At 42.0% G+C, this 288,358-nt stretch overlaps 5 protein-coding genes across 7 annotated transcripts; 3 read left to right on the forward strand and 2 right to left on the reverse strand.

The window, feature by feature from the left end:
• Positions 1–2,239: 2,239 nt before the first annotated feature.
• On the forward strand, positions 2,240–18,939 carry LOC124120492. Its single transcript, XM_046483325.2, has 3 exons — positions 2,240–3,763; positions 4,095–4,360; positions 17,335–18,939. Exons 2-3 carry the CDS (start codon positions 4,101–4,103, stop codon positions 17,825–17,827), a joined length of 753 nt encoding a protein of 250 aa, XP_046339281.2. The 5' UTR covers positions 2,240–3,763; positions 4,095–4,100; the 3' UTR covers positions 17,828–18,939.
• Positions 18,940–22,088: 3,149 nt separating this feature from the next.
• Positions 22,089–94,255, forward strand: LOC124120497 (protein FAM110B-like). 2 transcript variants are annotated; one of them, XM_046483334.2, is made up of 5 exons: positions 22,129–22,207; positions 35,228–35,359; positions 35,576–35,994; positions 61,046–61,172; positions 88,840–94,255. In XM_046483334.2, the coding sequence occupies exons 3-5, from the start codon at positions 35,886–35,888 to the stop codon at positions 89,705–89,707; spliced, it is 1,104 nt and encodes a 367-aa protein (XP_046339290.1). In that variant the 5' UTR covers positions 22,129–22,207; positions 35,228–35,359; positions 35,576–35,885; the 3' UTR covers positions 89,708–94,255. The 2 variants fall into 2 exon arrangements, with proteins under 2 accessions (XP_046339289.1, XP_046339290.1); XM_046483333.2 differs by lacking the exon at positions 35,228–35,359 and having other exon boundaries at positions 22,089–22,207.
• A 3,750-nt stretch (positions 94,256–98,005) lies between these two features.
• LOC124120494 lies at positions 98,006–111,514 on the reverse strand. Of its 2 annotated transcripts, XM_048400142.1 has the most exons (5): positions 111,427–111,514; positions 110,967–111,126; positions 105,115–107,819; positions 101,427–101,540; positions 98,006–100,948 (listed from the first exon to the last, which is right to left on the reverse strand). In XM_048400142.1, exons 3-5 carry the CDS (start codon positions 107,735–107,737, stop codon positions 100,836–100,838), a joined length of 2,850 nt encoding a protein of 949 aa, XP_048256099.1. In that variant the 5' UTR covers positions 107,738–107,819; positions 110,967–111,126; positions 111,427–111,514; the 3' UTR covers positions 98,006–100,835. The 2 variants fall into 2 exon arrangements, with proteins under 2 accessions (XP_048256099.1, XP_046339284.2); XM_046483328.2 differs by lacking the exon at positions 111,427–111,514 and having other exon boundaries at positions 110,967–111,217.
• On the forward strand, positions 111,453–155,810 carry LOC124120493 (CYFIP-related Rac1 interactor B-like). The gene is made up of 11 exons (XM_046483326.2): positions 111,453–111,593; positions 131,149–131,251; positions 131,993–132,114; positions 135,003–135,108; positions 137,246–137,382; positions 137,976–138,050; positions 139,341–139,460; positions 141,590–141,669; positions 146,738–146,864; positions 147,588–147,658; positions 147,781–155,810. Exons 2-11 carry the CDS (start codon positions 131,176–131,178, stop codon positions 147,845–147,847), a joined length of 981 nt encoding a protein of 326 aa, XP_046339282.1. The 5' UTR covers positions 111,453–111,593; positions 131,149–131,175; the 3' UTR covers positions 147,848–155,810.
• A 117,383-nt stretch (positions 155,811–273,193) lies between these two features.
• Positions 273,194–274,960, reverse strand: LOC125381968 (variant surface antigen E-like). Its single transcript, XM_048399364.1, has 2 exons — positions 274,823–274,960; positions 273,194–274,106 (listed from the first exon to the last, which is right to left on the reverse strand). Exons 1-2 carry the CDS (start codon positions 274,958–274,960, stop codon positions 273,390–273,392), a joined length of 855 nt encoding a protein of 284 aa, XP_048255321.1. The 3' UTR covers positions 273,194–273,389.
• Between the last annotated feature and the right edge of the window lie 13,398 nt (positions 274,961–288,358).

Here is a 288,358-nt window from a genome sequence, read left to right on the forward strand (position 1 = left end):
GTAATATTGTCATGGAACACGCGATTTTTTAGCGTCTCTTCATCCATACTTAATACCCTAATGCTCGAGTGTGAAGTTCAGATGGGGGAATAACAGTTGGACCTGAACAATGTTTCAGTTCTTTACTTTAAATACACCCTTATTCTAAGTAGTGAACATCATGTAATAACATATTAATATGTATACAGTGAGATATAAGTAAGACAAGCCTCTCGCGTGCAGTTGGTGGGAGCTGCGTGTTTTAGGAACCATTTTCACCATCTAATCCTCCTTTTGTGAATGTAATGATTGCATGTTGTGTTACGACGTAAACAGAAATATTACAGCTATTCATCACGACAGTCTGGATGAGACATGGCCTTCCCAAGGGCGATGTTAGTGTCACGTAATCAATCCCCTGCACTAACGAGGATTCCATGGCAGCAGCGATAGCAGGATCTAGGGTCGATATGGAGAGCTCCAACCTAATGACACTAGAAAACACTGTCAGGAAGATTTGAGACCTCCATCGGTAAATGATTAAACCTTTTCTGTGAGGGTGGGGTGCCTAACATTTGAAGTTCCATTAGTGAAGAAATATCGAAAAAATAAGATATATAAAGGATTTATTTACGTACACAATTATATATTTTGAAAAGATGAATATGCGTCCCGCGTACCGCACAGCTGGGTTCCGAATACCCTCTAAATAGACCCCTGAATCGTTACAGCCAAGCCCCGGGAGACAACCTACGCCCAGGCTACACCCGAGCAACACCCTACATCCGACGACAAATAATACACAACCAATCACAGCAGTTAACTATTTTGATCAATGCAATTTACGTTTTAATCCACTATTGTTCCAGCACACCAGACGGAGACGGATCCCAGTCCTAGATAAACTGGCAGTGCGTCTTAACCTGAGTAGGGGTGTTAGTACATAGGACTGTGTACACGTATTTTCAGGATCCATGCGTCAACATTTGACTGAAAACACATGATGCCATTTAGCAAATGGTCAGATGTAACACATGTAATATTTGGGATAACACTTTCTTAGTAAAGTACAGGTTATAGTACTATTAAAGTACAAACATTTGTTACATATGACCACTTTCTAAAAGGCAATGTGCTCATATCTTTCGGCCATGGGAGCCGTGCCAATGTCCACTTATCAGAGGGCTTCACAAAGTGTCAGACTTTCATTTCTTGTGGAAGCCTTGGTGGCTGAGTGGGTTAGATCGCTAACTTTATGAGCTGGGGAGTAGGTGCCTCAGTGTGGGTTCGAATCCGGGATGGAACTCAAACCCAGAAGCACTAGTGTCTATAAGACAGTGTTATCCCATTTTACTGAGTAAAATGTGTCAATGTCTATCACTTTTACTGACATCAGCCTGAAAAGTACAAACTAGATTTTGGCAAGTGCCTGTCAAACGTGTAGGCACGTTGAGACTGAAGGCGCTTTGAGACTGTAGGCAATTTGAGACTGTAGGCACGTTGAGAAGACACCTGGTGCTGTGTCCAGGCGAGCTGCAATGCCACTGTCGTTGCTGCTGCTGCTGCTGGCAAGCGATGTGGGTTATTATATACGGCATATTATATTACGGCATCAGTAACTGCCCTACCGCCACGACGTTCACACCACCCCGTGTGATATTCAGGTGATCTTGATACGTTGTTTTGACGACGCAAACCGCCTGGTTACATAGCTATTTCTTGGACCAGGGAATCTGGATACGGGAGTGCTGTGAAGGTGCATGCCAGTAACGATGGCTTGCCAACTGTAACACTGATTCTGGCGACACACTGATGTTGCAACTGTCACTGCGACCTTGTTACCGTATTAAGTGATTTCACACCATAAGTAAACCAGGTTTTAATGTGCACGAAAACCTCGAGTTCTTCGCTGATGATGTAATTTGGTATTCATGACCTTCTGCATCTCGTTGCAACAGGTATTGGAAAACAAAACGCAACTCTCTCACGATAAATTTGCCCTAAACCATGTTCTCAGCGCTTAATTATACAAGCTCATGCACGGAATAATTCCTGTATTGAAACAGTCCACGTGGAGATGTGGAGTGCCTGGGAACGGGTATTAAAGGGGTGCACAGTCCCCTCTCCTGGGAAACTCATTATGACGCAGGGGAGGTAATATGTATTGATCAGGGGGTATTGATACAGGGAAGAATTCCATGCAACTGAAAGCGACAGTATCGGCGTGGCCATTACCAACAGATTAGGGTGGTATTAAACCAGAGTATGTATGATATGATCCATGTGCAAGGGTTGTGGACGACTTGAGATTTATGCCACCCACATGCAAGGGTTGTGGACGGTATGAGATGTTTGCCATCCACATGCAAGGGTTGTGAACAACAGCCAACTAGAAAATGAGAAATCATCTTTAAACATTGATTGTGAAGGCGTTACGTGAAAATGTAACAATTGTGAGATGGCGAAAGCAGTGTTTTAAATCAGATCTGGGCCAGGATAAAGTGTTCCATGAAATATGAAGACTTCCTGGTTGTAATGAAGCTTGTTGAGGAGAGGCAATGATAGATGGTGTGTGCTGCCAACTGGATGTTTATATTGAATGGTATTCAGGCAAAGTGTGGGTATTCGAGTGTTTGATAAAGACGTGTTTTGGTTTCGCTGACAGCGGCCATAGCTCGGAGTGATAAACTGTGCTGGTCAGCTGAACATTCCTCAATGGCGAGGAACACAGTCCCCTTGAATGCATATGACAGAGAGTAATACTGTCACATGCATGTACTCCTATTGACCGCAGGTAAACAGAACCATTGATATCCATATTCCGCGCAACCAGCAGCAAAAACCAACATTGTGCGTGGTCAGAATTGCCTGGTCACCTGTGGTGTGCCATAGTTTCCAGATATCAACAGGCTTGTCGCTAGGAGAAACACGTTCTTGCCAGACACCAACAGGCTTGTCGCTAGGAGAAACACGTTCTTGCCAGACACCAACAGGCTATCGCTAGGAGAAACACGTTCTTGTCAGACACCAACAGGCTATCGCTAGGAGGAACACGTTCTTGCCAGACACCAACAGCCTGTCGCTAGGAGGAACATGTTCTTGCCAGAAACCAACACGCTGTCTTTAGGAGGAACACGTTCTTGCCAGATACAAACAGCCTGTCGCTAGGAGGAACATGTTCTTGTCAGATACAAACAGCCTGTCGCTAGGAGGAACATGTTCTTGCCAGAAACCAACACGCTGTCTTTAGGAGGAACACGTTCTTGCCAGATACAAACAGCCTGTCGCTAGGAGGAACATGTTCTTGTCAGATACAAACAGCCTGTCGCTAGGAGGAACATGTTCTTGTCAGATACAAACAGGCTGTCGTTAGAAGGAACACGTTCTTGCCAGATACAAACAGCCTGTCGCTAGGAGGAACATGTTCTTGTCAGATACAAACAGCCTGTCGCTAGGAGGAACATGTTCTTGTCAGATACAAACAGGCTGTCGTTAGAAAGAACACGTTCTTGCCAGATACAAACAGGCTGTCGGTGGGAGGAACACGTTCTTGCCAGATACAAACAGGCTGTCGCTAGGAGAAACACGTTCTTTCAGCGTATCCGGAGGAAACCGGAAGTGAAGGACAGTGACGGTAACACCACGGAATATGTTTTGAAATGGAGTTTTCTATTATCTGTCTCAAAGGAACAACTTTCGAACCGTGTTTTACAAAGAGTATTTCGACATGAACTACATGTGCATGTTCAGGTGAACATATCGACTTGGACACGTCGCCATCAAGGTAAGAGTATGTTCACGAACGTTTTAATGTGTAAACCTAATAGCATATTCAAAGAAGGAAGGCATTTAAAAACGGCTCTGGAAACATGTGCTGAGAATCACCCTATAGTTTAGCCTTGGAGCAGTTTATTATTATGCATGTACAAAAGCCTTCCCCTTTTCTTTTCGCGAACACCTGGTGTCATCACTGATTTTCTGTGGTCCATTCATATAATTTCCACAGCTGTTTGTTCTTTATGCCAAATGGAATCTATTTCGGCAAAGAATCTTGGCTGCTTATTCTCTTGCATTGACAATTTATATATATTCGATAACGAGTTTTTATACCATAGGACATCATGAGACGTTGCCAGGATCGGAACACCTTTGTCGGACCGCTCTCTGAGCGATACATCGTCATCCCCGAGGACCTGTTCCAGGACCTGACCAGAACACCGACGACCATCGACCTGACCCTGCAGCGGTACCGCCATGGTACCCACAGGACCGCCGGAACCTACCCCCGGCCTCGGCCCCTCCCCCCACTAGACAGGACCAGACACCGCCCCAGGGCTAAAGCTTATGGAGTGGTCGGGGTGCACACGTCTGGAGAGTTCAGGTAGGTTAATTCACCTGAAGATATTCACAATGAGAGAGTTCGTGTTTAGTATTTAAGGAAAACACGGCGATTGACATAAAAAAAAGGTTTCATGTAGCGTGCCCTTGGGATTCGAACCGAGTCTTCGGCTGTTCACATGGAGCCTTATGGTTGTATATTGTACTTATCCCCTCGAAAAAAGTCAAGAAGTTGGAGAAAAAGACTTGAGAGGGTCCGGACTAGTACAAGCAGCACACACACGCGACGTTCAACCCAATTTCACCTCACCTGAGAGGGTTTCATGGAAAATAACTTCATTATTGTTGGTAACGAGATTTCAGGGTTACTTCTCATCCGGTGAACATCAGGTGAGGGATGATGGGGTGCGTGAGATATCGGTTCCCAGGCCGATGCTCCGTTTCCAGGATCATTCCATCATTTTTAGCAGTGACAGACAAGCTTCAGTGTACCTCCCGACCTCCTGCTGGCAAAGATTGACATATTGGTTTGTTAGAGGTACACGTATTTCAAGTTCCCGTTCTATACGGACCATCTACCCGTGTCATACAGAGAGACTGTACTATATGGCCTTCTACCCGTGTCATACAGAGAGACTGTACTATATGGCCTTCTACCCGTGTCATACAGAGAGACTGTGCTATACGGACCATCTACCCGTGTCATACAGAGAGACCGTACTATACGGCCTTCTACCCGTGTGATACAGAGAGACTGTACTATATGGCCTTCTACCCGTGTCATACAGAGAGACTGTACTATATGGCCTTCTACCCGTGTCATACAGAGAGACTGTTCTATACGGACCATCTACCCGTGTCATACAGAGAGACTGTACTATATGGCCTTCTACCCGTGTCATACAGAGAGACTGTGCTATAAGGACCATCTACCCGTGTCATACAGAGAGACCGTACTATACGGCCTTCTACCCGTGTGATACAGAGAGACTGTACTATATGGCCTTCTACCCGTGTCATACAGAGAGACTGTACTATATGGCCTTCTACCCGTGTCATACAGAGAGACTGTTCTATACGGACCATCTACCCGTGTCATACAGAGAGACTGTACTATATGGCCTTCTACCCGTGTCATACAGAGAGACTGTACTATATGGCCTTCTACCCGTGTCATACAGAGAGACTGTTCTATACGGACCATCTACCCGTGTCATACAGAGAGACTGTACTATATGGCCGGCCTTCTACCCGTGTCATACAGAGAGACTGTTCTATACGGACCATCTACCCGTGTCATACTGAGAGACTGTACTATACGGACCATCTACCCGTGTCATACAGAGAGACTGTTCTATACGGACCATCTACCCGTGTCAGAACAGAGAGACTGTACTATACGGACCATCTACCCGTGTCATACAGAGAGACTGTACTATGCGGACCATGTACCCGTGTCATACAGAGAGACTGTTCTATACGGACAATCTACCCGTGTCATACAGAGAGACTGTACTATACGGACCATCTACCCGTGTCATACAGCGAGACTGTACTATACGGCCTTCTACCCGTGTCATACAGAGAGACTGTACTATACGGACCATCTACCCGTGTCATACAGAGAGACTGTTCTATACGGACCATCTACCCGTGTCATACAAAGAGACTGTACTATACGGACCATCTACCCGTGTCATACAGAGAGACTGTTCTATACGGACCATCTACCCGTGTCATACAGAGAGGCTGGTCTATACGGGCCATCTACCAGTGTCATACAGAGAGACTGTTCTATACGGACCATCTACCCGTGTCATACAGAGAGACTGTTCTATACGGACCATCTACCCGTGTCATACAGAGAGACTGTTCTATACAGACCATCTACCAGTGTCATACAGAGAGACTGTACTATACGGACCATCTACCCGTGTCATACTGAGAGACTGTTCTATACGGACCATCTACCAGTGTCATACAGAGAGACTGTACTATACGGACCATCTACCCGTGTCATACAGAGAGACTGTACAATACGGACCATCTACCCGTGTCATACAGAGAGACTGTTCTATACGGACCATCTACCCGTGTCATACAGAGAGACTGTTCTATACGGACCATCTACCCGTGTCATACAGAGAGACTGTACTATACGGACCATCTACCCGTGTCATACAGAGAGACTGTTCTATACGGACCATCGACCAGTGTCATACAGAGAGACTGTACTATACGGACCATCTACCCGTGTCATACAGAGAGACTGTACTATACGGACCATCTACCCCGTCATACAGAGAGGCTCTACTATACGGACCATCTACCCGTGTCATACAGAGAGACTCTACTATACGGACCATCTACCCGTGTCATACAGAGTGACCGTTCTATACGGGCCATCTACCCATGTCATACAGAGTGACTTACTAAACGGCCTTCTATCCGTACTACAGACGGCCTCTACTAGATTGGACACCTTCCCGTACTACAGACGGCCTCTACTACATTGGACACCTTCCCATACTACAGACGGCCTCTACTACATTGGACACCTACCCGTACTACAGACGGCCTCTTCTACATTGGACACCTTCCCGTACTACAGACGGCCTCTAATAAATTGGACACCTTCCCGTACTACAGACGGCCTCTACTACATTGGACACCTACCCGTACTACAGACGGCCTCTAATAAATTGGACACCTTCCCGTACTACAGACGGCCTCTACTTTTGGACACCTTCCCGTACTACAGACGGCCTCTACTACATTGGACACCTACCCGTACTACAGACGGCCGCTACTACATTGGACACCTTCCCATACTAAAGACGGCCTCTTCTACATTGGACACCTTCCCGTGCTACAGACGGCCTCTACTACACTGGACACCTACCCGTACCACAGACGACCTCTACTACATTGGACACCTTCCCGTACTACAGACGGCCTCTACTACATAGGACACCTTCCCGTACTACAGACGGCCTCGTCTACATAGGACACCTTCCCGTACTACAGACGGCCGCTGCTATATTGGACACCTTCCCGTACGACAGATGGCCTCTACTACATTGGACACCATCCCATACTACAGACGACCTCTACTACAAAAGACACCTTCCCGTACTACAGACGGCCTCTGCTACATTGGGCACCTTCCAGTCCTACGAACCCGTGAAGATCTGGGGTAGAATAGGTCTTCAGCAACCCATGCTTGTCGTAAACGGCGATGATGCTTGCTGTAAGAGGCGACTAACGGGATCGGGTGGTCAGACTCGATGACTTGGTTGATGCATGTCATCGTATCCCAATTGCGTGGATCGAGGCTTATGATGCCAATCACTGGATTGTCTGGCCCAGACTCGATTATTTACAGACCGCCGTCATATAGCTGGAATATTGCTGAGTGCGTCGTTAAACAACAAACAAACAAACTAAAGATATAGACTGCCTCTCAATACGCCACCTTTGCTGACACTTCTGATCTCACGGGCACCATCACCATTGCGTAGCATCATCTGCTTACACTGAAACCACCCGCAGCATCAGATGTGAGTGTCGTGTCGTGTCAGAGGTGACAGATGGTGTTGTTAGGAGGTGTTAGGAGGTGTGGTGAACTACTCTGTACAGGTGTCACTGGTGTTTGTCTGTCTGTCGGACCTTTCCCAAATCGGTTTGTCTCCACCGGGTCGGACACTGTTTATTCATGATTGCTATAAGCTGCGCTGCCAGGACGGTGTATAAGGTACCCCCATACCCTAAACACGTACGTACCCCCATACCCCCAACACCCGCGTACCCCATTACCCTAAATACCCACGTAACCAAATAACCTAAACACCCACGTACCCCATACCCTAAATACCCATCTACCCCCATACCCCCAACACCCAATTCCCCCCGTACTCCCCATACTCGTAACACCCACGTACCCCATAACCTAAACACCCACGTACCCCATACCCTAAACACGTACGTACCCCTATACCCCCAACACCCACGTACCCCCATACCCTAAACACTCACGTACCCCCATAACCTAAAAACCTACCTACCCCCGTACCCCCAACACCCACGTGACGCCAGACATTACCTTACTACAAGCTACCTTACTGCACTCTGTGACGGCGCCCCTCATTCTGCCATAACTCTTTTCAAACTTTTATGGCTTTATGAAAATCTTTTCAGTTAACATCGATAAGATTTGATAAATGATTTGAACGAACTCTTGCGAGATAAACTCAACCTGGGGGTCGTTTCGAGAAGACGTGTTCAGTGACGGCCTCCGCGTGTGATAACAAGGTATTTTAGCCATGGTCAATCGGTGCTATGATCGCAAGACGGGGAACAGAGGTCAAAGTATCCATGATGCTAATTGATCGAAAGCTGCCACACGTGGAACATTGGGTAAAGTATCCATTAGGCTATGGAACTATAGTCCCTGGTTGGGTCATGGAAGCCATTTGGCTAAGGTAAAGGTAAAGTTCCCAGACAGGTCAAAGAATCCACTTGGCATGTAGTAAACTAAGCACTTTTGAAATGGCCCCCGTTGGAAAGAAACTGTCGTCTGCTCGCCTGCCGACCTGGTAGATTATCGTCGATGACTGTTTACCAAACTGTTACATAGGTAATAATCACAGAGGCGGAAAATATGCGAGCCTCTTTTCAACCTCGTAACTCGTTCAATAGACTTGTCGAAATTACAAATCTAATCCCCGCCTAAAGCAGACGACAATACAGCGCGGCGTAATCACTGGCCCTTTCCGTACCATGAGAGCTGGACGTAGTTTGTACAGCAGGAACGTGTAGGGATGTATCGGCTTAACGAGGTGCCCCACGAGCCCCTAGAGGAGAAGGATAGAGGCAGGTAAGTCTGGGCCTCACCTCAGATGCTTCACCGATGTAGCTGGGTCCACCAATATTGATTCAAATATCTCAGCGTATCAAATAACACGTTAAGGTACCAGGGATCCCACTTGTAATTTCAACAGTCTTAAGTATTGATGATACTCGCATCATCTGACATTTTACGAAGATGGTGTGGGTGTGTTGTGATAGACGCGTGTCTTCATTGGCTTTGACAGAGCTCCTGCTAAACACTGAAACTATACTATACTCATGTCCTAAAAGTAGTCTGAGTGAGTGAGTGAGTATGGTTTTACGCCGCTTTTAGCAATATTCCAGCAATATCACGGCGGGGGAGACCAGAAATTGGCTTCACACAATGTGCCCGGGTCGGGAATCGAACCCTGGTCTTCGGCGTGACGAGCGAACGCTTTAACCACTAGGCTACCCGACCGCCCTCCTAAAAGTAGCATTACAGTACCCTAACACAGCCATCTGACTGTCCTGCACTGGGACATAGACCTTGGTACACCTGGCACCAGGCTCAAGGCCCATGTAAGGTCTCTGGTAGCTGAGTGTCCCCATATTGCTCCACGGTCCTCTGTCCTCCGCCAGAGAAGACAGGCATGCTGGTGTTCAGGTCCTGCCAACAAAATACTGGACACAGACAACAACTGGAATACTGGACACGTACGTACTGGAATACTGGACACATAAGTACTGGGATACTGGACACAGACAAGAACTGGAATACTGGACATATAAGTACTGGAATACTGGACACATAAGTACTGGAATACTGGACACATAAGCACTGGAATACTGGACACATAAGCACTGGAATACTGGACACATAAGTACTGGAATACTGGACACATAAGTACTGGAATGATGGACACATAAGTACTGGAATATTGGACACATAAGCACTGGAATACTGGACACATAAGCACTGGAATACTGGACACATAAGTACTGGAATATTGGACACATAAGTACTGGAATGATGGACACATAAGTACTGGAATACTGGACACATAAGCACTGGAATACTGGACACATAAGCACTGGAATACTGGACACATAAGTACTGGAGTACTGGACACAGACAAGTACTGGAGTACTAGAAACGGGTATTAGCAGTGACATGGCCCACCCCATGCAGGTTGTGATTTTCAACATGCATAATTCATCCGTTAACAATATGGCTGTTGTGTTGTGCGACAGCAATAAACGGACTCTGACAGGCAGAGTGAGTCGTACAAGCGCCGCCAACAGACATCAAATATTCACAGAGGGAAAGAGACGGACATTAACGAGACAAAGGTGTTAGGTGAATTGTGTATTTTCAATCAACCTATTTGAACTAAATCCTATTTGAAAAGCAGAAAGATATATCGATCCCAGTATGTGACAATGCTACACGCCAGCGTTTAAGGAAAGTCTATTGCCGTAGTGGCTTGTCTGTTTGTTTGTCCCTTGTTCGGATCTAGTGAGTCGTTAAACGTCCTGTGAAGGAGCACGGGTTTTCATGCCCGTCATCGTTTTAAAACAAGGTAGGTTTGCGCCTATAACTATCAACATGGCCGAATTGATGTCAGATTTGTATTTGTAATTACAGTTTACACATTTAGTCCATGGATACAATTGATAATTGTATTATAATTATGCTATGTTGTGCTATAGGTCTACACGAGTATACATACGCCATGTACTCAATCACTGTGGTATAAGCCTGTTATCGCCTGCCTGTGAGTGTATACCTTGTGCTCCGGGCAATATTGCATTAAAACACCTGTACACAAGTGTGTGGTGAACAACATATGAGGGGAACAACCAATAGAATAAACTGCTACTCGAACACCTTTGTGTCATGAACGTATATCCGTAGCCCTTTAAGTCTTCATAATTTGAAAATACAAAAAAATACAGTTACAGTAAACTACGCTTATAACGAACACGCTTATAACGAACTTATTTTTTAGACCCGGCCATTTGTTGCATATATGCTGTATGTATGCTTATAACGAACTACGGTTATTACGAACTAAAATTAGTGGTCCCTTTGAGTTCGTTATAACCGTAGTTTACTGTATGTTTCTTATCCGAAAATATCTATTGACACCGGTCAATGTGATCATGACTTTCTACACACAGACCTTATAGGTCCTGCTTGGGCAAGACTGGTTAGATATTATAGGTGTTTCTGTGTGGGAGTGGGACATACATAATACCTCTTACTTGTAATAAGGAGAGAGTAGGTTTACCGGTATACGGTTGGCCCTGTGTGTTTAGCTATACAGTACGGACAACAGTGTCACGGCAGTACCCCGACTCCGTATAGGAAATCAATGGGCCCGTATATGCGGGCTGTGCTCGACAACCGGGCGCCTATACATGTACATTGTATATGAGAACTACTAAGCACCTATGCACGTACAGTAAACTACCTTTATAACGAACACGCTTATAACGAACTGTCAGATATAACGAACTTATGTTTTGGTCCCGTCAATTGGCTATATATTTGCTGTATCAGAGACCATATATGGTCTCTGGCTGTATATATGCATATAACGAACTGCGGTTATAACGAACTAAAAATAGTGGTCCCTTTGAATTCGTTATAACCGTAGTTTTCTGTATATGTGTACACTGCATGATGACCAAACACGAGACTAACATCTAGTCTTTGAAATGAACATATTGTACAGTAAAAGCAGAAATATGATAAAAAGGAGCCCAGAGACTTTCTTCGTGTTCCTGATACTGCAGTAATCTAGACTTGCCAAACATTATAGACTTGCATGGGCTGTATTGGATATATTTGTTTCAGGGTCTGTATGGCAGACTAACCAAGTACCAAAATATGTATATGCAAACTGCGTTCGACGACCGATCACATATGCAGGTATATGCAAACTGCGTTCGACGACCGATCACATATACATGTATATGTGAACTGTGCTTGACGACTCATCACCTATACATGTATATGCGAACTGTGTTTGACGAATAGGCACCTACACATGTATATGCGAACTGCGTTCGACGACCGATCACCTATACATGTATATGCGAACTGTGCTTGACGACTAGGCACCTTTACATGTGTATGCGAAATGTGCTTCGCGACCAGCACATATACATGTATGTGCGAACTGTGCTCGACGACCGAGCACATATAAATGTATATGCGAACAGTATACCCCCACCAAGCACCTATACATGTAAATGTGAACAGTGTTCAACCACCAAATACCTATACATGTATATGCGAACAGTATTCAACCACCAAACACCTATATTATATGTGCACTGTGTTCGTCGACCGATCACATATACGTGTGTATGCGAACTGTATTCAAGCACCAAGCACCAAGCACCTGCACCGGGTTCGCACACAATCAGAGGGTGACAGGCTGACGGCGCCTCGGTTTCAGTTATACAACAGGCTGGTGGTGTTTATACACTTATATAACCCTCACACGGCGCTCGGCTACTACTTACTCAAGCTGTTCTTAATTCTAATATCCCGTATTGTTTGTGCTTGCGTCCATTTACGTATAGGTTTTTACCCTAGATTTGGAATGTGGTGTTGAAGAGATTTCTACTTCAGACGGAACACTTAATATGTTTGTACAATTCAAGCAAGTCGCAGATAGGGAAATACGGAGGTGGGTTGGGGTGAGGGCGAACTTCAAATGTTGTCATGGTTGTACAGTGACGTCATTCATTGCTATACCCCTTGTCCCCACAGTCGGACAATAGGCATATTCCGCCACGGGGTCAAAGAAAAAATCCAGATAAATATATATCTGACATGTATACTTAATATGTTCTTAATACTCTTCCAGAAACTTAAACAACTAGGGGCGGTCGGGTAGCCTAGTGGTTAAAGCGTTCGCTCGTCACGCCGAAGACCCCGGGTTCGATTCCCGACATGGGTACAGTGTGTGAAGCCAATTTCTGGTGCATTCACATGCAACACGACCATTGGACGACAAGTGCCATATATCCTGTTACGTTTAATTCACATGTAACACGACTATTGGACGACAAGACACGTACCCAATATCATGCTACGTTTATATTATATGTAACACGACCATTGGACGACAAGACACGTACCATATATCATGTTTCGTTTATATCATATGTAACACGACCATTGGACGACAAGACACGTACCATATATCGGTTACGTTTATATCACATGCAACACGACCATTGGACGACAAGACACCTGCCATATAACATGTTACGTTTAATTAACATGCAACACGACCTTTGGACGACAAGACACGTACCATATATCATGTTTCGTTTATATCATATGTAACACGACCATTGGACGACAAGACACGTACCATATATCATGTTACGTTTATATCATATGTAACACGACCAGTGGACGACAAGACACGTACCATATATCGGTTACGTTTAATTCACATGTAACACGACCATTGGACGACAAGACACGTACCATATATCATGTTACGTTTACATCATATGTAACACGACCAGTGGACGACAAGACACGTACCATATATCGGTTACGTTTATATCACATGCAACACGACCATTGGACGACAAGACACGTGCCATATAACATGTTACGTTTATATCACATGTAACACGACCATTGGACAAGCCAAGTGCCATATATCATGTTACGTTTATATCACATGTAACACGACCATTGGACGACAAGACACGTACCATATATCATGTTACGTTTACATCATATGTAACACTGCCTTTGAACGACAAGACACGTACCATATATCATGTTACGTTTACATCATATGTAACACGACCATTGGACGACAAGACACGTGCCATATAACATGTTACGTTTATATCACATGCAACACGACCATTGGACGACAAGACACGTGCCATATATCATGTTACGTTTATATCACATGTAACACGACCATTGGACGACAAGACACGTGCCATATAACATGTTACGTTTATATCACATGTAACACGACCATTGGACGACAAGACACGTTCCATATATCATGTTACGTTTATATCACATGTAACACGACCATTGGACGACAAGACACGTGCCATATATCATGTTACGTTTATATCACATGTAACACGACCATTGGACGACAAGACACGTGCCATATATCATGTTACGTTTCTATCACATGTAACACGACCATTGGACGACAAGACACGTGCCATATATCATGTTACGTTTATATCACATGTAACACGACCATTGGACGACAAGACACCTGCCATATATCATGTTACGTTTATATCACATGTAACACGACCATTGGACGACAAGACACGTGCCATATAACATGTTACGTTTATATCACGTGTAACACGACTATTGGACGACAAGACACGTTCCATATATCATGTTACGTTTATATCACATGTAACACGACCATTGGACGACAAGACACGTGCCATATATCATGTTACGTTTATATCACATGTAACACGACCATTGGACAAGATAAGCCACGTGCCATATATCATGTTACGTTTATATCACATGTAATACGACCTTTGGACAAGACAAGTGCCATATATCATGTTACGTTTCTATCACATGCAACACGACCATTGGACAAGACAAGTGCCAAATATCATGTTACGTTTATATCACATGTAACACGGCCATTGGACAAGACAAGTGCAATATATCATGTTACGTTTATATCACATGTAACACGACCATTGGACAAGACAAGTGCCAAATATCATGTTACGTTTATATCACATGTAACACGGCCATTGGACAAGACAAGTGCAATATATCATGTTACGTTTATATCACATGTAACACGACCATTGGACAAGACAAGTGCCATATATCATGTTACGTTTATATCACATGTAACACGACCATTGGACAAGACAAGTGCCAAATATCATGTTACGTTTCTATCACATGTAACACGATATCACTGGTACCACAACCATTGGACAAGTATGAAGAATATATAACGTGTTTAATATGCCCAATAGAAACACAATGGTTGGCAAATAAGGTGGTGTCCTGGGTATCATTCTCGCTCTGTGAATCCCGCGTGTCTTAGCTTGAGATTTTGTTCTCTTAGAATTGAGACTAACAGGCATGTGGCAAGCAACTTCTGTCAGCGCAACAACACACAACACACAACACACAACACAAGGCAATCGCTAATGCCTGGCCCCGTACAAAGCCCAGGGCGCGTGCCGCTATAGATCTGTAGTTCGATACTAGCTGTAATTGATTACATATCGATAAGGCGTGGTATTGAAGTAATGAGATTATCAGATTTTGTGATCGATCCGCTGATGAACCATTACCGCGGAAACAATGATAAAGTGAAAGTGGTTTCATATTACGTGTAGGCTGACGGTGTACAGGTGGTTGTTTCATATTACGTGAAGGCTGACGGTGTACAGAAGGTGATTGTTTCATATCACGTGAAGGCTGACGGAGTACAGGAAGTGATTGTTTCATATTACGTGTAGGCTGACGGTGTACAGAAGGTGGTTGTTTCATATTACGTGTAGGCTGACGGTGTACAGGTGGTTGTTTCATATTACGTGAAGGCTGACGGTGTACAGGAGGTGATTGTTTCATATTACGTGAAGGCTGACGGTGTACAGGAAGTGATTGTTTCACATTACGTGTAGGCTGACGGTGTACAGAAGGTGGTTGTTTCATATTACGCGAAGGCTGACGGTGTACAGGAAGTGATTGTTTCATATTATGTGTAGGCTGACGGTGTACAGAAGGTGGTTGTTTCATATTACGTGTAGGCTGACGGTGTACAGGAGGTGGTTGTTTCATATTACGTGTAGGCTGACGGTGTACAGCAGGTGGTTGTTTCATATTACGTGTAGGCTGACGGTGTACAGGAGGTGATTGTTTCATATTACGTGTAGGCTGACGGTGTACAACAGGTGGTTGTTTCATATTACGTGTAGGCTGACGGTGTACAGGAGGTGGTTGTTTCATATTATGTGTAGGCTGACGGTTGAAGAAGGTGGTTGTTTCATATTACGTGTAGGCTGACGGAGTACAGGAGGTGGTTGTTTCATATTACGTTTAGGCTGACGGTGTACAGGAGGTGGTTGTTTCATATTATGTGTAGGCTGACGGTGTACAGGAGGTGGTTGTTTCATATTATGTGTAGGCTGACGGTTGAAGAAGGTGGTTGTTTCATATTACGTGTAGGCTGACGGTGTACAGGAGGTGGTTGTTTCATATTATGTGTAGGCTGACGGTTGAAGAAGGTGGTTGTTTCATATTATGTGTAGGCTGACGGTTGAAGAAGGTGGTTGTTTCATATTACGTGAAGGCTGACGGTGTACAGGAGGTGGTTGTTTCATATTACGTGTAGGCTGACGGTGTACAGGAGGTGGTTGTTTCATATTATGTGTAGGCTGACGGTTGAAGAAGGTGGTTGTTTCATATTACGTGAAGGCTGACGGTCTACAGGTGATTGTTGCATATTACGTGTAGGCTGACGGTGTACAGAAGATGGTTGTTTCATATTACGTTTAGGCTGACGGTGTACAGGTGGTTGCTTCATATTACGTGTAGGCTGACGGTCTATAGAAGGTGGTTGTTTTATATTACGTGTAGGCTGACGGTGTACAGAAGGTGGTTGTTTCATATTACGTGTAGGCTGACGGTGTACAGGTGGTTGTTTCATATTACGTGTAGGCTGACGGTCTATAGAAGGTGGTTGTTTTATATTACGTGTAGGCTGACGGTGTACAGAAGGTGGTTGTTTCATATTACGTGTAGGCTGACGGTGTACAGAAGGTGGTTGTTTCATATTACGTTTAGGCTGACGGTGTACATGTGGTGGTTTCATATTACGTGTAGGCTGACGGTCTACAGAAGGTGGTGGTTTCATATTACGTGTAGGCTGACGGTGTACAGAAGGTGGTGGTTTCATATTACGTGTAGGCTGACGGTGTACAGAAGGTGGTTGTTTCATATTACGTGTAGCCAGCATGTAATACAACAAGTAATATTGTTTGAGAATTGATGTGTGTTTTACGAGTTTCACCACGGCGATACAACATATACTATTGTTTGAGGATAGTGACTTGATGGATCTCGATGGATCTCACTGAGGTCACTGTTCAGTACCTAACGTTTGTCTTGGTATGTTTCAGCGCGATGGATCTCGGCACTGATCATAATGAGGATTCAGAGGACGTCATCAGTCAAGTGGCTCGTGCAAACTTCTTGAGGGATGACCCTTCCAACATTTTGCCTCAAATCCGAGCGTCGCCATGTTTGATGCATTCCAAACAAGGCAGACGACAAGATCTGATTTACTCCACAAACAATCAAGGCGGCAAGGTTCCTAGTCACCTTGGTCAAAGCTCAAGGTCATTCATAGACAAATCAGTGAGACAAAGTGTTCATAAATTTAATTTTGAAACAAAACAACATGAAAGTCTGACCACGAAGCACCCCCCAGTTGTGGCGCACAAGCGCCCCAGACTGCCTGGACAGTACCCGTCCCAAGACTTGGTCATGTCCTGGCTCCTCCACGGCTCCGCACCAGTTGAACAGAACCACTTCCCGGATATTGTAAAAGACGGACAGAAAACCAAAACGTCCAAAAAACAACGACATATGAATTCTTTGCTCAGTGAATAATGAACTAAGAAACGTTGGCATTACATTTGTCATTCCCTATTACACATCCCTCCATTGATGCTATCATGAACTCCCCTGACGAAACAGGCAAGACCTGTGTGGAGCGGGCGATGCTCTAGGTACGAGTGTTCACTGTGTCTGTATATGTGCAGTGTGCATTCGTCAGACTCGTTCAGTGTGACTGTGATTATGACGATTGTTAGTGCAAACGAAAACGTTGATCACACCGTGTGTGAGCTGACCTACATGTTGAACCCGGAAGTGAAATGACCGGGGTGTCGAACCCGGAAGTGAGTTGACCGGGGTGTCGATCCCGGAAGTGAGGTGAACGGGGTATCGAACCCGGAAGTGAGATGGCTAAGGTGTCGAACCCGAAAGTGAGATGGCTTGGGTGTCGAACACGGAAGTGAGATGTGGGGGTTGTCGAACCCGGAAGTGAGATGACGGGGTGTCGAACCCGGAAATGAGAAGACCGGGGTGTCGAACCCTTTAAGTATGATGCTCAGTGTGTCGAATCCGGAAGTGAGATGAAGGGGGTTTCGAATACCGACGTGAAGCGAATGTCTTGTTGCATATTAATGACCATGACCTGGATATAAACATGTCTCGAGATGTCCAACAGGAGCGGGTAATAATGTGTGATGAAGGAAACATGTCAGCGCCTGAAACTAAAGCTACAGAAACTATCAACACGCGGCACTAGAACATGCTATAGTCTCTGTGCTAAGACATTTGCTTGAGACATTTCCCTTAAGTACCAACTTGAAGGTGTAATGATGTACATATTTATTAAAAACATGAACATACTGAATTATATTTCGGCATTGTGTGCTGGGCACACCCGTCCCATCCGAGTCAGTGAGTTTGAGTTTTAGGTCACTTTGAACAGTATTCCAGTTATATCACGGCGTGTCAGCACAGGGGGACTATCGAAAATGATGCAGGTCTTAGACGTTTACCAAGAAATTCATTAAAACTGGTAGGTTGCTGCTAAACCAAGAAATATAATCAAGGCGAACCTGGATTCGAACCCATGAATATTGGGTTTCAGGCTCGCCCAAAGGACACAATACTACATAGCGAATTGAGGTGCCTTATACAACTGGACCGACAAGCAGGCAAGGCTAGCTAAATATAATGTTTATTCCTAATACAGGATAATTACCATCCCCAAACAAACTCGCGTGATAACCTCTATGTATCTACATGAAACACTGCTTAATTCTTGAAAGAATATATTAATTTACGTATATCCTCCTATAACAACGACAGTCACCGTTGTGTCGCTTAGATAATTGTTTGACATTCATCACACCGACCTGTAGTCAGCGATATTCAAGCTAAGTCGCACAGACCTGTAGTCAGCAGTATTCCAGTTATATCACTACTATACGACCTGTGGTCAGCAATATTCCAGCTATATCACACCGACCTGTAGTCAGCAATATTCCAGCCATATCACACCGACCTGTAGTCAGCAATATTCCAGCTATATCACACCGACCTGTAGTCAGCAATATTCCAGCTATATCACACCGACCTGTAGTCAGCAATATTCCAGCTATATCACACCGACCTGTAGTCAGCAATATTCCAGCCATATCACACCGACCTGTAGTCAGCAATATTCCAGCTATATCACACCGACCTGTAGTCAGCAATATTCCAGCTATATCACACCGACCTGTAGTCAGCAATATTCCAGCTATATCACACCGACCTGTAGACAGCAATATTCCAGCTATATCACACCGACCTGGAGTCAGCAATATTCCAGCTATATCACACCGACCTGGAGTCAGCAATATTCCAGCTATATCACACCGACCTGTAGACAGCAATATTCCAGCTATATCACACCGACCTATAGCCAGCAATATTCCAACTATATCACACCGACCTGTAGTCAGCAATATTCCAGCTATATCACACCGACCTGTAGACAGCAATATTCCAGCTATATCACACCGACCTGTAGACAGCAATATTCCAGCTATATCACACCGATCTGTGGTCAGCAATATTCCAGCTATATCACACCGACCTGTAGACAGCAATATTCCAGCTATATCACACCGACCTATAGCCAGCAATATTCCAGCTATATCACACCGACCTGTAGTCAGCAATATTCCAGCTATATCACACCGATCTGTAGACAGCAATATTCCAGCTATATCACACCGACCTATAGCCAGCAATATTCCAGCTATATCACAGGCGAACCAGTGATCGACAGCAAGAACCTCTCCTGATATATCACGGAGGTCTATCGTCAATGGCAGTCATATGACATAGGCCTGCAGTCAGAGCTCTAACTGATAAATCAGGGCGGCTCACAAAGTGTTATCGAGCCTTGGTCTGACAAACCAGCGACTGACGGTAAGGCCACAGAGACCTGCCCCGCACAATGACACATAGCAGGACTCCGACCGGGGGACGTCATAGTTTCCACTGGTAACCGATTCCTACCATATTCAGATGCCTTGTAGTGACCTCGAGTGAGTGAGGTAGTATGGTTTTACGCCGCTTTTAGCAATATTCCAGCAATATCACGGCGGGGGACACCAGAAATGGGCTTCACACATTGTACCCATGTCGGGAATCGAACCCGGATCTTCGGCGTGACGAGCGAACGCTTTAACCACAAGGCTACCCGACTGCCCCGTTGTCACCTCGAGGTAGTCGACATGTAGTCACCTCGAGGTAGTCGACAGTTACATCCAACACTGATTTTTGACCGCGCTTGTTTCAGAGGCCGATCTCCTATCTTGTTCGTTTTCAGAAATTGCTAACAAATATTTACTTATTTTTCCGAATATGATGAGGAAACTCCAAAGAAGAAATAATGAATTTGCTGCTGCCAAGCTTGTGTTGGTTGCCAATACGTACTTCTTGTGATAGCAATCAGCTAAACATTTTACGTGCGTTTCGTTCACTACTTCCTTCAGTTCGCACGAACGTCAATAATCAACGACTGCAAGTGCGTTCAATGTCGTGGCTGTGTTTATTTGTGTGTTGTTAACGCTGCACTCAGCAATATTCCAGCTATACGGCGGCGGTCTGTAAATAATCGAGTCTGGATCAGACAATCCAGTGATTGACATCGTGCGCATCGATCCGCGCAATTGGGGTACGATGACATGCATCAATAAAGTCAGCGAGTCTCACCACCCGATCCCGTTAGTCGCCCCTTACTGCAAGTATGGGTTGCTGAAGACCACTTCTAAGCATGATCTTCACGGGTCTCGGGGCTGTGCTGCCAGACTCACTATCGATATGATCTCTTGGCTTTGTCATAATAGAGGGTTCCACCGTTGTCGAGTACGTTATATACGTCGTCAGCTGGTATACTGTTGAATGTGACATGGCTGAAAATTCTGTTAAATACGGCTCAAAATGAAATATTGTTCGACATACGTAACTCTCTTTAGTATAAATCCTGTATGATGTGTTGTGCACTAATAATTAGTCGACATACCATGTCGAGAAGCTGTTACAAGGTCACTATGACGTAAACAATGATGCACTGTTATGTCATTACTAATATGACGTCATAACACGAGGAGGTTTGTATGCAGTGGACAGTGGTATTGTATTACGTCGACAATGCAGTACAGTATAGAGAGCGTGAAACAATTATTTCAATGCATGAATGTAGTAACACACTTTTATCATCCAAAACTGGCCCCCACAGGATATATCGCTTGGGTGAGATCAAGCGATAGCTACATTGTAGATATCGCGGCAATGAAATTGCATCAAAATATTTTGCGAACCATCGTGACGTCATTGTTACCATGACGTCACAATCAAATGACATCACCAATGCTTCACTGGAGCTGTCAGCAGTACTTTTTTACAAGACACTGCGTATTACTGTCTACAAACTGAAAAAGTTGGAAGAATGATGTTGGATGATAAGTAAAATCTTACCCTCGTGTCTTTTGATATCAAATATATCAACACTCGTTGAAAAAAAGTGGAAAAAAAATTCCACATTTATCAACTCGTGTTGATATATTTGATATCAAAATGCACTCGAGTGAGATTCTCTATATCAATCATGAAGCACGTTCTTAACCGTTAACACCACCCACCCTTTGCGCATAAAAACAAAACAAACAAAAAACTATACATGACAAGTTATTAGATCATTCCTGAGGTAAATGTATTTTCAAAGCGATCATATCACTACCACTGAGGCGATGTTTTCCTCGTTTTAAACCTACGTCACAATGCATGTAAATAAAAACAAAGTGGCGAGAGTTACTGTTCCTGACTCAGGTTATTTCCGGCTACAGGTGCGCGCTGAAAAAACAACAGCGTCTTGCACGGTGTTGACAGGTGATCGTAGCCACACATCAGAGGAAGTTGAATGTAAGTTTGTATATGTTTGTATCACAAGTAAGATAAGCGCAATATGTGGGCAGCACTTGTAGCGACCTCTGACTGAGAATGATGTATCCAGACACTAAGGTGGTGTGTTTTGGCGAACAAATACGGGTGGATTGTTTCCGTTAAGAGTCGGTGTTTTAGCGGGCAGACATTACAATTTGCAACCATCACTATACATCGTACATACTGTCACATTGATTGATGTCTTTATTGGTGATTATAAACCTTATAAAACCCTTTATAATATTTAAATATTTTTTATTCTATTTCTGTATGTGCAAAACATATATAGCCGTAGCTTTGTTTGTTTCTTGTTTAACGCCGCACTCAGCAATATTCCAACTAGCCTATATGACGGTGGTCTGTAAATAATCAAGTTTGGACCAGACAAACCTGTGATTGACATCATGATATTGGGATACGATGACATGCATCAACCAAGTCAGCGAACCTGACCACCCAACCCTGTTAGTCGCCTCTTAGATAAGCATAGTTGGGTTGCTGAAGACCTATTCTACCCCGGATCTTCACGGGTCCGCTGTGACCTGTACTCACATTTATTATAACTATTATTATCAAGACTACTTCACAGCTGGCAAGTCCAAATTTAGAGATACATTCTCACTTTCTATTTTCCTAACAATGCATATTTTAATTGTATGCTGACCAGTTAATGCTTTTTTATTTGTGTTTTTCTCTTTGAAATTCCCTGTATACAACTGACTGTTTTTTGTGAAACTATGAGCAAATACACTGATTTCTGTTTGTTGAAAATAGTTTGAGCAGATGCCTGTTATAACACGACGAGAGGGAATCAAATGCTAAACAGTGGAAATAGAGCTTTTCCATTGACTATCTGTACCAGTTACTGCCAGTGTTTAACATAGCATGTGCCATGTGATCACGCTTCAGGTATACAAATTACATTTTTTGTTATCTCTGATATTGTACTCAATTATTTTATTCATTATACTTAATATGGAATGTTTTTTATCAATTTGTCGTCTGCCAACTGACATAAACCATCATCCCCAAAATTCAATCTACATATGCTTACCCAAAACACTGATTACTATGGATTTCATGATATATACAGTTTTGGAAAAATAGCTAAATTAGATTTCACTCACTCACTCACTCACTCACTCTTTCACTCACTCACTCACTCACTCAACTTCTTTATTCTTTCAATGCGATATTTCGAAACAGGTGCAAGAATCTTTATCGAGTAAGTGCTTCAAAGTTATTATGATAAATTGTCTAGGTGTTATCATGGTAATGCAAGTCAGACATTTCTATGAATATGATTCTGAAGAATGTTCTCTTGTTTGAACATATTTATTCCATGAGAACATACATGGCCGGATCGGCAAATAAACTTAGTGAGCTTATTTGAATGCCTCTCTGGATAACATGATTAGCTTGATCCAGGTTAGAATAGGTCTTCGACAACCCATGCTTGCCGTAAAAGGTGACTATGCTTGTTGTAAGAGGCGACTAGTGGGATCGGGTGGTCAGGCTCGCTGACTTGGTTGATGCTTGTCATCGTATCCTAGTTGCCTGTGAAAAAATGCTGATGCAACATTGAAATTTGATTCACTCACCTAATTGCATGGATCGGTGCTCATGTTATCAATCACTGGATTGTCTGGTCCAAACTTGATTATTTACAGACTGCCGTCCCATAGCTGAATAATTGATGAGTGCGGTGTTAAACAACGGCTGAATGAACGAACAAACGAACATCCATAGAGTCAAGGAATACAATGATATGGTCTGGAAAGAAATAGTGACAAATCAAGTTATGGCTGTTTAAGTCTGTCTGAAAACAAGATAAATCATGCACAGATTGAAGCATTTTTGTGTTAGTTTCTTTAGATTTATGCGGGTTGCCGTACAAAACCGAGTTAAGATCATATCCATTCAGATAATAACACATGTTCTGTCTCATATCATCATATGAAGGGCAAACAAAAAAGTAGTGGACAGAATATTCACACTGTAACCACAGAGAGAGTTAGAGTGAGGCTCTAGATGTCGAGTAAACATGTTCCTATCTAAATCACTACACCATCTAAGACCTGCATCACTTGGGGCTTTCCTCCCATATGACACTGATGACCACAGAGACAGTTAGAGTGAGGCAATAGATGTCGAGTAAACATGTTCCTATCTAAATCACTACACCATCTAAGACCTGCATCACATGGGGCTTTCCTCCCATATGACACTGATGACCACAGAGACAGTTAGAGTGAGGCTATAGATGTCGAGTAAACATGTTCCTATCTAAATCACTACACCATCTAAGACCTGCATCACTTGCGGCTTTCCTCCCATATGACACTGATGACCACAGAGACAGAGTGAGGCAATAGATGTTGAGTAAACATGTTCCTATCTAAATCACTACACCATCTAAGACCTGCATCACTTGGGGCTTTCCTCCCATATGACACTGATGACCACAGAGACAGTTAGAGTGAGGCTATAGATGTCGAGTAAACATGTTCCTATCTAAATCACTACACCATCTAAGACCTGCATCACTTGGGGCTTTCCTCCCATATGACACTGATGACCACAGAGACAGTTATAGTGAGGCTATAGATGTCGAGTAAACATGTTCCAATCTATATTGCTACACCATCTAAGACCTGCATCACTTGGGGCTTTCCTCCCATATGACACTGATGACCACAGAGACAGTTATAGTGAGGCTATAGATGTCGAGTAAACATGTTCCAATCTATATCGCTACACCATCTAAGACCTGCATCACTTGGGGCTTTCCTCCCATATGACACTGATGACCACAGAGACAGTTAGAGTGAGGCAATAGATGTTGAGTAAACATGTTCAATTTAACTCGCTACACCGGAGTCTGAGACGACCATGTATCGTTTGACAAAACTGTGTTCCATAATTAACATCACAGTAAAAGCTTTGTTCAAACTTTTAAATTGGAAGGTTCTTTAAGCCTGAAAGCATTGAGCAATTTCTAGTTTCATTCAGCAGTAACTTCCATAGTCTAAGAGTACCAGGAAGTAAGGTCTTAGCAAAAAACGTTGTCTTGCAGTGGATAAGTTGCAAGCTACCTTGATTTCTTAGATGATAAAGAAGATGATTCTGAAACGGTTTCAGGAATAAGTTGTCATAAGTAATTTGGTGTCAAGTTATGCATAATTTTATTAAACATTGTTAATTTAAAAATATTTCTTCTCACGGTTATTTAAATTTGGTTTCAATGTATAACTTATGATTTGTACTCTGGACAGCTCCAAAGATGGTCCTTAATGCATCCAGGTGCACTTTCTCAAACTTATTACGTTGCTCAACAGTGCAATTATCCCAACTGTTGAGGCAGTCTGTGGCTTCTTTTGGATTATTATTATGAAATAAAGTGAATTATTGTCTGCAAAAAAGCAGATTTTACTTTTGGTGCCTTCAACAATGTCATTGACATATACAGTGAACAGTCCCAGGCCCAAGACACATCCCGGGGGCACACCGGCTTTAACTGTTTTAGTATCAGATTAGGAACCCTGTACAACAGTATGTTGTATTCAATTTAAAGAAATGAGTGTAAGCTTTTGAGAAGTTACCAGTAATTCCATATTTTTATAGTTTAAATAACAGACCCTTATGCCAAACTTTATTGAAAGTTTTATTAATGTCAATGAATACGTCCCTGAGCTCCTTTCCAATATCTAAAGCATTAGCGATAGTATTATATAAATAAGTTAACTGGTTTGCTGTAGAGTCACCAGGCATAAATCCCGACTATACATTAGTTAGAACACCATTATCTCTGAGGTAATTAGAAATATATTTCAATACACATTTATTGAGACCTTGGACAAGCAGCTTGTAGGAGCTAGCGGCCTAGAACTGCTACATTTTTATTTCCTGTCTTGTGATAAGAATTACTGAGGCTTCTTTCCATATGGAGGGAAATATGGATTGTTTACGAGATTCATTGAACAGGCAAGGGAGGGGATTAGCAATATCCATCGCTATCAATTTCAAGATTTTATTACTTATGCCATCCGGAAATTGTAATGGATTTGCCCGTGTCAACAGAAAGCAGAATGTCGCATTCTTCTTCTGTGGAAAAGTTGATGTGACCTAACGGGTCATATGGTAATGTGTCAATACTATCAGTAATAATTTTATCAGGAAATTTCAAGGTTGACTTTTCAGTGAAATAATTATTAAGAGCTTCAGAAATTGATTGGGGGTCGTCGTACAAGATGTCATTGTAATTAATTGGTGGAAAATAACCATCGTTATTATATGGGGTGCTCTCTGATTCTTACGTTGCAATGCTCTTCTCCAAACTTGTTCAGGAGACACGAGAGGAAGTTTGCTCAAAGAAATAATCACATTACCCAGGTTTACATCCAATACTTTTAATTTCGCTAAATGACACTAAAGCAGCCCATGCTTGCCATAAGAGGCGACTAATAGGATCAGGTGGCCAGGCTTGCTGACTTGGTTGATGCATGTCATCGTATCCCAGTTGTGTGGATCGATGTTAATAATGTCAAGCACTGGATTGTCCAGTCCAGACCCGAATGTTTACAGACTGCCATCATATAGCTGGAATATTGTTGAGTATGGTGTTAAACAACAAACAAACAAACAAAGATATAGTCGAAGTGATTGTCATCCTTTTTGGTGTTTTTTCTTCGCTGATCAAGGGAAATAACTGTGAACCCCCTATCTTAGTCATGTCACCAGGATCTCAATTTGTTGACCTGGTTTAAAGTCATATCAGCCTTTCTATGATTGTGGTTGTTTTTGTTAATGGGATGTAATATGATCAAGATATCCTTGTACAGGATCACACAAGGAAATCTGATCATTGAGCATGTTGGTTATCTGTCAGACCAGGAACTATTCTCATGACGACACATATGATCAGTTCCCAGTGGACGTAGGGAATATTCAGTGTGATGTCTGTAATTGTGGGTCTCCCAGGCATGGAATAATCAGCGTGATGTCTGTAATTGTGGGTCTCCCAGGCAGGGAATATTCAGTGTGATGTCTGTAATTGTGGGTCTCCCAGGCAGGGAATATTCAGTGTGATGTCTGTAATTGTGAGTCTCCCAGGCAGGGAATATTCAGTGTGATGTCTGTAATTGTGGGTCTCCCAGGCAGGGAATATTCAGTGTGATGTCTGTAATTGTGGGTCTCCCAGGTAGGGAATATTCAGTGTGATGTCTGTAATTGTGGGTCTCCCAGGCAGGGAATATTCAGCGTGATGTCTGTAATTGTGGGTCTCCCAGGCAGGGAATATTCAGTGTGATGTCTGTAATTGTGGGTCTCCCAGGCAGGGAATATTCAGTGTGATGTCTGTAATTGTGAGTCTCCCAGGCAGGGAATATTCAGTGTGATGTCTGTAATTGTGGGTCTCCCAGGCAGGGAATATTCAGTGTGATGTCTGTAATTGTGGGTCTCTCAGGCAGGGAATATTCAGTGTGATGTCTGTAATTGTGGGTCTCCCAGGCAGGGAATATTCAGTGTGATGTCTGTAATTGTGGGTCTCCCAGGCAGGGAATATTCAGTGTGATGTCTGTAATTGTGGGTCTCCCAGGCAGGGAATATTCAGTGTGATGTCTGTAATTGTGGGTCTCCCAGGCAGAGAATATTCAGTGTGATGTCTGTAATTGTGGGTCTCCCAGGCAGGGAATATTCAGTGTGATGTCTGTAATTGTGGGTCTCCCAGGCAGGGAATATTCAGTGTGATGTCTGTAATTGTGGGTCTCCCAGGCAGGGAATATTCAGTGTGATGTCTGTAATTGTGGGTCTCCCAGGCAGGGAATATTTAGTGTGATGTCTGTAATTGTGAGTCTCCCAGGCAGGGAATATTCAGTGTGATGTCTGTAATTGTGGGTCTCCCAGGCAGGGAATATTCAGTGTGATGTCTGTAATTGTGGGTCTCCCAGGCAGGGAATATTCAGTGTGATGTCTGTAATTGTGGGTCTCCCAGGCAGGGAATATTTAGTGTGGTGTCTGTAATTGTGAGTCTCCCAGGCAGGGAATATTCAGTGTGATGTCTGTAATTGTGGGTCTCCCAGGCAGGGAATATTCAGTGTGATGTCTGTAATTGTGGGTCTCCCAGGCAGGGAATATTCAGTGTGATGTCTGTAATTGTGGGTCTCCCAAGCAGGGAATATTCAGTGTGATGTCTGTAATTGTGGGTCTCCCAGGTAGGGAATATTCAGTGTGATGTCTGTAATTGTGAGTCTCCCAGGCAGGGAATATTTAGTGTGATGTCTGTAATTGTGGGTCTCCCAGGCAGGGAATATTCAGTGTGATGTCTGTAATTGTGGGTCTCCCAGGCAGGGAATATTCAGTGTGATGTCTGTAATTGTGGGTCTCCCAGGCAGGGAATATTTAGTGTGGTGTCTGTAATTGTGAGTCTCCCAGGCAGGGAATATTCAGTGTGATGTCTGTAATTGTTGGTCTCCCAGGCAGGGAATATTCAGTGTGATGTCTGTAATTGTGGGTCTCCCAGGCAGGGAATATTCAGTGTGATGTCTGTAATTGTGGGTCTCCCAGGCAGGGAATATTCAGTGTGATGTCTGTAATTGTGGGTCTCCCAGGTAGGGAATATTCAGTGTGATGTCTGTAATTGTGAGTCTCCCAGGCAGGGAATATTTAGTGTGGTGTCTGTATTTGTGGGTCAGGTGGGTACTTAGTAGGACCTGGGTACCCACAGGTCATGTGATATGTTATTTAATGATAATGACAATAAAACTCCATGGTTACACTGAAAGTCACTAATATTTGCATTTCTTTCTGACTATGCATGCATCCGTTCTGACTTTTATATGTTTGAAATATGATAGAGCTTCAGTCAACTTCAGTGCATACGTGATCAGCATGTTTCACACGTGTATCTAAATAGTTTTCTCCATGGCTTCAGTAAAACAGTTCCCAACTAAATATTTTGTACCAACTCTTGAGACCTACAGTGGCAACCGGGTAGGTTCGAGTAATAGTGGGTCGGGTACACAGTAAATTTGGACTCATCCCAGCCCTAGTTGGAGCATCTGTGTATCCATGTGTCGGCGGGTTCTTCATTTTAGAGGGTCCTTTTGTTGGAGGGTTCTTTATTTTGGAGGGTCCATGTGTCGGAGGGTTCTTTATTTTGGAGGGTCAATGTGTCGGAGGGTTCTATATTTTGGAAGGTCCATGTGTCAAAGGATCCATGTGTTGGAGGGTCAGTGTGTCGGAGGGTTCTTTATTTTGGAGGGTCAATGTGTCGGAGGGTTCTATATTTTGGAAGGTCCATGTGTCAAAGGATCCATGTGTTGGAGGGTCAGTGTGTCGGAGGGTTCTATATTTTGGAGGGTCTATGTGTCAAAGGGTCAGTGTGTCGGAGGGTTCTATATTTTTTAGGGTCCTTGTGTTGGCGGGTCCATGTGTCGGAGGGTTCTATATTTTGGAGGGTTCATGTGTCGGAGGGTCCATGTGTCGGAGGGTTCTATATTTTTTAGGGTCCATGTGTCGGAGGGTCCATGTGTCGAAGTATCAATGTGTCAGAGGGTTCTATATTTTGGAGGGTCAATGTGTCGGATGGTCCATGTGTTAGAGGGTTCTATATTTTGGAGGGTCCATGTGTCGGAGGGTCAGTGTATCAGAGGGTTCTACATATTGGAGGGTCCATGTGTCGGAGGGTCCCAGGTAAGCAGCTATATCAGCCACAGGATTCATATGTAGGGCATGTAATGTTGCCATCTGAGCAGTAGCATAATGGTGATTTATTCACTGAAAAAGTGTTCATAATGATGTCTATGGTTTGACAAAGTCTATTATCTGCAGATATTTACACTGGAAGTTTATTTCTCAGAAATGTTCAGTCTGATAGTTGCTGACCATTGTGTAACATGGTTATTCCTGCAGCTCCCTGGCAGCTGTATCCAGTTTGGCTGCAAGAACGTGTTTGATAGGCATCATATGTTTCTGGAATTAAAGGCCTCTGACACTGCGTCACCCTACAAACATCCCTGAACATTTTTTTTACCTTGTAAAACATAGCATTTCCTTCTATAAATGTCAGACAGTGTGGGTGAAGCCAGCTGCCGGTACATGTCAAGACATCAGCAGGGGCTGGGAGCACTCGCTCTACTCCACCCCTCCCTAACCCACCCCAAGCCCATCCCAAGCCAACCCCACCCCACCCTCCCTGGGGACCTATTCTGCACAGGAATCCTCATGGGGAGACAAGCATTGGGTACTGGGGAACTATTCTGCCCAGGAATACTCATGGGGAGACAAGCATTGGGTACTGGGGAACTATTCTGCCCAGGAATCCTCATGGGGAGACAAGCATTGGGTACTGGGGAACTATTCTGCCCAGGAATACTCATGGGGAGACAAGCATTGGGTACTGGGGAACTATTCTGCCCAGGAATACTCATGGGGAGACAAGCATTGGGTACTGGGGAACTATTCTGCCCAGGAATACTCATGGGGAGACAAGCATTGGGTACTGGGGAACTATTCTGCCCAGGAATACTCATGGGGAGACAAGCATTGGGTACTGGGGAACTATTCTGCCCAGGAATATTCATGGGGAGACAAGCATTGGGTACTGGGGAACTATTCTGCCCAGGAATCCTCATGGGGAGACAAGCATTGGGTACTGGGGAACTATTCTGCCCAGGAATATTCATGGGGAGACAAGCATTGGGTACTGGGGAACTATTCTGCCCAGGAATACTCATGGGGAGACAAGCATTGGGTACTGGGAAACTATTCTGCCCAGGAATACTCATGGGGAGACAAGCATTGGGTACTGGGGAACTATTCTGCCCAGGAATCTCTACAGGGAGACAAGCAAAGGGTACTAATGGCCATTTTTGCAACAGATCACCATTGGCATTGAACTCTCAAATATAGTATATTTTAAACTGAAATCGCAGAAACTTAGATGACTGTTTACCAGTAGCATAGTTAGCCTGATCTGGATGTTGCTTACAGTAAAAGGCGACTATGCATGTCAAAAGAGGCAATTAACGGGATCGGGTGGTCAGACTCTCTGACTTGGTTGATGCATGCACCCTATCCCAACGTGGATGCTCATGACATCAATCACTGGATTGTCTGGTCCAGACTCTATTATTTACAGACTGCCGTCATATAGCGGGAATATTGCTGAGTGCGGCGTTAAACAACAAACTGATACCGGTGAGAGTTCATTAACCTTTGATGGTTACTTAGTATCGCAAATGGGCATTGGGTGGTCAGACTTGTGACTTAGTTGATGCATGTCATCGATCCCCATCGCGTGGATCAATGCTCATGATATCAATCACTGGATTGTCTGGTCCAGACTTGATTATTTGCAGACCACCTTCAAATAGCTGGAGTATTGCTGAGTGCAGTGTTAAACAAACAAACCAACCAACTAGTATGCAGATTCCTTGACACAAGCCATGACAGGTGGTTCTGCTACAGTGTTAGAAGATACATGACACTCTTGCTTTAGACAAAGAAATATTTGGAAGACTTTCACAGGGGGATTAGGTTTCCCTACTGCCATTAAGGCAAATGGGTTTATCAATAGTTTCAGTTTCCAAACTGTTTCAGAGTTGGTTGTTGGTTGTGACAGAGGTATGACATGTGACACTGGTCTCTGCCACAGGTCATGGCGATGAGTGCTTTCAGCTGTGTCTAGATGGGCAGTGTCTCACCCTTACACGATGCTGATTCACTTGATTCTACATTGAAGCTTCATATCAATGATGTAATGACTGAAATCACTCTGTTCAGCAGCGAGCTCTGGCTCAACATCCAGTATATTTGTACGTGAATCATTTGTTTGTTTATTGTATAACGCCGCACTCAGCAATATTCCCGCTATATGACGGTGGTCTGTAAATAATCAAGTCTGGACCAGATAATCCAGTGGTTGACATTAAGAGCATCGATCCATGTCATTGGGATACGATGACATGCATCAACCAAGTCATCAAGTCTGACAACCTGTTCCCATTAGTAGCCTCTGATGACGAGCATAGTCGCCTTTTACGGCAAGCATGGGTTGCTTAAGACCTATTCTACCCCGGATCTCTACCTGAAACAAATAATCAGTATGGCCACTGTCAGATATGTTGCTTTAACATTAAATTGGTGCTATAGAAGACATCCTTTTATTGATTTTTAACATTACACCAACCACCTGAATGAGAGTGAGTGAATGTGTTGGATGTTTGATAGCATTGAATGGGTGGTGGATGTTTGATAGCATTGAGTGGGTGGTGGATGTTTGATAGCATTGAGTGGGTGGTGGATGTTTGATAGCATTGAGTGGGTGGTGGATGTTTGATAGCATTGAGTGAATGTGTTGGATGTTTGATAGCATTGAGTGGGTGGTGGATGTTTGATAGCATTGAGTGAATGTGTTGGATGTTTGATAGCATTGAGTGGGTGGTGGATGTTTGATAGCATTGAGTGGGTGGTGGATGTTTGATAGCATTGAGTGGGTGGTGGATGTTTGACAGTATTGAGTGCGTGGTGGATGTTTGACAGCACTGAGTGGGTGGTGAATGTTTGACAGTATTGAGTGGGTGGTGGATGTTTGATAGCATTGAGTGGGTGGTGAATGTTTGATAGCATTGAGTGGGTGGTGGATGTTTGATAGCATTGAGTGAATGTGTTGGATGTTTGATAGCATTGAGTGGGTGGTGGATGTTTGATAGCATTGAGTGGGTGGTGGATGTTTGATAGCATTGAGTGGGTGGTGGATGTTTGATAGCATTGAGTGGGTGGTGGATGTTTGATAGCATTGAGTGGTCGGTGGATGTTTGATAGCATTGAGTGAATGTGGTGGATGTTTGATAGCATTGAGTGGGTGGTGGATGTTTGACAGTATTGAGTGCGTGGTGGATGTTTGATAGTATTGAGTGGGTGATGGATGTTTGATAGCATTGAGTGGGTGGTGGATGTTTGACAGTATTGAGTGCGTGGTGGATGTTTGACAGTACTGAGTGGGTGGTGAATGTTTGACAGGACTGAGTGGGTGGTGAATGTTTGACAGTATTGAGTGGGTGGTGGATGTTTGATAGCATTGAGTGGGTGGTGAATGTTTGATAGCATTGAGTGGGTGGTGGATGTTTGATAGCATTGAGTGAATGTGTTGGATGTTTGATAGCATTGAGTGGGTGGTGAATGTTTGACAGTATTGAGTGGGTGGTGGATGTTTGATAGTATTGAGTGTGTGGTGGATGTTTGACAGTACTTAGTGGTTGGTGGATGTTTGATAGTATTGAGTGGGTTGTGGATGTTTGACAGTATTGGGTGTGTGGTGGATGTTTGACAGTATTGAGTGCATGGTGGATGTTTGACAGTATTGAATGCGCGGTGGATGTTTGATAGTATTGAGTGGGTGGTGGATGTTTGATAGCATTGAGTGGGTGGTAGATGTTTGACGGTATTGAGTGCACTCCTTTACCTGTGTAGGCTCACTACCTGTCCCGTCATGGTCAGCTACCTGGAACTAACGATCCCACCTCATTAGAACAGCAGGAGGTGTCGAGGCATCAGGTATCTGCTGGTTCTTCACACAAGGATATATCAGCGAGTTGTTGGGGACTAGTGCTTGACAGCACTTGTGTCTCAAATTGATTGTGCTTTGAGGGTTTTTTACGTTTAGCCAGTGGTCCATCTAACAAGTTGTTACAGTGTTTTCATGGAGCCAGTGGTCCATCTAACAAGTTGTTACAGTGTTTTCATGGAGCCAGTGGTCCATCTCACAAGTAGTCACTGTGTTGTCATGGAGCCAGTGGTCCATCTAACAAGTAGTTACAGTGTTGGTCATGGAGCCAGTGGTCCATCTCACATGTAGTCACTGTGTTGGTCATGGAGCCAGTGGTCCATTTAACATCATGGAGCCAGTGGTCCATCTAACATCATGGAGCCAGTGGTCCATCTAACAAGTAGTTACAGTGTTGTCATGGAGCCAGTGGTCCATCTCACATGTAGTCACTGTGTTGGTCATGGAGCCAGTGGTCCATCTAACAAGAAGTTACAGTGTTGGTCATCGAGCCAGTGGTCCATCTCACATGTAGTAACAGTGTTGTCATGGAGCCAGTGGTCCATCTAACATGTAGTCACTGTGTTGGTCATGGAGCCAGTGGTCCATTTAACATCATGGAGCCAGTGGTCCATCTAACATCATGGAGCCAGTGGTCCATCTAACAAGTAGTTACAGTGTTGTCATGGAGCCAGTGGTCCATCTAACAAGTAGTCACTGTGTTGTCATGGAGCCAGTTGTCCATCTAACAAGTAGTTACAGTGTTGATCATGGAGCCACTGGTCCAACTCACATGTAGTCACTGTGTTGTCATGGAGCCAGTGGTCCATTTAACATCATGGTGCCAATGGTCCATCTAACAAGTAGTTACAGTGTTGATCATGGAGCCAGTGGTCCATCTAACAAGTAGTTACAGTGTGATCATGGAGCCAGTGGTTCATCTAACAAAAAGTTAGTGTTGATCACGGAGTCAGTGGTCCATCTAGCAAGTAGTCACTGTGTTGGTCATGGAGCCAGTGGTCCATCTAACAAGTTGTTACAGTGTTGATCATGGAGCCAGTGGTCCATCTAACAAGTAGTTACAGTGTTGTCATGGAGCCAGTGGTCCATCTCACATGTAGTTACTGTGTTGGTCATGGAGCCAGTGGTCCATTTAACATCATGGAGCCAGTGGTCCATCTAACATCATGGAACCAGTGGTCCATCTAACATCATGAAACCAGTGGTCCATCTAACATCATGGAGCCAGTGGTCCATCTCACAAGTAGTCACTGTGTTGGTCATCGAGCCAGTGGTCCATCTAACAAGTAGTCACTGTATTGAGTCCAGCATGTTTCCAAGGATACAAGTAGCAATTATTTACCTCATTTTTTTACTCAGGGATATTACAGCAATAGATCATACATTTCTTGAAATACAACTATTTTACTCATTTTATCTTTATTCATCCTCAGTCTAATTCTAGCTGCATCCTAGCGACTCTATACGACCATGGTTGACACTGTCAGGACGAAAAACATACTTGCCGTGTGAAAATCCATAAAATCAAGTATCAGTGTCAGAAATTTGCAACAAAATTTTTTTAGGTAGGTTCAAGTTCTGTGAATACATTTTTCTACCATTAATGTTCCTATTTTCTGAGCATGACTTGAGTCTTTATAACATGCTTGTCAGGTGTGTGTTATAGAGAGAACAGTGTGTTATAGAGAGGACAGTATCTCTCCACTGACCACTGAGTCACTATAGATCAAGACACACAAGTGTTTACGCTATCAATATCTCTTGTCAATATCTCCTTGTAGGTTCGGATATGGAACCATCACCTGGGGCAAGGAGGGAATTCCCCCCTCTGTCGACACCAAGGAGATGTATCACCCCCAGTAATAACACCCATATCGCTGAGTGTTTATACAACGGTCATGTGACCTGTGAATGGCTCACCTGTGGGAGCTATTAATAGTCACATGGGCTGGAGAGAGAGAGAGGGAAGGAGAGCGAGAGACAGCTGTGTTCCTGGTTGGCCGAGGTGGTTGGATTGCCTTGTGGTTCTTCTAGAATGTCAGGTGTCAAGTTGTGCTGAACTGGATTATAAGTTGTGGTTGACTCTGTAGAATGAAAATGTCTCTCTTGGTGACGTCGTGTACGATGGGGAAACAGCCGAGTCGATTGCTCGACAAGGGGCCCTCATACCTCCGAACTCGCACCAACACAAAACTCTTCGGTGAGTACATCATATGTAAACAAAGTTTTTCTGTTTCAGCAGTGAATGAAGTTTAGGGTTTGGGGAACTAGATGTCAGATGAGAACGTTGTGTTTTCTTCAAGCAGAACCCTATCGTCTTTTCATATTTACATGTTGGATTTGTAAATTTAAAATTTTGACTTTATTGATTATTTCTGATACATATTAATGAATTTATGGTGGGATGGCTACCTGACTTCCAGTGTGGCTGTATGTGAGTTGAAAGTGGGTTGTGATGATAGCTTAGAGGTTTTCCCAGCCTGATAAAGTTACAGTGTTTTTTTCACTTGACATGGGACCTTAGGTGAAACACGCTCCCTCTTTTAATGTCTTTTCCATGTGCAGGGACTGAGGGCTTTGAATTCTCAACTATTTAACTTTGGGTTAAATGTGTTTTTATAATTAATTGCAGTTCGAGGTGGTTTACAGTCAACATGTTTGAGAATATTTTTTTTAACAAAATACATTGAAACATCTGTCCTAGTTGACGTAGCTTGCCTTGTATTCTGTAGGATGGAGAAATGGGGCCGCATCAGTTTTATTAGACTAACATTTAGTCTCTGAAATCTTATATCACACAATATCCTTCTTGACTCTAAAATAAAATAAAAATTCCCTATGCTGATTTCAGTGGAATAGAGCTAGCTAGAGCTTGCTAGACTTGCTTATGTATGCATTTCTAGATTTATTTCATAAAATAAATATATTCCACGGTCATGGTGCAGGACTACAGTTTTATAAATATTGGTAAATTTGAAACAAGTTTAGCATTTTTTGCAATGTCGAAAAACTGCTTGTGTTGTCAGACTTTCTGCTTATTCCAGTAAATTTCAGTTATCCCAATGTCAAATGTGGCCATCATTCAGAAGCGAGTGTAAGGAGCACTAAGGGTTTTATACCAAGGTTATAACTGTGTGATAAAGCAGCGTACTGCCTGTCTGGCCGTCTCTCCCTCTGTGTATATAGGCAGCCAGGTAGTTATTGATTCTACACAGTAGCCAAAGCAACAGCTGTTTATCATGATCATTTTGCCGATATTACGACAAGTTGGTTTTTGTCTGTGTTTATGTTAACCCTTTCAAGTCTTTAGTCATAAAATGGGAGCCTTTAAATTTTTAATGCCTTTAAGTTACAGAGCATTTGAGTTGCGATAATATTCGGCTAATTTATCAGTTTTCAATTGTATGGCAGTTTGTGTTATTCTGAATGACATGCCATGAGTTGTGTTCCGTGGGTTTAAATATGAATCTTATGCATATTTAATGTGTAGTATTCAAGGTTTGAAAGGGGTGAATAATTTAGTGGCGTTCCATGGCTGGATATAAATAAAGCATTTTTTGAATTACTAATATCTGATGATTATTTCAGGACTAAGATTTTACACTGAATAACTACATTATGTATTTGTTGTGGAAATGGAAAAATACTATCATTTTACAGGATTCTTATAATTTGGCTTGTTGTTTATAATTTCATATATGATATATTTTAATTTCTGAGTATAAATAGATCATTCACTGATTCAGTATGAATTATTCGGACATTACAAAGTTGCTGCAGGAAAGTCCTATTCACATTGTCTAAATCCGCTAAATAGCCTGAAATGCATGCAGCTGAAATACATGTTGTCTTAAAGTGTTAAAGTGGAGGCCAAGTTGTCAAAGTGTTTGCTTGTCTTGCCAAATTCCGGGGATCAATAATTACCAACATGGGTACACTCTTATTCATTGGTGGTCTGAACCCCGACCTCTGTCTTCCCCCCCCCCTCTATAATATCCTGACCCCTACCTACCCCTCCACAGTAATGAGAGTTTTCAGATTGAGGGATTAACGAGGAATAAGTACTTGCAATAATGATATAACCATCTTCAGGATAATAACAGGCTGTATGTTCAAGTTAGGAAGTGTTGAAGTGACAACTCCCTGCTGGTTTAAATCGTTCCAGTCTTGGTTTATCAAGGGTAATGTTTCTACAATCAGTTAAGAGAACTTGTTTAAACAATAAGTGTTGAACAGCTCCTTATGAACCTCTCGGACCGTCCCGATCTAGGTCATAACTCACCCCCTTCCCCACCCCAGGGCATAACAAACCCCTACCTCCCCACCTTCCTTCCCCACCCCAGGGCATAATGTTCCTCCCACCCCAGGGCTTAACACACACACACACACACGCCCCTCCTCGGGGCATACACAAAGTACAACACATTGATTCTGGGACACACACCTGTAGCAGGTGATAATTGCTTTACAGGATCAGTGTCATCTGTACTGTTTACCTACAACTGTTGTTCTTTGAGTTGATGATACTTTGAGGACAACTAATATTTAGAGATGAGATTTGGAGATATCTGACTGTGTGTGTACGTTGTGTATGTGTGTGTTGATGTTTATGTGGTACTGTTTCACACCTGAGCTTGGCAAGGTGAGGGTACAGATTAGGCAGTTGTTTGTTCATGGATGAATAGTTTTGTGTAGGGAGATACCAAAACACTGAAAACAGATATCAGTTTATTGTTCACAAACATGTTTCTACAAGCGTGCACCTGACAAGTGACTTGAGGAGTGTCTGGATCTACCTGCGTGATCTTTTCATGACTGATAAGGCGGAACGTTGTGATCCCCACCCAGTGACTGGGGACGTCAGCAATTGCTGTGGTTCAAGTTGGTTTCAAAACATTTCAAGTTGTTCAAGTTTATTTCAAGTTGTTTCAAGTTGGTTCAAATTTGTTCAAGATGGTTCAAATTGGTTCAAGGTGTTCAAGGTTGTTTCAAGTTGTTCAAGGTTGTTTCAAGTTGTTCAAGGTTGTTTCAAGTTGATTAAAGTTGTTCAAGGTTGTTTCAAGTTGATTAAGGTTGTTTCAAGTTGTTCAAGGTTGTTTCAAGTTGTTCAAGGTTGTTTCAAGTTGTTAAAGTAGCTGAATTTGTTTCAATTTGTTCAAGGTTGTTTCAAGTTGTTCAAGGTTGTTTCAAGCTGTTTCAAATTTGTTGAAGGTTGTTTTTAAGTTGTTTCAAGTTGTTTCAAATTGGTTCAAGATGGTTCAAATTTGTTCAAGTTATTTCAAGTTACCTATTATTAGCTAGGCTTACAAGGCATGTTTAAGAAATGTTGCCTGACCAGAGATACCGACTGTGGTGTAACAATTCAACAGAACTAACACATGGGAGATGATAAAAATGTGACCTCACTCAATGCACTGCATGATTCATTAAAGTGTATTATCAATCTCAGAGACAGGGAGAAGGGAAACCACTTATTACTGTTGTATCTAACTCGTGGGGAAATCACACTCACCGTGTTCGAAGATGGATGAAAAGTATTTTATTCTTGACACAGCCAAATTCTCAAGGACATACCTAAACAACTTAACAAATGCCCCGTGGCACAGTTGAAAAAAGCTACATTTCTCTGTCATGAGGGACTTCTCTGCAATAGATGTATCTCGGTAGTAGGGTAGCAAGGCATTGTGGGTTGACTTCAAACTATAACAGTAATATCCTACTAATCATGAGTGATACCCCCATGCATTGGAGGATCGCGATTTTTTAGTTCTCAATATTAGTATCAATCACAGTGACACACTAAGTAAAAAGTATCTATTCTTACCTTAAATGTTTTCTTAAATAAGTGTTAACACTAACCAAACACTAATTACTAGTGAAAATGAGTAGTGAAAACGTAAATATTTTCATCCATTGCGCCATACCTGACACTGCCAACTGTTAACACTAACCAAACACTAATTACTAGTGAAAATGAGTAGTGAAAACGTAAATATTTTCATCCATTGCGCCATACCTGACACTGCCAACTGTAAATCATTAGTGTGCAGGTATTTAGCAATCCTGTCTATGAAAAAGATGGCTTACGCACCACAGATAAGTGCACATGCAAGTATTGCAATACTCGGATCATGAGCTAGGTATCGTGATACCTATCGGATCGCACAGTTGGTGTAGCATCCCAGCCCTACTAATGACGTGAGGTGTTATCAATTAGTCGTTAATTCAGTGCAGGTTTATCCCAGGTATCCTGATTAGGTGTCGAAGTAGGCATGCCTGCAATGAGGCCTGGCGAGAAATGTTGTACTTTGTAATTAGCAGGTCTGATGATTATCACTATAGTGGTAGGCTGTAAGCACAAAATATCATACGTCATCTATCGGTAAAGTCAGCGATATATTGTCATATCATCCAGATTGTAGGAAAACTTTTATTACTGGTATTTAACTGAAATTTGTCGTACGGATTGTGCTTTACCTTGTTTTCATGATCACTCAGTTTTCATAAACCATTCAATATCTTCGTGAAACTTTGTATAAACACCAATCATGTGATGAACTGGTGACTTTCAGGAATGTTTATTTTTGGGGGTATCAGAGCTCCAGATAACTTCTTGAGCAATTGAGTTTTTACTCGAAGGTTTCTATTTTACCCAGTAATTGGGTTATTACATTTTTCATTGGGTAACCAATATTTCTTCACTCATCTATTCATCATTCTGTTGGGTTTTCCCCAAAATAAGTAAACATTTTTAGAAAAAATTAAATAATGTTTTAGATGTGTATAACAGTTAAATATAGGCTTGACTTGGAAAGTATATTAGCTTGTAATTGTGTTTTGGAAATGAGCTCAATTGTACACCTGCTGAAAAAGCTTCATTGGGTGTTTACGCGTGCTGTTTTCAAAGAATTGAGTTTTCCCAATGCATGTGTATCTGTACGCAAGGTGGGTGTGTCATTCACTTCAATGAACTTGTGGATATCTGGGTGCTTTTAATCAAGCTGAAGAGTGGTGTACCCTGTGTTTGGTAAAATTGAACTGTATCTTTCCATGGATGACAACTTTCTTGAGATGGGACTGAAATAAAGAGGGTTAAACACCTGTATTTTAGGACCTGCCTTAAGAGGGTTTATCACCTGTATTTTAGGACCTGCCTTAAGAGGGTTAATCACCTGTATTTTGGGATGTGCATTAAGAGGGTAAATCACCTGTATTTTGGGATGTGCATAAAGAGGGTTAATCACCTGTATTTTAGGACCTACCTTAAGAGGGTTAATCACCTGTATTTTAGGGCCTGTCTAAAGAGGGTTAATCACCTGTTTTTTAGGACCTGCCTTAAGAGGGTTAATCACCTGTATTTTAGGACCTGCCTTAAGAGGGTTAATCACCTGTATTTTAGAACCTGTATTAAGAGGGTTAATCACCTGTATTTTGGGATGTGCATTAAGAGGGTAAATCACCTGTATTTTGGGATGCGCAATAAGAGAGTTCATCACCTGTATTTTAGGACCTACCTTAAGAGGGTTAATCAACTGTATTTTAGGGCCTGTCTAAAGAGGGTTAATCACCTGTATTTTAGAACCTGCATTAAGAGGGTTATTACCTGTATTTTGGGATGTGCATTAAGAGGGTTAATTACCTGTATTTTGGGATGTGCATTAAGAGGGTTAATTACCTGTATTTTGGGATGTGCATTAAGAGGGTTAATCACCTGTATTTTGGGATGTGCATTAAGAGGGTTAATCACCTGTATTTTAGGACATGCATTAAGAGGGTTAATCACCTGTATTTTGGGATGTGCATTAAGAGGGTTAATCACCTGTATTTTAGGACCTGCATTAAGAGGGTTAATCACCTGTATTTTGGGATGTGCACTCCCCTTTTAATGGAAGAAAAACAATGACAGCCATCAGAAAGTACCTTTATCTTTGCTGTCTCGTAGGTTCACAGTTTGACATTTACCCCAGACATGCTGGTGAATAATGTGAAAAATCACTGTCTGTTTCAAGGAACACTTTCCAGGTTAGCATTATGTAACATCAGGTTGTAGACATCCGTTTCTCTGCATAGTTAACAAACACAAATCTTGATGTAATAGAAAACTTTCTGGTTTCAGATGGTTGTGTCAGGTCTTTAGTTCCCATGGCAACCAGCTTGGCACCTCTGTCCAATTCCCATTCTCTGTATATTCTATGTTATTTAACTATGATTTCCATTGTCTCCTCCGTCTTTGTCAGTGTTATTTGATGTATTTAAGACCATGTTATTGTTGTTTTTGCTGTAATAAACTGATGCCTTGTTGTTGGTGTTGAGGTTGTCCATGACACAAGATGTAGAAATAATTGAATATTGCATGTAAGTTTTCAGGGGGAGGAGGGTAGTGGGGTAGCCTTGTGGTTAAAGTGTTCGCTCATCACACTGAAGACCCGGGTTAGATTCCCCTCATGGGTACCATGTGTGAAACCCATTTCTGGTGTTCCTCACACTGATATTGCTGGAATATTGCTAAAAGTGGTGTAAAACCATACTCACTCACTCAGGTGGAGGAACCACATTAAACCATTGATACTAAAATCATTGGCACCTCAACCTATGCCACATGAACCATTGACACTTAAACCATTGGCACCTCTACCTATGTCACATGAACCATTGACACTAAAACCATTGGCACCTCAACCTATGTCACATGAACCATTGACACTAAAACCATTGGCACCTCAACCTATGCCACATGAACCATTGACACTAAAACCATTGGCACCTCAACCTATGTCACATGAACCATTGACACTAAACCATTGACACTAAAGCCATTGGCACCTCAACCTATGCCACATAAGCCATTGACACTAAAACCTTTGGCACCTCAACCTATGCCACATGAGCCATTGACACTAAACCATTGACACTAAAACCTTTGGCACCTCAACCTATCATGACCTATGCCACATGAACAATTGACACTAAAACCATTGACACCTCAACCTATGCCACATGAACGATTGACACTAAAACTATTGACACCTCAAGCTATGTCACATGAACCATTGACACTAAAACCATTGGCACCTCAACCTATGCCACACATTGGCGCCACAACAGCGCATAAGTTGAATTGTTTGATAGGCATTACTTAGAAGCTGATGGATGACAAAGTAGACACAATTTATTTGTAACAACTTCTTTAATACATTTCAGTATAGATCCTTATACCGCTGTCTTGCTTGATAATGGTATAAGGATCTATATAAGGATAAATTGTATCTGCTTTGTCATCCGTCAAAGTATGACTTAGTGCGTAAGTTATTCATACATAAATCATTGGCACCAATGGTGCATAATTTTTTGTTCAGTACATAAACAACTTACATTAAGAATGGACTTCTGTAGTTTTATAGTATAAGCTTAAGAAAGCTGATGTGCACAGTGACGTCTAATTTCCAGTAAATATGTCAACTGTAACAACTTCACAGACTGCATATTTAATCACAAAATTTAAACACGAAATACTGTGGACAGCAATATGTCACGTGATGTGTTTGTGACACATGGCAATGGTGGCGAGATTCATGGCACTTGCATCATTGATTAATTTCTATGGATTTGCATAGTTGTATCAAAAAGCAAAATGAATTTGGATTTATCGGTGAACAATGGCTAAAAGCAGACCGGAATGTTGTGAGATTACTGCTAAATCCATCATGGTATTTATCACGCATCTTATGGAAATTAATTTGAAGTTATTCAGTTTCCCAAGTTTTACACTAATTAGGATTTTAAATGTTTCTTTTAAATGACATCTTGTATGCCGGTTTTGAAAAGTTGCAAGCCCAGTTACCGCAATAGGCAACCTTGACCCTGTCGACCCTTGGTTTGTTTACAAGCGGAACCTTGTCAGGAAGGGTTAGTGAGTGAGTTAGCGGTCAGCATAGCTCGAGCTGTAATTTACACAGACATTATTGTTAAGAGGTCTTGACCTAGTGTTTTAAAAACTACTGGATTATATTACCAAGTGATAGAATCATGTTATGTGTGTGACGTGGTGTTTGTACGAGTCTTTGGAGGTAGGAGAGTTCAAGGTCAGCCTATTGCTCCCTCCTCTGTGTGTGTTGGGAGAGAAACAGGGTAACCCCCATGTTGGTTTAGGTCTTAGCGGTTTTTGACAACAGTTTCTCGGCATCTGCCAGGCATGAGAACATGTTTTGTTTCATGTGTGTTTTGACCTGCTTGTGAGATTCTGTAAGTGGGAAGCAGCGTTCTTTCACTGGGCTGTGGTTGGGGCACAATCACAGGACGGGACGGAAGATGAAGAAGACGAAGATTTATTGTACATAAAGTACAGAGTACAGAACATGAACATGACCAGTTACAATGAAAAGTTATAAACATTGACATACACAATGGAGTACACATATTGCTATGATTAAGGTCTTGAGAGGAGATGCAGATTGTCTTTGAATGACCATTTTGTAAATGAAATAGGAGATAATTTTTGCAAAAGGCTCTGGTGGATTTAGTATTATTTTCAGTGATATTGGGTGCATAGCTAAGGCGGGTGATGAATTTAGTTCCAGTCTCAGATCTTTGTAGAAACATGAAAGGGCATTGCAACAGGAAGTGTTCCTCATCTTCTATGTCTTTAATATCACAGAACATACATATTCTTTCTTCTGTTGGAAGTGTTAAAGTATCTTCCTCTCTCAATTTGAAGTATCAGATGTGTCAGACATTGTCACAGTCTTGCTCAGGGTGTAGACAAGGATGGAGCAGGTCCATTGTCACCTGTCTATATTCAAGTTTCTATATTCCAGCTATAAGACTGTCCTCTGTAAATAATCAAGTCTGGACCAGACAATCCAGTGATTGATATCATGAGCATCGATCCATCCACGCAATTGGGATAAGATGACATACATCAACCAAGTCAGCAAGCCTGACTACCCGTTACTGGCCTTTCACGGCAAGCATGGGTTCTACACTATGAAAGTGACTAGTCATCAAGATATAAGATATAACATATAAAACATACACATTTTTTGCATAAGAATTCATTTCACATTATATGGAATATTGCTGAGTGTGGCATTTAACAACAAACAAACAAACAAACATTGCACATTATTATGCTAATGAGTTATTTACTTTTCTATTTTCATGAAATGTTGCTCTATGGCTGTAATATTGCCAATGATACATTAAAGTTGAATTCAGAAAAGTTCTTGAATTAAACCAATCCACAAACAAGTATATATTTCAGCAAAAACATACTTACATACATTTTATTGTCTTTCAACTTCAAGAAACTTTAATGTTGGCTTGCCTACAAAGCAAGAATAATTCAAAGTTTGGCTTTTCATGTGTATAAGTTGCATGTTAAGAACCTGACTCCAATCCCCCGAGACCCGTGAAGATCCGGTATAGAATAGGTCTTCAGCAACTCATGCTTGCCGTAAAAGGCGACTATGCTTGTCGTAAAAGGTGACTAACGGGATCTGGTGGTCAGGCTCGCTAACTTCGCGTGGATCGATGCTCATGATATTAATCACTGGATTGTCTGGTCCAGATTCGATTATTTAGAGACCGCCGTCACATAGCTGGAATATTGCTGAGTGCGGCTTAAAACAACAAACCAATTAACCAACCAACCCATCCCCCGATATGTCCAGTGCAGGAAGCATCGTCACAGATGGAGGCCCTACAGCCAACATGATAAGGACAGAATTAAATTATTTCAAAACTAGATATTTCATCTACTGGCAGCAATATGAGTTCTTAATGTTAATATATGGGCTGTTATGAGCTGGACTTATATGACAAAAAGACATTTGACTATATACAAGTTTAGGAATAGTGGATTTCATTAGGACTCTAATCAGGTATTTACCTGTGTAGTTTTCAACTAGAATTACAGTAAGTTACTGCAGTATGTAGTCAGGTTACTGGGGTGAGGCAGGTCTCTGGCGTGGATGTGTTGCTCAAGACCGAACTATTATTAGCATTCATGTACAGGGCGCTGGGGTTTTATCTTCAGAAGACTTGATGAGAATGTATCCTCGTACAACGTTGGGTGTGAGAGAGAGGGAGGTGAAAGGCAATCTGTAGACCTGCCATGTTGCTGAGAATAGGTTGTCCAGGTGTGAACCTCAGGTAGCAGATTCCATGTGTGTTTCCCCCGTCTCCGTGTACTACCCCTGTTGTTCACAGCCATCTTTACACCAAGACTCCACTGCGTCTGGGTAACTGTGCATCTTTCCCTGGCCCAGACTCAGCCGGCACATCAGCATCTGTTCTCATGCTATAAAAGGAACTCCAGAGTTCTTTTTTTGTTTTTTTTGTTTTTGTAGTCGTATGTTGAAATGCAGCCTGGTAGCTTTTATTACGAAAGGAGATTATACATTGAAATAGATTTCCTTAAGATTGAATTTCATTATATGATTAGTGGGAAACGCATATTTATTCGTTCGAGATCTTGGGGACTGCTGTGATGGTAGGTCGGATTTGAATCCAGATTATATATCAGGAGGGTGCTTGGGTGGCTTGTGCCATTACTCACTGTGCAGAGTGGCCTCCCTTGGCTGTCCAGATCTGAGGTGGTCAACTGCCGACAGCACTTGGATTCTCCCCCCACTATTATGTACATTGTGGTACAAGTTGTTATGAAGATAGTGTGTGTGGTGGTACAAGTTGTTAGGAAGATAGTGTGTGTGGTGGTACAAGTTGTTAGGAAGAAAGTGTGTGTGGTGGTACAAGTTGTTATGAAGATAGTGTGTGTGGTGGTACAAGTTGTTAGGAAGATAGTGTGTGTGGTGGTACAAGTTGATAGGAAGATAGTGTGTGTGGTATAAGTTTTTAGGAAGATAGTGTGTGTGGTGGTACAAGTTGTTAGGAAGATAGTGTGTGTGGTGGTACAAGTTGTTAGGAAGATAGTGTGTGTGGTGGTACAAGTTGTTAGGAAGAAAGTGTGTGTGGTGGTACAAGTTGTTAGGAAGATAGTGTGTGTGGTGGTACAAGTTGTTAGGAAGATAGTGTGTGTGGTGGTACAAGTTGATAGGAAGATAGTGTGTGTGGTATAAGTTTTTAGGAAGATAGTGTGTGTGGTGGTACAAGTTGTTAGGAAGATAGTGTGTGTGGTGGTACAAGTTGTTAGGAAGATAGTGTGTGTGGTGGTACAAGTTGTTAGGAAGATAGTGTGTGTAGTGGTACAAGTTGTTAGGAAGATAGTGTGTGTGGTGGTACAAGTTGTTAGGAAGATAGTGTGTGTAGTGGTACAAGTTGTTCGGAAGATAGTGTGTGTGGTGGTACAAGTTGTTAGGAAGATAGTGTGTGTAGTGGTACAAGTTGTTCGGAAGATAGTGTGTGTGGTGGTACAAGTTGTTAGGGAGATGGTGTGTATGGTGGTACAAGTTGGTGACAATAGCAAATAACAGCATATTTCAGCTCATCAATCTCATGTTTCCTAGCAACAGTTATTAGTTAATAAGTAATAAAGTTGGCTCATAAAAAACTATATCACAGTAGGATCATCATTGGTATTGATGCTGTGGTTTTTGCGGAAAGCAAATTGTATCATTCGTGTCACATAGATAACTTGTTACCTTTGACAATTTGTTAAGGGATTTTATCATTCAAGAAATGTCATTTTGGAATTTTCACCAGCAAAGTTGTTGCATCTTGTTGTCTATTAACATTGTGTTGATCCCTGATCGGCAGCCAGATGGGTTAGTGGGTATGAGGGGGAGGGGAAATTTCATGATCAAGATGAAATCAAAGTTGGTATTTTTTCTCTATGGGACAAAAAATCATTAGAAAAACAGGATGGGCACCAAATATTAATATGGGAAATTGACCTCAATACCTGTAAACAGGTCTCAGGCCACAAAGGTTTGTTGCTGGGGAAGGGTCTTGTTATGTGTGGTTTGTCCACCTGATGTGGGCGGCTGTCCCCATGTGCCAGGTCAGCAGGTTAAAGCTGTTATTTGACAAGCTGATTGTGGGATGAGTACACTGTACCTGAGGCTAGTCCGACCTTTCTTCTCTGTGGACTCCAGGTACACCTTTTTATAACACCTCACGGAGGTTGGGGAGGGACCGTCTTTATTGTCATCTCACTCTTTTGTGACAGTAAACACCACTTCGGTTGTATTTATCAACACTGTTCTATGTCTGGTATGATTTATTTACAAGGTTTCCCGAGGTATGTTATTGTGGTTGAGGAGTGTGTGGGGGAAGGCGGGGTGGCTGACATAGATGGTGACAGAGCTGACAGAGGTAGTGCCTTGATAATGAGTGTCTTAAATACTGGACAGATCTAGGTGATGGGGAGTGGCTGGACAGATCTAGGTGATGGAGAGTGACTGGACAGATCTAGGTGATGGAGAGTGACTGGACAGATCTAGGTGATGGAGAGTGACCGGACAGATCTAGGTGATGGGGAGTGACTGGACAGTTCTAGGTGATGGGGAGTGACCAGACAGATCTAGGTGATGGAGAGTGACCGGACAGATCTAGGTGATGGAGGGTGACCGGACAGATCTAGGTGATGGAGGGTGACCGGACAGATCTAGGTGATGGAGAGTGACCGGACAGATCTAGGTGATGGAGAGTGACTGGACAGATCTAGGTGATGGAGAGTGACTGGACAGATCTAGGTGATGGAGAGTGACTGGACAGATCTAGGTGATGGAGAGTGACTGGACAGATCTAGGTGATGGAGAGTGACTGGACAGATCTAGGTGATGGAGAGTGACTGGACAGATCTAGGTGATGGAGAGTGACTGGACAGATCTAGGTGATGGAGAGTGACTGGACAGATCTAGGTGATGGAGAGTGACTGGACAGATCTAGGTGATGGAGAGTGAAAGGACATGTTTAGGTGGTGGAGAGTGACTGGACAGATCTAGGTGATGGAGAGTGACTGGACAGATCTAGATGATGGAGAGTGCCTGGATCTAGGTGATGGAGAGTGACTGGACAGATCTAGATGATTGAGAGTGACTGGACAGATCTAGGTGATGGAGAGTGACTGGACATGTTTAGGTGGTGGAGAGTGACTGGACATGTTTAGGTGGTGGAGAGTGACTGGACAGATCTAGGTGATGGAGAGTGATCTGACAGATCTAGGTGATGGAGAGTGACTGGACAGATCTAGGTGATGGAGAGTGATCTGACAGATCTAGGTGATGGAGAGTGACTGGACAGATCTAGGTGATGGAGAGTGACTGGACAGATCTAGGTGATGGAGAGTGACTGGACAGATCTAGGTGATGGAGAGTGACTGGACAGATCTAGGTGATGGAGAGTCACTGGACAGATCTAGGTGATTGAGAGTCACTGGACAGATCTAGGTGGTGGAGAGTGACTGGACAGATCTAGGTGATGGAGAGTGACGGGACAGATCTAGGTGATTGAGAGTGACTGGACAGATCTAGGTGATGGAGGGTGACTGGACAGATCTAGGTGATGGAGAGTCACTGGACAGATCTAGGTGATGGAGAGTGACTGGACAGATCTAGGTGATGGAGGGTCACCGGACAGATCTAGGTGATGGAGGGTGACCGGACAGATCTAGGTGATGGAGAGTCACTGGACAGATCTAGGTGATGGAGAGTGACTGGACAGATCTAGGTGATTGAGAGTCACTGGACAGATCTAGGTGATGGAGAGTGACTGGACAGATCTAGGTGATGGAGAGTGACGGGACAGATCTAGGTGATGGAGAGTGACTGGACAGATCTAGGTGATGGAGAGTCACTGGACATGTTTAGGTGGTGGAGAACTATAGGGAACGCCAAGTCTGCACCTGACAAGATGAACCCATCCGCTGATACCAGGTCTTCAGTGTGATGACAAAATGCTTCAGAAACAAGGCTTTATATGATATCGTTACCCTAACAACAGATTTTGCCTCCTGTCTATGGTCAAATTGACCAAGAAATGTCTGTAAAAATGAGAAAATATATAGGTCTGTCTTTAAACATTTTTTTCATTTTTTTGTCAACAGTCATCAATGATGTCACTGTGAGTATGTCATTCCGATTTAGATACCATTCCCTCTTCTTCATGATCATAGTTTTTGTGGCAACCAGGTACGGTCATGTTTACAGAAACACATCATGTTCTGCATTTGAATTGTAGGGATTTCAAAGTGAGCTGTCAAGTAAATAATAGTGTCATATCAACACACTGGGCCTGGATGTTTTGCTTCACCTAGCAACAAGTATTGACAGCATGTGACTCACATAGACTCACGACAACCTGTGTGTGAGTTGCAGATGGGAGATATGACTCATATCACGCTGGGCTATAAATACTGTAGAGGTTGACATAACGCACACGTTGTGGGCTCACAGCCTGGCAGGGATTGGTACTTTTCAAGATATTGCAGAAACCAAAGATTACAATCTTGTGTCATTGTTGGTTACATGGTTTTTTGTTGGCTTTATTCAAGTGAAAGAAATAAGCTGTCGGAAGAGGCGGTTCAGAGAATCACTGGAGCAGATATTTTGAAATCTCATGACTATTGAAGTCAGGATGGGTCAATCAGTATTTGCAGCAGTATTCAGCAGTGACAGATGTTAACCCTTGATCTGTTGTCAACTGCCTGTTAACCCTTTATCTGCATACTGCACAACTTGGGATGGGGGTACAGAGAGATATGGAAGCCTTTCTGGGCCAAAACTCCAAATTGAAGGTAATCATGGGTCTTAAGTCAGTGTAGTGACAATATGACAACGCTGTGTTCACCCATGAGTCTTAAGTCAGTGTCGTGACAATATGACAACGCTGTGTTCACCCATGAGTCTTAAGTCAGTGTAGTGACAATATGACAACGCTGTGTTCACGCATGAGTCTTAAGTCAGTGTCGTGACATTATGACAACGCTGTGTTCACGCATGAGTCTTAAGTCAGTGTAGTGACAATATGACAACGCTGTGTTCACGCATGAGTCTTAAGTCAGTGTCGTGACAATATGACAACGTTGTGTGATCACACACATCAGTTACAAGGTGCTGAACGCTCCGGTTATGTCAGATAGACAGAAAATGTTGAACATTTGTGTCACTGATCACAGTACTTGCTCCAGTCCATTACATGTCAGAGGAGTTATTTATTACGTGTACCCAAATGAGGAGGGATCAGTGCTGGTTGATATACAGCAATATATCACACACGCAGCAGTAGTGTAGGACTTTATATCATACACCAGGAAGTAGCACACTCCTACATGTCAGCTTGTGCGAACAAGGATAGGTTAAGTGACAACTGACTATGATTAGAGTATTTGTCCTTTCAAGTCATAAAAAAGAGATCATCTCTGTGGTCTCGTGGACAGAGCGTCTGTCCAGAGAGGAAGGTCTGGGCTACGATCCCCGGACGCATCATACAAAAAGACAATAAAAGATGGTACTTGCTGTTAACCTGCCTGTAACTCAGCAATAAGGGGATAAAACAAGGACTAGTCAACTCGGAGTCAGTATACTGCATCTGAGTGGGGTGTTCATCTTAAACCACAGTATGTTATCTTTGTGAGCTAGAACAATAAAAGGAAAAAGGACATTAGTTCTCAGTAGTGTTAGCACGGACGCATGCATGCATGCACACAAAAATATATATTTATTTAAGATAACACGCATTGGACGGATAGGTCAGGAGGTAAAACAAACTTGGATGAGTTTTCTTGACAACTAAAAGATTCAGAAGTCGCATGAATCCAATGTTGTGTCACTTGTGTTTTTCTGAGCTCTGATTCATTTTCAAGTCAAGTTACATGTTTAATTCTGAATGTACAGGGAATATTTCCTCTCAGTGATATTGAAACTTCCCCTAAATGCCTCCATCATGATACACTGAACTGGGAAATTTTGGAAATGGGTGAAACTAAACAGAAACAAACTTGGTCTGGCCAAAACGGGAAAACCCACATGCCTTGGTTAATTTGTCTACAGAGGGAGATGTTGAAAAGTAAAATAAGCAACTGAAGTGAAATATTTCTGAAAACTAAGTATGGGAAGTAGAATCTATGAGAACCAGACACTTGAAGTCAGTGTGGCCAGTGAAGCAGGTAAAGTAAGTACGGAGGAGCAGGTTACAGCTCGCCAATTACCATGACTCATCAGAAATCTCACATTTCTTGTTTTCAAGGTCACCCACAAATACACAGAGGTCATTCAACCGTGCTATAGCTGAAACATAAATATAATCATTATGGTGTTGTGTTCCGCCCTGGTAATGTGACAGGTTGAGTCTGCCCTGGTGACAGTCATGTTTAGAAGATCAGTTCTGTATGCTATAAAGTACTGAACTTGAAAGGGTGTTCTGATTTCTCAGACTATAGATACATTGTGGAGGGCCGTGATGAGCAGATGACTGTCCACATGATCAGGGAGCAGTGAGGTAGCCTAGTGGTTGAAGTGTTTACTTCTAACACTGAAGGTCTGGGATTGTTTCCCCACATGGGTACAATGTGTGAAACCTATTTCTTGTGTCTCCTATTATATATTGCTGGAATATTGCTGAAAGTGGCATAAAATCCTCATTGCCTGTTGTAAGAATTTAATATTAAAATAACACCCTATAGTCACCTTGAGCACAGGAACCTGCAGCCTGAATGAACAGGGGTTCAGACTTCAATTAAACTAAAATTGCAGAACAGGTTCGGAGCTACTCACACTGAAGTTGTCTTCATTGTGTGTGTATAGTCATGGCACAGATATCAAGCTGCAGTGTATTACAGTATTTATTTCTACTTTTGGAAAGAAAAAGGAAAACTTATACTCCATGGTTGCACACATCAAACTAGATCAAGTAGGACACTTGCAAAAATGCTGCAGTCTGTGCAAAAACTAATTCTTGAGAATTGAAACTTTATCAACAAGAGGAGACAAGGTAGAGTGCTGTTCTCTAGTGTCTGCCATCTCTCCCCCACCCTGGTGTAGGTATCAGGTCTGAGGGTAGGGGACTGTTCTCTAGTGTCTGCTACCTCTCCCCCACCCTGGTGTAGGTATCAGGTCTGGGGGTAGGGGGCTGTTCTCTAGTGTCTGCTACCTCTCCCCCACCCGGGTGTCAGTATCAGGTCTGGGGGTAGGGGGCCGTTCTCTAGTGTCTGCCATCTCTCCCCCACCCGGGTGTCAGTATCAGGTCTGGGGGTAGGGGGCTGTTCTCTAGTGTCTGCCATCTCTACCCCACCCTGGTGTAGGTATCAGGTCTGGGGGTAGGGGGCCGTTCTCTAGTGTCTGCCATCTCTCCCCCACCCTGGTGTAGGTATCAGGTCTGGGGGTAGGGGGCTGTTCTCTAGTGTCTGCCATCTCTCCCCCACACTGGTGTAGGTATCAGGTCTGGGGGTAGGGGGCTGTTCTCTAGTGTCTGCCTCCTCTCCCCCACCCTGGTGTCAGTATCAGGTCTGGGGGTAGGGGGCTGTTCTCTAGTGTCTGCCATCTCTCCCCCACCCTGGTGTCAGTATCAGGTCTGGGGGTAGGGGGCTGTTCTCTAGTGTCTGCCATCTCTCCCCCACCCTGGTGTAGGTATCAGGTCTGGGGGTAGGGGGCTGTTCTCTAGTGTCTGCCATCTCTCCCCCACACTGGTGTAGGTATCAGGTCTTGGGGTAGGGGGCTGTTCTCTAGTGTCTGCCATCTCTCCCCCACACTGGTGTAGGTATCAGGTCTGGGGGTAGGGGGCTGTTCTCTAATGTCTGCCATCTTTACCCCACCCTGGTGTCAGTATCAGGTCTGGGGGTAGGGGGCTGTTCTCTAGTGTCTGCCATCTCTCCCCCACCCTGGTGTCAGTATCAGGTCTGGGGGTAGGGGGCTGTTCTCTAGTGTCTGCCATCTCTACCCCACCCTGGTGTCAGTATCAGGTCTTGGGGTAGGGGCCTGTTCTCTAGTGTCTTCTACCTCTCCTCCACCCTTGTGTAGGTATCAGGTCTGGGGGTAGGGGGCTGTTCTCTAGTGTCTGCTACCTCTCCCCCACCCTGGTGTAGGTATCAGGTCTGGGGGTAGGGGGCTGTTCTCTAGTGTCTGCTACCTCTCCCCCACCCTGGTGTAGGTATCAGGTCTGGGGGTAGGGGGCTGTTCTCTAGTGTCTGCTACCTCTCCCCCACCCTGGTGTAGGTATCAGGTCTGGGGGTAGGGGGCTGTTCTCTAATGTCTGCTACCTCTCCCCCACCCAGGTGTCAGTATCCGGTCTGGTGTCAGTTAGGGAACTGTCTCATTACATGGCTTGTCTTTGACAGACCCAGATGCTGTGATATGGTAGTTGTTGGTACAGAGACCGCTGGTAGAGCGTCCACCTGGACAGCGGAAGGTGCGTGACTCCATCCCCGGCTACGTCATACCAAAAGACTGTACTTGTTGTTACCATGTCTGGCGCTCGGCTAAAGGGGATAAAAGAAGGACTGGTCGGCTTGGAGTCAGTATACTGTGTCTGAATAGGGTATTTATGTTAAACTGTGGCATGGTATCTCAGTAGGCTTGCACAGTAAAATCGGCGTCAGTCTGGACTAGTGCAAGCAGACGCACACGCACACGCACACGCACACGCACATGCACACGCACATGCACATCGCTATATAAATGCAATAATCTTTGACGCGACATTAAATCCCATTTCACCTCCCCTGTAGTTATGGGTTGTTGGTATTACTTATAAATAGTTTGATACCTGTGAAGTTAATCAGTTGAGAAATAACAAAAAGGTGTAATAAGGGACCAAGTTTTGTTTATTTGTTTGTTTGTTTGTTGTTAAACGTCGCACTCAGCAATATTCCAGCTATATGGCAGTGTGGAAATAATCGAGTCTGGACCAGACAATCCAGTGATTGACATCATGAGCAACGATCAACACAATTGGGATACGATGACATGCATTAACCAAGTCAGCGAGCCTGACCACCCAATCCCGTTGGTCGCCTCTGACGACAAGCACAGTCGCCTTTTACGGCAAGCATGGGTTGCTGAAGACCTATTCTACCCCGGATCTTCATGGGTCTAAGTAGACTAATAATTGCCTTACATGTGAACAACATATATTATAAGAAAAAGACGTACGTCATGCCAACACAATACAGATGAGTGTAATGCAAACACAATGTTTGAAATTTAATGACAATGAAGGGAGATAACTCAAGAACACACCATCTGTGCTGCTGCTGCTGCTACTGGTGCCATGGCTTTAAGGTGTCTTTGTTTTAGGCAAACATGTGGGTCTCTGGGCTAATTACACAATCCCAAAACAAATATGACATTTACAGAAAATTTGAACTTGTTTTTCAGTTACACACCTGTGCTGTATGCTGACATTCTATCACCGAAAAAATATTGTATGAGTTGTAGTTTCCACCTGGAGGTCCTGCTCCACACCTTCGTGGAATGGCAGACTGATGTTCTGTTAGCCCTTGACACGGAGAGGAAGTGTTTTTATTACCTGACTGAAACGTTAGTGCAGACCGAGGCTACAATGATACATGCAAATTACAGCATTAACCCTGAGTGCATTTTCTACCTAAAGTAGTAACCTGGCAACCAGAATTTGTAATTTACGTAATCAGAATGAGAATGTTGTTATTCTGTCAGCTGCTGTAGGAGAGCCACATGCTTTCTGTTTAACCCTAATGGAGTATCTGAAAGATAAGAGACGATGCAACCGGTGTATTGTATGTTCTCACACTATAACCACTTGTTTGCATGATCCAAGCTTAAATACTTTGTAAGCTGGGATGTTTGAGCTGTGATATTCATGACCTGCAAGACACTCACGCTTTCACTCACTCACGATCTCACACACTCACTCATGCTCTCACTCACGATCTCACTTACGATCTCACTCACGATCTCACACACTCACTCATGATCTCACTTACGATCTCACTCAGGATCTTACACACTCACTCATGTTCTCACTCACGATCTCACTCACGATCTCACTCACGATCTCACTCATGATCTCACTTAAGATCTCACTCACGATCTCACACACTCACTCATGCTCTCACTCATGATCTCACTTACGATCTCACTCAGGATCTTACACACTCACTCATGTTCTCACTCACGATCTCACTCACGATCTCACTCACGATCTCACACACTCACTCATGCTCTCACTCATGATCTCACTTAAGATCTCACTCATGATCTCACACACTCACTCATGATCTCACACACTCACTCATGCTCTCACTCATGATCTCACTTACGATCTCACTCACGATCTCACACACTCACTCATGTTCTCACTCATGATCTCACTCACAATCTCACTCATGATCTCACACACTCACTCATGTTCTCACTCATGATCTCACTTACGATCTCACTCACGATCTCACACACTCACTCATGTTCTCACTCATGATCTCAGTTATGATCTCACTCACGATCTCACACACTCATGTTCTCACTCACGATCTCACTCATGCTCTCATTCAGGATCTCACTCACTCACTCACTCATGGGTCATTATTGGGTGAGACTGTAACACCAGCCTGCCACATGGGATCTCCATCATCCAACTGAATAATTAACAATTTGCCTTAATCCTTCAGAATTGGTCCAGGTTACTCGCTGTGATGCTGGTAATGGTCTGTGTGTGGTGTGGCCAGCCGGACACAGTAGGCAGCACATGGGGCCCGTGGGTCACAACATCATCACACAGTCTGTATATTGATGTAAGGCTTTTAGTATCAGTCCAGGACAGTTACCTGGCAACCAGACCTCATCAGGCGATTACACAGTCAAAATAAGAGCTAGTGTGATGTAGTTGTATCTGAGGTGTATCAGTCAGGTGAGACAGCGCTCACAGACAACATGATCCGTCATTAGTTTTAATACTAGGATTATTTCATTGGGAAGAACAAAGGTTAGTATTCTTTCTAATATGATATAATCACCTTATACCACTGAGTTCTTTGTCAGAGGTTGATAACATGTTGTGATCACGCAGCCATGGCCATGAACAAGTGGACATGTGGATGAAAGTACATGTAGTGTACAGGCTTGGAATGTAAATGAAGCAATTTTCCAGTTTATAGAAATAGAGGCATGGGCTTATACTCAGAAGTGGAATTGCAGGCAGTGTGAGGTAGAAGAACATGGTGCCTTGTGGCAGGGACTTCTCTCACAGCCAAATCAACTTTCAAATGTTTCGATTTATTCGGCGAAGCTAGGTCATAGCAAACCATTACTGCTCAGGTCCTCTTCCTCTGTCTGAACTCATCACAAGCTGTAGGATCTCTGTGTAGATTCTCAAGTTCATACAGTTTACATATGGAGAGGGGGCACATGGCCCATGGCCCATATGGCCCAGTCGTCTAAGGCGCCGCGATTCGCTGTGCAGAGTTGCATCCCTTGGGCACGCCAGAAACCTATGATTGTGGGTTCGAATGCCAGTTCACCACGATTATGTTTCTAGGTTTGTCAGCACCATACCCGTGCTCGTGGGTTTCACCGAAGTGGTAAACGTCTAAGACCTGCATCACTTGGGGCTTTCCTCCCACATTAAGCTGACACGCGGTGGTATAACTGGAATACTGTTAAAAGCGGCGCTAAACCCACCTCACTCACTCACTCAATTACATATGGAGACATAACCACTACCAGAGGCATTGTTGCCATGGTGATGACTTAACTTCTGGGAGTTATCTCCCCTGATTGTATTTGGTATATATCTATGTTCATTGTTCAAGTGGTGTGGTGAAGATTCACTTCATGGTCAGTGTTTATCTTCATAGATAACAAAACTCAGTGTCCCTCAGTCTGGTAGGCAGGAACTGTATTCCATGTACTCAGCAGTAATGACGTGTGAGCCATCAACAGATCTATTGGTCTAGATTGCCCTGGCTGGGGTAACGCTGAGCTAATAACTACCCCACAGATTTGTCATGTTTAGGAGAAGTTTGTGCAGGACGAGACTTATTGTACAACAGAAGTCACGAGATAAAGATATAAAGTTATTCATGACCCATGTGATCCACAAATATAAAGTGATTCATGACCTATGTGACAGTTATTCATGACCTATGTGACAGTTATTCATGACCCATGTGATCCACAAATATAGAGTTATTCATGACCTATGTGACAGTTATTCATGACCCATGTGACAGTTATTCATGACCTATGTGACAGTTATTCATGACCTATGTGACAGTTATTCATGACCTATGTGACAGTTATTCATGACCCATGTGACACACAAAAATAAAGTTATTCATGACCTATGTGACACACAGACATAAAGTATAAAAGATATATATAACTGAGCGGCAATGCAAACATATACAACTTTTGGAGGGGGATGCGGGTGGAAGTCTCTCAGCTGAACACTTGCATTGCTTACAGGAGTTTTCCTGAGGCTTGCCGAGCAGTTTTTCCACTTTTGTCAATGAGTGTTGATATACCGTATATGACCGCGGATAAGCCGACCCCGTAGATAAGCCGCGGTGCTAACTTGACCATTGAAATACGAGAGAAAATGATATGACCCGCAGATAAGCCAAACCAGGAAGTGAAAGGCAGAAAAACACTGCGAAGTCGGACAGCAAGACATGTGCCGGTACTCGCAGATATTAAAAAACATAAGATGAAAAACGTTGTAATTATATTGAAAAAGTCATTATTATTTCTAATAAAGATTTTACAAACCAGTCATCCACTTTCATAATGTGGGAAGCTGTTTCTCTTGTTTTTTTTAAATTTCATAATTTGATATCAAGACACTCGGGTGAGATTTTATCTATTATCCTACATCATGCTTCAAACTTTTTCAGTTTGTAGACAGTAATGAGCAGTGTAGAAAGTAGCAGAGCCATTAGTGATGTCATTTGACTGACATCATGGTTACCCATGGCGTCACAATGTTCGGCAAAGCATTGTGATGCAATTTCATTGAACTCACCAAAGCGATATCTTCTGTGAGAGCCAGTTTTGGATGATAAATCATAGTTAACGATGTAATCAAATGAAAGTGTCAAACAGATTGTTTCCAGCCTAAATAGTTTCATCACTGGACACCAGTGTTTGCTGTATATTATAAAGTTGAGTTTCGCACCATGAACGAGACTGACAGGGATGTTTGACACCAACTGATGACGATGTGACACACACAGCCGATGATGTGACCGAGTAAAAACAATGTAGGCATGGAGGTAGACAACAGGAGGTGTGCCATACAGCATTAGGGTGTGGCATGTGGCATTAGGGGTGTGGCATACAGCTTTACGGGTGTTGTATACGCCAGGAGGGGGTGGAGTATATAATGTCGGGCAAACAGCATTAGGGGTGGGCATACAGCATAACGGGTGGGCATACAGAATTACGGGTGGGCATACAGCATTACGGGTGTGGAAAGAGTACATGATACCGGGAGTAGATCCCCTGCAGCCTTTTGTTGTGGTGTTAGTTCTGTTCACATGGTTTCCGAAAGTCTACAGAAAACTGCTTCAAGAGAATCATTGCAGGCTCGGTGTCACTGGTGCAGGGGACATAACTCTTCCTGTCCTGCACTGACTCCAGCCCATCTGAGATATCACCCAACTTCACTTCATTGTCACAGAACACTCACTGATTTGAAACCTACAATCACTGACCATATTCCCCATTGCCATGGTTACCAGATGAGGACCTGACAGTTGATGCAGGTTCCACCATGTAGTTCCGACAGTCAGCTGGCTTCTGTTTGTTGAAGTATACGCAGAGTCCCTGTTCAACTACAGCCTGAGACTAAACAAGGGATGCTTTTTCCGTTCCTGACGTTGTTGCCAGCCTGCCTGTGCTGTGTGCACCTGGGGAGCTGCATGAAGAATAGGCCACATACCCACACAAAACAGGAAATGGGAAAAAACAAAACAATGTCAGATGTTTTTTCTGGAAAAAATCTGTGCTTTTACAGTTGCTACAGGTCATATTTGACATAAAATATGTGAAACAATTAGCATCCTGGATGACAGTCATGTAGTTGATCTAGGTCCCCCACTCCTCCATTCACTCTCTGCTTCACTCTCTCACTCACCCACACCTTCACTCACCAACTTTCATTCACTCACTCCTTCCTTCACTCACTCACTTCTTTACTCACTCCTTCATTCACTCACTCACTCTTACACTCACCCATTCCACTCACTCCTTCATTTACTCAATCATTCACTCAATGACTTACTCCTTCATTCACTCACTCACTCCTTCATTCACTCAATCAATTACCCACACACCCTCACACCCTTAGACCCACTCTCACACCCACTCGCTCACCCATCCACACACTCTCACTCTCACTCACTCACCCACTCTCACACTCACCCTATCTCACAACCTCCCACTCACTCACTTACTCACCTACCTGACCGCCTCCGTGGTCTAGAGGTAGAGCGTCCGCCCGGAGAGCGGAAGGTCCGGGGTTCGATCCCCGGCCACGTCATACCAAAAGACGTGAAAAGATGGTACTTGTTGTTACCCTGTCTGGCGCTCGACATTAAGGGGCTAAAACAAGGACTGGTCGGCTGAGTGGGGTATTCATGTTAAACTGCGGCATGGTATCTCAGTGTGCCAGCACTATAAATCGGCATCAGCCCGGACTAGTACAAGCAGCCACACACACGTGCATGCACGTCGCTATATAAGTGCAATAATCTTCGGCGTGACGTTAAACCCAATTTCACCTCACCTCACTCACCTACCCACACACCACTCATTCTCCTCCTCGCCCACCCACACTCACTCACTCAGTCACTCCAGTTGACGTTTATTAACGCAGCAGGAGAAGATGAAGTGTGTTGTGACGTGATCAGTCAGGGCTCGTGCTGCTGATGACCTGGCCACATTTTATGGCAATTCCCGTAATAAGGCCTCAAAAATCTGTCTTGTTAAATAAGACAGTTAATATTTCAAGTAATACCTCAAACAGCCATTTGGCATCTCACTAATGGAGAAACTCAGAATCATCCAAGAAAAACGGAATCATGACTTGTCGGTTTTCCCAATTTGTAAAAATGCTTTTTGAAGATTAGATTACAAGAACTTGCAATTTTCAATCCATTAATTTAAAAAAATGGTTAAGCCACGTTAGTTTGACAAGGCAGACCAAGGTTGCAGGCCACGATCTATCTGATTATCTACAGCCGGGCGTCGGGTGGGACATCGCTCCCTGCCTTGCTACATAACAGCAGAGCCTGGGGACGGGGGCCTCACCAACATAATCCCCAGCCTACCACTCGCCTGGCTCAATGGCTTGTGATAAGTGTTCTCTGCCCTCTCTTCTAGCTCGGAGGCGGCGGAGCGCAGTTGAGATCCTGGAGGCAAGCAGACCCCAGTATGTCAAGAGCAGCAACTCACTTGATCACAGGCCAGCCAGCCTTCACTTCCCGGACTCATTCAACATCTTTGGCAGGTAGGCTGCTTTTCAGTTTTATAACATCCTTGTGTGTCTGGCATACATACTTACATACTATCTAACACTGGGGCTACCATCAGTCATCATCGTGTCAATGTAGAGGTATGTCATGGACTTGAATGCACTTTTTGAAGTAAATGAACATTTGGATGTTGTATTGCAAGCAAATTCTTCCCTGTTATAGTTGAATTCTGTTTATTACTCTGAGTATTTTTCAGAGTAAAATATTTACTTACAGGAGTGTACACAACAGAATATTGATGTTGTTTGAACATGGATTAAATACTTGAGACTAGTCGTCATTGGTGTAGCAATTAGAAGTGTATTGACTACAGTTTCGTTGATTGTGTTAGTTCGTCTAAGAATAATACATGAACTGATATGCATGTCGATCAGTTATGAAATATATTGGCGTAAATCAGTTAAAAAATATTTTTGTCACATTTTTTCATAATTATTTTAGGTTCCCCAAATTCCTTGTAAAACATCTACATGTTTTCTGTATAGCTGTGCCAAAATAGTATTTAGTGCTGAATTTCATATTTTAGACCAAGTTTGATACAACATTTAGCATAATAGGAGGTTGTGTGGAAATGTTTGTGTCTGTTTGATGGCTAAAATAACCAAGTAACAGATGTGCAGTTGCAGCCAGAACAGCCAGACAGTGGCACTTACATTAAAGTCAAGACATTTGCTTTGTCACATTTGGTAGGAAACTGATTGGAATGTAGTGAATATTCTATGGCTGCTACTGTAAATGTGAAAAGCAAAATGTTTATTTAATCAATTTCTCCGATTTGTCATCCATTCCCTTTTGCCAAACCTCTCTCTCCCTGCCCAACCAACAACACTAGACACTAGACTAGACAGTGTAAATATACAAGAAACTAAAGAACTGATACACAAGTGAAATTATACAAGAAACTAAAGAACTGATACACAGGTTAAATTATACAAGAAACTAAAGAACTGATACACAGGTTAAATTATGCAAGAAACTAAAGAACCAATACACAAGTGAAATTATACGAGAAACTAAAGATCTGATACACAAGTGAAATTATACAAGAAACTAAAGAACTGATACAGTAGTGAAATTATACTAGAAACTAAAGAACTGATACACAAGTGAAATTATACAAGAAACTAAAGAACCAATACACAAGTGAAATTATACAAAAAACTAGAGAATAGATACACAAGTGAAATTATACAAGAAACTAAAGAACTGATACACAAGTGAAATTATACAAGAAACTAAAGAACCGATACACAAGTGAAATTATACAAGAAACTAAAGAACCGATACACAAGTGAAATTATACAAGAAACTAAAGAACCTATACACAAGTGAAAATATAGAAGAAACTAAAGAGCTGATACACAGGTGAAATTAAAAAGAAACTAAAGAACCTATACACAAGTGAAATTATACAAGAAACTAAAGAACCGATGTACAAGTGAAATTATAAAGAAACTAAAGAACCGATACACAAGTGAAATTATACAAGAAACTAGAGAACCGATACACAAGTGAAATTATACAAGAAACTAAAAACCTATACACAAATGAAATTGTACAAGAAACTAAAGAACAGATACACAAGTGAAATTATACAAGAAACTAAAGAACTGATACACAAGTGAAATTATACAAGAAACAAGAGAACAGATACACAAGTGAAATTATACCAGAAACTAAAGAACTGATACACAGGTGAAATTACACAGGTATAAGTATGACCGGAAACTAAAGACCTGGTACATGGGTGTTAATGAGACAAGAATCTAAAGACCTGATACAGGGGTGTTAATGAGACAAGAAACTAAAGACCTGATACATTGGTGTTAATGAGACAAGAAACTAAAGACCTGATACAGAGGTGTTAATGAGACCAGAAACAAAAGACCTGATACATTGGTGTGGATGAGACAAGAAACTAAAGACCTGATACATTGGTGTTAATGAGACAAGAAACTAAAGACCTGATACATGGGTGTTATTGAGAATAGAAACTTAAGACCTGTTACATGGGTGTTATTGAGACCAGAAACTAAAGACCTATTACATGAATGTTATTGAGACCAGAAACTAAAGACCTGTTACATGGGTGTTAATGAGACAAGAAACTAAAGACCTGTTTCATTTGTGTTAATGAGACCAGAAACAAAGACCTGTTACATGGGTGTTATTGAGACCAGAAACTAAAGACCTGTTACATGGGTGTTATTGAGACAAGAAACTAAAGACCTGTTACATGGGTGTTAATGAGACAAGAAACTAAAGACCTGTTACATGGGTGTTATTGAGACCAGAAACTAAAGACCTGTTACATGGGTGTTATTGAGCCCAGAAACTAAAGACCTGTTACATGGGTGTTAATGAGACAAGAAACTAAAGACCTGTTTCATTTGTGTTAATGAGACCAGAAACAAAGACCTGTTACATGGGTGTTAATGAGACAAAAAACTAAAGACCTAATAAGGGGTGTTAATGAGAGTGAGTGAGTGAGTGAGTTGGGTTTTAACGCCGCTTTTGACATTATTCAAGTTATATCACGGCGTTTCAGCTTAATGTTGGAGGAATGCCCGGAGTGATGCAGGTCTCAGACGTTTACCACTTCGGTGAAACCCACAAGCACGGGTATGGTGCTGACAAACCTAGAAACATAATCGGGGCGAACCGGGATTCGAACCCACAATCAAAGGTTTCTGGCGTGCCCAAGGGTTGCATCTCTGCACAGCGAATCGCGGCGCCTTAGACGACTGGGCCACCCGTGCCCCCGGTGTTCATGAGACAAGAAACTAAAGACCTGATACATACGTGGTCATGAGACCTGAAACTAAAGACCTATTACATGGGTGTTAATGAGACCAGAAACTAAAGACCTGTTACATGGGTGTTCATGAGAGTGAGTGAGTGAGTGAGTTGGGTTTTAACGCCGCTTTTAACATTATTCCAGTTATACCACCGCGTGTCAGCTTAATGTGGGAGGAAAGCCACAAGTGATGCAGGTCTTAGACGTTTACCACTTCGGTGAAACCCACGAGCACGGGTATGGTGCTGACAAACCTAGAAACATAATCGGGGCGAACCGGGATTCGAACCCACAATCAAAGGTTTCTGGCGTGCCCAAGGGTTGCATCTCTGCACAGCAAATCGCGGCGCCTTAGACGACTGGGCCACCCGTGCCCCCGGTGTCCATGAGACAAGAAACTAAAGACCTGATACAGAGGTGTTAATGAGACCAGAAACAAAAGACCTGATACAGGGGTGTTAATGAGACCAGAAACTAAAGACCTGTTACATGGGTGTTCATGAGAGTGAGTGAGTGAGTGAGTTGGGTTTTAACGCCGCTTTTAACATTATTCCAGTTACATCACGGCGTTTCAGCTTAATGTGGGAGGAAAGCCCGGAGTGATGCAGGCCTTAGAAGTTTACCACTTCGGTGAAACCCACGAGCACGGGTATGGTGCTGCCAAACCTAGAAACATAATCGGGGCGAACCGGGATTCGAACCCACAATCAAAGGTTTCTGGCGTGCCCAAGGGTTGCATCTCTGCACAGCGAATCGCGGCGCCTTAGACGACTGGGCCACCCGTGCCCCCGGTGTTCATGAGACAAGAAACTAAAGACCTGATACATACGTGGTCATGAGACCTGAAACTAAAGACCTATTACATGGGTGTTAATGAGACCAGAAACTAAAGACCTGTTACATGGGTGTTCATGAGAGTGAGTGAGTGAGTGAGTTGGGTTTTAACGCCGCTTTTAACATTATTCCAGTTATACCACCGCGTGTCAGCTTAATGTGGGAGGAAAGCCACAAGTGATGCAGGTCTTAGACGTTTACCACTTCGGTGAAACCCACGAGCACGGGTATGGTGCTGACAAACCTAGAAACATAATCGGGGCGAACCGGGATTCGAACCCACAATCAAAGGTTTCTGGCGTGCCCAAGGGTTGCATCTCTGCACAGCAAATCGCGGCGCCTTAGACGACTGGGCCACCCGTGCCCCCGGTGTCCATGAGACAAGAAACTAAAGACCTGATACAGAGGTGTTAATGAGACCAGAAACAAAAGACCTGATACAGGGGTGTTAATGAGACCAGAAACTAAAGACCTGTTACATGGGTGTTCATGAGAGTGAGTGAGTGAGTGAGTTGGGTTTTAACGCCGCTTTTAACATTATTCCAGTTACATCACGGCGTTTCAGCTTAATGTGGGAGGAAAGCCCGGAGTGATGCAGGCCTTAGAAGTTTACCACTTCGGTGAAACCCACGAGCACGGGTATGGTGCTGCCAAACCTAGAAACATAATCGGGGCGAACCGGGATTCGAACCCACAATCAAAGGTTTCTGGCGTGCCCAAGGGTTGCATCTCTGCACAGCGAATCGCGGCGCCTTAGACGACTGGGCCACCCGTGCCCCCGGTGTTCATGAGACAAGAAACTTAAGACCTGATACATGGGTGTTAATGGGACCAGAAACTAAAGACCTGTTACATGGGTGTTAATGAGACCAGAAACAAAGACCTGTTACATTTGTGTTAATGAGACCAGAAACTAAAGACCTGTTACATGGGTGTTCATGAGACAAGAAACTAAAGACCTAATACATGGTTGGTCATGAGACAAGCAACTAAAGACCTGATTCATGGGTGTTCATGAGACAAGAAACTAAAGACCTGATACATGGTTGGTCATGAGACCTGAAAAGAAAGACCTGATACATTTGTGTTAATGAGACCAGAAACAAAAGACCTGATACAGGGGTGTTAATGAGACCAGAAACTAAAGACCTGTTACATGGGTGTTCATGAGAGTGAGTGAGTGAGTGAGTTGGGTTTTAACGCCGCTTTTAACATTATTCCAGTTACATCACGGCGTTTCAGCTTAATGTGGGAGGAAAGCCCGGAGTGATGCAGGCCTTAGAAGTTTACCACTTCGGTGAAACCCACGAGCACGGGTATGGTGCTGCCAAACCTAGAAACATAATCGGGGCGAACCGGGATTCGAACCCACAATCAAAGGTTTCTGGCGTGCCCAAGGGTTGCATCTCTGCACAGCGAATCGCGGCGCCTTAGACGACTGGGCCACCCGTGCCCCCGGTGTTCATGAGACAAGAAACTTAAGACCTGATACATGGGTGTTAATGGGACCAGAAACTAAAGACCTGTTACATGGGTGTTAATGAGACCAGAAACAAAGACCTGTTACATTTGTGTTAATGAGACCAGAAACTAAAGACCTGTTACATGGGTGTTCATGAGACAAGAAACTAAAGACCTAATACATGGTTGGTCATGAGACAAGCAACTAAAGACCTGATTCATGGGTGTTCATGAGACAAGAAACTAAAGACCTGATACATGGTTGGTCATGAGACCTGAAAAGAAAGACCTGATACATTTGTGTTAATGAGACCAGAAACAAAAGACCTGATACAGGGGTGTTAATGAGACCAGAAACTAAAGACCTGTTACATGGGTGTTCATGAGAGTGAGTGAGTGAGTGAGTTGGGTTTTAACGCCGCTTTTAACATTATTCCAGTTACATCACGGCGTGTCAGCTTAATGTGGGAGGAAAGCCACAAGTGATGCAGGTCTTAGACGTTTACCACTTCGGTGAAACCCACGAGCACGGGTATGGTGCTGACAAACCTAGAAACATAATCGGGGCGAACCGGGATTCGAACCCACAATCAAAGGTTTCTGGCGTGCCCAAGGGTTGCATCTCTGCACAGCAAATCGCGGCGCCTTAGACGACTGGGCCACCCGTGCCCCCGGTGTCCATGAGACAAGAAACTAAAGACCTGATACAGAGGTGTTAATGAGACCAGAAACAAAAGACCTGATACAGGGGTGTTAATGAGACCAGAAACTAAAGACCTGTTACATGGGTGTTCATGAGAGTGAGTGAGTGAGTGAGTTGGGTTTTAACGCCGCTTTTAACATTATTCCAGTTACATCACGGCGTTTCAGCTTAATGTGGGAGGAAAGCCCGGAGTGATGCAGGCCTTAGAAGTTTACCACTTCGGTGAAACCCACGAGCACGGGTATGGTGCTGCCAAACCTAGAAACATAATCGGGGCGAACCGGGATTCGAACCCACAATCAAAGGTTTCTGGCGTGCCCAAGGGTTGCATCTCTGCACAGCGAATCGCGGCGCCTTAGACGACTGGGCCACCCGTGCCCCCGGTGTTCATGAGACAAGAAACTAAAGACCTGATACATACGTGGTCATGAGACCTGAAACTAAAGACCTATTACATGGGTGTTAATGAGACCAGAAACTAAAGACCTGTTACATGGGTGTTCATGAGAGTGAGTGAGTGAGTGAGTTGGGTTTTAACGCCGCTTTTAACATTATTCCAGTTATACCACCGCGTGTCAGCTTAATGTGGGAGGAAAGCCACAAGTGATGCAGGTCTTAGACGTTTACCACTTCGGTGAAACCCACGAGCACGGGTATGGTGCTGACAAACCTAGAAACATAATCGGGGCGAACCGGGATTCGAACCCACAATCAAAGGTTTCTGGCGTGCCCAAGGGTTGCATCTCTGCACAGCAAATCGCGGCGCCTTAGACGACTGGGCCACCCGTGCCCCCGGTGTCCATGAGACAAGAAACTAAAGACCTGATACAGAGGTGTTAATGAGACCAGAAACAAAAGACCTGATACAGGGGTGTTAATGAGACCAGAAACTAAAGACCTGTTACATGGGTGTTCATGAGAGTGAGTGAGTGAGTGAGTTGGGTTTTAACGCCGCTTTTAACATTATTCCAGTTACATCACGGCGTTTCAGCTTAATGTGGGAGGAAAGCCCGGAGTGATGCAGGCCTTAGAAGTTTACCACTTCGGTGAAACCCACGAGCACGGGTATGGTGCTGCCAAACCTAGAAACATAATCGGGGCGAACCGGGATTCGAACCCACAATCAAAGGTTTCTGGCGTGCCCAAGGGTTGCATCTCTGCACAGCGAATCGCGGCGCCTTAGACGACTGGGCCACCCGTGCCCCCGGTGTTCATGAGACAAGAAACTTAAGACCTGATACATGGGTGTTAATGGGACCAGAAACTAAAGACCTGTTACATGGGTGTTAATGAGACCAGAAACAAAGACCTGTTACATTTGTGTTAATGAGACCAGAAACTAAAGACCTGTTACATGGGTGTTCATGAGACAAGAAACTAAAGACCTAATACATGGTTGGTCATGAGACAAGCAACTAAAGACCTGATTCATGGGTGTTCATGAGACAAGAAACTAAAGACCTGATACATGGTTGGTCATGAGACCTGAAAAGAAAGACCTGATACATTTGTGTTAATGAGACCAGAAACAAAAGACCTGATACAGGGGTGTTAATGAGACCAGAAACTAAAGACCTGTTACATGGGTGTTCATGAGAGTGAGTGAGTGAGTGAGTTGGGTTTTAACGCCGCTTTTAACATTATTCCAGTTACATCACGGCGTGTCAGCTTAATGTGGGAGGAAAGCCACAAGTGATGCAGGTCTTAGACGTTTACCACTTCGGTGAAACCCACGAGCACGGGTATGGTGCTGACAAACCTAGAAACATAATCGGGGCGAACCGGGATTCGAACCCACAATCAAAGGTTTCTGGCGTGCCCAAGGGTTGCATCTCTGCACAGCAAATCGCGGCGCCTTAGACGACTGGGCCACCCGTGCCCCCGGTGTCCATGAGACAAGAAACTAAAGACCTGATACAGAGGTGTTAATGAGACCAGAAACAAAAGACCTGATACAGGGGTGTTAATGAGACCAGAAACTAAAGACCTGTTACATGGGTGTTCATGAGAGTGAGTGAGTGAGTGAGTTGGGTTTTAACGCCGCTTTTAACATTATTCCAGTTACATCACGGCGTTTCAGCTTAATGTGGGAGGAAAGCCCGGAGTGATGCAGGCCTTAGAAGTTTACCACTTCGGTGAAACCCACGAGCACGGGTATGGTGCTGCCAAACCTAGAAACATAATCGGGGCGAACCGGGATTCGAACCCACAATCAAAGGTTTCTGGCGTGCCCAAGGGTTGCATCTCTGCACAGCGAATCGCGGCGCCTTAGACGACTGGGCCACCCGTGCCCCCGGTGTTCATGAGACAAGAAACTAAAGACCTGATACATACGTGGTCATGAGACCTGAAACTAAAGACCTATTACATGGGTGTTAATGAGACCAGAAACTAAAGACCTGTTACATGGGTGTTCATGAGAGTGAGTGAGTGAGTGAGTTGGGTTTTAACGCCGCTTTTAACATTATTCCAGTTATACCACCGCGTGTCAGCTTAATGTGGGAGGAAAGCCACAAGTGATGCAGGTCTTAGACGTTTACCACTTCGGTGAAACCCACGAGCACGGGTATGGTGCTGACAAACCTAGAAACATAATCGGGGCGAACCGGGATTCGAACCCACAATCAAAGGTTTCTGGCGTGCCCAAGGGTTGCATCTCTGCACAGCAAATCGCGGCGCCTTAGACGACTGGGCCACCCGTGCCCCCGGTGTCCATGAGACAAGAAACTAAAGACCTGATACAGAGGTGTTAATGAGACCAGAAACAAAAGACCTGATACAGGGGTGTTAATGAGACCAGAAACTAAAGACCTGTTACATGGGTGTTCATGAGAGTGAGTGAGTGAGTGAGTTGGGTTTTAACGCCGCTTTTAACATTATTCCAGTTACATCACGGCGTTTCAGCTTAATGTGGGAGGAAAGCCCGGAGTGATGCAGGCCTTAGAAGTTTACCACTTCGGTGAAACCCACGAGCACGGGTATGGTGCTGCCAAACCTAGAAACATAATCGGGGCGAACCGGGATTCGAACCCACAATCAAAGGTTTCTGGCGTGCCCAAGGGTTGCATCTCTGCACAGCGAATCGCGGCGCCTTAGACGACTGGGCCACCCGTGCCCCCGGTGTTCATGAGACAAGAAACTTAAGACCTGATACATGGGTGTTAATGGGACCAGAAACTAAAGACCTGTTACATGGGTGTTAATGAGACCAGAAACAAAGACCTGTTACATTTGTGTTAATGAGACCAGAAACTAAAGACCTGTTACATGGGTGTTCATGAGACAAGAAACTAAAGACCTAATACATGGTTGGTCATGAGACAAGCAACTAAAGACCTGATTCATGGGTGTTCATGAGACAAGAAACTAAAGACCTGATACATGGTTGGTCATGAGACCTGAAAAGAAAGACCTGATACATTTGTGTTAATGAGACCAGAAACAAAAGACCTGATACAGGGGTGTTAATGAGACCAGAAACTAAAGACCTGTTACATGGGTGTTCATGAGAGTGAGTGAGTGAGTGAGTTGGGTTTTAACGCCGCTTTTAACATTATTCCAGTTACATCACGGCGTTTCAGCTTAATGTGGGAGGAAAGCCCGGAGTGATGCAGGCCTTAGAAGTTTACCACTTCGGTGAAACCCACGAGCACGGGTATGGTGCTGCCAAACCTAGAAACATAATCGGGGCGAACCGGGATTCGAACCCACAATCAAAGGTTTCTGGCGTGCCCAAGGGTTGCATCTCTGCACAGCGAATCGCGGCGCCTTAGACGACTGGGCCACCCGTGCCCCCGGTGTTCATGAGACAAGAAACTAAAGACCTGATACATACGTGGTCATGAGACCTGAAACTAAAGACCTATTACATGGGTGTTAATGAGACCAGAAACTAAAGACCTGTTACATGGGTGTTCATGAGAGTGAGTGAGTGAGTGAGTTGGGTTTTAACGCCGCTTTTAACATTATTCCAGTTATACCACCGCGTGTCAGCTTAATGTGGGAGGAAAGCCACAAGTGATGCAGGTCTTAGACGTTTACCACTTCGGTGAAACCCACGAGCACGGGTATGGTGCTGACAAACCTAGAAACATAATCGGGGCGAACCGGGATTCGAACCCACAATCAAAGGTTTCTGGCGTGCCCAAGGGTTGCATCTCTGCACAGCAAATCGCGGCGCCTTAGACGACTGGGCCACCCGTGCCCCCGGTGTCCATGAGACAAGAAACTAAAGACCTGATACAGAGGTGTTAATGAGACCAGAAACAAAAGACCTGATACAGGGGTGTTAATGAGACCAGAAACTAAAGACCTGTTACATGGGTGTTCATGAGAGTGAGTGAGTGAGTGAGTTGGGTTTTAACGCCGCTTTTAACATTATTCCAGTTACATCACGGCGTTTCAGCTTAATGTGGGAGGAAAGCCCGGAGTGATGCAGGCCTTAGAAGTTTACCACTTCGGTGAAACCCACGAGCACGGGTATGGTGCTGCCAAACCTAGAAACATAATCGGGGCGAACCGGGATTCGAACCCACAATCAAAGGTTTCTGGCGTGCCCAAGGGTTGCATCTCTGCACAGCGAATCGCGGCGCCTTAGACGACTGGGCCACCCGTGCCCCCGGTGTTCATGAGACAAGAAACTAAAGACCTGATACATACGTGGTCATGAGACCTGAAACTAAAGACCTATTACATGGGTGTTAATGAGACCAGAAACTAAAGACCTGTTACATGGGTGTTCATGAGAGTGAGTGAGTGAGTGAGTTGGGTTTTAACGCCGCTTTTAACATTATTCCAGTTATACCACCGCGTGTCAGCTTAATGTGGGAGGAAAGCCACAAGTGATGCAGGTCTTAGACGTTTACCACTTCGGTGAAACCCACGAGCACGGGTATGGTGCTGACAAACCTAGAAACATAATCGGGGCGAACCGGGATTCGAACCCACAATCAAAGGTTTCTGGCGTGCCCAAGGGTTGCATCTCTGCACAGCAAATCGCGGCGCCTTAGACGACTGGGCCACCCGTGCCCCCGGTGTCCATGAGACAAGAAACTAAAGACCTGATACAGAGGTGTTAATGAGACCAGAAACAAAAGACCTGATACAGGGGTGTTAATGAGACCAGAAACTAAAGACCTGTTACATGGGTGTTCATGAGAGTGAGTGAGTGAGTGAGTTGGGTTTTAACGCCGCTTTTAACATTATTCCAGTTACATCACGGCGTTTCAGCTTAATGTGGGAGGAAAGCCCGGAGTGATGCAGGCCTTAGAAGTTTACCACTTCGGTGAAACCCACGAGCACGGGTATGGTGCTGCCAAACCTAGAAACATAATCGGGGCGAACCGGGATTCGAACCCACAATCAAAGGTTTCTGGCGTGCCCAAGGGTTGCATCTCTGCACAGCGAATCGCGGCGCCTTAGACGACTGGGCCACCCGTGCCCCCGGTGTTCATGAGACAAGAAACTTAAGACCTGATACATGGGTGTTAATGGGACCAGAAACTAAAGACCTGTTACATTTGTGTTAATGAGACCAGAAACAAAGACCTGTTACATTTGTGTTAATGAGACCAGAAACTAAAGACCTGTTACATGGGTGTTCATGAGACAAGAAACTAAAGACCTAATACATGGTTGGTCATGAGACAAGCAACTAAAGACCTGATTCATGGGTGTTCATGAGACAAGAAACTAAAGACCTGATACATGGTTGGTCATGAGACCTGAAAAGAAAGACCTGATACATTTGTGTTAATGAGACCAGAAACTAAAGACCTGTTACATGGGTGTTCATGAGACAAGAAACTAAAGACCTGATACATGGTTGGTCATGAGACCTGAAAAGAAAGACCTGATACATTTGTGTAAATGATTCAAGAAACTAAAGACCTGTTACATGGGTGTTCATGAGACAAGAAACTAAAGACCTGATTCATGGGTGTTCATGAGACAAGAAACTAAAGACCTGATACATGGATGGTCATGAGACCTGAAACTAAAGACCTATTACATGGGTGTTAATGAGACCAGAAACTAAAGACCTGTTACATGGGTGTTAATGAGACAAGAAACTAAAGACCTGATACATTTGTGTTGATGAGACCAGAAACTAAAGACCTGATACATGGGTGTTAATGAGACCAGAAACTAAAGACCTGTTACATTTGTGTTGATGAGACCAGAAACTAAAGACCTGTTACATTTGTGTTAATGAGACCTGAAACTAAAGACCTGATACATTTGTGTTAATGAGACAAGAAACTAAAGACCTGTTACATGGGTGTTCATGAGACAAGAAACTAAAGGCCTGATACATGGGTGGTCATGAGACCTGAAACTAAAGACCTATTACATGGGTGTTAATGAGACCAGAAACTAAAGACCTGTTACATTTGTGTTAATGAGACCAGAAACAAAGACCTGTTACATGGGTGGTCATGAAACCAGAAACAAAGACCTGATACATGGGTCTTAATGAGACCAGAAACAAAGACCTGATACATGTGTGTTAATTGGACCAGAAACAAAGACCTGTTACATGGGTGTTAATGAGACCAGAACTTAAAGACCTGATACATGGGTGGTCATGAGACCTGAAACTAAAGACCTATTACATGGGTGTTAATGAGACCAGAAACTAATAATCTGGAACCCGTGACAGTTCAGGTCAGTTGAGGGGGACACAGGTGGCCCAGTCATATAGCTGTCTGCAGTTTTCATATAGAGTTATGTGCCTTAGCTTGCTAGGAACAGCTGATCATGGGTTCAAATCCCAGATTTGACTTGATCATAATTATCAGTTTGTCCCCTTGTGGGTAACAGGATATAACTGAAGCAGTACAAAGTGTTGGTTAGAGGAACTCACTCACTCACTCAGTTGAGGAGGGCCAGTCCGACAGTTGTGGTCTGTGAATGTTAGAGGGGGATGCTGTAGATCCCTTGGGACGAAGTTATCAGAGCTAAATAATGGCTGCTGTTTTGTTCGACATACATCAGGAAACTCCAATTCCAACTGCAGACTTGACTCTTTGTCTCTGTGTGTTTCATCTCAGGTTGTATATTGGCTCAATCCCGAACACATACACGACGGAAGTAGCACACTCATCCCAGTGCATTGTGTTGTCCAATGAATGTATGGATGTGGCTACATTGTGGTCACAGACAGGTAGGCTTCCAAACAAACTTTCTCATCCCTCATCACTGGAGACAATGATGCCCCCGGCTTACATTACATCCTCGTAAACAGTTTCTACAAATATGCTGCTTTCACTCCTAATGTACCTCAATTTGACAACCACCCAGACTTTGTAGAGGATATATATACACACATATATATATACTTTGCTGAGTTTAAATTTGCATACGATGTTTAAATATGGCCAAAAATAAGGGAACTCGATATATATATGTAAGCATGGAGTTACATTGTGCAGCATGGTGTGACATGTTGTTACACTGTAACAAGCTGACCATATATTGCACTTGGTGTTATGTAGTGTTACATTGTGCAGCATGCTGTTATGTGTTGTTACATGGTGTTATGTTGTGTTACATGGTGTTGCATTATGCTGCATGCTGTTACATGGTTGTTGGTTGGTTGGTTTGTTGTTTTACGACGCACTCAGCAATATTCCAGCTATATGAGGGCGGTCTATAAATAATCGAGTCTGGGCCAGACAATCCAGTAATTGATATTATGAACATCGATCCTCGCAATGTGGTACATGGTGTTACATTGTAGTTACGTTGTGCTGCATGGTGTTACATGGTGTTACATTGTGTAGCATGTTGTTACATTGTGCAGCATGGTGTTACATTGTGCTGCATGGTGTTACATTGTGCAGCATAGTGTTACATTGTGCATCCTGTTAACTATGTAACAAGCACATGCTGTTATGTGGTGTTACATTGTGCAGCATGGTCTTACATGGTGTTATGTGTTGTTACATGGTGTTACATGGTATTGCATGATGTTACATTGTGCAGCATGGTGTTATGTGGTGTTACATGGTGTGACATTTTGCTGCATGGTGTTACATTGTGCAGCATGGTGTGACATGGTGTTACATTGTGCAACATGCTATCTATGCAACAAACTGGTGATGAATTGCACCACAACCAGATGGTTGCAACTCTGTGATTGTGTAACATGTGTGACATGTGATCGGGACAGGACAACCCAGCTGGAGTGTACTGGGAGGAGTGGGATCATAGAGTATTGAGTCATGTGTCGTGACATCCCACTACCACTACCACTACCACTACCAGTCCTCACACTTTTTGCCATTTCATGCATAATGAATCAGATGAAAGAAAGAAAGAAAATATGTTTTGACCAAAATACAAACGAAAACTGTGGACCATTGTTAATGACCATGAGGTAATATTTAGTAAGATTAAACTAAACATATTTGCTGCAGGCACACACTGTTAGGTGACCTCAGTCACAGGGGACAGCCTAGAACTCAGACTGATTCAAGCCCAAATCACTATAATTAATAATAGATAAATATCTATCTTCTCCCTGTGGTGTGTGTTTCCAGTTGAATCGATTCTCAAAGGAATGTCTTACATGGGCTAGACTTTTTGACTATGTGGGTCAGGCAGTAATTTCATCAGTGTTTTGCAGCCCTAAAGGCCTGTGTAAACATCCCGGGGTCACAGTGTCGGAGTAGACATCCATGTTAGAGGTCTGTAATGTAATTACCCTGAGTCTCCTGGTCTTATTATCCCAAGTCTTCTGATATAATTACCTCGAGTCTTCTGATGTAATTACCCTGAGTCTCCTGGTGTAATTACCTTGAGTCTTCTGATGTAATTACCCTGAGTCTTCTGATGTATTTACCCAGAGTCTTCTGATGTAATCACCCTGAGTCTCCTGGTGTAATTACCCTGAGTCTTCAGATGTATTTACCTCGAGTCTTCTGATGTAATTAGCTCAAGTCTTTTGATGTAATTACCCTTCTGATGTAATTATCTGAGTCTTCTGATGTAATTATCTGAGTTTTCTGATGTAATTACCCTTCTGATGTAATTATCTGAGTCTTCTGATGTAATTATCTGAGTCTTCTGATGTTATTACCCTGAGTCTTCTGATGTAATTACCTTTCTGATGTAATTATCTGAGTCTTCTGATGTAATTATCTGAGTCTTCTGATGTTATTACCCTGAGTCTTCTGATTTAATTACCTTTCTGATGTAATTATCTGAGTCTTCTGATGTAATTATCTGAGTTTTCTGATGTAATTACCCTTCTGATGTAATTACCTGCAGTCTCCTGATGTAAATACCCCAAGTCTTCTGATGGAATTACCCTTCTGATGTAATTACCCCAAGTCTTCTATCTGCTGACACATCCATCCTGAATCCGAGATGTGTGTGTTTCTTCTTCCGTTGCCTCATCCTGACATGTGCCAGCAGGTTTTGTCTGCTGTCGGCACGCTCTGTGGCCTACCCAAAATGTGAAATCTTGTGATGCCATTGTTTTTGTGCAATCAGACGGGCATAAAAAAGAGAGTGATACATGTAAGCTGTTAAGTATGTGACCGGTGTAAGTCAGATGTTCTGTTGTTTTGTTTTCTCTGATAATGATCTCCTTGAGAGATGATCTATACTGCTAGCAGCAATAGAGGGGGGCCTGCACTAGATTCACATAATGTGCTCATTTCGGGGAACAGTTCCCTGTTTTTCAGAAAGCAATAAGGAAACTGAAGCTCAACTTGACCGATCATCCTCACACTGACCACACAACAAAATACCTTCACACTGACTCAAAAGTAGAAGAGGTCCACTTATTTAATATTTTAGCTCACCTTAGGGAAAGTCAAGTGAGGTTATGTTGTTGCCTGTTTGTCTGGGGTATGCAGTTCGTCGTCAGTTGTAAAGCTTTCCTCCTCAGGAAACACTCGACCAATCAAGTTATATTTCACCTTCTTGCTCCCACTGAAGATTTTCTCCTCAGAAAACACTGGACCAATCAAGTCATGTTTCACCTTCTTGCTCCCACTGAAGATTTTCTCCTCAGGAAACACTCGACCAATAAAGTTATATTTCACCTTCTTGCTCCCACTGAAGATTTCCTTCTCAGAAAACACTTGACCAATCAAGTTATATTTCACCTTCTTGCTCCCACTGAAGATTTCCTTCTCAGAAAACACTTGACCAATCAAGTTATATTTCACCTTCTTGCTCCCACTGAAGATTTCCTTCTCAGAAAACACTCGACCAATCAAGTTACATTTCACCTTCTTGCTTCCACTGATGATGACACCACAATTATTTTGAAGAGGTTTGAATCTGATGTTTAATATGGCTGCCACAGTGGCCATATTGAAACATTTATTTATGCATTACTCAGCCATTTTTTCAGAATGTAATGAAATTTGGTGTATATATAGTTTGTTTAAGTGGGATCCAGTTTTTTCACAATATCTAACATTTGACCTCCACTTGAGCTTTGTTTTGACCATTCTCTTAAATTCTCTCCAGTTGCATTTTTTGTCTCTGTAAATTCATTGGGGTGATGGGGAAACCTAATGGTTTAAACGGTCGTTCACATGTCACATGGGTACATTGTGGTAAGCTCATTTCTGGTGTCCCCTGACGTGAAATTGCTGGAATATTGCTGAAAGCATCGTAAAACCATACTCACTCACTCACTCACTGTAAAATCATCTCCAGAGCTCCAGATAACTTTTTGAGCAATCAAGTTTTTACTCTTGGGTTTCTATTTTAATTGGGTTAATTATTACATTTTTCATTGGGTAATCAATATTTTTTCACTCATTCATTCATCACTCTATTTGTTTTTTTCCAAAATAAGTGAACATTTTAAAGAAATGAAATAATGTTTTAGATGTACATAACGCTTCTAAATATAGGCTTGAATCAGAAAGTAAATTAGTTTATAATTGTGTTTCAGAAATTAGCTCAGTTGTACGCATACTGAAAAGCTTCATTGGGTATTTACACATGCTGTTTTTATACATTTGAGTTTTTCATTTAATGCATGCATTTCTGTATGCAAGATAATTGAAAGTAATTGGGGTTTGAATATTTTGGGGGAGTATTTTACGCAAATAAGCAGCTTATCTGTAGTTCTGCATCTCGCAGAAACCGCTGGACAAGTGAAGCTGAAACTTCACATGCTTGAGACCCATGAAGATCCGGGGTAGAATAGGCCTTCAGCAACCCATGCTTGTCTTAAGAGGTGACTATGCTTGGTGAAAGAGGTGACTAACGGGGTCGGGTGGTCAGGCTCGCTGACTTGGTTGATGCATGTCATCGTATCCCATTTGCATGGATCAATGCTCGTGATATCAATCACTGGATTTGCTTTTCCAGACTTGATTATTTACAGACTGGAATATAGCTGGAATATTGTCGATTGCAGTGTTAAGCAACCAACAAACAAACAAACAAACAAACAAACAAACAAATCCCATGCTGGATTCCACCATTGAGGGCACCCTAATTTGTTAGCCACCAATGCCATTACTCAGTCATTTGTGTTCAAATTGGAAAGACATGTGCGATGTGTTGAGGTGTTGGTGGGACTCAATTTAGTGTATCAAGTCCTCGGTATTTATGCAGAAACTATTTTGAATACCATGGCTGACAGTACTACCTGTAAGTGGCTGTTCAATTGACATTTTGAACTGTTGATGACAGGTGAGTTACAGAGCCATGACACAGATCAGAATATTGCTGGAGGTAGACACTGTGCCTCATTGTTATAATAATAATAATAATAATAATAATATATTTATGTTGTGCATATTTTCACACCACACAGCGGCATGCTCAAAGTGCTTATATTACCCTGGATCACTGAGCACTCAACTATCATTCTCAGCTCGTTTGGGAGTATAAAACCCAAGCTTCCTGTGAGGCGCTCAAAGGTTAACAACCACCTTGCCATCACATCCTACCAGGTACCCATTCACTGCTGGGTAAACAGAGGCACATTTGGAACAAAGTCACTTGCCAAAGAGACACCACAGGTGTTGCACATGCTTCAGTGTGGGGCAGGACCAAACCCCTAGAAACTCTCAGGAGCCAAGGTGCCAAAACGCTGTCACCCATTGACAGACACTCCATGACCAACATTGCTTAACTTCACCTGATGTGTGACCTCTGATGTTAGCATCATCCTTATAACCAGCAGCCACCCACCAAACCAAGGTCATGAAACTAAATTGAAATAAATGTTAAATTCAGTATTGTATTCCTTTCAACTTCTGGGGGCACGGGTGGCCCAGTCATCTAAGGTGCCGCGATTCACTGTGCAGAGTTGCGTCCCTTGAGCACACCAGAAACCTATGGTTGTGGGTTCGAATCCCGGTTTGCCCAAATTATGTTTCTAGGTTTGTCAGCACCATACCCGTGCTCGTGGGTTTTACAGAAGTGGTAAATGTCTGAGACCTGCATCACTTCGGGCTTTCCTCCAACATTAAGCTGACATGCCTTGATATAACTGGAATGCTGTTAAAAGTGGCGTTTAACCCAACTCACTCACCCACTCACCTTTCAACTACTCTGTGCACCACTGATTTAGTAAAAGTGTAGCCTTGTTGCAGATGGGGGAAAGACAAATGTACATGAACATGATGAACTGGTAGTAGTTTATGTAGCAATGCTGATGTTCCCACAGTTTTCAATTACCGACAGAGTACTGTGATCGCAGTGGGTAGAATTTCATTGCAGCTAAATAGGGCCCACACATGTATTATTAAATAAACTTTCAGTGTTTTTGTTGCAGTGATATTTCCCAGGGCTATTTTAGGTAGCGCCGGTAGTGACTATTCCTTTAATCTCCTGCAGAGCTATAAGACCCGATATCGATTTGTGGTAGCCATCACGACTGATTATCCAACTTTGATGAAGATATGGAGCCATTTTTCTTGTGAATAATTCAATTGTCTTAGCTTCACATTCTCACCACTTCATGCTGATGGGAGGTTCTCAAACCCTCTTTAAGTTTCACAATCAAACGCTGTGCATGTTCAAGCAGACAAACATTTCATATTACCATGGTTACCTGATATTTCTGAACTGCTACATAGTAGTTCTTATGTAATCACCAATGTAGGCCTTGCCTGTACGTCAGTCAGGCTTTTTTGTACACCATCAGTGAGGACTTTTTGTACACCGTCAGTGAGGACTTTTTATACACCGTGAAAGTCGGGCTCTAGTTAGTGGAATCACTGCTGGAGTTCCTGTGTCCAAGCGCGGTGGTGGAATATTTTCAGTTGTCATTATCTTTGGTCATTTCCTTACATGCTACTTTCCAAACAGAAGGATTTGGTGAACAAATGATCTCTTAGCATTTACATGTTGTCTGGAAATGAATATTGTATAATGGAATGAGTAGAGCTCTCTCCTTGCCCATTTTGAAAATATATGTCTATATACCACATGTACACCACAGTCAGGTTATATATGTCTATAAACCACATGTACACCACAGTCAGGTTATATATGTCTATAAACCACATGTACACAAGAGTCAGGTAATATGTGCCTATATACCACATGTACACCACGGTCAGGTGATATATATCTATAAACCACATGTACACAACAGTCAGGTAATATGTGTCTATATACCACATGTGGACCACAGTCAGGTAATATATGTCTATATACCACATGTGGACCACAGTCAGGTAATATATGTCTATAAACCACATGTACACAACGGTCAGGTAATATATGTCTATAAACCACATATACACCACAGTCAGGTAATATATGTCTATATACCACATGTACACCACAGCCAGGTGATATATGTAACTATTTACCATGTGAACACCATACTCAGTTCAAGTGGCATCACACCAACTTCAATCACTTAATAACTCACAAAATATTGCAATAAAAGGAGAACTTGAAATTTTTTATTTCAAAATTTCCATACTTTTTCCTGAATTGTATAATCTCCTGGAATATATTAAAATGACCTGACATTATTGAGATATAGCTGATCAAATGACTTCATGATTGATTTCTTGGTTGGAAATTGAAAGCAATCAGTCACTGTTGAAATCGATTACTTGGATCGACACCAGTGCAGAGTGTAAGATAACCCTGGTACATTAATGTGTGCTTGAATATTCACAGCTACGCAATTATATAACTTCTTACAATGACTACCCAAATAGCCTCACTAACTGCAGCACACAAGGGGCACAGTCATAGAGCAGTGCAGAGTTGCCTCCCTTAGACTTGCAAGGAACCTATGATCTTTGGTTCAAATCCAAGGTTTGCCCTGATTATGTTTCTAGGTTTGTCGGAACTATACCTGTTCTTGTGGGTTTCACCAAAGTGGTATACGATTAAGACTTGGTCTTCAGATACTGGTCAAGCTGTCATTAGCTCTTTTCTTAAAGTATAATTGCCATATGTGTAATATGTGCAACAGTAAAATGAAAATGCAACATTGATAAAAAGTTTTTGAAAAAAAAAGACAAAAAAGACTCGGTCTTTGCCCCCACATCAAGCTGACACACCATTGTATAACAAATACTGTTCAAAGCAGAGTTAGTCCCAACTAACTTACACTCACAACACTCAGTAGAATGTAGGGCTTGGACGGGTAACTCGGGTAACTCGGGTTACCCGGGTTGGGAGGGTACTGAGTAGGACCTGGGTACCCACAAGACTACCCAGACCCATGGTTAGTCAAGTGATATATTGTTTCATGACAAAAAGAATCTAGAACTCTATGGTTACACTACAAGTCACAAATGTTCACAATTCTTTCTTGAGCACCCATTCCTTCTGACTTTTCATATCTTTGAATAAAGATATAACTTGAGTCAACTTCAGTGTATGCGGACTCGTACCAGCCCTAGTAGCATGAATTCCATGATGTCACGTGTCTCATCAACACTCGCACCACTGTGCAGCTGGTTCCTTCATGTAATCGCCACACCTTATTCACAAAATTACATGTAAAAGTTGTTGAAATGCCGGTATGTACGGGCTGGGACTAATCTGTGCGAGCGTGGCTGGAGCCAGCCGATGAGAGTTGATGAGAGGATGTGACTAGGTGTAACACCGCCAGGGCTCAGTACACCGGGACAGCGCTACTATTGATCTCGACACTGTGCTATAATGCACCTCATGAACGGTATCAACAAGTTTTTTATCTCGCCAGGCAGTCTCTGAAGATCTTGGATGTGACATGCCAGTGAATCGTTAACGAAATCAGTCGGCCTTCCTGGCACTTTCCCGTGTACATGAAGCGGACATTATGGATGTGACAGGTGGACTGTGGCACGCTGAGAAATGTGGAGTCTCAAGATCATATTTAGAAACATTTAAGGACATCCTGGTGTGTTAGTCGAGGATATGGATGTGTTGATTTGCCACCTAATAGGGCCTGAAGGTTGAAAATAAGTTCTGAGATAGGTCACAGTTGATGCAGATGTCCTCAGCCATCTTTAAACGATGATTTTGAAGTTGTGAACTAGGGTCCCATCCTCTGGTTCCTTGCAGTGACATCATCAGGGGGAGGGTGGTTGTAGGGCTGGGACCAGTCCAATTGTACTACCCGGGTACCCAACCCACTATTACCCGACCCTACCCAGGTACCCACTGTAGGTCTCAAGCGTTGGGAACAAAATGTCTGATTGAGGATTGTGTTACAGCAGCCCTGGTCAAAACTATTTCGAAACATGTATCAAATAATCAGATCATGCGGACAATGAAGCTGACTGAAGCTTTATCTTTACCCAAACATATACGAGTCAAAAGGAATGTGTGCATCTTTAGAATGAAATGAGGCTGTCAAGGAGGTTGTGTTTGAGGCTGTCAGGGAGGTTGTGTCTGAGGCTGTCAGGGAGGTCATGTCTGAGGCTGTCAGGGAGGTCATGTCTGAGGCTGTCAGGGAGGTCATGTCTGAGGTTGTCAGGGAGGTCATGTCTGAGGCTGTCAGGGAGGTCATGTCTGAGGCTGTCAGGGAGGTCATGTCTGAGGCTGTCAGGGAGGTCATGTCTGAGGTTGTCAGGGAGGTCGTGTCTGAGGCTGTCAGGGAGGTCATGTCTGAGGCTGTCAGGGAGGTCATGTCTGAGGCTGTCAGGGAGGTCTTGTCTGAGGCTGTCAGGGAGGTCATGTCTGAGGTTGTCAGGGAGGTCGTGTCTGAGGCTGTCAGGGAGGTCATGTCTGAGGCTGTCAGGGAGGTCATGTCTGAGGCTGTCAGGGAGGTCATGTCTGAGGTTGTCAGGGAGGTTGTGTCTGAGGCTGTCAGGGAGGTCATGTCTGAGGCTGTCAGGGAGGTCATGTCTGAGGCTGTCAGGGAGGTCTTGTCTGAGGCTATCAGGGAGGTTGTGTCTGAGGCTGTCAGGGAGGTCATGTCTGAGGTTGTCAAGGAGGTTGATACATCGAGGTGGTGCCAGTGTTGAAGTGACAACAAGTCCTTGGCACTCTCATCAAGTTTTCACTGTTTGGTCTTTGGGAAACAAAGCTTGTTTCAGATGTAGAGCTTTGATTTATCCCCTTGAGTCACTGTGACATGTGTAGCTGGCTGGATGCCACTTTGTAAAACATTGCAGCTTTTCCAGGACTCACGAATCTGGCTTGTTGGCGTGACCTCTATCGGATCGTGACCTCCATCAGATCATGTCCTTGTCTAACAATGACTGTACATGCCAAGCACATACTAAACTCAAATCAATCAAGGGTCATAGCCACAGAGTGCATTCAAATCAAAATAATTGATAGAAGAGAAATTGCTCTATGTTTCATTGATAATGTCTCAATTATGCATGTGATTCTCCATTAATTGTGATTGATTGATAGGACAACAATGTTGAAGTGCAGTATGACTTTATTTAAGCTTTCCTCACACGCAGCTGATGCACTGGTTGGTTTATTGTAAAACAGCAAGATGTAGGAGATGTGCCCTTTCACCAGGAGTATCAACTCCCAGACTTGGAATACTTGTCTTGTAGAGTTATCAACTGCCAGACTTGGAATACTTGTCCTTTTGAGATATCAACTGTCATACTTGACATACTTGACATACTTGTCTTTTTGAGATATCAACTGTCATACTTGACATACTTGTCTTGTAGAGTTATCAACTGCCAGACTTGGAATACTTGTCTTGTAGAGTTATCAAATGGCAGACTTGGAATACTTGTCTTGTAGAGTTATCAAATGGCAGACTTGACATACTTGTCTTGTAGAGTTATCAACTGTCATACTTGACATACTTGTCTTGTAGAGTTATCAACTGTCATACTTGACATACTTGTCTTGTAGAGTTATCAACTGTCATACTTGACATACTTGTCTTGCAGAGTTATCAACTGCCAGACTTGACATACTTGGCTTGTAGAGTTATCAACTGTCATACTTGACATACTTGTCTTGCAGAGTTATCAACTGTCATACTTGACATACTTGTCTTGCAGAGTTATCAACTGCCAGACTTGACATACTTGGCTTGTAGAGTTATCAACTGTCATACTTGACATACTTGTCTTGCAGAGTTATCAACTGTCATACTTAACATACTTGTCTTGTAGAGTTATCAACTGCCGGACTTGACATACTTGTCTTGTAGAGTTATCAAATGGTGGACTTGACATTCTTGTCTTGTAGAGTTATCAACTGTCATACTTGACATACTTGGCTTGTAGAGTTATCAACTCCCAGACTTGACATACTTGTCTTTTGAGATATCAACTGCCAGACTTGACATACTTGTCTTGTAGAGTTATCAACTGCCATACTTGACATTCTTGTCTTGTAGAGTTATCAACTGTCATACTTGACATACTTGTCCTTTTGAGTTATCAACTGTCATACTTGACATACTTGGCTTGTAGAGTTATCAACTCCCAGACTTGACATACTTGGCTTGTAGAGTTATCAACTGCCAGACTTGACATACTTGTCTTGTAGAGTTATCAACTGTCATACTTGACATACTTGTCTTGTAGAGTTATCAACTGTCATACTTGACATACTTGTCTTGTAGAGTTATCAACTGTCATACTTGACATACTTGTCTTGTAGAGTTATCAACTGCCGGACTTGACATACTTGTCTTGTAGAGTTATCAAATGGTGGACTTGACATTCTTGTCTTGTAGAGTTATCAACTGTCATACTTGACATACTTGGCTTGTAGAGTTATCAACTCCCAGACTTGACATACTTGTCTTTTGAGATATCAACTGCCAGACTTGACAGACTTGTCTTGTAGAGTTATCAAATGCCGGACTTGACATTCTTGTCTTGTAGAGTTATCAACTGCCAATCTCACGATCTTTGCCTTGTCTTGCACATTGCAATGATACAAGTTGTTTACCGTTCATAGTGTAAAAATATATATCCATTATGTTGTCACATTCAATGTGAATGTAGTCTACTTACATGAAAATATCGATCGATAATGGTAGTAACAGACGCTATGAGTGAAGAGCCAATCACAATTTATTACACAAGTACAGAGTGTTTCAATGGCATTGATTGGTCATGTTGCTTAAAACAAGAGTTTTGACCAGCACTATGCGCATTCATACACATTCATACAAATATAGATACACATTCAAACAAGATTAATTGGTTTGATACGGTTACTTGATCCGAATCAAAGGAATGACCGCCGTGTTGTGACAGCAACTACATGTGAGCTGATAGTGTCGCCTAAAAATTGGATTGCCCACTAATTAAGAATATAAACTTCGCTTGTGGTTCTCTTTTATTGCATGCATCGCTTCTAAGATCAAAGGATGTATAGTGTGAAAAGTTAACTAGTAGAACAATCGTATTTCCGGGACTTGCTGCGGATGTTTTCAAACAGATTAGAACTCCATTCAGCGATAAACGGTTGATTATGCAATGAGAAGCGTTATGTGCAAATGAACAACGAACAACAATACAATCATGTCTGTGTAAAACTCTCAGTATTAAAAGTGTACATAAATTTTGGGAGCCATGCGTTACCGCGCGTAGTAACTGAGGTAGCGCTTTATCGAAGAGCACAATAGCGAGGGATCACTGTACTTGTCTTGTAGAGTTATTAATTGGCATACTTGACATACTTGTCTTGTAGAGTTATCAACTGCCGGACTTGACATTCTTGGCTTGTAGAGTTATCAACTTTCAGACTTGACATACTGGTTTTGTAGAGTTATCAAATGCCGGACTTGACATACTTGTCTTGAAGAAAGAAAGAAAGTTTGAATATTTTACCTCAGAAACTTAAATGGGCAATCCAAATTACCACAAACACTACCAGGCATTGTGAAGACCAGATCGCCAGTACCTTATGCATGTAGCACAACCAAACGATGTCCACCTGTGTGGGTTGTGATACACGACTCAAACTGTGGTTAAGTTATGTGGTTAAGATATTTTAAAAATTCAAATTAATTAATTATGCTTTTATGCGAAACTGTGGACCTGGTCAACAATGTCTCTATATGCCTCTATAGTAACGTGGGAATTTGTCGCTGTCAACCTGACTTAAGTCAATCTATTGAAGATATCAAGTGGCAACACTGAGAATCAGAGACCAAAATCTAATTGTCCAAGAAACCAGGTTATTTATGAAATGAGAAGGGAAGTAATTTCCCGTTTCCATCATGTCCAGTATTGCTGCCAGTAATTCTCAATGGGAGCCGTGCCACGTCACGGCTATATATACTGTTAACATCATAGCACTGTGTGACGTTATCAATTAAATCATGCTGCACTTTAGAAATAGAGGGAAATGTATAAAAGCACATAATTCATGCGAAGAAACATATTGAATAATTAAAAAAATGACATAAATATGTTAAAATTATTAAGTTAAACATTTTATCCATATGTGGTTAAGATATTTTAAAAGTTCAAATTTTTTAATTATGTTTTTATGCGAAACTGTGGACATGGTCAACAATGTCTCTATATGCCTCTATAGTAACATGGGAATTTGTCGCTGTGCTTAACAAGTCGACAATGCATGCTGACCCCTTTTTTTTATTTGGACAGAAAGATTTCAAATTTTAGGAATAACTATCTTAGTAAAAGATAAATACTCTTAGTGCAGACCATCCTTACATGACATGGTTGGTCACTATGGCGGCTGTTATTGACTGACTCCACCATCAGTGACCTGACTGTGTCATCATACCCTGGTGGTTTTGGATCGATGTTCACGCTATTGACCGCTTGTTCGTCTGTGCGCGTTACAATTACATTTTGAATAGAGCTGTAATAAAGCTGTGCATTGCGTAAACCCCTCCATGCACTGTCTCCTCTCTGAAGCTTTAATCAAGTTCTATTAATCAGAGAGTTTTGTCAGCATAAAGCCCTAAATAGTGTTACAGGTACGAGCTTGCAGTCGTCCATCATTGATTGAGCATTTGCTATTTGTGTCATTCAGAGCATAGATCTATCAGTTCCTGTTAACACTGTGAAGAGATTTCTATCCCATCTTTCAAATGGGTTTTCCCTGTAGAAAACCAATACTCCCTGCCTGGAATCTCTCCAACGTAATATCTCTCGATCCCGACAGCGAATGGGGGTTCATATACTGCTGATCTTGGCTTGTGTTTATTTGCACTGCTACATCAGAGTGTCTGTGTTGAAGATCAGGCACATGATAAAGAGCCCTGCTCTAAAGATGCTCTTTGTAATACATGTTCAGAAAGAACCCTCTGTTTTGAGGGGAAACAAGACTTTAATGCTGTATTGATTTCTAAAGAGTGAGTGTGTCAGTGATATGATCAAGTCTTAGGTAACATTGATCTTTTCAACTGTGGTGTGATTATTCTTTTATTTTGAACAGTAAAAAGTATGTCATACTTTCAGCTGATTTATTTAATTGAAAATTATAATCATAAGGAAAATTGTCCTATGAAGCCGTCAAAATGTAGTATTCATCCAGCATGACATACTGTATTTTGAAAGTTAAATTTTAGCATAAAATGTTATCAAATCAAGATGAAACTGACATTTATTTTTCCGGACACAAAATTTTAATGAACTCACCATGCCATTTAGAAAGTGGTCAAATGTAACAAATTTTATATTTGGGATAACACTTTCTCATTAGAGAACAGATTCTTGAGGTTGACTCCCATGTGGGATTCAAACCCACATTGCCAGAGTGAGGCACCTAATCGCCAGCACACAAAGTCAGCAATCTAACCCACTCAGCCACCAAGGCTTCCACAAAATGAAAGTCCGACAACTGGTAGTCTAGTTCACATACTTTGTGTACTCCTGGCAGTGTGGGTTCGAATCCCGCACGGGACTCAACCCCCAAAAGTAGGAGAATCTGTACTTTACTCAGAAAGTGTTATCCTAAATATAATATTTATAACAATATTTGAAATTTAAATTTAGTAGAAAAAGGGCTGTTCATATTTCATGTATAACTGAAATATATGCTAGTAATTGAATATTTGCTGCTGTAAGTTTATCCATAGAAAGCGTATGATATTTCATGTTTGGGTCTCCAGCCTAGGGACGTACTTCTTCTGTAACTCGGTCATTGAATGGAAATTGGTTTCGGCTGAATGAGCTCTACAGTCAATGAGGACCTGACTTGGCAAACAGAACAAATATTGACAAGTAGAACAGACGTGGGAATTGGATTTTAGACACGAGTATCAGAAATGATGTGAGGATTTATGAAGTGTCTGTCAATTACTGATTGCCAGTTACCTGGGTTTTGTTCTTGAAGTTGCAGTTAGGACAGTACAATATTGATGACAGACGAAATAAAAACTTCATAATGATGGGTATCTGGTTCTACTTGTCCAGCAGTAATTGGACTGCTTGTCTAATTGACTTTTATTGACATTTTATTGATTCACTCTTTAACTGATACATTTCAGATGCACAAGTCAGGTGACGACTACCCAGCCTCCCCGGTCCAAGTCAGAGTACAATCTGCACCATCTGATAGATTGTAACAGTAACGATGGCAAGGACAACGTGGATGGTGATGGCAACCCTGACATCCCCGGTGAAGATACTCCACAACAGCAGCAGGAACGTAATCGGCTAGCGAGCAGACGCACACCACACAAGCCCATTGAAGCAGTGCCAGCAAAAATCAATATGTCTGAGAGAGCCTCAGAAATCTCCAACACCTCCCCCCGCCGAAGGGTACCATGTGTTGATATCAATGTGAGTAAATCGGGTAATTCTGGTGTGTCAAGATCACGAGATACTCGCACCAGTCTCTCATGTCAGAACCTGGGTGAGATGGCAGGGGACAAAGTGCTTCAGTTGGTGACGGCTCAGGCGACACTTACGGCAGGTGAGGCTGATGTGGGCGCTGAGGTCAATGTGGAGAGCACCTGCACACCTGTGCACCGCTCACACTCTGATTTAAACTGTCGGCATGTGCGGGATAGCTCTGTAGCCTCAGATAAGAGTTCACGGTATTCAAGAGCAAGCGCTGATTTAGAAAAATTCTTCAATCAAATGGGACTCGAGAGAAATGTGTTAGACCCCATGTTGCGGCTGCAGGAAGTTCAGGGAAAGAAAGAATTTGAAATGTTTGAAAGTGTGAGTTCACTAGATTCTCCTGATACAAGGAGCATTTGTAGTGGGGTGTCACGCAGTGAGAAAGCCCATTCGGACACTGACGCAACAGACAAGACACTCAATACATCAGTAGTTGAACGAAATGCACGAATTATTAAGTGGTTGTGCAGTGTGAAGAAGGCCAAGACAAATGTCCCTGGACATACTTGACCTTGCTGTGTTGCTAGGTGTGTTGCTAGGTCCAGTGTTCAGTCAACTCAAGCACTTAGAGCAACAGACAAATCTTAGAATCGCTGAATTGGAGGATGTGGGACATCACAAGATTCAATAAGATGGGATTGCAGTCCCGTATTGGAGGACCGGGGACATCACAAGATTCAATAAGATGGGATTGCAGTCCCGTATTGGAGGACCGGGGACATCACAAGATTCAATAAGATGGGATTGCAGTCCCGTATTGGAGGACCGGGGACATCACAAGATTCAATAAGATGGGATTGCAGTCCCGTATTGGAGGACCGGGGACATCACAAGATTCAATAAGATGGGATTGCAGTCCCGTATTGGAGGACCGGGGACATCACAAGATTCCATTGAACAGGACTGCAGTCCTGTATTGAAGGACCCAGGACACTGGTCCTTCCATGATGGAAGCAGGACGAGAAGGATTATGCATATCTGTAGTCACCACAAGTGCTTTCAGTGTAGATGTGTTCATGTATTCATACTGTGCTCTGTTACCAGGAACAGCAGTCAATGAGACTGATGAAAGAGGTTGTTTCCAGTTTCGTCAGGGTTACAAAATGGAAGAGTCATGTTTTTTTTAATACAAATTTTAATTTCAATCCTTCTGTATATTATTGGGTCCTGTGTTCTAATGTTTCTTGGCCCCATTCTTAAAATGATCTACCGGTAAACTCTACAGCAGTTGTACGTCTATGTAAAGAGTGGGAGTTACAAATTGATGCTACACCTATGATAGTCGTAGAACTAAAAGCGCTTTATGTATCTATCCACTGGGCCATTCCAGAAGACTATCTGACCACCCGGACTGTTCTATGTAGGGTGTTATGAGTCGTAGCACACAAGCTACAAGTTCGATACAAGAAGATTCTTTTTTTTTAGCGCAAGTCCAGAAAGTTAGTTGTGGGAGAACGCATTTGATGTCTTGTAAGTCTATTTGTCTACTGGAAACAACCTTGTTTGAGGTGGCAGAGATGTTTGTCTTTGTGAGGTATGAGTAGCAGCCTGAGGTATTTGTTTTTGCAATCGCAGATGGTGTGAGTGCATATTAGGTTCAGTGTTATGCAGTACTGACTACTGTTGAAGATAGGTTTGTCAGTATTTGACATGAAGCATGGGTTTATGAAAGATTATGTGTCTGCTGTATTTGAAACTGCTTCTGTGAATCTGTATATATGAATTGTCCATACACCTGGGAAATTGAACAAACCTCCGTAAATAATATGTCTGGCTCTGTCTGCATAGACGTTATTGTTCAGGAGAAAGGTGAACATGTGGCTATCTTGTTATAATTGACAGTTAAAAGTCTGAAAATACCTAAATTTATTTCATGTTCATAAATGACAATAATCATTTTTTTACAAGTTCTTCACATTTTAATGAATAGCCAGAGGTGAGCCAGATATGGCCTTTCAAAATTAGGGGGCAGCAAAGTTGTGAAATGACAGGAAGCAAGTGCATTCGATAATAAGCAAGTAATCCCGAAAGGACAGAGATTTTTGCCATTTATTATTTTTAATTCTGAAAGCATCAAATCAGAAAGGTAGTAATACCTTACATTGTATTTACAAAGTATTGTTGATATATTGATCGTCTTATGACAGTGGTTTGTTTACATTCACTGAATGTGCAATAATGTATACAATAAATTATTTGTTCTGAGAGTCCTGGAGAGACAATGTCGCAGTTTCCTAAAATAGGAGTATTTTAGTGTATGATTATTTGAAAGTGTGAGAAATTAATTGCCAGTTTTGAACAAATACACAACAGTACAAAAGTGCAATTCTTGGGCTATTCTGAAGTCTATATTTCTTATATTGTGCCGAGGTTAGTGAAAAAATGAACTGATATTTTTAATAAATTTCTATGAACCATATAATTCATCCAATGCATACTTAATATAGCTATATTTTACCTGTACAGAGATTTAATTGGGAAAGCTATTCAAATTGTGCTGCATTACCTCAAAACTGCATATAATCCAATTACTGTTTTTTAATGTCATTTGAGATTCAATCGAGTTGTGAAACCAGCCACTACAGATGTTCATGAATATATTTCTCATAAGCAGATGCTACAGAGCAATTATTTTAGTGTTCATGTTAGTGTTGTTTTATACGTATAAAGCTGCGGTGTCTGCAAGAGTGGGAAGATGCTTAACACATCATGGCTTGGTGTGCCTTGCTTTCAGAGAGAGCTTCACATAGTTTTTGTTTCAGTAATTGTACAGATTGTAAGTCTCTGAAGGGACATTAGGCAGGAAAGGGTCCTTGTATCAGAGTAAACAGGCTGGCTCTATGGCAGAGATGAAAATTAACGCTAGTAGAAATAAAATTATAATGATACTAGCTCGTAGGGCCTGTTAGCTTTTTGACACATGCTGTCAATTTTTGGGCAGTGGAAACTGCATCACATAGCCAGCGCAGTGAATTATTCTTAATGAGCCTTAATATTTGAATGTATTTTATGGATCATGAAAGAACATAATGCAGGGCAACCAGAAAATGATCCCACTTCATGGGTGGATACAGAGGGGGGGTGCGCACCACCCCCCACTCCCACCCCTTTTATTTCGAAAAAAATCTTTATTTCTGTATAAATTACCACCAAAGACAATAAATAGATCTTAATTGTGCACCCCCCCTTTTAAAAAAAGCTGTATCCGCCCATGCCTGTGGGCTTGAATGTGTTTGGAGTCAATTTCCACCTCTTCTCTATGGTTGGAGTAGTTTAAAAGTAACAGACTCTGTATTTATCCTTCAGAAGTGAACTCGCAATTTGGTTAGATTCTTTCACAATAAACCAATGGTGTTATCGCTATTACACATAGCAGGATGATGTGATATAGTATAAACCGTTTAAATCTCACTTGCTGACAAATGTGTTGTAGATTATTAACATATCTATCTTCAAGTCTCATATTAACTACACATTGACAATGACTGAGAAAGAAGAAATTTTCTATTAATATTATCTTCCAGGTGATACGGTCGTCATATCGGCTATTGCAATCAGAGGTGGTCGTTGTGATTTGATACCTCTGAATGACCACTTAGAATCAAGTATTTCCCAAATTCTTGGTAGAATAAATTTGGATGTTGAAAATTAGTTGAATCAGTTCGGTGCACACCTCATGGTTTTGAAAGTTAGACTGTTTGATCAGTTGCCAAATACATTCCTTCAGCCAATAGACTGACTTGTAGATCAACGACGTGCATCACAACCATCAGGATTAGATGAGTTCATTTTACAAGTGTTTGACTGTGTTCATTTTTTATTTAAGACCAAAGACATACTTTTTCTTCCACCATTCATCCCAACAATGTGCTTTTAGAAGAAACAATATTGCTTTTGCAAATTTTTTATGTATTCTTAATGGCCAAAATTAGAAGACGGGAATATACATTTACTTCATGTGCATCACAGTTTTTATAGCATTTTAGAAGCTACTGGGATGAAGATTACATTCAAAAAGTCTATGCAAAATTATTGATATACAAAGAAACAAGGTTGTGCACAGACTGCTGAATTGTTTATTTGTCATGATTCCATTCGAAGTCTTCATGTTCTTACAAATGCTTAGAGTACATATTGATCAATGGAGTACGATTGAAGTCAGCTTTTTGTGCCTGCTGATCCAAGGGGGATAACTCTGTAATGAGACCTGCTTAAAGTCCTTGATGTTATCAAAGACTGGAAGTTGAAAATATATATTTATATAACAGTGTATAAACTGTTATTGGTTTGAAATTATATTTATTAAAACTAACATAAGAACTCGTATTTTGCTGGAACTGCTTCTACTAATACATGTCTGTGAATACGGATGACCGCAGAATAACTCATGTAAAACGTGTTAGTTACATGCACTGGGAGCACCTGATCTATGTTGAGATAACTATCCCTACCTTACAGTGTTGAAAGTAAACTAGTATCTTGACAACTGATTTTTTTGGCTTTGGTGTCTATGTTGTTAATTGCTTGAGATGCAAGAAATCAATGTTATAGTCAATATTTTGGGGTGGGTGGGGGTGTGTTGTGGAGACTATTAAAGTCAGTTAATTATGACTAAAGTCTTATAAAAAAACTTCCAGGTAAGTAGACATCTGAGCTGTGGCACACAGCCTGGAGCAAAGAGGGTGTTATTCTTTTGCCAAATAATGAAAAGTGTCCAAAGCTACTTAAAATTTGCTATTCTAATTTTTTGTCTGTAAAGGCAAATGTGTATCCTCACTTTAACATGTTAAATATACAAATATGTCATTTCCTGAAAGATAATGTGGTACTTCATTTCATAGAAATTGTGAGAAATGGTTTCAACTAATGCAGCTGTAATCCCTAAACTAAATCTGTGTAAAGACCTTTGTCTTTTTCGGTATATATCCTTCTTTACACAATAGGTCTTTTGCATACATGCTATTGGCACCCATTATTGTTCTGTTTTATGGTTTCCGTTATAAGCCAGAGACGCTGAACAGTTGGCTACACAAAACAATAAATTCATCAGCAAATCAAGAAATGTGTCTGTCATTACTGCATGAATATTTAGCTTGTTTGTTTGTACACCACACTATGTCACATCACAATATTCAAGCTATGTTGACAGCCTGTAGATAATCAAGTCTCGGCAAAACAAACCAGTGATTGATATTATGAGCACCGTTCCACAATGTGGTGGTACACTGCAATGTAATCAAGCCTGACCGGCCGACCAGTGTAATGACTCTTGGTCTTACAAGAACCCATAGAGTGCTTGGAACCTATACTTACCCAGCTTACAGGGATAACAAAAGAAGACAAGACGAGCACAACAAAGACAGGGTTGCTTCCTGCTTTTCAGAAAACTAGGCCCATTGGCAAATAGACATCTACATCAGAACAATACAAGATGTAATGAAAACTTGTATACATGAATTCAAAACTCTATGAATTAATTTATATGATTTAACTTCATGACCTGGCAGAATCCTTTCTGGCACTAAAGTCCTGTATGGGCATTCTACGTTTCTCAAAGTCGTTTGTAGTCTCTAAGAGTGCCACTTAAGATGTCATTTGTCTTTGTCTATTGTTTTACGTCACACTCAGCAATAGTCCAGCTATATGACGGCGGCCTGTAAATAATCGAGTCTATGTGATCCGGACCAGAAATCCAGTGATTGATATTGCAAACAATGATCCACGCCATTTGGGTACGAGGCATGCTTTCAACCAAGTCACCGAGCCTGTCCACCCAGTCTATTTGGTAGGTTCTTATGACCCTCAGAGGTAGCTGGGACCAATTCTAACCTGGCATCCCAACCGGGTAATAAGGTTTCACAAATACATACCTTTATTCAAGCTTCATGACTGTAAATGACTCTTTCCCAACCAGCTGCTACAGATACACGAATATAACACTGAAGTGTCCATATAGTGTACTTACATTCCACAGGGGGCACGGGTGGCCCAGTCGTCTAAGGCGCTGCAATTCGCTGTGCAGAGTTGCGTCCCTTGGGCACGCCAGAAACCTATGATTGTGGTTCAAATCCTGGTTCACCCCGATTATGTTTCTAGGTTTGTCAGCACCATTCCCGTGCTCGTGGGTTTCACCGAAGTGGTAAACGTCTGAGACCTGCATCACTTCGGGCTTTCCTCCCACATTAAGCTGACACGCCGTGATATGACTGGAATACTGTTAAAAGCGGCGTTAAACCCAACTCACTCACTCACTCACTTACATTCCACAACAAATATGATCGGTGGGGTAGCCTGATGGTTAAAGTAGCATTTGCTTGTTGCTTGAGTACCCACATGGCTGCCTTGTGTGATGTCCCTTCCGTATAAACCCAACTCATTCAATAAATAATTTTTTTAGTTCAATAAATAGAGATAAATAGAAGACTATCCAGGACATATCAACATTATGCATGACTGGGAATTATTGCTAGAGCAGTCAGTAAGTCAACACTTGGTATTCTCACACTTTTTTCAGTGTTACCTCCAGACATGATCATTGATCTTGCACCCATCAAACTGAACAAGTATCTTATCAGCTGGTTTCAAGGTGCTGCATGGCCAGTTCAGACATGCTGACCGATCACAGCCGTAGAAACTAACAGTTTAAGTGGCAATTTCTAATGCTGCTTACACTTGTCATTTATGTTTGCTGTTCCCGGGGAACCAATCTCCCACACGGGAGACATTGTTGGAAGTAGCAGTTGAGCATGAGCTGATTTTGTCACTGACTCACAGTGAAGTCATCTGTATACCAGTAGAGAAGATTCTGGCAGGTGTTATGGGCACAGGTGGCCAAGTCATCATAGGCACTGCAAAGTGCTGAGCAGTGTTGTGTCCCTTAGGTATGGCAGGATCCTATGTTTGACAGTGGTGAACATATATCACCTGTATCACCTTGGGCTTTCCGACCACATTAAGGTGAAATGCTATATCACAGGAATACAGTTCAGAGAAGCTTTAAACCCAGCTCACTCTCTCACAGAAGCATGAGTAATAATTAAATGGAGGAACTTTTTATTAAAACTACATGTGCATAGAATGTTGTTATGCGACTTTTAGCATTATTCCTTCTCGGCAGGGGATATCAAGAATGGACAACATACGTAGCACCCATGTAGGGGATCGAACCTGGGTTTGATTTGGTTTCTTGTTTTACGCCACACTCAGCAATATTCAAATTATATGACGGCAGTCTGTAAATAATTGAGTCTGGACCAGAGATCGAACCTGGGTCTTTGGTATGTTGAGTTAAACACCAGACTATACCACTGCCCATTTTAAATACAAACTATATGCAGTCTACAAGAAATATTTATTGATAACACAATAACAGATCTATTGTCATCAATGAATTACACAACTACAAACCATGACAAACAAACATATACTGAACCGCAAAAGAAACGTCACCCCAAGTAACATTGCATGAAAAGTTGTCATTTAATTATCTGGGTAATTTTTGTCAAAGTTTCTAAAATTTAATATTACCTTATCCAGAAAAATGAAATTTAAAGTGATAAAAAAACAAAGCAGATGACAATAAAACCGATCGCCCAAATGCTTCACGGCAACGGCCATGGTAACCCGATATACGTGAGTTCTTTGCAAATTGAAATGCACATGCCTTTCCCCATTTCTTGCCCTATAATAATCCACCAAGATTGGATAACATTCATTCGTTATTGAATTGCTACCACATGCCAAGATTGACAAGAAATCAGCGACAACAAGCCCTTGGATAATTGCAAGCTGGACAAACCGCCCAGCAAGTAGCCAATGCATTTTAAGTCCACATAAGGACCATATACAACCTCAAGCAACGGTACCAGACCACCAACACTACAGATAACCGACCACGTCGTGGAAGACCCAGGGTCACCACCTGACGGCAGGATCGTCAGATTGTGCGACAGCATCTTCAAGATCGCTCTGTTACTGCTGCAGAAACTGCTCAACAGACCATTGGGACACACCAGCAACACATTAGTGAGGACACTACGACACCTCCACTGTCAAAGGCCACACCGAGGACCCATTGTGACACCACGTCATCGCCGGGACCGTCTTCAGTGGGCCACACAGCACCAGCATTGGCGCCACCAGCAATGGAGAAGAGTCCTCTTCTCAGACGAGAGCCGTTACTGTAACTCAACAGCAGATGGCAGAGAGCGAGTCTGACGCCGCCTTGGGAACGTTATTCGGATGCTTGTGTCGCTGAGAGAGACTCGTGGGGTGGTCTGAGCATCATGGTGTGGGGTGGAATTGGTCTTGCACAGAGGGTCGGCCCTGTGGTCTTCCAGAACATCGGTCCAGAGAGAGGCAATGGTGTCACAGCAGCTCGGGACATCTTGAGACCACATGCCATACCTCATTTGGCACGCTGCCGCAACCATGAGTTTCAGCATAACGCCCATACCCACACTGCGAGAGCAACAAGAGACTTCTTCCAGCAGAATGGCATCAGAACCATGCAGTGGCCTGCCCTCAGTCCCGATTTAAATCCCATTGAGCACCTGTGGGACGAGTGGGACGGCTGAATGACATCCGACCAAGGCCGAAAACTGCCGCTGAACTGCGTCAGGCGTTCCTCAGAGTGTGGGCTCAAGTGCCTATGGCCTTCATAAACCGCCTCATCCATTCCATGTATCGACGTTGCACGGCAGTCATCAATGCACATGGCGGACACGAGATACTGACTTGTGATGCCATTTTCTCAGAGACTAGTGTTGTGTTTCACTTTAAGAACATTTGACACTTTAATTTCAACCTTCATGATCAGTTTTGCCAAGTTTCATCTTTTTAATATGTCTCAAAGTATGTTTACAGTGTTTGGACAAATAAGGTTTCTCATATATCTATCCATAGTGATGTTTCTTTTGCAGTTCAGTATAGATCTAACAGTTTATATAAGTTAAACAACATATATAATAACTTTCAGTGAATATAATAAATAATGAATTATGTATTTCATTGTGACAGTATTGAGTAATTTCAGCAATACCAGAAATAGTTCATAAAATCAAATGTGGCTAATAGAAATTGTTTGGATAAATGCATCGGTTTGATACCATGGTCATACTAGAATGTCCAAATACACTTTCATTTTCTCTTGGATTTGATTTGTGATTCCAAGAACTGAACACAACTATTATATGAAATATGAACATCAAAGATCTAATATAATAACATTTAACATGAAATAGTAATACTATCACAGGTACAGCTAAGATGAGCGCCTGAAGAGGCCAGTGGAAGGCAACACAGCTTTACATTATACAGTTTATATACATGCCATTCAGTACTGAAAACAGTAAAAATATCTGAATGGCATTAAATATTAGAAAAGTAGAAGCAGTTTTGAATTAAACTGCCATTTCATGTGGCATTATCACATTTATCTTTCAAGTGGCATTTTAGAAGCTATAGTATAAAGAAAGATGAGTTGACTTATGGATTTAATCTTTTTTATTCTTTCAATGCGGAATTTTGGTACAGATGCAAGTACATTAATCAAGCAAGTCAACGTTAGAAACTAAAAGTGCTAGCCCACTAGTCCTTATAATGATACCATATAGCAAAACCCTTAAAAAAGGGCAAAATTACTACTGGTCGTTATGATAATTTAACTATTGGGCAGTTTGGCAAGGACTATAGGACAAGTGCCAATTTCTAACTCTGCAAGTGATAAAAGTACAAGCATCTATACTGAAATGTCGCATTGAAAGAATACAAAAGTTTAAATCCATACGTCAACCTGTCTTCGTCATTATCACATTTGAGTCTGCTGATTTGTTCACTTAGAATCTGTTATGTCATTCAGCTCCAAAAAGATGTGCAGTAGCTCAGTGAAAGTTCTGCATATGATAAACAATGAAGAATGTATTGAGCATCACTTCTTACACTATCTTGGGACAGATGAAATAGCCTGTCAAGTGTCATAATGTTTGGAAATTCTATGCACAACATTGTAAAAGACATTTTACAGATTATTTTGTAAATACAACTTTAGAAACTCCTCAGTTAATTCAGGTATCACTGATTACTATTTGACAAGGGTCAATATCTAGCATTGGTCAACTGTAAGTTAAATCAAACTAATAAATTCACCAAATGAATGTTCAGGGCAATGGATTAATGGATAAGTGTGCACTTGATTTTTATTCTTATCTCAATGGAAAGTATACAACCCATGCTGCATGTGAGGCGCTCGTCTTCAAGTTTAACAGTCACATTACCATCTCATCCTACTGGGTACCCATTCACTGCTGGATGAACAGAGGCTCAGTTGGAACAAACTCACTTGCCTCAGGAGAGACCACATGTGCCACTTGTGCCTCAGGGTGGGGCAGCACTGAACCCCAAGAATCTCTCAGTAGTCAAGATGCCAAACACAGTCACCCATCCAACTACTCTCTGCAACCAGCATTGCTCATCTTCATCCAATTTGTGACTTATGCACTCAGTGCTGTACACAGGACAGACCGCATACCATCACAATTTATTTCAAAACAACCAGTCCATAACTTTCACTAGTCTCTTTGTAACTTATAGGGTAATGGTTTATTCCTAGATGGATCTACATCCTAAATCTAAGTTTGCAGATGATTAAAGTTTCGTTTGATGACCTGACTCAAACATACCTGGACTGCTCATCAGCAATTACTCAAACACAATATCAATCATGCCCACATAATCCAGGCATCAAATCATGAACATATTAAAATGCATGTATACCTAGTAGACATCCAAATATTGACCACCACTCTAATTTAGTCCCCACTTATGACAAGCAATTGAGTGCTTGGGAATTATTCCAACCTAGTCAATACTTGACCCATCAGTCTCATATCCTATAACCCTGGCATGGCGAGAAACATTACTCATCCTATCCTAGGCTCCTCAGAGAGATGAAATAGACCAACAGTCAGGGCCTGATGTGAGAATTGGAGTGCTGGTATTGAAGTGAATTGCCTCAAATGTTATCCATCCTGATTATCATATAAAGCTACACTTAGCTTTGAGCAGTGAAAATAGGTCAGTGTTGTGGATGTGACAACTATATACCAGTAAAATAATATGATGTTTTGTTCCATATTCTGTTTAATGAGTATTTTCTAAATAAAATGTCATCGTTCTTCATTAAACAATGAGATCAAGAGATAGAGACAACAAATAAACTTAAAATGAATTTAAGTTTCACAAGTCTCTCTCTTTTCCTTCAAAAGTGATTGAACATTGTTAAAGTGATAAATCGTAAGCAAGGTTAGCCTGCAAACTTAATTCCATTCATAAACTTTGTCTTAACCAAAGTAACTACTTTTGAAATAAAGAGTAAGTCAAGGGTTCCTTGTCATAACATTAACGTAAATCTTCAGTTTTAAGAACAAACAAATATTTGACAACAGAAACCTATTCATTTTCTCATTGGAGGAGAAAGAAAGCTCATCTTGAGTGGATTTTGTTCATTAATTGGTAATCACATGAGTAATCATTAAACAAAGCTGATTTCTTAGTTGCTGAATGAAACTGGTGTTTCAAGTTCCCAACATTCGCTGCAGTGAACACTATAGATATATAAGGATTGCAGAATTTTACAGGATCAAGGTTTCAATTTCTCATGAAGTGGTTTGGCTCTGAATCGTTTAGAAAGTCCAACCCTAATTGGTCTCCTACAAGTCCTCAGTGGGTAAATTGTCAGCAAAGAATCCTCATCTGTAATTAATGAAGAGAAAATATAATAAAACGAAGGAATCACAAAATTACAATTTGTTCATGCTTAAGTGATGAGGTTAACAAAGCATTAAACTTTATGGATAACAACTACTGATTTATTGCATATGGCGACATTTTCATGTAGATTTAACAGTGTAGTATCTACATCGAAACATCCCCATCTGCAATAAATTAGAAGATGTTATCCATAAAGTTGTATGCTTTGTTATTTACTCTCCAACTTCCAGAATGCCAATCAAACAGTAAGGGATGAGGTTGCGCATCAAGGGGGACAACTCTGTCAAAACTTTTTTACTTCTATGTTTGTGTCAGTAACTGTTAAACTTCATATGGGACCCAATTGAATTTCTTTGTACCCTAGTTTTTCAAATGAATATAAGTCCAAAAAGGACATGAAAATGAATGGGGCTTTATCATTTCATGATTGAGAATGACACTGTGAAGACAATAATCCTACCATATTGTTTTGAGTCTTTAGGTCCAGGTGATATGTCATCAAGGTTAGCTGAAGGTGCATATTTCCACTTGAAACATGGTGATGTGGGAACAAGGGCCTGCTGACATTCTCGTTCTGAAAACAACCACCACAACAACAGGCAATGACAGTCAAAATTTATTGAAAGTATACTGAGCAAAACATCATTTAATATACAAGCAACATTAGGATTTCACAGAATACAAAACGTAAAAGTTATGGCATTATATTTCATACAATATTTCAAAAACATTTAAATTATATAATTAGTTGAAAATCTATAAACAATAAAATCAGCAGCATGTGACTTGAGTTGTAAAGACATTCCTCAAATAAATAACTTCAAATTTAAGTTTCACATGATGTTGGGGATCCTGCAATGTCAATATATGCTCTTCAAAATATAGAAACGCAATACGGATATTTTTGGCCATAAAATCAAAATTAGCGTCCAAGAGGTGCAAAATAAAGAGGTTTAACGTGTTATAGTGTCTACGACAAATTGCCCGGATGAAAATGATCACAACAAGGACAAGCAAACCATTAGTCGGGAAACACGTACGATTTGGAAAAACGTACCCAGTGCATTAACAAAAAAGCCATGGAGCTGCACGCACTGTATGTGCAGAAGCACTATGAACGGTATTTAAGTGCAGGGTTTTTGATTGCCTGGCACCTGTGTCAATTGAAGCCAGAGTTTTCAATGTAGCTCCCAGCACCATCACAAGGCTTTAGGATCAGTTTCGGCCAAGGTCAGGACAACCAAGAGTAACCACCCCCACCCAAGATCACTACATCCGACTGTGCCACCTACATAAAAGGATGACCACAGCCACCTCAACTGTATTCCAAATACCCGGACTGCGCAGAATCTCCGACCAGACCGTATGAAACCATTTTAGAGCAGCAGGCCTACAAGCAAGACATCCTGTTCGACACGTTATATTGAAAGCGAATTTGCTAGAGACAAACGGCAAAGAGACATGATTTTATAAACTGATGATTCTTCTATATCATTACCATATGTAGAAGGGACTTAAGGACTTTTTGGATGAAAACCATTAAATGTCCAAGAAAATGACCCATTCTGAAACCCTGGGCTTGTTCCAATAGCATTATATATTTTATATTCTATAATTTGAAACTTGTATTTTGCTTTCTGAAAAAATATTTGTTGTAATGAATTGCTACTTTTCCAAAACAATGATTTCTAGACATGTTATTGCATATTTTTCCTTTCATGGAACACATTATCAACATAAACAACAGATAACATTGGTCCCATTCTCATCATTGAATTCAGTATTATTTTAACAACCATTTGGAAAGTTACTTACCCTGAAAACTACCTTCAGCATCACAATCGTGAAGCTAACTGTTTTGTTTGTTTTTTAATTTCCGTAATATCTCTTTGCAAAAACAAGCAAACAAAACCCCTGGATTGGAAGTTATTTTTATTATTAAGCTCCAAAAATTAAATATGAAAGAATTGCGCTTGCATGACACTGGGTCTACCTCTGACTATAAAATTACTCAGACTATTAAAAGAATGTAAAATATTAAATTTCCTATCTGAGGGTGTAGAAGTAACTGCAAACATTAAACTGATTTGAAACACATACAATGCTAAGTGTTGAATGAGATTTTTTTATGCGTAAAAAGAACAGCAAATTTCAACGCTTTTTTTTGTACGATTACTGTGCAACATTTCTATATTTTTAACAACTTCAAGGACACTGTGAGCGAACAAAATACAGCTTAATATCTGAACAACATAAATATATATAAAAGGGATTTATATGCTTATGTATAATGTTCTAGATTAGTAAGTAATAGCAAAATGAATGGCCCTAATGAACATGTAAATAAGTACAATATTTTTTATTCCTAAAACATTTGACAACTTTAAATGAAATGTTTTTACCATGTAAATAATGTTTTGAACAGAAAAACAATTAGATACCACATATCTTAACTGGACAAGTACCTGTTTGGCATCAACTTAACGTCAATCAAACATATTTCAAAACGTACAAAATTATACACATAATATAGGACATGTATTTGTTCATTTTTATGTGGTTATTTCTCTTCATTTTGTCTCTGAATTATATGATAAAAGATAGCAAATAAAGCTCCTCTTTTGTATGGAATTATCTGGATAATTGTATAAGGTCCGACCAACGAGGTACATGGCAAGGGGTATATATATTTTTTACAATCCTTGTTGAAATAAAGTAAACAGTTTAATATCCTGTGATTACAATATTCCAAAAAACACCTGATAACATTATACAAAACAAGAGGAGAAAATCATAAATTGTTTGTGACTAATGAGCACCTGGCAAATCGCTAGACATTAAAGTCAATCACACAACCAAAGACAATTCCAAGACCAAGAAAATTCCTTCTAAAATTATAAGCATATATATATATATATTTAATAAATATCTTATGCATTTGTCAAAGTAATACATTCAGTTTTAGTTAACAAAAAAATGAAATGGCTATTCATTCACCTGTTTACATGAAAGGAAATATGTACATGTTGAAGTTTTATTCACATTTCATTTTCTAACACTAAATTTGTCTTGTCTAAAGGTAAGAAATATGGTATACAATGGTTAGTTTGTCAATTTCTAATGTATAAAATGTTCAAAACAGACAGGTGATTATGTTTTGGTGATTTGATAAAAAAAAAACCCACACTAATATCCTATTTTTAATTTTTGTAACTAAATTCTCCAAGTTAATATTTGACATTTAGATTTTTTCGTGTTTGCATATTTTCAAAAACATTCTAGATGATTCTAAACAGCAACATTTCAGAATGATAATTGGTGATTTGATAAAAAAAACCAGATCACTGATATCCTATTTTTAAGTTTTGTAATTAAATTCTCCAAGTAAATATGTGACATTAAGATTTAAAAAATGACAGCAGATGAGATCACAGAACAGATAACTTCATGCAGAATCAGCGGTAGAAACTAACATTTTTGGTCCACTAGTCCTTATAAATGATAATATAAAGCAAAATCCTTAAAAATGGCAAATCTCTGCTAGTCCTTATGATACCTTAACTATTGGGCAGTTTGGCAAGGACTATAGGACTAGTGCCAATTTCTAACCCTGAGAATCCAAAACTGTGAAGTGTATTTGTATTATGGAATTTGATTCGACTTCAAAGAGAGGAACGAAGAGGAGGGATATATATGTTCTCGTGGCATCCAGGGGGATAAAGCCCTGATATGGAAATTGTTCTGCAAAAATTGTTCATCACAATGTCAAACGTTACTTAATGCAATAAATACCATGAGGAACATACAGATGTCATTAAAGAAACAGAGTAAGATGTGTGTAACTTTAGATCATTATATTAAAGAATATGTACAGGCTGTGAGTCTTGTAAACTTACTTCTAGTAAGCTAAGCTATTAATAGTCAATATCTAAAGATTAAGTTGAACTGAAAGTTATTGGGACCAGCCTTAGAAATTGGCACTAGTCCTGTAGTCCTTGCCAAACTGCCCAATAGTTAAGGTATCATAAGGACTAGTAGAAATGTGCCATTTTAAAGGGTTTTGCTATATGTTATCATTATAAGGACTAGTGGGCTAAAAATGTTAATTTCTACCCCTGGGGACAGTGATAAAAATATCATTTACAAACCTTTTATTTGGAGTGTGTTTTCTTCATACATCACTACATCTGATTCATCTGTGGGCAGATGCAAGTCAGCTGGAACGGTATGGTCATCTCCAGGGTCTGCTACCGATAGCCCCTCCTCTCCTGGAACAGGCATCTGATCAATTGGGGCCTGTCCATAATCCTCAGTTGTGTCTCCCAGGTATTCTGCAATGCTGGCTTGTGAAACTGATGCTGTAAACTGTTGAGTGCAAAAACACTCAGTTTCTCCACTAACAGGGTCATTGGTTCCTTTGTTATTCATTAGCCGAGAATATGTTGAACATGTTGAAGTTTCTTGTATATGATGATTTCTTGGAAAACATGTCGATCCTAGCTCTGGAACAGAACTGACCTGTTCTGTTGAACACGGGAGGGAACAACATAATACACTTTCTTCGACTGAACATGTCAAATATCCATTTCCTCTCTGTGTTTCAACTGTTGACACATCTGACCTCTCAAGGTCAATATTATCTTCAGATTGATTTTGTAGTGGTGACACATCTCTCAAAATATGTGGACATACCGCTGTCATGCTTCTGGAAGGAAATCCATTTTCATCAGAGTCAAGTGACAAAACATTCACATCTTTATGAGAATGTACAATTTCAAACTGAATGTTTTTCTGTTTACTGGACTCATCCCATGTGTGACTTTCTTCAACATTTCTGGCACCAGTTTCATTGTCATTTTGTAAATCGTTAAAGTTAGTGTATGCTTCCATCAAATCATTTCCTCCTATATAAATGTCCTTGTTCTGCGGAACTAATCCTACTTCTTCAAATGGAGTGGGCAGATGCACAGTGGGCCCCTCTTCTATCAATGCACTACCAACATGAAAATCTGTCAAATTTTCGCTTGATAAAGGAGACTGTTCTGGAACCTGCATTTCTCCTTGATCATACTGTGCATTACCACTGATCAAATCTTGTTTTATCAATTGAACATCTCCAAAAAGTATTTTTTCATCCTGCCTTAAGTTCTCATTATCTAGGTTTTGACCTTCATCAGAGGAACTGTCCTCAAGGGTTGGTCTCAGTGGTGACAGTGATACCCCACTTGAGCTATTCTCAGTTTGTGACAAGTTCTTACTCACCTGAGTATATTGCATGCTAGGATCTTTTGGCTCTAGAGAATCTTGAATGCATTTCTCAGTTTCATGAGTGCTATTCTCAGATGAATGCAAGACTAATGCAGCAAGATTTTCATGAGACCTTCTAATACCCTGGTGCTTGTTATCGTGACAAGGCATGGCCACAGGAACTTGGCAATCTGCAGAGGGTTCACTGATCGTCTTCAAGTGACTGATATTAGCTTCATTGATTGTAATGGGTTTTGTGTGGCATGAATCTGCTCTCAGTCTTTCAGCAAGTAATGTACAATCAGAACACAAGCCAGTCACTTCACTCTCATTATCTGTTTTCACATCCAAACTGTTCCTCCCTAAGGCACACTGTTCTCCTTCATATTGATTGATGCTGGTGTGTGAATTTCCATAATCCATCACACACACTTTTGAACATTTTTCTAAAATATTGTCTATGGTTATCTTGACATCTTCAATAAGATGCCTGTCAAATGCTCCAATCATGTGATCATCAGATATTTTCCCCCCAAACTCACTGCCTGCAGTGAAACTGGTGTTCAAAGAAACATCAGGGCTAACATAAATGTTCTTTTGATAAACTGATTTGCCTTCATGCGCTCCATTTTCACACAGGCTATAATTGTCCATTTCTGAATCCTGAGGATCATCTGAGCTGTAATCTGAACAGTTATTCTCTGAAACATACCCAGTAACAGAGCTCTTTCTGCCAAAAGCTACCCTCTCATCAGTAACTTGCTTTAGAAAATCAGTATCATTTCTTGATACCATTTCTTCCATTTTAACTCTAACTGGACTGCAAGGCTGGTTGCCCTCATCACATGTAGGCATGAGGTCCAATTTACAAGCAAAATGTATCTGATGACCAAGTGATGGACTTGCCTGCAACACACATTTTTCAATGTTGGCACTTTCATCTATTAATTCACATTCCTTGGAAAGTTCACACTGTGACAAGATCATTTCACACTGGCTAATGTCTTCACAATACATTTCGTCGAGTTTGTCAATACTGATAGACAAGACAGGATCAGTTTCCAAACTCCTCAATTTCTTGATTTCAGCCTCTGTTGTTTCTTTACCTGTTTCCACAGAAACCAAAGTTTTCTCCTGACATTTTGATTGAGAATTACTCTGAATCCCATTTTGTTCATTGCAAAACAAAGTTGTAACTGTTTTTGAAACTTCATCCAAGACATCAATTATTTCAGCTTTCCTGCAAGCAAGTATAACATCAGAGCAGCTATCCTGTGGTGTGTTGAAAGGTACATCTGTTGATGCAGCTGGAGTGTGGTTCATTGAATCATCTCTATCAAAACTCATCTTGCATGTATCATGGTCATCAGTTATATTACAACTATTATTAAGCATTACCTCTGGTAAGCTGCTTGCCTTACAAGTGTTTGGAGGAGGCAATGAAATGCTGTAATCTGAAATAGACACTGCATCATGTTTGCGTATAGGACTCACAGGGCTGATATCCACACTGTTTGAATTCATGATTCAAAAGCAGTTTCCCTCACACATATCAGTAAATCCACTTTGAAGTAATATAGTACCAGGCCACTCTTGTCAGCTATTCCTGTAACATAAAACATTCAACAAATCTGACAAAGATACATCTTTTGATAATCATACATCAATAAAATGTTATGCAAATACTCCCACTTCCTTGTTGTGGACATTTCCACGGATAATAATGCTTCATCGGGATAGGAATTGGATACCAGTTAGTTTCATACTAAACACCTCCTCTCACCAATGCTTATGTGACATTCAATTTCAGTAATGTAATATACCGGGGTATGTGATATACCCACTGTTTAAGCACCGCCAATCAGACAGCAGTGAATTGCTTGCAATAGCCGGTTTTATACATTCTAGACCAGTACTATGACATTGTCCGTCTTGGACAGGACACTCTTCCATATCATTAATAAGTTTCAAAGAATATTTAAGATGTTTTAAAGAATATTCAGCAAGGTCTTAGAATATGAACAAATTGAAATTCGAAAGATATTCTCACTTATTCACATGATGTAATACAGCCCTTTTTCTTCGTATTTTAACTGAATTTTGAATCATACAATATTAATACTGTGTAGGCATGGATTCTTTTCATAAACTATTCCCATGGTGCATTTTGTGATGTCCATGTTGGGCTTGCCCTTTTGATTTAATCCATTTGATCTTATTTATATGGGCCTGAGTTATAAATGCTTGTTTTGAGATTGTATGCCATACACAAAAAGCATTCCTTAAACTTGTTTGAACTTGTTCCATTGTTTCATGTAGGTTAATCCAATATTGTGTAGAATCCACTGCCAAAGATGTCAGGGACTTAGTCATAAAATGCTACACTTACATATACATGAAGTTATCTAAGATTCCAATCCAAACACAGCGCCAAAATGGGGGAAAAAACATAACTGTGTCAAAATTGGAGCTTTTCTTAAAGACTTTTTTTCTTAAATATTCCAGGGTATAATATAATATCAATGCAAAAGTATAAACTAATTAAAGCCTTTTCTTTGTTATTGGTCCTGTTATCAGTGAAATACAAGTTACCTCTTCAAAACATTTTCATTAGTTATTACTATTACTAAACAGCATAACTTGGCAACTGTTTTATCCCAAATTGGAAATTTTTACTGACAATAGCTTCAAAACTTGGGGCCGAATAAAGATAGTTAACAATCTTGATAGTTCGAAATGACAGAAAAATATGCAGCAGTCAACACTTTAACAGCAAATTGCACCAGTTCACAGACTGTAAGCTGTTTGCTTGCATGCTGTGTGCTTCCAACAACATACAAGGCAAATTAAGAAAATACAACATATAAAAATATAAATGATAGAATTCCAACCTGTAAATACACGTAGATAGCGCTTGAATGGGATTGTTTATATCATCACTCGCAGTGATCTATGCACTCAATCCTCATTCAACTTCGGCCATTTGAGGACAAGTTACATTTGGCCCCTTAGCAGTTCCAGACAAATCGCTGACATACCGGTAGTTAAAAGTTATTAAACAAACGAAGACAAACAATGAACCAGTATAGGAATGGACTGCTGTAATATTCATCTGGGTTTTCAACTTGAAATAGTTCTGAAGTAGTGCTGTCTACTTACCTGTTGATTGTCCCCAGGACTTACCCTTATTAAAAAGAAATAAATAGTGGTGGGACGATATACTCATGCATCGGTGGATTACGATTTTTTACTTCTCGATCACAGTTTCACACTAGGTAAAAAGTATCTATTCCTACCTTAAATGTTTTCTTGAATAAGTGTTACACCAAACACTAATTACTCGTGAAAATGTAAATATTTTCATCCATTGCGCCATACCTGACACAGCCAACTGTTAATCATTAGTGTGCCAGGTATTTAGCAATCCTGTCTATGAAAAAGATGGCTTACGCACCACAGATAAAAGCACATGAAAGTATCGCAAAACGTATCGGATCGTGAGCTAGGTATCGTGATATATATCAGATTGCATAGTTGGTGTATCGTCCCAGACCTAGAAATAAATCCTGTTCTAATTGAAGGATAGTTTTGGAATCCACATTAAGAATGTAACAAATATGTATCAAGAAAACTAAACTGAACTGAAAGATAGATATAACACTTCAATTTGTGATACTATTTTACAAATAGGGATAATTATGCACATCTCCCTTTATATATTAGATTTGTCATTGATAATTGTGACAAAGTGATGCAATCTGTCAGTATTTATTGTATGCTAATGTATTAATACACAAAATGAAAATTTTGAATGAATATAATTTCATATTTCATAGATAACATGCTTGGCCTATTTAGTTTTGTTCTTGACAAGATCGAGTCTTGTGGAATTGATTGAAGGTGGCAAGAAGTGTTTAAGTTTGTTCCCCCAACCACTGAGCTACAAAAATGTAGGGCCCATGTTCATGTTTATATGCCACTATAATTATAGATCTGGCCTAACACTGGCCTAATCTGCTTTGAAAAGAGTGAGTGAGTGAGTTCTATTTAAAGTCACGTCTGCAATATTTCAGCCATAATGTGACTTGAACAAGTTTTACAATGTTTATAAAAACTGTCAACAAAGGACAGTATAATAACTAGCAATATATCACAGATTGACTTAAAACTAGTTGTAGAACATTAAAAATATCTGATTATTTGGGTAGGACAGATATAAAAATTGGCTATAGATCGCCAGCAACAAGGTTAAAAGAAAGGTACGTATATATATCTATATATTGGGTTTTCTTGAGGTCAGTAATATGAACCTCTGATGTTCAGTCTGAATCATGTTAAGAAGTATGAGAAACATATGACATTGAAAACACATCACAATGATCGAAATCTTCAAAAGGTTAGATTTCAGACTTCGAAATGACATTCAAGCTCGATGCTATCACTTCAAAGGCATATTCAGGGTTAGAAACTAACAGTTTTCGTCCACTAGTCATTATAATGATAACATATAGCAAAACCCTTAAAAAGGGCATATTTCTACTAGTCCTTCTGATACCTTTAGCAATGGGCAGTTTGGCAAGGACTATATAGACCTATAGTACTAGTGCCAGTTTCTAACGCTGATATTTCGTACGTGACATTACATATAGGGCTATCTATATAAGCATGAATCGATCCTGAAAATTTGCATTCAGTGACAACCCTACATTTTTTTAAAGAACAAATATTTGCGTATCCGTTGGATTCTTTTTACCTGACATTATTCATGGGTTACACCGACCGCACACATCCTTCCTTGTAACTTCTGCTCTGAAGACAGCGAACTGCTAGCAGACGACACATGAGTGACGTAGAGCACGTGGTGTGTTGACCTTGTAATGAGGTCAGTCTTTTCGAAACAGGTGCGTGCTGTGCTAATACAAAAAGCATAAAAAGAGTGTAACATGAGGTAAATACTTGAAAGTTATCGGGATGTTAAAATGATGAATGCATTATGTTATAAAGAATGAGGTTCACTGTTAGCACTTTCAAGTTCGCCTGCACGTGGATTTGTTTACATATGGTTAAAAATAGCCATCGCGTTGCGACGAGATTTTCATTACCGTCAACTTTACAAACAATATTTAAGTTAATTCATATTATATTTTCATATAATTGGGGTATTCATTCCCTTCAAAGTTCATTTATGTCTTTTAGGCAGTTTACTTCCTTACCTGCTGCGGCCCACGTTACCATATTTGGGAAGTGCTTGTGCTTGACCCGGAAGAGAAATGTAACTTGTCCTCAAATGGCCGAAGTTGAGTGAGGATTGAGTGCATGGATCTGCAACGATTGATGATATAAACATTCCCATTCCAGCGTTATCTACGTGTATATACAGGTTGGAATTCTATCATTTATATTTTTATATGTTGTATTTCCATTGCCTTGTATGTTGTAGGAAGCACACGGCATGCAAGCAAACGGCGTTCAGCATGTGAACTGGCGATAACAATTTGCAGTTCAAGTGTTCCCTATGCTACGTATATTTCTGTCACTTGTAAATATCAAGATTGTTAACTACCCGCTGTTATCATGTATCAGAGCGTTCATTATTGCAACCACAGTCTCCTGACTTTGTTTTCAAAGTTCTCATTACGCCACTTAACATATCCAAGCGTTTTGTGTTGAGATAACACAACGCGGAAGTGATGACACAAACTTAGTTTGGCCTGTAAATACAAGTCGTAGGAAATATCGCCCAACTTCTTTACAAATTCGACAGTGACCACTGCAATGTCACCATCCAAACTTTGCTGGTGGGTTGAAACTGTGGAAAAATGCCTGAAAATAAACACTATAAACCAACACAAAATGCATGTCAAGTATTTCTTCCGGAGAATACTTTTAACATCATATTGTGTACCACTTCCCGTATTTGGGTTTCATTGTTTATATTTGTAATAGGTGGGTTACTTTGCCCTATAATTAAGTGTAATTATTGAATTATTTAAATATTAGTAATTTTGATATATTTAACTGAAATTAAAGGATAACAGTTTGGGCCAACCTAATATAGTTACATTGAAAAAAAAATGTCTCTCTATTTACAAAGGGAGTAAATATCCTAAATATCCACACTTATTTAAACAGAAAAGTTATTTAAACAATATTATATACACAGTCGTTGGACATAAGCATGATAAGTATTCATCACTTCCAATATGGCGTCTGTTCGTTTACATAATTTCACCTCTTTGAAGAATCAAATTTTGGCAGAAATGACGACCCCAGTCCAGTGTAGTGCAGATATTGTTGTGCATGTGAGCCCAACACACTGACAGCGTAACTCAGGTTTCATTAACTGCTAGATTGATATTGATCATAAAATTTAAGTAAGCAGTCAGACAAACTGTTCTGAATGACTACAAACTTGCTTGAACTTAAATGTTAGGGTGGAATGACAGTTTAAGTGGCCTGATCAGGGTGGAAACAATGCACTCCTTTTAATAGCAATATGTATGAAAATAGTAAGTGATAAAGTCATGCTACAATATACAGGCTTCTAGGTTCACAGTGTGGCAAATGAAATCAGAACTAAACACCTCATTTCTGTATCTTGAAGATACACAAAACTGGCCAGTTCAAAATGGAAAAAAATAAAGTCCACACTTTTGTCATTGATTATTTTGTTGTGGATATTATAAACTCATTTCTGAGCATCATGGCACCTACACCAAAGTTTCTGCTATCAAGGGTATATTTGTGTTCTCTGTGTGGAATTTCTTAATAGATGTAATGAAATGAAGCTGAATCATTTTAGAAAACGGACATCTGATTGGCTCAAGAAACACACACACACACACACACACACACACACACACACACACACACACACACACACACACACACACACACACACACACACGCTCCCATTTTGATTGGGAGGTCAAAGTTTGCTCAGGGTTCACCTTCCTACCTCCTATGCTGGTTTTGTAATATCTTTGTCAGATCCTATCAGAGTAAAAGATTTGATTTTAACGAGATCAGATTCAAGACACAACTCACCTCCCTTCCGTGTACAGTGAAGCAGAGTTAATACCTCCAGAAAACACTGCATTCTGAATGATTTTTCTTTACTCATTGTCACAAAGGCAAGAATCATATCTTGTGACCTGCTTGGCAAGATATGCTTAAGTCTGGTTCATTAAACATGCTAAACAAGACTTTCTAAGTAAGAGACCACAATTGTTGAAGTCTGGTTCATTAAACATGCTAAACAAGACTTTCTAAATGAGAGACCACACTTGTTGAAGTCTGGTTCATTAAACATGCTAAACAAGACTTTCTAAGTGAGAGACCACACATGTTGAAGTCTGGTTCATTAAATATGCTAAACAAGACTTTCTAAGTAAGAGACCAGAATTGTTGAAGTCTGGTTCATTAAACATGCTAAACAAGACTTTCTAAGTAAGAGACCACAATTGTTGAAGTCTGGTTCATTAAACATGCTAAACAAGACTTTCTAAGTAAGAGACCAGAATTGTTGAAGTCTGGTTCATTAAACAAGCTAAACAAGACTTTCTAAGTAAGAGACCACAATTGTTGAAATCTGGTTCATTAAACATGCAAAACAAGACTTTCTAAGTACGAGACCACAATTGTTGAAGTCTGGTTCATTAAACATGCTAAACAAGACTTTCTAAGTAAGAGACCAGAATTGTTGAAGTCTGGTTCATTAAACAAGCTAAACAAGACTTTCTAAGTAAGAGACCACAATTGTTGAAGTCTGGTTCATTAAATATGCTAAACAAGACTTTCTAAGTAAGAGACTAGAATTGTTGAAGTCTGGTTCATTAAACATGCTAAACAAGACTTTCTAAGTGAGAGACCACACTTGTTGAAGTCTGGTTCATTAAACATGCTAAACAAGACTTTCTAAGTAAGAGACCAGAATTGTTGAAGTCTGGTTCATTAAACAAGCTAAACAAGACTTTCTAAGTAAGAGACCACAATTGTTGAAATCTGGTTCATTAAACATGCAAAACAAGACTTTCTAAGTAAGAGACCAGAATTGTTGAAGTCTGGTTCATTAAACAAGCTAAACAAGACTTTCTAAGTAAGAGACCACAATTGTTGAAATCTGGTTCATTAAACATGCAAAACAAGACTTTCTAAGTACGAGACCACAATTGTTGAAGTCTGGTTCATTAAACATGCTAAACAAGACTTTCTAAGTAAGAGACCACAATTGTTGAAGTCATGAATGTGAGTTGTGTGATCGTGCAGGGAGATATGATTCAGAAGATTAGATCATGTCCTGTTTGGTAAGGGAATAACACTGACAAATAGGGGACAGTATATCATATGACATGGAATTAATTTGTGTGTGAAACTCATCATTGATCTGGTCATTACTGGTTTCTAAAGTCAAATGGTAAATCTGTATATTCAATGATACACAAACTACAGTTAGGAAACCGACCTATTCCATTGTATTCTGTGTCAGTATTCAACCTCATAATACTCCATGAGTCATGGTACTTTTATAACCCTTCTTTGATACATATGTTACCAAGCGTCCGATACATCATATATATCCCACATCAGTCTGGTGCAGACAGCTACCTAGTTTAGACTGACAGCTGCATCACTGGATTTAAGTGGCTGCTCTGACTCGTCTTGGTATATACTTGCACAGGGTTAAAGGTCAACTATCTTGTATAGTTAAACCAGGGTTAGAAACCAACAGTTTTTGTCCACTAGTCCTTATAATGATAACATAGCAAACCCTTAAAATTGGCCAATTTCTACTAGTCCTTAGGATACCTTTACTATTGGGCAGTTTGGTAAGGACTATAGGACTAGTGCCAATTTCTAACGCTGGATAAACACGTAACAACCTTTGTTTGTGTTGTGTAAGAATGTTGTGTCATGGATGTGGCATTAAGAAGTAACAAACAAAAATAAGATAGATAAAAGTAAATACTGCTACTATTGTTTATTTATGTTTCTGATTGATGAGGACAGTAACTGCAACAACAGGTCAGGTGCTCCTACCTCTCCTATACTGTCTTTCAACCAAGGTTGCCATGGTTACCAGCTAACAAAGATTAGGACCAGATGATAACAGTGACAGTTGGGATGGTAAAACTTAGAACTAAGATATGTTCCTAACTTGATAAATAATTGATATGATTCAGGGTTGACACAATACGCCAACCTCACATATATCGATACATGTCATGCTACTTGAGTCATAACACAATATGTGTCGTGATACTTTAGTCATAACACAATATGTGTCGTGATACTAGAGTCATAATACAATATGTGTCGTGATACTTGCGTCATATTACAATATGTGTCGTGATACTAGAGTCATAATACAATATGTGTCATGATACTTGCGTCATAACACAATATGTGTCGTGATACTAGAGTCATGACACAATATGTGTCGTGATACTAGAGTCATAATACAATATGTGTCGTGATACTTGCATCATGACACAATATGTGTCGTGATACTTGAGTCATGACACAATATGTGTCGTGATACTAGAGTCATAACACAATATGTGTCATGATACTTGAGTCATAATACAATATGTGTCACGATACTTGAGTCATAATACACTATGTGTCGTGATATTTGAGTCATAATACACTATGTGTCGTGATGCTTGAGTCATAACATAATATGTGTCGTGATACTTGAGTCATTATAAACACAATGTGTCGTGATACTTGAGTCATGATACACTATGTGTTGTGATACTTGAGTCATAATACGTGATGCGATTCTGGAGTTATGAGACGGTATGGGTTGTGTTGCTTTAGCCATGATACAATATGTGTCGCGATATTGAAGCATAATAAATCTATCCTCAGATAGGCGTGTTGCGTGTTGTGGTAAGGTATATTGTGGTTTATTTATCATGTATTGAGGTTTGTATATCATGTATTGTATATTAAGTTTTGTGTATCCTGTATTGTGCCATCAGGTGAAACTTTCAGGACGTATCAATACTGAATCGCTGCTAGTTAAAATTGATGGGAGACATGACTGATTATAAGTACCGTATTTCCTCTATTAGAGGCCAGGACATATGACCTGGAGTCACATAGATACCAGTGTGTATTTCAGGCCCAACGTCTAATAAAGGACATACGGTAGGCCTAACCTGTTAGTGTCAGTTGGATAGGTGTGTATTTCATAACTGAATGTGGAGCATGAACTGTATAAAGTAAGACCTTTTTTTAAGCATCAGTGAGTGAGTGAGTGAATGAGTTGGGTTTAACGCCGCTTTTAACATTATTCCAGTTATATCACGACGTGTCAGCTTAATGTGGGAGGAAAGCCGGAAGTGATGCATGTCTTAGACGTTTACCACTTCTGTGAAACCCACGAGCACGGGTATGGTGCTGACAAACCTAGAAACATAATCGGGGTGAACCGGGATTCGAACTCACAATCATAGGTTTCTGGTGTGTCCAGGGGACGCAACTCTGCACAGGGAATCGCGGCGCCTTAGACGACTGGGCCACCCGTGCCCCCTTTTAAGCATCAGACAGTGATGCTGTCCTATGTTGCCAGTCTGTAATAGTCCTAGCTTGTGTCTTCAACAAGTATGCTGGTCTACTAAACCATGAACAGGAGTGAGACCATGTGTGGGCAATGGTGAATTCTAGGGCTGGGACGAGTTCAAATTTACTATCCAGGTACGCATCTCCCTATTACCCGACCCTACCCGGGTACCCGCTGTAGGTCTCAAGAGATAGGTTCAAACTGTCCGATTGGCAAACGTTTGACCGTAGCCCTGGCAAAATGTATTCAGATACACATATAAAACGATCTGGTCATGTATAAGCACTGATGTTTACTGCATGAAGTTGTTGTTTTTTCAAACATATAAAAGTCAGAATGCGTGCATAGTCAGAAAGAAATGGGAACATTAGTGACTTGTAGTGTGATCATAGAGTTTTAGATAAGTTTTGTCATTAAACAATATATCACATGACTAACCATGGGTCCGGGTAGTCATGGTAGCTCTGTGGGTACCCAGGTCCTGCTCAGTACCCACCCAACCTGTGTAGCCAAGTGACCCGTCCCAGCCCTAGTGAGCACTGTTTAAGTTTCAGTGGTCCGACTGACTTGGGGCAAATATGAAACGTCCCTCTCCTCAGTCTGAAAGGACAGACATTTCCATTATATATGCTGAGAAACCTTTTGAATACTTACTCTTAAGTTTTGTTGTTGTCGTGCGAAATGTCAGTTAGGTTTCAGCAGTACTGTCCTATTGGTCAGTTGATGAAAAAGTATTGATCCTCCCAAACTGGGTTCCTTGAAAATCTTGCTACAAAGAATTGCATCACAATGCATTGCAGACCCGGGCACAGGTCGTCTAATGCACTGCGATTCGCCATGCAGAGTTGCGTCCCTTGGGCGTGCCAGAAACCTATGATTGTGGGTTCGAATCCCAGTTCGCCCTGATTTTGTTTCTAGGTTTGTCAGGACCATACCTCTGCTCGTGGGTTTCACCGAAGTGGTAAAAGTCTGAGACCTGCATCACTTCGGGCTTTCCTCCCACATTAGGCTGACACGCCGCGATATAACTGGAATAATGTTAAAAGCGGCGTTAAATCCAACTCACTCACTCATTGCAGACCATTGTGATGTCATCTGTGACCATGAGTCACAATCAAATGACATGACTAGTCTCTGTGCCAGCTATACTTTACACTCAACACACTGGTTATCACTGTTTAGAAACTAAAAAAGTTGAAAGATAATTGGGATCTCACCAAAGGCCTTTTGATATCAAATATATCAACACAAGTTGATAAATGTTTAAGATTTCGAGGCTTGCCGAGATAAACGGTTTGTGTGGCAGACAAAGAGTGGATCGTGGAACTGACACACAGAATGTCCTATGTGCTATACCTAGCCTCTACATGCTCTAACCATGCTAACTGTTTTCATCTTTCTGAAAGCACAGTATGAATAAACCCAAGGGAAGGTTTTCACCGCCAGCTTTCACAGTTGATGAGCTGGTACAGTTACATGTGGGGTAGTCTGTACTTCAGCTATATGTCATTAAACACTGTAATGAGAACATGTGGTGTTGATAATAGCTATCTCTTGATAAGGTATGTAATTATGTATATATCTGCCTCTAATTATCTCTGTTACAAAAATACTAATCGTTACGACTGATATCCACAGCAGAAGAGAGCTATGTCATGTAAACATGAGATGAATAGTGGCCACAAGTTACCGTTGTGTTATTTGTTATTAATATACTCGTGAATCACAATGAAGAATGTTAAGTGAATAGTTACAGAAGATCTGGGGTAGAATAGGTCTTCAGCAACCCATGCTTGTCGTAAGAGGCGACTAACGGGATTGGGTGGTCAAGCTCGCTGACTTGGTTGATGCATGTCATCAATCCCAACTGCGTGGATCGATGCTCATGATATCAATCACTGGATTGTCTGATCCAGACTCGATTATTTTCAGACTGCCGTCATATAGCTGGAATATTGCTAAGTGCGGCGTTAAACAACAAACCAAACCAACTGGATTATTTATAGACCACTGTCATATGGCTGGAATATTGGTGAGTGCAGCATTAAACAACAAACAAACAAAACGAATAGTTACAGTAGAACATGGAGACCTGTCTGTACTGTTGGCTGGTGAGGAATCATGGATGTGGACGTGTTCTGATCCTGAAGTCAAGGATGAGCTATTTATTTAACCCCCCCTCACCCACAGTTTCTTCACATTTGAAATAACTATGTACCCACAAACTTTAAGATTCAGAAACGTTGTATTTCCCACAATTATTATCCTGCAATGATGCTTGTAAAAACTGTTATCGAAAAAGCCAATGAAGTGTTTTCATTTATGGAAGATCAAGGTATCACAAAACAAGGAAATAAACACTAAATTATAGTTCTTTCATCAACAAATCTATTGAAGATTGTTTTTATTTGGAAATGGGTTGTAATACAAATATGATCTTATATTTCCTAGCTTTTATGGACCCAACACAACAATATTGACCCATAACTACAAGGAATAAGACGCATACAGTGCTATAAATATGATAACACTCTCTCACATTACCCTGTGATGTATCGGGGCTGTCATAATTCAGCACATGTGACTCTGAATATTGTCCACTCAGCACTTGTCACATTGTTTGAAGCTCACCTGGGTGTCATAATAATAATAATTTTCAAGCAAGTCTCATTGTTCACGTCGTGTGGTTTTATTAAGTAAGTGCAACATTTTGTTATGTGGCTTCATGGCTGGTGCTGACTGCCGACTCCCCAGCATGTGAACCGTGTGTACAGCCCATTGTTTCCGCCACCACGATACAGCCAGAATACCACTGAGAGCAACCTAGAACCAGACTCAGTCCTATAGTCAACACCTGAAAGAGAGCTTGTGTTCAGTCAGGTTTAGCTGGAACTGATTTTTAATGCTTATGACATTGTTTGTGCCTGAATAAATGTGAAGGTAATAAATGAGCTTTTTGAGCAGGAAGTGCATACTTTATCATGAACCTTCAGGCTAGAGCGTCTAATAGGAAGAGTCTCCAGTTATCTCGGCGTTATCACACCTCCACCTATTTGCTTTGCTTTATCTTATAAGGTGACAGCCTTCCTCACCTGAGCACAGTCATCATGGTCATCCTCGTTGTGTCTTCCTAGTGCTGCACAGTCATCCTCGTTGTGTCTTCCTAGTGCTGCACAGTCATCCTCATTGTGTCTTCCTAGTGCTGCACAGTCATCCTCGTTGTGTCTTCCTAGTGCTGCACAGTCATCCTCATTGTGTCTTCCTAGTGCTGCACAGTCATCCTCGTTGTGTCTTCCTAGTGCTGCACAGTCATCCTCATTGTGTCTTCCTAGTGCTGCACAGTCATCCTCATTGTGTCTTCCTAGTGCTGCACAGTCATCCTCGTTGTGTCTTCCTAGTGATGCACAGTCATCCTCATTGTGTCTTCCTAGTGATGCACAGTCCTACTTGTTGTGTCTTCCTAGTGCTGCACAGTCATCCTCATTGTGTCTTCCTAGTGATGCACAGTCATCCTCATTGTGTCTTCCTAGTGCTGCACAGTCCTACTTGTTGTGTCTTCCTAGTGCTGCACAGTCATACTTGTTGTGTCTTCCTAGTGATGCACAGTCATCCTCGTTGTGTCTTCCTAGTGATGCACAGTCCTACTTGTTGTGTCTTCCTAGTGCTGCACAGTCATACTTGTTGTGTCTTCCTAGTGCTGCACAGTCATACTTGTTGTGTCTTCCTAATGCTGCACAGTCATCCTCGTTGTGTCTTCCTAGTGATGCACAGTCCTACTTGTTGTGTCTTCCTAGTGCTGCACAGTTTTTACTTGTTGTGTCTTCCTAGTGCTGCACAGTCCTACTTGTTGTGTCTTCCTAGTGCTGCACAGTCCTACTTGTTGTGTCTTCCTAGTGCTGCGCAGTCCTACTCGTTGTGTCTTCCTAGTGCTGCACAGTCCTACTTGTTGTGTCTTCCTAGTGCTGCACAGTCATACTTGTTGTGTCTTCCTAGTGCTGCACAGTCCTACTCGTTGTGTCTTCCTAGTGCTGCACAGTCCTACTCGTTGTGTCTTCCTAGTGCTGCACAGTCCTACTTGTTGTGTCTTCCTAGTGCTGCACAGTCCTACTTGTTGTGTCTTCCTAGTGCTGCACAGTCATACTTGTTGTGTCACTTCTAGTGCTGCAGTCATACTTGTTGTGTCTTCCTAGTGCTGCACAGTCCTACTTGTTGTGTCTTCCTAGTGCTGCACAGTCCTACTTGTTGTGTCTTCCTAGTGCTGCACAGTCCTACTTGTTGTGTCTTCCTAGTGCTGCACAGTCCTACTTGTTGGGTCTTCCTAGTGCTGCACAGTCCTACTTGTTGTGTCTTCCTAGTGCTGCACAGTCCTACTTGTTGTGTCTTCCTAGTGATGCACAGTCCTACTTGTTGTGTCTTCCTAGTGCTGCACAGTCATACTTGTTGTGTCTTCCTAGTGCTGCACAGTCATACTTGTTGTGTCTTCCTAGAGATGCACAGTCAAACTTGTTGTGTCTTCCTAGTGCTGCACAGTCATACTTTTGTCACTTCTAGTGCTGCACCGTACCATTTTTGTCGGTGTGCCCACTGAGGCATGTACACTAGATCATTGATCATGTTTTCTTTAGAAATTTATGACATCTAAACAATGCTGATTGTACTTCCTGACAAAAACTATTGAAATCAATCACAGTACAAGAAATCAAGCACGCCTGATTATGTGTGATACTTCACGATTACCCTATCCTATTCTACAGGTGGTGTCAACTTTCTAAACTGCACACTGCACCAGAGACAGTTGCCATGGCAGCTGGGATTTGTCTGACATTAGGATTACTTTGTATGTTGTTTAACGCTGCACTCAGCAATATTCCAGCTTTCTGATGATGGTCTGTAAATATTCGAGTCTGGACCAGACAATCCAGTGATTGACATCATGAGCAATTGGGATACAATGAAATGCATCAACCAGCGGATCCCATTAGTTGCCTTAGGACAAGCATAGTCGCCTTTTACAGCAAGAATGGGTTGCTGGGGACCTTTTCTGCCCCGTATCTTCATGGGTCATTAGGATTAGTAGCCAAGGCAGGGGGTGTCTCGGTGAAAACAAATATATTCAACATTAACATGATTAAGTGAGTTTGATATTTTGTTCTTATGGGAAACTGCCATGGTAACATAATTTCTCAGCCACCAACACTTGATGAAGGACAGAAAGTCCCAGATGGTGATCGTCAGTTTGCCAGCACCATAACCCTGTCCATGAGTTCCACAACATGGCAATGTCTGCAATGTGTGTCACCTTGTGAATGGATTGTCCCTTATGTACAACAACATAGAAATATATATAGCGGTGACTCAAGTGTGCTGGGCGTGCACATGGCTGACATCCATTGTCCAGTGTTCCACATAGGTTATTATTATGAAAAGGGTCGGGGTACCCTGTGGCCATGTGTGTAGAAGCTACACTGAGCTAACAAATATTAACTGTCTCCCATACTGAACATGCTTGGCAACCAATTTGTTCTTTATCTTTTGTGTCGTAAATCTTGTCATGTGGCTTCACTTATATGAGTTTTGATCCTGGGGGAAGAGTGGGTCAGGTCGACCCCTTTCCTCAGCTAGAGCCACCCTCAATTATGGTGTATCCTATCTCCTTGACTGTACAGTATGGGGAAGGAGATGTGATACACTGTATATAGTCGAGGAGATTTGATACACTGTATATTGTTGAGGAGATGTGATACATTGTATATTGTCGAGGAGATGTGATACACTGAATATTGTCGAGGAGATGTGATACATTGTATATTGTCGAGGAGATGTGATACACTGAATATTGTCAAGGAGATGTGATACACTGAATATTGTCGAGATGTGATACACTGTATATATTCGAGCAGATTTGATACACTGTATATTGTCGAGGAGATTTGATACACTGTATATAGTCGAGGAGATGCGATACACTGTATATTGTCGAGGAGATGCGTTACACTGTATATTGTCGAGAGGTGATGCACTGTATATAGGCGAGGAGATGTGATACACTGAATATTGTCGAGATGTGATACACTGTATATAGTCGAACAGATTTGATACACTGTATATTGTCGAGGAGATTTGATACACTGTATATAGTCGAGGAGATGCGATACACTGTATATTGTCGAGGTGCGATACACTGTATATTGTCGAGAGGTGATGCACTGTATATAGGCGAGGAGATGTGATACTCTGTATATTGTCCAGGAGATGTGATACACTGTATATAGGCGAGGAGATGTGATACGCTGTATATAAAAGCGAGGGGGAACTGGAGCTAGGTTGTTCCTGGACTTTGTGGCACCATCAGGATGGGTTGACCCTTGTTGTTGTGGTTATTATGGGTCTTTGTATATATTTGAATACAACTCTTCACCACTTTACAACCCTACTGCATCGTCTCTTAATCCTAATAATGAAAGGTTTAACCGTACTCTCACTCACTCACTCACTCACTCACTAAACTCACTCACTCACTCACTCACTCACTCACTCACTCACTCACTCACTCACTCACTCACTCACTCACTGTGATCCTGTTTGACCAGGAAGTGCACACTGAGGAACCTTCCCTGTGATGATGACTACCTTAAATCTTATCTTTAAGTAGGCGTTCAAAGAGAAGGGACAACACATGCAATGACCATCGAACGTCTGAGGTACAAGTAGAAGGGGTATGATGGCCATAGTCAGTTGTTCAACAATAACTATCCTGTGTTGATAAAGAATGATTGCAATAATCACTGTGCTAAGAAGCCCAACAAGAGTTTCAACGGCCTAGTCCACTAGTTTAGGTAGGTTATGGCAGTCTTCGTTCTACGCTATCTTAAGTCTATGGTTAGTCCATACTTGGTTCCTGAGCTTAAAAGTCCACATGGGAAAAACAGTGCTTCATTTGTTGATTGTAAAAAAAAACCAAAGCTGTGGCTGTGGCAGTTGGTTCCGACACTGGGCTGTGGTCACTGGCATTGTGTTGTACGATTGGTCAACGTAGTTGTAGTAAGACTACTGATTGGTCAACGTGTTGTAGTGAGACTACTGATTGGTCAACGTGTTATAGAGAGACTACTGATTGGTCAACGTGTCGTAGTGAGACTACTGATTGGTCAACGTGTCGTAGTGAGACTGCTGATTGGTCAATGTGTTGTAGTGAGACTGCTGATTGGTCAACGTGTTGTAGTGAGACTACTGATTGGTCAACGTGTTGTAATGAGACTACTGATTGGTCAACGTGTTGTAATGAGACTACTGATTGGTCAAGGTGTTGTAGTGAGACTACTGATTGGTCAAGGTGTTGTAGTGAGACTACTGATTGGTCAAGGTGTTGTAGTGAGACTACTGATTGGTCAAGGTGTTGTAGTGAGACTACTGATTTGTCAAGGTGTTGTAGTGAGACTACTGATTGGTCAAGGTGTTGTAGTGAGACTACTGATTGGTCAACGTGTTGTAGTGAGACTACTGATTGGTCAAGGTGTTGTAGTGAGACTACTGATTGGTCAACGTGTTGTAGTGAGACTACTGATTTGTCAAGGTGTTGTAGTGAGACTACTGATTGGTCAACGTGTTGTAGTGAGACTACTGATTGGTCAAGGTGTTGTAGTGAGACTACTGATTGGTCAACGTGTTGTAGTGAGACTACTGATTGGTCAACGTGTTGTAGTGAGACCACTGATTGGTCAACGTGTTGTAGTGAGTCATGGTGTTGCTGTTTACTCAATAGACTAGTACTTTCTAGTGACGGGCTATTTATATTAACATGCAATGGAGGCACCTACATTTTTTCTGCTGCAGTTGTGTGTCTGGGGGGACATGGTTCATTCATGTCGAGTGTAGCATGTGTCATGGTTTTCTTCAAGAACTCTTCTCAATACACAGACATGGAGGGGGAGCAGGGAGAGGTGAAAGGCTGTTCCTCACTTCAGTGTTCACATGTACACTGTGTAATAAGAATGATAACTAACTACAGTGTGTAAGGAATTAATTAGAATATGAATTGAGAATGTATTCACACAAATTTTCTAGTTGTAATAGAAGGCCCTTTTGGAACACACCACACCCTGCTGGCAGACGTGCAAATCCGGCCATGACAGCACTTTGTATTTATTACTAGTTGTTCAATAATATGCAGGCGCTGACAATTACTACAAATATATTTACACTGATGATACTTCAGTGACAGTGTTCAGGTGAGTTGGGCATCTTACTAGTTAGTAGGTAGTTGAGTGTAGTTTGTTGTGATACTAACTTACATCATGCTCCTGTGTTGGTTTTGTGCCTGGCTGACTGAAGCTTATTGTATTTCTGCTAATGATCAGTGAAATGTGGACTCTGCTCAATATACTCACTCACTCACTCACTCACTCACTCACTCACTCACTCACTCACTCTCACTATTCCAGTCTTTTTATGTGGACGTAGTTAAGTTTTTTCATGTTTTATTATACAAAAATGAATACAATTACCTGGGCCTTGAACCGATGGTACTTTCTATAACATAGGCTACAATTGTGACGTCCACGTATAATAATAGTAATAATAATTCATGCATTTATATACCGCCACAATTCACAAAATACACATGCTGTGTTTGCCATAGCAACTGTAAGACTGTTGAAACAGCTGAGATCTGAAAGAGGAAATAGTGGGAGCAGATTTCAGATTTTCAAGCAGATTGTTCCACAGAGACTGCAGCGTATGAGAATGTTCTGTTGTGTCTAAAGATTGCTGGAGTCTTTAATATGTGTGGGACATATTGAGGATGGTGTACTGTTAAACAAGCGGTTGAGGAGGTTATCTCACTTCCTCTGGTTCAGATACTGAACTCAAGGGTCTACCAGTCGACTACGAGGAAGGGGCTGTAGTTCACGGAGTCAAGGATGGGTTCACCGACTCTCGTGGGGAACATCGACTCATTGAAGGACTCGAAACTTCAACTATTAAAATGAGTCAAGTAGTTTGATGGGTTATCATCAAGGATGTTTCATTGGATGCCCTGATGAAGACGTCAACCAAATATATACAGGACTCCAGAATGGTTTTGAACCACTGAGTACAACTCACCTGTTTTCATTCACATTGGACAGTTGATAGTTTCTCTGGGTATTGAATTTATCTTACTCCCTTGGATCCAGCTTCTCTGGGTATTGAATATATCTTACTCCATTGGATCAAGTTTCTCTGGGTATTGAATATATCTTTCTCCCTTGGATCCAGTTTCTTTGGGTATTGAATATATCTTACTCCCTTGGATCCAGTTTACTGGGTATTGAATATATCTTACTCCCCTGGATCCAGTTTACTGGGTATTGAATATATCTCACTCCCTTGGATCCAGTTTACTGGGTATTGAATATATCTTACTCCCTTGGATCCAGTTTACTGGGTATTGAATATATCTTACTCCCCTGGATCCAGTTTACTGGGTATTGAATATATCTCACTCCCTTGAATCCAGTTTACTGGGTATTGAATATATCTTACTCCCTTGGATCCAGTTTACTGGGTATTGAATATATCTTACTCCCTTGAATCCAGTTTACTGACAACATTGACACCATTGTGTTCTGGTACATATGACAACACCAACACCATTGCGTTCTGGTACATATGACACCAACACTGACACCATTGTGTTCTGAGTCATATGACGACACCATTGTGTTCTGGTACATATGACAATACCGACACCATTGTGTTCTGAGTCATATAACACTGACACTATTGTGTTCTTGTATAACAAAACTGACACTAGAGGGAGTGGAACTGTTTCAGTAAGGACGTGACATGAGCAGCCTTTTGTTGGTTATTTTAGGAAGTGAAAGTTGAATTGAAGTGTCTTTGTTTCAAGTGTCTTCATGTCAGCCATGTTTTTTTCTTCTGCCTCAAGACTGCGAACATCCACTGACAAGATACCTTTGTGAGGTTCAACAGTGAATGTGGTCAACTTTGTCAACACCTAAATGCTGCCGAGTCAATAGGGCTGCTGCATGTGGTACAATATTTGCTCCCGCCTGTATACATGACAAGCCTGAGAAGCTGCAGCTTGGCAGTGTTTCAACATCGCTCTACACAACACAAACTCAAACAAGATGAATATTTGGTTGATGTTTGCTGTTCCTTATATGATTTTAATCCCTCTTCCCCCTTCTGCTCTATCAGTTGAGATCGTCACATCCTCCGATTAAATGTCTAAATTGGAGGTGATGTTCATCAGGAGTCATATTTTCTCGCTGGCAAAGCATCGGATGAGGACTGTTTGTTTGGATGAATCCACAATGCCAGTTAAATATTTCAAGTTTTTAAGCTTAAGATAAAATAAGCCGCTACATCGCTAGAGAATGGGAGCACTGCGAGTCATTTCAGGGCAACTTGAATGGATGTACGGGTCATGTTGCCCGGGGAGTCTTGCTGGGAACGTGTAATTGGTGGATCATATCTTGTATACAGGCAGTAGTAGGTGAGTAGGTGTGTATGGAGGGAGTTCGAGTTGGTGGATGAGTGGGGGTAGGGGTGGTTGTGTGGTGGTGGGTGTGTGAGCGGGTGATGTTGGGTGAGTAAGTGTGTGGGGGTAGGGGTAGGGGTAGGGGTGGGTGTGTGAGTATGTGGTCGTGGATGAGTGAGTGTATGGGGGGTAGGGGTGGGTGTGTGAGCAGGTGGTGGATGAGTGAGTGTGCGGGGGTGGGTAAGGTGAGTGTGACGGGGTGGGTAAGTATGTGGGGATAAGTAAGCGTGTTGGGGTAGGGGTGGGTGTGGGAGCGTGTAGGGGTAGGGATGGGTGAGTGAGCGTGTTGGGGTGGGTGAGTGAATGTTCGGGGTAGGTGTGGGTGAAAGAGTGTCTGGGGGTTCGGGGAGTGAGTGTGACAGGGTGGTTGAGCGAGCAGGTAGGGGGGTGGTCAAGTGAATGAGTGAGTGAATGAGGGATGTAACATCAATAGTAAGTTATCAATATAGATTAGCATCCAGGGTGTCGGTGCAGCTTCATCAAACTGGACAAATGTATTTCAAGACAAACAAATCATGTGAGGTGGAGTGTTCGTAGCTGGACAGGCATGAGATGAAGATTTTAAAATTACTTTATTGGGGCCTAACTGAGATGACATATAGCAACATTATAAGCAAGATAAGAGGATCTAATGTCATTGATGTTGTCAGCTTAACTTACTGTCATGTGTTTGTTAATGAGGGTTGAAACAGCTCTATATGATTGCCAGAGTCAGCTTGTACAGACATGAGTCTCAGTTGAAGAGCATCATGTCCAACACTGGCATTTACATATCTGAAGTGGTACTTTCTCTAACAGGGGCGGTCGGGTAGCCTGGTGGTTAAACCATACGCTCATCACGCCGAAGACCCGAGTTCGATTCCCGACATGGGTACAATGTGTGAAGCCCATTTCTGGTGTCCCCCATATTGCTGGAATATTGCTAAAAGGGGCGTAAAACAATACTCACTCACTCACTCACTCACTCACTCACTCACTCACTCTAACAGAACAGACACGTTTCTCACACTCAAGGAGTAGAATGTAGCTAGTAAGCTGATACTGTTACCGCAGAGTGTTGAGTTATGACAAGCTGAAAGCCAACATGCAGTAATACATGCATGATTAACCTCTTTTTAGCTGATGGTATTCTGGCTTGTACCGTCACATTCATGACCAAGCAGCATGGTACGGTGTATTATCGCGGTAGTCATTTATAATGGATCATAATGGCGCACGCTTACTTACCTATTAAATAGGACATACCCTAAAAAGTGTCTTGTTCTTTGTTCAGCTTTTATGACACATCGATTAGGATTGATCGATGCTGATTTTCTTTACCGAGTTTGGTTAACAAAGTACCTGTCATTTGCGACTCAAGGGCGGGCAACTCTATATTATCGCGGTATCACTTTTTTGTGGTGTGATACATGTGGAGTATGTGGTTGACATCACTTCCTGTTAGGGAATGTGAATGATCAGAATGCATACAACCTAGGTTGGGTCAAGGGACATCCTCCAAACAATTGGGTCCTTTTCTAACCAATCACAAATGGAGGTAGGGGTAATTCCACTTCAAAAACATTCCAGATCGTGTATACTTACGAGTACCCGTGACTGACGAGTCCTGTATTCGAACAAGCAATGAAATATTTCGTGCTCAGATTTGCAAAAGTAAAGTCGACAGTGGGGGTTGATTATGAGACTTTGCGATACCGCCATAATATAGAGACCATCATAATGTAGAGTCATGCTATGTTATTTATACCAGCAGAGGAACAGGGATGACTTGTTGGTGAACCTTTCACTGCTTCCTTATTGTCCTGTGCTCAGTCCAAGGAAGTGAGATCACATGACATAGTCTTACACGATCAGGCATTGTTTGTGACATTGCAAAGATCAGGCATTGTTTGTGACATTGCTAAGTTCAGGCATTGTTTGTGACATTGCAAAGATTAGGTATTGTTTGTGACATTGCTAAGATCAGGCATTGTTTGTGACATTGCTAAGATCAGGCATTGTTTGAGACATTGCTAAGATTAGGCATTGTTTGTGACATTGCTAAGATCAGGCATTGTTTGTGACATTGCAAAGATCAGGCATTGTTTGTGACATTGCTAAGATCAGGCATTGTTTGTGACATTGCAAAGATCAGGCATTGTTTGTGACATTGCAAAGATTAGGCATTGTTTGTGACATTGCTAAGATCAGGCATTGTTTGTGACATTGCTAAGATCAGGCATTGTTTGATACATTGCTAAGATCAGGCATTGTTTGTGACATTGCAAAGATCAGGCATTGTTTGTGACATTGCAAAGATTAGGCATTGTTTGTGACATTGCTAAGATCAGGCATTGTTTGAGACATTGCTAAGATCAGGCATTGTTTGAGACATTGCTAAGATCAGGCATTTTTTGTGACATTGCTAAGATCAGGCATTGTTTGTGACATTGCAAAGATTAGGTATTGTTTGTGACATTGCTAAGATCAGACATTGTTTGTGACATTGCTAAGATCAGGCATTGTTTGAGACATTGCTAAGATTAGGCATTGTTTGAGACATTGCTAAGATCAGGCATTTTTTGTGACATTGCAAAGATCAGGCATTGTTTGTGACATTGCTAAGATCAGGCATTGTTTGTGACATTGCTAAGATCAGGCATTGTTTGTGACATTGCAAAGATCAGGCATTGTTTGTGACATTGCTAAGATCAGGCATTGTTTGTGACATTGCTAAGATCAGGCATTGTTTGTGACATTGCTAAGATCAGGCATTGTTTGTGACATTGCTAAGATCAGGCATTGTTTGTGACATTGCTAAGATCAGGCATTGTTTGTGACATTGCAAAGATCAGGCATTGTTTGTGACATTGTTTGTGACATTGCTAAGATCAGGCATTGTTTGTGACATTGCTAAGATCAGGCATTGTTTGTGACATTGCTAAGATCAGGCATTGTTTGTGACATTGCTAAGATCAGGCATTGTTTGTGACATTGCAAAGATTAGGCATTATTTGTGACATGAAATCAATCATCCAAAGCGGTGTTCGGAATTCCTGCTTGCCAAGTCGGGACAGGCAAGTTTGATCACGCACTGGGACCTGGCTGTTTAAAGTGCTCATTGTATATCTGGACTTTTCCTTATGTCTAATCTGTTTTTATGTTAACTTGATTCAAAATTTTGTTTAAATTAAATTTAAAGTGTTTACATTAATTTTGGCGAAATCTTGTGTGAACTGATCGGTAGAACGCACACAATCACTGTTATTTACAGCAACCACGATCAAATTACCGCTATTGACACCTTGAAATAAACCTTAGTTAGACAGAGAATGGATACGTATATCATAAATGCCATACTTTGCCTCATTAAAAGTCATATTTGTTGTCGTTTGACAGATATAACAAACTGCTTTTAGGTCCCGTCCATTTGCTGTATTTATGCTGTATATATATGCTTATAATGAACTGAGGTTATAACAAACTAAAATGAGTGGTCCCTTTGAGTTCGTTATAACCGTAGTTTACTGTACATGCCAAACGTATTGTTTCAACGATCACAATAGCAAGCCGGAGGGAAGCGTCAATGGTGACTAGTGAAACTGTTCCATATGTTTGACTATGTAATATTGCTGAGTGTGGCGTTAAACAACAAACAAACAAACAAACAAACGTGACATCACATGCATATAACAGTGTGAATTACAGCACATGATATTATTCGCTTCTTTCAGCTCCCTATAGATGCAGCACAGGCTCTGATGTAGATGTACAGCCCAACTTTAGTTCCTATCTGGTCCGTTTGAGATGATCCATCACATGACATAATCTCGTCTGTTTCAGCTCCCTCTAGGCTCGGCACAGGCTGTGATGGGAAACCTTTTACGTATTCTTCTCAACAATGAACCTCCTGCCAAAGCACAGGACATCTTCGTGGACTTTGAGAGTAAGTACTTGCATCATACCTACCTGCGACGACGAGAGCCCATGGTCAGCATTGAAGTCAGTCTCGTGGTCAGTCTCGTGGTCAGCCTCGTGGTCAGTCTCGTGGTCAGCCTCTAGATCTCTTGGTCAGCCTCGTGGTCAGCCTCGTGGTCAGCCTCTAGATCTCTTGGTCAGCCTCGTGGTCAGCCTCTAGATCTCTTGGTCAGCCTCTAGATCTCTTGGTCAGCCTCCTGGTCAGCCTCGTGGTCAGCCTCGTGAACTATCTCGTCGTCAGCCTCGTGGTCAACCTCGTGGTCCACCTCGGACAATATTGGTCATCCTTTTTGTGAAGTGAGGCGGAAGAGTAGCCCAGCAGTGAAGGTGTTTGCTCATTCTCCTCGTCACGTGGGAGGAGAGATAGATCCCAGGTCCATTCCAAGGTCCTTGTGATGAAGTGGGGTGGGTCGGGGTGGGGGCATGGTGCTATCAGATGGTGGAGGACACAACGCCACCCGGTCCCAGGTGCTTGTGTCCAACACAAAAGGGATGAGGATCACTTCGAATCTGTTAGAACTACTCTGCACGCTTATAGCAGTAATGTAGCTGTGATGTAGCTGGGATAAAGCGGTGTTGTAGCTGTGATGTAGCGGGGATAAAGCAGTGTTGTAGCTGTGATGTAGCGGTGATGTAGCGGTGATGTAGCAGTGTTGTAGCAGTGTTGTTCCTGAAGTGTGTCTTTGTATTTCATGATGTGTTCTTTCAGATACGGAGCCCACAGCCCAAGAGCGACCAGTGTACAACATGGTCGATGCCGTCCTCAAAGTATCCCATGAGATCACCAAGGAATTACGGAAATACACAGGAGCCACAGAAGAAATAAGACTGGTACGTTGTGTCTGACTATCCTCTCTCTTTGGTCACCCTTGATTGTTGACGATGAATACCTTCTTGGTAGTAGAGCCTAGTAGTGGATATCTCAAGACATGTTAACAGTTGTCTCAAGGAGGTTTCCTGGAACTAGTATGGCATCTTTAACACTCAATTCTGCAGTACATCTTGACAAGTATGTATTGTGGATTAAATGCACCCCTCATGGTTTATTCTCCCTGTAGTGTTTTATTGTATGATAAACAACTTCCACTCGTCTTTTATTTCTTAAATAGTGCAACAGTTGTATAATATTGTTATATAATGCAACGGTTGTATACTATTGTTATATAGTGCAACAGTTGTATACCATTTTTATATAGTACAGCCGTTGTATACTATTGCTATATAGTGCAACAGTTGTATACCATTTTTATGTAGTACAGCCATTGTAAACTGTTGTTATATAGTGCAACAGTTGTATACCATTGTTGTATAATGCAACAGTTGTATACCATTGTTATATAGTGAAACAGTTGTGTACTGTTATTGTTACGTAGTGCAGTGGTTATATACCATTGTTATGTAGTGCAACGGTTGTATACCCTTGTTATATAGTTCAACGGTTGTATACCATTGTTATGTAGTGCAATGGTTGTATACCATTGTTATATAGTTCAACGGTTGTATACCATTGTTATGTAGTGCAACGGTTGTATACCATTGTTATATAGTGCAACAGTTGTATACCATTGTTATGTAGTGCAACAATTGTCTAATATTATGTTTTAATACAACAGCTGTCTAATACAATAGTCGTATCCCATGTCGATATTTCCCAACTGGAGGAGTATGATTATGTAATGTGTCAGACAGTTTGAATGAAGTCCAATCAGCGACCTTAGTGATGTGAGCCAACATATGCCCATGTCCTGTGGAGTTTTTCCTGTCAGAAGAGTGGAAGGAGAATACTTTAGGAAACATGGTGATGCAAATATCTCTTATCTATTGGATCAAAATAGCTTCAAGTGTTTTTTTCCTCTGGGTATTACATGTCCCCTTGTGCGGTGTGCAGAGCTGTGACACGCATTCGGTGTTGTCCTCATACAGCGCTGTGCATGGAAGAGGGGTTCACAGGATTCATTTCCTTATGGAAAACCTCCTACATGATCATGTTACCATAGCTTGCCTTCTTTGATATGACTTCATGTGACATGCAACGCCTGTAGAAATCTTCAAACTCAAACTGATATCAATAGCCTTCTATACTAGGCCCCGGACTAAAGGATGTCGGGGGAGTAGACTCAACAAGTACAGTTGAAGTGTTTCAATGTAACAATGTTTGTTTTTGATTTTTCGTCAGTGCTTTGTTGCATGAATAAACTCCAGCGCATTGTGCAATTTTGTGTTGATAGGCACACCTTAGATAGCTGCCCAAAACATTAATTGAAATGAGGCTGTAAGGTGGATGGAGAGTTAGGAGTTACTGGTTGCAAGTTCATGGATTTCCATGTGAACGTATATGGCCTCTGAACATATATGACCTCTGAACTATTTGATAGCTATAGGACCAACATGTTATTTTTGTAACACAATGTAAATGAGAGTTCCGTGATAGTAACACTGTTGTTGTCTCAATGAGGAGATGTAAGCTGTACACATCCTCGTTGACCTGACGTTTGTGCCATTACATCGCTGTACGCATCCTAGTTGACCTGATGTTTGTGCCATTACATCGCTGTACGCATCCTAGTTGACCTGACGTTTGTGCCATTACATCGCTGTACGTTCCTGCTTTTGGTTTGTGAGTGAATGAGTGAGTATGGTTTTACACCGCTTTTAGCAATATTCCAGCAATATCACGGCTGGGGACACCAGAAATGGGCTTCACACATTGTACCCATGTTGGGAATCAAACCCGGGTCTTCGGCGTGACGAGGGGCGGTCGGGTAGCCTAGTGGTTACAGCGTTCGCTCGTCACGCCGAAGACCCGGGTTTGATTCTCGACATGGGTACAATGTGTGAAGCCCATTTCTAGTGTCCCCCGACGTGATATTGCTGGAATATTGCTAAAAGCGGCGTAAAACTATACTCTCTAACTCACTCAATCACTCGGCGTGACGAGCGATCGCTTTAACCACTAGGCTACCCGACCACCCCCTCTTGGTTTGTAATCTGTTTAGTTTGGAATGATGGTTGGTTGGTTTGTTTTTTAATGCCGCACTCAGCAATATTGCAGCTGTATGACGGCGGTCTGTAAATAATCGAGTCTGAACCAGACAATCCAGTGATTAATATCATGAGCATCAATCCACCCAGTTGGGATCAATGACATTTATATACCATTGTTATATAGTGCAACAGTTATATAGACATCAAGACAGTTTGATTGACAGGGTTGTGAAGATAGGTCCTCGGGTAAGTTCCCTGTGGAAAGTTTGACCTGTTACCATGGTTACATGGGCATGTTAGTTTATGGTGAATGTATATATGCGTCTATATCTGTATGGGGATTGCCTTGCACACTGTTTAAATGCTTGATCGTGACAATTTGACTCACAGGTGCTTTTGAATAGATGTTTCACCTGTGACACTGAATGACTTCTAATGTTGGATGTGTTTATTTGTAGCACAGGTGGCCTTGTCGTCTCGGATGCTGCAATTCACAGTGTAGAGTTGCATCCTAAGAAACTAATAATCATTGGTTCAAATCCCAGATTCGCCTGTTTATGTTTCTAGTTTCGTTGGCACAAGACCCAACCTTGTTGGTTTTACAAAAGTGGTAAATGTCTAAGACCTGCATCTCTTTGGGTTTCCCCCAACCTGAAGCAGAATGAACACTGTGATGTAAATGTAATATTGTTCCAAGCAGCTAGAAACTAACTCACTCTCTCACTTATTCACAGGCCATATCTAACCCCACAGTCGTCGAGCACCAAGAGAAGGCCTTGGAAGCTGTCTTCCCTCTAGTTCTCAAACTGAAAGCTTTCTACGAATTCTCCCTAAAACTGGGTGAGTATTCATTCCTGCTGATAAAAATATAACTGACTTAAAGGGCCAGTACGTTGACCGTTCTGAAGCTTTGTAAACATAAGCCGATGACCTCCGAGCTTACTCGGTGCTGTTTGCTTTATTCCACGAGAGGAGTTTCTGCTCCAGTGACCACTCTGCGGGTGTATGCTTATCACGTGACTGGGCTTGTCTCATTTGTAAATGCCGTACAACCAATGTAACGTAGGTATAAGTACGCTAATGGAAATAGTTCGTAGCGTTTCTGGATCTTTTCTTAGTGACATTTAAACATTTCATGACACGTTAATCTGAAAGTGTAGATGAAAAACGTGCAATATCTTGAATGGACTGTGTAAGATGTGACAGAGGTACGAGGCTGAGCCGCAAAGGACTTTGGGTACGTGAGTGATTCCATGGCTTCATACGACCGAGGTGTATATAGTGTAAACTTGGTAAACACTGATTTCTAATCCAATAGAGCAATTTGTATTTTTGTATCTCTTCCATCTGACAAAAATTGCAACTTTTTCTTCCATTTGCCTCTGATAAGACATGACTGAATCAAGATATATGTGCAGGGCTTAGGTTGTCGGCTTTACTGTGCGGAGCTCTATTGTTTTGGTTGGAGAATTGAATCATGCATGATCTAAAACTGTGACGTCACACACAGAAATTATTTCATGCATGATTTGAAAACTCACAGAACTTACGATGTACTGTCCCTTTAAAACAAACCAAATGATTTCCATTCACAGAAAACCTAAAAAAACTGGCCACAGCTTCATGAATGACCTGTTTGTGTAATGCCACTCAGGACTTAACGAGATGTAATTAGGATAATTGTTTCTAATTATGTTGTTGATGTGAATGTAATGACATCACACGCGGCTGACATTTATTCCAGTCAGTTTTTAATAAACAGCAGATAAACTTCCACTACACTGGCCTTATTGTGATCTATCACGTATCTCGTTACAAGGTTGATCTGCCCACAGGAGTTGGACTAGTGATATTTTTAGGATGTTTTTTAACCATGGATTCCAGAACAAGGATGGACTCTAATGTGATTCAGAATGAGAATAGGTCTCCAGCACCCCATGATTCTTATGAGTCGACACCAAGAAGCCCATAGGTCTTCAGCAACCCATTCTTGTCATAAAAAAGCAACTATGCTTGTCGTAAGAGGCGACTTTGTTTCTTTGTTTGTTTGTTGTTTAACACCGCACTCAGCAATATTTCAGCTATATGGCAGCGGTCTGTAAATAATCAGACCAGACAATTAAGTGATTGACATTATGAGCATCGATCCATGCAATTGGGATGCGATGACATGCACCAACCAAGTCAGTGAGCCTGACCACCCGATCACTGGCTTGTCAGGTCCAGACTTGATTATTTACAGACCGCCATCATATAGCTTAAATTTTGCTGGGTGTGGCTTTAAACAACAACAACAGTGTACTGGGCAGCGGGGATTGTTCATCACCCACCACTGTTCCCCCACAGCGATGCTTGATTATATACAGCCATCTCCTTGAGGCTGAAATTTGGCTAGCATTCACTCAATCTTAACAAACCACAACTCAACCACATCATGGGGCACCGGTGGCCCAGTCGTCTAATGTGCGGCAATAGGTCCCCATGATCCGGCAGGCTATAAATCTGTTATATCCTGAAGCACAGTTACTGGACAAACACACCTTCCTTGTATGCAGGGATGTGAAATCCCCGCGGAAACGCGGAAAATCACGTTTTTTAAAACTGTAGTCCTGGCGAGTAGCCGGGTGCGCGGAAGCTATGCCCGATTTTTAAAAAGTACTGATTTAACTTCGAAATTTTACTGCATCCGCCATCTTTGTTGACTTTTGCCAGTGACTTTTTTCATTTCTTGGTGAGAATGTTGTCCAAACTGCACGAAATTGCTTAAAATGCAATCAAATGTTTAAATAATTTCTCCCAGACCCCCCAAAACTTTTCCTCTTTTTTCCTGAAAATCTGCTCACATCCCTGTGTATGACATGTGACTTGAGGAAGATAGGAATAAGCACCTGGTAGATATTGACATATTGTCCACTTTATCTCCACTAGTGTTACAAACACATTATTCCTGCTTTCTGATTTGTCTTTCTCTATCCAGAAAACGTTGTACCAGATCTGCTACGAGAGTTGTGCTCAGACAACATGACGCCTCGGGAACATCTAGAGTGCCAGCAATCTTTGTTCAAGCAGTTTGCAGAGATACTGGACTTCGTCCTCACTTTCGATGACCTGAAGGTACCACAGACATTGCTCATAATATCAGCCACTGCTTTATCTGTTTCAGACTCAGTTATTAATAGGTGACCGTCATATGGCTGGAAAGTTGCTGACTACAAATACCGTATTCGACTTAATAAGCGCCCAGGGCACTCTCAAAATTACAAATAGGCGGCTCTTATTGGAATATTATTTTAGTGAAAAAGATTTAGTTGAAAGATAAATATCGCGTTTTGTGCTGACAGCCTGAAATGTTCATGTACGACAGATGTATTTTTCCAGAATTTAATTGCCCATAATTAAGTGTGCATATATCATACGAGTGCGTATTATACGCGAATAAATAAGTCTTGTGTACACTGATCAATCGGAAGGGGTGCTAATTGGGATTGTTCACTGGCCAATATATTAGCAAATATCACCATGGCCGCTTATTAGAACGGGGCGCTTATTACGTCGAATACAGTAAACAAATTCCAAAGATTTTAGTTAAAGATGCATGAAAGGCATACAATGCAGGCTCAGTATCAGACAGGAGTAGTTTGGGGTTGTCACTTTATGGCTGTTATAATGCTGGTGCTACATTACCTTGTTGTCTTATCTCCTTCCAGATGACCAATCCAGCCATTCAGAACGACTTCAGCTATTACAGAAGAACGTTGTCACGGAAACGACTTGCAAATGAGGTAAGTTTCTGTCCGTGAACAAGATGAAAAAAACAATATTCAGTGATTCTTTAGGGTTCAATAGCTTCTCACTTCTCCTTCAGGGATTCAAAAGTTTCTCACTTCTTCTCCAGGGGTTTAATTGTTTCTCACTTCTCCTTCAGGGGTAAAATAGCTTCTCACTTCTCCTTCAGGGGTTCAATAGCTTCTCACTTCTCCTCCAGGGGTTTAATTGTTTCTCACTTCTCCTTCAGGGGTTCAATAGTTTCTCACTTCTCCTTCAGGGGTTCAATAGCTTCTCACTTCTCCTTCAGGGGTTCAATAGCTTCTCACTTCTCCTCCAGGGGTTTAATTGTTTCTCACTTCTCCTTCAGGGGTTCAATAGTTTCTCACTTCTCCTTCAGGGGTTCAATAGCTTCTCACTTCTCCTTCAGGGGTTCAATAGCTTCTCACTTCTCCTCCAGGGGTTTAATTGTTTCTCACTTCTCCTTCAGGGGTTCAATAGTTTCTCACTTCTCCTTCAGGGGTTCAATAGCTTCTCACTTCTTCTCCAGGGGTTTAATAGTTTCTCACTTCTCCTTCAAGGGCTCAAACGTTTCTCACTTCTCCTTCAGGGGTTCAATAGCTTCTCACTTCTTCTCCAGGGGTTTAATAGTTTCTCTCTTCTCCTTCAGGGGTTTAATAGTTTCTCACTTCTCCTTCAGGAATTCAATAGCCTCTCACCTCTCCTTCAGGGTTCAATAGTTTCTCACTTTTCCTCCATGGGTTCAATAACTTCTCTCTTCTCCTTCAGGGGTTTAATAGTTTCTCACTTCTCCTTTGGATTTTCAATAGCTTCTCACCTCTCCTCAAGGGGATCAATAGTTTCTCACTTTTCCTCCAGGGGTTCAATAGCTCCTAACTTCTCATTCAGGGGTTCAATAGTTTCTCACTTCTCCTTCAGGGGTTCAATAGCTTCTCACTTCTCATTCAGGGGTTCAAACGTTTCTCACTTCTCCTTCAGGGGTTTAATAGTTTCTCTCTTCTCCTTCAGGGGTTCAATAGTGTCTCTCTTCTCCTCCAGCGGTTCAATAGCTCCTCCAGGGGCAGTGGGGTAGCCTCGTGGCAAGAGCATTTGCTCATCATGTCGAAGACCTCGGTTCGATCCCAACATGGTTACAACGTGTGAAGCCCATTTCTGATGTTCCCTTCCATGATATTGCTGCATTTTTGCTATCACATGGACAGTCACCAAACATGTTACTATGCATCACAGAGGAGGTTGCTATGGAGATGTGATGTTAATGTTTCAAGAGAACTGTTATTTTTCAGGATGACATCACGGAAGAAACAGTTTCGAATGAGATGGCCAACAGGATGTCTCTGTTTTATGCTCATGCCACGCCCATGCTGAAAACCCTCAGCGATGCCACAGCCAAGTTTGTGTCCCAGGTAGGACAGCACAGCTACAGCCACTGTAACTTATGTTTGAAACATGAATCAGTTCAGTTTATAAGTAGAAATAGGGGCGGTCGGGTAGCCTAGTGGTTTAAGCATTCGTTCGTCATGCCGAAGACCCGGGTTCGATTCCCGACATGGGTACAATGTGTGAAGCCCATTTCTGGTGTCCCCGCCATGATATTGCTGGAATATTGCAAAAAGCGGCATAAAACCAAACTCATTCACTCACTCACTATAAGTAGAAATATACAATGTGGTGATGGGGATTACCATGTATGTTGTGTCTGTCAGACTTGACATTAGGGAAACTCTGACTGGGCAGCAATTAGTTCCAACCTTTCAGTTTAGTTCTAATAGGTAAATTAAGTTTCACATGGACTTGGGTGAAGTTGATAATTAGAGGCATGATTCGAGGGTGGTGCCATGTTGACATTTTCAGGTGTCATCCACCTTGAATCAATGGCCATCTTAAATGTGGTGGAAATAGTTGTGTAGAAACAGCATCTCAGTGCAAGATATCACGTATGACAATGTGTGACAATCAAAGATAATATATTACAATGTGTCACAATCAATAATAGTATATGACAGTGTAGGACAATCAATGATAGTGTATGACATTGTATCACAATCAATGATTGTGTATGACAATGTATCACAATCAATGATAGTGTGTATGACAATGTATCACAATCGATGATAGTGTATGACAATCAGTGATTGTGTATGACAATGTATCACAATCAATGATAGTGTTTGAATGTCTATCACAATCAATGATAGTGTATGACATTGTATCACAATCAATGATTGTGTATGACAATGTATCACAATTAATGATAGTGTGTATGACGATCAATGATAGTGTATGACAATGTATGACAATCAGTGATTGTGTATGACAATGTATCACAATCAATGATAGTGTATGACAATGTATGACAATCAATGATTGTGTATGAAAATTGTGTATGACAATATATCACTATCAATAGTGGTGTATGACAATGTATCGCAATCAATGATAGTTTTTTAATGTGTATCACAATCAATGATAGTGTATGACAATCAATGATAGTGTTTGAATGTGTATCACAATCAATTATAGTGTATGACAATGTATGATAATCAATGATTGTGTATGACAATCAATGATAGTGTATAACAATGTATCAATTAATGATAGTGTATGACAATGTATGATAATCAATGATAGTGTATGACAATCTATCACAATCATTAATAGTGTATGACAATGTATGACAATCAATGATAGTGTATGACAATGTATTACAATCAATGACAATGTATCAATCAATGACAGTGTATGACAATCTATCACAATCAATGATAGTGTATGACAATCAATGACAGTGTATGACAATGTATCAATCAATGATAGTGTATGACAATCTATCACAGTCAATGATAGTGTATGACAATGTATGACAGTGATAGTGTATGACAATGTATAACAATCAATAATAGTGTATGACAATGTATGACAATCAATGATAGTATATGACAATGTATCAATTAATGATAGTGTATGACAATAAATGACAATAAATGATAATGTTTGAGTGTGTCACAATCAATGATAGTGCATGACAATGTATCACAATCAATGACAATGTATGACAATCAATGACAGTGTATGACAATGTATCAATCAATGACAGTGTATGACAATCTATCACAATCAATGATACTGTATGACAATCAATGACAATCAATGATACTGTATGACAATCAATGATAGTGTATGACAATGCATCACAATCAATGATAGTGTATGACAATGTATCAATCAATGACAGTGTATGACAATCTATCACAATCAATGATACTGTATGACAATCAATGACAATCAATGATACTGTATGACAATCAATGATACTGTATGACAATGTATCAATCAATATTCCATTGTGTTGAATGTCATCTATTTCATGGTATTTGGCAGTTTGTCATTGTATGGAATGTCCACTATTTCGCAGTTTGTCATTGTATGGAATGTCCACTATTTGGCAGTTTGTCATTGTATGGAATGTCCACTATTTCGCAGTTTGTCATTGTATGGAATGTCCACGATTGTATGGCTGTGTTCTATGTTTCAGCACAAAGATCTGCCAGTGGAACAGACCACGGATGTCCTCAGTACTATGGCCAATATATGTCGGGTCATGATTGACAATCCGTAAGTTCGGCCCTGTTGTGTAGCATTGTGTTGATGTGAACTCACTGAATGGATGTTATGCCCTCATAGTTATCATAAGTGCTCAAAATTATGTGTCTGTGTGTCTTGTCACTGATGTGTCTGTGTCTTGTCACTGATGTGTCTGTGTGTCTTGTCACCTGATGTGTCTGTGTGTCTTGTCACCTGATGTGTCTGTGTGTCTTGTCACTGATGTGTCTGTGTGTCTTGTCACTGATGTGTCTGTGTGTCTTGTCACCTGATGTGTCTGTGTGTCTTGTCACCTGATGTGTCTGTGTGTCTTGTCACTGATGTGTCTGTGTGTCTTGTCACCTGATGTGTCTGTGTGTCTTGTCACCTGAAGTGTCTGTGTGTCTTGTCACCTGATGTGTCTGAGTCTTGTCACCTGATGTGTCTGAGTCTTGTCACTGATGTGTCTGTGTGTCTTGTCACCTGATGTGTCTGAGTCTTGTCACCTGATGTGTCTGTGTGTCTTGTCCCTGATGTGTCTGTGTGTCTTGTCACTGATGTGTGTGTGTGTCTTGTCGGCTGATGTGTCTGAGTCTTGTCACCTGATGTGTCTGAGTCTTGTCACCTGATGTGTCTGAGTCTTGTCACTGATGTGTCTGTGTGTCTTGTCACCTGATGTGTCTGAGTCTTGTCACCTGATGTGTCTGTGTGTCTTGTCACCTGATGTGTCTGTGTGTCTTGTCACCTGCTGTGTCTTTGTGTCTTGTCACCTGATGTGTCTGTGTGTCTTGTCACCTAAAGTGTCTGTGTGTCTTGTCACCGGATGTGTCTGTGAGACAGTTTTCTATGAGTGTGTTGTCACCTGTGTGTGTGAGACAGTTTTCTATGAGTGTGTTGTCACCTGTGTGTGTGTGTGACAGTCATCTATGAGTGTGTTGTCACCTGTGTGTGTGAGACAGTCGTCTATGAGTGTGTTGTCACCTGTGTGTGTGTGTGTGTGTGTGAGACAGTCGTCTATGAGTGTGTTGTCACCTGTGTGTGTGACAGTCGTCTATGATTGTGTTGTCACCTGTGTGTGTGTGACAGTCATCTATGATTGTGTTGTCACCTCTGTGTGTGTGACAGTCATCTATGAGTGTGTTGTCACCTGTGTGTGTGAGACAGTCGTCTATGAGTGTGTTGTCACCTGTGTGTGTGTGTGTGTGTGTGTGAGACAGTCGTCTATGAGTGTGTTGTCACCTGTGTGTGTGACAGTCGTCTATGATTGTGTTGTCACCTGTGTGTGTGTGACAGTCGTCTATGAGTGTGTTGTCACCTCTGTGTGTGTGTGACAGTCGTCTATGATTGTGTTGTCACCTGTGTGTGTGTGTGTGACAGTCGTCTATGAGTGCGTTGTCACCTGTGTGTGTGTGACAGTTGTCTATGATTGTGTTGTCACCTGTGTGTGTGTGTGAGACAGTTGTCTATGATTGTGTTGTCACCTGTGTGTGTGTGACAGTCGTCTATGATTGTGTTGTCACCTGTGTGTGTGTGTGAGACAGTTGTCTATTATTGTGTTGTCACCTATGTGTGTGTGACAGTTGTCTATGATTGTGTTGTCACCTGTGTGTGTGTGTGAGACAGTTGTCTATGAGTGTGTTGTCACCTGTGTGTGTGTGACAGTCGTCTATGATTGTGTTGTCACCTCTGTGTGTGTGACAGTCATCTATGAGTGTGTTGTCACCTGTGTGTGTGAGACAGTCGTCTATGAGTCAGGGCTCGAAAAATTTGTTCAACCCTACTTGTCCTGCAGGGCAAGTACTTTTAATTTTGTACTCGTCCTGCCAAATTTTCACTTGCCCTATTGCTCAATGCTGAACAGACAATATCATGTATCATGTATCATGTACCATGTAACCACTCAAAACAAAGGAAATAAATTGAACCATCTGATAAAATACTGACAAACCTACTGTTTTCCAAATCCTGAGCAGTTTCTATCTTCAACACATCTGCTATAGATTGGGTGAATGCCTTGCAAGCATGATCATTCAAATAATTTGTACGAAGTATTACACCATTCTTATACTGCAACTGACAAAAACTTGGAAATTTTGAAAATGGTTCCCCTTCTATTGCAATATAGTAGGCTGTTGTGAATAGCTTTTCATAAACTTCACTGTTTTTTTCGTCAACTTTTTGCATTGACTTGGCAAACTGCGCAGTCTGGGGTTTGTTAAAATTTTTATCATGTTCACAGCACTGAATATGCTTCCTACTTTTAGCGTGAAATTTCAAAGTTTCTTTTCTGAAATTATGATGTAAACCAGTTACGAGTCCACATTTGGGATCAGATAGTTTGGGGTATTTTCGACAGACAGTGCAATACAACTCGCTGTCATCATCGTCAAATTTTGCCCATTCAAATTCACTCAACCATATTGTTTTGGACTAAGTTTTCGTTTCTCCGCTGTGCAGTCAACTTTTTGTCGGCACGACCCTCCGACAAGAAAATCTTTCTCATATCCGCCATTTTGGTTTACCGTATTTTCTTGAGTATAGTGCGCACCTTTTTATCCAAAAAACACAGCTGTGTAGAAGGGGGTGCGCATTATACACGAAATAATGAGTTTTGATGTTTTTTCCCCCATGGAAAGACATTACCGTGAGCCCGTAACACCGGAAATACCATGTCAACAAATCCATACTGAAGTACGCAAATTAGTCATGTAATTTACACTGTCTGGCTATAAAAAGTGTTCTTTGTATATCTGGACTTATGTTTGTAACTTATTTTATTCATTTTATTCAAAATTCCTTTTAATATTGTTTTAATTAATTTCGGCGAAATCGTGTGTGAAGCGATCGGAAGATCGCACAACTCACCGTTATTAACAGCAACCACGGTCAGATTACCGCTATTGACGCCTTGAAACGAACTTTAGTTGACAGAGAATGGATACATATATCATAAATGCCATACTGTGACTCGTTAAAAGTCATATTTGTTTTTGTTGGACGATTCTATGTCAACACGTAATTCTCGCGATCACGTGCACGGGAGCCTTGACGGTGACTGGTCAGACTGGTTCCATGTAAAAAATAATACCGGCAATAGCGATCAGCTGCTTCGCTTAGGGTTATTATTATTTTAATAATTTGAGTAAAAGCTGCATCTAATTTAACAAGATATTGGAATATATTATTCCTGATAAAGAAAATAGTTTCAAATACAATTTTTGACGATCCTTGCATTAAAATCCTATTAAGTTATACCATTGGGTGTGTCTTGACCGAATCACCGGTAGTTAGCAACCGGCCGCTTACATCAATAAATAAAGACTGGTTTCAGCGCAAAGCCTGCGCAAAGATACATCAAGAGACAAACCTCAGCCTAATTGTTAATGCTATACGCGACATAAATATCGATCGGCTGAATGGCCGTGATTTCCGTGTCAATATATCGCACATCAAAACAAATATAAATTAAACTGCTGTGAGTATCTGCTCGTCCGTTAGGACGAGTATTTGATAATTTTAGCTTGCCCGACATCAGTTACCACTCGTAAATACGAGCGGACGAGTGGATTTTTCGAGCCCTGTGAGTGTGTTGTCACCTGTGTGTGTGTGTGTGTGTGTGTGTGAGACAGTCGTCTATGAGTGTGTTGTCACCTGTGTGTGTGACAGTCGTCTATGAGTGTGTTGTCACCTGTGTGTGTGTGACAGTCGTCTATGATTGTGTTGTCACCTCTGTGTGTGTGTGACAGTCGTCTATGATTGTGTTGTCACCTGTGTGTGTATGTGTGACAGTCGTCTATGAGTGTGTTGTCACCTGTGTGTGTGTGACAGTTGTCTATGATTGTGTTGTCACCTGTGTGTGTGTGTGAGACAGTCATCTATGAGTGTGTTGTCACCTGTGTGTGTGTGACAGTCATCTATGAGTGTGTTGTCACCTGTGTGTGTGTGACAGTTGTCTATGAGTGTGTTGTCACCTGTGTGTGTGTGTGAGACAGTCGTCTATGATTGTGTTGTCACCTGTGTGTGTGAGACAGTCGTCTATGAGTGTGTTGTCACCTGTGTGTGTGTGTGTGTGTGAGACAGTTGTCTATGAGTGTGTTGTCACCTGTGTGTGTGAGACAGTTGTCTATGATTGTGTTGTCACCTGTGTGTGTGTGTGAGACAGTTGTATGAGTGTGTTGTCACCTGTGTGTGTGAGACAGTCGTCTATGATTGTGTTGTCACCTGTGTGTGTGTGTGAGACAGTTGTCTATGGTTGTGTTGTCACCTGTGTGTGTGAGACAGTTGTCTATGAGTGTGTTGTCACCTGTGTGTGTGAGACAGTTGTCTATGAGTGTGTTGTCACCTGTGTGTGTGTGTGAGACAGTTGTCTATGAGTGTGTTGTCACCTGTGTGTGTGTGTGTGTGAGACAGTCGTCTATGATTGTGTTGTCACCTCTGTGTGTGTGAGACAGTCGTCTATGAGTGTGTTGTCACCTGTGTGTGTGTGTGAGACAGTTGTCTATGAGTGTATTGTCACCTGTGTATGTGTGAGACAGTCGTCTATGATTATGTTGTCACCTGTGTGTGTGTGTGTGTGTGTGAGACAGTTGTCTATGATTGTGTTGTCACCTCTGTGTGTGTGTGAGACAGTTGTCTATGATTGTGTTGTCACCTGTGTGTGTGTGTGAGACAGTCGTCTATGAGTGTGTTGTCACCTGTGTGTGTGTGTGAGACAGTTGTCTATGAGTGTGTTGTCACCTGTGTATGTGTGAGACAGTCGTCTATGATTGTGTTGTCACCTGTGTGTGTGTGTGAGACAGTTGTCTATGATTGTGTTGTCACCTGTGTGTGTGTGTGAGACAGTTGTCTATGATTGTGTTGTCACCTGTGTGTGTGTGTGAGACAGTTGTCTATGAGTGTGTTGTCACCTGTGTATGTGTGAGACAGTCGTCTATGATTGTGTTGTCACCTGTGTGTGTGTGTGAGACAGTTGTCTATGAGTGTGTTGTCACCTGTGTATGTGTGAGACAGTCGTCTATGATTGTGTTGTCACCTGTGTGTGTGTGTGTGAGACAGTCGTCTATGATTATGTTGTCCAATGAGTTTCACACGTATGTTGCAGGCAGTACAGTTCCAGATTTACCAGTGAGGAGACAAAGTTGTTCTGTTTACGAGTTATGGTCGGCGTAATCATTCTCTATGACCACGTGCATCCAGTCGGGGCCTTCGCAAAGACTTCAGGGATAGATGTGAGTTGTGAGACCAGCATTGCGACACTCCACCAGTTCCTCCTCGGGAAATCCCCGGATCTTTGTTGTGATGATTAACCTGTGATCCAAAGCAGTGAACCCCACAGGGACCTGGGTTACACTGAGTACTCATGTAAGCAGCACTCGGCTGCTTCACAATGACACAGCCTCTGTGTCTAGACTGCGTATCCAACTGGCATGAGATGTTGATCATGCTGTCAACCAATTGCCTGTCTGTCCCAGAGTCAAAGGGGGATATAAATGGAATACTGCTGACTGCAGCACACAAAAGTACCCACGAAGATCCAGGTAGAGAATAGGGCTTCAGCAACCTATGCTTGCTGTAAAAGGCGACTATGCTCATCGTAAGAGGCGAATAACAGGATGAGTTGAGTTGGTTGATTTTTATCATCGTATCCCAATTGTGTGGATCGATGCTCATGATGTCAATCACTTGATTGTCTGGTCCAGAATTGATGATTTACAGACCGCCGTAATATAGCTGGAATATTGCTGAGTGTGTGGTTAAACAACAAACAAACAAACACATCACAACAGAAGGCACTGTATATCCCATAGTTATGAGTTTGTAACGCAGATTTAGTCTTGTGTTGATCCGTGGTTTGGTTGTGTTGTAGTCAGTATCTACAATTTGCAGCACTTCCATTCTGTAACACATGTTATTTAGTATTGCTGACCATCACTCTTACGCCATTGTTTCAGATGAAGAGTTCTATTAAGGTTTTGAAAGATCAGGGACCAAGGAAAGTAGAGGGTTTGCTGAATGCCTTGAGGTGAGTAATGGAACATTAGTTACAGTGTATCTGCAATGTTTGCGGAATGTTTTTGCTCTAAATAACCTACCAGATTATTTGTATAATTGATTTTGTGTTTATTTTTCTCAATTTTTTTTCAGATACACAACCAAACACTTACAAGATGAAACCACACCAAAAGCAATCAAAGCCTTACTGGCAGAGTGACCTTGACCCAGGGTGACCTTCAGCACTGTGCCTGACCAAGCTGTTTTTAATATGTACAGATCATACCGTGCTGGCCAATAATGGACCAATCATTGCCTTGATTACAGCATCACCTGAGGCAGCTCAACCAATCGGCTTTGAGTTAGCTTGTAGTGTGGTAGCTCTGTGTATTATTTACCATCCTCATCACCATCATCACTTCCTGGTCCTTCTTTATCTCACAGTGCAACAAACGACAGCTCAGCTGGATGGAAACATTATTGTGTTTGTAGGAGCATTATTAATATTGATATTCCACAACAATTCACCTGAGACTCTTAATATCAGTGAATATCAAAACCTACCTTTCAAAAAAAGGTAAAAAAATATTTTGGAAGCAATAGTGACACAAGTTTTTGGAGGAGGAGGACATATAAGTCAGACACATGATGAATACAAGTAATGGTAGGATAAACAAAGGAGGTATATTTCAACTGCGGTGAACGTTTGTAAACATGGTTCTGTTGCCTTGGTATGTGTCCAAGATATGGCTGTGTAGTCCAAGACATGGCTATGTTGTCCAAGACATGGCTATGTTGTCCAAGACATGGCTACCAAGACATGGCTATGTTGTCCAAGACATGGCTATGTTGTCCAAAATTGGCTCTATTGTCCAAGACAAGGCAATATTGCCCAACATTGGTTATATTGTCCAAGACAAGGCTATATTGTCCAACAAATGGCTATATTGTCCAACTTACGGCTCTATTGTTGAGTGATGATAGTTTTGACCATCTGTAGTGGACGTGAGGTTGCTGTGTTGTTCTCGTGGTCAGGTCAGTGTTGGTGCAGGCCATGTTGCTGTAATATTGTTGTCAACAACAGTTTAAACAATAACAGATGATGTTTTGAGAATGAAACCTGCGAGTCCAATCTGGTCAGCCCCAATTCACATTGGATAAGCTGAATAATTCCCATAGGGGAAGTACGGAACGTATACAGACACATACTGATTAGTCCAACAATGCTGACCATTTCAGTAGATGGAAAACACCACAGACAACACTGTGATCTGCCAGGTATAACTGTCATCAAACCCAGAGTCTCTTTGTAGTCATTGAGCCTGTTATAGTCTCCTGGAAACAGATGGCCAACTTGTTGTGTCCCGTGAGTGATGTGAGAATATTCCTCTGTATGCAGGGGGTACGGGTGGCCCTGTTGTTCTAGGTGCCACAATTTGCTTTGGCAATTGAATTTCCCTTGGGCGTGCTAGAAACCTATGATTGTGGGTTTGAATTCTGATTCACCCCTGTTATGTTTCTAGGTTTGTCAGCACCATACCCAAGGATTTCACCGAAGTGGTAAACATCTGAGACGTGCATCACTTCGGGCTTTCCTCCAACATTAAGCTGACACGCTGTGATATAACTGGAATACTGTTAAAAGCGGCGTTAAACCCAACTCACTCACTCATTCCTGTTAGCTCCCCCGACCGTCTGTTTGTTGTTGACGATATGTGAACAGCCACGCCAGTGCTAGGCATCATGTTCCGGTCAGTATGCTGTGTATTCCATGGCTTGACATGGTAGAATCAGGTAACAATATTAATTGTTTTTCTTGGACACTAGCTTTAAATGTTCTTGATTTTATGTATTGAAAATGTAAAATGTGAGTCTTAGACTATGCAACTCCAAGTCAGCTGTGGCAGTGCCAAACTTGGCTTCCAAACCTGGCATTGTTGTGGCAGTGCAAAGTCCGGCTCCCAAGTCAGCTGTTGTCGGCCAAACGTGGCTCCCAAGTCAGCTGTTGTCGTGCCAAACGTGGCTACCAAGTCAGCTGTCATACTGGCTCCCAAGGCCATGTCACTCTCCAATAATGATAGATAGAAGATCTTCAGTGTTGTAAATGGTTCATGAACAATATTCTTAGGATTATGTTTTAGCATAATTTGTATTAATGAGATTAAAATAGTTTATCCTCATAAAGTATGTTAATCTATGGTAATATATGTTTAAACAATACATTCCGTTATGCACATTTAGGACTGCATAATTCTAGCCAATCAGGGTATGAGAGTATTTACACTATTGCACTGTGAGGTGATACCGCTCGTTTCCTCCCCTTGATGAAGCAGTGCTTGGAGATGGCGTCCTTCACCAAACATGATGGAAATATTATCAACACAATCTTTCTTTAAGTAGAAAATATTGGAAATTGGGTAGTGTAGAAGGTTAAAATCTTTATATTATTTCCACGAGAAGACAACGCCCATGTGCTGCTTCATGAAGGCGAGTCATGGCTTTGCTATGAATTCTGTAATAACTTGTACATTTATGTTATATATATATATGTATGTTGCGTGTGATTACTTCTTGTTACAAACTGGGAGCTTTGTGTAGATAGCCCCCATCCCACCCTTCCTCCATGTTGGTTACTGTGTTGGTTGTAGCGCTATATGGTTGTCAGTGTGACAGCGTCTCATCGCAAACACGCCAGGCACTATCAATGTTGGTACATTCTCACTTGTCATATTTTACAGTCTGGGATTAATTTTTAGATAAATTCAAAACTGTTCTCATGATGACCACACCATGACTGATGATGTGGCTCTCTCTCCACCCTTCCCTACCCCAATGGTCTCCCCTTGATGTCCACCTTTCACCCAGCACACAAACTACTGCCTGTGTCGCATCATTAGGTAGTGATCACACATGACCTCATGGCTGTTGCTGGGAAGTGGCTGATGCTGTTCCTGGTTGGGGGCAGTCGGGTAGCCTTGTGGTTAAAGCGTTTGCTTGTCACGCCGAAAGACCCGGGTTCGAATCCCGACATGGGTACTATGTGTGAAGCCCATTTCTGGTGTCCCCTGCCGTGATATTGCTGGAATATTGCTAAAAGCGGCGTAAAACCATACTCACTCAATCACTGTTCCTGGTTGACAGTCGATGAGACACTAGGGGTCAGTGGTACACGAGGTCAGTGAGACACTAGGGGTCAGTGGGACACGAGGTCAGTGAGACACTAGGGGTCAGTGGTACACGAGGTCAGTGAGACACTAGGGGTCAGTGGGACACGAGGTCAGTGAGACACTAGGGGTCAGTGAGACACTAGGGGTCAGTGGGACACGAGGTCAGTGAGACACTAGGGGTCAGTGAGACACTAGGGGTCAGTGAGACACTAGGGGTCAGTGAGACACTAGGGGTCAGTGGGACACGAGGTCAGTGAGACAGTAGGGTTCATTGGGACACTAGGGTTCATTGGGACACTAGGGGTCAGTGAGATTTCAGTGGATGACCCTGTGATGCTGTACACAGTTTTGTCCCTTGGCTGCCTGGATCAGCTGACTGAGTTTGAATCCCATATTTCCCTCAGTAATGATCTACTCCTGTCAGCAGGGGGGGTGTGGAAGTCAGAACTTGCATACCTCTGCAACCCCTACCTACACTAAGATTGCACTATATTTTATGACTGCACAATGTTTCAAAGTAGTTTAAACACAACTTACTCATGCAAGACAATACCGTGGTCACAATGTCAGGGTTTGAAGAATTCCGCTGCATTTGATTGATGTACCATCAGTGATAGTAGACTGTTGAAATAAAGGACAGTACGCTAGCCCAGTGGTTGGTGTGTTTGCTTGTCATGCTGTAAATGTGAGTTTGAATCCCATAGAGGTTTAGTTGGTCTGTTGTGTCGTGTCTCCTGGCTGCAGACCCCCTAGATGGCCACATCTGGACCACCCACTCACTCATGAATGCACTGTAGTCACTCATTTCTCAGTTAGTTTCTGATGTATTTTCTCAAACTTGGTCCTCGAAATCACACAAATATAAATTGTTATAGTATTATGACTTTCCACTCTGCATGCTTCATCCAAAGCAATGGGTCTCATTCTTAAAACCACGCTAACGAGAGCCATTTGTACCTTCATTGGAGAAACTACATTTCAGGGCATATTTTCTATTTTCCACATGAAATATAGAAATGCTTATATTTAAACCTATTTTGAGAGATTGTATATTTTCCATTTCTGATGATCACACTTTTTTCTCAGGATGTGTTGTCATGAATCATAATTTGTTGTTGATGTTTAGACGTTTACTCCAAACACTCACTTTTCATCTTCGAAAGGTTGTGATAATTTCGTTGTTGCAAGATAATGCTTAGGCCCGCCTGGTCTGATTTCATATCCTTATACCACAGGATAACTTAAATTTGACATGAACGATGCAACCTTGTTAAAAGAAATAATGTATACTTCATAAGCAAAATGGTGCAGTTTCCATAAGAATTCACCAACATTAAAGGGCTTTTTAGGTAAGCAGACTTTGATAAAGTAAACAGTTTCAATTCAAATGGTAATATTTGATGGGACACAGGATGCAGGTATGCGAGGAGAGCCTCTCCAGGAGTGTGTTACTGTTGTTATCACATGCTGGCTGGAAAGTGAGTGTTTGCATTGTGTATTCCATGCCTTGCGAGGATTGGTTGGACACTGTATGATATCCTTGTGTATTCCATGTCTTGCGGGGATTGGTTGGGCACTGATGACATCCTTGTATAATCCATGCCCAGCAGGGATTGGTTGGACACTGATGACATCCTTGTGTGTACCATGGCTAGAGGGTATTGATTGGACACTGATGACATCCTTGTGTATTTCATGACTTGTGGGAATTGGTTGGACACTGATGACATCCTTGTGTGTTCCATGCTTAGCAGGGATTGGTTGGACACTATATGATATCCTTGTGTATTTCCTGGCTAGTGGGGATTGGTTGGACACTGTATGATACCCTTGTGTATTTCCTGGCCAGCGGGGATTGGTTGGACACTGTATAATACCCTTGTGTATTTCCTGGCTAATGGGGATTGGTTGGACACTGTGTTGGATGTCCCTGTTGTTGCACTTGAGTATCAAGTAACTTTCATCTGTTGTCCTGTCTGGTCCAGGGTGAGCAATAGACAATATTTTATTGGGGAAAATTTGGTTGCTATTGAAATCATTTATTCCTTGAGAATGTTTGAAAATAACAGTAACTATATGTTTCGGCAGCTGTAGATGGACACAATGTTATAAGCACTTTGTTGCTTATTGTTGCATAGTCACCAAAGAAATAATTTTCATTTTGAATACTTTTGTTTACGAAAAGAGGTCGGCTATCCTGACAGACATGTTATGATGTCTTGCAGCCTGACAGTTATGTGGGAGTCTGGAGGTGTGATATATTGTCTGAACATCACCGGTTACATCCCATGTAAGGCAGACAGAACATATCAGGGTATAAAATCAGTTTGAAATTAAATTGAAAGTTTGATTGAAAAGTTGTGATTTAGTCAACTTTCATTTTGTTTTAAAGGGTAATTCATTATGCATTTGATTAAAAATACATCTTACATTTTCACAATGTTTCTGACTGAGAAATGCAATTCCAAAATTCCTACGTTAATCCTTTGATTAATTCCTGTTGTCTTTGTTATCCTGTTTAATGCAGAATGCTGTACAGAGTTTGATGTTTCCCGAGTTTATTGTTGGACTGTTTCTACCGAGAGGGACTGACTTATAAGGCTTGTTGATTGTTGGTGTTAAAAATATGTGAAATATGTCGTACTTCTGCATGCACATATTTATATAAATAATAGGTTCATAATCAAGAAAGATATATTTTGAAGAGATATACTTAGTAAATGATATTTCATTACCAAAATCAATATTCTATGTTGTTTGAAGGGTGTAGTATTTTATGTTAAATATTTGTCATCTTCAAGGAAGAATGATAGTAGCATGGCCTGTGACTTTTCGAAACAAATTCTTCACCGTTTAAGAGTCCCAGTCATTTCCTTCCTGTTGTCATGGTAACTTTGTGTATAACATGAACCCACTAAGTATGTCAAGTCCTGGGGGGTCAAGTTCGTGGAGTAAGGGGTAGCCAAGCGGATGAAGTGTTGGTTTCAGCCAGGTCCGGTTCCATTCCCATCATTGTGCAATGTTTAATGCTAGGTGTTTCGTGCAGTGACTGTCTTCAAATAATCCTAATAGTAATCAAACTTCAATCACTCACTCACTCACTCACAGTATATCAGTATATCTGAACATTTGCCATGGAACCCGAATGATTTGACCATTGGCTCATGACACTGAAGGTGTGGGTCCGATTCCCCACCAGCACCATGTGCGAGCGCCTGGCCGTGATAAGCCTGGAACATTGCTGAAAAGGGAATAAAACCATACTCACTCACTCACTCACTCACTCACTCCTAATAGTTTGGAACTAAATGATTCACAAGACCCTTGCTGGACAGCATGTAAATAAGGAGACAGCCTTTTGGGGATGGTGTCATTCACTGGACGTGGTCTTTCATGTTTGTGTTTTGGGAGGTCCAGTGGAGCAGGTACTTGGCGTGTATAAACAGACAGTGGTACGGACTGGTACAACCAATGGCTAGGATTATTGTCATGGTGATGTAGAAGAAGTCTAATGTTGAGGGATACAGGTGGCCCTGATGCCAGTTTAGGTGTGCCCTGTTTACACAGATCTATCGGAAAATCAAGCAATAACGAGAGAAACAGTACTTGTACATGTCTGTTGGTCTTTAGTAGATTTCTTATGAAGAAAGAAGAATAGGGAATCTTCCAGGACAGTGTGTCCAAAAGAGTACTGTCTTTGAAGTTGTTATGTATAGTTGTACAGCTAATATCATCACGTGCTGATCACGTGCTGATCACGTGCTGGCTACTGCAGGGCGGGATGCTGATGTTATCAATCCTCAGAAAAGTCCATGCTTATAATGAAAGGTTCCAACACAGACATTAATTAATCATTCGGTCTTACCGACAACCAGTCAGCAACGTGTATCACACAAATAATACATGTTTGGGTCCCGACTGGATCAAGCAAAAATAAGAACGGTAAACAGCAATAACAAGTGAGGTGTGGGCTTATGTGTGGATTTACAGTAATATGAAAAACCTTTTGTAACTGTCAAATTGAGTGGAGAGCATTTGTTACACTGTTGTTTGTCATGGTGAGATGTAAATGGTACTTGGGTGAGGTTAGCGAAGCTATTTATGACAAAGTTATCGTGCTTCTAGTGCTTTCGGTGAAGTTTTCATCGCAGTTTGCTATGCAGTTGTTGAACATTGGTTATTATGAGATGACTTTAAACATGTAGACTAGCCCTTGTTGTTTCACTGTAGAACAGTATTTGTGATTGGATTCAATTTGACAATTAGATATATAATTTCAACCTGTGAACTTAAAGAGAGCTTGTGTATTAATATAATCAGTTAGTATCCATACTCCAACCACAGCAGTATTTAAGGACAGTTCACCATTTCCATATAACATATGGCTCCCAGCAGTAATTTGGCTTCTTGATGAAGCAGTGTTATGCAAGGATAGTTTTGAAGTGGTTTGATTTTAATCAAAATAACCAGCTCATACTTTTCTATTTGATTTGAGAATGAATTTGTATGTGTGATGAGTTTGAGGGATGAAATATCACTACTTAAATGAATTCATCGAACCGGGCTTCCCTGAGTGTGTCCTTCTTAAGATGGAAGCAACATCGGGCATGTGGAAACTCACAGGAAATCTGACTTCCAGATAAATTTGTACAGCTTTGATAACGCCAACTGATTATGTTCAAGCCATCATCATTTACAATAAACACTTGGAGACGATTCTCGTCTCTGTAGTCTGGTTCTTGTTTTGGAAAGTTTTAAACGGAGCATCATATTTTATGCCTATTTTGACGAAGACCGTAATTCTGTCAGCAGTGTTCTATTTAAGCCTCCCGTAATGTAACCTCTTATACATTTCCGTTTGTGCATAATAACAATAATCATCCTCCTGTTGTAGTGATCATGTCTGTACAGGCCTGTGTGCCAAGTAGCCAACCACCATTCATCATAGTCAACATCAGCAAAACTGACTAGCACTGTGACATTGCGGTTTTGTTTTGATAAACTTTATTTAAGCTCTGACTTGTTTGTTCTGTTTTCCTGGGACCGTGGGATGTCATGACGGATACAACAGGTTGGTTTTTTTTGTTTAATGCAACACTCAGCAATATTCCCGCTGTATGACGGCAGCCTGTAAATAGTTGATTGGTATTGTGAGCAATGATCCACACCATCGGGTGGGAGGATACCCTATCACCGAAGTCGTTGAGCCTCACCACCTGATCCAATTGGTCGCCATGACGACCAGCAGAGGTTGTTGGGGACCGATTGTAACAAAGAATCAGCACCAGCTAGATACAAGGGAAAAGGAAAAAACTCACCTTGTAGACGTTAATCCTTGAACGAGGGGTAGTGCAACTGGTCACTGAAGACACAACTTTGATTTTCTCACATCGGTGCCTGCGTGAAGCCACTTTTCTGGTGCCCACGGACACGAAGATGTGGGAGATATGGAAGTCCAGAACAGACTCGATATCAGCCTCCTAGGCATATCCCAATGACATGAGCTACAGATTGCGAAACATGACAGGATAGCCACCTGAAATGACATCAGCTGTCAGTAGACTACGGGAGGTAACTCATGGCTGTATGGAGCTGTTACTGAGTGTACAAAGGGCAAACTTCTGTTCAAAATATACTTTCTATTGGAAAAATTCCCTAACAGTTATTGCTAGGAAAACACATGTTAGTTTTTTTCACATTGAACTCCGCAAAATTTTGCTATGTTATCGTCCATTTCACTTTATAATAGTTGTTACAAGTCAATTCCAAAATCAAAACAAGATGTTAACCCAGAAATCTCTACATTAAAGAACTTCATGTGAAACCAACAACCAACCAACAAATGTATTACAAAATTCAGTATGTTACAAATCAATACAAATTATTGCACAGTAATTTACAATGGCAGTACACAACAGAGTGTGGTATAACATGTACAATATTCAGTGACAGTATATAATATGATGACAGTGGTCAGTATCAAATACAGTGGTGATAGTAAAAGTCAGTGATAATAAAATATATTCACCCAGCAGCGACAGTGGTGAAGCATCCGAGGCCAAGGCAGGGAATCTGGGGTGGTGAATGATGTTCCCACGAAAGCTGGTCTTAATGTAATGAAATGTGTAAGAGATACGAGAGGCACGTTCTTGTCTCTCTATATACAGTCTAACTAGCTACTGGAAATTTCCACACAGTGGCATCACAACATTGAATATGTTTCTAAAACACTCTATCACAGTCCACAGTTGCACATTACACTAGCATCTAAATATAGTAACTCAAAACTGTTAACATAAAGAAGAACTACATTCCTGACAACTTATCATTGTCAAACTACAATGCCATGAGTATCTACCAAATATTCACAGAAACATTGCAATAAAGTTACAATCATTGTTCAACAATAAAATACACTGTAATATAACATAGTCTAAATTAACGTATCCCATTATATGATTAACTTTCATAGAGAAAATGTCGTAAGACGTGAAAAACTATTTGCATTTGCATGATTATCCTTTATTCTCAATTGTTGCGTGGTTCCACGTGCAGACATCTCAGGCTTTGGATATATCACAGTTGTAGTTGGATATCGTTATTATTGAGCCAAACAATCTGTTAATCGCACTGAAGAACTCCAGTATTTGTGTGGCTGTTTTACAGTCAAGAGAAAAATCTGGTCATGTGGCAGTTGTGTAGTGATAAGTCATCACTGAACCGAAGTGTGTGCAGTGGCCTGTGACAGAGGAATGTCACTGTCATGGTCTGCCAACTCATCTTCAATGTCACCAAGCCTGACAAAGGGAGGTAACTCGAATGAAAAGCATGCAGCTGAGCAAGGGAGATAACTACAATACCAGACATGCTGCAGAAGACAAAGGGAGGTGTGTCATCCAAAGGTTGTAATGTTAGAATGTTGGACATGCTGACAAGCTCCTCACAGGTCTATACTATTGCTGCCAGCAGTCACAGGAGACTACAACCATGCATGGAGTTGAACATGCATCCAACTGACTGTAACGTTTACAAACAAATGATGACTGTTGTGACACCAAATACTTGCCTCCCTGATTTTCTTTGATTGTCGATTTTAATGTTGGTTTCTAACCACTGTCGTGTATTTGGTGTAGGAAGAATGTGAGAGGGAAGTCTGGTTATTTTCCGTTCTGGTTAAACGAACAAAACATAAATTCATCAAGAAAATAGTAAGTCAGTCGTAAAATTCACTAAAAGGCATTCACAAAGACATTCACAAAAACATAAATATCACCACATTTGGGGTTGGAGGGCAAATTTAAAAATTCTTGAAATGGCTGCTTACACACTGGTGGCAGCGTTGTTGGGGAGTGAAACGACATAGGGTGTGTTACGACATAAATGTGTCATGTGCTGGGCAGGAGCTTGGCATGCAGCAGTCAAAGGGAGGTAACTCACATCACATGCAGCAAAAGAAGGTAACAGACAAAGAGAGATAACTCACATTATGGACATGCAGCAGAAGATAACAGACATGCAACCAAGCTCCTCACAGTGATAGCCCATTCATGGAGCTCTCTATACGATAGCTGCCACCAGTCAAAAGTCCCCTCTGTGATAGGTGACCACAACCATGCTTAGAGTTTAACTCACAACGGAATGTTTACAAACATGTGTCGACTGTCGTGACGCCAAATACATGTAACACTGCTAAATTCCTTTCTTTGTTTGTCAACTTGAATTTCCATTTCATTAAAACTATCATGTAATTGATATACCGTAGTGAGAATGTAAGGGAGACATTGGTTGATTTTCCGTTAGTCTGCAATCTCGAACCAATCAGATTATACAAACAACAAAGTAAATTCATATGGAAAACATGATCAGTTGGAAACCTTTTCAAAATAAAAAACAATGGCATTCCCAAAGACATAAACAAAAGTCTAAACGTTACTACATATGGGGTTAGAGGCCAAATTTCAAGATTCCTGTGATGGACACGCCCACACTGGTGGCAGGGATGTTACCGAGAGTGTAATGAAGGTGTCAGATGAAGGGTCGTAACTGCAGACAAAGGGAGATACAAGACATGTTGCTGCGGTCAAAGGGAGGTAATAAACATGTTGCTGCAGACAAAGGGAGGTAATAAACATGTTGCTGCAGACAAAGGGAGGTAATAAACATGTTGCAGACAAAGGGAGGTAATAAACATGTTGCTGCAGACAAAGGGAGGTAACAAATGCAGCAGATGATGTGGGTGGGGTTTGGTGTAACAGTCAAAGGGAGGTAACTCACATAACAGACATGCAGCTGGAGGCAATGGCAGGTAACTCACCCAAAGGTTGCCAATTAAAGTTAGAAGAAGTGTCATCCAAGGGTTGAACACACACATGTACAAGCACATCGCTATACAAGTGCAATAGTCTTGAAGCCGATTTCACTCGCCTCTGAGGGTTGTCAGTCAGTCACATTGGAAGGTGTGTCACCCAAGGGTTGTAATGACAGACTGGAAGATGTGTCACCCAAGGGACGTCAGTCAGACTGGAAGGTGTGTCACCCAAGGGTTGTCAGTCAGACTGGAAGGTGTGTCACCCAAGGGTTGTCATGACAGACTGGAAGGTGTGTCACCCAAGGGACGTCAGTCAGACTGGAAGGTGTGTCACCCAAGGGTTGTAATGACAGACTGGAAGGTGTGTCACCCAAGGGATGTCAGTCAGACTGGAAGGTGTGTCACCCAAGGGTTGTAATGACAGACTGGAAGGTGTGTCACCCAAGGGTTGTCAGTCACATTTGAAGGTGTGTCACCCAAGGGACGTCAGTCAGACTGGAAGGTGTGTCACCCAAGGGTTGTCAGTCACATTGGAAGGTGTGTCACCCAAGGGTTGTCAGTCACATTTGAAGGTGTGTCACCCAAGGGTTGTCAGTCAGATTGGAAGGTGTGTCACCCAAGGGTTGTCAGTCAGACTGGAAGGTGTGTCACCCAAAGGGTTGTCAGTGAGATTGGAAGGTGTGTCACCCAAGGGACGTCAGTCAGACTGGAAGGTGTGTCACCCAAGGGTTGTCAGTCACATTGGAAGGTGTGTCACCCAAGGGTTGTCAGTGAGATTGGAAGGTGTGTCACCCAAGGGTTGTCAGTCACATTGGAAGGTGTGTCACCCAAGGGTTGTCAGTCACATTGGAAGGTGTGTCACCCAAGGGTTGTCAGTCAGACTGGGGTGTGTGTCACCCAAGGGTTGTCAGTCAGATTGGAAGGTGTGTCACCCAAAGGGTTGTCAGTGAGATTGGAAGGTGTGTCACCCAAGGGTTGTCAGTCACATTTGAAGGTGTGTCACCCAAGGGTTGTCAGTCAGACTGGAAGGTGTGTCACCCAAGGGTTGTCAGTCACATTTGAAGGTGTGTCACCCAAGGGTTGTCAGTCAGACTGGAAGGTGTGTCACCCAAGGGTTGTCAGTCACATTTGAAGGTGTGTCACCCAAGGGTTGTCAGTGAGATTGGAAGGTGTGTCACCCAAGGGACGTCAGTCAGATTGGAAGGTGTGTCACCCAAGGGTTGTCAGTCAGACTGGAAGGTGTGTCACCCAAGGGTTGTCAGTCACATTTGAAGGTGTGTCACCCAAGGGTTGTCAGTCAGACTGGAAGGTGTGTCACCCAAGGGTTGTCAGTCACATTTGAAGGTGTGTCACCCAAGGGTTGTCAGTCAGACTGGAAGGTGTGTCACCCAAGGGTTGTCAGTCACATTTGAAGGTGTGTCACCCAAGGGTTGTCAGTGAGATTGGAAGGTGTGTCACCCAAGGGACGTCAGTCAGATTGGAAGGTGTGTCACCCAAGGGTTGTCAGTCAGACTGGAAGGTGTGTCACCCAAGGGTTGTCAGTCACATTTGAAGGTGTGTCACCCAAGGGTTGTCAGTCAGACTGGAAGGTGTGTCACCCAAGGGTTGTCAGTCAGATTTGAAGGTGTGTCGCCCAAGGGTTGTCATGACAGACTGGAAGGTGTGTCACCCAAGGGTTGTCAGTCAGATTGGAAGGTGTGTCACCCAAGGGTTGTCAGTCAGATTGGAAGGTGTGTCACCCAAGGGTTGTCAGACAGATTGGAAGGTGTGTCACCCAAGGGTTGTCAGTCAGACTGGAAGGTGTGTCACCCAAGGGTTGTCAGTCACATTGGAAGGTGTGTTACCCAAGGGTTGTAATGACAGACTGGAAGGTGTGTCACCCAAGGGACGTCAGTCAGACTGGAAGGTGTGTCACCCAAGGGTTGTCAGTCAGACTGGAAGGTGTGTCACCCAAGGGTTGTCAGTCAGATTTGAAGGTGTGTCGCCCAAGGGTTGTCATGACAGATTAGAAGGTGTGTCACCCAAGGGTTGTCAGTCAGACTGGAAGGTGTGTCACCCAAGGGTTGTCAGTCACATTGGAAGGTGTGTCACCCAAGGGTTGTGATGACAGACTGGAAGGTGTGTCACCCAAGAGTTGTCAGTGAGATTGGAAGGTGTGTTACCCAAGGGTTGTCAGTCACATTGGAAGGTGTGTTACCAAAGGGTTGTCAGTCACATTGGAAGGTGTGTCACCCAAGGGTTGTCATGACAGACTGGAAGGTGTGTCACCCAAGGGTTGTCAGTCACATTGGAAGGTGTGTCACCCAAGGGTTGTGATGACAGACTGGAAGGTGTGTCACCCAAGAGTTGTCAGTGAGATTGGAAGGTGTGTTACCCAAGGGTTGTCAGTCACATTGGAAGGTGTGTTACCAAAGGGTTGTCAGTCAGTCAGATTGGAAGGTGTGTCACCCAAGGGTTGTCAGGCAGATTGGAAGGTGTGTTACCAAAGGGTTGTCAGTCAGATTGGAAGGTGTGTCACCCAAGGGTTGTCATGTCAGATTGGAAGGTGTGTCACCCAAGGGTTGTCAGTCACATTTGAAGGTGTGTCACCCAAGGGTTGTCAGTCAGACTGGAAGGTGTGTTACCAAAGGGTTGTCAGTCAGTCAGATTGGAAGGTGTGTCAACCAAAGGTTGTCAGTCACATTGGAAGGTGTGTCGCCCAAGGGTTGTCAGTGAGATTGGAAGGTGTGTCACCCAAGGATTGTCAGTCAGATTGGAAGGTGTGTCACCCAAGGGTTGTCATTCAGATTGGAAGGTGTGTCACCCAAGAGTTGTCAGTCAGATTGGAAGGTGTGTCACCCAAGGGCTGTCAGTCAGATGGGAAGGTGTGTCACCCAAGGGTTGTCATGTCAGATTGGAAGGTGTGTCACCCAAGGGTTGTCAGTCACATTTGAAGGTGTGTCACCCAAGGGTTGTCAGTGAGATTGGAAGGTGTGTCACCCAAGGATTGTCAGTCAGATTGGAAGGTGTGTCACCCAAGGGTTGTCATTCAGATTGGAAGGTGTGTCACCCAAGAGTTGTCAGTCAGATTGGAAGGTGTGTCACCCAAGGGCTGTCAGTCAGATGGGAAGGTGTGTCACCCAAGGGTTGTCATGTCAGATTGGAAGGTGTGTCACCCAAGGGTTGTCAGTCACATTTGAAGGTGTGTCACCCAAGGGTTGTCAGTCAGATTGGAAGGTGTGTTACCAAAGGGTTGTCAGTCAGATTGGAAGGTGTGTCACCCAAGAGTTGTCAGTCACATTGGAAGGTGTGTCACCTAAGGGTTGTCAGTGAGATTGGAAGGTATGTTACCCAAGGCTTGTCAGTCAGATTGGAAAGTGTGTCACCCAAGGGTTGTCAGTCAGATTGGAAGGTGTGTCACCCAAGGATTGTCAGTCAGATTGGAAGGTGTGTCACCTAAGGGTTGTCAGTCAGATTGGAAGGTGTGTCACCCAAGGGTTGTCAGTCAGATTGGAAGGTGTGTTACCAAAGGGTTGTCAGTCAGATTGGAAGGTGTGTCACCCAAGAGTTGTCAGTCACATTGGAAGGTGTGTCACCTAAGGGTTGTCAGTGAGATTGGAAGGTATGTTACCCAAGGCTTGTCAGTCAGATTGGAAGGTGTGTCACCCAAGGGTTGTCAGTCACATTGGAAGGTGTGTCACCTAAGGGTTGTCAGTCAGATTGGAAGATGTGTCACCCAAGGGTTGTCAGTCAGATTGGAAGGTGTGTCACCCAAGGATTGTCAGTCAGATTGGAAGGTGTGTCACCCAAAGGGTTGTCAGTGAGATTGGAAGGTGTGTCGACCACAGGTTGTCATAGCAGATTGGAAGGTGTGTCACCCAAGGGTTGTCAGTGAGATTGGAAGGTGTGTCGACCACAGGTTGTCATGGCCGATTGGAAGGTGTGTCACCCAAGGGTTGTCAGTCACATTGGAAGGTGTGTTACCCAAGGGTTGTCAGTCAGATTGGAAGGTGTGTCACCCAAGGGTTGTCAGTGCCGATTGGAAGGTGTGTCACCCAAGGGTTGTCATGACAGAGTGGAAGGTGTGTCACCCAAGGGTTGTCAGTGCCGATTGGAAGGTGTGTCACCCAAGGGTTGTCAGTCAGACTGGAAGGTGTGTCACCCACAGGTTGTCATGACAGAGTGGAAGGTGTGTCACCCAAGGGTTGTCATAGCAGATTGGAAGGTGTGTCACCCAAGGGTTGTCAGTCAGATTGGAAGGTGTGTCACCCAAGGGTTGTCAGTCAGATTGGAAGGTGTGTCACCCAAGGGTTGTCATAGCAGATTGGAAGGTGTGTCACCCAAAGGTTGTCAGTCAGATTGGAAGGTGTGTCACCCAAGGGTTGTCATAGCAGAGTGGAAGGTGTGTCACCCAAGGGTTGTCAGTCAGTCAGACTGGAAGGTGTGTCACCCAAGAGTTGTCAGTCAGTCAGACTGGAAGGTGTGTCACCCAAGAGTTGTCAGTCAGACTGGAAGGTGTGTCAACCAAGGGTTGTCAGTCAGTCACATTGGAAGGTGTGTCACCCAAGGGTTGTCAGTCAGTCAGACTGGAAGGTGTGTCACCCAAGAGTTGTCAGTCAGACTGGAAGGTGTGTCAACCAAGGGTTGTCAGTCAGTCACATTGGAAGGTGTGTCACCCAAGGGTTGTTATGACAGATTGGTATGTTCACTTCTTCTATGAAGTACATTATCACATGACAGGTATATTTAAGCTTCAGATATAATATCTTTGGTAAAGATAATTATTACTTTTAGTCTCTTTCAAGGACTCAATAAAAACAACAGCACAGGGGTCCCTCTGTTAGTGGAGAAATGGTCTGTGATCTCCTCAGTTAGTTAACTTCACACATGGTCTGAACGGAGATATAAGTACAGAGATGATATCAGAACAGGGGCTAACAAAAGTGATATTTTTTTGTTTTAAATCATGTCTGTATTATCTCATTTGTAATTCCACCAGCTCCCTTTTAATGATTTTGGTGAATTTCAATTTCATGTACAGAACCTAGCTTGCATTATGATCAGAATCATGTCCCCGTTTTTTAGTGAGTTTTAGTTCAATGTTACACTGCGTTATGACTGCAGAACAAGACTATGTGTGTGGATACACTTCTTGACTTGGGGCTTATTGCCAAACTGAAACCCACCATCCACTATGAACATGCTGATCCATGCATGCATATGGTTTTATCTCCGCAAACATTTCTCATATTTCCATAGAAGATACAAAACCTATCAACTCAGGAGTGACAGAAAAGATCAAACGAACTGGCAACATGTAGATAAATATATAAATGCTTTTATGATGTTGTGAATGATTTTAATGTTCTTCAATCACGTCAAGCGATTATCTCCCTTCTTCCGACCTCGTGCTTTCACGAGTGACGAAAAAAAGTGTGGAAATAATATTTCTGCAATATTTTTAGTGCATCTTAATATCCTATCACATTTTAATTGATATGAAATGGGTTTTAGGCAATTTTCAGAATTTTATTTAACGTTTATTGTCGCTGACTTTGCAAAATTGTGCATTGGTGGCCGGAGTGAAATGGCGGGTGGCCGTACTTGACAGCTCGCTCTCTTGGATTATACCTGGTCGGCTGAAGGACAGAGACGTAAGTATGTGCACTAGACTCGATGTCAGATACCTCATGTGTGCGTGTGAGAAGTATGGGTGTGTTTGTCACGGTCTAGATTGTCGTATTTTACCGATCAAACTGACGCTGTTTATCAGCTCGGGAGCAGTGTGTCAAAAAAATGGAATCGTACTGTTTACAATTTTGACGTTCAAAACATTGAAAAATACAGCACTTTATGACCGCTGACAATTTGTGGGATGACTGATTTGGGATTCCTTTTCAATTTCATAATCGAATCAAAAGCGATCGCTCATTAGCAAGGGTGCTAATTAAGTTGGTAATTGTCGAGCACGTGCTTCGCCTCATCTCGCCTGGCTCCTGTGTCAGCGCGACCTCCAGTCACAAACACCTGCACCTTTAATATTCGCCGTGTATGACGAAAATATATACAATCATGTGAGAAGAAGTATTTTGATGACTTTGCTGGTTTAGATGAACTGACTGATTTGACAATTTCTACATAAAGACTCCATTAGATTCGGAGTAATGGCAAGATTGATCATGAATAAATTTGCATATACATGTGCGATATCTTCATCTGAAAGCAGTTCTGTAATCATTCTGATACTTTTGTATAAATGTAATATGTAAAAACAATGATGTGTGATGCAGCTAATAGTCACTGGGATATTTCAAGTTGTAACATGTCAAGTTAAAATTTAATTACCTTTTTATCTTATCCACAGACATAAATTATTAATTAAAGTCAGTTTTGTGACTGAATGGTGTCAATAAGATCAGTAATATTTTAATTGTTTCGTTTTCCTGTTCCCAAAGGCATATGTCACCAACAGGTTTTACTTTCTTGTGACTATATGACAATAAGCCAGGTGATATCAATTACCACACATGGTCGAAACAATGTATAAAAAATAGGACAGTGTGAAATCTACAATATTACACAGTGTTCAATGTTACATGTACAGTCAAATATAAATTATTAGTGTATTTTAAATATGTAGTATATATAATGGTTATTAATCATATTCAACCAGACGCTACAATCCAGGATGTCCTGTGCCGGTGACAGATATCACACCCTCTCATATGTGAAGCCTTCAATATGTCATTTCTAAAAACTCGTCTGAACTTCAACCAAAACTCAGCTGAAATTCAACCCGTCAAATTGTGAACTATTTCAAGCAGTCTTCATGATTCATCTTTAAGAGATATTATGAAATGTGTATACAATGTTCAGGTGGAGCGTTTCAGTTCTCAGAATAGCATGTGGTATGTTGTGTAGTATGTATGCACGACGCCGTCTCCGTCAGGAGAGAATGTCATTCAGGGGGCCCTTCCACAAAGCGATCTTAGCCATAAGGTGATCGCAACTCACATACCTTAACATAGACCTAAGACAGTCGTAAGATTCATCACACTGAAGACTCAGATTCAATTCCCCACATGGGTACAATATGTGAAGCCCATTTCTGGTGTCCCCTGCCGTGATGTTGCTGGAATGTTGCTAAAAGCTAAAATAGTCACTCACTCGGTTGTTTTGTAATTCCTTCTTCTGTCAATTAAGCCACTTATGGTGTATATTCTATACAGTTGTTTTTCTTTTCAATTGTTTAGTTTGGTAGCGTATGTCTTGCAGATTTACTCAATCAGAACTCCTAATGTGGTACTATGTCCATGCCTTGTGTATTGTGATAAACATTTCAGGATGGTTGTATTTGTATATTTACCTGTGCACCTGGAACAGATGGATGTGACTGATTTATCCATTGCTTCAAGACATCAGGAGAATATTCTGCTGCACCCTTATGATACTGTTTACTGTCTTATATCGCGAAAATGGTGAACAATTTGCCCACAGTTTTTTGTGTCAACGTCAGTAAATGATAGACAGGGTGGTTGAGGTACCCTAGTGGTTAAAGCGTTTGCTCTTCACACCGACGACCTGGTGTGATTCCCTACATGGGTAGAATGTGTGAAGCCCATTTCTGGTGGACCCCGGTGTGATATTGCTGGGATATTGCTAAAAGCGGCGTAAAACCGCACTCACTCACTCACTCAACCACTCACAAGCCTGACATGATGCTGGCGTGGCTGTAGAACAGGAAATAGTTGTTAGTTTGTCCCAACTTCATGCAGCATATTGCTTATCTGTCACACATGTCAGAGCTGTCACTTTGAGTGCACTTCCCCCAACTGAATGAAGCATCCAGATTGTAGCTGTGAGTTGTCTCCCTTAGACCATAGCTCAAACCATTGCTGTGTCAGTTGTCAGGGTTGTTTCATTTAGAAATCTGTGATTTTGAAACTCTACATATATGATTTTCTTCATGTATTGTGAAAGAATTATCTGTTCATGAGTATTACCACCTTGTGAACGAATCAGTTATATTGTTGAGTCCATAATGACAAGTATCACACTTAACGTAATTGCTGCGTTAAACAACAAAGTTGCCCCGCCCCTAATACCTCAGGACTGGCCCCAATACCTCAGGACACCGCCCAAGTACCTCAGTACTGACCCAGTACAACAATGTCATGTACATTAGTGCCCCGCCCCTAATACCTCAGTACTGACCCAGTACAACAATGTCATGTACATTAGTGCCCCCCCCCCCCCCATACCTCAGTACTGACCCAGTACCACAATGTCATGTACATTAGTGCCCCCCCCCCCCATACCTCAGTACTGAACCAGTACCACAATGTCATGTACATTAGTGCCCCGCCCCTAATACCTCAGTACTGATTACAATAGTTTTATAACCACATTACAATAGTTTTATAACCGTATTACAATAGTTTTAAAACCGTATTACAATAATTTTATAACCATATTACAATAGTTTTATAACCGTATTACAATAGTTTTATAACCGTATTACAATAGTTTTATAACCGTATTAACCACCTGATCTATCTGACAGAAAGCTTTCCAACATGGCCTCACTTGTGCAAGCTTGCAGGTGTCATTGTAACTTGTCTAGGTGTCTGTCCTGCCAATATTGTGGTGTCTGTCCTGAACAGATTGTTTGTCGTGTTTGTTGTCAGAATACAACATTGGTCAACAGTGGTCACTCTGCTGTGTCATTATTGTTCCTCCGACCTAAAAGGGCAGGGGTATATAGTTATACCAAGGAATTACGTCCGTAGTCTGAGGACATTTTGTGTGCGACCTATGACTTGAAAACACTGCATGGATTCTTTTCAAACTTGAACACTTTCTTTACTGATAGGAGAGGTACAGAGCAAAAGTTGATCTTGATATGTGGATTTTCTGAATAAATATGATTTTTTTCATGTTTTGAACTTAGATTTTTTTGTACTTCAACATTTGTGCTACCTATAACTTGAAAACTACTTTATGGATTCTTTTCCAATTGGGGGTACAGTTTCTATACCAATAGGAGAGGTCCAGTGCAAAGTTTTAAGATAAGTAGTTTTTCTGAAAAAATATTACTTTGTTCCTATTTTGAAGTTAGAAATATGTTGGAAGTCAAAATCGGTAGTATAAGTCAGCCCTGATAATTTTTTGCCTTGTTTTGATATGTGATAAAATAGTGTGAAGTGTTATATTTTATGGGTGCTTCGAATACTGTTCCCAAACATGACCACCACATTCAATGTTTTTATTTGTTTATTGTTTAACACCGTAGTCAGCTATATGACATAATTTTGTAATCAAGTCTGGACCAGACAGTCCAGTGATTGACATCATGAGCATCGATCCACGCAATTGGGACACGATGACATGCATCAACCAAGTGAGCGAGTCTGACCACCTGATCCCGTTGTCTCTTACAACTTATGTGTGGCTGAAGACAAGTTCTAACCCGATTGTTCACAGGTATGCATGCAATGAGAGGTTCTAGGAGTATGAGGGATGGAAAGGTTGAGTGTTTCGACAACAGCACACACAAATTGTTGAGAATGGACTGCCTCTGTTTTTATATGATATGCAGGGGATGTGCCATTGTTAATATTTCCTCTGTTACCATGGTAACAGTGGCACCTGTGTGACGTTTTTGTTGGGTGAAAGTGTTGACAGTGTCTGGCCCCTCCAACATGTGGAGAGATTTGGGCCCACAATTTGGTTTTTAAATTTATGTTAGTGTCATTGGAGCATTGATCAAGGGTTTTCCAAATCAAGAGCTTGAAGGGCAGAGGGGAAAGTCCTCCTTTCTAAGAGCCTGCATCCTGTCTGGTGGGAATACTTCCCCCTATTTGTGGTGGGGACATAGACGAGATGCACCAGCAATCAGGCAAATACAAGCTTTTTGAACATTTTGGCGTCCCACTCATGGATTTATGGTAACTTAAACTTAGTTAGAAAAGTGCACTCGATATTTTCTTATTTTACAGTGACTGAGACAGGGTTGAAGTTTTATTTCAGTTTTAACTATCCTGTATGTCCTTAGTTTGTTTCCTGTGCCTTAAGTGGCATTATCATCTTGAAGAGATTCCTTGAAGAGGGAGTTGAATTTAGACTTTATTGTCTCTTTGAATGTTAGTGATAGGAAATCTGGATTACTTATATTGTGTGTTTCTAAGAATAGATTGAGTTGTAGACCCATCCTAATAATTTATTCACCAAAGATATTCTTTCAGCAAAAGCGTTCTGAAGTAGTATGTTTTTTAGAGAACCAACATGGTGATAGAAATTAATTATTTTTATTGGTAGTGTGTAGATAGGCTTGCCCATCTGTGTGTTGTTTTATAAGGAAATGTTTCACCGGTGGAGGAAATAGGACACCTCAATGATGTCATCATACAGAGAACTGTTTGCCCTGAAAATACTTCCCTTACTGTGTCACCACAGGTCAGAGTTACTTCCCTTTGACCACCATACAGTGGATCAGGAGTTTGTCCTCAGTGTTGTGTATAGGTCCAGGCAGTGTAAATAGTTCCTGGTGTAAACATTATCTCTGGAACCAGGGTAACTGTTCAGCACTACATACATATTACCTTCATCATTAATTTCAGTTTACCTACACACAGATCTGGTTTTCAATGACTCGACTCCAACTTGAGATGAGCTTGATATTTGCATCCCACATGAGCTTGAGCCTCAATACTTGTCACAAATGAACTTGATACTTGTGTCTCAGATGAGCTTGACCCTTGATACTTGTGTCCCAGATGACCTTGACCCTTGATGCTTGTGTTCTAGATTCTTGAGTGGCATTTAATTGTTATCTATGCAGCTGGCGTTAGTAAATAACGATCTAATCATTACAGCTAAGTTTGATTGTTCAGTATTGAGGAAGATCTGATATGGGAATTTGTGTTCTGTGATCACATTTTCTGCTTCATGGAGGCTAAAGCTTGACAGTTGTCTGTTAACCTAGATCCAGGTGATAGTTCCCATATTAAGAATGAGGAATAATGAACATGATGAAGGAATGGCAATGGACTGCACGTTTTATATAAATGTATTCAAGTTATTACAACAGTCCTGAGGATTGTAATATAATGTATTCAAGTTATTACAACAGTCCTGAGGATTGTAATATAATGTATTCAAGTTATTACAACAGTCCTGAGGATTGTAATATAAATGTATTCAAGTTATTACAACAGTCCTGAGGATTGTAATATAATGTATTCAAGTTATTACAGCAGTCCTGAGGATTGTAATATAATGTATTCAAGTTATTACAACAGTCCTGAGGATTGTAATATAAATGTATTCAAGTTATTACAGCAGTCCTGAGGATTGTAATATAAATGTATTCAAGTTATTACAACAGTCCTGAGGATTGTAATATAAATGTATTCAAGTTATTACAACAGTCCTGAGGATTGTAATATAAATGTATTCAAGTTATTACAGCAGTCCTGAGGATTGTAATATAATGTATTCAAGTTATTACAACAGTCCTGAGGATTGTAATATAAATGTATTCAAGTTATTACAACAGTCCTGAGGATTGTAATATAATGTATTCAAGTTATTACAACAGTCCTGAGGATTGTAATATAAATGTTTTCAAGTTATTACAACAGTCCTGAGGATTGTAATATAATGTATTCAAGTTATTACAACAGTCGTGAGGTTTTGAACTGTTAAACATTTCCACCTTGATCATCAACTATAAAAGTGCTTATTCCCCAAGACAGGTCCAGTTGTGTCCCTTTGATCACATTTGCTGATAAAGTGGTATCACTCCCCTTGTGGAACATTGTCAGATCGGTGTTACAGATAGTAGGATTGCTGAAAAAGGATGGCACTTTTCTATATTCTGAGGGCAGAGAAGAAATGTCTGAATGTATGAAATCTTTCCAGGTCTTTGCACAGAATGTCAGTTTTGGGCACTGATTTGAATTATTACATCACTTTGTACCCTGAAAAATACTGTCGGAATATTTTTTGTATTTGATCAAATTATGTTCTCACATGTGCCTTCTACTTCTAGCTGATTACAGAAAAAATAACTTGAAAGTACACGAAGTGTGTAAATGAAACATGTGAATGTAATTATTAACGTGTGATTATACCTTGAGAGATATTGTCTGTTGGCCTCGTCACAACCTGCATCCATTATGTGCAAGTCACTCTGATGTCAGCAGTGTGTGTCTGTTTATCAAGTTCATCATGGTCCAAAAGTTTGATTCTAATCTCTCACATCAGGACTACCTGACTTCATGTAACCATCTGATTTCCCTGATTTCGGCCACTCACACCAAAGAGAAAAGCTGCTGATCATGTTGTTGATGCTAATATTGAAGGTGGTGATGTTGGTGGTGGTGGTTGTTGATATTGGTGGTTGTTGATGGTGGTGGTTTATTGTTGCTGTTTAATGCCGCACTCAGCAATATTCCATCTATATGACGGCAGCCTGTAAATAATCGAGTCTGGACCAGACAATCCAGTGATTGACATCATGAGCATCGATCCACCAATTGGGATCGATGACATGCATCAACCAAGCCAGCGAGCCTGACCACCTGATCCCGTTAGTCGCCTCTTACGACAATCATGGGTGAAGTGATGGCGATGTTGATGATGTTGACGATATTGTTATTGAAATATATATTGATATTGAAAGTGTTTGTGTAGAAGATGTAGATGGTGGTGTTCATGTCAGATGAAGTTGAAGGTGTCGATGATGATGTTGATGGGCTTTTGGTGATTGTGGTTGCAATGATGACACGAGGAACGATGAAGTAGCTCGATGTGTCCTGAACACCCTCCGCTGTGAGTGATCTGGTCGGGAGTAGCAATGGTGTCATGGAAACGGAAAACTTCATCCTAGCTGGAAACTGAAGGGTCTAGAGAAATTACCGCCCCCTGTGTGCCATGATTCCTTGTTATAAATCAAAGACAACAATGTGTACATTGTGGATGCGTCATCTTGTGTCATGTACCATGATTTCCCCTCACAGGCCGGCCATAATAGGCACTAGGCCTGTCTTGCATCTGCTGACTCTTGACTTGTACACCGCCATCCGGTGTAAACAATTATTAGGTAAAATTATCGGAAGTCTATTATTTTACATAAATACACAGTTGTGGAGATGCCACAATGTTTGAATTGTCTGGGTAATTACCATGAAACCTAGTTTATCTAACGCTGTAGAGATTGGCCTGCTTCAGGTGAAGAATGTCCCGTGTAATGTGTGAAGGCGGCAGGGAAGAGGGGTCTATAGTGTTGGGTGCAACGTGCGGTAATAGCCCTCTTCAACCACTTCTCAGTTTTGACATATTTGTTACTGCTTTGATAGCAAGTAAAGTGAAAATTTCGCATCCCGGAGGAGCTCCTTTGTTGAAGTTTCCTGGTCTTTGTGGCTGTCTCTGTCCCCGCTTCTCCGTGTCACAAGAAAAGGGGGCTTCTATACAATTCTACGTTCCCTCACATGGTTTATCCCAAGTTTACTATGAAAAGAAAATGGATAAATAAAACACGTGCACCGTGTTGGTGTTTTGTCGGTAGTTGTCTAGCAACTTGGAAAGCAACTTGGAAAGCAAGGAAGCATGCACATTCTTCAACACATAACTGGCTGTGCCACTGCAGTTACTACGCTACACCATGATCTCGCCCCCCCGGACCACACAAGGACACAATGTTAAATACATGAGCTTCATCCATTGATAGAGTATTTGTTGTACAAGTGTGTGTGTGTTGGGGACCTCAACTGTCAGTGCTGTGTAATGATGGAGATTATTGAGGGGGAGGTACATGGAATTTAAACCATTGTAAACCTGGTAAATACGTGGGGATATATGTCTTGAGTTACAGGGGCTGATGCGGTATATGTAGAAATATGTGGGATATAACGTATAAATGGGTCTTGGTGGGATAGATGTGGGTCTGATTACTGTGTCTCGATGTCTGATTACTGTGTCTAGATGTCTGATTGCTGTGTCTAGATGTCTGATTGCTGTGTCTAGATGTCTGATTACTGTGTCTCGATGTCTGATTGCTGTGTCTAGATGTCTGATTGCTGTGTCTAGATGTCTGATTACTGTGTCTCGATGTCTGATTGCTGTGTCTAGATGTCTGATTACTGTGTCTCGATGTCTGATTACTGTGTCTAGATGTCTGATTGCTGTGTCTAGATGTCTGATTACTGTGTCTAGATGTCTGACTACTGTGTCTAGATGTCTGATTACTGTGTCTAGATGTCTGACTACTGTGTCTAGATGTCTGACTACTGTGTCTAGATGTATGACTGCTGTCTAGATGTCTGATTACTGTGTCTAGATGTCTGACTACTGTGTCTAGATGTCTGACTACTGTGTCTAGATGTCTGATTACTGTGTCTAGATGTCTAACTACTGTGTCTAGATGTCTGATTACTGTGTCTAGATGTCTGACTACTGTGTCTAGATGTCTGACAACTGGTGAAGACGGTTTGTTCATCTCCAGCATGATGGGGCACTGAACCACCTTCACTCACTAACTCTGCATCAGGGATGTGCCAGTGGACGTTGTTGCGGATCGTGAACAGCTGCTACCTCTGCTGCTAAAATTATTTCAGTATTAATGATAAATACCAAATGTTAAAAATGAAATATCAAATGTTAAAAATTACATTGATTAAAATGTCATAATGTTGAGCTATAGCTGATAAGGCTGTCTGGAAATTGAAGTTGGAAGTTGTCAGTGCTGGGTTTTCTGATGGCCGCCAGTTTTGAGTTTCATGTCAGCATGCAGATTGTTACTGTCGTGCTTTGTGTTAATAGCTTTCTCTTGATTGATGGGAAAATGGTGAGAATATTCATTAGAATTAATTCTCGATTAAGTTAATGATTTAAATTATACAATTAGCATCAAGTGGACTGAAATAATATGGAAGTGAGTAGATTCTGTGCGACGGGAATAATTAGTGTTAGCCATTTTTTGGTTTCATCTCAGACGTTTAAGTTTAATTACTTTCTATTGCCCAAAACATTTAACTATTGCATAAGTTTTCCTGATTCTGAAGAGCTGTTTATGGCTGTATTAAGAAGTTATATGCGTATGTCAACCCCGAGCTAAGGCTATGTGTCTCCGTGTCTTTGTGGATCAGGGTTGATCAGTGTAGAATGAAGTCAGTTACAGCACTCGGCAACATATGGGCAGCCTTTGTCTCTGTGTCCCATCCCAGTGTATATCTCTCGTATCTCACCACATCATGATATGACTTTTAGGCCACACCTCTGTCACTCCTTCACTGGGGGGAGAATGCCTCTCTACACCAGGGTTGTCTTGTGGGGTTGTTTGGGTTGTTGTGTAGTGCACCAGGGTTGTAGGTGTGTCTGTGTGTGAGGGAGGAAGCGGGTGGGGGTGGTTGGGGGTGGGGCAGGACATCTTCTGCGTTGTACAGCTGTTGTCGCCGCCTCCAGTGTCCCAGGTTTGTCACACTCTGCTGACTCAGCTTGCACTCGGCTTGAGTGGAGGATTGTGATTATCTGGCTAACCTGGTTTGGGGTGAACTACCAATCTATGACTGTTGGAAAACATCAAACTTTATTTTTTAGGCTATTTTAGGAAATTGGAAAAATGTTGTTTTTATCACACCTTACAGGGTTCAACAAATACACTGGTCCACTGGACAGGTATCCTGGTCCACTCGGCAAATGAGTGCTCATGAGTCTTATGTTTCAGGCTGGTAGAAAATATATAAAGTTAATCTCTTTTCTAAAAGAAATAAAGAAAGGTTTGCAAGGAAGATGTGTAAAAATTTCAGTAAAATTCTGGGGTCGTGGGTGGCCCAGTCGCCTAAGGCGCCGCAGTTCACTGTGCAGAGTTGTGTCCCTTGGGCACGCCAGAAACCTATTGTGGGTTTGAATCCTGTTTCGCCCCGATTGTGTTTCTAGGTTTGTTAGCACCATACCCGTGCTCATTGGTTTCACTGAAGTGGTAAACGTTTGAGACCTGCATCACTTCAGGCTTTCCTCCCACATCAAGCTGACATGCCGAGATATAACTGGAACACTGTTAAAAGCAGCGTTAAACCCAACTCACTCACTCAGTGAAATTCTTTAAAAAGACACTGGTCAGTTGTCTCCCATTTTCCTGTGAGACAAGTACTTTGATATCTGTGACAATGGCCCTGTTGGCTGCAGGACACATTTTGATTTGTCGAACTCCAACGTTAAAAGCATGAGCAGAACAATCTTCATAACATCAACAAACCTGATCTCTTATCCGTCAGTGTCCGAATAGTAACCCACATATGTCTGCACCAACAACACTGGATTCCGGGGTAGAATAGGTCTTCAGCAACCCATGCTTGCCGTAAAAGGTGACTCGGCATGTCGTAAAAGGCGACTAACGGGATCGGGTGGTCAGGCTCACTGACTTGGTTGATGCATGTCATCGATCCCAATTGCGTGGATCGATGCTCATGATATTAATCACTGGATTGTTTGGTCCAGACTCGATTATTTACAGACCGCCATCATATAGCTGGAATATTGCTGAGTGCGGCGTTAAACAACAAACATCAAACAACAACACTGACAAACAACCATGTATGCCACCCTCTACTCCTTCACCGGTCGGGACACCGGTAGGGACACCCGCTGCCAGGTCCTTACTGTTGAGTCAATAGGGTCTGTCAATAGATCACCTACTCGATAAAGTGCTGATTGACATACAGGTAAATATTCGCTGGAGTATTGCTGTCTGTTAATAGGTTAAGAATGTTTGACGAGGCCTGTGTTTGGTGATTGTTGTGGGGATGGATGTTGACACCACTGATCATATACAATTTTGTCGTTTTATTGACATAATGATCTCAGGAGTCATTGGATGTTAATAGGAATATTTTCCTTATTATGGGGACAGACTTAAAATCCTATCTTGGCTGGGGTTCATCAGACTTGACATGTCACCATTTTCACACAGGAAAACTCTTCCTCCTATTTTTTAACTTCAGATTCCACGGAAACCAATCTGAGAGCTGATATGTATCAATACTTCCTTCCTGATTACAGGACGCACCCACTCCAGATTTATAAATCTCAAAGCCATTTTTTTAATAACTTTATTCACAATTATGCACAGACAGTTATCCTTGTCCAAAGTCCTGTGTAAATAATGTCCTGTCTTTGTTGATAGTCATGATTGTGAAACAAGGCCTCGAGGAAATAAACTAGGGGAGATGATATATCTCCTACTTCCTTCAGTGTGAGGCCAATGAGCCGATACGGATCATACTATAGTTTACTACTAAAAATAATTGGGGTATTGGTTGAATCTGAACAGACCTGTGAAGATCCAGGGTAGAATAGTTGTTCAGGAACCCATACCATTAAAGGCGACAGTGCTTGTCGTAAGAGGCGACTAACGGGACCGGGTGGTCAGGCTCGCTGACTTGATTGATGCATCTCATCAATCCCAATTGCGTGGATCGATGCTCATGATGTCAATCACTGGATTGTCTGGTCCTGACACGATTATTTACAGACTGCCATCATACAGCTGGAATATTGCTGAGTGCGGCGTTTAACAACAAACAGTCCAAAAAGCACTCGCTCACATCCAACCAAGGGATCATTCCAGAAATCTGTGAGAGATTATTTCCAAATTGATATGAAATCATTTCAGTGAATTTAATAAAACAGACAAGCATAATGCATCTCAGCCTGTGATGTATATTGTTGCCTCAGTGTCCTCTCCCAGACAATATCATATGTAACTGGTCCTGATTTTAGTAAATTATCACTTAAGAAATCAGCTTTTTTAATGTTGCCGTTGGATACAAGGACAAGCTGATGTAAGTCTAATGTCTGATTGTCCTCTTCGCATTCAGGATAAATCATTCATGGACCATCAAGTACTTGTTCAAAGCAATGATCAATCTTGAAATTTGACCAAGACCCATCAGAAGCAGCCATTATTAATCCCAGAGGGTTCATGCCCGATTAGAATCATCTTAACACCCACCTTCAGTGGATATCATATTGTACGACAAATACAGAATTGATGGCTGCAGGTTTTAGACAGGGTTGGAGGGTGATTAACACCTCAGCACTCGTGAACCGGTTCACAGGCAACGTCTACATGCTCATCTCATTGTCATGCCTTGAACCGTGTGATCGATTCCACCAGGGTGTGAAGCCCCACCCCGGCCTCTGTGAAGTTACCCCCATGACCACCCGGACCAGCCAAGCCTGTCCCTCCATGACCCTCTCAACTGTGGCGGAGTCTATTGTACAAATATGTTGCTAATCCAACTGTAAATTAGTGTTGTGTCTGTGTTTCACCAGCTTGGATTTAGCGTTAACATCCTCCTCCTCGTGTTCCAGTCCCCTCCCTTTTATATGGTTTATGGCACCTCGTTAGCCTTCCACCCCTTTCACTGATAATCTTCCACCCTTCCCCATTTCATAGCTTCTTTTTTCCACCCTTTACCCCTTTTATACCCCGATTCATTTCCCTCTCACACTTCCATGTAACACTCTCTCTTCCTCATAAACCACAATGTTTAACCTCCTATTATTGGCTCTTGTGAAGCCGATCTTCCGATGTGTTCTCGTCATGCCAGTGGCGGCTGGAGTGCCACCTAAGACTGACATCTTCTGGCGTTAGATTTCATTCAAGGTTTAATCACCTTCACCTGTCCATCTAGAGCTTGAAGTATCGTTTCCTCTTATCAACTACCTAGAGATTACGAAGCACAATACGGCCTATTATCCCACTGTTTTGATGAATTAGAATAGGACTGTTGGTACAAGCTTGTCACCTCACCCACTCAGGCCACACAGAAAAACATGTGCTTCCGATTACAGCAATTAGAAAATTAGGGTAGGGACTTCTTTGAGAGGCATTTAGAAGTTGGAGTACTAAGTAAGGATAAGATTTATGGATGAACAACTTCAACATGTTCAAGCATGTGATAACGGTGTAAGAACCTACACCGAAACGTCACTCTTAATTGAAATAAAGAAGTTGTTCATCCATAAATCTTTTCCTTACTTAGGGTAGGGAGGTTGGGATTTTATCATTTTATGGGATTTAAATTTTTAAAATTTAATATTTTTGACCAAGTTTTCATATGGCTACAAGTACTTTTAACCATTTACCTACTAGCAAAATCAAGAAGCTACAAGCCAATATAAATTATACGTTGTCCGAAACATTTGAAATTCTATCTTTGGAAGCATTAATCTTTGGGATTGTCTGGACAAATAATGTAAGTGTTTCACATACTACAGCCAGACTTTCATCTTTACAATTTGCACAACCAACTACTACGACCATCTTGTGCATAACAATACATGCAAGTCTTGGAATCTATTTTAGCCACGCATACCTCATTAGCCATTACTTTTTTCTAATTTTCTTTCCACTAGAGCAGATTTGGATTGAATTTTGATTGTCGTCAGCATGGATGGTTTCTCTGTGTCTTCATTTGCATCCATTGGCTCAGAATCGTGTCCACCCTCACTATCATAAGCTCCAAAGTGACTGTCATCATCGTTTCCACTCACAACCTTCGGTGGTATGATAAGGTTTTTTTGCTGTGTGAAGTTGGAAATGTACATCGGCATGATGTGGTCAAGTAAAGCTGAATGGCCTATACCAGAAGTTTGTAAACTTGATGCACTGCACACAGTATAATAATTAATGTTACCAAATCCTTGCACAGCTGCATATAGATATCAAAATATTCATTGACACAGACGAAAAGTTGGTTTTACGAGTTTCAGTGCAATCAGGAAATTGGCGATTGAGAAAACGGCGGAGCAAATGTCAATCAAGTGAATTAAAAGTGAAAAGACATAGGGTCTGAAGCATTTTATGGGGTTGGTCAGGTAATCGGAACCACAATTCTTTTTTTGTAAAGCCTTGCTCTATCACTGTCACACCCACTCACTCACTTCAACCCGCTCACTCACTGACCCCAACCTACTCACTCACTCCAAACCGCTCACTCACTGACCCCAACCTACTCACTCACTCACTCACTTCAACCCGCTCACTCACTGACCCCAACCTACTCACTCACTCACTGACCCCAACCTACTCACTCACTCACTCACTCCAACACACTCACTCACTGACCCCAACCTACTCACTCACTCACTCACTCCAACCCGCTCACTCACTGACCCCAACCTACTCACTCACTCACTCACTCCAACCCGCTCACTCACTGACCCCAACCTACTCACTCACTCACTCACTCCAACCCGCTCACTCACTGACCCCAACCTACTCACTCACTCACTCACTCACTCACTCACTCACTCACTCACTCACTCACTCACTCACTCACTCACTCACTCACTCACCCCCCATCACTGTTCTTATTCTCCACTCCAGGTCGTTCGCCCAAATGTGCCCCCCTCCAGCCATTCCTGTGTGACCCATTCCGCTGCCCCATTGACTGGTGTAAGGTCAATGGCCCCCCTTCTCTGTACGAGGTGTTTTAACTGTTACTGCCCTTTTTCCAGTGTTCCGCTCCTTTCACAGGGTAACCCTTGCCACCCCTCACCTTGACCCACAGGGTGGGTTGCCATGGCAGGGAAGGACAGACGAGAGGAACTCGGGAGGGGGAGGGGGGTGAATCTGTCAAAGTGATATTTACAACTATCTTGACAAATGATTGTCCACGATCAATGCAGAGCTCCACTTCATCCAATTTCAGATATCTGTTTTGGATGTATTTTCGTTTGTGTCAGCATGGTCAGTAGATCTTTAAAAGTTTGTATTCATTGGATGTTTTTTTGTCTGGAAAAGGTAAATTCTTCGATACTTTTTGTATAAATATACCACAACAGCCAATATCATAAAGTGTCGTAACCCTTGGTCCAGGTCCAGATCCAGGTCCAGGTCCAGAGTGGTGCCTCCCTCTTTGTTCAGGTCTTCCACCTACAAATATACACATCCCCTGCAGATATGCCTTTGTTGTAAACAGATCCTGGTTCAAGTGCCTCATAGCGCTAGTCCTGTCAACAGTTTTGATGTTAATGAGCACTGCATTTTTTCCAGCCTTTATTGTTGGTGTTTCCTATTCAGTTCTAAAATTACCTGGTCCGTTGTCAGGATCTAGCATATAGGAACAAGTCGAGACACCTAAACCTTTGTTGCTGTGATAGGTGTACATCACATTGTTCTTCTTGGTGTAGGCTAATCCTTGTCCCCTTTCCTGTCTCAACCTCGGAGGACCCCCACTGGATGGGACTTTGAAACAGCGCTAGTTGTATTTGATTAGGGAGGTGATGCGTTCAGGGATATTTGTATATACGTATTGTCCACAGAGACAAGATAGAGACCCGAGAGGGTTTTCCATCCCATGGCCATCAATCAACAGGTTTGATTGGATAGGTTGTGAGAGAGAATTTCAAAATTAGGAATTACTTGTGGAATTTGAAAAATGAGAAGATTACCTCATGATATGACTTGTCTTGAATCTTGTGTTTAACATTTTCAAATTAGAATTTTTTTAAATCTGTTCTGTAAAAGTATTGATTAATGTGGAAATATGATTAAGATTGATGATAAATAAACAAGAGGGTCCTTTGCCTTACAAACCACCTGTTATTTTTCAAGAACAACCAGTGGTGTCACCATATGGCAGTATTTTATGTGGCTGTACAAATACCCAAGTAAGAGATTTAACTGATGGGGAATTGTGTAAATTCACCAATATTGGAGTTTTTCAGTGGTTCTTTGTGAAGCACCTGTGGTCCTGCTCGCTCATGTATGAAGGCTGTGAAGGGTACTGGTATTTCATTTATTGCCCTAATGTTCACGAAGTGTGGTCTTTGTTGAGCCGTCGTTTCCACGTATAAAGACTCAGTTAGGTAAATGGTTTTGTTTGTGTTCAGTTCGTCGTGATTACACTTAACGATGTCTGTTAGATTTGCCGAGGCTCATCCCAGAGCATTAGGAACAGGCGCAGAACAGGCTGGGGAGATAGGTGAATGTCTCCCGTCTGCCACCTGTAGCGACTAACGAGCGCAGGTTAAAGGTGTGGGCTACCTGTTCAGGTGAGAACTCACCTGTGACAAGGCAAAGGGGGACAGGTCTGTCTCGTCTTTAACGCCTCGATTGTTGCCTTTGACGCTTCACTTGGCCGATTTCCAGCCTGTTATTCTGAATCACACAACTTTTGTGCCTTTTGAATTTTTTTGTGGAGGTTATAGAGTTATTGCCTTTAAAGTCCATCATAGTGGGTCATGCAGTGTACAGGGAAACGTGGCAGTCCACAAAGACCTGATAAGAAGATAAGATATTCCCATCATTACTGAAAGGAAGATATCCCACAAGGCAGCACTGAGTAAATAGTTGACTTGCTCTTTGGCTTGAGGTGGGCAGCCATTGTGTGGGAGATATGTGGGTTATACCACAGTCAATATTAATCCATTAACGTTTCAGGTGGGAGGTGATCCTCAGTGAATGGGAAATGTACCTTGGACAGTTATTTGCAAATATAGAAATATAGACTTGTCACACAAGCAGTGTCCTCACCCTCATGAGCTGGAGTAGCCTAGTGGGTCAGTGTTGGTCAGGCAAGCAAGCCTCAGAGCTAGGTTCAATCCTCCACTTGGGTACAATATGCTATATTATTGGTGTCCGTGCTTCAAAATTGATATCAGCAGCATAAAACCTCACTTACTCACTCACTCAGCAGCAGCAACCCATTGGGTTTTTTCTCTGGCAAGCCTGTGGTAACTTGTTGAATACATATGTACTATGTGTCCCATATTTTCACGATTAAGCGCCAGGTTATATTATCTTAGCAGTTATACATGGAGTGTAAACAAATGGTAAAGAGAAAGAAAGAAATATTTGCCTGGGCGTTTAATTGATTAAATATGGTATGTGTGATATAAGATAAACTGGATGAAGTCTGATATCCAATCATGAACGTTTCATATGACATGACAACAATAACTGTGGATGAATGAATATTGATTTTAACCTTGTTTGACTTTACACTTTAATTAAGATATTCTGTCTATTGACCATTGACATCACATATCGGGCATCACAGTCTAAAAATATATACCACATTTGGATATTAATATTGCCCATAATTATCATGGATTAATTTTCGATAATTTGCTTAGTTTGACGTTAATGTTTAAATCCTACAATGAACACATGCTTGAACGGGTCAGCATGTACAATCACTATTTGATAAAAGGTTTTCAGAATAACTGTAGCCTGATGAGATACTGTTTCTGAATTCAGATACATATTGGTTATAGAAGTCCCTTCTCACAAGATTAAACTTGATGGCAGTCATGTTGAATAAAGGAATAAGTAAATTCTCTTCATTATGTGTATCACTTGATATATATTGTATATTCCTATTTGCCTATTTTAATTTTTGAACAGTTATGCTATATGCTCTGAGTTGAAGATGGCTAGGGGTATTATCACAAGATTTGTTTGTTTGTTTGTTTGATGTTTCACTCAGCAATGTTCCAGCTACATGACAGTGCACAAGTAGTTGACCTCAACAGCCTTCCTGTGGCTCCCCCCCCCCCGGTGTGATACAGGCTATATCACCCTCAGTGTGTTTGTTGATATACCACCTCCCACAGTCACCTGTGTACAGACTTAACCTGTTGTACTGTGGCCTGTGGTTATTCCCCTCCTTAGCTGAACAGTGCTCCATCTCTCCTCAACCTGCCTGTTGTTATCTTACTCCATTTGCTACGAGTTACGATCTTTTATCTACCTCCTGCTTTCAATTGGTCAGTCAGGACACCTGATTCAACTTAACCAACAATGAGTGACCAGTGTCCTGTGGAGGTCAAGGGGAGGTTTCTGGGCTAGACGATATGACCTTTATAACACCTTGTATGATTATCATACACCTGGGCAGAGTTATGTGCCCTTTAGCCAGCAAACAAATAAAGTGTATGAAGTCTCTGTCTGGGGAAGACAGAAAAAACCCAGAAAAATGTACTTTGGTAAATGCCAACAAGTCATCATCCAGGCAAACATGTGGATGAGGTGCTGCTGGGATGATACAGAATCTGTGGAAGATAAACTGTCAATACATTTGCGAGATTGACTGATACATGATTGGGACACGACATATCTGATGTGATTGTCCAATAGATGCGGTATGTCAGCCTTACAGGACTGATTGATACCTGCTCAAATGGCTGAGAATTGATGGTACAAAGGTGAAAAAATTGATCCTATCATTCCGGGGCAAGTAAATGCTGTAAGACTTCCTGCTGCAGTATCTTTCCTCATCTTGCTCATTGTACGTCTCGTTGTGAAAACGTATGTGAGATAAATGTAGACTGTCAGAATGTCCCGTAGATTGATAAATGTTCACTCATTATCAGATGTATCATTGAAGAGTACTGTTGGGATGATAAAGTACTTCATCTTTGAGTTGTTGACACAAGAAACCAACATGGAACTGTTTGGCTATGGAGGTGGTCCTGTTCCTGATGGGAACTAACCCATGAAGACCCTGGGTGGAATTGGTCTTCAGCAACCCATGCTTGCCGTATCAGGCGACTATGCTTGTTGTAACAGGCGACTAACAGGTTCGTTGGTCAGGCTCACTGATTTGGTTGATGCATGTTATCATATCCCAATTGAGTGCATCGATGCTCATCATTGCTCATGGTGTCAATCACTGGATTGTCTGGTCCAGACTTGATTATTTACAGACTACCGTAATCTAGCTGGAATATTGCTGAGTGCTTTGCTTTGCTTTGTTGACGCAGAAAGAAACCGCTGTTTGGCCATGGAGTTGTTCTTGTTCCTGACTGGCACTAGCACAGTTACTGGGTCAGAACTATCTCACCTGTGTAGTGCTGTGTAAAGAGAAATTTAAAGTTAAGGACTATATAACACTATTGACACAGAAGCCTCTTAATGACTTGTGGGACAGTGGGGTAGCCTAGTGGTTAAAGCATTCGCTCGTAATGCCGAAGACCCAGGTTTGAATTCCGACATGGTTATGCATGTGTGAAGCCCATTTCTGATGTCCCCCACTGTGATATTGCTGGAATATTGCTAAAAGCGGCGTAAAACCATACTCACTCACTCACTTAATGACTTGTTTACAGTATCTTTTAACATGGTTGGTGAAACAAAATATAGAATTGTCAATACCTTGTTTTGTTTTAAGTTATCACATGAAATCAATTGTTGGTCAGCTGAAAATATCATAACTAGGCACTTTAGTGTAGATTCGTCTCTTCTACCTCTCACCTTTTTGACACAAAGAACAGGTGGGGAATCTGTCAAGACCTGGCTCTGGTAGTGTATTGTCGTACTAGGTTTCCTGGGCTCTGTTTTGAGGGTGAGTGAGTAAATACTTTATCGGTGTTATTGTACTAACATACATGCAAGTTGTCAGAATCTGTGTATCTGTTGGTGGTGGGTGTCGTTCGGGGGTGATGGGTGTCGTTCGGGGGTGACGGGTGTCGGTCAGGGGTGGTGGGTGTTGGTTTGGGGTGATGGGTGTCGTTCGGGGGTGACGGGTGTCGTTCGGGGGTGAGGGGTGTCGGTTAGGGGTGGTGGGTGTTGATTGGGGGTGATGGGTGTCGTTCAGGGTGATGGGTGTCGGTCAGGGGTGGTGGGTGTTGGTTAGGGGTGGTTGGTGTCGTTCGGGGGTGATGGGTGTCGTTCGGGGGTGATGGGTGTCGTTCGGGGGTGATGGGTGTCGGACAGGGGTGGTGGGTGTTGGTTGGGGGTGGTGGGTGTCATTTGGGGGTGATTGGTGTCGGTCTGGGGTGGTGAGTGTTGGTGTGGGGTGGTGGGTTCAGTGTCCTGGATCACGCAGATATTGTCTACAGGAGTACTTGTTTGGTGTTACTGTTTGGTGTATGTTGGGGATGGTTTCTGTGTCCTGGATCATGGCCTCAAGTGAGACTATACCCTCCTCCCAACTAGGATGTGCATTGTTTACAGGATAAAGATAGACTCCATGTCAAGTCAATTGATTTCTATAGCCGTATAAACCTTTCTCCTACACAATCCATGTCAAGGACCTTGCCGGTTTTTTTAAAATTTGAAAACTCAAAGGACAAATGTATGTTGAATTCATATTGACACAGGAGTGCTACAGCACTCTTGGATGTACGTAGTCTGCAGTTTTGTATTGGGGGGATTATTCAGTGGAGTATTTGATACCTCTTTCTCTTTATTCATCCTGTCCTCAGTGATATCCAAGCTACCTTCACAAAGCCATAACATCAGTTTATCTACATAGCATGAATTGGGACATGTATTATTCAGATTGTGGTATGTTGAGTAAGATGTTCTGCAGACTTTGGCCCGAGGTCTCAGTGAACCCCTGAAGACTGTAGTTAAGGTTTAAGGCGGATTGCTTGGTGGGGTAGCCTACTAGTTGCAGGCACACTGAGGTCTCGGTGAACCCCTGAAGAAAAACTTGCTTTCGGGTTTTTTTGCAATTTGTTGGTCATTTTTGGTCGTAGATTGACATGGTCAATGGTCATTTTTTTCATAGGATTCAGGTTATCGATTTGATAATTCATATGATTTTGTTTACTGAAGTCAAAATATGTCTATACAATGTTTTACTTACCAAGAAAACTGGTATTTGACTGATTATTTGCCAAAAGCAGTTGCAAAACGACGTCAACTTTAAACAATCGTGTCAAAATATGCCGAGAGTCATCCCCCTTTTCATCTACGGTGGCCGACCCGGACACAATATTTCAACACTCTTGCTCTCCTGTTCAATATCAAAATTAGGATATTTCCCCCAATTAGATTCTTCTAGATTTTTTATATGTTCATATACAACCAATCCACTTTACAATACAACTTAAATAAATTCTTTTGCAATTTGTTCTACATGAGATGTCATATTGACTGGACTCACAGGATGGATTCCCGGCATGGGAGCAATGTCCCAAGCCCATTTCTGGTACTCTTGTTGTGATGTTGATGGAATTTTGCTATGACCCTACTCGTTCACATATTTTATCCAAGATGTTTACATGTTCTGAGTGCTCCCTGTGAATGTTTTGTGTTACACTCTTGTACCACCCTCTCCACATTGAATATATGGTGACTTGTATGTGTGCATACACATGTTATAAGATATATACCATATTTGACGTAATAAGCGCCCAGGGCGCTCTCAAAATTACAAATAGGGGGCTCTTATTAGAATATTATTTTGGTGAAAAAACAGAGTTACAAGATAAATTTCAAGGTTTATGCTGACAGCCTGAAATGTTAATATACGACAGATATATTTTTCCAGAATTTAATTGCCCATAAATGAGGGTGCATATTACACACGAGTGCGTATTATACATGAATAAATAGGTCTTGTTTACATTGATCAATCGGAAGGGGTGCCAATCGGGATTGTTCACTAGCCAATATATTAGCAAATATCGCCGTGGGCGCTTTTTACGTCGAATACGGTAATATATATTTTGTATAGTACAGTAAACTATAGATATGATGAACACAAAGGAAGCTCTAATTCTAGTTTGTTATGCCCGTAGTTCGTAATAAGCATGTACACAGTATATTATACAAATTGACAGGACCAAAAAAGACAGTTCGTTATATCCGTCAGTTCGTTATAAGCGTGTTCCTTATGAACATAGTTTACTGTATATGAAATAATATTGGTTTGATAATTTGTGTTATGGTTCAACTTGTATTAGGTGTAAATAATTGTGTCAAGAAAGGGAGAAACTTGTTTGTCCGCATTTCTGGTGGCATTTTCAAAACATATTTTGATTCTGTTTGTCTATTTTTAAAGAAGCTGAGTATTTTAAGAATGTAGGCATATGGTACAGTGGTTGTGACCAGGGCTAAGTGCGCATGCATGCACACACACACACACACACACACACACACACACACACACACACACACACACACACACACACACACACACACACATGCACATGTCAAGCTAATTGATTGTGCACATATGCACTTGCTGTGGCAGTTATCACAAACCAGCCAAGGAGACACAGAACACAATGAGCAGTTTACGACCTCCATAATTAGGCAGTGCAGCCAGGGCTTGCTGGCACTCCCACATAGCTGTTAGTGTGTGCATGTGCATCCCTCACACGCACAATGCAGCTGCACTCACACGGCTCTCGCTCCGAGTGGTTAAGGCTGTTGTGGCTCGCATCTCGGTGGATGTTCCGAGTGTGTTAGGGCCTGCTGCTCTGTATATGCATTAGACTTGCACAAGTCTCTAGGGCAATAATTATCAGTTTAAATCATAATTAACATGATTAAAGAAAATGTAAATAATAAGACTTCTATAAGACAGAAGAGTTGTCTCAAGAGACTGGAGTACTGTCCACATATCTAGACTTGCCTATTTGGAGGATAGAGTTACTACACAGACTTTTCTTTGATTACAGCCTTGGAGCAAGGCTACACAAGCACCTGTATGTAGTGATGCTGTCCTTGACTTGTAGATGGCATGGGTACAATGTGTGAAGCCCATTTCTGGTGTCCCTCGCTGTGATATTGCTCGAATATTGCTAAAAGCGGCGTAAAACCTCTCACTCACTCACTCACTCACTCACTCACTCACTCACTCACTCACTCACTCACTCACTCACAGTCTACTGCTGGACTAGATGTGACATTGTCAGAGCCTCCTCGTTAACCTTGTTTCACCTGCCATCGCCACACCTGAGGAGTCTCGCTCACGACCGGTAATTGCAACCTCACTAATTTGCTGATCAAGCGTAAATGTACGCAATGTGATTTGGTCACCTGATTACTGCTGGCTGGCTGCCGGAGATGATTACATAATGATGTAATGTGTTTGTACTCCGTCCCATCCACACAATCAGTGGAATAGGCACAGTCAATACACACGGCAATCATCACCCATAAGCTGTGTGAATGTTCAGGGAGTCATAAGCTTCAATTACTTTCTCAGGGGATGCTTTACTGAAAGCCCTGCACTGGCGTGACATGTTGTGTCTACTGCCCATTGGCTTCAGGTGCTGATATGCAGCAGTGTGTTGCTGTCATACTGACAAATGTACAGGGCCCTGGTCCACAAAGCGATCTTAATGCTACGACTATCGTAAGCCAGTGCTTAGTATGGAAGTTACGATCACTGTAGTTTTATGATCCGTTTGTGGAAAACCCAGTTGTTTTCTGCTTGTGTTATGTTGGAAGGGCGAGGGTCCATGTGTGTATTGAACGGATATGTTATACATTGGATATGACACTTAAAGTGAATAACCAATTGAAGCAAATGAGCAATGGAGGATAACTTTAATTATAGTTTCGTATGTTTTTGGCCACTATCTCTGTTTCGGATGTATTTGATGAAGAAGAAATTACAAATGTATAAAATGATATCAGAATGAATTCATCGTATGGCCTCTGTAGTGTAAACAGCTGTTAAACCCAGGATGACTCCGACCGTTGCACATTGTAATGTGAACAACATGTATGTAATTTCTTCGTGCTTTCAAAAACTGTTGCTGGGCGGTCAGGTAGCCGAGTGGTTAACATGGTTAAACAATCGCTCTTCACGCCGAAGACCCAGGTTCAATTCCAGACATGAGTACAATGTGTGAAGCCAATTGCTGGTGTCCCCCACCGTGATATTGCTGGAATATTGCTAAAAGCGGCGTAAAACCACTAACTCTAACTATTGCTAATCATGTGACACAGGACACACTATCCTTACATAATGGCCCCCTTTCTGTAGCTGACAGATTTTCTTTCGAATGGATTTCAACAAAATGAAAGTGGTACGCCCAATTAAGACAGTAGTTGAAGAAATATGACATTACCACGGATACAGGAAAGAACGTTTACTTTGGCCACTGTCAGTTTTAATATATCATTTGTCTTGAGTCGACCAGGAGACAATCACAAAACATCAAATATTGTCATACACAAAAACATTCGTGAAAATAAGTGTCTGTAACTTTTGCATTTGTGAAAATGTTATGTGTCAGTTTTGTATATGGAATATACAGACATGTAAAACATGACTGCAGTAGTATTATACAGTAAACTACGGTTATAATGAACTCAGTCACCACTAATTTCAATTCGTTATAACCGTATTTATAAGCATATATATACAGCATATAGACTGTAAATCGTGAAATTAATGCGTCTCCAAAAGAATGCGACCACTGGACCCTAGCTAAAAATGCGACTCAATATGAATGCGACACCCCCTCCTCTCAAGCATCAGTGGATTTCTATCTAAAGATGTCCTCAGTCAGGTTCAGAATCCTCACCTTAATCCAACCTTACATTAATCCAATCACACACCAAATAGCACCGCTTATTAGCGCTGAGTAAAGTTCTTCCGCAAAAACAATACATGCGCGCTGGCTCAAAGAACAAAGAGTGGCGTCTGTCTGGACTTGAAGGTGTGATCAGTGATGACATAAGTGAGTAGAACTCTTGTCTTGACCCCAGCAGTGACAATTCACAGGACGTAATTAGTGTTTGAATGACATTGTTTATACACTTTATATACAATCAACAGTGGTGTGGAATACATCAGCGTATGTCTAAGTTGGTATTTTTGCAATCCAAAATGTCTTATTGTTGATATAAATGCGATGTTTAAAAATGCGAGCAAAGACCACTAGCAATTTTCGCATTTAATTCACGCTCGCGTTAATTTCAAGATTTACAGTACAGCAAATGGACGGGACTCAGAAACAGTTTGTTATATCTGGCAGTTTGTTATAAGGGTGTTTGTTATAAACATAGTTTACTGTAAGTGAATAAGTAAATGAATCACTATACTTTCAAAGTAATTACCGTAATTATCATCTGAACGGAAGGGTCTCATCCTTAAACTTGTCAAGAAAGAATGATTTGGGAAAGACAAAGGAATGCCACTGAACTACGGCTTACTTAGTGGACTTCAAAGAGAGATGTCAGCCTGTTCATCATGTTTCTACAGAGACAGACAGCTGCTGCAACTGGTTGGTTGGTCCAATCTACCTGGTGTTTTATGTTTCAACCATTTTTTCCAGTATACTTCGTCATATGACTGATTATGACAGATGTGCTTATGATGTGATAGGTATCATTGTGAGGGTTTAGACATTAATGAGAACTTGATAAAAATATGAATATGAATATTTAGTGAGATGGCTTGAATGAATCTTCAGTCCAGATACTGCCATGGTGCCACGCCTTGCTGTCATTCATCATGCAGACATTTGTATTGTCATATGTTTGCTTGGTTTCTTTTCAGGTGAATATTTCTATTTCTTACTGAGAAAACAACATTTCTTCTAACTTGTATTCTTGGCTTGCAGCTGTCTAATACTGAACATGTATGGTGTGCCTGTATAAACTTTCACTCTCAAATTTATTATTGGGTTCAGACAGAACAAATACTTTGTAATTAATTATGCAATGGTTTCCGGCAGATAGGGGAGTTACGAATGTTATCTCACAGGAGTGGCTGACCTTGACCTCCACGTCCTCCCGCTGTGGCTCAATGAGCGCCTTCACTTAAACAGTTCAACTCCAGTTGAAAAATTCATAATTTCATTTCTAGTATTTTGCAGCTCAAAGTCTTTGGAATTCTGTTTTGAGGTTTGGATCTTTTAGGGATCAATGGATTTCATTTGTGATGATGGGGAGAGTTGAGTATTTGTACGACGGAGTGAAAGTGGGAGTTAAGGGATTGTTTTATTGATTCCTTGGCGCCTAATTGCAAGTCTGAATGGTTGCCAACTCACTGCAATATGCTGTGGATGCAGTTGCAAGGCCATGCAGTATGCAACATCTGCACCGTCGCAGTTCTACCACAGACATGTACATATACATTCATTATTCACTGCAGGATGTTTTTTACTATATTATCCCATCAAGTCGATGTTTATGAATAAATAAATGAATAGAAAATATTTTTCGCCTCCTGCTAATTGAATTTACAATAGCAAATATTAAAATAATGTGTCATTTTGGATAATGGTGAAGTAGATTGCTTTGCGGAGATTGTTAATTCATCTTTACAGTATCACCGTCATAATCCCCCTGCATTATCACATGGCATGAATTATTGATGGAGGGTGAGAGTCACAGATGGAAGAATAAGTTCTTGGGTGACAAAAGGCTATCTGTCAGGGATAATGTGGAGCACAATGGTTTGGATGCACATCCACACAGCTACTGCTGCTCCAAGCTCATGCTGTTTGAGCGTGCCATCTTTAGTTTTCTTCTTGGGCATCAAAGATGTCTTGTAGTAAATATTAATATGTAAGACTTATTTCTCTTTCCTCAGCAAATATATATTTTGAAAGTAACACCAACACAGAAATATTCAGCATACTTTTTGAAAATATTGAAACAGGTAAGAGAAATAATCTGTCATATATATAACATCAAATAAATCTGAAACACTCATTATAAATACTCTTACATTATCACACATACTATTCTGTAATGGTACTTTGTATTGTTATTTTATCTTGTTATGTACATGTTTATAAGACATTTATTGCCTGACATTCCATGAAGAAGCAGTGGCAATATTCAACAAACTACAAATATACTCACTGCCAAAAGAAACGTGAACAATAGACAATGATAGAAACATAGAGAAGTATGTACGTTAAGAAGAGATGTTTCCAATGTGTACCACTTAATGAAAAAACTACCACAAAACTAATGACAAGTGTTACCACAGAGTGTCTTTATCCTTATCATGATTTGCTGCACATGATTTCCAAACTTTACACGCTTATCCTGCACAAGGCAAATGGTGCATCTCGAGTCATTGATCTATGACGTCACATGTGATGTGTTCATAAGCTTCGGTTCACACAACATAACAGTATGTACGTTTGTGCATCAAACCAATCTAATATCTTTTGAATATGGCTAATTCTCCATATATTGACCAACGTGTATGGTATTCACGTTTCTTTTGTCGGTGAGTATATTTTGAAAGCCTCACCATCAAAGAAAAATTCAGCATACTTTTTCAAATAATGAAGCAATTAACGGAAAATAATAAACAACATCAAATAAATTCGAAACACTCATTATTAATAGTCTGGCGTTATCACACATAATGTTCTGTAATGGTACTTTGTATTGTTATTTTATCTTGTCATGTATGTGTTTATAGATATTTATTACATAACATTCCATGAAGAAACAGTGACAATATTCAACAAACTACAAATATATACAGTGCCGTAGCCAGCCAGGGGGGCCGTTGCCCCCCCTGGATTTTTTTTTTAGAAAACAGTTTTATTTGAATCAAGTTGGGGACAAGTGATACTTGTACAAATATTTACCCCCCCTGTCAAAAAAAGTTAACTATGTCCTTGATCTATACAGGAAGTACAAAACACACACGTACAGTCCACATGGAACATGTGCAAAGGAGGTACATGTGGTGTATATATATATTTTTAGAATTCTATCACTTTCTGCTTGTATATTTGCACAATAAATATTTGTATCTTGTATCTTGTATCTAATGTGAATTCTGTGGAATAAGTCAGGTATTTAAGAAACATGTCGCAGTTATTCCAAATCTAACTGTATGAATGGTTGTAAATAAAATAGTAAAAGTTCATTTCAAGTGTTGGGAGTAATGTTAAACTATTGAAGACAAATATGAAATGCTTGTCCTATCTGTACCACAAAGAACAGGGAGTAAGGACATGTGTGCCTATTGACATGGTCCTCAGTTGTGATTCATTGTCGTATGTATGTTTTAGTTATACCCACATTTTTCATTCAGTATTATTTTCAAATTTTCTGGCACAAATAGTATCAGAAATATCTCAAATAACATAATTGAACCGAGCTGTATCATGTTGTACACAGATGCAATCATATTGTATGTCTTGTTGATCAATTAATGAAACATGAGAACTCCATCCAGAAACTTCTCCACAGTGTCAAAGTACAGGGCTGTGACCTTTATTCCATTATGGTGGAACTACATCAAGGTTGACCTCTCGTGTTCGACCCCACCCACAAGGTCAGGCTTTGACCCACATCTGACTGACAAGACCCCATCACAGTCGGAATGTCAGTCAGTCACATGACTACAGGACCCACAGTTTACCTCCCAGCCGGAAACGTGGTCTACAAACTACCCACCCACGCGTAATGACACCCGATTCAGCCTTCAATCCACAACTGTAGTACACACAGAAATGTGTTGTTTGAGCAGACGTTTTGAAAGCAGTGTTTTGGGGACATGACTCGTGATTCCGTTGGTCGTCTTTGTGGTTTTTTGTCTGTATTGACATGGATGATCACTGCTTGGCTGCCATCACATATAACCCATGAAGCTGTGTCATCCTACAGCTCCTGTAGTATGGATGTGTAGGAGGTTCACAAGAGGCCTACTTGAAGACCAGAGTTCATGTACACATCTACTTCTTTGTTATAAGCCATATTGAGGGAAGTCAATGAAATCTGATTGGCCTAAATTCCCTAAACATTCAAGGCACTCCCTACGTGAGGACACATTGTTATTTCACACCCTGGTTATAACTTGCATATTGCCTTTCTGCTTCTCAGCTTTCTGTGTCAAAACAACTAGGTTAGGACAAAAAGTGGGAGTTGCACTTAAAGTGGAACAGGATGTTGTATAATATATACTCGACTCCCTGATAATCAGTGGAGCGTGACACACGAAGTAATACTTTTAAAGATATCAGAGATCCTTATCTAAAATACTAAAAATATCAACTTCTTAATCTGATTTTCAATGTTCCAAATGTATTGGATATAATATTGTGTTTAACCTCTGTGCCTGATAAGCAAGATCACAAAATATGGAAACAATTTGAAATTGATTTATGGATTATTGTCTCACATCTTTATCAATTAATATCAATTTGAAACCCATATTCAGGAAGTATTGATTCAGACTGACAATTTAAGTTACTGAGAAGCTTCCAATATACAATTTAGACTTAGATATTTATTACTCAAAAGCCAGCAGTGTCTATCTGTGACAAATCCGTGGGCTATATTCCACTGCTCCAGACAGTCACTGAGTTAATTGTCTGTGTGATTGGGTCTGGTGATACATGTATAACATCACGGCACATGAAGCATGTAACAGAATGAAGTGTCTGTACATTAACCAGACTGACACTCTGCACACGGACAGCCAGACACACCTGCTACTTTTTATGCAGACATATTCTCCTGGTAAAAACCTGAACCTCATGATTATGGAGTAGCAGTGATATACCCGACTTACATGACTCCACAAGTACATAATGTTACATTGTAACTGTTGCTGCAACATGTGTGGAGAGTTATGTTACATATACCCGACCTCGCAGCTGGTGTGAATTGTTCATAAGGGGAATATTATTTACATCTCTACATTGGGAGCCAGGGCATGTGACCTGTTCAGAATATATGTTTCTAAAATGAAATTAACGACCACATAATATCTTCAAATTACTACAGTTGTCACATGATAGATTGATGGAAGATTTAGATTTAGATTTGCACAAGTTTCACTGATAAGAGGACTGTCCTGATAAAAGACTGGAGTGTTGTACTGCCCACATATCACATGTCTAGACTTGCCTATTTGGATAGAATTACAACACATCCATGGACTTTTCTTTCAGTGCTGCAAAGGCTAATTCAGGTGGTGCTTCGCATTTAGTTGTGTAGATAGACCTTGTTGCAGGACCTCACTGTTATTTGATCAGTCCTTGGAGATGGTATACAGTCTGGCAACATGTGTTTTGTGGGTGTATATCCTGTCATGAATTATGTGTCAACTGTATGTTGTTGTTTGTTGTCCTTCTGTACAGAGGTTCTGAGTGATGAGATATACTCATGGTACAAAAGGGGCGGTCGGGTAGCCTTGTGGTTAAAGCCTTCGCTCATCAAGCCAAAGACCCGAGTTCGATTCCCGACATGGGTAAAATGTGTGAAGCCCATTTCTGGTGTCCCCAACCGTGATATTGCTAGAATATTGCTAAAAGCGGCATAAAACCATACTCACTTACTCACTCATGGTTCAAGATTGTGTTGATTGTGTCAATTGCATTTTTGGTTGATTGTGTTAAAAGCATGTTTGGTTGATAGCTTGTGTTGATTGTGCTAAAGTGTTTCATTTTGGACGAGTCCACACATTTGGATAAACATGTCATGACATGTTAAACTTTCATTGAGGAAATATCCTAAAACGTGAAAAACTATTTCCATTTGCACATTTATCCTCCACGTCTTGTCATCGAAGCTCTCTGAGAGCTAGCGGTACCGTCATGTAAGGTGATATTGTCATGCACCTCACTGTCGCAGGTGTAGTGTAATGTCTATATAGTTACGTAAAATTATATGTGAAGTGCACCAAAAGGCTTGCACGAGGCCTGTGTTCTTATTTTAGAATAAGCGCGTTTATTTATGAACAGCGTGGTGAGCCTACACCCGCGGCGTGGTCTGGAGCAAAAACGGAATAAGGCAAGGAGAGCGAGTAATTTTGGAGCTTATCGGGTGTTGTTTACAAACAAAGCTTCACAGCGGTCAATGTCCTGTCCCGCCAAAGGGCAAGTCAGTGTAAAAAATGCTACCATTTTATTGCGAATATCAATTTTCCGATTGAAAAATTAATAATATTCGTAGTAAGCATTTAAATCTTCAAGTGAAAGTGCTGAAATCACATGCCCCGTAATCGGCTAAGCCTATTTGGGGGCGTGGCCTAAAGTTACCGACGAAGTGGTGACAACTGTTTTCATCGCTGATATGTTTGCCGCATTTATCTGTGGTGTGATTCTTAGCCGTTATACATATATACTGTTTCTGCTATCTCTGTTAATCCTACAGAAATAACAACATTGCATACATTGTTAAATGTGTGAAACGACCTTTGATCTTGACATTGCAGGGATTATCCTGGACATTTTTTCCTATGAGAGAAAATCTCCCCTGGTCCAAAAGCAATGAGAGTTTTTGGTGTGGGATGAGATTTTGCTAATTTTCAGAGATATTTTATCTTCAGTCACACATTGGGGAAACTGTATTTGATTTTTGGTACTTGTGACTCGAATAATGTTGCAATTAATGTTACTAGATTATATAGACATATCCTCGGATATCCTATTTTCGAACATTAATTATTCCACTGCATATGCATATATTTAAAAATATTAGCATAATATTGTTATTAACAAAAAATTACATTCAACATAAATTTCTGTTCAATGTCTACTTTAAGAGGAATTACACTAATATTTATGTATTTCTCTGTTCATTGTCGACTTGATTGGGAATTATTCGCAAGGACAATTAATAAGTCGTTTAGGAGGCATGTTTACCACCATCAGCTGTTCATTTCGTTGGCATGCAGGAGACAACAATCTGTAGTTATCAAATTTCGATAATGTGTGTTTAGATCGTAATTCAATATATTTAGAGTCATGACATGAAATAGCGACTGTTGTAAATGGTATTACAGTTTGTTGGCAAAAAATATATTATTTACATTACAGTGCTTTCTTCAATTTCACCGTTTTATTTCCGTCTGAAGTACCATATCAGAGGCTGGGTCTCTGAGCATATCAAATGAATTCTAATCAATATGGACTTTTCAATTAATTAGAAGTGACAGTTCATTGTACAGTGTCTATTGCCCCAGGTTCACCCTATTGTTTAATTAGCAACAATTAAGTCATTTATTTTACGCAGAAGGTGGCATGTTTGCCATGTGCAGCAGCCAGAAAATGTTAACGAGTAACCGGAAGTTGAAAAGATTGTTGACATTCACGATGGTTAAGAGTTACATTTGAATGAATAAATCACAGTTTTCAATTTTTATGGACAAATTTGGAAGCAAACGTATCGTAGCATATTCTAAAATATCTAAGTCCAACTGGCTGTTTGGCCACTAGAAATAGTTCAAAATTTGTAATTCACGCATGGTGGCCATTCTTGCACGAGGGTACGTTCATGAAAACTATTCCACAGGTGCAGTCTTATCTTAAGGCAAGGCGAATCTCATCTAAAATACGATCGTTTCTGATCTGAAGTTCTTAGATTATTATGTTGAAAAAGTTGTATGTATATTCATTTAGTTTTTGTTTTGCTGTCATTCCAAAATTGAAATTTGCTTGTGTTTTGAAACTTTACCTGTGATTGCCTTTTTTTCCTCTTGATTTCTGCACATACTTGTAGATCAATGTCTTTGATTTCTGCTAGGATGTAAGTCTTAAAAAAATATGTTTAATGACTTGGAGTTGAAGATCATGGAATAAGATTTTTCAGAAGTGTTTAGTTTGTACTCAACCATTGTCAGTTGATGCAAAGCTCCATGCAGTGATGTAGGAATTGGTTATGCACAGTAAGAGATAGCATGCAGTGTTGCGAGTATGCAGATCGCTGTTTCGATTGACAACTTTTGATGATTGAATAAACTAGCATGTAAGTTTTTATTGACATTTTTAGGTACCGTAGATAAATTTATTCAAGCAATACATCATTTTCAATTTTTGTAGGTGAAAATGAGAGTGTTAATGCAGATAAAACTATTGAAAGATTTATGCGATTTTCAATCGCGCTGATTGAATGTTGATGCAATATCTATGACAACTATGCGAGAATATTGCGGAATTGCTGCCTAAGTCACTCCCTGCATTGTGAATAATTAAACTGACAATTAACAATCGGTATCTAGCATTATATTACGATCATCCTGTTTGGGTAATAAAACACCAATTCCACACAATAAATGCCTATGTGGGATGAATCCTTTATGGTAAACGACTGAAGGCATCTTCAGTGTTGTTACAGAGCTGACATAAGTTGTGGACATGGTAATCAAATAGATGAGCAGCATAATGTATTAAAAAATCCGAGGTAGAAGCAGTCAGACTGAGCGTTGGCCCGACTGTCATGACTGTTGTGTCAAACACCAGGAACCCATTTTAACGTCCAGTAAGGGGATTCCCCCTAGTGGAGGAATATTTGTTTGGGTGACGATTTCGCTGGTACTTTTTTATCATCTGTTTTACGCTATTTCTGTTTTTCAAATAGTTTTGATCAAGCATTTGTGATCAAGTATGCCCTAAAGTAGCTATGTAGACTTTACTTGCCCTTTAAAAGCATGTTGTGTTGGTAGCTTGCGGATACTTTGCTATGCAGATTTACAAAGTATGCACACCTGTTTTTTCTCGTTAATAACTCCATAGCACAAAAAATATTGAAGTAAATCTTTAAATATGTAACATTCCTGTTAGATTAAACCAAAATGCCGAATGAAAAGAAGGGTCTACTTTATTCTTATCACGGTAAATCAGCTGATGAAGCTGGGATTGTTGTGTCCAGTGGAAACAAGGCACTAAAGTTCATTGAACTGTGAGCAAGTAAAAGTTTGAAGTTCACATCAACAGTTTATCATTCCTGACCATGTAGCCTGTATTGTCATTCACTAGAGGTATTCACCAGAGGTAGGAGAGGGCTTATCTCCCTTCGTTTGGGGACAATGTTCACTCCACAGATCAAAGGGTCCCATATCTCTTGACCTGTCAATCAAGATCGGCCCACCTTTGTGAGGGTGATAAACTTATTGATGAAGTGTTTGGAATTAAATGCTTGGCAGATAATTTATTGACTTTGGTATGAATTGGCTTACAATGCTCTTGACTTCACAGTAGAGGAATTTCCAGATTTGAATTTAATGCTGGAAGTGGTTTTCTGCATGTTCGGATAAGGTGTGACTTACAACAGCGTATAGAAAGTTGTTCTGAAAACGGCATTGAAGAGTTTTCTTTCATTTCTACACTCATTCATTCTCTGTTTGCTGAAGCAGTAGGTTGTTGTCAGGTCACTGCCGCAGTTCATTCACTCAGTCACTCTCTCATTCATACCCAAGTGTCCTGGCCGCAGTGTGAAGGGTGGAGTGGAATCACAGGGATGAAAAGGTTGTTGTTTCTGACCCGTGAAGATCCGGGGTAGAATTGGTCTTCAGCTTGTCATAAAAGGCGTCTATGCTTGTCGTAAGAGATGACTAACGGGATCGGGTGGTTATCGTATCCCAATTACATGGATCAATGTTCATGATGTCATTCACTGGATTGTCTGGTCTGGACTTGATTATTTACGGACCGCTGTCATATAGCTGGAATATTGCTGAGTGCAGCGATAAAAAACAAACCAACCAATTTTTCCAAGGGAGTGCTGTCGTCCATTACCATGTGTGTCGTATAATCATGACGAAGCATTATTTCAAATATTGAATCTATTCATACTGAGTGACGGCAGGATTGCCCAATGCTGGTTAAATATCCTGTATAAGTGGACTATTGACCTTTCCGAAGTGTCACCAGTACTCTACCTAAACAGGTGAAAAGTGGGCGTGGCATATCAGCTGATTACAGATTTTGTAGACAGATAAGTTATCTCCAACTTGGGAACACAAAGACGTATCTGGTGCTGGGACCAAAGACCAGTAGGTTAATCTCAAGAATACAAATTATGTCAATTGTTACTTGTTGGTGCAAGTCATCAGGTGCTTCACCTTCGTTCCAGCAATCACTCTCGTCGAAACAGTAGCACTTGTAAATACCTGTGGACATTGCGTGGGGAGTGATGTTTGTATTCAGAATCACAGGATTCAGGTCAAGTTGTTTTAAGTGTGTCATTATTTGGTTACATCACAATTTTTTCTGTGGGTTAAGGGGAGCAGCATGTACCAGTTTGACTGACTTGCAGTAGATTGTCCATGTAACTGATATGTAACTTGAGTTCGGGCACCCTCACCTGGGTAAAGATTACCTGGAACTTGTCATAGGCCTTTCTGCAATTGATGTTGAGGGCAGCTTCCTTGGTCTAGTGGTAGAGCTTCCGCCTGGAGAGCAGGTCCTGGCCGGACCATACCAAAAGACGTTAAAAGATGGTTCTTGCTGTTACCCTGTCTGGCGCACAGCATTAAGGACTGGTCGGCTCGGAGTCAGTATACTGTGTCTGAGTGGGGGTATTTATGTTAAACTGCAGCATGGTATTTCAGTGGGCTAGAACAATTGAATCCGCATTAGTCCGGACTAGCACGCACGCATGCACGCACGCACGCACGCACGTACGCACGCACGCACGCACGCATGCACATTGCTATTTAAGAGAGACATTAAACCTTTTTCACCTCACCTGATATTTAGTCAAGCCAAATGGCAAAACTTGTCATTCACCGTCATGGAACAGATGAATGGGACGTGTGAGCTGATGAGTGGCCCTCTTGTGCATGTCGTGGTGGTGTCATGAAGTTTATTTGTTTGTGTTTTTAACGCCACACTCGGTAATATTCCAGCTATATGACGGCAGTCTGTAAATAATCAACTCTGGACCAGACAATCCAGTGATTGACATCATGAGCATCAATCCATGCAATTGGGATACCATGACATGACCACCCAATCCCGTTAGTCGCCTCTTGTGACAAGCATTGTCGCCTTTTACAGAGAGTCCTTCTGGCTAACATTGGTACATCACATCACTCACTCACTCGCTCACTATCTCAATCAAAACTATTTCCATGGCACCATCGGTATTTCAACAGTTCAGTTTCAAGATTAAAATTACACTCCCCACACACTTACTGACAGTGTACCACGAAGGCTGAACGTAAAATGCACTTTTAATAGACCTGCTTGTCTAATTGGTTGTCATGGAAATGAAAAGGAAAAAACATCAAGTGATGCCATTTTTTTCTGTGGAGGTGTTTGGGAGCATCAATTATTGACAAATGGAATCAGGGACCATGGGGAGGGGTAGGGTCACAATTGTCGGGGCAGGACGCATGAGTCACCTCCATCCTTTGGTGGTGAGTCCCTCATTTGTCGGTGAGTCCTCATTTGTCAGTGAGTCTTATTACAGGACTAAACCAAGGTGATTATACAGTGATGGAAGATGCCCAGTTGAGGGGGATCTCTCGGGGTCGCTCCTTGTTCAGGGAGTCTCCATCTGTAGACAATTGAGACATTATATGATATAAGACTCAATCTATTTTACGAACACTCCATTGGGTAAAAGTTGCAATATTATATTTATAGAAAACAAAAATAACACACAAAGTTAATATAGGTGTGGTCATAACAATGATGAATAGCTCAACTGGCAAATGTGGACGGTAATCTGTGTTGATGGTAAGGAACGTCAAGATAATAATGAATAATCCTCACTGATGGTTTTCAACTTGTGTTTATACACTAACACACAGCACACTACACAACAGATGGTAGGGATGAATATACACATTATCAGGGGAATATCTGTAGAGTTTAGTAGTATTTATGGAAATGAACATCATATGGACATCATATCATCGAAAGACTTGTTAATATGATAAAGGCTGAATAGGTGGTGTTTTCAGATCAGCCACAGCAAGCACTCTGGCCCGAGTCAGTCTTCAGTCATTCCTGTAGCTTGCCCATCATAAGCACTGCAGGCAAGTTCTATCTACACAGGCAAAACTAAACTGTCGCAAGGAAAATGATCCTAAAAGTTGAAAATCCAGATTTTAACGTTTTTTAATGGATGTTTTCTCTTTTGCTGTGTGACCACCCCCGTGGTCTATTGGATAGAGTGTCTGTCTGCAGAAGGAAAGGTCGTTGATTAAATTCCCGGCCATGTCATACCCAAAATGGTGAAAGGAACTTCCATGAACTGATGGTACCACACAAGCAGTACAATCTCTCTGATTTAAGATCAACACAAACAGTTGTGGATAGGTCTTTTCAACATGCTTGCCCATTGCTATGGAACGTTGCACAAGAAATACGAGAAGCAGAAAATCTGATAAATTGTGAAAGAGACACTCAAGAGAGCCTTTGGCTAGATCAATCATTGTCTCAGTCCATTTGGGCAGTTGTTAATTGGAAAATGTGCTATACTAATTCTTAACTTAATTTCATCAAAAGATGGTGCTTGTTCCCAAGCCTGGTGGTCGGCATTAAGAGGAGGATGAAGGCCTGGTTGGCTTATGGAGTCTGTCTGCTGTTAAAGTATCCATGTAGTGGGGCATCCATGTAGTGGGATAGTGGGGTATCCATGTAGTGGGGTATCCATGTAGTGTGATATTGAGGTATCCATGTAGTGTGATAGTGGGGTATCCATGTAGTCGGGTATCCATGTAGAGGGGTATCCATGTAGTGGGGCATCCATGTAGTGGGGTATCCATGTAGAGGGGTATCCATGTAGAGGGATTTCCATGTAGTGGGATAGTGGGGCATCCATGTAGAGGGGTATCCATGTAGAGGGATTTCCATGTAGTGGGATAGTGGGGCATCCATGTAGTGGGGTATCCATGTAGAGGGGTATCCATGTAGAGGGATATCCATGTAGTGGGATAGTGTGGTATCCATGTTAAACTGGTATCTGAGGAGACAAGCACCATAAAGTGGGCATTCGTCCATTCCGCCTCACCTTCTGCTCAGCTGAGTCAAAACACACATGAAATGCATGTTTCATTTAGTTCCCATTTTGAGAAATGATTTCTTATTTTTTTTTATCATCTTTAGTTTGTAAAGTCTTTAAGTGTCATAAGCTAACAAACTGCATTAAATATACCGACAGATACTAGCCCAGTTTGCTTTAATAATGTCAGTTTCTTGTATATTTTCATTTTCTTTTACTTCAACAAAAGACACATGAAGATCAGGGATAGAAAAGGTCTTCAGCAACCCATGCTTGCCATAAAGGGCGACTATGCTTGTCGTAAGAGGCGACTGGGTATCGGATGGTCAGGCTGGCTGACTTGGTTGATGCATGTCATCATATCCCAATTGCGTGGATCGATGCTCATGATGACAATCACGATGACAATCACTGGATTGTCTGGTCTGCACTCGGTTATTTACAGACCGCCGTCATATAGCTGGAATATTGCTGAGTGCAGCCTCAAACAAACAAACAAACAAACAAACAAATACTTCAACAAAATGATTGGCGTGACATGTTTCGGTACCCCGAGAGAGGAAGGAGATGTGTTGTAAATGTGTCATTGTATTTACTCGTCACATCTGTAGGTGATTTCAGACAGTCTGATTACCTGCTCTGTTTGCTCGTTAACCTGCCGTCAGGTGAAGGAGTAAACATGGTAAACTGCATCTACTTGGACTCAATTATCTCACGTCTCACGTTTATTGTCGTGATTGTAAACATCGTCACAGCTTCATGTGGCACAGATGTGGAATCCACTTCGCTGAAAGCCGCTCAGGTGACAATCATTACAACAGCTGATCATCATGTCGGGTAGTCCTGCACCATGACTGTGAAATTTATATTTTTTAGGTACCGTATTCGACGTAATAAGCGCCCCGCTCTAATAAGCGCCCACGGCGGTATTTGCTAATATATTGGCTAGTGAACAATCCCAATCAGCACCCCTTCCGATTGATCAATGTACACAGGACTTTTTTATTCGTGTATAATACGCACTCGTGTGTTATATCACCCTTAATTATGGGCAATTAAATTCTGGAAAAATACATCCGTCGCATGTAAACATTTCAGGCTGTTAGCATAAACCACGAAATGTACGATCTTTCAACTCAAAATAATATTCTAATTAGCGCCCCCTATTTTTAATTTTGAGAGCGCCCTGGGCGCTTATTACGTTGAATACGGTATTTCTTTTTTACTAGAAGCCAAGGCAATTCTAGATCAAACTAACCAAGTCTAGTTTGCTTGAAAACAGCAGAAGAGAAAAGGTTCTTTTATTGACATGTTTTCATTGACTAAGTGTTAGTGTCAGGTATTGTCAAGAACAAATGCTATACCGGTGTCAAGGACAAACTCCTTGCAGGGTATCAAGAACAAACTCCTTGCAGGGTGTCATTAAGGGGTCAAGGGCTCCTCCATTCTCCCTGCGACAACTTTCATCAAAATGTTTCTGTGGGTCAGTGAAATATCAATTTGTATTCAAAGATGTGGAACCCTTTCCATGTTTTCCCAAACATGTCTCATTCCAGGGATGGAGGACATTTCTCAGCTGTGGTGTCTGACACTAATCTTGTGAAGATAGCTGGCTCTCCGTGCTTACAGCCCAGATCCTATTATGGTGATTGACAGATATTCAAACCCAGACAAATAGAGTACTTGGAATTGGCTGTCCAAAGTTGTTTTTGTTATTTCCGTGCATGTCTTGACTGAACTTGCCGTTACCACAAGTGACCACAATAGGGTGAACTGGCCACATGCCCTCCTGCGTTCACCTTTACTGCCCGAAGGCTCACGTCAGTGTTGTTCAAGCACCTTCTCCTCACTGAAAGGATTTAAGCTTATTGATTTTTACAAAAATGTGAAAATGGATTGTGACAAGCGAATATGTTCATACTGTTTCAACAAGCGCTTAATGCTTCATTGCACATAGAATCAAGAATTATTATTACACAGAACACCCTTGTAGGTCAGGGTACAAACTAGCTATATCTGGGAATAAATATAACTATAGACATGAGAGGTAGATATACATAATGTACATTACATATAGAGATATTACACATTATTTCCATTAACAGTACACAAAAAAATGTGTAAAGCATCTTTGGTAGGATATCCACAGGAACAAGTTTGGGGGGAAGGGGGGTACGGGTAAAACTTTCTCCGCTATGGGTTTTCTTTACCCAAATTTAGCTGGTGAATATGATGTTTATACCTGTGTTTTCTCTTCAACAAGGAGGGGTGGTGGGGTAGCCTAGTGGTTAAAGCTTTGGCTCGTCATGCATAAGCCGGGTTCTATTCCCCACGTGAGTGCAGTGTGTGAAGCCCATTTCTGGTGTCCTCCGCTGTGATATTGCTGGAATATTGCTAAAAGCGGCGTAAAACACCACTCACCCTTTAACAGCAAGGGTGAGCACCGCAACAGTACGTTTTCCAGATGGGTCCAGGTACTGGGATGTCAGCCCAGGTTTTGGCAAGTTATGATAGCATTAGAAATCCTTAATTACAGGTAAGCCCTTATCCTGTAGGTAATGATGTACCTTCGTGGTGAAGCATACAAGAGGTATGAGATCTCTCCTGAGATCGTCACCAAATTGAAGGCTCTGTCAACTGTTTATGATGGACGTCTTTATCTTGTGGTGTGTATTACAGCTCTTGTGCATCCCTCAAAGAGCTGGGCTCCTTGACATGGTGTGGTTTGCAACAAGATCGGCCAATCAGCTGTATTTAATCTCGTTTGAAACAGGTTTGTCAGGGAACACCCTTGTGAAGGCTGGAGGCACATTGAGGATGACATTCCGACACAGATCTAAATGGTCTTCCATGTCATGATAGCCAGGTCTAAAGTTCATCCATGTTTCATGTCCACTGTGTACAGTAAAGCCTGGATGATCCAAGATACAATGTTATCGTACAGATGCCAGAGCATATATCACATACAATTATCACCCCATTCCAGCTCCAGCAGTCTATACTCATCCCTTTCTCAGCTCCAGCAGTCTATACTCACCCCTTCTCAGCTCCAGCAGCCTATACTCATCCCCTTCTCAGCTCCAGCAGCCTATACTCATCCCCTTCTCAGCTCCAGCAGCCTATACTCATCCCCTTCTCAGCTCCAGCAGCCTATACTCAACCCCTTCTCAGCTCCAGCAGTCTATACTCACCCCTTCTCAGCTCCAGCAGCCTATACTCATCCCCTTCTCAGCTCCAGCAGCCTATACTCATCCCCTTCTCAGCTCCAGCAGCCTATACTCATCCCCTTCTCAGCTCCAGCAGCCTATACTCAACCCCTTCTCAGCTCCAGCAGTCTATACTCACCCCTTCTCAGCTCCAGCAGCCTATACTCATCCCCTTCTCAGCTCCAGCAGTCTATACTCACCCCTTCTCAGCTCCAGCAGCCTATACTCATCCCCTTCTCAGCTCCAGCAGTCTATACTCATCCCCTTCTCAGCTCTAGCATCCTATACTCATCCCCTTCTCAGCTCCAGCAGCCTATACTCAACCCCTTCTCAGCTCCAGCAGCCTATACTCAACCCCTTCTCAGCTCCAGCAGTCTATACTCACCCCTTCTCAGCTCCAGCATCCTATACTCATCCCCTTCTCAGCTCCAGCAGTCTATACTCACCCCTTCTCAGCTCCAGCAGCCTATACTCATCCCTTCTCAGCTCCAGCAGTCTATACTCACCCCTTCTCAGCTCCAGCAGTCTATACTCACCCCTTCTCAGCTCCAGCAGCCTATACTCATCCCTTCTCAGCTCCAGCAGTCTATACTCACCCCTTCTCAGCTCCAGCAGTCTATACTCACCCCTTCTCAGCTCCAGCAGCCTATACTCATCCCTTCTCAGCTCCAGCAGTCTATACTCACCCCTTCTCAGCTCCAGCAGTCTATACTCACCCCTTCTCAGCTCCAGCAGCCTATACTCATCCCTTCTCAGTTCTAGCAGCCTATACTCATCCCTTCTCAGTTCTAGCAGCCTATACTCAACCCCTTCTCAGCTCCAGCAGCCTATACTCATCCCTTCTCAGTTCTAGCAGCCTATACTCATCCCTTCTCAGCTCCAGCAGCCTATACTCATCCCTTCTCAGTTCTAGCAGCCTATACTCATCCCTTCTCAGTTCTAGCAGCCTATACTCATCCCTTCTCAGCTCCAGCAGCCTATACTCATCCCTTCTCAGCTCCAGCAGTCTATACTCACCCCCTTCTCAGCTCCAGCAGCCTATACTCATCCCCTTCTCAGCTCCAGCAGCCTATACTCATCCCTTCTCAGCTCTAGTATGAGCACTCACTCCCTCACTCACTCATCCATTCACTCACCACCCCACTCACTCACCAACCCAATCACTCATTTACTCACTCACCAACTCACTCACCAGCTCAATCACTCACCAACCCACTCACTCACCAACCCACTCTCACTCACTCACTCACTCACTCACTCACTCACTCACTCACTCACTGTCTACTTTATTGTGAGGGAAAGCTTATAAGCTTGTGTTAGTTTGCTACTGCATTCAGCCTACACTAATCCAATGATAACCAAACACGCTTCATTTGTTTAAACGTTTGATCTGTTTGGTGTCTGCATGAGATGGTTTAACCGTGACATTGAAGAGAATGCCATATGACAGAAAACCAGGAAGTCTTTCCTCCCCCCTCTGAGTTTGCCGGTAACACGATTACATCTGTCAGATCCACCTCACCAACTGCTGCTTCCAGACCTGCAACTAGTTTCTGTTGGTACTGATGACGATTGCAGTGCAGCATTTTTGCATCAACTATTTTTTTCGGATACATGTGATACAGTTAGAGACATTTTAATAGATCTATGATAAAGGTTGTCAAAACCCTGCACACTGAAGATGGATGGAGCCAGCTGGTCATGGGGGATTTGGCTTCATCTCCAGGAGGGACGACAGTGGCAACTCCAGCTCCTCTCCACAAGGTCCTCTCAACATGGTCCTCTCAACATGGTCCTCTCCGCATGGTCCACGACCCGTGAAGATCCAGGGTAGAATAGGTCATCAGCAACCCATGCTTGTCGTAAAAGGCGACTAACGGGATCGGGTGGTCAGGCTCGCTGACTTGGTTGATGCATGTCATCGATCCCAATTGCGTGGATCGATATTCATGATGTAAATCACTGAATTGTCTGGTCCAGACTCTATTATTTATAGACCGCCGTCATATAGCTGGAATATTGCTGAGTGCGGCGTTAAACAACAAACAAAACCAAAACCACATGGTCCACTATAACACTGTATGTGAGGGCAGCACATCCTGCTGGTCCTGACAGTATGATCTATTAAATTGAAACAGGCAGATATGCTTCTACCCTCCTCTTTCTCTCTCCCTCTCTCTCACTCTCACTCACTCACTCACTCACTCACACACACACACACACACACACACACACACACACACACACACACACACACACACACACACACACACACCCTTGGAGTTTCATAACAAATGCTTCAATTAAATTGTCAACAGCTTTCTCGTTGATGAAGCTGCATTAGTTCCAGGTGTTAATTGATGTACTTTGCCACACAGGTGACCTCCATTCTCTCTTTATCATCATAAGATGCGTTGTGATCAAATTATGTTGCATGGCGTATGCTCATTAAAGAGAGCCTCTGTCTCACTGTCTTTCCCCTCGTTCTCCTGTTTGTCTGACATGCTATACCCAGTGTGTGCTAGTAGGCCTGTTTAACACACAGCAGGGAGATAACACCTCTGTTTGCTCAACACCTGATTGGCTGCAAGTTCAAATCCTTCACCAGGGTCAGTGGTCATCTGATTATATTCAAGAAACAGAGGAAAAATATGTGTTTGTCTTTACTTGCTCAACTAGCATCTCAGTGCTAAAAATACTGAATATCATAACTTTGGTGTAATGAACACACAATGCCATTTTTGTAGTGTAATGGTTGATGTTTGGCCTTATGGTCTCCGTGAGAATAACTAATGACCTACGACCCCCAAATACAACATGTCTTTCTTGCCAAAATACAGTATGTTATTTTTAAGTGTTAGATAGTAGAAAAAACTTAAATAAATTTGAAGGTTTTTACTGTATTTACAGGTCATGATCACAGATTCATGGTCCAACGATGACTGAAAAAATCTTTACTAATTCCCCTGATATTTGGAATCTGTGACAGGAGGTCAGCTGTGACACATGTGAGAACATGTTTTTTTCACATTGTTTTCAACTGCACCCCAGAAAGGAGTGTAAGTGTTGGGAATAGTATTTTTACATTGCGCCTACTAATCAGAAAATAATGCCAATAATGTTGCCACGAGCAATTTAGCCCAATTACTTAATAGTGACTCACCACACAATCGTACATAGGAGAAAAATGACTTTTGATTGATTCATAGCAGCAAATGCCTTTGTTTAGACAATCTTGGGTCGTATGTCGGGTCGTATGTCATGGTTGGCAGCTGTGCTCCAAATGTCAAACACGGAGCTCAATACAACACTAGCGTGCATGTAATTGACAAAGTGACCTTTACAACATTTTGTCTCTGTCCTGTCAATACAACAAAAGATTAGCTTTTTAAAACAGAGTATTGGGTACATACTCTTTAGGATGGGTGACCTTGAACACTGATTTGTCATTCTGCCGTTATTTCATCATCAGATACGTACAGATTCGACTGTAATGTAACAGACCAGTCTACACATGCGTGTGGTCATCGGGAGAACATAAAACAATTGAAATGATTGGTTTCACCAAACCTGAACTGACCTGGCTGTGAATTTGATTTCACCGTTTCTTTGAAAAGCCAATTCTGCATATATTGAGAATAAAAGCCAAATGTGTTTAATGTTTCCTAAGATATTAGGACACATATTGTATTATGCAACAACATCTGTCTACTGATAGTCAAAGTCTACTTTATTATCATTATTACTATATTATTCCTGATAAAATAACATTTTGTATTTGCAGCAGTCAAAGCTAATGTGTGTTATTTTCATGTACAATAGCCCTGTGTGTACGTTATTTCCTGGTGAATCGTTTAAAACATACCCTTTATAATAACTCAAATAATTTTTATCATAAATGATGGTCGAAGATAAATCGGATGTTGGTGTTTTACCAGGAATACGATGTTTGGATATCTTGTCATACGCCTCCACGTAGTTTTACATATGGCACAGTTTGATGAGTCCCAAGTTGAGGGAGACGAATCAGCGATCGGGAATATCGTGAACGCATGCAGGGGGAAACAAAACATTGACTTGCTATCAGGAAACTAGTTGACTGATTATGAGTCAAAGCATGGCGTTATAATACATTTAAATGTTCTCCAACCATTATGGTTCTTTCTAAAGCGGCACCCGCTCACTACAGTTGAAAGGGGAATCATGTGTTGGCCTGAAAGCCTGTTAAAACCCCGGAGATAACCACAGCTTATTGAGCAAGGTTGTGAATATGTCCCATGTGTCATTCAGTCACTGAGACTTGGGTCAGATGAAGAACTGTACTTTGTTTGACAAAGTAGACACAATTTATGGATAACAACTTCTTTATTTACTGTAAAGGTCACATTTTGGTAGATAAGATAAGATAAGATAAGATAAGATAATATTTATTGCAGAAACGTTCCATTACGGGACAGATGCAATTTTAAAAGACAAGACATTATGATTTATATATACAGACATACATAATTTACATTCCTGTAGACACATACAAAAACAAAATAATCAATATTACATATTTTTATACTTAAAATGTCAACGGTTGATTATGAAGGGGTATTTATTGTTTGAAATTATAGATGTGGAAACAAATGCAGTTGATATTGACTGCTTCATTATTTGACAGGATGTATTGAAATAATTTATCTTCATGACTGTGGACATTTACCTTTACATTTTGTCTGGATAATTTTTCAAAGAGTATATTTCTTTCTCGAGTGTGTTTATACAGTGAACATGGTGAAGTAAGTAATGTTTTTCGTTATCAATGATTGAGCATGTAGAGCATAGCCTCTGATGTAGTGGGGTTGGTGGCTTTGTGTGTCTTCCAAGTTCAATATTTAATTTATGGTTACTTAATCTTAGTTTAGAAAAGTGAACTCGATATGTTTTTACTTTACAGTGACTGAGATAGGGTTCTAATTTTATTTCATTTTTAACTATCCTATATGTCCTAAGTTTTTTTCCTGTGCCTCTTGTTGTATTTACATCTTGAAGATTTGATTGTCTCTTTGAATATTGGTGATAGGAAAGCTGAAATACTCAAATTGTGTTTTCCCAAGAATAGATTTAGCTGGTAAACCCATCCTAATAGCTTTTTCACCAAATATGTACTTTCTGTAAAAGGGTTCTGAAGTATTATGTTTTTGGAAGAACAGACATGGTGATAAAAATTTGCTATTTTGATTAATACTGTGTAGATAAGGGGGTAGAGTCCTAGTTAAGCTCGGCTTGCCTAGTTATGAGTTGTTTTGTTGACACCTTATATGGATTTACAAAATTTGAGCTGCAGTTTTTCGGGGATAAATGAATCAAAGTTGTTCAGGAGGATTGATTCTACACCCAAGATTTCACTATTATATAAAATTACTGGCTCAATCAATGTTTTAAATAGTTTGCAAGCAAGAGCTATTGGTATATCTTGGTTAAAAATGGTGGACTGAAGCTTGTGGTAGGCCCCTAGGCCTTTTTTCAAGAGAGGTTTAGCACTGTTTTTAAGTTTACCATTTGCTTCGAAGCGTATTCCTAAATAGTTATAACTATCTGTAACTAGTATTTTTGTATCATCTATGGTCCAAGTATTCTTTTCTTCTGTTTTAATTGATTGTCCAAACACTACAACATTTGTTTTATCACTATTATAGATCCTTACACCGTTGTCAAGCAAGACTTGTGACAAAGTAGACACAATTTATGGATAACAAATTCTTTATTTACTGTAAAGGTCACATTTCGGTATAGATCCTTACACCGTTGTCAAGCAAGACTTGTGACAAAGTAGACACAATTTATGGATAACGACTTCTTTAATTACTGAAAAGGTGACGTTTCGGTATAGATCCTTACACCGTTGTCAAGCAAGACTTGTGACAAAGTAGACACAATTTATGGATAACGACTTCTTTAATTACTGAAAAGGTGACGTTTCGGTATAGATCCTTACACCGTTGTCAAGCAAGACTTGTGACAAAGTAGACACAATTTATGGATAACGACTTCTTTAATTACTGAAAAGGTGACGTTTCGGTATAGAACCTTTTGCCATTGTTGTTTAAACAAGTTGTTATCCATAAATTCTGTCTACTTTGTCATCCATCAGCTTCTAAGTAACGCCTATCAAACAATTCAACTTTGTGTCACTACTTTCCTGCAAAGAATCTGTTTGGTATAATTTGTCCTTTTTGTTTATATTCTGTGCTCTTTCATTTGTGAGGAATTGCACCAATAATTTAATCAGTTAACATCAATATCTGCCACTGCCAACTCAGTTAGTTTATCTGGCCGTATGGGACTGAAGTAGTTGATAGGTCATTGGTCTGTGACTGCAGCAACTGAACCGCGAAGTATAAACATTACCGATCATTTATCATTGAACACTAATTGGTGATTTGTTGTTGGTTGTCTGTAATGGGCCATGACATTGATAGCAATAATACAAACTGGTCCAGCTTCAATTGAGCATGAAGCTCATAAATTGTCAATGTGCAGTGTATTGTTGTAGTCAATGGTTGAAAACTGATTGGGTGTCCCGTGAGATAGGACCAAACAGGGATATCGGCATGATTAGATTGCTGTGTGTGACTGTGTGAATACACGGCAGCCATGACCAGTGGGTTACCGCGTTGGCAGCAATGAATGGGCCAGTATTTCACCTGATAGAGTATTGGTACAGCTTATCGGGGGTAGTTTACTGCTGTAACAGTACTGTATTTTTGTATTTAGCGCCTCACGTCAATAAGCTTTTTTTTTTGTTTTGTTTGTTTGTTGTTTAATGCCGCACTCAGCAATATTCCAGCTATATGACGGCGGTCTGTAAATAATCGAGTCTGGACCAGACAATCCAGTGATTGACATCATGAGCATTGATCCACGCAATTGGGATCGATGATGTGCATCAACCAAGTCAGCGAGTCTGACCACCCGTTCTCGTTAGTTGCCTCTTATGACAAGCATAGTCGCCTTTTACGGCAAGCATGGGTTGCTGATGACCTTTTCTACCCCGGAATCTTCACGGGTCGTAACAGTACTGTTTTTTTGTATTAAGCGCCTCACTTCAATAAGAACCCCTGACCAATTTTTAGACTAATCTGTATGTAATCTTTATAAGTGCCTCTTACTCAGAGTGAAAATGTACATGACATTCTATTTGTCTTGTGTATATTTCAGAAAACAGTACCGAAGAAGGGGTATACTTGCCTTGGATCTAATCTGAACAAAACAAGTTAGGGATCATAAATATTTTTTTGGATATTATTTACAGTCAAAACTGAGCATACAATTTCAGAAAAATATATCCCAAAATATTCATGATCACTAACCATTTTGTTTTGTATTTCATCAAAAACATTTAAGTTTTTTCAACGTTTGAAATAAATTTATTCACTACCGCTCAATCTCTGAAAACTTGTTATATATGGTTTTGATAAACACCCCCTTTGTCAATTTTCTAGTTGCTGGAGCACTTGTTACGGTCAATATAAATACTGTAGGCTCCTGTGTATCAATATTATGTCTGTGTGAGTTGTATGTAGTTGTGTGGGTAGGCATGTGGTTAGTGTCTACAGGAGGCCAGGTTCAGTTCCCCAGAAGACCTATGTGGCTGTTAGGGTTGTTTGGTGCTGCTGCTGCTGCTGTTGTTGCTGCTGCTGCTGTTGTTGCTGCTGCTGCTGTTGTTGCTGCTGCTGCTGCTGCTGTGCATAATAATAGCCTACCTTCGTCATCTCAAAAGTGAGACATTTATACAAATGCAAAATAAAGGATAATTATCATATCTTTATGATGGATACTGTAACAAGATACACCTGTTGACCTTGAATGTGCCGCACTTGCAGGTACGCTGAGCTAATTGTATTTGTGTGCTGCTCTCTAAAAAATATTTCTAAACTGGTTAAGAAAGTGCATGTGTACAAAACAGGAGTAGCAGCTGTCAAGGAGCCTGAACGCTAACGAGACTATTGAGGTGTTTAATCCCTGGCTTTTACCTGGTGTATTCTGCCAGTGTTGAGATACCCATTATATACACCAGAAGTTGGGGAATATGAAGGATAATAATGCCCATCCAGTCTTAGCCCCTGCTCTGATTCTCTGTCCTGCCTCTACTGTATAAGGCTCTTTCATCCTGCTTGATGCGATGGTGCCACGACATATAGGAATACCACACTGTCTCACACTTGTCTGCAAAGAGAAAGATACCTGTAAAAAATACAAGCAACGAAAGTGGCATTCTTTAAATTACATTTGAAATGATGTTCTTTTTTTTTGTGCTGTTTGTTCTGAAGGGAAACTTGGCATATGTGAATGAAATTAAGAGAGAAGAAAAACAGTATTTTATGAGTGGAATAATTAAATTTTTTCATTTTTGAACAAATATTAATTAATATCGCCAGAAAATCAATTTAGTTAATTGAGAGTGTCCCACTCAACACACAAGGGAGCACGCCATGTGGAGATTTTTCTTTTCACGTGGCTTTGTTGATGGGAGAGTTAATTTCCCTGTTGAAGACTGTTTTATTCTTTTTTGCTTTTATCAATGTAGGAGATTATTTCAATCATGTATGACAGTTTTTTGGTCATTTTTTTTCAATGTGCAATAAATTAGTGCACTGTCTTAAAACCAAGAAGAATCTGTTACACGCTCACCCTGCTCTTGTGGCCAGCTTGATTAACTGATCTTCACTGTGTATTCGATGATTTAAATGGTAAATATTTCAAGAATAGTAGAAGCAAACACTCGTGCACAGGTTAGCGTCTAGTCCTGTATGTCATCTTCAGGATGCATGGAACACAAAGTCTTACAGTACCTGGGACATATCTCTCTCATCAGTCAAGGGAGTCGGAGATAGGCAGTGAGAGATACAGGCTTTGGGGACATTGATCCTCCTGGGACAGTGGTCCTCCTTGGACAGTGGTTGCCCTGGGACATTGATCCTCCTGGGACAGTGGTCCTCCTTTAGAGTGGTTGCCCTGGGACATTAGTCCTCCTGGTATAGTGGTCCTCCTTTAGAGTGGTTGCCCTGGGACATTGGTCCTCCTGGGACAGTGGTCCTCCTTGGACAGTGGTTGCCCTGGGACATTGGTCCTCCTGGGACAGTGGTCCCCCTTGGACATTGGTCCTCCAGGGACAGTGGTCCTCCTGGGACAGTTGTCCTCCTTGGACAGTGGTTGCCCTGGGACATTGGTCGCCCTGGTATAGCCGTCCTCCTTGGACAGTGGTCCTCCTGGGACACTGGTCGTGTCTTGGAACAGTGGTCCTGTCTTGGGATAGTGGTCGTGTCTTGGGATAGTGGTCGTGTTTTGGAACAGTGGTCCCCCTGGGACAGTGGTCCTGTCTTGGGACAGTGGTCGTGTCTTGGAACAGTGGTCCTCCTGGGACAGTGGTCCTGTCTTCGGATAGGGGTCCTCCTAGGACACCCATTTTACAAACTCAAAACATTTCCTGCCAAGAGTTCCAATACTTGCCAGTTACAGTGAGTGAGTTAGTATGGTTTTATGTTGCTCTAACAATATTCCAGCAATACCAAGACGGGGGACACCAGAAATGGGCTTCACACATTGTACCCATTTTGGGAATTGAACCCAGGTCTTTGGCGTGACGAGGGACCGCTTTAACCACTCGGCTAACTGACTGCCCCTGCAGGTTCAGACCAGAGGGGGAATCCTGTAAATGTAAATAGTATTTGACTTCTTTCATTTCAAAGATATGTTAAATGTTTGGGAACGTTTTGAGAGAGATGACATCAAGCTTGAAATGTTTTCACATTTGAGTTTCCACGGACACTAGAAGGCTCTTGTTTCACCCAGAGGAGAAAGGGGACATGATTAAAAAGTGTAACCTTTACATTTGCAGGTGCAGGACCTGGGGAACAATTGAAAGGCTAAGTTTGACCTCAACCTGTTAATTCGCTTCATCTCAGAACAAAGGTTTCAGGGGAAGACATAATTTTGTTGGATTACATGGTCATAAATTTGAGAGTAATGGTTCCTCCTCTTTCGTGGTTTCTTCTTTGAAGTTGAGCTGATCGACTCTAGATTTAATTAACTGTGTCAAAGTCAGAAATCTGTCCATTGGAGTTGGACAACATGTCAGTTACCCCTCCTGACCCCACTTGTAGCTGATCTGATAATTGGCTGAGTGTTGGAAGGATCACTTTGGTCCTCAGGGACCTTGACCAGTAAATATGTCTTCAATGTTGCATCCAAGTTACAGTAGGTCCCAGGGAACCCTTGGCCTTGTGGGCATTAGGGAACTGGTTCGACGGACACCATGATCTTGTGAACAATAGGGAATTGGTTGGACGGACACCATGATCTTGTGAACAATAGGGAATTGGTTGGACGGACACCATGATCTTGTGAACAATAGGGAATTTGTTGGATGGGAACAATGATCTTGTGAACAATAGGGAATTGGTTGGATGGGAACAATGATCTTGTGAACAATAGGGAATTGGTTGGACGGACACCATGATCTTGTGAACAATAGGGAATTGGTTGGACGGGAACAATGATCTTGTGAACAATAGGGAATTGGTTGGATGGGAACAATGATCTTGTGAACAAAAGGGGAATTGGTTGGATGGGAACATTGATCTTGTGAACATTAGGGAATTGGTTGGATGGGAACAATGATCTTGTGAACAATAGGGAATTGGTTGGACGGGAACAATGATCTTGTGAACAATAGGGAATTGGTTGGACGGGAACAATGATCTTGTGAACAATAGGGAATTGGTTGGATGGGAACAATGATCTTGTGAACAATAGGGAATTGGTTGGACGGGAACAATGATCTTGTGAACAATAGGGAATTGGTTGGATAGGAACAATGATCTTGTGAACAATAGGAAATTGGTTGGATGGGAACATTGATCTTGTGAACCATAGGGAATTGGTTGGATGGGAACAATGATCTTGTGAACAATAGGGAATTGGTTCGACTGGAACAATGATCTTGTGAACAATAGGGAATTGGTTGGATGGGAACAATGATCTTGTGAACAATAGGGAATTGGTCGGACGGGAACAATGATCTTGTGAACAATAGGGAATTGGTTGGATGGGAACAATGATCTTGTGAACAATAGGGAATTGGTTGGATGGGAACAATGATCTTGTGAACAATAGGGAATTGGTTGGATAGACATTGTTCATTGCCATCTCTAATACTTACATTTGCTTGTGTAGAGAGATTACTAACTAAGTATGTTTTTGTTCATAAATATCATATACAGTGAAATAGGAATACAAATTGTATCATGCAAGCCCTAATACATATTTTTTATTCCTAATATATGATATTTATGATACGGGGTAAATGCAAAATGACCACTTTATCATAAACTGTCATTCTTAAAATAATAAATTTATGACATATTGCTTATCGCTGCAGTAAATGTAGAAACAAAAAAAGGAATTCACAGATTCAGTGATTTTATGATATGTGCCTTATGATTGGCAGCCATGTTGGTTCACAACATCAAAAGTCAGGGAGCCCAGTATTCTGAACAGAGCGTAAGACAATAGCAGGCATCATCACATCAGTATACAGACTGGACTGAAAGTAGTTCAGGCTTGGTGACCTCATTTGCATAGTTATCAGATCGTGATAGTTTATAGCATCATATGATAAACCTGAATATTGACCGGGGCTGTCAACAGTGTTGCTATTCATGTCCCATTAACCTAGTGACAGGTAGACATCTTGTATTTGGTGATATTGCCGCATTCACTCACTCACTCACTCCTTTGAAGGATATCAAGGTTAGAGTAGGTTTTCAGCAACCCATGCTTGTTGTCAGAGGCGAATAACGGGATTGGGTGGTCAGGTTCGCTGACTTGGTTGATGCATGTCATCATATCCCAACTGCATGGATTGATGCTCATATCGATCACTGGTTTGTAAGGTCCAGACTCAATTATTTACAGACCGCCATCATTTAGCTGGAATAGTGCTGAGTGCGGCCTTAAACAACAAACAAACAAACACTCAAACACTCACTCCTTGGTAGGATATCAGTACAAGATTATAAACTTTACCTAACAGATTGATTGGCCAGTAGATATCCAGTACAATACGAAGTTGGCTGACTAGACTTAAATAATTTTCCAAAGGAAATATTATTATTGAGGAAATGACCAGTTGTTAAGGCTTCCAGGTAATGATCAGCTTATTTTGTTTGTTTAAAAGACTTGGTTACCAAGAATGTCTCAGATTGTTTCTTCAGTACATCCTCTGGGCCTTACTAACAACTGGACAGTGAAGTCATTACCCGACTGATGTGACCGCAAATTTTCACATTGTTTCCATTGTTATTCGAGTCTCTGCCAACATTGTGCAAGATCACAATATAAGGAACATTAGTTGTTGGTAAGGATGAATTACTTAGAGGTATCTGTATAGGGTGTATGAACTTCCCTGACGACTCAATGTCATGCTAGGGTGGTGGAGTAGCCTAGTGGTGTTGGCTCGTCACACCGAAGACCTGGGTTCGATTCACCAAATGAGTACAATGTGTGAAGCCCATTTTCCGGTGTCACCCGCGGTGATATTGCTAAAAGCGGCGTAAAACCATACTCACTCACTCACTCACTCACTCACTCACTCACTCACTCACTCACTCACTCACTCTTTTTGTAAATACTATTAGAGAGTGTAGTTACTGCTCTGTAATGGTGACTTGACTGTATGGCCATCTGTAGCATGCCAAGGTTACCAGGTGACCTGGAGTGGTTGTGAGGAAAGTAGCTTCACTGTGCATGATGTGACAATAATGCTATGTTGTATTCTGATGATTCATGGCCGCTGTTGAGTTACGGACAGTTGGTAAATTTGTCGGGATTAGAGGTACCGGTGATTGATGTTTGAACAAGTGTCTACATTTGTCCAGCCATCATTGGTCACTGACGCCCTGTGGGGAATGCAGGTCACATGATGTCTGTGTTTCAGGGCCAGTGCGGGGGCACAGTGGGTCATGTGGTCACTTATCACACAGATGACCAACATTCAGTTTCAGGATTCAAGTCATTAAGATCACTTTTGGTGACATCCAACTTAGAGGTTCAATTGCTGAAAAGGCCTACTAAAGCTGTAATTTAATTGTTCCCTCAAAAACCTACAAACCCAACTGTACCACTCACGGCATCACCAACCAACCCTCCATAAATCCACCCTTCACCTCCTAGTCTACTCACCCTCTCACTACAGAACATTCAGAAACCCATATCAACAACATAACCACAACCATTCTAAGGAATATGATTTGTTGTATCTGGTCATTATCTTAATTACCAATTATCAATGGATAGTCTTTCAACAAATTATCCACCGTATGAACAAGCCAGCATTTACTACATGGCTCCAGCATTTACTACATGGCTCCAGCATTTACTACATGGCTCCAACATTTACTACATGGCTCCAGCATTTACTACACAGCTCCAGCATTAACTACATGGCTCCAGCATTTACTACATGGCTCCAGCATTTACTACATGGCTCCAACATTTACTACACAGCTCCAGCATTTACTACACAGCTCCAGCATTAACTACATGGCTCCAGCATTTACTACACAACTCCAGCATTTACTACACAGCTCCAGCATTAACTACATGGCTCCAGCATTTACTACATGGCTCCAACATTTACTACACAGCTCCAGCATTTACTACACAGCTCCAGCATTAACTACATGGCTCCAGCATTTACTACATGGCTCCAGCATTTACTACACAACTCCAGCATTTACTACATGGCTACAGCATTTACTACATGGCTCCAGCATTTATTTACTACACAGCCCCAGCATTTACTACACAGCCCCAGCATTTACTACACGGCTCTAGCATTTACTACACGGCTCTAGCATTTACTACACGGCTCCAGCATTTACTACATGGCTCCAGCGTCACACACAGTGATCTACAGCCATCAAATAACCATTTGTATGTCTACCATAGAGCAGATGACTGTCAGATAGAGAGCTGTGGAAGTAAAGTGGCTGTAAAATACATGAAGCATTTCTTCACTCAAGGAGGGCGTTCTGTCAAATGTGTGGTAACCACTGGCTGCCCTGTTTGTGTGGCTGTTGATGTCCCTGAACAAAACCATTCATTGATAAACATGACAAATAGCAACTGACCAACTAAGGTTAAAACACATAGTAATACAGCTCCAGATATGGTCAATGTTATTGAAGCTTCTTAATGGCTGTTATGTCAAGTTTGTGATTAATTTTTTAGTATGACATGTTAAATAGTTCATGCCAGATGTGTAAACATCATTCATGTTCAGGAATGGGTCTTCAGCAACCCATGCTTGCAGTAAAAGGCGACTATGCTTGTCGTAAGAGGCAACTGACGGGATCAGGTGGTGAGGCTCGCTGACTTGGTTGATGCATGTCATCGTATCCTAATTGCGTGTATCGATGCTTATGATGTCAATCACTTGATTGTGTGGTCCAGATTTGATTATTTACAAACCGCCATGATATAGCTGGAATATTGCTGAGTGTGGCGTTAAACATACAAAAAAACCAAAAAAAACATCCTAAGTCAGTGACTAAACCATTACACGCTTCCATCCTTGAGTCACTGAAACTTGACAATATATTCTGCAAATATCCAATACATTAAATAGAAGTTTTTGCTTGTCATTCAGAGCAAGAAGAGGTTTTAATACCATGGCAACAGATTCCTTCCACATGACTTGCTGTCCCTGGTAAGTATGGCAATAACTCACCTAATTTTAATCCCGTATCCAGTAGTGGACAATACGACAGGGAGAAGTCATTGTCCCAGGTTGTCCGATACATGTTTTATTTTGGATTTTATTGATCTGGGTAGGTTTTATCCAGCTGTTTTCATCGACAGTATGGGCGACATCCTCCTCCAGCTGTTGCTTTTGTCAGTTCAGCTTCATCATGTCTTATTCCCAGTTAAGCTGCAATTATTGAATCTAAAGTCTTCACTATATCACTCCAATACTTGTTTGGTTTAATATCAGTACCATATTTCATCCAAAGATTCATGAAGGGGGCTTGTCATCACACAGAATGTGATTTGTATGTTCAAGTACTTCCTCTTTGGAATGTCCCTGGGTACACAATACCCTTTACATCAACCTATCCCTCACACAGATCCTGACATTAAAGCCACCCACGGGACAAAAAGCTGCTGTGTCACATTGAGTGCACGAAAGAAGAATTCCTCGTAAAGGTGCCACTCTGAGAAACACCATACAAAAATGACTATGTTAAGGTCCTACCTTTTAAACAGATTGATCCCTGCCCTTCGCACTTGGAGAAGCCCCGCTCACTGGGTTGTCCGAGGTTAACAACCCCATTTCGGAGGGGTCCCTGTTTCCAAGTCCATAACTTCTTATCCTTTCAGATCCCACAAGAGGCAGCCCTCTGTTAGACCGGCTGTGATTTCTTGCAGTTCACTGAATCTAGGTTTACTGTAAAACAAACTGAATTACCTTTCCCATCTCCTGTTTCCACTGTGTCATCGTCGTACTGTATGTCAGCAAAGTCAAAAAGAATTACTGAAATGGCCATAGATACGTTGTCTTTTCCAAATTTACTTTGTTTTGACTGCAAACGTGGTCTAGTGGAAGAGCATCCGCCCGGAGAGCGGAAAGTCCGGAGTTCGTGCCCCGTCCACGTCATATAAAAAAGACGTTAACATGGTTAAGAGACGGCATTAAGCGGCTAAAACAAGTACTTGTCTACTTGGAGTCAGTATACTGTGTCTGGGTGGGGTATTCATGTTGAACTGTGGCATGGTGTATCAGTGGGCTAGCAGTATAATATTGCATTAGTCATGACTAGCACAAGCAGTCACACACACGTGCATGCATGTTGTTATATAAATGAAATAATCTTGGACACGACGTTAAACCCCATTTCACCTCACATTACTTTGATTTTTTATGTAGTTTATTCTGGTAAGACAAATCAAGTTAATACCAAGAATTGCTGTGTTGTTGCTGGATTTGAACATGTTGTACACAGTGTTGTTGCTGGATGTGAACATGTTGTACACTGTTGTTGTTGCTGGATGTGAACATGTTGTACACTGTGTTGTTGCTGGATGTGAACATGTTGTACACGGTGTTGTTCCTGGATGTGAACATGTTGTACACTGTGTTGTTGCTTGATGTGAACATGTTGTACACTGTGTTGTTGCTGGATGTGAACATGTTGTACACTGTGTTGTTGCTGGATGTGAACATGTTGTACACTGTGTTGTTGCTGGATGTGAACATGTTGTACACTATGTTGTTCCAGAACAGTTCAGAATATCAATATGATTGATAGGTTTACTGTTAGTTTCAAAGACAAAAAAGGAAGATTATTTCAACACTAGGCAAACGGTTTTTTTCATGCAAGAACATCACAATATCAAATGCGTCACCATCTTTGAGGATCAGGGATAAGGCATTGTTGGAAGGAAACCATAGAAGTATCTGCTGTGATCCACATACCTCATCTGTTGTCTGATGTTTTTTGCATCTACCTCCCCCCCTCCCTCCCTCCCTCCTTTCTCCTTGCCCAAGCTGACACAGTTCATCCATATGAGGCCTATGCAAGAACCCAGGCTCCATAGGAAAAGGTCATCAAACTGTAACTGGTATACATAGTGTAGTCTCTTACATCATTTAGACAGAGCAGACAGTTTCTGTGTGAGCATGGTTTTGCTTGAGATTTGATTCCTCATACGTCAGTAGAACAACCTCCATAAAAACCCTCAGCTTTTGTGACACAAAACAACAGGAATAGCACAAATTCCTTACACCAAGTCCACGTGTACCATATGTTCAACAGTCAGTGCTTGTGACCCAATTGTTTGGTGATTTCTCGCAAAAATAATGTTCTGAAATTATTTGTTTGGCCACATACTTACTAAGAGCCTGATTGATGATGAGCTTGAAAGGCCCCCCTCAGTCAGCTGCTGCCTTGCTTGATGCTTGTAATAGACACAAGAATGAGACCTTTCACAGGAGCTGGCATAACATAGGTGTTGTATAACCTATGTATCTCACATGGAGTAACTGTATAATGGCTGCTGTGCTGTTAAGATGCCACTCTGTGTTATCATTCAGTGGCTTGAATCATCTGTCACACTTCCATTAGCCTCAATACCAAGCCCTTTTTCTCCGAACTGACATGTCCCTTGGTGCCATGTCCCTAACAGAGCCTTGTCCCTATGTCAGTAACACGACCTTGTCCCTATGTCCATAACACAGCCTTGTCCCTATGTCCATAACACAGCCTTGTCCCCAGGTCCATAACACAGCCTGTCCCTATGTCCATAACACAACCTTGTCCCTATGTCCATAACACAGCCTTGTCCCTATGTCCATAACACAACCTTGTGCCTTGTCCATATCACCATCATTCAGTGACACACATTCAATCCACATGTGCCAAGAGAAATTTCAAACCCAAATCACTCACTCACTCACTCACTCACTCACTCACTCACTCACTCACTCACTGTCAGTCTATGTACAACAATTGTGGCTACAACAATCCGCTACTAAGATTTTAATGGTTCCACGTTTAAGTACCTATGTCCCCACTCAAGCTTATAGATAACACCAGGCCCAAGCTTAAGCCCATCTGCTCTGTCTGGGGTGTCCCTGAGCCAGCTGACCGACACTGGACATCCCTGTCATCAAGAACTCCCTCTCACTTCAAGGGTATAGCCAGCCCTGGTACTTCGGCAAGGATATCATGTCTGACCCAGTGGCAGGCAGACACTTTGTACTCAGTAACATCAGGGATGACTTGTTAAACATATTACACCAAGGACAAAGGGAGCCAATGTCAGACAGATATAGAACTAACTCTTAAATCATGGCCTACTTTTTTAAAACTTGAAGTCCCAGAATTTCCCCTGTGACTGATGCAGCCAGGTTAAATACATATATTGGATAAAGCTGTATATTCTCCGAGTATTCAGATGTCGGTTAAAGTTGTATAGTTTTTTACTTCTCCCGACAGACAATTGACCTGCCTGCATCATGACCTGGACGGCAATGTATGTGACTGCTACTGCCTACTAGATATATATATTTTGCTCGGACGTGTTACATCACATCAGAGTTGGCATCCTCTGTCTCCCTCATTACCGGACCTGCCCACAGAAAAAACGGCCTTGTTTTCAATAGCACTTAAGATTGTTTGCAAGTTACATAAATTGTTTATTAAAAGGTTTTCTCTACATAAAAGGCTGTTGAGATTGCGTAAATAGTTGTACGAGTTCTTTAGCCTAATGCAATGTTGCCTGGATAGGCCAGTCTGACCTTCACGAGACATATTTAGCAAGCTTGGTTATTGAGAAACCCACATTGAATGGAACATTGCCAAATGTGTCAGTAACGTGGAGGCCGTCAGAGAGCAAGGTGATCAGACTATTGCGTACTACTGCCTCATTACTCCAGCACACGATACATCTGTGGGTATAAACGGTTATACCATGGTGAACTATCTGTAATATACTGGTTGATATAAGGGTTATACTATGGTGAACTATCTGTAATATTCTGGTGGATATAAAGAGTTATACCATGGTGAATTATCGGTAATATACTGGTGGATATAAAGGGTTATACCATGGTGAACTGTCTGTAATATACTGGTGGATATAAGGGTTATACCATGGTTAACTATCTGTAATATACTGGTGGACATTAGGGTTATACTATGGTGAACTATCTATAATATACTGGTGGATATAAGGGTTATACCATGGTGAACTATCTGTAATATACTGGTGAATATAAGGGTGATACCACGGTGAACTATCTTTATAAACCTATTCATTGGGATCGCTATTTAGTAAGAGAGTTCTTTTTATAGGCATTAAAACCTATTGTGAGGTTTTACTTTCAAAGTAAAACCTATTAAGAGGTTTTACTTTCAAAGTTAAACCTATTATGAGGTTTTATTTTCGTTCGGGAGGTTTTACTTTGAATGTAAAACCTCAAATCCCAGGTTTAACCAAGTAACTGAAAAACTGATTTCCAAACGTTTATCAAGTTCTTCTTCGGTTAATGGCTTTCCAAATTGATAAGAAAAGTCATCGCTTTCTTCAGTGAATGAAGACTGGGTAACAAAATGAAAGTCATCGTCACTCATCTTTCCACTTCAGAGTCTCTGGTGAAAGGACAGCGAGGTTTCAAAACACGTGCTTTTAAACAAGTGCTTTTAAACAAGTGCTTATCAATGCTGAACAATTTGCACGTGCAGTAACTGCTAGCCGTTACGTCACAACTACCTCTATGTAACAGTTGGATTGTTTAAAGTCGAAATTCTTGTAAAGCAAAAAACACCTTTAAAATTTGCGAATTTTCGTTTTGAAAAGTTTAAAAGAAGTGGAATATTGCAACACAAACATTTAGAAAACGAAGATTTCACTTTCATTAAAAAGTAAGTATTTTAGTTGTGTTTTGTTGTTGACACATCCAAGTGCTCTTGAACGCCTGGCAAGTCAGCGAATTTCACGTGCAAGTTATAATATCATGTCTTCAAGGAAGCGCTATAATGAAGCGCCTCATTTATAGATGCTCGTTATAACATTTAATCAATTTCGACGGTTTATAAGTATGGAAAAACACTTTCCCTCGGTTTGGTAGACAAAGCATGCCCTGGGGGTTCACCCCCTTGGTTTTTCCCTCTCCCCAGGGCATGCTGTCTACCAAAACCTTGGAGGCGTGTTTTCACCTATACAGGTGGATATAAAGGGTTATACAATGGTGAACTGTCTGTAATATACTGGTTGATATAAGGGTTATACTATGGTGAACTATCTGTAATATACTGGTGGATATAAGGGTTATACTATTGTGAACTATCTGTAATATACTGGTGGATATAAGGGTTATACTATTGTGAACTATCTGTAATATTCTGGTGGATATAAAGGGTTATACCATGGTGAACTGTCTGTGATGTGGTGGATATAAAAGGTTATACCATGGTGAACTGTCTGTAATATACTGGTGGATATAAGGGTTATGCCATGGTGAACTATTTATAATATACTGGTGGATATAAAGGGTTATACCATGGTGAGCTGTCTGTGATGTGGTTGGTATAAAGGGTTATACCATGGTGAACTGTATGTAATATACTGGTGGATTTAAAGGGTTATACCATGGTGAACTATCTATAATATACTGGTGGATTTAAAGGGTTATACCATGGTGAACTATCTATAATATACTGGTGGATATAAGGGTTATACCATGGTGAACTATTTATAATATACTGGTGGATATAAAGGGTTATACCATGTTGAACTATCTCTAAGATATTGGTGGATATAAAGGGTTATACCATGGTGAACTGTCTCTAATATATTGGTGGATATAAAGGGTTATACCATGGTGAACTGTCTGTGATGTGGTTGATATAAAGGGTTATACCATGGTGATCTGCCTGTAATATACTGGTGGATTTAAAGGGTTATACCATGGTGAACTGTCTTTGATGTGGTTGATATAAAGAGTTATAAGCTTAATACAGTTTTACATCCTGATTTTATAGCTTTGTGCAAACATGTAAACATCCACTTGTAACTTGTTATAATTTGCTGACAAAGCTTGTCTGTGTGTGTATGTCCATGTCACATCAAGTTCTATTTGTTCAGCCCATCTGAAAACAAAAGAAAACACACTGCTCTTATTGACAAAGTAATTAATCGACTGAATAGTGTCGCAATCATCACACACAAAATTTATTCGTCACCTCCTTGCCTGTGGACTCCAGTGGCCTTGTTCCTTTTGTACTCTCAGTTGAAAAACTCATTACAATTATTACCCAAGTGCCAAGACTTCATGTTACGCAACAAAGAAAGCACACTCCATGAACTGGGCTATAAAATCGACCAATCACTTAACAGTGTGTGTGCAGTGGTCCACGGCCTACCAACATGAAGTATGTTTTAGAACCATTGATCGGGGGTTGTCATTGAATGAAGTCATTGATTTATGTTACATCTGCACTCACATTGTCCCAAGTGACATTTGTGCTCCAGGTAACATATAAAGATTTCATGGATGTTTTAATTAGTTCACAAGGAGTCTTTATAGTGTAGCAAATTAAACATCGTAAAATCTCCTAAGGTCTGCGTTTGTGTCCCTTCTCGGGGTTGCACTGGAGCATGTGGGGGCAGAGCAGAGTTACACACGCACACACACATACACACACACACACTACATGCTATAGACTCTACGTGTTGCAGGTACTAATGTTTGTGGTATCGACTCCATCAGTTGTGGGAGAATTGTCACAGCACAATTACTCTTGGGAAGCTCTGTGCCACTGATTCACAGGTTACTCTCTCAGGATGACAATACATGGTGACATTTGTTGGTGTTCCAGCAATCTGTTCTGTCACAGGTCACCACAACATGTCACGGTGACACAGATCATGTCACACAGTTGTGGGAATGGAAACTAGGAAAACCTGTGATCTGATAATGTGGTGTTGACGTTTCACCTTAACATTTTGTCAGCGGTGCTGCTGTTTCTTCAAACTAGGTGCAGTTGTTGAACCACAGCGCTGTATTGTAAGTACAACAGCACTGTTCATGTGCTGAGTCCAAGGTCCGTGAGTCCAGAGATTCGCAAGTCCAGAGATTCGCAAGTCCAGAGATTCGAGAGTCCAGAGATTCGTGAGTCCAGAGATTCGTGAGTCCAGATATCCATCAGGAATCTGTAAGTCCAGAGATCAGTGAGTCCAGAGATCCGTGTCCGTGAGATCCATGGAACAACAGATGACAACTAACTCCTTTCCTGTGACACAGTCATAGTTTCATCTTTGTCCTTCATGGAAAGGTTGAGTATACCAAAATAATTTTAATCCGTGAGTCCAGAGATCAGTGAGTCCTGAGATCTGTGAGTCCTGAGATCTGTGAGTCCAGAGGTCTGAGTCCTGAGATCTGTGAGTCCAGAGGTCTGTGAGTCCTGAGATCTGTGAGTCCTGAGATCTGTGAGTTCTGAGATCTGTGAGTCCAGAGGTCTGTGAGTCCTGAGATCTGTGAGTCCAGGGATCTGTGAGTCCTGAGATCTGTGAGTCCTGAGATCTGTGAGTTCTGGGACCCCGTGAGTCCAGAGGTCTGTGAGTCCAGGGATCTGTGAGTCCAGGGATCCGTGAGTCCAGGGATCTGTAGAACAACAGATGACAACTAACTTCTTTCCCCTGACTCCTGAGTCCAGAGATTCGTGAGTCCAGATATCCATCAGGAATCTGTAAGTCCAGAGATCAGTGAGTCCAGAGATCCGTGAGCCCAGGGAACTGTGAGTCCAGAGGTCTGTGAGTCCAGAGGTCTGTGAGCCCAGGGAACTGTGAGTCCAGAGATCTGTGAGTCCAGAGGTCTGTGAGTCCAGAGGTCTGTGAGTCCAGAGGTCTGTGAGTCCAGGGATCTGTGAGTCCAGGGATCCGTGAGTCCAGGGAACTGTAGAACAGCAGATGACAACTAACTTCTTTCCCCTGACTCAGTCATAGTTTCATCTTTGTCCTTCATGGAAAGGTCAAGTATACCAAAATAATTGTTTCATGACAGTGGGGAGAACAGTCTAGTTATTAGTGTGTGTGTGGGGGTGGGAATAGTCTCATTGGGGTGTCCTTCGGGTTGGCGGGGGCTGTACTGTTGGAGTAGGATGCCGTGACATTGGCTTGCTGCCAGCTAACACTGGAGGAAGGAGGGGGAATGTTCCTGGCAATGGAGCAGGTCCATTGACACTCAGGCATCTATTGTGTACAGTGGATTGTATAGATGGTTATGCACATCAATATTCATAGTGATATTCTCTGATACCCCCTGTGTCACTGCTGGTCTCTGATGTTGATATACCTTGTTTGATGTTCTCTGATACAGCCTGAAGTTCCTCAGAATGAATGTTATCAACAGTTTCACAAAAGTTCCATGTTAAAATGCACATTCTGTGGAGTAACGCTTCAGGAGGTACAACAAAATTATGATCAGCACAAATACTTGAATCTCATGGTACGATCATTTATGTTCTGAAGTATTTTGTGCTTTGCAGTGACAGCCTTGTAGTTACATCCGTACAGACTATCCCTGGCAATCGTATGCAGCACTGAGCCAAACTCACTGCATATTGGCATGTTATTGTGTCATATTTACCGTGCGACTGCTGATCACAACTATGTGCACCTGTGCACAGGATTTGTTTGTGTTGTTTGTTTGATGTTTAATGCCACACTCAGTAATATTCCAGCTATATTACGGCGGTCTGTAAATAATTGAGTCTGGACCAGACAATCCAGTGATTGATATCATGGACATCGATCCAGGCCATTGGGATATGATGATATGCACCAACCAAGTCAGCGAGCCTGACCACCCGATCCAGTTTGTCGCCTCTTACGACAAGCATAGTCGCCTATTATGGCAAGCATAGGTTGTTGTACACCAGTTCTACCCCGGATTTTCCCGGGTCCTGTACATCGGTTTTACCCCGGATCTTCACAGGTCTTGTTTACCGGTGGTGCCAGCAGAAGAAAGGAAGACAATGTGTTATTCTGGTATCTCGTGTTTTTTTAAATACATGTAAATTGATTTCTGATTCATGAATATTGCATTCATGATTGATTATATCTAAAATGAACAATTATTCTCAAGAACAATCATTTCAGTATACATGTATTTGCAAATTCCACCCTTTCAACCAAATTGCATAAAAAAAATTAATAACTTCCTGAACTCTTGCATTTGAAGGAGTGGAAATGAATCCTGTCAATTCGTTTAAGGAAATTTTGTAATTAAATACAATTTGACATTACTAATTAATGTCATTACCAATTATCCTGTCTGTTGTCAGGGGTGAACAATGTCCGCCGCTTGGTACCCACCCCTGAGGGCAACAGTCCCAGTTGTCCATGAGTGCATGTTGCAGCAGCTGCACATTATCCACATTTGTTGCTGTTATGTTGTTCATTATTTGCAGTTCGCAGGCATTTACGCATTTATCTCTTATCTGCCTGCTGAGACGGTGAATCAGTTTTAAGTGTTTGTGATGATTATGTAATGCTAATCACATGGTTATTGGGCTATTACTAGGGTGAACATGTATTGCACTGGTGTTGAGTAACCTTCACACCCTCAATTCCTCTTAGCGTATTTCCTGATAAGATTACAAGCTGCACAGGCGCCATTCCATGCTTGTACAGTTGATCTGGACGCACTGCAAATATTCAATATAAAAAAATGAATACATTTTTAAGATTAAGGACATTTTGGTTTTCATTTGGAAATTTAAAATTCTGTGGGAAGTCTTGTCCAAAGAAATATTTCACTTGACTTTGTTTCAGAAATATTTTATTCTTCTGGGACATCTGATGAGATGGTTGAAGCTGAATCGCCACTCTTTGAGGTTCTCTGTAGTTGAATATTTCTCTCTTCAGTTTTTTCAATGGGTGATGAAATGCACCGTTAATGGGGCGTGTTTGGGGATGCTGTTGATCTCCCCTTTGATCTTGGCACAACACAGGACAGCTTGGATGAGCTGATGCAGATCCTACCAAGGATGTACACAGTACGTGGATACATCAATCTTGTCAATGTTGTCCTTTCAGTACAATAACAGACTAATCTGCTGTCTTATCATTATCTGACAAACATTTGAACCTCAATTTGTTCGTCTGTTTCCAAATGTTTATGAAGACAATGGGGAATGACCTTTGGCTTTGACCTTGTATAAAAGTGCTAGTGGACATTTGACCATCCAGCAGGCTTAGCACTGTGCTACTGAAGGACCACCTGGGTGAAAGGATCCACATGATGGCCAGGTCCAGATCCCTCCCACCGTGTGACTGGTGGCCATTAGCCTCCCACCAACCAACACTTGGACTAAACATTGCTTTGTGTGGGTTTTTTATCTCCTGAAGATCGACTTAATGTCTTTGGAGTCCAATGGTCGCATTATGGCTGTCTCTAGTACCTGACTTACTATCCCGGGGGATCAGCGTCACTTTGTGGTTATGGCAGCATGATCAGTACTAAAACTTTGTCATGAGCATCTTCACACAGACAATTGGAGATCCAGCCATTGTATACAACTGGCTATTTACCGGTTGATATAGTCTCGTATTGTAGGCTGTCATACTCAGACAAGGCAAGCTAGGCTCACATTTAATGACAAAGTTGTCTTTTTGTCTAGTGGATGTTAGAGTGCACAGGATGACATGTATCATATCAACCAAGAGTCAAGAATCTTTTGTTCAAAACACCTCGCGGGGTACAAACTAGCTACATTTGGGTGTAAAATTAATTGCAAACATCAAAGGTAAATATATGTATCATATAGTCATAATGTACATCCTGTTCCTTCATGTTCTGTACAGCAAGTCGGGGATAGTTGGATTTGATGTGATAATATCATAGGAGCTATTGAGCCTAATGATGTTTCTTACATAACAAACTTCAAGCCATCTAGCAACTAGCACAAACAAAATCTCCAAACTGTGCATACAGAAGGTGTCATATCCTCTCTTTGCTGTGATTACTTAAAATTTCCTCAGGACCTTATACAGATTTGACTGCTTATCAAATAAAATATATTTCTCAATATGATACAGGATACAATTGATTTATTGTACAGATGTTCCATGAAGAAACAATTAAAATATTCTGTAAATTGTACAAACCAATACACAATACCGTTTTCGATGTAATAAGCGCCCCGCTCTAATAAGCTCCCACGGAAATATTTGCTAATATATTGGCGAGTGAACAATCCCAATTAGCACCCTTTCCGATTGATCAATGTACTCAAGACTTAATCTATTTGTGTATAATACGCACTCATGTGTTATATGCACCCTTAATTATGGGCAATTAAATTCTTGAAAATATATCTATCGTGTATAATACGCACAGATTCTTCTTTTATATCATTTCAGGCTGTTAGCATAAACCACGGAATTTACAATCTTTCAACTCTGTTTTTTTTTTTTATCACCAAATTTATATTCTAATAAGAGCCCCCTGTTTCTAATTTTGAGAGGGCCCTGGTCGCTTATTATGTCGAATACGGTATTATGTTTCATAACTTTATATTATCTATCATGTCTGTGGTAGGTGTCCATAGTTGGATAACTTGTTCTTAATCCTTTTCCGTTTGTGAATCAAATAATTATGTATACACTAAACTATCTATGGTAATATTTTGCCCTGTTTATATTATTTTTTTCAAAAGCAGAAAGTTCTATAAAAACTTAGTAGTGTAACATTCATGATTTGTGTGACCCTGCAAACTGTCTGTTGATGACAGTCCCCCCTAGCCTGAGTGTGACCTGACCTCATGAAGCTGACATTGAACATTATACCACGACACAGTCTCTCTCTGTGTCGCTCTCGACTGAGTTTTGACATAAATTCCACCTGTTGTCTGAATTGGTTAGTTCAGCTTGTTAGAGAGTTATCTCTCCTAATCCAGGAGGATTTTCTTTAAATGGTTGAAGTTGCAGCTTTGTGAGCTCTCTGATGTTATTTGAGCCAAGTGGTGATGTTATCAGAGGAACAAGAGATGTTATCACGCCCTGGTTCCGGGTCGCTGGCTGTGAGTGTCCACATGTCAAGGCATGAACAACCCTGTTTGATTTCTCAATGGCCCCTCTCCACCTGATTACTTGCCTTCTTGTCCAGGTTTAGTTCCACTGTATTAATTTACAGGACTCGTGATGAGCTTCAAACAATCAAGCTGGTGATATTTGTACTTGTTAACCCAACTATCACAAGTTACCACCTTCTTTAAACATACACACAGGGGAATGCTGGTTTGGTGCAGGATTGACTGAATCTGATACTGACAGCCATACTGTTCTTCACGTGTCCCGAAATGTTGTGATTTAATGTTCACACTTCAAAATGATTTGAGATTGAATGTAAAATATGAACTATTTTTATAAACACTGCGACCACTTAAAGTCTGGCAAACTGGATGGAAGTGTTAATTGAAATGTTTATTGAAATGTCGGTCGGGAAGCCAAGTTGTTGAAGCGTTCGCTTGTCACACAGAAGACTAGGTTCATTTCCTGACATGGGTACAATGTGTGAAGCCCATTTCTGACGTCCTCCGCCGTGATTTTGCTGGTATAATGCTGGAATATTGCTGGAATATTGCTAAAAGTGGCATAAAACCATACTCACTCACTCACTCACTCACTCACTCACTCACTTACCAACCCATCCATCTAATCACACACATACTCTACCCCACTAGTTCATTCAATCACCAACCCACTTATTCACCTCCCAAACCAGCGAACACAAACACTATCATCCAATAACCTACTCAATCACACACTAACTCACTCACTCTCCAAGACACACACACTGATACCTACCAACCCACTAACCCACACACTCACTTACAAACTCGCTCTCTTTCCAAACCACTCACTCATTCACTCTTTCTAAACCACACTCGCTCATTCGCTCACCCACCCACTCACCCACTTACACTCTCACTCACTCACTCACTCACTCACTCACTCACTCACTCATTCAACCACTCACCCACTCACTCCTTGTCAGTACAGGTGATCTACAGAGGTAGTAGACAGTGTTCCAAGGCCATAGCGCCATGGAGGCGTCACTGCCGGACTCCACAATGACCCTGACCAGATAGGGGAATGACGACTGATTTATGTTTCCCAAAGTATTTGTGATGACAAGCATAAATTATCCCTGTTGATCTGGACCTGTGATGGCCCCAGATGTAAATCAGCCTGGCTTCAGCAGTTGGAGTGGTCATGGTTGCCTTGGGAAACGGCTGATGGTGGAGTGGTCATGGTTGTCTTGGGAAACGGCTGATGGTGGGGTGGTCATGGTTGCCTTGGGAAACGGCTGATGGTGGAGTGGTCATGGTTGTCTTGGGAAACGGCTGATGGTGGAGTGGTCATGGTTGTCTTGGGAAACAGCTGATGGTGGAGTGGTCATGGTTGCCTTGGGAAACGGCTGATGGTGGAGTGGTCATGGTTGCCTTGGGAAACGGCTGATGGTGGAGTGGTCATGGTTGTCTTGGGAAACGGCTGATGGTGGAGTGGTCATGGTTGCCTTGGGAAACGGCTGATGGTGGAGTGGTCATGGTTGCCTTGGGAAACGGCTGATGGTGGAGTGGTCATGGTTGTCTTGGGAAACGGCTGATGGTGGAGTGGTCATGGTTGTCTTGGGAAACGGCTGATGGTGGAGTGGTTACGGTTGTCTTGGGAAACAGCTGATGGTGGAGTGGTCATGGTTGTCTTGGGAAACAGCTGATGGTGGAGTGGTCATGGTTGCCTTGGGAAACAGCTTATGGTGGAGTGGTCATGGTTGTCTTGGGAAACAGCTTATGGTGTAGTGGTCATGGTTGCCTTGGGAAACAGCTTATGGTGGAGTGGTCATGGTTGCCTTGGGAAACAGCTTATGGTGGAGTGGTCATGGTTGTCTTGGGAAACAGCTTATGGTGGAGTGGTCATGGTTGCCTTGGGAAACAGCTTATGGTGGAGTGGTCATGGTTGCCTTGGGAAACAGCTTATGGTGGAGTGGTCATGGTTGCCTTGGGAAACAGCTTATGGTGGAGTGGTCACAGTTGTTATGGGAAACGGCTGATGGTGGAATGGTCACGGTTGTCATGGGAAACGGCTGATGGCGGAGTGGTCACGGTTACCTTGGGAAACAGCTTATGGTGGAGTGGTCACAGTTGTTATGGGAAACGGCTGATGGTGGAATGGTCACAGTTGTCATGGGAAACAGCTGATGGTAGAGTGGTCATGGTTGCCTTGGGAAACAGCTTATGGTGGAGTGGTCATGGTTGCCTTGGGAAACAGCTTATGGTGGAGTGGTCATGGTTGCCTTGGGAAACAGCTTATGGTGGAGTGGTCATGGTTGCCTTGGGAAACAGCTTATGGTGGAGTGGTCATGGTTGTCTTGGGGAAACAGCTGATGGTGGAGTGGTCACTGTTGTTATGGGAAACGGCTGATGGTGGAGTGGTCACTGTTGTTATGGGAAACGGCTGATGGTGGAGTGGTCACGGTTGTCTTGGGAAACAGCTGATGGTGGAGTGGTCACTGTTGTTATGGGAAATGGCTGATGGTGGAGTGGTCACTGTTGTTATGGGAAACGGCTGATGGTGGAGTGGTCATGGTTGTCTTGGGAAACAGCTGATGGTGGAGTGGTCACTGTTGTTATGGGAAACGGCTGATGGTGGAGTGGTCACGGTTGTTATGGGAAACGGCTGATGGCGGAGTGGTCACGGTTGTTATGGGAAACGGCTGATGGCGGAGTGGTCACGGTTGTATTGGGAAACAGCTGATGGTGGATTGGTCACGGTTGTCTTGGGAAACAGCTGATGGTGGAGTGGTCACAGTTGTTATGGGAAACGGCTGATGGTGGAGTGGTCACGGTTGTCATGGGAAACGGCTGATGGCGGAGTGGTCACGGTTGTCTTGGGAAACAGCTGATGGTGGATTGGTCATGGTTGTCTTTGGAAACGGCTGATGGTGGAGTGGTCTCGGCTGTCTTGGGAAACAGGGGCAATCAGGTAGCCTGGTGGTTAAATCGGTTTCTCGTCAGAAGACCTGGGTTCAATTCCTAACAGTTGTACCATGTGTGTTGCTCATTTCTGGTGTCCCCTGCCGTGATATTGATGAAATATTGCTAAAAGTGGCATAAAATCAAACTCACTCACTTAATTCTTGGGAAAAAGCATCATTTCCCAAGGGACAATACCTGAAGCTCCTCCCCCTCATGTGAAGTTCCTCTTCCACATAACTGTACTAGGCTGTGATGTCCTTCAGGATTTTTGGAAGTTTTCAATTTATGGAGCAAAAGGTCACAACCAGAAACTGATGGATTGGACATTACGCCATACATGACCAACTCTGACAGTTGTAACTGTTAACATTTTGAATAATATTTAAGTACCAAAATCTTTTATTGCATATATTTTTCAGTCTATCCAGGCTAAACTGTTTGCAGAAAATATGTAGACCACATCTGACGACTCGTGACTTGGCAATGACCATAATACACTGCTATTTTCTCAATACAACACCACGTGTTTATTCATTTACAGTAAGTTATTTGTGACAGCACAGTAGTTATGTTGATCATCAGAAAACACAAACAAGTATTTTCCATGAGTAATATTTTTTAAAGGTTCACGTTTAGGGCTGGGACGGGTAACTCAGGTACTCGGGTCAGGTGGGTCCTGAGTAAGACCCGGGTACCCACAGGACTACCTGGACCCGTGGTTAGTCACGTGATATATTGTTTAATGACAAAAACTCACTATAGCTCAGTGGTTACACTACAAGTTGCTAATGTTTGCATTTCTTTCTGACGATGCACACATTCCATTTGACTTGTATATGTTTGAGTAAAGATAAAGCTTCAGTCAACCCCAGTGAATGCATGATCTGATTGTTTGATACATGTATCTAAATAGTTTTAGCCAGGGCTACGGTAAGACAATTACCAATCAGACATTTTGTTCCCAACTCTTGAGACTTGCAGTGGGTACCCGGGTAGGTTCGGGTAATAGTGGGGTCGGGTACCCAGGTAGTAAATTTGGACTCGTCCCAGCCCTATTCACGTTACATCTTCAAGTATAAGTGTCATACTACTTGGTTGTCATGGTGAAAATTTTTAGTGAGAAGATACCACAAGCTTCCTCTGATTAAGCGAACCTTTCGATTGATGCGAATGTTTCCCAGGAATCCATGCAGACTATATTACCGACAATAATCTCCATGTCCTGATCTCAAATTCGATTTATGTTCCTATTCATGTCTTGTCAATCATCCTGCTTTTTTCTGTGCCTCATCTTAGATTTGACCTACTGTGTTACACAAGGGATCACTGTTACAGCACCGAGGGTTTCTGTGGGGGATATTGACCTGTCTGACAGTGATAATTATGCTTAATTAGTTCCATAGCAAACTGAGTGAGGACGATTATTTCTGATTGTCTGTCGCAGATACCGATCGGCTTGTATGTGGAAGTTGATACCATTGTAAATAGAGGAACTCTAATTACACTAGACCATGTGAACTGGGACGTGAAAATCTTTAATCTCGGTAAATCTACAACACTGACAAGAATCTGTTTTAGGAACCGTGGGCATATATATATATATAAAGGTTACATTGTATTCTTAACAACCTTCCATTCAACACAGGTCTTTCAGCAGAAATGTTCACACAGAAATACCTCTGCAATGTAGGCTTCACTGTTGGCTTTTGTCAAGGGCTTCGATGCCTGGCCTCAGTGTTGGGAGTCTCCACTCACTCACTCACACATCTCACTCACACGACTTTCCACTCACTCACACGACTTTCCAATTACTCATCTTGGACTCCACACTCTGCCCCACATTCCCCTCACTCACCCTCCACACTCACCCTCCACACTCCACTCACTCACCCTCCACACTCCACTCACTCACCCTCAACACTCCACTCACTCACTCACTCACCCTCCACACTCCACTCGCTCACCCTCCACGCTCCACTCACTCACCCTCCACACACTCACCCCCCACACTCCACTCACTCACCCTCCACCCTCCACACTCCACTCAGTCACTCACTCACCCTCCACTCTCCACTCGCTCACCCTCCACGCTCCACTCACTCACCCTCCACACTCCACTCACTCACCCTCCACATTCCACTCAATCACCCTCCACATTCCACTCACTCACCCTCCACAACCCACTCACTCACCCTCCATATTCCCCTCGCTCACCCTCCATACTCCACTCACTCACCCTCCACACTCCACTCACTCACCCTCCACACTCCACTCACTCACCCTCCACACTCCACTCACTCACTCACCCACCACACTCCACTCACTCACTCACCCTCCACACTCAACTCACTCACCCTCCACATTTCCCTCACTCACCCTCCATATTCCACTCACTCACCCTCCACACTCCACTCACTCACCCTCCACACTCCACTCACTCACTCACCCCCCCTCCACATTCCACTCACTCACCCTCCACACTCCACTCACTCACCTCCACATTTCCCTCACTCATCCTCCACATTTCCCTCACTCACCCTCCACACTCCACTCACTCACCCTCCACACTCCACTCACTCACCCTCCACACTCCACTCGCTCACCCTCCATGCTCCACTCACTCACCCTCCACACTCCACTCACTCACCCTCCACATTCCACTCACTCACCCTCCACACTCCACTCACTCACCCTCCACATTCCCCTCGCTCACCCTCCACACTCCACTCACTCACCCTCCACACTCCACTCACTCACCCTCCACATTCCACTCACTCACCCTCCACATTCCACTCACTCACCCTCCACATTTCCCTCACTCACCCTCCACACTCCACTCGCTCACCCTCCACACTCCATTCACTCACCCTCCACATTCCACTCACTCACCCTCCACACTCCACTCACTCACCCTCCACATTCCTCTCTGCCCACTCTACTCTCTACAAATTAACTTGGTTCCTCCTCCACATCACTGTAGCAGGAGTGTCACATCCAGTGAGTCCCAGAACCACATCACTGTAGCAGGAGTGTCACATCCAGTGAGTCCCAGAACCACATCACTGTAGCAGGAGTATCACATCCAGTGAGTGCAAGAACCACATCACTGTAGCAGGAGTGTCACATCCAGTGAGTCCGAGAACCACATCACTGTAGCAGGAGCGTCACATCCAGTGAGTGCAAGAACCACATCACTGTAGCAGGAGTGTCACATCCAGTGAGTCCAAGAACCACATCACTGTAGCAGGAGTGTCACATCCACTGAGTGCAAGAATCTCATCACTGTAGCAGGAGTGTCACATCCAGTGAGTCCCAGAACCACATCACTGTAGCAGGAGTGTCACATCCAGTGAGTGCAAGAACCACATCACTGTAACAGGAGTGTCACATCCAGTGAGTCCCAGAACCACATCACTGTAGCAGGAGTATCACATCCAGTGAGTCCAAGAACCACATCACTGTAGCAGGAGCGTCACATCCAGTGAGTCCGAGAACCACATCACTGTAGCAGGAGTGTCACATCCACTGAGTGCAAGAATCTCATCACTGTAGCAGGAGTGTCACATCCAGTGAGTCCCAGAACCACATCACTGTAGCAGGAGTGTCACATCCAGTGAGTGCAAGAACCACATCACTGTAGCAGGAGTGTCACATCCAGTGAGTCCCAGAATCACATCACTATAGCAGGAGTGTCACATCCAGTGAGTCCCAGAACCACATCACTGTAGCAGGAGTGTCACATCCAGTGAGTCCAAGAACCTTTCTTTGGATGATTTGGTGACATGTCTTCTGAAGACTAATGGACTCATTGATAGTTGTTATCCAAGTATTATCAGTGGCACATTCATAGTTGTAATGCTGTTAGTATTAGTTATGCAGAGTGAACCCCATTTAAGTATTAACATTAGTGTCATTAGACACAGAGTGGGGATAGGCCTTGATATTTGAGATGCCTATCAACACTCAACCTTCCTATAGTAATGACCGTAAAGTAATTAGCCCCCAACAGGGTGCCACGGCCATATGTGGAGGTGGGGTATTGTAGCAGACACCACAAGGGGAGGCAGTGGGCCATGGAAGAAACGACTTTCACAGAATGAGGAATAACGCTTGCTCCTCCTCAGCTTGTAATAGACTCAGCTCAGGCAGAGTGGTCCACGATGATCCAGGGTAGAATTGATCTCCTGCAACCCTTGCTTGTCGTAAGAGGACTATTGCTCGGGCAGAGTGGTCTGTCATAAAGACCCTGTACCAACGATGATCCGGGGTAGAATTGATCTCCTGCAACTCATGCTTGTCGGAAGAGGACTATTGCTCGGGCAGAGTGGTCTGTCATAAAGACCCTGTACCAATGATGATCCAGGGTAGAATTGATCTGCAACCCATGCTTGTCGTAAGAGGACTATTGCTCAGGCAGAGTGGTCTGTGATAAACACCCTGTACCCACGATGTTCCGGGGTAGAATTGATCTCCTGCAACTCATGCAACTCATGCTTGTCGTAAGAGGACACGAACAGGATTGTATGGTCATCATATCCCAATTGTGTAGGTCAATGCTCGTGATGTCATTCACAGACAGCTGTTACATATCTTGAATATTGCGGAGTGAGGGTTAAACAACAAGCAAACATAAAGCCCATGAAAGTCTATAATAGTTGGCAAGTCTAGATTGCTGCACTTCTGAAAATGAAGAGGGCCTCTGGGCTCCCATTTTATGATATTTTGTTACGATAATTTAGCAACTGTTCTTTCTGTAAAATATTTTCAGACTGTGAGTAATGCCTGGTACAGGTGAACTATGTTGGAGGGGTGAAGGTCTGTGTTGTTGTCACCAGCTGTGTGCTTCCAGGGCAAGTCGCCAGTTATTCTGATTTCACCCGACTTCCATGGGACATGCTTGGGATATTGAGACCATGTCAAGTAATAATCCCACAAGATTGTTTGTCAATATCTTATACCGTATTCGACTTAATAAGCGCCCAGGGCGCTCTCAAAATTAGAAATAGGGGGCTCTTATTAGAATGATATTTTGGTGGAATAAAACAGAGTTGAAAGATAAATTTTGTGGTTTATGCTGACAGCCTGAAATGTTTATATACGACATATATTTTTCCAGAATTTAATTGCCCATAATTAAGGGTGCATATAACACACGAGTGCATATTATACACGAATAAATAAGTCTTGTGTACATTGATCAATCAGAAGGGGTGCTAATTGGGATTGTTCACTAGTCAATATATTAACAAATATCGCCGTGGGCGCTTATTAGAGCGGGGCGCTTATTACGCCAAATACGGTAAACATCCAAGAAACATACTTATATACTTGTAGATATTCATCCTGACTTTATTAGGCTGGGCCTGTCTGATTGACCTCACTTATCCATACAACACAATTAGGCTGGGCCTGTCTGATTGACCTCACTTATCCATACAACACAATTAGACTGGGCCTGTCTGATTGACCTCACTTATCCATACAACACAATAAGGCTGGTGACTTTTGATTGACCTCACTTATCCATACAACACAATAAGGCTGGTGACTTTTGATTGACCTCACTTATCCATACAACACCATTAGGCTGGTGACTTTTGATTGACCTCACTTATCCATACAACACAATTAGGCTGGTGACTTTTGATTGGCCTCAATTATATACACAGTTAGGCCAGGCCTGTTTGATTGGTCTCACTCATCCATACAACACAACTGGACAGGGCCTGCTTAATTGACATATATACGAGGTATGTACATGCTGACACGGGACTCCTTAATTTTACCCTGACATTGACCCTTGACAGAGACACGGAACTGTGAGCAAGTTGAACACGCAACAATGCATAATTCATATTGTTTTCATTCTGACTTGAAGTGAATGATGTTGTAACTATTTACACTTGTATCAAGACGCACAACTATTTACACTTGTATCAAGACGCACAACTATTTACACTTGTATCAAGACGCACAACTATTTACACTTGTATCAAGACGCACAACTATTTACACTTGTAATAAGACGCACAACTATTTACACTTGTATCAAGATGCACAACTATTTACATTTGTATCAAGATGCACAACTATTGACACTTGTATCAAGACGCACAACTATTTACACTTGTATCAAGACCCACAACTATTTACAATTGTATCAAGACGCACAAATATTTACACTTGTATCAAGACGCACAACTATTTACACAGCAAGAAGTTGATGCCAGCAAGCACCTTGAAGCCCGCTGACAGTTGGCCATGGAACAGGTGCTTGCAAGGCACCTCCTCATTCAACATAAGTTCCCAGAAAACTATGTAATGTTTCCGGACCTGTCCACATAAGGTGTGGAGGTTATTTTGGGTTAATTGTGTCGGAGTTAGTGTATGTTGTTGATAGTCTGGCCAGGTGTTGAACCAGGTGACTATAGCTTTGTAACCTGCTTTGTCGGCTGGAGGTGGTTCTCACCTATCCTGTGACAATGCTGTTTGTTCAGGTACCTGTGGTGGGAGAAAGTCAGACTCAAACAAGCTCCCTTCCCGAAACACAAGTTACCAGCTGGGTGCTTAAGTCAACAGTTGACGACTTCACAGGGAAGTTAACACCTCGTTGTAACATATACCATCAGCTAAGTGTACAAGCACCATCAATTCATAACTCTGAATACACATGGATTTAGTTGCTCTGGGGCTAGTCCATTAACAGGGAAATATCGGCCCACTTTCAATTTGAATATGGCCATCCAGTGTGTCTTCTCTGATATATGTTGTCTGGGGAGCATATCATTGCATCCCATCTTGATAAAGGCAGGTTGCTGGACTCTTCCCCCCTCCCAGCCCCCCAGCCCCCTAATATCACAGAGGTGGTCTCATCAGCTGGTCATGTTTAGAATGTTTCAGCAGGTGATTTGCAGCCATAATTTATTACCCTCATCAGCTAATTCCCTGTCTGACCATTTCAGCATCTTGAGATCGGATTCCATGCTGATTCTCCAGGTGTTGTTATATTTCCCCTACTCACGATCCGCAGACAACACCCCAGCCTCTCACCCCCACACTTGCTTCAACATCTCCCCTAATTTCATTATCTATCCCTCCCCTCCCTGCCCTGCTCCTATCCCCAAACTCATTCCCAACCTACCCCCTCCCTTCCCTGCCCCCATCCCCCAACCTAATACATCTGCACACCTCACACAACCCATCACCTTGAATAAGCTCACCCCTCCCCCCTCCCCAACCTTACTCCCTCTCTCACCCAACCTTTCTTTCCCTCCCCCCCTCCACCTGACTTCAACCACCACCACCCTATCTATGCACCCAACCTCACCCCTTTCACCCCCTCACCCCCTCAGCACCCCACACCTTCTATCGCCAGACCCCTAGCTCTGAACCACCCTCTTCTACCAAACATTCAAACACCCAAACACCAACCACCGCCCTACCCACACACCCAGCCTTACCCTCTCAGCACCCCACACCTTATACCCAAAGACCCCCTTTCTTCCAACACGAGGGGCGGTCGAGTAGCCTAGTGGTTAAAGCGTTCGCTCGTCACGCCGAAGACCCGGGTTCGATTCCCGACATGGGCACAATGTGTGAAGCCCATTTCTGGTGTCCCCCGCCGTGATATTGCTGGAATATTGCTAAAAGCGGCGTAAAACCATACTCACTCACTCACTCTTCCAACACGATCCCTTCTTTGCCTTTTGCTCAGACCACACACATGCTCCACCCTTTCCCTTCCCTTCCTCACCCGACCCACCCTAAAACCCCAGTCCCACCCACCCCTGAAACCCCAGTCCCACTCACCCCTGAAACCCCAGTCCCACCCACCCCTGAAACCCCAGTCCCACTCGTCCCTGAAACCCCAGTCCCACCCACCCCTGAAACCCCAGTCTCACCCACCCCTGAAACCCCAGTCCCACTCACCCCTGAAACCCCAGTCCCACCCACCCCTGAAACCCCAGTCTCACCCACCCCTGAAACCCCAGTCCCACTCACCCCTGAAACCCCAGTCCCATCCACCCTAAAACCCCAGTCCCACCCACCCCTGAAACCCCAGTCCCACTAACCCCTGAAACCCCAGTCCCACTCACCCCTGAAACCCCAGTCCCTTTCACATCCTCTGTTGCCCTACAGCTGGGCAGTCAAGACAGCCACATTCCGGATTCATCACACGCCAGGATGTCATTCTCCCAGATTCCTTCACCCCAAATCAGATCCTTGGCAGTCACAGAAAACCAATTTGTCTCTTTTCGAAGTATCTTAATTACCCTAGTGTGTCCACAGCAATCAGATAATGACGGACAGACACATGTTCTGACGTGTGATGTCTGCCTTAACTACCTGTAGAACAATTAACAGAGATTACGTTCCATCGTTCTCATTCCCACAAGTCCATCTCCTCCCTCCAGCACTGGCGACAGCTCACACCCCAGACCAAACTGGGGCTATGTTGATGTATATGCAGGCAGCTACTTCAAAGCCAATGTCATCCGATTAAGATGTGATTACCAGATTGTTGTGTGGTGGGAGTGATTAAGGGCTGAGCCATCATGTCTGATGAAGTGGGGGAAGACGTGGTGCTATCAACATCCAGACTGGTCAGACTGTCCGGATTAGCCGCCATTACATCATTACATCAACACTGTGAGGGGCTGGCTGATTGGCTGAGATAATGTTTGTGTTGAAGCACCAGGTGTGGTCCATATTGGAGGGCCAATCAACAACCACTGGTGAAGCTGACCATGACTCGGGTATTCACAGGGCTCTTTGATAGCGATGAACTAATGTCGGAATAAAACTTTTCCCTCTTTCTCACTCATCATGTGGTCCCCTTCGTGCAGGGCCTGGAACATTGCTGGATGAGGTGAAACATTCACCAACTAACTCACTCACTCACCCATTAACTCACGCACCCACTCACTCACCCATTAACTCACGCACCCACTAACTCAGCCATTAACTCACGCACCCGCTAACTCAGCCATTAACTCACTCACCCATTAACTCACGCACCCACCCACTCATTCACACACTAACTCACTCACTCACACACTCACACACTCACTCACCCACTAACTCTCACACTCACCTCTCATTCACCCACTAACACACACTCACTCACACACTAATTCACTCACTCACCCACTTACACACCTCTCATTCACCCACTAACACACACTCACTCACCAACTAACTCACTCACTCACCCATTAACTCACGCCCCCACTCACTCACCCATTAACTCACGCACCCACTAACTCAGCCATTAACTCACGCACCCGCTAACTCAGCCATTAACTCACGCACCCACTCACTCACCCATTAACTCACGCACCCACCCACTCATTCACACACTAACTCACTCACTCACACACTCACTCACACACTCACTCACCCACTAACTCACACACTCACCTCTCATTCACACACTAACTCACTCACACACTAATTCACTCACTCACCCACTTACACACCTCTCATTCACCCACTAACACACACTCACTCACCCACTAATTCACTCACTAACCCACTCACTCGCAAACTCACTCTTCCTCAACCTTCATACTAAGGGGGGTCAGTCGTCTTAGGCGCCACGATTCGCTATGCACAGTTGCGTCCCTTGGGCACACCAGAAACCTATGTTGTGGGTTGGAATTATGTTTCTAGATTTGTCAGCACCTTATGCATGCTCGTGGGTTTCACCGAAGTGGTAAACGTCTGAGACCTGCATCACTTGGGGCTTTCCTCCCATATAACTGGAATACTGTTAAAAGGGGTGTTAAACCCAACTCACTCCCACACTTCAGTCATACTTAGGATAAATACCTGGTCACTCAGACTGCTTGACCAGTACATGATTACAACTAGAAGAGGATACTTTAGAAATGGTCATCGTATACATGATCACATATGAATGTTAACACATTGCTATGTATTCCAGAGTGGGGCAGGATCATTCTTCAGTCTATTTAGTCCACACTTACAGCTGTAATTAGCTGTGCTTGAGAGGCAAGTTATGGGGTGTTACAGAGAGAACATTTAGAGCTAATTATGTTGTCAGGTGACATGTCTGTTCTCTGAGACACACCTGTGTGTTGTCGAGGTTACGAGGAACACATTCTTGACAGCATCTGGAGCTTCTGTTTAACATACATCCTGCTTCTTCCCGGATTCAAAGCCTGGCCTTTGTCCACTGAGTCTCGTGCCTCACTTCCACGTGTATCTGTTTAAGTGGCTATAGTCGGACATGGCACCACGCAGGAGTGTTGACTTTTAAAGTGACACTCGTAGATATTTTCTCGGGAGACAACTCAATATAGCTGTAGTTAAGGCTTGCCGGAAACTTCAAGTTGACTAATCTCCCTGAAGATGTTTTTGAGTAGGGACAGGCTCATTTCCGAAAGGGATGGATGAGTCCCATGGTAGTATGAAGAAGTAGGGGGAGGTCTTCCTGCACATGCTCTCTCCCTAGTAGTCGACACAGCTGGAACACTGCCAGACACTATTTCCCACAACACTGCTCCAGGAACAACTATCTTTCTTCAGAAATACTTTGCTATTTTTGACAGACAGATGTTATTGTCAGTTATATCAAGGGACAGACAGACATTGTCAGTTATATCAAGGACAGACAGACATTGTCAGGTTATCAAGAGACAGGCATTATTGTTAGTTATATCAAGGACAGACAGACATTATTGTCAGTTATATCAAGGTACAGACAGACATTATTGTCAGGTTATATCAAGGGACAGACAACCATTATTGTCAGTTACATCATGTGGAAAAGCTCATTGAAGCATGATTCTATGGTTATGTCTCGGTGAATGACGCTGGAACATTGCGTGACATTGAGAACCTGTAGCCGTCACACAGGTTCATCCATTTTCTGGAGATCAGTCAGTAATATGATTGACTGTCTGAGAGGAATCAATTAGATCTCCCAATAGGTCAATAAAGCTTCCGTCTGGACAGAATACTTAACATCTTGACTGGCTTGTGTAGCTGCCAGTTGTATGGTTGGACTTGGGGGAGATTGAGTCATTAATGGAATCGGGCACCACAGGACATCACCCTAGACCTGACATTTGTAGGATATAACAAATTTATCACATACCTCTCTGCCCGCCATTCAGGCCACCCTCCTGCACCTAACTCTTCAATCAGATTCAGATGGGGCATTTTGTGACGAGATGAAAATGCATGAACACATTTTTCTTTGCTAACAAAACAAATATCAGTAGCTTCTGTAGACTGAATGTGAATTGCGCTGAAACTTCAGAGTTTCACTCACCCACCAACTCACATTTGTCTTTGCTAACAAAACAAATATCAATAGCTTCTGTAGACTGAATGTGAATTGCGCTGAAACTGCAGAGTGTCCAGTAAAGTACATCATAGTGCCTGATTAGTACAGTTCTACACCACAGACACAAGGGGAAGCTCTGACTGTGACATCCTATCTGTATCCTCCCACCCTCCTCATTCTCTTATTGTTTTACTTTCTTTCACTCACACCCAAGCCCTTCACTCACTCACTCACTCACTCACTCACTCACTCACTCACTCACTCACTCACTCACGCAGGGTTAGGAAGACACTTATGTGTGTCTGGTCAGAGCAGCATTAACAAATCTCCTCACATTGGATTCACTCCCTCACTCACTCACTCACTCACTCACTCACCCACCAACTCACTCACCAACTCGCTCGCTCACTCACTCACTCACCAACTCACTCACTCACCCACCAACTCACTCACTCACTCACTTAGTAAGACACCTAATGGATGTCTGGTCAGAGCAGCATCAACAAATCTCCTCACACTGAATTCACTTACAGTAGTTGTGACAGGAAGATGTCTGGATGACAAGGCAGTTCTCCATAAGCCAGTTATGACAAAGTTAATGTTTGTGGTACAGCTGCCCAAAGGAAATGTTCCCGTCAAAATGATTCTTGGGAACCAAATACGTTCCCAAATATGTAATACAATGAAGCAGTTCATCCACTTTGTCCAGTAAAACTCCTGACAGATGATATTGCTGCAGCATGTCCTTACAGTTAAATGTCTCATCTCAAACTCAACATCAGTATTTACTTTTACATCATTTTGTTTCAGCCCATTAAAGACATCTCTGACGGGAGAAGAACAAGTCCTGGGCTGCTTGGATGGAAGGTGTTCCATGAACTGTGCCGTGAGGGTCGGTCCATATCTTAATGTGTGTAATGGATGAAGTTCCTGAGAGTTCCGCCTCACAATGACTCTGAGCTGGGAAGAACATGCATAACTCTCTGTCCTACTCAAGGTATTTACACTACAGTCTCGTTGAGATCCAAAGATGGTCCCGGGCAGATCCAGTCTTGCCTGAGCTAACACCAGAAACAAAGATTGAGGTGGTGGGTAGCCTCGTGGTTAAAGCATTCGCTCATGACGGGGAAGACCCGATTTCGATTCCCCACAAGGGTAAAACTTGTGGAGACCATTTCTGGTGTCCCCCACTGGAATATTGCTGAAAGTGGCAAAGAAACCAGCTTACTCACTCACTCACTCACTATTGAGGATCAGAGAATCAGAAAATGTATCATAACCATTTTGTATATGCCAAGCCCTGAACCAAGGTCAAGAAGAATGTTATGTAGATGAGGTTCAGTTGAGATCCAGTGTTAAGCCCAGGTCTGAGTAAACATCTGGACCCTGACATGATCCGTGACAGATCCAACAATGAGATCCAGTGTTAAGCCCAGGTCTGAGTAAACATCTGGACCCTAACATGATCCGTGGCAGATCCAACAATGAGATCCAGTGTTAAGCCCAGGTCTGAGTAAACATCTGGACCCTAACATGATCCGTGGCAGATCCAACAATGAGATCCAGTGTTAGCCCAGGTCTGAGTAAACATCTGGACCCTGACATGATCCGTGGCAGATCCAACAATGAGATCCAGTGTTAAGCCCAGGTCTGAGTTAACATCTGCACCCTGACATGATCTGTGACAGATCCAACAATGAGATCCAGTGTTAAGCCCAGGTCTGAGAAACATCTGGACCCTGACATGATCCGTGACAGATCCAACAATGAGATCCAGTGTTAAGCCCAGGTCTGAGTAAACATCTGCACCCTGACATGATCCGTGACAGATCCAACAATGAAATCCAGTGTAAAGCCCAGGTCTGAGTAAACATCTGGACCCTGACATGATCCGTGGCAGATCCAACAATGAGATCCAGTGTTAAGCCCAGGTCTGAGTTAACATCTGCACCCTGATATGATCCGTGGCAGATCCAACAATGAGATCCAGTGTTGAGGTGGACGGAAATAAGAACAGCTCTCTTGCATGAGGTCAAGAGAACAGCCTCCTTCACATCTGGTGTAGTTCTGACTGGTTTGGACTGGTTTGTCTGCTCCAGGTTCAGCCAGTTTGGCCTCAGGCAGAAGAGTTGATGAAGTACAGAGCCCCCATCACCTGCTAACAAGAAAACTATCAGTATTGGAGAAACAAAACCATGACGTGTTATGCCATCAACATTAAGTCATATGACAGTTACACAAACATCACTGGGCGCGGCAGTAACCCATCTACAGACGTAAGGTGGCCCAATTGCATGGGTGTTTTCTCATCCTGCAGACGACGTGGTTTGATTCCCTACACACCCTTGGTCACCTTGCCATGGTAGTAAAGCGGCGAAGCTGCGGGCCTCCCTCTGTCTTCAGTTTGTCTGTGTTTCTCCACGATGGGAATATGTGTAGTGTTGTTCTTGGATATACCTGGATTTTACCTGGATTTACCTGAACAAGAGCGGACACATCACACAGGTGAGTACAATCAGTATTTATTGGTGTGTCGGCTCGGCCCAATATTTCCTCAGGGGGTCGAGTAAATGATCCTTGTTTTAGTGTTTGATGCTCTGTTCATTATACCCCAGGCTTTGTCATATATTTGCCAGGGCCATAAAGTTTAATCAGCTTTGTCCGCATAACAATAAAACTCAGGTAGATAAGTAAGATTTAATTGTTATGAATGCTAAGCACTTTGATTATTTCCTGTCTAGAGGTAGACCGACACCCAGAGGTGAATTGGGCTGACCTTGTCCCCGAACTGACAGCCATTGGTCGTGACAGATTATCTCCAAACACCACCTCACGACCAAACAAAAGGAATTGTTGTCGTTGGGGTTTGGGCTCCAACTACAAAATGTTCTACAAATGCTAAATGGGATGTCTTGGCAATAAATGGTAGCCTTGTATCCACCATCAATCTTATCATTTTCTCCCCAGTGTGTAAAAGAACCGTTTACTCCCTACCACTTACAGGAGAGGGCCGCGCTTCAAAGACAGTGTGTAGTTTGTCCGTCTCGGAGCTAATGCTATGGACTGTTAATGGATTATCTTAGGTTTGTTTCTCTTTAATGGTTCGACTGGGTCGGCGTGACACGGGAGTTATTGACCCCGGAGTAGGCGTTCAATGGTATGGACGCTCAGCTTGCTTCAGACAGACAGCAAGTTGATCCTGTGTACAATGCTAGTGTACCATGTGTCAGTCTTAGTGACCATCAGGGATCAGTGGTAATAGTAGGGGTCGGTCTTCGGCAAGTGTCATTCCTGATTTTCCATACAACCCTGGTCTGTCATAAACTTGGGAGAAGTATCCAGTGACTGACTTGAAAGTGAACAGAAGTGGGAGATGCTGTTTGTAATTGTACCGCCCCCTTCCTAATTAGAGGCCGGGAGGGGGCAGGGGTGTCTGCTGCCTGGGGCAGGTTGTTGCTCTTTGGGATGTCAAAATTTTGTAATTGTTTGTAAGTTCTTTGAGAGGCATTTAGAAGCTGGAGTACTAAGTAAGGATAAGATATATGGGTGAACGTTTCGGTGTAGGTTCTGACACTTGCTTGATAATGGTGTTAGAACCAACACTGAACACGTCGTTCCTAATGGTAATAAAGAAGTTGTTCATCAACATATCTTGCTGTTAGTTTTGTTATATTTCTGGTGTTTGAGTGGTTTGAACATGTTGCTTTGTTTGGGCTATGTTTGAGAGAGGGTATCGTTGCTTATATCAACCAGGTAACGCGTTTACAATTCGTCAATTTTCCCAGCATTTTACCTAGATTTACAACTGATATTCAGAAAAATGCTTGAACATGTGTGGACGATAATTCTACAACTGTATTTTCTGAATATTGGAAAGAATTTGTCCTATGTTAAATTCCCCCACTGCTGGCCTGGCAGGACAAGCTGCAGTATTGCACCACCCTGCCATAACCTGCTCATAGCTCTCTTTCCTTTGACATTTTACTTACTTTTTGTCTGTAGAATAAAAAATAACATCGCTTTTCATTTATTGTCATATATCAATGTTTTTGGAGTCGAACTTGTTAACCAAGTTTTTAAGAAGCCTGGCCTTATGTTCCTGAAGTCCTATCCAATGTTCACGATGTTGGAGTATGCATGGAACAAGTTGAAGTGAATCAAGTCTGGAGGCTTTTCCTGTATCACCTCTGATAACTAAGTTATTTTCTAACTCTACACTTGGATGTGTGATGCTGCTGGAGTATTGTTTCACTCACTCACCCATAACACACTCACTCACTCACTCACATTCAACCTAGGGATCGTTCCAGAAATCTGTGAGAGATTATTTTCGAGTTGGATGTGTGATGCTGCTGAAATATTGTTTCACACACCCACCCATAACACGCTCACTCACTCACTCACTCATGCGTGAAGATAGCTATGAAATGATCATCACTCACTCACTCACTCACTCACTCACTCACTCACTCACTCACTCACTCATGCATGAAGATAGCTATGAAATGATCACTCACTCACTCACTCACTCACGCATGCATGAAGATAGCTATGAAATGATCATCCATATCACATGTCTTCATTCAGATGTCTGTAACAGGGAGGGCCTACTCCTGACCGTGTAATGTAGGCAAATATTGGTTTTATCCCCCTCTTGTTATACCCCACTGAAGACTGCTGACAATTTACAGTTCCATCAATACACACTATGAGGTTACCGATGTATGTGTTTGTCTGTTCAGTGGACCCTGCCAGACTTGCTTTAGCATGAAAAATCCTGTGCCAGCTATAGCCGGCACACTTTAATTGAATGTTTTCATGATGAGTCTGTCTGCCTGATGTGATGTGAACTGGTCTGTCGTGTCTCCCTTGGGCTCCCACCCTGTTTGTCGCAGTCTATGAAACCTGATAAGAACGTAATTTGGCAAATAATATATAATAACAGATTATTTAGCAACAAAGCAAGGAGCATAATGTCTTTAACCCCCACCTATAGAGAGATCGTCACAGCCCGGGGTGACGGAGCTTTTTCATTTTCATCAGGTTGTGCCCTGGGGTACACAGGAGATTAGAAAGTTGACCACCTCAGTAACCTGTTGAATTCAGGCCTTTAATGGTGGGGTGGGGGTGGGCTGATAAAAATCCTCTATATTACTTCACTCTAAGTCTGAACGCATTCAAGGTGGACGAGGCTGGGGTCACTTGGCTCAAGTCATTCAAAACCCACTTTATGAGCATGTCCGTTCTCATTTATTATGTAGATCAATGTCGAAGTAAATGATTCCCCTAATTACACACAACATGCCCCTTTACACACAATGTAAATGCAATACATTTGTTGATGACTGTGTGCAGCAATTTGCGAGCTACCTGTGATTTTAAGATTCATGTTATGAGAGTACATCAGGCCGTTCATCCTCAAAGACTCACAAGCTTGACATTACTTAAATGTGTGCCTCGCTTGACATTACTTAAAGCCTTGTGTGCCTAGCTTGACATTACTTAAAGCCTTGTGTGCCTAGCTTGACATTACTTAAATGTGTGCCTCGCTTGACATTACTTAAAGCCTTGTGTGCCTAGCTTGACATTACTTAAAGCCTTGTGTGCCTAGCTTGACATTACTTAAATGTGTGCCTCGCTTGACATTACTTAAAGCCTTGTGTGCCTAGCTTGACATTACTTAAAGCCTTGTGTGCCTAGCTTGACATTACTTAAAGCCTTGTGTGCCTAGTTTGACATTACTTAAAGCCTTGTGTGCCTAGCTTGACATTACTTAAAGCCTTGTGTGCCTAGCTTGACATTACTTAAAGCCTTGTGTGCCTAGCTTGACATTACTTAAAGCCTTGTGTGCCTTAGCTTGACGTTACTTAAAGCCTTGTGTGCCTAGCTTGACATTACTTAAATGTGTGCCTAGCTTGACATTACTTAAAGCCTTGTGTGCCTAGCTTGACATTACTTAAAGCCTTGTGTGCCTAGTTTGACATTACTTAAAGCCTTGTGTGCCTAGCTTGACATTACTTAAAGCCTTGTGTGCCTAGCTTGACACTACTTAAAGCCTTGTGTGCCTAGCTTGACATTACTTAAAGCCTTGTGTGCCTTAGCTTGATGTAAAGCCTTGTGTGCCTAGCTTGACGTAAAGCCTTGTGTGCCTAGTTTGACGTAAAGCCTTGTGTGCCTAGGTTGACGTAAAGCCTTGTGTGCCTAGCTTGATCTTAAGATTTGAGTGCCTGGCTTTACATATAGCCTTGTGTAGCTGGCTTGATGTAAAGCCTTGTAGCTTGGCTTGTCATAAATCCTTGTGTGCCTAGCTTGATGAAAAGCCTTTTGTACCAAGCTTGACGTTAAGCCTTGTGAAACTGGCTTCATGTAAAGCCTCATTATCTCATGTATTATCACTGTATCACAATGACTGTAGAGTAGTCAAGGTATTCAATCCAGTAAGTAGGTGAAAGGTCCCAGGGTCACCTAGTGTCATGATGTCCTAAACCTGATTATAAATAGTCAAGATTTGAGAAGATTAAAATACTCAGGGACCCCTCTGGCCAAGAATATGTCTAAGGATACCATTCCCATGAGGATTCCGGGGTAGAACAGATCTCCAGCAACCCATGCTGGTCGTATCATGGGGATTCCGGGTTAGAATAGGTCTCCAGCAACCCATGCTGGTCGTACCGTGGAGATTCTGGGTTAGAACAGATCCCAGCAACCCATGCTGGTCGTATCATTGGGATTCCGGGTTGGAATCGGTCCCCAGCAACCCATGCTGGTCGTGCTGTGGGCATTCTGGATTAGAATAGACATGATGTAAATAAAATATATATTAAGTTTTAAATGTTGCAAGTGTTTTTTCGTTGGACTTTTCTTAATGTAGCAACCCATGCTGGTCGTACCGTGGAGTTTCTGGGTTAGAACAGATCCCAGCAACCCATGCTGGTCGTATCATTGGGATTCCGGGTTGGAATCGGTCCCCAGCAACCCATGCTGGTCGTGCTGTGGGCATTCTGGATTAGAATAGACATGATGTAAATAAAATATATATTAAGTTTTAAATGTTGCAAGTGTTTTTTCGTTGGACTTTTCTTAATGTAGCAACCCATGCTGGTCGTACCGTGGAGATTCTGGGTTAGAACAGATCCCAGCAACCCATGCTGGTTGTATCATTGGGATTCCGGGTTGGAATCGGTCCCCAGCAACCCATGCTGGTCGTGCTGTGGGCATTCTGGATTAGAATAGACATGATGTAAATAAAATATATATTAAGTTTTAAATGTTGCAAGTGTTTTTTCGTTGGACTTTTCTTAATGTGCCAAGAATTCGCAAAGAAAAAGGTATTGCCTGATGGATGCTGTCTTCTTCATGGCTGTGTTATAACGAAATAGTGTTATAAAGAGGCAGCACACCTGTGTCACTGTGCCTGTAGTTGGAGCTGCTTGTTTCATGTCCTTCAGCTGGACAGTCATCTTGAGGAATTATGACATTTATTTGTGGGACAAGTTAAGTTTCTCTTTGTTGAGCAGCATGGTGAGAACGGACAGGTGTGGTCACGTGACTCTGGGAGAGTGGACTTGTGACTGTCAAAAGCGTGTCAAATTAATATTTATCTCAATGCCTCTCAGGACATGGCCTACTGACACTGACTCTCTCAGTCACACGGGCAGAAAAGACGTGGGTATATCTTGCATCACCCAGTAGTTAACACTTCCCAGTGGGTCATTCATCACATAAAACAGAAGTGAAACATTTTCTTTCAACTGAAATGTTTCAAGCAAAATGTTTCAATGTATTTTCTAGGGATGACATGGTTCACAAATAAATCTTAATAGTTTTAAGACATAAATTCTGTTCTTGTCATTTCTGACTGGTGTTGACTCTCAAATTTTATCTGAAATACACTAAAAGTAGTGATTGAAATGAGATTTTATATTTTCTAATCTGAGACAGATATTCAGGAAGTTTCAAGCTGGTGTTTATATGCCCTATAAAATGTAACAATTCTAGCAAAATTGCTGCAAATAAAGTATCGTGATATGTATTGTATTGTGAACAAAGAATCATGATTGTTGGGGGATAGTCGTATCATATGGAAGAATAGGTGTATAATATCTGGGAAAAGTTGTATCATATTGAGGGATAGTTGTATTGTATTGGGGGATAGTCATATAATATCGGGGGAAAGTTGTACCATATTGAGGGATAGTTGTATTGTATTGGAGGATAGTCGTATTGTATTGAGGAATGGTCGTACTGTATGGGGGGATAGTCATATAATATCGGGTGATAGTTGTATTATATTGGAGGATAGTCGTATAATAGCGTTGGATAGTCGTCTTGTGACATCCCGAGTATCTCCCCCTGGAATCTCACTGGAACTCGGTGCTTGGTGTGAATGTGAAAGTTTAAAAACACGATGCACAGTCATATGACAGACCTCACACACTGTTGCCCACACTGTTGCCCACACCCAATATACTGCTCTACTTTTGATAGGGGTATTTTTTATCTTTCCATGATACACAAAACTAATTCTTATATGTCAAGTGTATATTGGAATAGAATGATATAGGTCATTATCCCTGTCAAAAGTTGAGTAGTATGGTTTGACATCAATTTGACTTTGGGATCCAGCATATACATGTCTACTCAAACCTCTGAAAGCACTCGGGGGCACGGGTAGCCAGGTCGTTTAAGGCGCGGCAATTCGCTGTACAGAGTTGTGTCTCTTGGACACGACAGAAACCTTTGATTGTGGGTTCGAATTCCGTTTCTCCCCGAATATGTTTCTAGGTTTGTCAGCACAAGTTTGCTTGTGAATTTCACCGAAGTGGTAAACGTCTGAGACCTGCATCATTTTGGGCTTTCCTCCCACATTAAGCTGACACGCTGCAATATAACTGGAATACTATTCAAAGCAGCTTTTAACCAACTCGTTCACTCTGCACTCACTGTGTAAAATGAGAGATTGTTCATGATTGGTGGAATGTTGTACATGATGCTCCAACAAAGCGGCATTCAGGAATTGGTTCTCAGAAAGAACATCGTCAGAGCATGTCCATCACTGCTCAGCCTAACATTTCGCAACCCTCCCCACAATTCAAATCCATCATGGCATTACACTTCGAACACACAAGAAGACTTATAATGGTGTTCTAGGGAAGAATTTTGAGTTAATGCAATTCCCTAATATTTCAGTCCTGATTTTAACTGAAAGGGATAAAGCATGGCTGATGCTGCCTGGTATAATGGAATACTTCAAGTTGTTTCCTTGGTCCTCGTGTGCTGCCAGACCGCAGTATGTCTTGTGTCCTCGGTCAGGTTGTAAATCATGTTGTTTGTGGAGGAGACGTTGTGAGTGACACAGTTCATGGCACTTGTGGCATGTTGCTGCCACAGGGATGCGAGATGTATGTCTAAAGCCGTGACTGAAGACTATATATTTGTGACACAGGTGACAGTTGGTCTTCACACTGGGAAACACAAGAAATGTGCATGTTAGATCTCCAGCTGGGATTACGAACATAAAACCATACAAGTATCCTCACTATGCTGGAACAAGGAAATAGGATGACTGTTTGACTCGGGGAAATCGCCCATGATCACACGAGGCAGTTAGTCTGGACATGTTTACTCCACAGACAGTTGGATGCTTGTCTGTCTTGATGAAGTACAGGCATAGATCTGAAGCTGTTGTATGGCTGTCGTGGGGGATACACTTGATACTGCACAGTTTCATGTTGTGCTGTGTGTGATCAACTTTGTCCTTCTGACACTGTATTCTACCATATACCATCGTATTATCCACTATATTCCATTGTATTGTCCACTGTGTTCCATCGTATTGTCGACTATGTTCCATTGTTTTGTCCACTGTGTTCCATTGTATTGTCCACTATGTTCCATCGTATTGTCCACTATGTTCCATCGTATTGTCCACTATGTTCCATTGTATTGTCCACTCAATTCCATATCATGCCAAAGACCTGGGTTCAATTCCCCACATTGGTGCAATGTTTAAAGCCCATTTCTGGTGTCCCCCGCTCTGATATTGCTGAAGTGTTGCTAAAATTGGCAAAATTGGCATAAAGCACTCTCTCTCACTCACTCACTCACTCACTCACTCACTCACTCACTCACTCACTCACTCACTCACTCACTCACTCACTCACTCACTCACTCACTCACTCACTCACTCACTCACTCACTCACTCACTCTAGTCACAGGCAGCCAGATTGGTAGTTATCTTGTCACTCTGTTTTTGATAAAGGCAAAAGGAAACATTCATGATTTGATTCATAACTTCATGGATTATTTTCTAGGACATTCTTCTGTATAACCTGAGGGGTGGTGGGGTAGCCTAGTGGTTAAAGCATTCGCTCGCCACGCCGAATACCCAGGTTCGTGTCCTCAAATGGGTACAATGTGGGAAGCCCATTTCTGGTGTCCCCTGATGTAATATTGCTAGAATATTTCTAAAAGCAGTGTAAAACCATACTCAGAGGTTTTTAAGAGGCGGTGTGCCCAGATTTACAAAATGATGTTCCCCTCCATGTCCCCTCGCAAATGTACCTAGCCAGGAAATGAAGCCTTAAACCGTGTTTGATCTCCTTGATAGGCGCGTGTGGATTGGCTCCACTTTGGGGCTGGCGATCTAAAGACAAACATCCAGATTTCAACCACACTTGACCCTTCGTGATGGTGACCACTTGATGTCGGTCCACCCTGGTGGAAACAGATATATATGTCTGTGCAATGTGTTGTTATAACTTTAAGTCTGTTGCGTATTACCGTAGCTAAATGCCTGTGGAATAAATGGTATAATGATTTTCTTTCGTAAATACACACTTGTGGAATGGGTTTAATTGTGTCACATACAGATGTACTAATATCTGTAGAGTGTTTCTAAACCCATGAGGAATAGATCTTCAGCAAACGGGGATGATGCTTGACATAACAGGCGACTATGCTTGTCGTAAGAGGTGACTAACAGGATCAGGTGGTCAGGCTCACTGACTTGATTAATGCATGTCATCGTATCCCAATTGCATGGATTGATGCTCATCATATCAATCACTGGATTGTCTGGTCCAGACTGGATTATTTACAGACTGCCGTCATATAGCTGGAATACTGCTGAGTGTGGCATTAAACAACAAACAACCAGTATTTCTAAGATTACTGCCATTTCTCTCTCTCTCTCTCTCTCTCTCACACACACACACACACACACACACACACACACACACACACACACACACACACACACACACACACACACACACACACACACACACACCATGACTGTGGACCTGCACATCCCTCACCACATCATCAACATCAAGACTTTGTTCATTGCCTTGTCAAGCTGCATCATTGAAGTTTCCGCATGTCATTGACCAGTAACAAGTTGAGATTGGCTTTTCGGAGACAGCTGGGCTTCACAAATCCCTACAAGCTGTTCCAAGTGTAGAAGTCTTTTTCATCCTGTCTGCCTTTTACCCAACCTGGAACTTGACCATTTCTTGATAGGTTTCCACACAAAGCAAGCACATTCCCCGGCATTGATTTTTCTCTTGTTACCTCGTTCCTGTGTACAAGGGTTGTAATTGAATGTGACAGATGCTGAGATCACAAATAGTTTCCATGTAGATATTATGTTATAAGGCTGCTGTGCTGTTGGTAACACCAGCTAACATGTGATACGGGTGATAATCACTTCACCCTGGGTTGAATAATGTCACCTCACAACCATTCTTATGCATGTCATTGTTTCGGTAAGGTCTTTTAGAGACAATTAATTACCATAAAATATGGAATTTGTGCAATGTCAGGGGGTCTATAGTCTTTGATAGGCATTTAGAAGTTGGAGGAACATAAATACATGACACTTTTTATGGATAGCAACTTGTTATCTTTGTACATTAAACCCACTTTGTGTTGTGAAAGCTTTGGTTGGATTTGTTTGTTGTTAAACGCCGCACTCAGCAATATTTCAGCTATATGAAGGCAGTCTGTAAATAATCCTTTCTGCACCAGACAATCCAGTGATTGACATCATTAGCATCGATCCACACAATTGGGATACGATGACATGCATAAACTAAGTCAGCAAGCCTGACCAGCGATCCCGTTAGTTGCCTCTTACGACAAGCACAGTCACCATTTACGGCAAGCATGGGTTGCTGAAGACCTGTTCTATCCCGGATCGTTTTGTGTAAGCATCATGATTTATATATATAACTGTATGCACTTACCACGCATTCACCTGATGAAGGAGCAAGAAGTAGCTCTGAAACGTTGTACAAAGAATAAAATAAGTGTTCTGAGGGTCTGTGAAACCTTCTGGGATGGGGCAGTGTTATAGGAGCATGTGCTAAAGTCGTTCATTTCAGACCAGTTAGTTTGATGGTGTGTGGATGTTGACTGGACACCCAGTACTGATAACTGCCTCAGCTGATTGGACCGCCTCCGTGGTCCAGTGCTAGAGCGTTCCCTTGGAGAGCGGAAGGTCCGGGGTTCGATCCCCAAAAGACGTTAAAAGATGGTACTTGTTGTTACCCTGTCTGGCGCTCTGCATTAAGGGGCTAAAACAAGGACTGGTTTGCTCGGAGTCAGTATACTGTGTCTGAGTAGGATATTCATGTTAAACTGCGGCATAGTATCTCAGTGAGCTAGCACTATAAATCGGAATCAGTCCGGACTAGTACAAGCAGCCACACACACACATACACGTGCATGCACGTTGTTGTGGAAATGCAGTCAAGGTAGAGGATACATTGGGTATTTTTCATTGACTAGATGCACATGGTACTTTGCTCCAGATCCAAGCATTCGTGTCATCCAGGTTTTCATGCTGATGCTGGTCTTTGTGAACTCGTGCACCATTGATGTCAACTCCCACAGACTCCTTGATGGGGATATACGCTACATATACAACAGTGTGATGATACAGGTCACATCCCCCCACCTACTACAGGTGTCAATGTCCTGAAGGGGATACAGAGGATGTTATATTTGTGTTCATGTCATATAATGTTTACAACACGAATGTCTAAATTCTGGTATTTCCCAACCCAAACATTATATGACATGAACACAAATATAATGTTCTATTTATTACCGAAGAAGATGTCTACATACAGAGACAAATTACATATTTACCTATAAGGACAAGAAGTTGCAACAGCAGCAGAACCCTTGGACACACTTAATTTTTATGAACCCTGGTATGTTTTATCCCCCCCCCCCCCCCCCCATCCCATAGGTAATAAATGCTACACATACCATAGTGTGATGATACAGCAGACATCACCCCCTACAGCCATCAATGTCCTGGTGGGGACAAATGTCACATGTTCGATACGTTTTGACTGGAACACTTGTTGTTGACTGTATATATGCCAGCTGGACTGAAGTCGTTCACCTTGTGCTGGTTGAGTACGATGTTTCCCTCTTCCTTTATAGATAATTAAATGTGGAGCTAGTATTTCATTAAAACAGCTGTTTGATTGATTTTGTGTGAGCATTGAAGTGGTGCAGTACTTCTCATCTGTCATTTTGTTTGTCGTCAATTTGAAGCAAATATTGTTCTGTTCAAGTCTGGTAGATACAAATTCCTGTCTTTTCATACTTGTGTACTCAGACAATGTAGGCTAGAAAGTTCTGAGTATATTGGTCCAGACTCTGTCAAATATATTTCAATCTCACCTCACATATGACAGGAATTAAGGACAGGATTGCTTCACAGTCCTCTTGACTTCCTATCCACACTAGGATATTTTGACAGCCAATCAAAACACTTCTATTTCTGGTTGGCCTTACGTATGGCCGTACGTTTGACCGTTTATTTGAGACTATTGTAGCTGTTTATCTTCATATAGTTCTGTATTATGAGAAAAGTATAAACACGTGAGCAGATTGCATTTATGGGCCGGCCACGTGTCCATTGATAAAATACCTGCCTTGACTGACAGGGCCATTGTCTATGAGCATGACTTATGAGTGAAGCACACCAGGTGTTACTGATGCTTTTGGCCTATCAAGGGGGGATGCAACAGGCATCCCATCATGGCCATATTAAACGCGGCCCATGATGCTGGGGATGACAAATGGCGGCTATGATTTCACCACACATTGTCGACTTTCAAGCCAGCCTTGGACTCCATTCCTCAAATTACATCCAGCAGCAATCATGGTACATTGCAGGGGTCCGGAAACCGTCATATGCGCCGGACATGTCCGATTGGGAATCTCAAATGTCCGTTTTAAAATATTGCTTACCGGACATTTTAAAAAGTATTGTCCGGACATTCTTAAATTTTGACCGGACATGATCAACAGTTAGGACTGATTCTGTCTGCAGTTGCAACACAATGAAGATTAACTACACTGACAAGCTTTGTTTGTTTTGATTGCTGTAAATACATCGTACCTACATGATAGTCCAATCTGTCAATCACTGTAATAGGCAATAAACTGAGTTGACACTGATTAATCGAGGATTAATTACTGAGAACATCTTGTTAATTTGAGTGAAAGGTGTTTACAACTGTACATTAATACCTTGCATCATCGATGTACCTCATTATCCTCACAATGCTACGATACGTAACCTCAGACAAGAAGCGAAAGCGTGACGACAGCCAGTCGACCGATGCAGATCAGTCGGGCGGATCTGCCAAACAATGAGGATTTGCAGATTTTATTGTTTTCAGTAGCTAGTCGTATATTGAATCTTGATTGACCGCCATTTTGCTTTCTCGGACGATCGATATCCAATTTTTTTATGGTCAATAATTAAGTACAGATGAAAAAAGTATTCAAATAACTATTGCTATCAACGATATTTTAGTATTTGTGATTAAAATATCTGTCTTGTTTTTAAAAAAATCTTTAGTTTAAAAAAAAACCTTTTCCCGTAGGTCACGTGATAACCAAATATGGGATAATAGTCTCGATCCAAATGTTACAACGCGTACACTTGAGCAGACTCATGAATATAACTCATGAATATTAATTAGACCGTTCACTACGTTAACAGATCGTTATTATAACAGAAACAAGCGTATTTTTTCCATGTAAATCTAAAATGATATAATTTGTTATTAATTGTCCGGTAAATTAAACAATTTAAATTGAAACAATTCATAATTCATCATATTATGAATACGTAAACTTGTAATGTGTGTGAAAAGTCGTACTAAAATACGCTATTTGAAGGGGGCGTGGCCTAAATGCAAATGTCCGATTGGGATTTTAAATTTTCCGGACCCCTGGTACATTGTATTGTCATCACTAGGGCTGGCTTTCCATGTAGATTATAGAGATCGATAATCACAAACTAAAAAACGATCAATTATCAATTAATATCAGGGCAGTAACTTTAAGCAAATATGCAAGAAAATCCCCAAATAAATCAACATATTTCACACCACTGGTGAGCAGTGACCCTTTTAGTCATAGATTACTTTGTGGACATTTGAGATATGAGAAAAACAGTTGCTTTCCTTCTTTGATAATTGACATGATTGACATTAACAAATCTGTTTCGGTAAATCTAAACTTTATTTCATCACAATAGTTTATGTAAGTTATTATCGATGACAACAATTTCATATCAATAATCGTTAATATTTCTTCCATCGACAACAATTCCATCGACCAGTGGGGGTGGGTTTGACACATCAGACTGGGGTTCAGGTCTGGAGTCAAGTCTTCCACATGATCTGCCAACCATCCAACCACGTTACCAGTGTTAGTAACATTCACAGTGTTTGAAATGACTGGATTCTGGGGTTCTTCCACTGGTAACTTTTAACATAGGTTATGACAAGGACCCTTGACATACATGCTAATTTCAAACACAACTTTCATTTAAAAAGATTGAAGAAGATGGTTTGACAATAGGTATACATATATACATGATATATGAACAAAAAAAAAACCCAACTTTGATGAGTGGAATCCTTCATATACTGGTGCATTGTTAGTATAGGAATCAAGTTTCTCTGAAGACTCTCTTATACTACAGTGAAAGGTTGTTTGTTTGTTGTTTAACGCCGCACTCAGGGATATTCCAGCTATATGACGGCAGTCTATAAATAATTGAGTCTGGACCAGACAATCCAGTGATTGATGTCTTGAGCATCGATCCACTCAAATGGGATAAGATGACATGCATAGACCAAGTCAGTGAGCCTGACCGTCCGATCGGGTTAGTCGCCTCTTACGACAATCACAGCCACCTTTTAAAGCAAGCAAGGTTTGCTGAAGACGTAGTCTACCCCGGATCTTCACGGGTGTACAGTGAAAGGAAAAAGTTACAAAGAGTTAACATTTTAAGAACAAGTTAACCTTCAATTCAAATAGAGTCAAGTCCCGTTAATCTGACATCAATGGTTGCATATGATTTTGTCGGATTAATGAGTATGTCGGATAAACGAAATTTAGTAGTATCAATGTTTGTGATCGAAAATCAGACAACTACACGATAGATAAGGTTTCAAACAGCTGATTTGTCTCGCATAAAAACACAGGCTGTGTACTCGCGGGCAGATGACCACGGAGTACACTGATCACTGTGTCAGATTAACGAGACTGATTAATGAGTGATTTCGGTTATTCGTTGAAAATTAAGTGGGTCGGAGTCGGAGTGTGAGACTGTCGGATTAACGGGTCTAAATAGCACTGATTTAATCGGTTCCCATCATTAGTGTCGGATAAAGTCGAGTGTCGGATTAACGAGACTTGACTGTAAATGTTGTAATAGTAGATAGAACAACACTATTTTGATATTTTAATCTTTACTGCTTGTAATATTGATTTGATCTATTGTACTATGACTAGTTGGTTTCGTCAGGAGGTTTAGCCTCTTCATACATCACAAAAGGCTGAGGCAAAACTGATTGATTTATTTCAAACATAGGTAGGTCGACCTAGTTTGTTGCTTCTCCAAGTGAGTAACACCTACTGGACATATCGGGCGGTCGGGTAGCCTAGTGGTTAAAGCGTTCGCTCGTCACGCCCAAAACCTGGGTTCGATTCCCGACATGGGTACAATGTGTGAAGCCCATTTCTGGTGTCCCCCGCCGTGAAATTGCTGGAATATTGCTAAAAGCGGCGTAAAACCATACTCACTCACTTACTCACTACTGGACATATCGGGCTTTGTTTTGTGAGCAGGAAACTATTTGTTGTCATTTGATTGCCAGGATAGTATACTCCTAGTGTGTCCCTGCAGTTGGACACTGGTTTCAGAACTAATACATACCACTCATCTATGGTAGGGAGATATTTTCTGTGATTTATGTGAAACGTGCACAGTAAATAACTCAGTAAAACACACAGACTGTATTCATTCTGACATTGACATTGTAACTCTCCATGAAGAATGTAAATTTTAAAAAAGGATTTGGGGAGCGAGGGGAAGAACACTTTACAATGTTTGACGGAAGAAAGCATGATAGTAACCATGGTAACTAATGTTTGTTGTGTACCAGAACCCAAGCTCTTGGTGCTCTGCTGAAAACACGATTACATTGCCGTAGTCTAGAAGCCACGTTGAGATAGCCAAATGGTAGAAGCATTCGCTCGCCTCAGGTGTCTCCAAGGTGATGTTTTGCTGGAATATTGCTGAACAAAATGTCATTAAACCCAACTGACTTGGTCACTCCACTGTCTGTCTTTACGTCTGTCTTTACCTCTTTACCTACACACATGTCAACAGTGGTCAACTTGCCCTGATATGTAGGCCCAACCCACCAGGTAATGTATAGTCAGCAGTGTTAATGATCAAGAGTTGGACTACCGTAGACTGTCCACATACACACTGATCCTCTGGTACCTCTTGGCAGTCACAATGCTGCTGGGAGAATACGAGGTCCATAGCAACCTTTGCTGGTCGTAAGAGGCAACCAAATGAATCAGATGGTCATTGTACTCCGACGGCGTGGATTGTTGTTCACAATATCGATCACTGGATTGTCTGGTCCAGACTCGATAATTATTCAGGCCAACGGCATATGGCTGGAATGTTTGTTAGTGCCGTGTTAAACAACAAATAAACAAACCAACAAACAACACAATGTGACTTGTCACACCTGGCAGCCCTTCTGCCTCACGTGGAGTGGTCAAGCAGTGACCCTCAATACTACACGGGAACTGGTGACCTTTGACCATGAGATTCTTGTGGAGAAAAAGACAGGAGGGAAACAGAAGATATGTTAAAATGCGTGCTTTTCTTTAACTTTCTGGTCAGTTGGGTGATGGAGGTCACGGCCGCACATGATCCTGACACCTGCTATGAAGTACCGACCTCATGAGGACATTAGGTGCAGACTGGCCAAGGATTGGGGAGGGGGAGTTGTGGAACTCATTTTGATTGACCATCAGAGGTTGCCAAACAAGTCAATTAAATATAGGATCAGCAATGTTCAATACAATTTGAAATGTGCTGAATATAACAACTTGTGACATGAGGCTGAAATATTGTAAATCTTGATATTAACGCGAGCGTGATTTAAATGCGAAAAATGCGAGTGTTCTTGGCTCGCATTATTAAACATTGCAATTATATCAACAATAAGTCATTTTGGATAGCAGAAATATCAACTTAGACATACACTGAAAACAAACAACTATGTATTCCAGAACACTGTTTATTGAGCAGCACTTGTTACAAGTATATAAACAATGTCACTCAAACACTAATTACATCCTGTGAATTGTCACTGCTGGGGTCAAGACAAGCGTTCTACTCACTCATGTCATCACTGATCACACCTGAAGGTCCGTCAGACGCCACCCAACACGGTGTCTTTGCTCTTTGCGACTGCATCAAAGGCCGACACAAGCCGGCGCGCACATATTGTTTTAGCTGAAGTACTCTACTCAGCGCTAATAAGCGGTGCTATTTGGTGTGTGATTGGATTAATGTAAGGTTGGATTAAGGTGAGGATTCTCCTGTAAACCAGGGGCGGTCGGGTAGCCTAGTGGTTAAAGCGTTCGCTCGTCACGACGAAGACCCGGGTTCGATTCCCGACATGGGTACAATGTGTGAAGCCCATTTCTGGTGTCCCCCGCCGTGATATTGCTGGAATATTGCTAAAAGCGACGTAAAACCATACTCACTCACTCACTCACTCTCCTGTAAACCTGACAGAGGACATTTTGTTTAGATATAAATCCACTGATATTTCATCATAAGTCCTCACCATGCCTGCTGTCTATCACATGAAATCTGAGTGAACATACGTGGTATCAACTGGAAGGTCAGGGATTACCTGACTCGGTCTAATTGCGGGTCCAGGGGAGTCTCACTAATAATATTTGGGAGTCCAGTGCTTGCTGGCACACTTCACTTGGTTTCCGATAGTTTAGCATGTTATTGCACAAGCTCTGGAACCTGGCATCACTGACGGGGATTCAATGTCAGATTGAAGACGTAAACAAATCACACTCATATCTTACAGTTATATGTAACATGCAATCAACACTTTCGATTAGTTGTCGTGATTCCAACAGTCATACTCGTGTCCGAGGACATTATCAGCATTCGTTCACATTTGGAGTGCAAATGGAGGTTATCAAGATGTTTATGCAAGGATTTGAAGAAGAGGGTTTCATTGAGGAAATGCCATCCCTTCATGCTTGTGGCACATAGCACCAAGGGACGAAGCCGTTGTTAGTCCACAACCATCTTAATGAACACCTTCTGATACTGATACCAAGAATTGGCAAAGAGACAGGTCAGTTCATAATGCTCTTCTGAACACATCCTTCTACCAGGATGAGACGATGCTTCATCTAAATTCTTTTCATCCTGACTTTCATTAATATTCCTGATGTCGGACACACTGAGCAGTGACTCGTCCAGGGAGTATTTGATGCAATTGTTCTGATGCTGATTGATGCGTTCGGTGCACACGCTGCGCGCTGCACATGCTCAGATGTACCGCTGCACAATTTGCTGTCGGTGGAGTGGAATCCATCATTTGGAAGTGAATCCTGGCAGTGGATGTTATATTCATGAGGATTCAAGTATCAGTCTAGAGGCTGTTCGCCTTCCAGAGTAAATATGGCCTTATTGCATCAGGTGCAGTGGAGGAGGTGGCCTGGTGGGTGAGGTGTTTGCTTGTCTCACTGAAGACCGTGTTTGATTCCATGCATGGTTTCTAAGGTGTAAGCTCATGCTTGTGGCAGGAAATGTGCTTTCAGTGGCATAAATCCAGGAAAAGTATTTTCCCTTTTGGAGTATAAAACAAATCATCCCAACGTACAAGTGTTATTTCACTGAAGATTATTCAGTGTACTAATGCACAGTTATTCTCAAGTGTAGATGTACAACATGTCATCAAAGTGTTGACATGGTTAGTGGGCTTGACATATTTACAACAGTTGTTTATTTCCTGTCTCTGAAAGTAATAATAATAATATGCCTTTTATATTGCGCATATTTCCACACCACTCAGGGGCATATTAAAAGAGCTATTATTACCCTGTTCACTGGATCAGTGTGCACTCACAAATCATTCTCAGCTCCCTGGGGAGTATACAACCCATGCTGCATGTCAGGCTCTAGAAGGTTAAGTCTCATGTCATTCATGTATTGGTCCATTAATCAGTTGATTGAACACTGGTATGACACATCTCGGAAGCCTTGAGCCCACTTGCATTAACTGATAAGATAAGATAATATTTATTGCAGAAACATTCAATTACGGGACAGATGCAATTTTAAAATGCTTCAGATACGCTGTAAAGTCCCATAGCAGATCAGGAGCTCCATTTGTCTTAGCATTGAGATCTGTTCGTGCATGTGGGCCCTGGCAAACACTTAAAACCATGAGGTTATTGAAGTAAAGGTATTAACCCATCTCTCATAGAAGGCACTTGTGTACCCTAATTAGCAATATGAGAAGTTCCTTCCAAGTAGCTTGACAGTTGGAGAGTGCCCTCTAGTGGGCCGTCCCACCGAGGTAATTAGGGGTGTTTGACATCCAGCATCACAGGAGGGGGGAATACTTGGTTGTACAGGTGAAACATCATTCATATCCCCAGTGGGACATTGTGTTGGACTCACCAGAGGATTAAGGTAATGGGTGAAGGTTTTCATCCGAACATTGTGATTGACATTAAAGTGGAGCACTTGGTGGTCACTGAGAATGAAGTGTTGATAATTGGATGGAGGGAAATTTACTGGAAGTAACAAGACTTTGGCAATTTTATACCTTTTTCAAATAGAATAAAAAAATGTTGCCAGGGAATTTTATTGGCCTAGATCTTGGACGTGACCTTTCACAGGGTAAATGACTGTCAAACAGTCAACACTACACAAGTATTGACATGGAATAGGTCTTCAGCAACCCATGCTTGCCATAACAGGCGACTAACGGGATCGGGTGGTCAGGCTTGCTGACTTTGTTGATGCATATCATCGTATCACAAATGCATGGGTCGATGCTCGTGATGTCAATCACTGGATTGTCTGGAACAGACTCGATTATTTACGCATCTCCGTCATATAGCTGGAATATTGCAGAGTGCGGCGTTAAACAACATTAAAGAAACACAAGAGGGAAGGTCCTCAATTCCTCACAAGAGACAATATACCTACCAGTCCATGATGTGGGGATTAGAACTCCTCCCATGTGCACTATCAACAGGGCCACCCCAGTTCTCACTTACTGTGTTCTACAGTGTCTGCTATTGTATTTGAACAAGAACAACTCGCAAACATGTTAGTTGTGACAATACTGGAGACAGTTGTGTGAGTATTTGGTGCACAGGTGCGAGACAGCCATCTCGCGAACCACTGTTGTCAGGCAGCAGGGCGCTGGTTTTGATTGGAACAAATTACATGTTTCCAACATGTCATATGCTGCACAATGTGACATCTTCACCGCAGGAACAACTCTTCAGTTTCTTTTGAGACACGAGGTGAACATGTTTCCGCTGTTCTGTGTTAAATCTAAGCTTTGTCCTGCCTCGTGCCTGTTTCGTATCTTTCCGGTGTACACGTGAAGATCTAGGGTAGAATAGGTCTTCAGCAACCCACTCTTGCGGTAAAAGGTGACTATGCTTGTCGTGAGAGGTGACTAACAGGATCAGGTGGACAGACTCGTTGACTTGGCTGATGCATGTCATCGTATCCCAGTTCCATAGATCGATGCTAATGATGTCAATCACTGGATTGTCTGGTTCAGACTTGATTATTTACAGACTGCCGTCATATAGCTGGAATAATGCTGAGTGCGACGTTCATCTACAAACGACAGAGTAAACAGACAGCTGCTGCACATGCCGCAGGTTGCCTCACTTTCTACTGCACATGTTTGCATCACTTGAACGCTCGGACAGAATCACATGATCAGGGGTTCAAATCCCCAATCTTTCTCTTTCTCTCTTTTTCTCTCTTTCACTCTCTCTTTCTCTTTTTCTCTTTCACTCTCTCTCTCTCTCTCTTTTTCTCTTTATCTCTCTTTCACTCTCTTTTTCTCTTTATCACTCTTTTACTCTCTTTCTTTTTCTCTTTCTCTCTCTCTTTCTCTTTCTTTCTCTTTTGCTCTCTCTCTCTTCATCTCGCTTTCACTCTCTCTCTCTCTCTCTCTCTCTCTCTCTCTCTCTCTCTCTCTCTCTCTCTCTCTCTCTCTCTCTCTCTCTCATACAGCACACATCCCAACCTGTGGAATGTAGGAGTGGCAAATGACAGTATTAATAACATTTGCAATGAAGAAGATTAAAAAGGAAAGAAAATGTTTGTAGACATAAATAATTGTGTTGTTTCCTCTTGGGCAGAGCATGTTGGTTGTCAGGGGTGAGTTATGGAGGTGTTTGTGACAGTTTTACTGTTGTCACATGGGCTTTGTTTGGGCTGACCTCTCACCTTCGTTTGCACGTTTCCCAAACTGATGACACCTCTTAGTGCACTCAACCTGGTTCATATTGAAGTACCTTTTTATCATCCAAAACTGGCTCCCACAGGAGATATCGCTTGGATGAGATCGCTGCAATGAAATTACATCACAATGCTTTGCAGACCATTGTGACGTCACTGGTTACCATGACATCACAATCAAATGACATCACTAATGGCTCTGCTACTGAAGCCGTTTTCAGTACTTTTTACACTGAAGACACTGCTAATTACTGTCTACAAATTGAAAATGTTGAAAGAATAATGTTGGATGATAAATAAAATCTCACCCTCGTGTCTTTTGATATCAAATATATCAACACTCGTTGATAAAAGTTGCAAAAATCCTCGGCAAGCCTCGGAATTTTTCCACTTTTATCAACTCATGTTGATATATTTGATATCAAAAGACACTCGGGTGAGATTCTCAATATAACAGGAGGAACCTTGGTTCACATTTCTCTGTTAGACGAACCTATGTAGTTTCTGTGTCATGTGAAGGGGTGAAACGATACAGACAGGTCACGATACATAGGTCTCAATATGATATGTATCGCAATACGTGCATTTACATCAAATTGCATGGAAACTTCTTGACAATAAATATTTCAGAGCAGGTTCAAAAGGAAAAGCTAGCTGTAAACACATGTTTGTAGCAGCTATTTTTAGTTCTGAACTTGAAACGCTAATTACAACACATTTTGTAATATCTGACTGACAAAAAACACCAGAAGTCATTAAACAAATAGTAAATAATTAATTTCAGCAAGTGTATCATCTTGTATCAATACAGAATGAAACGTATCGTGTATCGTATCATCAAATGAACATATGATATATCGATTCACCCCTAGAAAAGGGTGTTATACCATCAAGGAAACTTGAGCCAAGAGCTGAGGAGAAGTGTTCATTTTAATACATTGTAACAAGGTATCTTATCTTAGGATTAAGTGTTTTGAATATAGGATTCACTCTGACAACCTTCAGGGTAGTAATGGGCTTACATGGCTGCATCCATTGTATTACTGATAGCTTGTGTTGGTCGCTGTACACTTGTGTCAAGCAACTGGCTCTTGTGTCGATGGTTTGTCAAGCAACTGGCTCTTGTGTCGATGGTTTGTCAAGCAACTGGCTCCTGTGTCGGTGGTTTGTCAAGCAACTGGCTCCTGTGTCGGGACTGAGTCAAGCAACTGGCTCTTGTGTCGGTGGTTTGTCAAGCAACTGGCTCTTGTGTCGGTGGTTTGTCAAGCAACTGGCTCTTGTGTCAGTGGTTTGTCAAGCAACTGGCTCTCGGTCGGTGGTTTGTCAAGCAACTGGCTCTTGTGTCGGTGGTTTGTCAAGCAACTGGCTCTTGTGTCGGTGGTTTGTCAAGCAACTGGCTCTTGTGTCAGTGGTTTGTCAAGCAACTGGCTCTCGGTCGGTGGTGTGTCAAGCAACTGGCTCTTGTGTCGGTGGTGTGTCAAGCAACTGGCTCTCGGTCGGTGGTGTGTCAAGCAACTGGCTCTTGTGTCGATGGTTTGTCAAGCAACTGGCTCTTGTGTCGGTGGTTTGTCAAGCAACTGGCTCCTGTGTCCATGGTGTGTCAAGCAACTGGCTCCTGTGTCGGTGGTTTGTCAAGCAACTGGCTCTTGTGTCAGTGGTTTGTCAAGCAACTGGCTCTCGGTCGGTGGTGTGTCAAGCAACTGGCTCTTGTGTCGGTGGTGTGTCAAGCAACTGGCTCTCGGTCGGTGGTGTGTCAAGCAACTGGCTCTTGTGTCGGTGGTGTGTCAAGCAACTGGCTTCTGTGTGGGTGGTTTGTCAAGCAACTGGCTCTTGTGTCGGTGGTGTGTCAAGCAACTGGCTTCTGTGTCGGTGGTTTGTCAAGCAACTGGCTCTTGTGTCAGTGGTTTGTCAAGCAACTGGCTTCTGTGTCGGTGGTTTGTCAAGCAACTGGCTCCTGCGTCGGTGGTGTGTCAAGCAATCAGCTCCTCTGTTGGTGCTAGTGATATATTTGCAAGGCCAATGATGATTTCAGTAGAGTTAGGCAGCAGGATCGCTGCGCTGACGATGCCAGTAAGTGTAAATCACGTTTTTCCCAGCTCTGCCAATCAGTCTCATACCAGAGGTTAAGTTGACCCAATCAATACAGGCTATGAAGCCAGTGTGTCCGGCAGACTACCCAGTTCTTGCTCCCCGCTATCTGATGCAAGCCTGGGACCAAAGTCACCGTGTTCCGACCGTGTTGCCAGCAGCCGCTGGTGTTATGCAAACATCACGTTCCTACCCACTCTCTCCTCAGGCACTTGTGGAGTAGGGAGGGCACTGTTGGTATGATCATGTAACCAGGCAGAAGGAGGAGGAGGGGTTAGCTTCTTATTCTATTCATATGGCTATAACTTCTCCAAATGTCTATTACTGGTGCACCCACCCACCCCACCCACCCCATTTTCTGATATTTTGACTTTTTTCTCCATTCTGTTGAAATCAACCTCCTGCTTAATGGCTTTCCATAGTTTGCCAATATAATGACTTTCTTCTTTTTTTTCATGACTGCTGCAAGAAAAACTGTTATTTTTCTTATACTGGCTGCAGTGGTGCAGCTGTGTGATGGCCCTAGTGACTGCCCAATGACTCGTAGATTTGCCGCCAGTATAGCTGTGGGTTCTCACACTCACGACACTCACGGTAGATCTGCTGACCTTGTTGATATATTTTGACTGCAAGGTCATCAGATCCTGAGTTCCACTAATTCCCACACAGGATGGGAGATGTTGGAGGATATCCTGGAGGTATGCCCTTGTCAGGGACACTGGGATTGAGATATGCCCTTGTCAGGGACAATGGGATTGAGATATGCCTTGTCAGGGACACTGGGATTGAGATATGCCTTGTCAAGGACACTGGGATTGAGATATGCCTTGTCAGGAACACTGGGATTGAGATATGCCTTGTCAGGGACACTGGGATTGAGATACGCCTTGTCAGGGACACTGGGATTGAGATATGCCCTTGTCAGGGACACTGGGATTGAGATATGCCTTGTCAGGGACACTGGGATTGAGATATGCCTTGTCAGGGACACTGGGATTGAGATATGCCTTGTCACAGACACTGGGATTGAGATATGCCTTGTCAGGGACACTGGGATTGGGATATGCCTTGTCAGGGACACTGGGATTGAGATATGCCTTGTCACAGACACTGGGATTGAGATATGCCCTTGTCAGGGACACTGGGATTGAGATATGCCTCGTCAGGGACACTGGGATTGAGATATGCCCTTGTCAGGGACATTGGGATTGAGATATCCCTTGTCAGGGACACTGGGATTGAGATATGCCTTGTCAAGGACACTGAGATTGAGATATGCCTTGTCACAGACACTGGGATTGAGATATGCCTTGTCAGGGACACTGGGATTGAGATATGCCTTGTCAGGGACACTTGGATTGAGATGTGCCTTGTCAGGGACACTGGGATTGAGATATGCCTTGTCACAGACACTGGGATTGAGATATGCCTTGTCAGGGACACTGGGATTGAGATATGCCTTGTCACAGACACTGGGATTGAGATATGCCTTGTCAGGGACACTGGGATTGAGATATGCCTTGTCAGGGACACTGGGATTGAGATATGCCTTGTCAGGGACACTGGGATTGAGATATGCCTCTTCAGGGACACTGGGATTGAGATATGCCTTGTCAGGGACACTGGGATTGAGATATGCCTTGTCACAGACACTGGGATTGAGATATGCCTTGTCAGGGACACTGGGATTGGGATATGCCTTGTCACAGACACTGGGATTGAGATATGCCTTGTCACAGACACTGGGATTGAGATATGCCCTTGTCAGGGACACTGGGATTGAGATATGCCTCGTCAGGGACACTGGGATTGAGATATGCCCTTGTCAGGGACATTGGGATTGAGATATCCCTTGTCAGGGACACTGGGATTGAGATATGCCTTGTCAAGGACACTGAGATTGAGATATGCCTTGTCACAGACACTGGGATTGAGATATGCCTTGTCAGGGACACTGGGATTGAGATATGCCTTGTCAGGGACACTTGGATTGAGATGTGCCTTGTCAGGGACACTGGGATTGAGATATGCCTTGTCACAGACACTGGGATTGAGATATGCCTTGTCAGGGACACTGGGATTGAGATATGCCTTGTCACAGACACTGGGATTGAGATATGCCTTGTCAGGGACACTGGGATTGAGATATGCCTTGTCAGGGACACTGGGATTGAGATATGCCTTGTCAGGGACACTGGGATTGAGATATGCCTCGTCAGGGACACTGGGATTGAGATATGCCTCGTCAGGGACACTGGGATTGAGATATGCCTTGTCAGGGACACTGGGATTGAGATATGCCTTGTCAAGGACACTGGGATTGAGATATGCCTCGTCAGGGACACTGGGATTGAGATATGCCTTGTCAGGGACACTGGGATTGAGATATGCCTCGTCAGGGACACTGGGATTGAGATATGCCTTGTCAGGGACACTGGGATTGAGATATGCCTCGTCAGGGACACTGGGATTGAGATATGCCCTTTTCAGGGACACTGGGATTGAGATATTCTCATGTCATGTCATGTCATGTCATGTCCATTCCACCATGTAGTTTGAATATGGCAAACATTACGACAGGGATGTACAAGGCATGGATGAGGTCCTCAATGCAGAATCATAGGATCACAATTTATTGTAACATTAAACATTGAAAGAGACCTGTTTGTAGAAAGCCTGCTGCTTGATACTGCATGCATACATTATCTGTCTGGGTTGGCAGACAAGTCTTCACAGTCAATAATTATGTGGCAGCTCATACCATTTCTGCTTCATTTTTCTGGATTTTTGCAACATGCCAAATAAAAGATGCTTTCTGGATAAATCTGATATTCCAACAGACAAATTATATTGGCCTACTAAGTAGAAGTACTTTTTATTTTGATTTGCACCCATTTAATATGAAGAACATGAATCTCTACATGTCCTGATGAGAATTGATTTTTCAGTGTTTCAGCTTGAAATGTCAAAAGTACATATGTGGTATGAATGTTGCAACGATATTTGAAAATTCCCGTCAATCTCAACCCGGAAACGATGTAAATACAGGTGGTAGTTCCTCAGGTTTTTTTTCCTGCATGCATGATCTGCCGGTAAAGCTCAGTCGATGCAAATCAGAGCTGATACATTATGTAAAGGTCACTGATTGGCACTGCCGGAAGACGGAGCGCAGGTCCTCTACTGAGGAATGCTGCCAGCCTGTTCTATATGTGGACTTGTGACTCAACCGATTGAGAATAACTGAGGAAGCCAGGCCGTGCTGTCTGTATGTCAGCCTCGGTCATTGACCTACTCTCCGTACTCAGCCGCAGTGCAGGCGAGGTGGAGCTCCACACAGGGCAGTGATGAGATAACCTGGCCGGCATGATACTCTACAGCCAGCCTCACGCTGACCTGTCGTTCGAGTAGTAGGGATGGAGCTGTAGCCGATGTAGCAGCTGCTGCTACTGCAGTCATGAAATGTTTTGTGGACTTTTTTTGGCATTGATGAGAAACAAGAGTATTCAGAATAATCTGAGATTGATTCCTCGTGGCTGATGGTGTGGAAACAGCTGTCTAACTTGCCTTTGTCAAATCTCCAACATGGCTGCACTGGTTCACATCTTTAACAGAGCAAATCAAATTAGAAATAGTACCTTTACATGCTTATTGCAAATAAAGTACATATATATACATGAATGTAACTGTACATATACATATACATATACATATACATACATATGCAATGCTATACATAACATGTTTATTAAAATGAACGTAATTGTACAATTAGGTATTTGTGACAACAATTGAAATACATGCAACAAAGGGGATATAATATATATATATAGCAGAACATGCTATCAAAAAATTATGAATTATGACTTAATCTTGCAGTTGTACATTCCAAGTTGTTAATGTGTGTAAACATTTTTTTTTTATTTTTTTTTTTTTAGGGGGTGGGGGGAGTAGGGTGTACGTTATTATTTAATCAATGGGGTTTTTGGTGACAGAATACTCCAAAGTTATTGGCCACTGACGCCTTGTTCTTGACATCGGTGGTGACACAGGCTGTGTGGTGGGTATTGCATGACTTGCATTAAAAGCTTGTCTTGTTTCTCCATTTATCATGTTAGTACAGCATGGTTGGCATATAGAGAGCTTGTTGACATTATATACACTCCACACAGTGTGTTTCAAATTGAAGTGGGTCCTAAATGTAGCGACTCTGAATCTGTTTGAATGTTTGAGCACTGTATCAGGGCTCCAGATAATGTTTGATTATTGCATCAGCGCCCGAGATAATGTTTGATTATTGCATCAAGGCTCCATATAATGTTTTGAGCATTGCATCAGGCCTCCAGATAATGTTTGAGCAATGACACAGGGCTCCAGATAATGTTTGAGCAATGACACAGGGCTCCAGATAATGTTTGAGCATTGCATCAGGCCTCCAGATAATGTTTGAGCAATGACACAGGGCTCCAGATAATGTTTGAGCAATGACACAGGGCTCCAGATAATGTTTGAGCAATGACACAGGGCTCCAGATAATGTTTGAGCAATGACACAGGGCTCCAGATAATGTTTGAGCAATGACACAGGGCTCCAGATAATGTTTGAGCAATGACACAGGGCTCCAGATAATGTTTGAGCAATGACACAGGGCTCCAGATAATGTTTGAGCAATGACACAGGGCTCCAGATAATGTTTGATTATTGCATCAAGGCTCCATATAATGTTTTGAGCATTGCACAGGGCTCCATATAATGTTTTATGAATTGCACAGGGCTCCATATAATGTTTTATGAATTGCATCAAGGCTCCATATAATGTTTTATGAATTGCACAGGGCTCCATATAATGTTTTATGAATTGCATCAAGGCTCCATATAATGTTTTATGAATTGCACAGGGTTCCATATTATGTTTTATGAATTGCACAGGGTTCCATATAATGTTTTATGAATTGTACAGGGTTCAATATAATGTTTTATGAATTGCACAGGGTTCCATATAATGTTTTATGAATTGCATCAAGGCTCCATGTAATGTTTGAGCATTGCATTAAGGTTCCATGTAATGTTTGAGCACTGCATCATGGCTCCAATTTAAGTTTGTGAATTGCATCAAGGTTCCATATAATGTCTTGAGCATTGCACAGAGCTCCATATAATGTTTTATGAATTGCATCAAGGCTCCATATAATGTTTTGAGCATTGCACAGGGCTCCATATAATGTTTTATGAATTGCATTAAGGCTCCATGTAATGTTTTATGAATTGCTTCAAGGCTCCATGTAATGTTTGAGCATTGCATCAAGGCTCCATGTAATGTTTGAGCATTGCATCAAGGCTCCATGTAATGTTTTATGAATTGCTTCAAGGCTCCATGTAATGTTTGAGCATTGCATCAAGGCTCCATGTAATGTTTTATGAATTGCTTCAAGGCTCCATGTAATGTTTGAGCACTGCATCATTGCTCCAATTTAAGTTTGTGAATTGCATCAGGCCTCCCTAGAATGTTTTGAGAATTGCACAGGGCTCCAAATAAATTTTTGAGCATTGCTGAGGTCTGAAATTCATTGGGTAATGGTGATTTATTGTGTGTATTTCTGCATTGGAATAGAATTAGTTTGGGAAGAATTATTCATGACATATTTATGAAGACGGTGGTCCGAGTGTGAAGACAGATGGTATTTGAGATTTATACATTCACATGGAATCATCAGCAGGGAAAAGGTTGTCACGATTTGTGACATTGGAATATTAAAGCAACCTTTCATCTTTCTGACACATTGATTATTGAAAGAAATTAAGAAAAGGAGCAACGTCCTTTCGAAATGATTGCTAAACTGTATTCTGAATAAGGCAGCTTATCATTGTCTGTTTGTTAGATGTGAACATGAAGATGCAAAAGGGATGGGGATATACATAAAATGAATAATGTTTGAATATGTAAAATGATGACTTCAATACCTGATATCAAGGCCCAGCCATAGCCCTCGTCAGCTGCAGCATTTTGTGAATAGATTGTCAGTGTTTCAATTACCTTGATTCAAACTTCGGGACTTTGGGTTGGTGTTTGAGAATACTAATTCATGTGGTACGCATTTATGCCCCAATACAGCTAAAAATCATATAAGTCATTTGTAGCATGTCATTACAATTGTTACAGTAAGTTCACATGGAATAGGATTATTTGTTTATATGGAATGCTAATAGTTTTTCCTAGTCTGTCATACAGACCCTGAGAGTCCATGCAAGTCTAATGTTTGGCAAGTCTAGATTTTAGTATCTAAAAATGAAGAGAGTTTCTGGGCTCCTTTTGATTTTGTTTTTAATTTGATAATTTAACAACTGTTGTTTTTTCAGTAAGATATGTTCATTTGGGAATAGTTGTTAGTCTAAGTTTTTTCCTTCATAGGTTCAAGCACTGGTATCAGCGCAAAATGGCAGCTGCTCCCAGACCTAGACTTGCACAGGTCTCTTAAGCAATACTTATTAGTTTATCTAGACTTGCCTATGAGGGGGATAAAATTACTACACTTCCATGGACTTTTCTTTCAGTGCAGCCTTGGAGCAAGGCTACTCACAGGCCTTGCAGTACCTTGTCTTGCCATGTCTGCATCCTGAGTATCAGCTGATTAGGTGGGACAAGTCTTGGTTCATTTAAAGAGTATCTTGAATGTCAACTCGAATCTTCTAGCACTTTCTGATACACAAGGAGCATTTAGCAGGCTTAAATTCCTATACCAACATTGTACTCTTCATTGATTTTGATTGTAGAGAGCTTTGTTGTTTTCAATGCAAAGAAGTGTGGAATTGGTTTCGCGCCTTTGAAAACTGAACCATCCCTTGCATCAAGAATAAATGTCTATGAATTCTTCAGTCATTTGCTTCCTCGAAGATCATGTTGTATTTTGTGAGACGGACATCTTCCATCCTGCTTGCACAAGAGCAGGTTCTGTGGAGACAGATCTTCTAATGCTGCAACTATCAGTTACCAGTAATATGATGTCAGACAACTGCACCCACTTATTGGCCATGAAGCTGTCATATTTACCATGTCTGTTCTCTAAGCCCTACCGATGAAGGTATGTGTCTGGTATTTCTGCATTGCAGCCGTTTGGGAGGAATTCAAAACATGCATCAAGAATGTGTCCGAGTTACATTAGAAATAGCATGTCTAAAACATTACCCAAACTGACAGAAATTGGGTTCAGGTTTCCCTACATCCAGAAGCCAAGCCTATAGATAACTGAAGTCAGTAGGTCTGTGTACCCTCCCAGCCTCGGTGTGATGTAGCCAAGTGTGTGATGCAACAAGACTCGCTCTAACATCTGATTGTTGTATCCAGCTGGCCTTGTCAGGTGCATGGCAGCGTCTACTCATCCAGGATCTGGCTGCGCTGACGCAGGTGCTGTTACTGACGTCATCCTCCCTGTACTACCCCCAAACAACCTTCCTTGGTTATACAAGTCTTTATCCAGCATTCCCATCTCGGCAGCCATGTAACCTTAAATAGCTCTAGCACTTGTCTCTTTAATACACTTTGTTATTTTTAGATCAGGCAAGACCAAAATATTTTCTTGTTTTGTTGATGAGTCTGTTCTTCAAGTTTATTCATTTGTGGTATTGTATTTTTGTTATTCTTTATTTTACAAGTTTTAGGTGTTTTTGTGCTGGTGACAATTTTTCTCTATCTGCCCAGTTTAGGTGTCATCATGGCCTCTATGGTGCTGAGATGGGGATCAAATGGCGACAACTACTCTCTGTTGCCCCTCTTTCATGGCCTCTATGGTGCCGAGATGGGATCAAATGGTGACAACTACTCTCTGTTGCCCCTCTTTCATGACCACTATGGTGCCGAGATGGTGATCAAATGGTGACAACTACTCTCTGCTGCCCCTCTTTCATGGCCACTATGGTGCCGAGATGGTGATCAAATGGTGACAACTACTCTCTGCTGCCCCTCTTTCATGGCCTCTATGGTGCCTAGATGGGATCATATGGCGACAACTACTCACTGCTGCCCTCTTTCAAGGCCTCTATGGTGCCGAGATGGGATCAAATGGTGACAACTACTCTCTGCTGCCCCTCTTTCATGGCCTCTATGGTGCCTAGATGGGATCATATGGCGACAACTACTCACTGCTGCCCTCTTTCAAGGCCTCTATGGTGCCGAGATGGGATCAAATGGTGACAACTACTCTCTGCTGCCCTCTTTCATGGCCTCTATGGTGCCGAGATGGGGATCAAATGGTGACAACTACTCTCTGTTGCCCCTCTTTCATGGCCTCTATGGTGCCGAGATGGTGATCAAATGGTGACAACTACTCTGCTGCCCTCTTTCATGGCCTCTATGGTGCCCAGATTGGATCAAATGGTGACAACTACTCATTGTTGCCCCTCTTTCACGGCCTCTATGGTGCCGAGATGGGGATCAAATGGTGACAACTACTCTCTGCTGCCCTCTTTCATGCCTCTTTGGTGCTGAGATGGGACCAAATGGCGACAACTACTCTCTGCTGCCCCTCTTTCATTGCTCCTATGCTGTCATCAGCAGATGTGTGAATTATCTGTATGAGGTCTATGGATTGTGGTATAACAAGCGTATTACCACCATGTATCGACCATGTTGACCGTCCATGGCTAGTTGTCACCACATGCCAATGAGCCAATGGAAAGTTTGTTGAATATGCTACGTATGTAATTTGCTCTTAATGGATAATGCATCATCAATTTGGATAAATACGCTTTGATTGTGGTATAACTTTCATGATATCGACACTCATTCACAGGAGCGCAGGCTTTGGCTATCTGCCAGCGATGACTGTCATCGCCCACATCATTCTATTCAGCTGTTGCTGGCCAAGTCACTCGCCTTTTGATGGCATTATTGTCAACATGTATGTCATGAGTTGATTAACGCAGTAGTCCAGCCTACACTGGAAGCATGAACAGCTTTGTGGGGTAGTTTTAGAGTATATGCTAGCTCCGTTAGACAGTACTTGTTTGTATTGTCACGCAATATTGGTTTATGGGTCTTGTGTCAGGCAACATTGGTATATGGTTCTTGTGTCAGGCAATATTGGTATATGGGTTTGGGTCGGGCAATATTGGTATATGGTTCTTGTGTCGGGCAATATTGGTATATGAGTCTTGTAATCGGGCAATATTGGTATATGAGTCTTGTATTAGGCAATAATATATTGGTATGTGGTTCTTGTATCAGGCAATAATGGTATGTGGTTCTTGTATCAGGCAATATTGGTATATGGGTCTTGTATTAGGCAATATTGGTATATGGTTCTTGTATAAGGCAATTTTGGTATGTGGGTCTTGTATCAGGCAATATTGATATATGGGTCTTGTATCAGGCAATATTGGTATATGGGTCTTGTATCAGGCAATATTGCTATGTGGGTCTTGTATCAGGCAATATTGATAAATGGGTCTTGTGTCAGGCAATACCGCCTGGTCTGGTGTCCTGATATTCCTGGAAGTCTGTAGAGTGTCAGTCCATGTGTCAGTTCCATGCAGACTCTAGTGTTACACATTCACTCTGGGGAGTGTGTGATAAATCATTTATTCCCCACCCCCAGGAGCTGAATGGATGATAATTGTCTGCATTTGGAATGGAAATCAGGCTGAAATTCCTGTATGTTTTTTCAGAGAACATGCTGTGAAGTGCACAAAAATGGAATTAGGGGAAAGCTTTCAAATTGTCAGAGTTTTTACGTCATTACTGTGAAATGAGAAACAAATGTGGTTGTTAGGGCATCGGATTGTCACGTTCAGCCAGGTTGGTCGGCTTGCTTGGAAACCGATTACATACAGTGTGGATGTCAGTTCACCAGCCACTTTGGGAAGGGGAGAGGAAGCAATGGAACCTACTTTAACCTTTTTATGACTGTGAGACTCTTTTTTTTCAATTTTTTCCCATGGAAATGTTAATGTTAGCCTTGAAAGGACGTCACTGGGTTTACACTCTGCCTGTTCTGAAGACTGCCCAGCCTTCACAAGTAGTCCAGGATTTACCACTGTGTGGTGTCTTATGTCTTTTATTTCATTTCAGTTTTGTTACTTCATGCATTGCATCTGAATTTATTAACTGAATATCTTTAAATTGTATTTTTTGTCAGAGGTATATAATTTCTAAAACTTATAACATGCCTAGATGTACGTTATCAAAAATGAATTTTATTAATGTTTTGATATTTTTTACAATGTGTTTTAGTACCATGTGTGACCTTGTTAATTGTGTCATCATACCTTGATGGGTTGTTGCTCATGCTATCAATCACTGGTTTTACTGGTTTAAAGTCTTCCGACCAGAAACTCGCTCACTCACTCACTCACTCCACTCCACTCACTCCACCCACTCACTCACTCACTCACTCACTCACTCACTCACTCACTCACTCACTCACTCACTCACTCACTCACTCACTCACACACTACTCATCCCACCCACCCACTCACTAAGAGGGTTTATTGTGCATGGAGACCTAGATAAATATATTTTGATTCAGACAAAATAAGAGAAAACAGAAGCTGATACTTTGATAGCCAGTCTGACGGCCAGACAACTCTTATTGATGATCCAACAGAACTGGACGTCATTACCCTGAAGGTGTCACCTTCTCAGCAGATAACAGTTCTGGAAAACCAATTGAGAAACAACATGGAAACAGCAGCTCTGTATCAACAAGCACGTTGTATGACGTCTTCAAGTCTTTGATGACATTATTTTATGTAACACTGTAACTATTTGACAGTGAATGATAATTCCTTCCTCCTGGAGAATTAACTTTGCTCAAGTCAGTTTTGGTGTTCCATTAATGGGAATTAGCTGTAGAATTAAACTCTCCCGCCCATGAGGAAAGTTGAACCAGGCTGTGTGATGTGAATGGAATACCCCTTCAACCAGAGTGTGGTTCCCAGTTCCCAGGGCAGCGCCATGAATTAAGTGCCAAATTTACATAATCTGGTTCACTGAAGCGCATATAATTAACTGCACCTCGGCCACTGCATCCATCGTGGATCACACCTAGTGGTGAGTCACCCAGAAAGTTCCTGGCCCCAATGACCCAAGATTCCAAATGTGGTCCATCCTTTCAGAGGACTGTTTCCTGTTTTGTTGAGAGTTTACTCATTCTGAATGTGTGTGTGTTATTTATTTTTTCCTCCTTATAATTTCAGGTAAACTTGTATTTCCTGAGCCAGTTGTGTCGTGGACATGTGGAAGGTGTCAAGGCACGTGTACCTGACCTCGACTGACACCAGCGGAGGACCAACCCTCGGCGCTAATCGGTAGCACCACACACAACCCGCCTACAACAATAGACAACAGACATTGTATATAGAGCTTATAGCATGAAATAGTGCACAGATGGTGGTTAAGTTATATTCTGAAGGGGATACAGATAGGTTCCAATATTGGCAACTGTTGTCAGTGTTCAGGATGGTCTGAGGGTTGGAATTTGGGGTGGATCTTGTGGTGGAACTAAGGGCAGGCAGTAAATGCAGGGCAAAGGCTAGCCTTGCTCCAAGGCTGTACTGAAAGAAAAGTCCATGAATGTGTAGTCATTCTATCCTCCTAATAGGCAAGTCTAGATATGTGGACAGTACATCTAAGTACTCCAGTTTCTTGTACGGACAACTTGTTCTTATTATTTACATAATCAAGAACTTATGATTCAAATTAATAATTATTGCCTTAGAGACTTGTGCAAGTCTAGGCACGGACAGGGAATAATTGTTCTTTCAGCAGCAAACTGTTTGAACATAAGTACTTCCAGGGTTGAACATGAGGTCTTCTAGTCTGAACCTAATAAAAACAAAGGCAGTTTGTCCCTATTATGTAATGGCAGAAATTGTGAACAGTTGTTACTGGAGACTAATACTGAAACTGGACGAGCAAAGCCACCAGTGTTTGTTTGACATTTGTATAAATGTTGCCTGCGTCTACATCTGGTACACATACGAGTTGCCATGTCCTTGGTCCTGGGACTTGGTGTCAGAAGAAAGGAACTGCATGTACAAGGCTGTCATCTGGACAATGTTTGGAATTCACAGAGATATAAAACTATCTGTAAGCTGAGATCCGCATTGGTTCCGGAAAGCATCTGTGAGGCAGGGACAGAGGACATGCAGGAATGGGGATGGGGTAAGGGATGCTTTGTTGGTGGGGGTGGGGGAGGGGAGACTTTGTCGTTGGGGGGAGGGGAGACTGTTGGTGGGGGAGGGGAGACTTTGTTGCTGGAGAGGAGGCTGTGTAGGTGGGAAGGAGTGGCTTTGTAGGGGGGATGGGGGGAGGAAAGGTCATGGTGAGGGGCTTGTCCCTGATGATTTACAATTGGTGCAAGGGGGGAGAAAGGAATAGCATGATTTGTGTATGCGTGGAGGACATTGTTGAAGGGTTAATGACAAGTATCTGTCACTGGTCCAAAGGAAGAACCAGTTAATATGAATATTCATTGTCACAGAACCGTAAATCAGCGGCTGATGAATCTGTACATGCTGAATGAATGATGACAGAAACATGTTTTTCTCCTTTGAAATTACATGTATATTTTCTTTGTTCCCAGTACAGACATTTGCGTTCTTTAAATAAAGCTTTTGTCTAGAAAACATTGTGTAAAGCAGCATAGTAGATTATAATCTGCCTTCATCACTCAAAACAGGATGGTTTTGACCATGGTACAAAACTGTTGCTCTTTTACCACTAACAGTGAGAATGTGACAAACAAATGTTCATCTTTTCATGATTAAAATAGAAAAGAAAATGTTTTGAGTTTCTCTTTTATCAAATGAATAAAAGCTACAATGTTCGAGTCTATTGTACGATTCCGACTGTATCATCAGCTTGTGTTTATGAATCACTATCAAATAGTTATGATACCAGGTGTTCGCGAAACGGGAGCGTATCCTGCCCTACCAGTGGCACCCATCACAAACACATGCAAATGCAAGTCAATTGTTCACCTGAATCACTACATTGGTTAGGCAGTCTATTATTGTTTATCCCCTGCCACAAAGTGGAAGAGGGAAATAGTTCATCACAGTTTTGTTTCCGGAGCAGAACTAAAAAAACATGCGAGATATCTTAACCAAACTTGGCACTTAAATAGGTCTAGTGGTAAACTGGTGCCTTTTGATAGTTTTGGCATTTTGAAAATTTTATTTTTCAAGTTTCCACAGCAGCGCCTTTGACTTAGACTGAAAATGCCATGAGCTGTGCTTGTTTACGGAGCAGATCTAAAAACTGTACAATATTTCTTGCCTTGCACACAACCAGACATGTCATATTTGCGGGGGATATGAGTATTTAATGGTCTGTCATCATTTATTAAAAGAATTTGTGTTTTATTGTTGGTGATTTCATAATCAGCGTAAAATAATGCTTTAGCTAAATACTTCAAATGAAAATACTCCTCACCAGGTTAAAAATAAATACATAAATAAAACCTGCGTATTTTAAAAAAAACAAAAAAACTCTTCACTGGGTCCTCATCTCATAACGGAACTGAACAAATGATAGATTCGTCAGGGCCTTAAGAGCCAATATGAAGGACAAATTGGGATGAGTTAATTCCGTTCTGACAGATGTCTCCCAACCTGGATGATGTAGGCCTTGCGTTGCCCTTCATTCACACTGTTACCATCAACCTGAAGACTGCACCACTTGGAGGAGATGTGTAACGTTGTGGTACATAGTAGAGGTATACAACAAGGTTGTATGTCATAACACATGCTGAGACACCGGTATACATATATTGCACCACGCTTCATGGGCCAATGGCATCCAGCCGTTCACATTTTTATGAGTTCACGTACAAAGTGCGGTGGTTAAGTTCACTGCAAGAATCTCCATATGCCAAAGGTTTAACATCGTCTGCCTAATGCAGGCCATATTGGAGGTGCTCTCACTGTCACAATCCTGCTGTTTCTCTTCATGTTTTTCAGTGCCATGAAAATAATATCATGGGAGTTAATAACCAGATACTAAAGCTCTACTTCAGTTTTGGTTATGAGAAAATATTCTGTTGTCCGAGAAAGATTGTAATCTGCAGTAATTTCTGATTAACTGTGTTGCTGTGATCAGACATTTCATGTGGCTCTAAATTGTCCCACATGTAGACTTGTAATTACATGGTACTCCATGTAATATTAGATCTAAGAGGGTACTACATGTAATATGTAGATCTAAGAGGGCACTCCATGTAATATGTAGATCTAGGAGGGAACTCCATGTAATATGTAGATCTAGGAGGGTACTCCATGTAATATGTAGATCTAGGAGGGTACTCCGTGTAATATGTAGATCAAAGAGGGCACTCCATGTAATATGTAGATCTGGGAGGGTACTCCATGTAATATGTAGATCTAAGAGGGTACTCCATGTAATATGTAGATCTAGGAGGGTACTCCATGTAATATGTATACCTGAGAGGGCACCTCCGTGTAGACCCTCACTATGTTATCAGCTGGTTCTACAGAAAACAGCTGATTTTAGTAAAGACAGATGCTGCGCCTTTCTGAAGAGTATGCCATGATAAAACAAATAAATCAGCCTCTCCAGTTACTGTCTCCATGTTTTTTACACAAGTCAATCTGTTTGTAAGTCACTCCTCCGCCTTTCCGATAAACACTCATTTAACTGCAGTAAAGGTTTATGATTGTGACGTGTGGGTGATTGTTGGGCATGACAAGTAGGAATGACTGGCCTGTAAGTTATATTTGAGTATTTGTCTGAATAACTTCTTGTGGGAACAAAAACACTTGTCTGGATCAATGTGATAGGGACATTAGCACAGGCCTGTGGAGGAGAGACAGCTGTTGGGTGGTATGTACCGCTGTGTTCGGACCACGGACCACGGACCACGGGCAGACCATGTGGCCACTCTCAGGATGTTCCTGGTATTCCTTGATAAGCCCAACTGGTTGTGTAAAAATAATGAAATATCTGCATACCCCTAGCAAATGTTGAGTAGTATATTGTAATGAGTGGAGCTGTTTCATGCCTACACCTACACCCTCTCTCACCTACAACCTCGCCCCCCCCTTACTACACCCTCCCTCACCTACACCCTCCCTTCCTCACCTACACCCCCCCTTACTACACCCTCCCTCACCCACACCCTCCCTTCCTCACCTGCACCCTCCCTCACCCTCACCGTCCCTCACCCACACCCTCCCTCACCTACACCCCCCCTTACTACACCCTCCCTCACCTACACCCTCCCTTCCTCACCTACACCCCCCTTACTACACCCTCCCTCACCTACACCCTCCCTCACCTCACCCTCCCTCACCTACACCCCCCCCTTACTACACCCTCCCTCGACCACACACTCCCTCACCTACACCCTCTCTCACCTACACCCTCCCTTACTACACCCTCCCTCGACCACACCCTCCCTCACCTACACCCTCACTTACCTACACCCTCCCTTACTACACCCCCCTCACCTACACCCCCCCACCTACACCCCCTCTCACCTACCACCCCCCCTACCACCCTCCCTCACCACACAACACCCCCTACTCACCACACCCCCCATACACCACCCCACCCACCTACACCCACCCTCCCCTCACCCACACCCCCCTCACCTACACCCCCCTTACCTACACCCTCCCCATCACCCTCCACCCTCCCTCACCTCACCCTCCCTCACATACACCCAACCACCCCTCCACACCTACACCCTCCCTCCCTCAACCCTCCACCCCCCTACACCACCCCCTCACCTACACCCTCCCTCACCCTCACCCTCCCTCACCTACACCCTCCCTCACACCCACACCTCCCTCACCCACACCTCCCTCACCCACACCCTCCCCTCACCCACACCCTCCCTCACCCACACCCTCCCTCACCCACACCCTCCCTCCACCCACTACCCCTCTCCACACCCACCCACCACACCCTCCCTCACCCACCCCTCCTCCACCCCACCCTCCCCACCCCACACCCACCACTACCCCCCCCTCACCCACACCCTCCCTCACCCACACCCTCCTCACCCACACCCCCTCACCCACACCCCCACCACCCACCACCCACCCCTCCCACACCACCCTCCCTCACCCACACCCTCCTCACCACACACCCTCCCTACCCACACACTCCCTCACCCACACCCCCCTCACCACACACCCCTCCCTTACCCCACACCCTCCCTCACCCACACCCTCCCTCACCCACACCCTCCCACACCTACACCCTCCCTCACCCACACCCTCCCTCACCTACACCCTCCCTCACCCACACCCTCCCTCACCTACACACTCCCTCACCCACACCCTCCCTCACCCACACCCTCCCTCACCTACACCCTCCCTCACCCACACCCTCCCTCACCTACACCCTCCCTTACCCACACCCTCCCTTACCCACACCCTCCCTTACCCACACCCTCCCTCACCTACATCCTCCCTTACCCACACCCTCCCTCACCTACACCCTCCCTTACCTACACACTCCCTCACCTACACCCTCCCTCACCTACACCCTCCCTCACCTACACACTCCCTCACCTACACCCTCCCTCACCTACACCCTCCCTTACCTACACACTCCCTCACCTACACCCTCCCTCACCTACACCCTCCCTCACCTACATCCTCCCTCACCCACACCCTCCCTCACCTACACCCTCCCTTACCCACACCCTCCCTCACCTACACCCTCCCTCACCTACACCCTCCCTCACCTACATCCTCCCTTACCCACACCCTCCCTCACCTACATCCTCCCTCACCCACACCCT

This window comes from Haliotis rufescens, unplaced genomic scaffold (assembly GCF_023055435.1).
Source record: "Haliotis rufescens isolate VD_foot unplaced genomic scaffold, xgHalRufe1.0.p SCAF_2, whole genome shotgun sequence".
Classification (NCBI taxonomy): Eukaryota; Metazoa; Mollusca; class Gastropoda; order Lepetellida; family Haliotidae; genus Haliotis; species Haliotis rufescens.

Bases quoted from the DNA above. Each gene is read 5' to 3' on its own strand.
- LOC124120492 (XM_046483325.2), top strand. From the start codon at position 4,101: ATGAGACGTTGCCAGGATCGGAACACCTTTGTCGGACCGCTCTCTGAG. The intron at 4,361-17,334 runs GTAGGTTAATTC...GGTATGTTTCAG, and splicing joins CACACGTCTGGAGAGTTCAG to CGCGATGGATCTCGGCACTG.
- LOC124120497 (XM_046483333.2), top strand. From the start codon at position 35,886: ATGAAAATGTCTCTCTTGGTGACGTCGTGTACGATGGGGAAACAGCCG. The intron at 35,995-61,045 runs GTGAGTACATCA...CCTCTCTTCTAG, and splicing joins CACCAACACAAAACTCTTCG to CTCGGAGGCGGCGGAGCGCA. The intron at 61,173-88,839 runs GTAGGCTGCTTT...GATACATTTCAG, and splicing joins TCATTCAACATCTTTGGCAG to ATGCACAAGTCAGGTGACGA.
- LOC124120494 (XM_048400142.1), bottom strand. From the start codon at position 107,737: ATGAATTCAAACAGTGTGGATATCAGCCCTGTGAGTCCTATACGCAAA. The intron at 101,541-105,114 runs GTTTGTAAATGA...GGTTGTTTTCAG, and splicing joins AAACACACTCCAAATAAAAG to AACGAGAATGTCAGCAGGCC. The intron at 100,949-101,426 runs GTAGGATTATTG...CATTAATTACAG, and splicing joins TAAAGACTCAAAACAATATG to ATGAGGATTCTTTGCTGACA.
- LOC124120493 (XM_046483326.2), top strand. From the start codon at position 131,176: ATGGGAAACCTTTTACGTATTCTTCTCAACAATGAACCTCCTGCCAAA. The intron at 131,252-131,992 runs GTAAGTACTTGC...GTGTTCTTTCAG, and splicing joins CATCTTCGTGGACTTTGAGA to ATACGGAGCCCACAGCCCAA. The intron at 141,670-146,737 runs GTAAGTTCGGCC...CGTATGTTGCAG, and splicing joins CGGGTCATGATTGACAATCC to GCAGTACAGTTCCAGATTTA.
- LOC125381968 (XM_048399364.1), bottom strand. From the start codon at position 274,960: ATGCCGGCCAGGTTATCTCATCACTGCCCTGTGTGGAGCTCCACCTCG. The intron at 274,107-274,822 runs GTTGAGTCACAA...ACATGACATGAG, and splicing joins TCCTCAGTTATTCTCAATCG to AATATCTCAATCCCAGTGTC.